General features: G+C 42.1%; 2 protein-coding genes and 1 long non-coding RNA gene across 3 annotated transcripts in view; all 3 read right to left on the bottom strand.

The window, feature by feature from the left end:
* Positions 1-2,894: 2,894 nt before the first annotated feature.
* On the bottom strand, positions 2,895-84,769 carry LOC110508701 (cadherin-18-like). The gene is made up of 12 exons (XM_021589429.2): positions 84,453-84,769; positions 45,876-46,401; positions 29,769-30,063; positions 29,192-29,311; positions 21,375-21,542; positions 20,716-20,903; positions 19,940-20,193; positions 19,119-19,255; positions 11,088-11,209; positions 6,132-6,246; positions 4,072-4,335; positions 2,895-3,677 (listed from the first exon to the last, which is right to left on the bottom strand). The coding sequence occupies exons 2-12, from the start codon at positions 46,107-46,109 to the stop codon at positions 3,151-3,153; spliced, it is 2,424 nt and encodes an 807-aa protein (XP_021445104.2). The 5' UTR covers positions 46,110-46,401; positions 84,453-84,769; the 3' UTR covers positions 2,895-3,150.
* A 6,012-nt stretch (positions 84,770-90,781) lies between these two features.
* Positions 90,782-124,242, bottom strand: LOC110508702 (cadherin-12). Its single transcript, XM_021589430.2, has 12 exons — positions 123,781-124,242; positions 117,474-117,741; positions 106,780-107,074; positions 105,275-105,394; positions 103,614-103,781; positions 103,061-103,248; positions 100,223-100,476; positions 98,880-99,016; positions 94,241-94,362; positions 93,981-94,095; positions 92,197-92,448; positions 90,782-91,496 (listed from the first exon to the last, which is right to left on the bottom strand). Exons 2-12 carry the CDS (start codon positions 117,714-117,716, stop codon positions 90,964-90,966), a joined length of 2,427 nt encoding a protein of 808 aa, XP_021445105.1. The 5' UTR covers positions 117,717-117,741; positions 123,781-124,242; the 3' UTR covers positions 90,782-90,963.
* A 163,666-nt stretch (positions 124,243-287,908) lies between these two features.
* Positions 287,909-288,358, bottom strand: part of LOC118944858 — a 2,082-nt gene continuing 1,632 nt past the window's right edge. Inside the window, exon 2 of the long non-coding RNA XR_005040247.1 lies at positions 287,909-288,213. This is a non-coding gene — a long non-coding RNA (uncharacterized LOC118944858). The remainder of the gene's footprint in view (positions 288,214-288,358) is intronic.

The following is a 288,358-nucleotide window of genomic DNA, read 5'->3' on the forward strand; positions in this document are numbered from 1 at the left end:
GGGCCAGATCCAATTATTCAATTTTTGTAAATGATTTGTTTCCACCACTGTATTTGGTTAGGAACACCACCATTCCAAGTAAGTGTGCCTTAGTAGATTGTGGAGACCCATGGTCATTTTAAATGTAAATGTTCATGAATAATAATAATCAGATATACCATACAAGTATCTTTTCAGTAGGTGGTTCTGGTAGTTGTTCAACAGAATTATGGAAAAAACAACATCCCCCAAGAGGCCGTAACCATCCCTGTAAGTAATGACCCTCTATTTACAGAGAAGGATAGTATTTGCCTCTCATCCAAATGCCAATAGTGACAGACAATTATGTAGGTTACTATTTCTAATACCAGCAGTCATGTCTAACAGAAGCATGGAGAATGTCTTTGCCGTAGCTCCAGTACTGCTGTAGCTGTCAGTCAGCATGGGGAATTACAGCACTCCAGCCTTGGTCTATGTAATAGAACAGCTCATCACTGTTTGATTCCCCCAACTACTTATGCAGAGGTGGATCAAATGAAATACATGCATGTGACATCCTGCATTCGTCCATGGTCTACTTTTGTAGTTAAACGTGTGTCTAATCAATTTGCACAATAGGAGAGTGTGTAGCCACAGTACACAGTGCTGTCTGAAAGAAAGAAAGACAGGATTCAGGCGCTACAGCAGCTAGTCTTATGATAGAGAGGGAGGTAAAGTGACAAGGGCTGTAAAGTAGTAGACATTTCTAAAATCCCCAGGTAAACAAACTCAGAAACCTGGACTATTTTAAGCTTGTGGCAACAATGGCAAGTTGTGTTCCATGCAGATTTTATTTATTTATATGATTTATAACACCTTGCCTTCATCAAGCAAAACATTTGTTTTGATTTAAGATTTTACCCTGTAAGCAGTCTATGGATAAGGTATGACAGCAATCCATGCTTTGGTTTAGTTTCCCTGATACTGTTTCCACATGCTAACTTTTTAGCATTTGTGGCACAAATCCTGCGCATTATGTCCACATAATCAGAAAATTGACTGTGAAGCTCAACAAAGTCACTTATAGTTGATTTAATCATGATGTGCGAAAAATGCTATTATCAGTACCATGACTGGAATTGCATTTGTGCCACAAATGCTAAAACATTAGCATGCAGAAACAGTGACAGGGAAACTAAACCAAAGCATGGATTGCTGTCATACCTTATCCAAAGACTGCTTACAGGGTTAGGAAACCAATATGATATTTTGTAATTTGGGCAAACTATCCCTTTAACAGTAGACCTATTAAAAAATGGCTACTATTCTACTCTTTGGATCTTATGCATACAACCACCAAAGCTGTAGTATGGCAGGGACACCTTTGGGATGAATTAGAATGCCGACTGCGAGCCAGGCCTAATCGCCCAACATCAGTGCCCGACCTCACTAATGCTCGTGGCTGAATGGAAGCAAGTCCCCGGAGCAATGTTCCAACATCTAGTGGAAAGCTTTCCCAGAAGAGTGGAAGCTGTTATCGCAGCAAGGGGGGGGGGGGGGGACCAACTCTATATTAATGCCCATGATTTTGGTTTTGGAATGAGATGTTTGACGAGCAAGCGTCCACATACTTTTGTTCATGTAGTGTATATTCTTCAAGAATCATTGGGTACATTACTTTATAAGTCCAAAAACTGATGTAGCAACTGATGATAGACCCTTTAATTCATGAGGAAGTACAGTATGTAGCATCATCTAACGCTAAGATACAGGAATCTATACTGTATTGGAATGTATTGCCCGGGATTGACCAGGATTCTCCTTTTCTCATCAGCTCTTTGACGATCCGACAAGTTTAAGCAGAATTGTCATAACAGTTCATCTGGTGGGTTTCCTTTATGGGTAAAAGAAACTGGACAAGTAATCACATTTGTGGAGGCCGCAGAGATGCTATTTACCCTCCATAACCTTTAAACATCCTTCTCAGATAGAATGCAATTATATAGTAATGCATTATTCATAATCTAACAACCATTATGGCAACAGAATTATTCTTTTCTTGGGGGGGGTCACAGTTGTTTTCAAAGGAGTAAGTACACACACATCTCCCTTAATTATCTTGCTGTGAATAAGCAGCACAGTAGGAATGTTTGCAATGCAGCATATTGTGTATTATTGTAGGTGGGTGTGGAATAGTATTATGGGCTGTTAAGACTTATTGTCAAATTCAATGAAATGGAAGTAGTGTCATGACACATTATCATTTCAATATGATATATACGACATAGTGTGAGTTAATGGATAAGATCTTACTTGATTATCATTATTCCTGAACATGAAACCATGATTAATATTGTATTGTAAAAATAGCCCAGTAATTCAAATAGGAGTCCCCTCATCGCCTGTTATTATTAAAGACATTAAGGAATGATTTCTTGTTACTTTTTTTATGGAGCTGGGCTCTCCTGGGAATTGATCAAGACTGAGCGGGAAACAAGACCTTTTCACAGCTGATTTATAAATCCCCGGGAAGTGATAAAAAGCTGCACACCAAAGCATTTGGATCCAATTATCATTCATAGAATGGTGTTGTTTCCCAATTAAAAGTTGCTCTGGTCCTCTGATGTAGTTTTGGGGAGCTGTACACAAATTTAGAATGGTTAACTAAAGAAAGAGTTGAAAGACTGTTGGTTACTGTTCTAGTGCCCATATTCAGAAAGCGTCTCAGAGTAGGAGTGCTGATTTAAGATCAGTTTGGCCTTTTAGATCATAATGATCATGATAATATGGACTGAGGGGACCTAACTGATCATATATCAGTACTCGTACTCTGAGATACTTTATGAATACTGACCCAGAGACTTACCGCAATGGTACTAAGGAGACAACTCCTATGGAACCGGACACATTATACATCATGACACACAACTTGCATATTAATTCACTTATCCAGAATCATTGACCTTTATTTATCAATAAAAATATACACTAGGGAAAATAGTCTCCTTTTTTAAACAACTTCAGGATTTTGGGGGTTTGTTTTTCTCCAAAAATGTTAATACTTTCCCCCACTTCACTTGTCAGAGCCCAGTGTAAAATTACAGTCAATTCCACAACGAAACAAGTTGTATAACTCAAATTAGCTCTGTATTGTTAGGTTAACCTTTAACGGGATTGAAGAGGAGAGATGTTTTACAGGGCTATGGTCTGTTCTGTCTCAGAGAGTTCTGTCTCGAACAGCCTGGACAGTGTGTGACCCTCCGGCTCCCAGTCCTCCAGGTCACTGTAGCTGAGTTCAGGGGGCAGGACCTGGGCCAGCCCCAGAGAGCTGACCGACCCCGTGGGAGAGCCACGGCCCTCGTACGAGTAAGTCTGGAGGGAGTCATAGGGTGGCCCGCTGGTGTCCCTGTCAGCTTCCACCACTTTCTGTCTAATGACATGGTGCATATCCTCTGTATCCAGCAGAACCAGGGATGGGCTCTGGGGCCCACAGGCCACCAGCCAACCCTCTGTCCCAGGCCTTACCTCCCGCCGCAGCCTCCTCCGTTCCGCCCCGGCGGGGTTCCGCAGTGCTGCGATGTCAAACGCCTCTGTGTCCTCCTCGCCCCCGCCCTCGTCGTCGTATGTGACCACGTTCTCCCGGACGTCCTCCTCAGAGATGATTAACGGTTCCTTCTTGCCCTTTTTGCTCCGCAGGATGACAAATAGCACCACGATGGCTGCAGTACAGGACAGAGGAGAGGGGACAAGACCACAACGACTTACAATATGTCATTACAGGCTCAAAATGCACACCCTATTCTCCAATGCATCGATTTGAGAGTGGAATTGTGGCCTTAGCTGCTGGAAACAAATCAGCCAGAGTTACTCCTGCAGCTGGTGTGAAGCTTTTCATTATCTCTACCTCAAGGCAAGAAGGTCTCTCTCTCTCCCCCTCCCCCAGCTCTGGAGTGTGGCTCTAAGCGGCTGACTAAACACATACACGGGCAAGGATATCTCTCCTTTCCCATCTCTATCCCTCCCACTTTCTCCCTTCCTCTTTCTCTTTCCCCCCCTTCTCTCCCATCTTCTCTTTCCTACCATGCCATCTCAACCCGCTCTCTTGTCTCTTACCCAGCAGGATGATGATGCAGAGCAAAATGGCGATGAAGGCCCCAGTGCTCAGGCCTGCTGTGGAGAGGAAGGCCGGGACTCGGCAGGCCTTCACCCTGCTGCTGCCACCTCCTCCTCTCTGGCAGACACACACCCGGAGGTTCAGGGTGGAGGTGCTGCTCAGGACAGGCTCTCCTCCATCCTTCACAACCACAGGAAGTTGGTAGAGATCCTGCTCCGATTGGCTGAACTGACGCCTCCGCGCCATGATGCTGGCAGTGTTGTCTGGAGCAGAATGACAAAATTTAAAATACACTGGATGTATAATTGTATTGACAAAAAGTCCCTATAAGTATTGATACAAACATTACTACAAAATGTAGTGTATTTTCGTCATTTTATCTACTTTTCCAAAATATACCATCTAAAGGAACGTTGCCCTGACCTGTTTTCCCCCTGAAATAACATATGCAACCACAGAGAACAGAAGACCAGTACAACAAATAACTTGCCCTGAGATATGGGGAGTTTTCTCCAACATTGCAGAGGATGCCCATAGTTCCCCATTCATTCCCACTGCTATCTATTAGAAAAGACTGGGGACAGATAGCGACTGCCTCTTCAGGCTTTATTAAAACCGGCCAACAGTATTCTATCCAGCCCAGCACGGCTGTTGCCATAGCTTTTCTCATTCTGGAGAGGCTCTAGCAGATTTTCATTTTCACGGCCCAGAGCCACGCTTTTGTATGCACAATCACGGCCCTCCTCTTCACAATACAGATTCATTTTCCCCCAGGCGCACAGAGCCATGATAAAGCATGTCACTTGGGATGGTAAGAGACAGGGAAAGAGGGGTGGGGGGAGTAGGAGGGGCCAACCTTCTGGATATCAACAAATGTATTCCAACAGAGCGAGCCCATGGGAAGGTGCATAGGAGGAAGCGTTCATTTACATAGGATTCCTATTGGCATGCAGGGGCGCTGGCCCACAAGCTTCAAGTCAAAATTCATTACTGTACCTCCTCGCCCACTGAGAGGAAGCAGGTAAACAAAAAAGACCCAATATATCTCTCCTTCATCCTCCACTTGGGAGACAATAGAATATAAAGCCACCTCCCAGCTTCTTTCTTCCTCCAAATGATTATGATTACAGCAGAGGAAATCATAGATGATTATCTTTCTCTCTAACACATCCTGGAGAGTAAGCTGCTGTAGGTCTGTAAAATTCTACCTCATTCACAAGGCATTTCTGGCAATATCAATCATGACTATCAGTTGGTGAACGTCAGGAAATCATCCAGACTAACCCCAGGGCACCGATTATATATTAAATAATTTTGGAAATCAAAACCTTTCAAAAGCAAAGCATAACAACCACATCTACGAGATTCCACAGCCTGAGGGAGCTAGAGTATCCTACTACCACCCAATCAGTGCACTGATGCAGCAGTGTTCCTTTTAGCTCTAGCTGAGGAGTACTACCTGGTGCTCCTGTGTAAACATAGGCATAATGCACATCAGTGGAAATGTGGTTTCACTGAACAAGCGCCTGAGGGAAAACAGGGCCAGTCGGGGAGGGGATAAAAGCTAAGTGTGAGGCTACACCACCATCGAGAGCACAGAGCGCCGATACAAAACTCAGTGGAAGCTCACTGTCTCTGTCTGGCATCTTTCAGGTTTTTGTCATCCGTCTTGGAAGTCTACCTTAATCTCGAGATTTTCCCTGATCTGCCAATGGAGCTATTGAGCTTTCAGACAAGGAAAAAAATTAAAAAACAGTGTTCTCTCTGAATTCAGCCAAGTAGCTTTAAGCTAAAATAAGGACGAGGAAAATTATTGTCTGTTACCAAGGAAACACCCCTGCAGGTCCTTCGCTTTTATATTAAAATATGTCTCGAGGGAGGAGAAAGTGTAAACGGGGCTGTTAGACAACAAACGCCACTAGATATATTTGTGTTTGTAATGCCACTCCAGAGTATCTGACACAAATATCTGTCCACACCCAGAATCCCTGGTGGTGGTTGAACAAAATGTTGTGCACATTTTTTTAATTGCCACACAAAGCCACAATAGCCAGCCTACCTTCGTTATCCTTCAGGGTGAAATTAGGATTGACTGGAAGGTCAATTGGCAGGGCAAACGAGAATCGGCCATTTGCAAAGTTGTCCTTGTCTGATGGCCTCACTGTCTGGATCACCTGTCAGAGAAGAGGGAGAGGAGTTTGGGGAAGAGAGGGAGAGGGAAATGGGTGTGTGTCTATATGTATGTACAGTATATATATATATATATATATACTGCATATATATATATATATACTGTATATATATATAGTACCAGTCAAAAGTTTGGACACACACATTCAAGGGTTTTTCTTTATATTTAGTGTTTTCTACATTGTATAGTAAAGACATCAATGCTATGAAATAACACATATGGAATAATGTTGTAACCAAAAAAAGTGTTAAATCAAAATATATTTTATATTTGAGATTCTTCAAATTCTTGACTGGTACTGTATATTATGTATAATATATGTATATATATATACAGTACCAGTCAAAAGTTTTTTTTACTATTTTCTACATTGTGGAATAATAATGAAGACATCAAAACTATGAAATAACACATATGGAATCATGCAGTAATCAAAAGTGTTAAACAAATCCAAATAGATTTTTTATATTTGAGATTCTACAAAGTAGCCACCCTTTGCACAGCTTTGCACATTCTTGGCATTTTCTCAACCAGCTTCATGAGGTAGTCACCTGGAATGCATTTCAATTAACAGGTGTGCTTTGTTAAAAGTTAATTTGTGGAATTTCTTTCCTTCTTAATGCGTTTGAGCAAGTCAGATGTGTTGTGACAGGGTAGGGGTGGTATACAGAAGATAACCCTATTTGGTAAAAGACCAAGTCCATATTATGGCAATAAAATTTCAAATAAGCAATGAGAAACGACAGTCCATCATTACTTTAAGACATGATGTTCAGCCAATGCGGAACATTTCAAGAACTTGAAAGTTTCTTCAAGTGCAGTCGCAAACACCATCAAAAGCTATGATGAAACTGGCTCTCATGAGGACCGCCACACGAAAGGAAAACCCAGAGTTACCACTGCTGCAGAGGATACGTTCATTAGAGTTACCAGCCTCAGAAATTGCATCCCAAATAACTGCTTCACAGAGTTCAAGTAACAGACACATCTCAACATCAACTGTTCAGAGGAGACTGCGTGAATCAGGCCTTCATGGTCGAATTACTGCAAAGAAACCACTACTAATGGACACCAATAAGAAGAAGAGACTTGCTTGGGTCAAGAAACATGAGCAATGGACATTAGACCAGTGGAAATCTGTATTTTGTTCTGATGAGTCCAAATGTGACATTTTTGTGAGATGCAGCAAAGGTGAACGGATGATCTCTGCATGTGTGGTTCCCACCGTGAAGCATGGAGAAGGTGGTGTGATTGTGTGTGGGTGCTTTGCTGGTGACACTGTCTGTGATTTATTTAGAATTCAAGGGACACTTAACCAGCATGGCTGCAACAGCATTCTGCAGCGATACGCCATCCCAGCTGGTTTGTGCTTAGCGTGACTATCATTCGTTTTTTAACAGGACAATGACCCAACACACCTTCAGGCTGTGTAAGGGCTATTTGAAGGAGAGTGATAGAGTGCTGCATCACATGACCTGGCCTCCACAATCACCCGACCTCAACCCAATTGAGATGGTTTGGGATGAGTTGGACCGCAGAGTGAAGGAAAAACAGACAACAAGTGCTCAGCATATGTGGGAACTCCTTCAAGACTGTTTGAAAAGCATTCCAGGTGAAGCTGGTTGAGAGAATGCCAAGAGTGTGCAAAGCTGTGCAAAGGGTGGCTACTTTGTAGAATCTCAAATATAAAAAATCTATTTGGATTTGTTTAACACTTTTGGTTACTGCATGATTCCATATGTGTTATTTCATAGTTTTGATGTCTTCATTATTATTCCACAATGTAGAAAATAGTAAAAAAAACTTTTGACTGGTACTGTATATATATATACATATAATATACATAATATACAGTACCAGTCAAAAATTAAATCAATATACATAATATAATATACATAAAATACAGTACCAGTCAAAAGTTTGGACACACCTACTCATTCCAGGGTTTTTCTTTATTTTTTATTATTTTCTACATTGTAGAATAATAGTGAAGACATCAAAACTATGAAATATATATATAAATATATATATATATACACATAGTACATTATGTACTGCTCCACAAGCAGCTAAATATAATAGGAATAAGTTAAGTAAGTCAACTCACAATATACTTTCGTATCATAGTAAAGACTATCTGACTGAACAGGTCTTTAACCCTCCCTCCCTTTCTGTTAGCTATTCCATTAGCACGTGCCATTGTTCCACATGCAGCCTTTTTCCAGACAGGAGTATAGATCTGAGCTAGGGCATATGAACTGTCTCTAACAGCATTGTTCCTGATGTATTGTCAGTTCATAAAAAAGACTGGCTTCCTTCAGCAGGTGACCTGAGTGAAAAACTCTCATATGGACAATTCACGAATTGTAGTGGTTACCAGGTCCATGCACAGATAGGAGTCTACCTGTGCCGATGTAACAGTATTGCTTCCATCCCTCTCCTCGCCCTAACCTGGGCTCGAACCAGGGACCCTCTGCACACAACGACAACAGTCACCCTCAAAGCATCGTTACCCATTGCTCCACAAAAGCCACGGCCCTTGCAGAGCACGGGGAACAACTACTACAAGGTCTCAGAGCAGTTGACGTCGCCGATTGAAACACTATTAGCGCGCACCACCGCTAAATAGCTAGCCATTTCACATCGGTTACACATTTGCCCTCCCACTCGCCAAGTGCCCTTTTGGGTGGTGGTATATACATATATGTGGACACCTGCTCGTCGAACCACTTTGCAGCTACAACAGCCTTCAGTCTTCTGGGAAGGCTTCCCATTAGATGTTGGAATATTGCTGCAGGGACTTGCTTCCATTCAGCCACAAGAGCATTAGAGAGGTCAGGCACTAAATTTGGGTGACTAGGCCTGGCTCGTAGTCGCCGTTCCAATTCATCCCAAAGGTGTTCGATGGGGTTGAGGTCAAGGCTCTGTGCAGGCCACTGCTCCAGAGTCCAATGGTGGTGAGCTTTACACCACTCCAGCCGACGCTTGCATTGCGCATCGTGATCTTAGGCTTGTGTGTGGCTGCTCGTCTATGGAAACGAATTTAATGAAACTCCTGATGAGCAGTTATTGTGCTGAAGTTGCTTCCAGAGGCAGTTTGGAACTTGGTAGTGAACGTTGCAACCCAGGACAAACAATTTTTACGCATTTCAACACTCGGCAGTCCCGTTCTGTGAGCTTTTGTGAACTACCACTTCGCCCGTTGTTCCTTCTAGAAGTTTCGACTTCACAATTACGGCACTTACAGTTGACCTGAGGCAGCTCTAGCAGGGCCAAAATTTGACTAACCGACTTGTTGAAAGGTGGAATCCTATGACGGTGCCACGTTGAAAGTCATTAAGCTCTTCATTAAGTCCATTATACTGCTAATGTTTGTCTATGGAGATGGTATGGCTGTGTGCTTGATTTTATACACCTGTCAGCAATGGGTGTGGCTGAAATAGCCGAATCTACTAATTTGAAGGGGTGTCCACATACTTTTGTATATATAGTGTGTGTTATGAATTGCAGCCTTTTTTTCATTTCAAGCTCCTGCCCTCTGAATGGTCTCTGCACGGCCCTGGTGGCAGTGGTGGAAAAAGTACCCAACTGCCATACTTGAGGAAAAGTACTTTTCAAGTATCAAAAGTAAATGTAATTTCAAATTCATTTTTTATTTTACGGATAGCCAGGGGCACATTCCAACACTCAGACATAATTTACAAATGAAGCATTTGTTTTTGGTTAATCCGCCAGATCAGAGGCAGTATGGATGACCAGGGATGATCTCTTGACAAGTGTGTGAAATTGATCATTGTCCTGTCCTCTTAAGCATTCGACATGAAACGAGTAAAAAATACATTATTTTCTTTAGGACTATAGTGAAGTAAAAGTAAAAGTTGTCAAAAAATCAGTTGTAAGTACAGATATCCCCCAAAACTACTTAAGTAGTACTTTAAAGTATTTTTACTTCAGTACTTTACACCACTGCCTGGTGGTTAATCACCTGGCTACTGTACCTACACTCCACTATAGCATTGTCAGTCTATAAGAAGCATTCCTAAACTTTTGGTAGGATACAGTAATACACTAAGCTTTGGAAATACAGAATTAGCTGTCGAGGCAATGATTGTGTGTGGCCCTAAAAAAAGTACAATTAGTTCTCAACTAAATAATAATTTACTTCCTTTCGATGAACATAACAACATATTTTACCATACATCAAGCCAAATTTCCTGAAAGTTACTTTAATTTAATGTAATTTGTTGCAGTTTTGGAAAAAGAGCCTCGGCATCTTAGCATGCATCATCTGTCGCCTTCAGCCAGCTAACTGATTATATGCTGCAGCCTGTTTAGTAATCTTCATTCAAGGGGAAAAATATGAAGAGAGAATGCTATTGCGATGTGAATCTGAGCAGTCGTGGTTTGCTGGACACGGGCCAAATTTGAATGCGAGATGATAAACATTTTCTGCAATCTGGCTCTGTTGCGCTTAATGCAGCTCCTATCTGCTTGTGGAGAAATTGGTACATGCTGAATAATTTATGGGTTCAAGAGGCTGCAAAAGTCTGCAGCACCACAGATAAATCCATTCCTGATGGTGTCAAACACACAACAAAGGCAGAGAGGGTATGTGTGTGTACTGTGTGTGTGTCTGTGCGTGTATGTCTGTGGGAGAATGTGTGTGACTGCATGCATGTGAGTTCGTGATAAGAGGTTTTAAAAGACAACAGTTGAAGAAGGGAGAATATGATCTCACGGGAGAGAAGGTGGGAGAGAGAGGGGGAGTAAAGTGGAAAAGAGCTGAAAAGATGGAGGGAGGTGTGTTTAATGAAAGATACTCACCTGTCCTGCCCTGGAGGTTTCACACACAATGATCTCATCATCTCTTGCTATGTAGGGAGCGTTGTCATTTACATCCAACACCTGGATTGTTATAGGAACATGGCTGACGAGACTCGGATTGTCTGAAAATAACAAACAAAAAAAATGAATAGAACACTTATATTGCATAGCTACTGTCTGTATAAAACACATCTAATAACCCCCAATGTAAAACAAATCTAAAAAGCACATCACAAGCCATAGTTACGTTACAGCCTTATTCTAAAATGGATTAAATAGTTGTTTCCCCTCAATCTACACACAATACCTCATAATGACAAAGCAAACATTTTTTTGCATTTGTTGCAAATGTTTTCAAAATAAAAAATGTATATTACGTTTACATAAGTATTCAGACCATTTACTCATCTTTGGCAGTGATTATAGCCTCGAGTCTTCTTGGGTATGACGCTACAAACTGGGCACACCTGTATTTGGGAAGTTTCTCACAATCTTCTCTACAGATCCTCTCAAGCTCTGTCATGTCGGATGGGGAGCGTCGCTGCACAGCTATTTTCAGGTCTCTTCAGAGAGGTTAGATTGGGTTCAAGTCCAGGCTTTGGCTGGGCCACTGAGGGACATTGAGACTTGTCCAAAAGCCACTCCTGCGTTGTCTTGTCTATGTGTTTAGGGTCGTTGTCCTGTCCTGAAGGTGAAACGTCGCCCCAGTCTGAGATCGTGAGCGCTCAGGAGAAGGTTTTCATCAAGGATCTCTCTGTACTTTGCTTCATTCATCTTTTCCTTGATCCTGACTAGTCTCCCAGGCCCTGCCGCTAAAAAAACATCCCCACAGCATGATTCTGCCACCACCATGCTTCACCGTAGGAATGGTATTGGCCAGGTGATGAGCAGAGCCTGGTCTCCTCCAGACGTGACACTTGGCATTCAAATACTTCAATCTTGGTTTCATCAGACCAGAGAATCTTGTTTCTCATGGTCTGAGAGTCTTTCAGGTGCAAATTCCAAGCAAGCTGTCATTTTCCTTTTCCTGAGGAGTAGCTTCCATCTGGCCACTACCATAAAGGCCTGATTGGTGGAATGCTGTAGTGACAGTTGTCCTTCTAGAAGGTTCTCCCATATCCACAGAATAACCCTGGTGTTTGTCAGAGTGACCACCTGGGTCCCTTCCTTGACCAAGGGCCTTCTCCCCTGGCCAGCACTAGGAAGAGTCTTGGTGGTTCCAAACTTCTTCCATTTAAGAATGATGGAGACCACTGTGTTCTTCGGGACCTTCAATAATGCAGACATTTTTTGGTACCTTTCGCCAGATCTGTGCCTCTACACAATCCTGTCTCGGAGCGCTACCGACAATTCCTTTGACCTCATGCACTGTCATCTGTGGGACCTTATATAGACACGTGTATGCCTTTCCAAATCATGTCCAATCAATTGAATTTACCACAGGTGGACTCCAATCTAGTTGTAGAAACATCTCAAGGATGATCAATGGAAACAGGATGTACTTGATCTGAACTTCGATTCTCATAACAAAGGGTCTGAATACTGATTTAGGTCATGTATTTCAGTTTATTTTTGTTTGTACATTTGCAAACATTTCTAAAAACCTGTTTTCACTTTGTCATTATGGGGTAGTGTGCGTAGAATGATGAGAAAATAATAATATTTAATCAATTTTAGAATAAGGCTGTAACGCAACAAAATGTGGAAAAAGTGAAGAGGTCTGAATACTTTGCGAATGGACTGTATATACAGTTGAAGTCGGAAGTTTACATACGCCTTAGCCAAATACATTTATACTCAGTTTTTCACAATTCCTGACATTTAATCCGAGGAAAAATTCCATGTCTTAGGTCAGTTAGGATCCCCACTTTATTTTAAGAATGTGAAATGTCAGAATAATAGTAGAGAGAATGATTCATTTCAGCTTTTATTTCTTTCATCGCATTCTAGTGGGTCAGAAGTTTACATACACTCAATTAGAAATTAGTAGCATTGCCTGTTAAATTGGTTGACTTGGATCAAACGTTTTGGGTAGCCTTCCACAAGCTTCCCAGAATACGTTGGGTGAATTTTGGCCCATTCCTCCTGACAGAGTAGGTGTAACTGAGTCAGGTTTGTAGGCCTCCTTGCTCTCACACAAAATGTGTTCTTCCCACACATTTCCTATAGGATTGAGGTCATAGCTTTGTGATGGCCACTCCAATACCTTGACTTTGTTGTACTTAAGCCATTTTGCAGCAACTTTGGAAATATGCTTGGGTCATTGTCCATTTGGAAGACCCATTTGTGAGCAAGCTTTAACATCCTGACTGATGTCTTGAGATGTTGCTTCAATATATCCACATAATTTTCCTACCTTATGATTTTGTGAAGTGCACCAGTCCCTCCTGCAGCAAAGCACCCTCACAACATGATGCTGCCACCCCCGTGCTTCACGGTTGGGATGGTGTTCTTCGGCTTGCAAGCCTCCCCCTTTTTCCTCCAAACATAACGATGGTCATTATGGCCAAACAGTTCTATTTTTGTTTCATTAGACGAGAGGACATTCCTCCAAAAAGTACAATCTTTGTCCACAAGCTACTTGCAATTGCAAACCATAGTCTGGCTTTTTAATGGCGGTTTTGGAGCAGTGGCTTCTTCCTTGCTGAGCGGCCTTTCAGGTTATGTCAATATAGGACTTGTTTTACTGTGGATATAGATATTTTTTTTACCGGTTTACTCCAGCATCTTCACAAGGTCGTATGCTGGTGTTCTGGGATTGATTTGCACTTTTCACAACAAAACTCGTTTATCTCTAGGAGACGGAACACGTCTCCTTCCTGAGCGGTATGACAGCTGCGTGGTCCCATGGTGTTTATACTTTCGTACTATTGTTTGTACAGATGAATGTGGTACCTTTAGACGTTTAGAAATTGCTCCAAAGGATGAACCAGACTTTTTCTGAGGTCTTGGCTGATTTCTTTTGACTTTCCCATGATGTCATGCAAAGAAGCACTGAGGTTGAAGGTAGGCCTTGAAATACATCCACAGGTACACCTCCAATTGACTCAAAATATGTCAATTAGCCTATCAGAAGCTTCTAAAGCCATGACATCATTTTCTGGAATTTTCTAAGCTGTTTAAAGGCACAGTCAATTTTGCGTATGTAAACTTCGGACCCACTGGAATTGTGATACAGTGAATTATAAGTGAAATAATCTGTCTGTAAATAATTGTTGTAAAAATTACTTGTGTCATGCACAAAGTAGATGTCCTTACCGACTTGCCAAAACTATGGTTTGTTAACAAGACATTTGTGGAGTGGTTGAAAAATGAGTTTTAATGACTCCAACCGAAGTGTATGTAAACTTCCGACTTCAACTGTATATATTTCTGTCCATTGTTCATGTCAGGCAATTTTAGCGCATGTGATGTTCATCCCTCTTTTGTCAGAGTATCTCTCCATCAATTAAGGTTCCATTCCCACTGAGCCTCCATCCATTGGTATATCTCGTGTTTGTCTGTGTCCTGAGGTTCGCCATGTTACCTGGCGACACTTGAAAGGTGACCCGGTCACTTAACTATACTATACTCCCGTTCATCATTGGATAAGAACCGGCAGCTGCCACTTCACATTCTGTCACTTGTGGATTACATATACACATCTGATCCACTACCACACAGACTTAAGGGTTCCTTGAGGATCAAATCAAATGTTATTTGTGCCGAATTCAAAAGGTGTAGACGTTACAGTGAAATGCTTACTTACAAGCCCTTAAGCCTTTAAGAAAATACAGTTAAGAAAATATGAACTAAATTAACTAAAGTAAAAATAAATAAAGGAACACAATAACATAACAATAACGAGGCTATATACAGGGGGTACCGGTACAGAGTCAATGTGGAGTCTATATACAGGGGGTACCGGTACTGAGTCAATGTGGAGTCTATATACAGGGGGTACCGGTACTGAGTCAATGTGGAGTCTATATACAGGGGGTACCGGTACAGAGTCAATGTGGAGTCTATATACAGGGGGTACCGGTACTGAGTCAATGTGGAGTCTATATACAGGGGGTACCGGTACTGAGTCAATGTGGAGGCTATATACAGGGGGTACCGGTACTGAGTCAATGTGGAGGCTATATACAGGGGGTACCGGTACTGAGTCAATGTGGAGTCTATATACAGGGGGTACCGGTACTGAGTCAATGTGGAGGCTATATACAGGGGTACCGGTACTGAGTCAATGTGGAGTCTATATACAGGGGTACCAGTACTGAGTCAATGTGGAGGCTATATACAGGGGGTACCGGTACTGAGTCAATGTGGAGTCTATATACAGGGGGTACCGGTACTGAGTCAATGTGGAGGCTATATACAGGGGGTACCGGTACTGAGTCAATGTGGAGGCTATATACAGGGGGTACCGGTACTGAGTCAATGTGGAGGCTATATACAGGGGGTACTGGTACTGAGTCAATGTGGAGGCTATATACAGGGGGTACCGGTACTGAGTCAATGTGGAGGCTATATACAGGGGGTACCGGTACTGAGTCAATGTGGAGGCTATATACAGGGGGTACCGGTACTGAGTCAATGTGGAGGCTATATACAGGGGGTACCGGTACTGAGTCAATGTGGAGGCTATATACAGGGGGTACCGGTACTGAGTCAATGTGGAGGCTATATACAGGGGTACCGGTACTGAGTCAATGTGGAGTCTATATACAGGGGTACCAGTACTGAGTCAATGTGGAGGCCATATACAGGGGCTACCGGTACTGAGTCAATGTGGAGTCTATATACAGGGGGTACCGGTACTGAGTCAATGTGGAGGCTATATACAGGGGGTACTGGTACTGAGTCAATGTGGAGGCTATATACAGGGGGTACTGGTACTGAGTCAATGTGGAGGCTATATACAGGGGGTACCGGTACTGAGTCAATGTGGAGGCTATATACAGGGGGTACCGGTACTGAGTCAATGTGCGGGGTACCGGTACTGAGTCAATGTGCGGGGTACCGGTACTGAGTCAATGTGCGGGGTACAGGTTAGTCGAGGTAATTTGTACATGTTTGATAGGGGTAAAGTGACTACGCATTGATAATAAACAGTGAGTAGCAGCAGTGTAAAAACAAAGGGGGTGGGGGGGGGGGGTTCAATGCAAACAGTCTGTGTGGCCATTTGATTAATTGTTCAGCAGTCTTATGGCTTGGGGGTAGAAGCTGTCAGGGATAGGGGGCAGTATTCGGAAGTTCGGATGACTGACATGCCCAAAGTAAACTGCCTGTTACTCAGGCCCAGAAGCTAGGATATGCATAATTGGAAGTATTGGATAGAAAACACTCTAATTCTAAAACTGTTAAAATAATGTCTGTGAGTATAACAGAACTGATGTGGCAGGCAAAAACCTGAGGAGAATCCATCCAGAATTCTTTTGTTGTTGAGGTGACCACCCATTGAAATGCCTGTCTATGGGAAAATCAAAGGAAATCCTGCCAGATTGCAGTTCCCATGGCTTCCACTCAACGGTCTTTAGAAAGGGTTTCACGAGCCTCCCGGGTGGGGCAGTGGTCTAGGGCACTGCATCGCAGTGCTAGCTGTGCCACCAGAGACTCTGGGTTCGAGCCCAGAACTAGGCGCACAATTGGCCTAGTGTCGTCCAGGTTAGGGAGGGTTTGGCTGGTAGGGATATCCTTGACCCATTGCACACTAGTGACTCCTGTGGCCGTCCAGGCGCAGTGCGCGCTAACCAGATCGCCAGGTGCACAGTGTTTCCTCTGACACATTGGTGCGGCTGGCTTCCAGGTTGGATGCACGCTGTGTTAAGAAGCAATGCGGCTTGGTTGGGTTGTGTTTCGGAGGACGCATGGCTTTCGACCTTCGTCTCTCCCGAGCCCGTACAGGAGTTGTAGTGATGAGACAAGATAGTAACTACTAACAATTGGACACGACGAAATTGGGGAGAAAAGGGGGTAAAAGGGGAAAATGCTTGTTTTTTTTAAAATTAGCTAGAATTTGTAGTTTCTCAAGGTGGCTCTCATTTTGCCTGTGGTGCGCGTGCATGAGGGCTCGCACTTCGTTATTTATATCCGATATTGAACACACTATTCTCCGTCTTAAATTGTATAATTTATTTACATATTAGGGTAAAAGAGGATTGATTAGAAATGTTGTTTGACTTGTTTGGACAAAGTTTATTGGTAACATTTGGGATTCCTTTGTATGCATTTTGAACGAGTGGAACAGGTGGATTACTGAATCAAGCACGCCAACTAAATTACTTTTTTTGGGTTATAAAGGACTTTATCGAACAAAACTACCATTTGTTTTATAGCTTGGACCCTTGGGATTGCAAACAGATGAAGATCTTCAAAGTTAAGTGATTTATTTTATCGCTATTTCTGACTTTTGTGACGCCTCTGCTGGTTTGGAAAATGTTTTTAATGCTTTTGTACGCGGGCGCTGTCCTCAGATAATCGCATGGTATGCTTTCGCCGTAAAGCGACAAAGCGGCTGGATTAACAAGAAGTTAAGCTTTTGAATGCTTTTAAATGATGTATGACACTTGAATATTCATGACTGTTCAATATTACACATTTTGTATTTTGAATTTCTCACTCTGCAATTTCACCGGATGTTCTCGAAGTGGGTCGCTAGTGGCAGGTCTAGCCCAAAGAGGTTTTAAGGAGCCTCTTGGACCTAGATTTGGCGCTCTGGTACCGCTTGCCATGCGGTAGCAGAGAAAACAGTCTATGACTTGGGTGACTGGAGTCCTTGACAATTTCTTGGGCCTTCCTCTGACACCGCCTAGTACATAGGTCCTGGATGGCAGGAAAGTTGGCCACACGCACTCCCCTCTATAGCACCTTACGGTCGGATGCCGAGCACTTGCCATGCCAGGCGGTGATGCAACTGGTCAAGGTGCTCTCAATGGTGCAGCTGTAGAACAATTATTTTCAAATTATTTTTGTGTACTCTTCTCTCCCCCCCCCCTTTCTCCCCAATTTCGTGATATTCAATTGGTAGTTGTCCCATCGTTGCTCCCGTACGGACTCGGGAGAGGCGAAACACAACCTGGAAGCCAGCCACACCAATGTGTCGAAGGAAACGCCATACAACCGGCGACACGAGTCAGCGTGCATGCGCCTGCCCTCCACCAGGAGTAATATAACCTAAAACACACGGTTTTGACTTATATCGGCTTGAAAATCTATGGCAAGACTTGAAAATCCCTGTCTAGCAATGATCAACAACCAACTTGACAGAGATTGAAGATTTTTTTTGTACAATCCAGGTGTGCAAAGCTCTTATAGACTTACCCCAGAAAGTACATTTGATATTTCTGTACTTCATTTTTAATAAATTTGTAAACATTTCTATAACCATGTTTTCACTTAATCATTATGAGGTATTGTGTATAGATGGGTGAGAGAAAATCTATTTAATCCAGTTTGAATTCAGGCTGTAACACCACAAAATGTGGAATAAGTCAATAGGTATGAATATTTTTTTGAGGGCACTGTACACTATGAAGGCACTGTACACTATGCACTATATGTATAATGTTTATGTAAGTCATGAATCCCTCATTAACATACACCAGTCTACAGAAAGGTGCGGACTGGTTTTCCCATTAATTATGGTGACTTAACATCATCAGCACAGTGTCAGCTGACATTTATCAGTGGCTAGTTCAGTCCATTAGCTGAACAGTATTGTGCGGAAAAGGGTAAAGTAAAGGGTAATTGCTTAGATAAGCATCAGTGGAAAAAGAGAGGGAAAAGAAAAAATGATTGACCCGACCACCTTCAGCATCACACTATGATGTTACACGCAGCCCCGGCATCAATCCCAGAAGCCACTGCTGGCTGTTCATTTTGGTGAGCCATGTGTTTAATACTGATACATATTATTAAAGTGACATCATTAATGCATTCAAGCAGGGTCATGAGCATATTTATCCTCCATTTTGAAAGCCATGATAAAGTAATGTTATTTGAAAGAGAAACAAGGGAAGATGATCCTCTGTGTATTATGGTACTTACCAACCTCTGATGCCATCACAGTGATGTTGTGCCAGGCCACATCCTCTCTGTCCAGACTCCGGGTGGTTTTGATCACCCCGTTATTCAAACCAATGGTGAAATACACCTGCTCCTCTTCACTGTGGTCTATAAAATACCTAAATGTAGCAGAGGGAACAATTAAAATAGAATTAATTAAGTTATTTGAATTTAATTGAATTCAAAATCAGATGATGCTGTTGTATCTCTCGTTCAAAACATATCTGACTTTCAACATGCATAGGTAGAAGCTTTGTGTAACGTCTGCTTCCAACTCACACCCTCATCCACCTAGATCCCCTGAACGCAGCTCACTTTCCAGCTCACACTCTCAAACACCTAGATCCTCTGAACGCAGCTCACTCTCCAGATCCCAATCACCAGATCATGTCATTATCACACACTATTTAGTTCAGTTCTTTGCACCCCATCACTGTGAGGTATTGTTTGTTTTGTGACACACATCTTTCGGGGGTGCTGTTTTTCCCGTGATTTACGCCTCCCGTGTATGATCGTTTTTGCCTTCCTCACTAATGACGCCTATTCCTTATTGGATTTCCTGTTATCTACCTATTGCCTCATCTCCCGGACTACGTTACTAGCCTTTTCCCTGCCTGTACTGTTGCCCTTTTGGACCCTCTGTGTATGACCTTCTGCCTCCTCCTGTGGTCCTTTGCAATTAACACCTGCTGCGCCCTGCGTTTGAAACCAGCTCTCTGTCTCCCCTCGTGTTCATTACACTTGGATTCTTGTGATGGTGTTTTAAATGCCCACAAAATGTCAGCCACATGCATGTAATTTACCTTACAGGGCTTTTGGTACTGTCAGGGTCCTGAGCCGTCACAGTGCCGACCTCTGTTCCCACGGGGGAGTTCTCGTATACATCCATGATGTAATAGTCTATGGAAAAGACAGGCGGCTCATCCACGTCTCCAATGATGATCCGGAGGGTGGTGGTGTCTTTGAAGGCGCCCAGGTGGGAGAAGCGTGGGTCCCGGTGTGTGTTCACTCCTTCTATGTGAAGCGTGTGGACTTTCCTCTTCTCATAGTTCAAAGGCTGCGGAGGAAACCGGAAAGCAATCCTCTTTTCAAAGTAGTGCTTTTTTTGTCCCGTTTCTGCTAGTATTTGAGAAGGTACGTGGTAACAATGGGTACTTACTAATAGTATTTAACATTTGGTTACCTCCTGGCATATTTATCAGGCAATTATGTAATTACCATATTATCTGATTTCCCAGGACATCCTTAACTAACCTGTACACATTGACTCAGTACCGGTACTCCCTGTATATAGCCTCGTTATTGTTATTTTATTGTGTTACTTTTTTTTTTTTTTTAACTTTTAATTTAGTAAATATTTTCTTAGCTCTATTTTCTTAACTGCATTGTTGGTTAAGGGCTGTAAGTAAGCATTTCACAGTAAGGTCTACACCCGTTGTATTCAGCGCATGTGACAAATATATTTTTAAACTGATTTGATATCCATCTTTAAAAAAAGGGACTATTACATGAACCATAAGCACAGGTGTTGTTGTTGTGATGGAATGAAGGGGAGCATCAGCACTGCACTGTACTGTACCAGTCTTAGTGATATGATGCCTTCCTTTTGGTCAGCGTCTGTAGTGATGGAGAACATGGCCTTCCCCTCTGCATTGGTTATGCTGTACCTCATCTCTGCATTAACGCCCAAATCTTCATCATTGGCTTTAATTTTTCCCACAGCTTTTCCAATCTGAGCAGACTCTGGAACGTACAGCTGGTAGTTTTCTTTAATGGGAGGAGCACATGAATAAGGAAGAGGTTATTATCTTAGCATGTATGATAAAGCATTTATGAGTAGATGGAGGAATAATTAGCCTACTGTTTATGCATACCAGCTAGCTGTAAATGTGAATAAATTGGTTAATTAATCACATTTCCTGCCTGCTTGCAATTCAAAGATCATCAACACACTACATCATGTTTGTATCACTTATAGCCACACCCACATTAGCAAAACATCTATTATAGGCTACAACTTTAGAAGTAACATTTGGCTGTGCATTACACATCAACAGAATCCCTGATTATATGATTCTACTTACATTACTCACAGTACAAGCATCTTTGTGTTTTAAACTCCTATATAGCGTTCGATATAGCGCTATATAAATATTGTTTTTTATTACAGCAGAGAATCCATCTGTAAGGACAAACAGTGAGGTAGAAAAACAAACAGTAAGACGTCTGTCTACATACTCTGGGGGAATTTAGGAGGATTGTCATTGACGTCTGTCAGTGTGACATTGATGGTGGTGGAGCCTGACAACCCACCCACCGATCCGGCCATGTCTTTGGCTTGGACCACCACAGAGTACCGTTCCCTGGCCTCTCTGTCCATGTTGGATAGGGCTGTCCTGATGACACCTGGGTAATGATAAGACAAGAATGCTCATTATATCACACAAATAACCATAAATAAACATTGTCTGTTAGAGTAGATACTGTATGTATTGATGATAATAACAATAATAATAATTTGGTGGGTGCTTATTATATTTGTCCTGTTTCATACATGTATGAATACGCATGTATGAATTGTAAATTCGTTTTTTGCAGATCCCATCTCTCCCTGAGACACCTCTTGGATAGTGGGGTCACAGCCAGGGTCTAGCAGCTGTGGACAATCAGAGATTTTCTTCCTCAACAGCATTATTCCAATTCCAATCTTGGATGGATAAGATGCCGGTCACTTTCATTCAGGTTGAAGGCAGGAAAAGAAAGTCTGACTTGTTGTACAGGAGAAGGAACATTGATTTCTTCAAATTGAGTATCACTTCACATTAATAAATCAGTCTTAAAGGGTTTCTAAATTCAGCCATAATTACAACCAGCTTTAATACAATGTTCGTCAAAAACCCCTAATGTCTCCATTCCCATGCTTCACCCCTGTGCTGGTTCATTACCTCATTTGATATGCTAACACATAAGCAAGCTTGGCTTACCCCTCTCTGAACTATCAGCTTGCCACCCCCTCCTCTCCTACCTCCTCTCCCTTCAGCTAGACCCGCACCTAAACACCGTGCTCTGGCCAGAGGCACTGCTATGCTGCATTACTCGCTTCACAGCGTTACCAAGGAGAATCCCATCTGCCCTAATCTTACCCTGAAGACTGAACAAGGGCTAGAAGGAAGACAGAACAGATTGACCATGCTGTACATTGTGCACCTGTACAAGAGGAAGGCCAAGGGGACAACAGCCAGGACATAGCTCACTCAGTACTGAAGCAAGGTGTCCTCGGTGGAACATTGGCTGGAACAACCACCACTAAACGGAAGAACACAGGGTCTGACATGCCATAGTTAACTGCGGGTGGTGTCACACTGTGGGGGTTAACTAGTTATTCTGGAACACTCAGGCATTTGTCAGTTATTGGGATCACATGGATTACAGTAAGACGACTCGTCTCAAAGAAGGTTATTTCCCAAGCTTTTTGAGATGTGATAACCTTAATTGAAAATACGAGTCAACCCATCCCAACATTGAATCAATGAATGTGTGGATTAACCAATGTAATGTTGGTTCTGTGCCCTATATGTTTATCAGGATAATTAGTACAGTATGTCTTGTCAACGAGTACAGTGACATTCAATGGACAAACAAAGAGCAGGATACGTTTACTCAGAACAGAAAGGAGATAACATTTTAGAGCACCTGCGTGAAATGGCTTCACTCCAATGTATGAATGAGTCCTTATAACTTATTTGATTGTCCTTCACATTTTGTAGCGGTTACATCAGTCTGCTTTTTACCCTATGTATCCACACTTCAAAAGACCAAGGTTAGCCTACAAGTACATACTTATCGACAAGCTCCCAGTCATTTATTGGGTGAACCACCAACGTTTCAGCATCACTGTACCTTCTTCAGAGGTAATGTCATGAATGCTTGAACCAGGTTATGTAGACAATAGTGAGGGGTGTGTCATAGTCATTAGGGTGATGTGAATGAAAACAACATAACTGATAAAAGACAACATTTACAGAATGTTGAATATATTAGGCTATTGTTATCATATTGCAACATAATTAGATATTGTACATAGTAATAGCATCAACTTACATTATTATTTACATACCGATGATTTAATTTAATATACATATTACATATTTCATTGTTTCCATTTCATCTTTGTTACATGCAATCTTTTGGTTCAACCGTAATGCATGATAATTGTTGATGATGCTTATTATGCATTACCCTTCAATCAAAAGATCACATGTTACAAAGATGAAATGAAAACAATGTAGCAGTATGATAACAACAGCCTAATATATTCAACAAGCTGTAAACTATTGTCTTGCTATGGTGATGAGAATGAAAAAAAATGTAACAACGACACACCCCTCATTATTGTCACTGGGTGCACTAATTGCACTGTTTGTCTACATAACCTGGTTCAAGCATTCATGACATTACCCTGAAGAAGCCACAGTGATGCTGAAACGTTTGTCTATAAGTATGTACTTGTAGGCTAACCTTGGTCTTTTTTTATTTAACTAGGCAAGTCAGTTAAGAACAAATTCTTATTTACAATGACGGCCTGCCTCAGCCAAACCCTAACCATGCGGGGCCAATTGTGCGCCGCCCTATTGGACTACCAATCACGGCTGGTTGTGATACAGTCTGGAAACAAACCAGGGTCTGTTGTGATGCCTCTAGCACTGAGATGTAGAGCCTTAGACCGGTGCGCCACTCAGAAGCCCATGTTGGTGGTTTACCCAATAAATTACTGGGAGCTTGTAAAAGAGAGTCGCACACTATAATTTATTTCTATAGCATACAGTTTACTCGTTGTTAGTCAGCACCTCGACCAGCGTTTTTGGGGTGTGCGCCAGCTCATGCTTTTTATCAGTATACTTATACAACCATGAAGGCACTGAAATACAGCCTCCCAAGGCTACAGTTAAATTACTGTATATTGTAACAAAACAAATAAAAACGTTTTTTAGAAAACCTTGCCAATGCTATGGTTTATCTTATGGGCAACAATTCACAGGGTTGTTTTCCTTTCAGAAACAAAAACACTCTGTCGCTGAATTCTCAACAAATTACTTGCTGTTCTTTAATGAATGAATGAATGAACAAATGAATGCATGAATGAATGAATGGTGAGAAAGTGAGAGAAAGAAAAACATGCTAACAGATAGCTCAACCTGCCAGAACAAATGAATACAGAGAAGTGTTCCGCCCCAGAGAATGTCACAGAGATTGCACCAAACACATTGTGGCCACAAACCACCTGCCTGGACAAGTAAGTTCAGCTGTCAACACACCAAAACCACAATAATGCTTAAAAGCCTCTCAGTATTCAGCCAGTGGAAGAAGAAAAAAAATTGTCTGAACATGAATACACTGAATTTAGCCCGACCAAATAACAGAATTCAGCAAATGGATTATACTCCGGTCTCTCTTCATTCTCATACTGTCCAGGGTAAGGCATTACCATAGAACCAATTTGTTCAGCTTCCATTCTCATTATATGGGAACAATTAGTGCTGGGAATTGCCAGGGACCTCATGATATGATATGATATGATCAACGATTCGGTGCCAATACAATATGTATTGCGATTCTCAGAATTTGAGATATTGTATTGTAATACAATACTGTGAGTTTATATGCGATTCCATGGTCCAAACATATCACTCACCATATGTCTGCTGTAGAGGGACAAGAGAGGGCCATGAGAAAATTCATTTTGATCAGTCACGGAAATAAAAGTGCTGAAAACAAACTGGCTCCCTATTTTTTGTTGTTGAATGTTACCCCCTTTTCGTGGTATCCAATTGTTAGTAGTTATTATCTTGTCTCATCGCTAAAACTCCTGTACGGGCTCGGGAGAGACAAAGGTCGAATGCCATGCGTCCTCCGAAACACAACCCAACCAAGCCGCACTGCTTCTTAACACAGCGTGCATCCAACCCAGAAGCCAGCTGCACCAATGTGTTGGAGATAACACTGTGCACCTGGCGACCTGGTTAGCGTGCACTGCGCCCGGTCCGCCACAGGAGTCGCTAGTGCGCAATGAGACAAGGACATCCCTACCAGCCAAACCCTCCCTAACCCGGACGATGCTAGGCCAATTGTGTGTCTCCCCACGGACCTCCTGGTCACGACCAGCTGCAACAGAGCCTCGGCGCGAACCCAGAGTCTCTGGTGGCACAGCTAGACCACTGCGCCACCCGGGAGTCCTGGCTCCCTTTTAAAAATAAGTTGGAGAACAAGCTATGAAGGAAAAATAAGTTTTGGTGCAGGTACTAGCGCAAAAATAATATTGCGATATTGTCAAAACGATATGATACGATATATCATAATAAATATTATTACGACATGTAAATGTGCTTATTCCCCCCCCCCCCCCATCACTAGGAATAATGTAGTGCCACTGTGACAAGGGATAAAAGGCTGTTAGGGCCATGTTGTTGTGCTGTTTGCTTTCCAATTGACCTTGGGATTCCCCAGTCATTTTCCCTCATTTTCCCTGAACTACATATTATTAGAGAAGACTGACAGTGAAAATGTAAATATCAATCAAATCCAAAAGAACAGCTGGCAATTCCTTCAATTGATCAAAAGTTAAAAGTTGTATAATCCCTGCTCACTTTAAAATGTACACACGTATCAGCCTTTCAGTACGTGGAATGGACGGTATCCCCTGACTGCGTGAAAACAAACAAAAAACCTATCCTACTTAAAAGGCAAACGGGAAAGTTGCTGTCCTCCTTACTGTCTACCAGTGGTGTAAAGTACTACTAAAGTCATTTTTTGGGGTATCTGTAATTTATTTGACTATTTATATTTTTGACATTTATTTTTACTTCACTACATTCTTAAAGAAAATAATATACTTTTTACTCCATACATTTTACCTGACACCCAAAAGTACTCATTACATTTTCAATGCTTACCACGACAGAAAAATGGTCTAATTCACGCATCAAGACAACACATGGTCATCCCTTCTGCCTCTGATCTGGTGGGAGACTGACTAAACACAAAAACATATTTTGTAAATGATGTCTGAGTGTTAGAGTGTGCCCCTGGCAATCCATACATTTTCAAAACAGTAAAATGGTGCGGCCTGCTTTGCTTAATAGAAGGAATTTGAAATTATTTATACTTCTTTAACTTTTAATACTTAAGTATATTTTAGCAATTACATTTAGTTTTGATGCTTAAGTATATTTAGAACCAAATACTTTTACTCAAGTAATATTTTACTGTGTGACTTAGACTTTTACTTGAGTAACTTTCTATTAAGGTATCTATATTTTTACTCAAGAATGACCATTGGATACTTTTTCCACCACTGCTGTCTATATAACTATATAACAGGAGTATAATGGAGGAAACACCGGTAGTTTACTGTAATTATGTTAGTCAGACCAGGGATGGGTAATCAATGCCATTAAATGCAGGTCTTATTGTGAAATGTTCCTCTGGGTCCTTTATTTACACCAGTCAATATTACCTGCCAGACTTTTGTTGTCTATTGGAAGATACAGGTAAACTGTTCATGCTGTTTTAGTATCATATCCTCTCAGGCCTTTTATTCAACCTCCTAATCCATGTCAGATTGACTATGCTAACAATCTAGCTTTTTACAGCTGTATAACGGTCGATTATACATAAGAAAGGCTTCATGTTTCATTTGCATGCTCACTACGTCCAAATATTGCTTTTTGTAATGGTTATGATTAGCTATGTCTGAAAAGGAAGCATTTCTGTAAATGTGTGTGTGTGTGTGTGTGTGTGTGTGTGTGTGTGTGTGTGTGTGTGTGCATGCATACATAGGTGTGCATGTGTGCTTTTCTGCATGTCAGTGATGATCACTGGTCAGGAGCTGAACACCTCACTCCCTGATCACAGACAGATGATTGTAGTGTAGAGGCAGCTCTGATTCTGCTCTGATTATGGGCTGAGTGACCGGGTCTCCTGCTGATGGGGCCCCAATAAGCTGCTGGAGAGAGGCAGGAACAGCTGGCATTGCCATGGCTATGGCCCAGTATGCACTGAAGCTGGCATGGCCACAATCCAGCCAGGCTACTTCACATCTATGCCTCAAACCAAATCAGAACCACTCACTCAAGTAGCTAAGCAGTGCAACATGGACATCGATAAAACATACTTTTAAGATGATACAATGACAAAACTAGACCCATCATAGTGGTAATACCAGTGCTTGGTTACATTCATGGCACATGGGGTTGATGGGTGTCAATAGCACTTGAGCATATGTGACGGGAACATGGCTGGGACTATCATCTTGAGTATTGACAGATGGCATATAATACAGTCTCACTGCCAGATTCACTCTGCCTTCTCAACACACATTGGCTGTTGAAGCAAAGAAAATAACTTATGTCTATATGTATTCCTTGTTCTCTTTAGGTGTGCATATCACTGTAACACACACTTATCCAGAGCATCTTAAAGTAGTAAGTGCATCAATGTTTCATACTGGCCCCACATGTGAATCAAACCCACAATCCTTTCATTGCAAGAGCAATGCACTACCAACTGAGCCACATGGGACCCAGGATCAGGATGTACTGCGTACAGACACACACTACAGACACATAAACATTTAGCAATTTCTAATCTAACTATTGTTATTACACAGTCTTAGGGATTCAATTCCTTTGGTCTCCACTAAGTTAGGTAAATCAGCTTTTAGTTTTTTTACACCGTATTTGTGGAACAATCTTCAAAATGTTCTTCAATTTGATGTTTTGGTGCCTCTAGGGCAATTCAGAAAGCTGATTGAGGATCGTATTAGTGACGAATGTGTTTGTTTGTATTTTTGCTTGCATTTCGTATTTGTATTTAGATGTGTGTATTTCTGTATTATCTGTAATTCAGGGCTCATCTGTAAAATAAACATTGATCTCAGTATGTCTACCTGATAAAATAAAGGTGAAATAAAACGTTTTAATATTACATTGACTGGAATCCTTTGAAAAGCATCCTCACAGAATATGTACACTATGTACAAAACTTTGTGGACACTCCTTCAAATGAGTGGTTTTGGCTATTTCAGCCACACCCATTGCTGACAGGTGTATACAATCGCAAACACAACCATGCAATCTCCATAGACAAACAGTGGCAGTAGAATGGCCTTACTGAAGCATACACTGACATTGAAGACAATTCTGTGCTTCCAATGTTTTGGCAACAGTTTGGGGAAGGCCCTTTCCTGTTTCAGCATGACAATGTTCACAATGCGAGGTCCATACAGAAATATTTTTTTGAGATCGGTGTGGAAGAACTTGACTGGCCTGCACAGAGCCCTGACTTCAACCCTATCGAACACCTTTGGGGTGAATTGGAATGCCAACTGCAAGTCAGGCCTAATCGCCCAACATCAGCGCCCAACCTCACTAATCCTCTCGTGGCTGAATGGAAGCAAGTCCCCGCAGCAACGTTACAACATCTAGTGGAAAGCCTAGATGATGTTATAGCAGCAAAGTTGGGACCAATATTAATGCCCATGATTTTGGAATAACATGTTCAACGAGCAGGTGTCCATATACTTTTGGTAATGTTGTGTATTTGTCAAGGGTGGATGTTTTGTCAAAGTTATTCAAGGCTTTTTTATTTCTCTTATGTCTTCAAAGCAAAGAACAAAATGTCTGAGAGCCTTTATACAATGAGCGGGAGGGGGATTAAGAATTCTAGAATACAGAACAGTTGGCAGGTATCTCTTTTTAAGACAGAGGAACACTATTGCTGTCTTTTTCCCTCGACTATGTAATTTATTGAACACATATAGTACTGCAGCCTTCTCTAAAACTAGACCCAATTTGAGCGTATTGCCTCTGTAATCAGCTGTGTCATTAAACATCATCATGAGGCACTTTGGCCCTTTTCACAGTTTAACAGCCTGATTACAACAATCAACATCTAATAAAACCTATACTGTAGAACAAAGCTATTTTCACTTGGCAGAAGCAATTCACACATGCAGCGTTATATTGCAGTGAATGTTAAGTAGAAGGCAGGCGTCTCACCGGTTTTGGGATCTACAGAGAAGTAAGGCTGTCCCTGTAGTATGCTATACACAATCTTGGCACTGTTCCCATAGGTGGGGTCGTCTGCGTCTGTAGCTGTGAGCTGAAACACTGATGTGCCTGCATGGAAGGAAAGGTTATATCAGTAGTGTATTTCCAAACACAACCCATTTAACTACGACCACACGAACTCACAGACTGTACAAGTACAACGTGCCATGATCACTGTAAAAACTACAATGGCATACTGTAGCACAACTCACTATATTGTCGTGGTTTTCTTATAGTAAAACTACATGCAAATCTAAAAATACCACAGAGTGTTTCTGTATCGCATAAAGTGAGGCCGAAATTTGTTATCTCCCAATTAATCCAAACCCATTTATCAGGACTGTCAAAATCCATTTACAGAGTTGTGCATTAATGCCTGACTGCCTCTGGATGCAGTAGGGATCTGTAGCAATACTGATGACCCAGCTAATGATGTGACTGCTCTCACAGTCAGGGTACAAAGCCAGCTCCCTACAGCCAGGTGCACCCAGCATTTCAAAAATATGTTGTCAGTATTCTGCCTTACCAACATCGGCCATCTCGGGAACAGCAGCAGCAAATGGGCCATCTGGAAACTTGGGTGCATTGTCGTTGACATCCTGAACCTTGATAATGAATTCGGACTCAGGCTCTAGAGATCTATTGGTGTAACGATCGATGGCCTGGGCATGTAAGACATAATGGCCCTTCTTCTCCCGGTCCAGGCTCTTGCTGGCATGGATGTCCCCTGTGACCTCATTGATGACAAATATAGTGCCAGCGCCCTCTCCCGTCAGCAAGTATCTGACGGAGCCGTCTCCTTTGTCTGAGTTGGAGTGCAGCTGGGAAGGAAATTACAGAAATTTTACACACAGATATAACAATACTCATTTGAACATAGAAAACTATACCCATGGATTTCACCACCATGGTTGACCATGTGTTGGAACCGGTTCAGGGAACAGAACCAAATACCCGGAAAATAAGGACATTTTTCAGTGAACAGAAACGGAACCTGGAAGGAAAATGATCTATACTGTTCCGGAACAGAATCATTATGTTAAAAGCATGGGAACCGGTTAATAGCGTTATTTTACATTATATTTTTTTTTCTTCTAGTCCCACAACAAAACAGAACAAAGCTCTCTCTTGTGCTCTCCCCACCCGCAAAATTGCAGTCGCATCTTGCGCCATAGTCCATCATACATGTAATCAACTAGATTAGCTGCTCTGACTGCACTGATTGGTGAAGTAACTTAATAAGCTAAAGGTAAACAACTTGATTTTACAGGTTAAAAAGGAACAGATAGGAACGATATAACAAATACTTTTGGGGGGTTCGTTCTGGCTCAGCACTTTATTCTGCTGGTCGGAACAGTGTAAAGGGAAAAAATGTATAGTGGTTCTGTTCCGAATGAAACGATTGGAAAATAATGTTGGTTGCAACCCCTGGGGTTGAGGTCAATTCTAGTTCAGTCACTTCAGGAGAGAAACAAAAATTGCCCCTTATTTTCCATGAGCATTTCTAATGGTAGTAACTTAACCATAACTTAAAAATAAGTTTACCAGAGGGGTACTGTACCTTCTGTATAAATCTACAGAATGTTAGGGTGTGTTGCACCAACATGGTTTAAATTAATCTAGGATTAGAGCAAATCTAGGATTTGTGAATCTAGGTTTATAATTAATCAGAGATGTGTTGCACCTCTTAATTTTGAATCTGGATCTGTTAAACTATGATTAGTGACATGTTACACCAATATCTATCTAAGGTCTTCGAAAGCCAAGTCAACAAACAGGTCACTGACCATCTCGAATCCCACCGTACCTTCTCCGCTATGCAATCTGGTTTCCGAGCCGGTCACGGGTGCACCTCAGCCACGCTCAAGGTACTAAACGTTATCATAACCGATAAAAGACAGTACTGTGCAGCCGTCTTCATCGACCTGGCCAAGGCTTTCGACTCTGTCAAACACCATATTCTTATCGGCAGACTCAGTAGCCTCGGTTTTTCTAATGACTGCCATGCCTGGTTCACCAACTACTTTGCAGACAGAGTTCAGTGTGTCAAATCGGAGGGCATGATGTCCGGTCCTCTGGCAATCTCTATGGGGGTGCCACAGGGTTCAATTCTTGGGCTGACTTTTCTCTGTATATATCAATGATGTTGCTCTTGCTGCGGGCGATTCCCCGATCCACCTCTACGCAGACGACACCATTCTGTATACTTCCGGCCCTTCCTTGGACACTGTGCTATCTAACCTCCAAACGAGCTTCAATGCCATACAACACTCCTTCCGTGGCCTCCAACTGCTCTTAAACGCTAGTAAAACCAAATGCATGCTTTTCAACCGTTCGCTGCCTGCACCCGCACGCCCGACTAGCATCACCCCCCTGGATGGTTCCGACCTAGAATATGTGGACATCTATAAGTACCTAGGTGTCTGGCTAGACTGTAAACTCTCCTTCCAGACTCATATCAAACATCTCCAATCTAAAATCAAATCTAGAGTCGGCTTTCTATTCCGCAACAAAGCCTCCTTCACTCACGCCGCCAAACTGACTATCCTACCAATCCTCGACTTCGGCGATGTCATCTGTAAAATAGCTTCAAATACTCTACTCAGCAAACTGGATGCAGTTTATCACAGTGCCATCCGTTTTGTTACTAAAGCACCTTACACCACCCACCACTGCGACCTGTATGCTCTAGTCGGCTGGCATTCGCTACATATTCGTCGCCAGACCCACTGGCTCCAGGTCATCTACAAGTCCATGCTAGGTAAAGCTCCGCCTTATCTCAGTTCACTGGTCACGATGGCAACACCCACCCGTAGCCCGCGCTCCAGCAGGTGTATCTCACTGATCATCCCTAAAGCCAACACCTAATTTGGCCGCCTTTCGCTCCAATTCTCTGCTCCCTGTGACTGGAACGAATTGCAAAAATCGCTGAAGTTGGAGACTTTTATCTCCCTCACCAACTTCAAACATCTGCTATCTGAGCAGCTAACCGATCGCTGCAGCTGTACATAGTCTATCGGTAAATAGCCCACCCAATTTTACCTACCTCATCCCCATAGTGTTTATTTATTTACTTTTCTGCTCTTTTGCACACCAGTATCTCTACCTGTACATGATCATCTGATCATTTATCACTCCAGTGTTAATCTGCAAAATGTTTATTATTCGCCTACCTCCTCATGCCTTTTGCACACAATGTATATAGACTTTCTTTTTTTTCTACTGTGTTATTGACTTGTTAATTGTTTACTCCATGTGTAACTCTGTGTTGTCTGTTCACACTGTTATGCTTTACTTGGCCAGGTCGCAGTTGTAAATGAGAACTTGTTCTCAACTAGCCTACCTGGTTAAATGAAGGTGAAAAAAAAATATATATATATGAAGTATTTTGTGAGTTGAAACGAAGTAGCTAGCCTACTTGACAAATGAGGCCACAAATGTTGCTGTTCCTTGATAAAATAATAACAATGTGATGTTTGAACTACTGCATCGCCATCTTGAAAGGTTCTCATGTGATAGCTGATTTGAAATTTGCCAATGCTAAACAGAAAATAAATGTGTTAGTTAACGTTAGCTACTGTAGCTAGCTAGTTTATAAACCAAGCTAGCTAGCATACAATATTATTAATTATTGTCATTACTTAATATTATTTTGCCATTTTATTATTTGTCCGCTAACCACATGACCATGGCACGTCAAATAAGTTCATATTTCTCCGCTTATGAAAAAAACTCTTGTCGGAGCTGATGGAGGAATTCAGTAATGAACTGGAGGATAAAAATACTGGATTAAAGAGAAGATGATTCCCCAGCAGTTTTCCCCTCTCCATAACCCCTGTGATGATGACGGACAACTTGACCCATCAATATTCAGTAAGCTATACTCGGCTTTGTTTCAGGATGGTAACCTGGGGGCTGTGCTTTGCAAAGTGAGTGGGGTTACATCCTAGTTTATGTGTAGGGGGCTAGGGTATATCTGGAGTATTTCTCCTGTCTTATCCAGTGTCCTGTGTGAATTTAAGTTCTCTCTCTCTCTCTCTCTCACTCTCTCTCTCTCTCTCTCTTTATCGCTCTCTCGCTCTCTCTCCCCCCTGAGGTGCTGACCTGCACCCTCGACAACCACTGTGATTATTACTATTTGACCCTGCTGGTCATCTATGAACATTTGAACATCTTGGCCATGTTCTGTTATGATCTCCACCCGGCACAGGCAGAAGAGGACTGGCCAACCCTCATAGCCTGGTTCCTCTCTAGGTTTCTTCCTAGGTTCTGGCCTTTCTAGGGAGTTTTTCCTAGCCACCGTGCTTCTACACCTGCATTGTTTGTGGTTTTAGGCTGGGTTTATGTACAGCACTTTGTGACATCAGCTGATGTAAGAAGGGCTTTATTAATACATTTGATTGATACTACACTACAATGTTACCATTATCAGGCTCGTTACAGCATGTTGCATAACATCAGCATTCGTACCAAGGCTGGACATATCATAAGCCCCAATTCAATTGTTGTACAAAATGGGCACGTAAATAGCCTACTAATAATGAGTTAATTATCATAAACTCAACAGGATTCAACCTGTCTCTAATTATTCTCAGAGGAACTCTGTTGTTTTGGTCTCTCCACAGAAGATATGCTGCCATTTGATCAGTTAAACCACCTCAAGTGGCAGTTTAGAATTAATCTCCAATGTAAATGTATATATATATTTTTTACATTCTTTGAGCAACAGGCTTAAAATTAATGAAGTGAAAACTACATTTAGATTAGAGGAACGATTTAATTGAACTAGGATTCATTTAAAACTTTGTTCAACATTTGGTGCAACACGATTAATAGATAAACCTTGATTTAACCCAGTTTAAGAGTTAATCCATGTTGGTGCAACCCACCCTTAGTGTACAAGTAGCCTGCATACCCGACTGTTTTTGCATTCACTTAAATCAAAAGCAGACTGGCAGAATTATTTAAAAAAAATCTCACATAGCTGCATAAATCTATCACTATGCCATTTTAGTGTTCAGAGGTTAAAAAATAATCTGTTTGTTGTGTAGACATTACTAATTCATACAAATCCTGAATGGGAAAGTCTCTGATGTACAGCTGATACAGCTCTCCTGCCTCTAGGTCACCAGGCAGCTCGTTAGGGCGCACACCTGTCACCAGCATTAGGAGCATAATGACATTCACCTGGACTCCATCACTTCGTTGATTACCTGCCCTTAATGTGTCACTCCCTTTGGTTTCTTCCCCAGTTGTCATTGTTTCTGCTTTCGTTCCATGTCGGTGTGCTGTTTGTGTTACATTTATTTATTAAATGTATTCAGTGCCTGAAATTGCTTCCCAATTTGCAGTGTACATCGTTACAGAATGACGCCTCAACAAAGGGAAGCATCGGGGAGTGTATTATTTTTTTTTGTCTGGGGTGATGTCGAGTCCGGGTGTTGGAGCCGGACCTACCTGGGAGGCTTCAGCCGGTTTGGAGTGGGTTCGATAGGCTCCCATGCTGAAGCTGGGTGAACAGGTTCCCGTGCCTCAGCCGAGGCAAACGGGGAGGTCTCAGCCGGCTCATCAGGTTCTCTCCTCAGGTGGTTCATCAGGTTTCTGCGCCTCAGCGGAGGCGACCGGTCCGCTCCGGATGCCCGGGATCGTCCCTGTGGTTGGTGTCCTGCGGCTGGAGCTGAACGCGCTGGGGAGGGGGTACTGTCATGTATGCTCTCTCTCCGGCGCTCTAGGTCGTCATACTCCCGTGCCTCAGCCGGATTCGACAGGTTCCCGCGCCTTAGCAGAGGTGACCAGTCCGCTCCTGATCCCCGGGATCGTCATCTTGGTCGGTGTCCTCCACCCAGACAGAGCCGGGTTTCAGGGAGGGGGTACTGTCATGTGTGCTCCCTCTCCGGCCTCTAGGTCACCAGGCTGCTCGTTACGGCGCACACCTGTCACCAGCGCTAGGCAGATCATGACATTCACCTGGACTCCATCACCTCCTTGATTACCTGCCCTACATGTGTCACTCCTTTTGGTTTCTTCCCCAGTCGTCGTTGTTTCTGTTTCTGTTCCATGTCAGTGCGCTGTTTGTTACGTGTTTGTTTATTTATTAAATGTATTCACTCCCTGAACTTGCTTCCCGACTCGCAGCGTACATCGTTATCTAAAAACAAATCATGCATCATTGTTGTTGTGACATATCACATGCAGCCTATGTTGATGCAAAGAAAATCCACACTCTTTTAGCTAGGCTAAATCATTGGGGTATCATATGATACTGATCTCTATAAAAATGCTGTGTCAACTCTGATGTAAAACGTTGAGAACAAGAAGAACAGTGTTTCTAACTGCCTTGACATTTTGATACTGATGTATCCCCCTTCGTAGCCTAGCAGAACAAAGCCAATGCAATGTGTGAACACACAAACGGGTTAATCCAGCTCTATCCAGATTAGTTGTGCTACACCGAGTTGCATCATTGCAAATTAAATCTGTTGTTCCTTGTTGACGTGTCATCTGAATATTTCGTGGTTGTGCCTGCGTGCCTGGCACATGGCTTTTTACAGTCTTAAACAAGTCAAGTGGTGTGGAAGGTCGTTTGAGAGAGGTGTAAACCCCCCCCCCCCCCCCCCATTAGCTTTAAAATGGATCTGATAGAATCTCATAAATATAGCAACCAGAGTATGACTTCTCCATTCATATCAATACACCACTTCTTAAGAACATGGGCTGAATTGCAATAATCGCTTGTTATTCACTTGCCCTCATGCATTAAAAAAAAATGCTGGTCTATGGAAACTCCCTCTAGCACATGCCTTCATCAATCCAATGCTTTTACATTTTGGGGGAGTAATGAACAAGTGCACACATCAGGAGGAAGGAGAGATTATTGGGATGCACCCAAGCCTCCATGTTTCCAGACAGCTGTGGTGCTGATGCTGAGGGTGGTTCTGTAAGGATGAAAGTGAATGATGGATAACAAACCATTAAAGAAAAGCTGTGAATCCCTTGACAGCACCAACGCTGTTGGAGCTGGCTTGCATCATCTGTATAACAACACAACTGGCCAGCCAACTCAGTTATCCTATTATGAATTCAAGTGTTTGCTCTTTGGCAGAATGCTATTTTCTCTACAGACACTGAGGAAAAATGTCCTGAATGAAGAATAAAGCCAGCAACTGTTGGCAGTTACAACCACAAAGCTGTATTTGATACATTCCTCAGTGTATGGTTTTTATTGCCTCCACCTTCAACCCTTCAGACGCACACACACACACACAGTCTTATACAACGAACCTTGTGGGGACAAACAATTCAGTCACGTTCAAAATCCTATTTTAGCTAACCCCTAACCCTAAAGCTAACTCTAACCCGTACCCTTACTGTAAACCGGAAATCTAACCTTAACCCTAACCCAAGCTCCTAACCCTAACCCTAAAACTAACCCTCTGGTCCCCACAAGTATAGTTAAACACACACACACACACACACGCTGCTCTTAATTCTTGGCAGTGAGTGTGATCCCTTAGCAGAGAGCAATTAGCAAAGACAGTGTTCACCTCCACACCGCCTCCCATGCCTGAAGAGGGTACAAGCAGCAACCCTGTTTGCTACAGAATCATATGGAGGGTGTCCAAGACTCATAAAGCACCACATTTACAACATGTACATTAAGTAGTGGACTTTATTGTCCTCTTAGGACACTCCAAAACACAATGTAATAGGCTACGACACAAGAATAAATGTTATTGCGTAGTACGCAGTAGGTGTAATATACAGTACATAAGAATCCAAGGCCGATATCATTCAGTGGAAGTTGGTGGAACTACTGTGATGATAACCTTGGCTTTCTCAGGAAGGTTGGGCTGGCGCAAGCATTTACACTGGCCCAGAATACTGCTCTCACTCACAGAACACGCTGCCTGCAGTGAGAGAGTAGCATTCATTTATCTTTCGCTATGGTGCCTTTATTCACTAGCAGGGTAATGGGAGTACAGCTCATGACTGATGCTTACCCTAGGCCCTGCATTATCAAAGAGATGAAAGGATAAAAAGAGCCATGAGGGAAAAACCCCAAACAGATAAATAGATAAATAAATATATGGAACTATCCACTTTGGTAATATATCACCAGGGGCCTGGTTGCAGAATGCATGCAGAGCATGATCTGATTTCACGATATGCAAGCAGCCTGTGTGTCTGCTGTCCACTTTTTCCATATGGTGAGTTTTTTGTCACTCTTTGTGTAAGAATGAGTTATTGTGCTTGGTACGCCTTTACTTCATAGAATTTCACATAAGGGAAATGCTAAAAACAGAAACATCCCTTTTTACGGACCCTGTCTTCCAAAGACAATTCGTAAAAATACAAATAACCTCATAGATCTTCATTGTAAAGGATTTTAACACTGTTTCCTTGCTTGTTCAATGAACCATAAACAATTAATGAACATGCACCTGTGGAACGGTCATTAATACACTAACACCCTACAGACTGTAGACAATTAAGGTCAGAGGTATGAAAACTTAGGACACTAAAGAGGCCTTTCTACTGACTCTGAAAAACACCAAAATCAAGATGCCCAGGGTCCCTGCTCATCTGTGTGAATGTGCCTTAGGCATGCTGCAAGGGGGCATGGGGACTGCAGATGTGGCCAGGGCAATACATTGTAATATCCGTACTGTTAGACGCCTAAGACAGCGCTACAGGGAGACAGGACGGACAGCTGATTGTCCTTGCTGTGGCAGACCACGTGTAACAACACCTGCACAGGATCGGTACATCCGAAAATCACACCTGCTGGACAGGTACAGGATGGCAACAACAACTGAATGAGATACACCAGGAATGCACAATACCTCCATCAGTGCTCAGACTGTGCCCAATAGGCTGAGAGAGACTGGACTGAGGGCTTGTAGGCCTGTTGTAAGGCAGGTTCTCACCAGACATCACCAGCAACAATGTCGCGGTTTTGTCTCACCAGGGGTGATGGTTGGATTCGCGTTTATCGTCGAAGGAATGAGCGTCACACCGAGGTCTGTACTCTAGAGCGGGATCAATTTGGAGGTGGTCTGTCATGGTCTGGGGCAGTGTGTCACAGCATCATCGGACTGAGCTTTTTGTCATTTCAGGCAATCTGAATGCTGTGCGTTGCAGGGAAAACATCCTCCTCCCTCATGTGGTAACCTTCCTGCAGGCTCATCCTGACATGACCCTCCAGCATGACAATGCCACCAGCCATACTGCTCATTCTGTGTGTGATTTCCTGCAAGACTGGAATGTCAGTGTTCTGCCATGGCCAGCAAAAAGCCCGGATCTCAATCCCATTGAGCACATCTGGGACCTGTTGGATTGGAGGGTGAGGTCTAGGGCCATTCCCCACAGAAATGTCTGTGAACTTGCAGGTGCCTTGGTGGAAGAGTGGGGTAACATCTCACAGCAAAAACTGTCAAATCCGGTGCAGTCCACGAGGAGGAGATGCACTGCAGTGCTTAATGCAGCTGGTGGCCACACCAGTTACTGACAGTTGCTTTTGATTTTGACCCCCCCCCCCCCTTTGTTCAGGGACACATTGTTCCATTTCTGTTAATCACATGTCTGTGGAACTTGTTCAGTTCATGGCTCAGTTGTTGAATCTTGTTATGTTCATACAAATATTTAAAAAATAAAAAAAAGGTTTGCTGAAAATAAACGCAGTTGACAGTGAGAGGATGTTTCTTGTTTTGCTGAGTTTATATCTACAGGGAGAATAAATAGGCTCAGTTGCTATACTGCAATATTTCACTGTAAAATCCCTCCACTACTACATCCAGTTATAGACTTTCACAGGCATACTGTAGACACTTCCAGTTTTAGAAGCAGTTTTTGGAATAAGAAGTGTGTATGCACAGGGAGGCAATAGCCTAGTTTGCAAACAAAGACTGCATAGCCTACACATTTCTTTTGTAGGATTTCATTGAATTACACAATGATGCCATTTAGAACGCTCTTAAATAATGACACAAAACTGTCTTCCCATACACTGGCAGCTATCCACTCACTAAATTCCCATGGAGCCAAGTTCACTGGTATAGGCTTGTACATAGGCTGATAAACTGACTACGCTCCAAGAACCCGCCGACTGATTAAATCAGGAATCTACCCCCTCTGCTAACCACAAATTACATGAGGCACGCTGATGGAAAGGTCAATTTTTATGCTGCAGCAAGAGCTCACTGACAATAATTGTTTTATACCCAGTCTTGGTATTAGTGAGCCGGGGTGAAAGATTTTATGTAATATTTGTCTCTGAGGTCTGGTAAGGGATATTTAATCATATTATCTAACTCTACACTCGTAGAAAAAGGTGCAATCTAGAACCAATAAGAGATCTTCAGCTGTCCCCATGGGAGAACCCTTTGAAGAACACTTTTGGGTTCCAGGTAGAACCCTTTTAAGGGTTTTACCTGGAACCAAAAAGTGTTTGCCTATGGGGACAGCCGAAGAACCCTTTTGGAACAATTTATTATTAAGATTGTAGTGAGAGGTGATGGCACTGCTGCCTGAGAGACTTGGTAGTATTAACGCTGTGCAACTATATCAACCATCTCTGGCCTCCGCTGCACCAACACCACCTCTACACGTCAATCCCATTGATTGATAAGAGGTTGGGATATATGTGGACTGGGGCTGTAACCTTGTTATCTAAATCAGAGGAAAGTGTAGTTTCAACACTCAGTGTGCAGTACATGTCTAGCCTATACAGAGAACAGCTAGGTATATATAGTCTCTGTGATGTAGGAGAAGGTTGTATAGCTAATTAGTCACAGCAGAGCAGAGTTGAGAAAATTCAGATACATGTGGCCATTTTTCATCCTTTCATCATGCTGACACATCTGAAGCCATGAAAAGTATAACAGTTTTCTAGGTCAGGCCCAAATCGGTGCGCCTGACACCTACTACCATACCCCGTTCATTATTTTCCAAGATGGCATAGCACTTCAGATGTCTTTGTCTTTGTCTTGTCGTGCCCCATGTATATATATTTTTTCTTTGTATATATTTCGGATATATATTTTTATATTTTGAACCTCAATTTCAACATACTCTCCTGCAACCCGCCTCATCCAATGTGGTATGGATCTGCTATTTTCAATACTTTAGAACCCCCAACAGAACTACTTGCTAGAAGTGCTAGCGGTCATCAGCTAACCATAGCCCCGTCAACTCCTGCCAGTCTGCACAGCGTGATTCAACCCAGAGCATACCGGACTGCTTTTTCTTCACATCTCCGGATTCCTACTGCAAGCTCTGAACCTTTTCACCTGGACCATCGCAGCTAGCTAGCTGCTGTCCGAGTGGCTACCCCTGGCTAACGTCTCTGTCCCGAAGCAAGCAGCAGTTAACCTGGAACTAGCCTCGTGCTAGGCCCATCTCCCGGCTAGCTGAAGAGGTCCATCAGCCACTCCTTGGGCTACAATACCTATATTGCCAAATTTGCCTGGATCCCTTTGACTGCCCACACGGAGCCCCGCCGATCCATCACGACTTGTTTAAACAGGCTCCTCCGTTGCGACGTCCCCTGAAGGCCCAACCGCTAGCCTGCTAGCCGTGGTCCGCTAGCGGTCTAGAGCATATCGGACTGTTACCTGAAGAGGTCCATCAGTCAATTTCTTGGGCTACAATACCTATTTTTCCAATTGGCCTGGACCCTTTTACTGCCTACACGGAGCCCTGCCGATCCATCACGACTGGTCTGCTGACGTAATCGTCCAAGGGTGCTACAACAGACTCATCCGTCGCGACATCCCCCTGCTAGCCCCGGCCCGCTAGCTGTCTGAATCGCCGTGTCTCCAGCTCACCTAGCTTCCCACTGGTCCCTATGATCACTCGGCTACGTATGCCTCTCCCTAATGTCAATATGCCTTGTCTATTGCTGTTTTGGTTTGTGATTATTGTCTTATTTCACTGTAGAGCCTCCAGCCCTGGTTAATATGCCTTAGCTAGCCCTTTTGTTCCACCTCCCAGACATGTGGTGACCTCACCTAGATTAAATGATCACTAGAGACTAAACCTCTCTCATCATCACTCAATGCCTAGGTTTTCACATCCTACCATACCATTGTCTGTACAATATGCCTTGAATCTATTCCTTCATGCCCAGAAACCTGCTCCTTTTACTCTCTGTTCCGAATGCACTAGACGACCAGTTCTTATAGCCTTTAGTCGTACCCTTATCCTCCTCCTCCTCTGTTCCTCTGGGGATGTAGAGGCTAATCCAGACCTTGCAGTGCCTAGCTCCACTCCCATTCTCCAGGCTCTCTCATGTGTTGACTTCTGTAACTGTAAAAGCCTTGGTTTCATGCATGTTAACATCAGAAGCCTCCTCCCTAAGTTCTTTAGCACACCCTGCCAACCCGAATGTCCTAGCCATGTCTGAATCCTGGCTTAGGGAGGCCACCAAAAATCCTGAGATTTCCACCCAACTACAACATTTTTCATCAAGATAGAACTGCCAAAGGGGGCGGAGTTGAAATCTACTGCAGAAATAGCCTGCAGAGTTCTGTCACACTATCCAAGTCTGTGCCCAAACAATTCAAGCTTCTAATTCTAAAAATCCACCTTTCCAAAACAGGTCTCTCGCCGTTTCCACTTGTTATAGATCACCTTCTGCCCCCAGCTGTGCCCTGGATACCATATGTGAATTGATTGCCCCCCATCGATCTTCAGAGCTCGTACTTTTAGGTGACCTAAACTGGAACATGCTTAACACCCCGGCCGTCCTACAATCTAAGCTTGATGCCCTCAATCTCACACAAAATATCAATGAACCTACCAGGTACAACCCCAAATCCGTAAACACGGGCATCCTCATAGATATCATCCTGACCAACCGGCCCTCTAAATACACCTCTGCTGTCTTCAACCAGGATCTCAGAGATCTCTGCCTCATTACCTGCATCCGTAATGGGTCTGCGGTCAAATGACCACCCCTCATCACTGTCAAACGCTACCTAAAACACTTCAGCGAGCAGGCCTTTCTAATCGACCTGGCCCGGATATACTGGAAGGATATTGACCTCATTTAATCAGTATGGGATGCCTGGTTATTCTTTAAAATTGCTTTCCTCACCATCTTAAATAAGCATGCTCCATCCAAAAAGTGTAGAACCAGGAACAGATATAGCTCTTGGTTCACTTCAGACCTGACTGCCCTTTACCAGCACAAAAACATCCTGTGGCGTTCTGCATTAGCATCGAATAGCACCCGCGATATGCAACTTTTCAGGGAAGATTGGAACCAATATACACAGGCAGTTAGGAAAGCAAAGGCTAGCTTTTTTAAACGAAAACATGCATTGTGTAGCACAAACTACACAAAAGTTCTGGGACATTGTAAAGTCCATAGAGAATAAGAGCACCTCCTCCCAGCTGCTCACTGCACTGAGGCTAGGAAACACTGTCACCACCGATAAATCCCCGATAATTGAGAATTTCAAGAAGCATTTTTCTACGGCTGGCCATGCTTTCCACCTGGCTACCCCTACCCCGGTCAACAGCCATGCACCCCCCACAGCAACTTGCCCATGCCTCCCCCATTTCTCCTTCACCCAAATCCAGATAGCTGATGTTCTGAAAGAGTTGCAAAATCTGGACTCCTACAAATCAGCTGGGCTAGAGAATCTGGCACCTCTCTTTATAAAATTATCCGCCGCAATTGTTGCAACCCCTATTACTAGCATGTTCAACCTCTCTTTCGTATCGGCGGAGATCCCAAAGATTGGAAAGCTGCCGCGGTCATCCCCCTCTTTAAAGGGGGAGACACCTTAGACCCAAACTGTTATAGACGTATATTCATCCTGCCCTGCCTTTCTAAAATCTTCAAAAAATCTTCAAAAGCCAAGTTAATAAACAGATCACCGACTATTTCGAATCCCACCGTACCTTCTCCACTATGCAATCTGGTTTCCAAACTGGTCAGTGGTGCACCTCAGCCATGCTCAAGGTCCTAAACGATATCATAACAGCCATCGATAAAAGACAATACTGTGTAGCCGTATTCATCGACCTGGCCAAGGCTTTCGACTCTGTCAATCAACACATTCTTATTGGCAGACTCAACAGCCTTGGTATCTCAAATGACTGCCATGCATGGTTCACCAACTACTTCTCAGACAGAAATCAGTGTGTCAAACCGAAGGTCTTGATGTCCGGACCTCTGGCCGTCTCTATGGGGATGCCACAGGGTTCAATTCTCTGGCCGACTCTTTTCTCTGTATACATCAATGATGTCGCTCTTGCTACTGGTGATTCTCTGATCCACCTTTACCCAGGCGACACCATTCTGCATACTTCGTGCCCTTTTTCGGACACTGTGTTAACTAACTAACTTCAATGCCATACAACTCTCCTTCCGTGGCCTCCAACTGCTCTTAAATGCAAGTAAAACTAAATGCATGCACTTCAACCGATCACTGCCTGCACCTGCCCGCCTGTCCAGCATCACTACTCTGGACGGTTCTGGCTTATGTGGACAACTACAAATACATAGGTGTCTGGTTAGACTGTAAACTCTCCTTCTATACTCACATTAAGCATCTCCAATAAAAAATGTAATCTAGAATCGTCTTCCTATTTCGCAACAAAGCATCCTTCACTCATGCTGCCAAACATACCCTCATAAACTGACTATCCTAACGATCCTTGACCTCGGCGATGTCATTTACAAAATATCTTCCAACACTCTACTCAGCAAATTGGATGCAGTCTATCACAGTGCCATTCGTTTTGTCTCTAAAGCCCCACCACTGCGACCTGTATGCTCTCTTTGGCTGGCCCTCGCTTCATATTCATCACCAAACCCACTGGCTCCAGGTCATCTATAAGTCTTTGCTAGGTAAATCCCTGCCTTATCTCAGCTCACTGGTCACGATAGCAGCATCCACCCGTAGCACGCGCTCCAGCAGGTATATTTCACTGGTCAGCCCCAAAGCCAATTCCTCCTTTGGCTGCCTTTCCTTCCAGTTCTCTGCTGCCAATGACTGGCACGAATTGCAAAACTCATTGAAGCTGGAGACTCATATCTCCCTCACTAACTTTAAGCATCAGCTGTCAGAGCAGCTCACAGATCATTACACCTGTACATTGCCCATCTGTAAATTGCCCATACAACTACCTCATCCCCATATTTTTTATTTTTTTGGTCCTTCGCACCTACTTGCACATTCATCTTCTGCACATCTATCACTCAAGTGTTTAATTGCTAAATTGTAATTACTTCGCCACTACAGCCTATTTATTGCCTTACCTCCCTAATCTTAGCTCATTTGCACACACTGTATATAGATTTTTTCTATTGTGTTATTGACTGTACGTTTGTTTATACCATGTGTTGTTGTTTTTGTCGCACTGCTTTGCTTTATCTTGGCCAGGTCGCAGTTGTAAATGAGAACTTGTTCTTAACTGGCCTACCTGGTTAAATAAAGGTGAAATAAAAAATAAAAAAATGCACTTCAATCTTTTGTCTTGCATATTTACCCTCTGAATGGCACACATAAAAAATCCATGTGTCAATTGTCTCAAGGCTTAAAAATCCTTCGGTAACCTGTCTCTTTCTTTTCATCTACACTGATTGAAGTGGATTTAACAAGTGACCTCAATAAGGGATAATAGCTTTAACCTGGATTCACCTGGTCAGTCTATGTCATGGAAAGGACAGGTGTTCTTCATGTTTTGTATACTTAGCGTGCCGACAAGAATCAAGCTCATAAATGTAGGCCTATGTGCTGTTGAAAATGGCTACTTGATACTCTATTACCTGCTGTTTTCCTCATGGCCAAATCAATACCAAGAGAGGTGCCATCTTAGTGGAAGAAGAACACACAATTCAACTATCACAGCATCTTTGAGGAGAGTGAATCACGCACTCAACCCCGCCCCCCCCTCCCTCAGGGGATGTGTGTGTGTGTGTGAGCCATCTCTTACCAGCCTTTCACTTCCCACATCTCTCACAAGCCCCATTTTAACCCTCACCTTTGGTACATACTGTAGTGTCAATGTCATACAATGTCAGTTTCACAGTGGATTACAACTTGTGCATTTCAAGAAGCCTCTGCTACACAATATCAAAAGATCTGGCTCCTGTGGTAAGCTGTATCATAAGTCAGTTAGGTAACACTGCTTTCAGCTCATAATGTTGCCATGTTTAGATATTCAATAAGAACGAATTATCCTGACCATGACCATACAAACAATTGATCAAATGTATCCCCCAAAAATGTATTCTTCATTCAAATTCATACAGAAAATGATTCATTTAGATACCTTCTTCAGGTTGTATCGTCATGTAATAGGTTAACCAATTTGGGTTACTTATCATATAAAGTAGATATATATATATATATATATATTTGCTGAAAATAAGCTGAAAATCTTTTCCAAAAGAAAGAAAAGTGCTCTAAACCTTTGTAAACGTACGGCTCTAATAACCTGGTACAAAATTGCTCTCAAATGACTGTTACTGTGCACTCCCAGGCGCAGTGACAATCATCAACTTTGTATCATGCAAAAACACCTACAGACTGCAATATGTAGGCCTACTGTTTTCTTCTCAGCATGCAAATACCTCACATCAAAAGAACGCCATTAAAAGTGAACATGAATAGCGTACCTTTCCAACATGCTGTGCTTCCGGTCCAATATGTTCCTCTAAAACGAAGAACTGGTTCCATATCCAGCCCCTCTTGGGCCGGTGGTGCACGTCTCTCTCGCCGTCTGGGTGTTTGGTTTGGTTACTTTGTGCTCTGACGTTGGGCCTGAGCTGGGACGTCCCATAGCTCTTCTGGATAAAGCACAGGCAGATCAGCAAAGGGCAGAGGCAGGCTGTAGTAGCAGGAATTCTCATGGTAGAGAATGTATGCTTCTTTAAGTCCTCCACTGTACCTTAGGCACACAGTGTACCCAGAGGCCACAAAGACGTCTCAATAGTAAGACAGTACTAGGTGTAGATAAGACCAGTCCAGAGGTTTCTCTTAAATTCCATGGTTTGTTTCAGTCTGTCCATTAGGGAGTAGAACCAAGGTCCGTTTCCATGTCGGATGGAGGCGGAGGGGAGAGGCCGGTTGTTAATTTGCTAAGAGGATCCTCAGAAGATTTCACCAGTGGTCTTGTCTGAGCAGGTTGCCATGCTGTTTCCCCTTGAAAGATAAGAAGAAAGAACATTAAGGAAACACAGATAATGAGTCATGTTTTTCTTTCTGTGAAATCCCCCGATGCAATTTGATGGAACGGGTACTCTGAAATTACACGTTGACTCATTTTTAAAAGCACAATGTTCTTTCCTGATGAAAACTGTCATTTTGACTTGATTTCTGAGAGGCAATTTCCGCTGGGTGCATGAATTGAGTATTTCCGTCCGCTTCGGATGCAAACCAGAGTATTCAAAACTACATTGCTGAGTCTGAGCTCAAAAGGCTAAGCCGTCTCTGACATACCTCACAACTGAAAGACATTCAATTTAACATGGTTTTATGAAAGCAGGAGAGCCATAACTGTATCTCCATAGGCCAGAAGAGCATTTTGGGGACATTCTTTTGTGCGTTCTTTGTCAGAGTCTATCACAATGATAAGCTGCTTTTGATCATGTGATTCTCACAGTCTATTACACTGTTACAGAACGTGTGTCACTTGGTAAACACCCTCACACAAGCATAGCTGTGGTTCTATCTTCCAGTTTCTGTCAATATTGTACTTGAAACACTTGAATAATTCCGTTGTTTGGATATTCTATGAGAAAACAATAAAAAACCTTCAATCACTGTTTTTAAAAAGGATATTGCCATGGCATGTGAGAAGACATCTGCTACTCAGGAAAGCAGTGAAGGCTGGTGGTAGGAGCTATAGGAGGACAGGCTCATTGTAATGGCTGGAATGGAATAAATGTAATGGAATCAAACATGTGGTTTCATATGTTTAATGTGTTTGATACCGTTCCATTAATTCCATTACAGCCATTACAGCCTCCTATAAATCCTCCCACCAGCCTCCACTGCAGCAAAGCATTTAGTGTTTTCCTTTCCTTTTGACAAGACCAATATCTCAATATACAGTAAACATATTTGTCATACAAAAGAGCCGAAACTCTGAGTGATGTTTCAAATGTTTATTCAGCAAAGATGAACCAGCTGAATACATCCATTTTATACAGTGCAGTGTCCACTTTCACTCTTAGCTCTCGCCCTCTCCCTTCCACAAAGGTCCCAGACCTCCGGGAGGTATGTCAAATGTTATCTGTTCACAAAAAAAGGAGGAGAGAGTAGTGGCGTTGAGAGTGTCGAGCACAAAACTCTGAGTCACGTGCAAAAAAAACTTGGAGATAATTGGTTACAGTAATCAAATTCAACATATCACAACAGCTTGAGTGTAGAGTTTCAATAAACCGGTAGACCATACTTGGCTAAGCTTCCAGGTGACGAACTTAACCATTACATCAGTGTTGTTGACATGAGACCACAGATACAAGTAGCTTGTTAGAGGCTGGAGAATACAACAGGTCCTTCTCTCTCGACCTTGGAGGAAACCCTCCCTAACTTAGACTCAATGGATTCTTAACAAGATTGAATTCATTTCAGAAACCAACTGCAAGATGACCCCATATTCTACGATAACACCACCCTTGGCAGTAAAACTTAATATTACCTCTGAATAATGAAAAAAATCTGAACAAATATAATTAATTACCCACGCCAAATTAGAATTACAACCCTTGATAAATTCATAAGGAAATCATTTTTCATCCATAAAGGAATTCAAGGAATAATCAAATAGACTAGATAGAGGTTTCTCTCACACCTCTCATATGCTGTTGTGAGTAATGCACCCGCCCCTCCCTTTGCGATTTATTTATCGTTCAGGGGCAGCGCTCTGTCTCTCCGTCTTGCCTGTCCAAAGAGGAATTAAAACTATTGCTAAATTATCCAACCCAAATTTAGAATGACAGTCCCTTATCCCCGTGCACAACATCTCAATCTCCTTATATACATCTGGTATTCCCTGAGCGGGGGCTTTGCACAGCGCTTGTTTTAAATTGACACTCTGGTCTCCAGTCTACTGGGTCACGTCCCTGCTTCCCCCCTTCTGTCAAAACATTCAACCTCGTAGCCATTGACGAGAATGACTGAATAAAACTACGGATGTAGCCAAATACTGTAGACCCAGTTCTTAATTTAACTGTCACACAGCCGAAATTGATGAACCCCATGAAAGGGTGCTTTACGTTGAGTTTATCATTCGATTTAGCCCTAACAGACACTGGCAGAACATACATTTACAGAAAGGGAAGCATTTATCCTGCTAACGTTAGAATAAACCTGATTTATTTTACATTTCTAGCATTCTTTTTTCTCAGTATGGTCCCCATTTGTTCTTGTCTTATACTGTTGTGAGTGGTATCAGTATCTCAATGCATTTTTTAAAGTCTAGATTACTATACATTTTCCAGTGTGAGGAAGCCCACAATCAACCCAATACCCCAGATAAACTATTTTGGCAATCCCAAATCAATTAAGGGCACGGTTGAGCCCCTTCCCCCAACACTCATTCTTCTGGTATCTCTAACTTTTCTTCTTCTGATAGCTTTAAAGTTCATTTTCACAATGGCACACATGTAACTCATGCCTGTTGAAGTGGGTGGCCCTTGATGATGTCCCAACCAGTATCTGGGGGATAGTCAGATTTTCCCAACCAGACGAATCGCTCACCTTAGCCGCCACAACCATCCTTTAATGTCAATTCTGTCTCGCCCATTTTTTTATTAGTGCCCCAGCAGCATGAGAGAAGTTTAGAAGTGATCTCTCTCCATGTGCTCGGTCTCAGGACTCATGCCGCACTCCTGATAGAAAAGGCAGTTGATATATGACTGAATGCTGTACACAGGTTGCTGGCTCGGTCTCAGGTAGAAGTGTTGAGGGACAGGGCTGCAGTGGACGCCATTGCCACCATTACTTCAGCCGGTTATAAGGGGTGGGGCTCACACTGATTTCAGTCAAATTATCCCTTCCATGCATCAAGATACCATCCAGAGTCACAATCGCCATAACCTCGAGAGAAGAAAGACCAGAACAACAGTTAAGGGCATTTCTGATTCAAGAATTCATGACAGGCTATTCACTGTATGACTAATTATTACATTTTCCAACATTATTAATACAAAAGAGAATACTAAAACACTTTTGAAACTATTTTGCAGGTTGGCTTATACTTCCCTATCATATTTGGCGATCTCACCGGGGAGTTACAGGGTCAGGGATTTAGAGGGCTCACCCTTGGGGAGAAATCTCAACAGTACCCCAGACCCAATCTGGTGAGTTTTGTATTGAAGCAAATACAGTAAACAAAACAAACAAAACAACAGCAATACACTTCTTCATAATGAGCAGCATGTACATATTATATTTAAATTTCACCCAGTGTCTATGATCTTTTTAGTGAGGGTGATCAGGACTCCCTAGAATGTCAGAACAGAGGCCCACAACATTAAATTAGTTTGTTCTTTCCCTGGACTTCAGACTCATTGTTACAAACATACTCTGTACCAGGTATTATTTTCTACATTGTAGAATAATAGTGAAGACATCAAAACTATGAATGAACACATATGGAATCATCTAGTAACCAAAAAAGTGTTAAACAAATCAAAATCTATTTTATATTTGCCTTGATGACAGTTTTGCACACTATTGGCATTCTCTCAACCAGCTTCATGGCATGGAGTAGTCACCTGGAATGCATTTCAATTAATAGGTGTGCATTGTTAAAGTTGTTTTGTGGAATATCTTTCCTTCTTAATGCGTTTGAGCCAATCACTGTTTTAGTGAAGAGATAGGGGGGTATACAGAAGATAGCACTATTTGGTAAAATATCAAGTCCACATTATGGCAAGAACATCTCAAATAAGCGAAGAGAAATGACAGTCCATTATTACTTTAAGACATGAAGCTCGGTCAATCCGGAAAATGTCAAGAACTTTGAACATTTCTTCAAGTGCAGTTGCAAAGAAACATCAAGCGCTATGTTGAAACTGGCTCTCATGAGGACCGCCACAGGAAAGGAAGAGCCAGAGTTACCTCTGCTGCAGAGGATAAGTTACCAGCCTCAGAAATTGCAACCCAAATAAATTCTTCACAGAGTTCAAGTAACAGACACATCTCAACATCAACTGTTCAGTGGAGATTGCGTGAATCATACCTTCATGGTCGAATTGCTGCAAAGAAACCACTAGAAACAAGAGACATGCTTGGGCCAAGAAACACGAGCAATGGACATTAGACCGGTGAAAATCTGTCCTTTGGTCTGATAAGTAGGTGAACGGATGATCTCTGCATGTATGGTTCCCACCATGAAGCAGGGGAGGTGGTGTGATAGGGTGGGGGGTGCTTTTCTGGTGACGCTGTCAGGGATTTATTAAGAATTCAATGTACACTTAACCAGCATGGTTACCACAGCCATCCCATCTGGTTTGCTCTTAGTGGGACCATCATTTGTTTTTCAACAGGACAATGACCCAACACACCTCCAGGTTGAGTAAGGGCTATTTGATCAAGAAGAAGAGTGATGGTGCTGCATCAGATGACCTGGCCTCCACAATCACCCGACCTCAATCAAATTGAGATGGTTGGGATTATTTGGACAGCAGAGTGAAGGAAAAGCAGTCAAAAATTGCTCAGCATATGTGGGAACTCCTTCAAAACTGTTGAAAAAGCTTTCCAGGTTATGCTGGTTGAGAGAATGCCAAGAGTGTGCAAAGCTGTCATCATGGCAAAGGTTGCCTACTTTGAATAATCGAAAATCGAAAATAGTAAAAATAAAGAAAAACCCTGGAATGAGTAGGTGTGTCCAAACCTTTGACGTGGTACCATATGTGCAACCAAAATTCAGTCACAATATACTAGAGCATTGTATTTGTGTGTCCTTTAAGGTGCATCCTTTCTCACCCGTGAATAACCTACTAAAACCAAATAAAAAGACCACACACAACAAATCAGACATGGTATTAACACTACTAACAAATATTCATATTTGTAGATGGGTGTGTGGATGCAGTTGTGGGTGGGGGGATAAAACGTAGGGGCAATAAACAAACAAATGGCATTTCTTAATTTGGGAGCTCCCTTAACGGACGGATTCGGTTACCTTTACACTTGTAGAATTTCAATAACTGCTCTCACAAGGCAGCAGGCTTCAGGAAGTATTTCAAAGGGAGAGATACAGAATCATTGTTAAACTCTTGATAGGGGACACCCCATCCTCTCTTGGAAAAGAGACGAAACATTTTGTTAGTTTTCCCTATGCTAAATCTTAAATCAGTCCTAAAAATGTAAAATCAGTCCTAAAAATGCAGTATTAGGTACTACTCGGCCTATGTACAGTACATTCCTCCATTTTCCAATCGAGCTTATTGAATCTTGGCAGGAAGCCTTTATTAAACCCACTCTGTTTTGTTTCACAGCCCTTTTATTTGGATCTTCTTCATTTCAATTTTGGATAAAGTTTCATGTAATAGGAACATATTATTTTACATGAAATGACTGTCTTATTTAAATCACTGGTGTTACTCCAACTCTATCTAATTAGAGAAATAATAATAATAATTATTATTCAATTATTCAATTATTCATGCCTCTGTTCCAATTGTTCTACTGTCACTTATAGCATGTTTATGTTCACAACACAAAGGGCACATTTTATCTTTAACCCAAACACCAGATGTGCCGGGGTGGAGGAATAATGGTGAGCTTGGATTTAATATCAGTCCCTAAACTCAATCCCTCTGTTCACTGAGGAGCATATCAAACAATAGAACGCAGAAGATGTCAACACTCGTATTTATCATGTGACCTTGTATTGAGAACCTTAGCTTCAAATTGCTAAAATATTGTATCATTAGAGTGCTGGCTGAAAGCTACATACTATTATGGCAATACTCATTACAATACCATGAATCTTTCCATTTTACTTTCCATGTCCTTTCTACTCAGAATACACTTTCTTCATGTTACTTTCACTAGTCTACATGTCTGGTTCCTTCAACTCGGACTCTTCCACTCTTCCCAAAATGAAAGCTCTCTCTCAATCACTATCACCCAGGACATTTCTCTTCCACTCTAACACTTGTTTAACTATGTGAACAAAGATGTTTTAATCACAGGGAGGCAACTGTCCCCCCTTTAACCCTAAAGTTTTTACTGCATATATGCATTACCAGTCTCCGTTGGATATTCACCATTTGCGTCTCACTCATTAATGTCTATTATTTTGAGATGAATATGTTATGTAACCCAATTATAAAATACATCAGCCAGATACCAATGCTAACCAAATTCAAATGTATTGTATCGATTGAACTACTCTTTGCAGCTTTCTGCATCGTTTCCCATTTTGGTTTAAGTCTCTTTTAACTCTTGGGTGAAGTGGTGTGTTATTTTAATTGAGGACTGTTGTCTAACAACAACAACAAAACATCTCAAAAATCTACTTCTCAAAGGTTTAATGTATAGGTTGAATGAACTGAATAGTCACTACATCTACACTATGTCTCTCATTCCCATCATATTCGTAAATTGGAACCCACATTCTTTACTCCTTTTTCTAAAACTATTATACTTTCATTTCAAATTGTGGGTTATATTGTGCTGGTTTTATAGTGTATCCTTTGATAATACTTTGATTGTCGCTCACTAATGGTGTTTCTTGATTCATTAATTAATTTAGGAATATTTTGTATATGCACAATATATTTTCTCCTCCGGTTAGATACAATTCCCACTCCAGAACCATACGCTGTTAAGTACTAAACAAACAGGCTACTTCACCCACCTGTCCACAACGGCACATGCCAAAACCACCTCCTACATTTTTATGTAGGGATCTACACTGAGTGAACAAAATACCAGGAACACTTTCTCTTTCCATGACATAGACTGAACAGGTGATTCTAGGTAAAAGCTATGATCCCTTATTGATGTCACCTGTTAAATCCACTTCAATCAGTATAGATGAAAGGGAGGAGACAGGTTAAAGAAGGATTTTTAAGCCATGAGACACTTGAGACATGGATTGTGTGTGTGCCATTCAGAGGGAGAATGCGCAAGACTGAATATTTATGATGCCTCCACCAGTCTCACACACCTGTGATTTTCCTAAATGGCCATACTGAATTCGCTTACACATTTGAAACTTAACTCTTAGCAGATACTTTGATTCAGCAGTCTCAAGGCTCACAACGGGTTTATAGTGGAGTTATATTTGCATATTATATTGTGTATATACCTCACATGTACCTCAAGTATGTGTTATGATTATGTGTTTAGATGACTAAGATTAAAGGATGGTCATGAGAACGGAATTCAAGTGTATTAGTTAGTTACAAGGCCATATAGACATTAACAAATAATTATTCTCGGCATACAGCAGGGTCACCCTTCCCAGCAGTCAAATGACCTAGTGGCCCCATGGGTGGAATGTAATACATATTTTTCATAATTTCATAATTAATCAACATTATAAAAAAACAAAACGCTGAAAATCTTCTGTGATGTACACTGAGCAAAAATATAAATGCAACATATAAAGTGTTGGTCCCATGTTTCATAAGCTGAAATAACATATGTTCCATATGCATAAAAATGTATTTCTCTCAAATTTTGTGCACACATCTGTTTACATCCCTGTTAGTGATCATTTCTTCTTTGCCAATATAATCCATCCACCTGACAGGTGTGGAATATCAAAAAACTAATTAAACAGCATGATCATTACACAGGTGCACCTTGTGCCGGGGACAATAAAAGGCCACTCTAAAATGTGCAGTTGTCACACAACGCTACCACAGATGTCTCAAGTTTCGAGGTAGTGTGCAATTGGCAGGCTGACTGCAGGAATGTCCACAAGAGCTGTTGCCAGAGAATTTAGTGTTCCTTTCTCAACAATAACCTGTCTCCAACGTAAGACCTTTAAACAGGTCCACATTCACAAGGCCGCAGGGCCAGACGGATTACCAAGATGTGTACCCCGAGCATTCGCTGACCAACTAGCAAGTGTCTTCACGGACATTTTCAACCTCTCCCTGTCTGAGTCTGTAATGCCAACATGTTTCAAGCAGACCACCATAGTCCCTGTGCCCAAGAACACTAAGGTAACCTGCCTAACTGACTACCGACCCGTAGCACTCACGTCTGTAGCCATGAAGTGCTTTGAAAGGCTGGTCCTGGGTCACATCAACATGCCCTTTTTTTATACCGGGACAAAAGGAACACCTATGTGAGAATGCTTCATTGACTATAGCTTAGCATTCAACACCATAGTGCCCTTAAAGCTTATCACTAAGCTAAGGACCCTGGTACTAAACACCTGCCTATGCAACTGGATCCTGGACTTACTGACGGGCCACCCAAGAGTGGTAAGGGTATGTAACAACACATCCGCCACGCTGATCCTCAATACGGGGGCCCCTCAGGGATGTGTGCTCAGTCCCCTCCTGCACTCCCTGTTCACTCATGAATGCACGGCCAGGCATGACCAACACCATCATTAAGTTTGCCGATGACACAACAGTGGTAGGCCTGATCACCGACAACGATGAGACAGCCTATAGGAGGAAGGACAACAACCTCAACATGATCAAGACAAAGGAGATGATTGTGGACTACAGGAAAAGGAGGACTGAGCACGCCCCCATTCTCAGAGAGAGCCTTGCGGCCTCCGACCGCAAGGCACTACAGAGGGTAGTGCGTACGGCTCAGTACATCACTGGGTCCAAGCTTCCTGTCTTCAAGGTCCTCTATACCAAGCAGTGTCAGAAGAAGGCCCCAAAAAATTCAGCTATCCTAGTCATAGACTTTTCTCTCTGCTACCGCACAGCAAGCGGTACCGGAGCGCCAAGTCTACAGTAGGTCCAAGTAGGCTTCTAAACAGCTTCTACCCACAAGCCATAAGTCTTCTGAACATGTAATCAAATGGCTACCCAGACTATTTGCATTGCCCCCCCACCCCCTATTTTACACTGCTGCTACTCTCTGTTATTATCTATGCATAGTCACTTTAATAACTCTACCTACATGTACATCTTGCCTCAATTACCTCGACTAACCGGTGCCCCCGCACATTGACTCTGTACTGGTGCCCCCTGTATATAGCCTCCTCATTGTTATTTTACTGCTGCTCTTTAATTATTTGTTACTTTTATTATTTTTTTAGTGCTATTTTTCTTAAAACTGCATGGTTTGTTAAGGGCTTGTAAGTAAGCATGTCACAGTAAGGTCTACCTATTCAGCGCATGTGAGAAAGAACATTTTGTTTGATTTTCAGATTTGTAGATTTTGGCAGTACATCCAACCAGCTTCACAACTGCAGACCACGCGTATGGTGTCGTGTGGGTGAGCGGCATGCTGACGTCAATGTTGTGAACAGAGTGCCCAATGGTGGCAGTGGGGTTATGGTATGGGCAGGTATAATCTATGAACAAATAAAATGCTATTGTTTTCATTGATGGCAATTTGAATGCACAGAGATACTATGACGAGATCCTGAGGCCCATTGTCGTGCCATTCATCCGCCGCCATCACCTCATGTTTCAACATGATATGCATGGCCCCATGTCGCAAGGATCTGTTCACAACTCCTGGAAGCTGGAAATGTCCCAGTTCTTCTGCATACCTGCATACTCTGCATGGCCTGCATACTCACCAGACATGTCACCCATTGAGCATGTTTGGGATGCTCTGGATCAAAGCGTACGACAGTGTGTTCCAGTTCCCGCCGATATCCAGCACCTTCCCACAGCCATTGAAGAGGATTGGACAATATTCCACATGCCACAATCAACATCCTGACCAACTCTAAGCGAGGAGATGTGTCACGTGTCATGAAGAGTTCCGGAAGACATAATGCGTAATAGTTTTTTTTATTAAGCCACAAATTACGGCATGCCATGTAAAGGCACGGTGACGAACACCAAACAAACACGTATACAAAACACAGGTTGAATGAGGAGTACGACGAATAAATACACACACGCACAATGATTAACACACGGGACGAGACCCGTAATCATCTGCGCGATCCACAAGGGCATGAAAGCCCAAAACACACAGCACAGGTACTCACATGAACCAACGGACATTGTAACAATAATTGACAAGACCATGGTGAACAAAGGGCACATATATACAAACACAATCAGTGGGAATAGGGGCCAGGTGTGCGCAATGAAAGTTCCGTAGGGACCCGTGATAAGATGTTGCACTGCATGAGGCAAATGAAATTCATAGATGATGGCCTAATTCATTCATTTCAATTGGCTGATTTCCTTAAGAACTGTAACTCAGTAAAATTGTCATGCATTGTCATGTTGTGTCTTGTTTCTGTCCTTTCCCTTCACCCTGTCTCCCTCTGCTGGTCGTTATTAGGTTACCGTTTCTCCCCCTCTTTCCCCCAGCTGTTCCTTGTCTCCTCCTAACTACCTCGTCACCCCTTTTCCCACCTGTTCCCTTTTTCCCTCTGATTAGTCCTCTATATCTCTCTCTGTTTTTGTTCCTGTCTTTGTCGGATTCTCGTTTGTGTTACTCATGCCTGAACCAGACTATCGTCGTGTTTGCTGCAACCTTGTCCTGTCCTGTCGGAATCTGCCTGTTCATCTAACCTTGTCCTGTCCTGTCGGAATCTGCCTGTCCATCTGAGCCTACGTGTGTTTCGTCATTAAAGAAACTCTGTTTGTTAATTCGCTTTTGGGTCCTCATTCACGCACCGTAACAGAAGAATCCGACCAAGAATGGACACAGCGACTTCGGATCCTTTCCACTCAGCCGTCGAGATCCAGGGAGCGATGCTAGGCAGACACGAGCAGGAATTGTCTGCCGCTCGACATGCCGTTGAGACCCTGGCCACCCAAGTCTCCAACCTCACAGAACAGGTTCACCATCTCCGCCTCGATCCACCGGCCACTTCCAGGGCTTTCGAATCTCCGGAGCCCAGAATCAATAACCCGCCGTGTTACTCTGGGGAGCCCACTGAATGCCGCTCGTTCCTCACCCAGTGTGATATTGTGTTTTCTCTCCAGCCCAACACTTACTCCAGGAGCACTGCTCGTGTCGCCTACGTCATATCTCTCCTTACTGGACGGGCTCGTGAGTGGGGCACGGCAATCTGGGAGGCAAGGGCTGAGTGTACTAACCAGTATCAGGACTTTAAGGAGGAGATGATACGGGTTTTTGATCGATCTGTTTTTGGGGAGGAGGCTTCCAGGGCCCTGTCTTCCCTATGTCAAGGTAATCGATCCATAACAGACTACTCTATTGAGTTTCGCACTCTTGCTGCCTCCAGTGGCTGGAACGAGCCGGCCTTGCTCGCTCGTTTTCTGGAGGGTCTCCGCGCAGAGGTAAAGGATGAGATTCTCTCCCGGGAGGTTCCTTCCAGCGTGGATTCCTTGATTGAACTCGCTATTCGCATTGAGCGACGGGTTGATCTTCGTCACCGAGCTCGTGGAAAGGAGCTCGCGTTCTCCGTTGCCCCCCTCTCCGCATCACTACCATCTTCCTCTGCCGGCTCGGGTGCTGAGCCTATGCAGCTGGGAGGTATCCGCATCTCGACTAAAGAGAGGGAACGGAGAATCACCAACCGCCTCTGTCTCTATTGCGGTTCCGCTGGTCATTTTGTCACTTCATGTCCAGTAAAAGCCAGAGCTCATCAGTAAGCGGAGGGCTACTGGTGAGCGCTACTACTCCTGTCTCTCCTTCAAGATCCTGCACTACCTTGTCGGTCCATCTACGCTGGACCGGTTCGTCAGCTTCCTGCAGTGCCTTGATAGACTCTGGGGCGGAGGGCTGTTTTATGGACGAGACCTGGGCTCGGGAACATGACATTCCTCTCAGACAGTTAAGGGAGTCCACGGCCTTGTTCGCCCTGGATGGTAGTCCTCTCCCCAGGATTCAGCGTGAGATGCTACCTTTAACCCTCACTGTTTCTGGTAATCATAGCGAAACCATTTCTTTTTTAATTTTTCGTTCACCTTTTACACCTGTTGTTTTGGGCCATCCCTGGCTAGTTTGTCATAATCCTTCCATTAATTGGTCTAGTAATTCTATCCTCTCCTGGAACGTCTCTTGTCATGTGAAATGTTTAATGTCTGCTATCCCTCCTGTTTCCTCTGTCTCTTCTTCACAGGAGGAGCCTGGTGATTTGACAGGGGTGCCGGAGGAATATCACGATCTGCGCACGGTGTTCAGTCGGTCCAGGGCCACCTCTCTTCCCCCACACCGGTCGTATGATTGTAGTATTGATCTCCTTCCGGGAACCACTCCCCCCCGGGGTAGACTATACTCTCTGTCGGCTCCCGAACGTAAGGCTCTCGAAGATTATTTGTCTGTAGCTCTTGCCGCCGGTACCATAGTCCCCTCCTCCTCTCCCGCCGGAGCGGGGGTTTTTTTTGTTAAGAAGAAGGACGGGTCCCTGCGCCCCTGCATAGATTATCGAGGGCTGAATGACATAACAGTGAAGAATCGTTATCCGCTTCCTCTTATGTCTTCAGCCTTCGAGATCCTGCAGGGAGCCAGGTTTTTCACTAAGTTGGACCTTCGTAACGCTTACCATCTCGTGCGCATCAAGGAGGGGGACGAGTGGAAGACGGCGTTTAACACTCCGTTAGGACACTTTGAATACCGGGTTCTTCCTTTCGGCCTCGCTAACGCTCCAGCTGTCTTTCAGGCATTAGTCAATGATGTCCTGAGAGACATGCTGAACATCTTTGTTTTCGTTTACCTTGACGATATCCTGATTTTTTCACCGTCACTCCAGATTCATGTTCAGCACGTTCGACGTGTCCTCCAGCGCCTTTTAGAGAATTGTCTTTTTGTGAAGGCTGAGAAGTGCTCTTTTCATGCCTCCTCCGTCACATTTCTCGGTTCTGTTATTTCCGCTGAAGGCATTAAGATGGATCCCGCTAAGGTCCAAGCTGTCATTGATTGGCCCGTCCCTAAGTCACGCGTCGAGCTGCAGCGCTTTCTCGGCTTCGCGAACTTCTATCGTCGTTTCATCCGTAATTTCGGTCAGGTGGCAGCTCCTCTCACAGCCCTTACTTCTGTCAAGACGTGCTTTAAGTGGTCCGTTTCCGCCCAGGGAGCTTTTGATCTCCTCAAGAATCGTTTTACATCCGCACCTATCCTTGTTACACCTGACGTCACTAGACAGTTCGTTGTCGAGGTTGACGCGTCAGAGGTGGGCGTGGGAGCCATTCTTTCTCAGCGCTCCCTCTCTGACGACAAGGTCCACCCTTGCGCGTATTTTTCTCATCGCCTGTCGCCGTCGGAACGTAACTATGATGTGGGAAACCGCGAACTGCTCGCCATCCGCTTAGCCCTAGGCGAATGGCGACAGTGGTTGGAGGGGGCGACCGTTCCTTTTGTCGTTTGGACTGACCATAGGAACCTTGAGTACATCCGTTCTGCCAAACGACTTAATGCGCGTCAGGCGCGCTGGGCGCTGTTTTTCGCTCGTTTCGAGTTCGTGATTTCTTATCGTCCGGGCTCTAAGAACACCAAGCCTGATGCTTTATCTCGTCTCTTCAGTTCTTCAGTAGCCTCCACTGACCCCGAGGGGATTCTCCCTGAGGGGCGTGTTGTCGGGTTGACTGTCTGGGGAATTGAGAGGCAGGTAAAGCAAGCACTCACTCAAACTCCGTCGCCGCGCGCTTGTCCTAGGAACCTTCTTTTCGTTCCCGTTCCTACTCGTCTGGCCGTTCTTCAGTGGGCTCACTCTGCCAAGTTAGCCGGCCATCCTGGCGTTCGGGGTACGCTTGCTTCCCTTCGCCAGCGTTTTTGGTGGCCCACCCGGGAGCATGACACGCGTCGCTTCGTGGCTGCTTGTTCGGTCTGCGCGCAGACTAAGTCCGGTAACTCCCCTCCTGCCGGCCGTCTCAGGCCGCTTCCCATTCCCTCTCGACCGTGGTCTCACATCGCCTTAGATTTTGTCACCGGACTGCCTTCGTCAGCGGGGAAGACTGTTATTCTTACGGTTGTCGACAGGTTCTCTAAGGCGGCTCATTTTATTCCCCTTGCTAAGCTTCCTTCTGCTAAAGAGACGGCACAAATCATCATCGAGAATGTTTTCAGAATTCATGGCCTTCCGTCAGACGTCGTTTCGGACAGAGGTCCGCAATTCACGTCTCAATTTTGGAGGGAGTTTTGCCGTTTGATTGGGGCTTCCGTCAGTCTCTCTTCCGGCTTTCACCCCCAGTCTAACGGTCAAGCAGAACGGGCCAATCAGACTATTGGTCGCATCTTACGCAGTCTCTCTTTTCGCAACCCTGCGTCTTGGTCAGAACAGCTCCCCTGGGCAGAATACGCCCACAACTCGCTTCCTTCGTCTGCGACCGGGCTATCTCCTTTTCAGAGTAGCCTCGGGTACCAGCCTCCGCTGTTCTCATCTCAGTTCGCCGAGTCCAGCGTCCCCTCCGCTCAGGCTTTTGTCCAACGTTGCGAGCGCACCTGGAAGAGGGTCAGGTCTGCACTTTGCCGTTATAGGGCGCAGACTGTGAGAGCTGCTAATAAGCGTAGAACTAAGAGTCCTAGATATTGTCGCGGTCAGAGAGTTTGGCTCTCCACTCAGAACCTTCCCCTTAAGACCGCTTCTCGCAAGTTGACCCCGCGGTTCATTGGTCCGTTCCGTATTTCTCGGATCATTAATCCTGTCGCAGTGCGACTTCTTCTTCCGCGATATCTTCGTCGCGTCCACCCGGTCTTCCATGTCTCCTGTGTCAAGCCCGTTCTTCGCGCCCCCGCTCGTCTTCCCCCCCCCCCCATCCTTGTCGAGGGCGCACCCATCTACAGGGTCTGTAGGATTTTGGACATGCGTCCTCGGGGCCGTGGTCATCAGTACCTAGTAGATTGGGAGGGGTACGGTCCTGAGGAGAGGAGTTGGGTTCCCTCTCGGGACGTGCTGGACCGTGCGCTGATCGATGATTTCCTTCGTTGCCGCCAGGTTTCCTCCTCGAGTGCGCCAGGAGGCGCTCGGTGAGTGGGGGGGTACTGTCATGCATTGTCATGTTGTGTCTTGTTTCTGTCCTTTCCCTTCACCCTGTCTCCCTCTGCTGGTCGTTATTAGGTTACCGTTTCTCCCCCTCTTTCCCCCAGCTGTTCCTTGTCTCCTCCTAACTACCTCGTCACCCCTTTTCCCACCTGTTCCCTTTTTCCCTCTGATTAGTCCTCTATATCTCTCTCTGTTTTTGTTCCTGTCTTTGTCGGATTCTCGTTTGTGTTACTCATGCCTGAACCAGACTATCGTCGTGTTTGCTGCAACCTTGTCCTGTCCTGTCGGAATCTGCCTGTTCATCTAACCTTGTCCTGTCCTGTCGGAATCTGCCTGTCCATCTGAGCCTACGTGTGTTTCGTCATTAAAGAAACTCTGTTTGTTAATTCGCTTTTGGGTCCTCATTCACGCACCGTAACAAAAATCTTAGAAATGATTGCATGTTGCGTTGATATTTCTATTCAGTACAATTAAAGTATAATATTGGGATGCAAACTCAAAATGTAATACATTCCAATAAATTCTGACATGGTACAGGTATCTTATGTTTTTAAGCCCATAAAAATGTGTGTGAAGTGTATAATTTTGTTTCAAAGTAGATATGTTTGAGACCACCAAAAAAACACTCTGTGTGACCCTAATTTAGCCCACTGCAGTACAATATTAACTTACAAGACAAAGAATGAACAAAGAAATGCCTACTAGGCCAAAGGCCTAGAAGCCTAGGAAATGAGAATTGATCATACAACCTTCCTCCATGGACTGGAAACAGGATAAAATAAACAACAAAGGCATTTAATTCCATTTATAGCATCTGACGGTGTAACCTTTCAACCCAAAACCAACCACCATAATCTGACCGTCAAGGCCCAATCTCCACAGGGTGCCACAGCATCTAAGAGCTTGTGTGGGGATGAGACCAATGTAAATTAGACAGAATTTCTGAGAGGACCATAAAAACTCTTTGCATAGAGTTATTTAGAGTTCAACGTGTACAGATACACATTAACACAGAGATCAGAGATCAGACATCCATATAGATAGTATCGGAGTTATCCTCATTGAGCAAGATTCAGGTAGATACCAAACATGGATACTATAACACTCAGGCTATCACTCAATAGTCAGTCCTCTGAATACTGTAAAAAATAGATACATTTTGGCCCCTCAGAGGGGGAAGGGCAGACTAGACCTTGGGCATTGTCCTGTGCTTTCCTTGTGTTCCTGGACCATTTGCCATGAAGCTCCAGGTGACAGAGAGCACATAAATTAGGGCCGAGCATACAGTTGGTAAGACTTGGTAAGAAACAGAATTGGTAACAAACAAGCTTACCTTTATTTTTTGCCCAGCCTCTTCTAGTACCGATTATTCTCCAAAATCTGTTCCTTAAGTGTGAATTCCGGTTTGGGACGCCAATTGACAAGACCAATACCTCAATACGCAATAAACATATTTATCATTCAAAGGAGCCCAAACTCAGAGTGAAGTTGCAAATGTTTACTCAGCGAAGATGTACCAGCTGAATGCATACATTTAATACAGCACAGTGTCCACTTATAACCTTAGCTCTAACTCCTCCCTTCCACAAAGATGTACTTCAATACTTTTCCATCACTCAGGATTTCCCCGTGCTCCTCTTTTCATATCTCAGGACTTCTTATCAGTCAGGAGACACTGAGTTATTTGAAATACACATTATTAGTCCACTACAGTCCATACACAAAGAGCTTAAACCTAATTCTACTTTCAGTCTGTTAATACTAAGATGATATAATGATACAGAACAGTAATGATATAAAACGGTAATATAAAACAGTAATTTACAATCTATCACTTTTCTTAGGGCTTGATTGGTAACTCAACTTTGCTATTTTCGGAAGCATTTCCAAAAACCTTCCAAATAAATCAGCCCACCTGTCAGCAGAGTACCAGCCATCCAACAATAAACAATTTGCAAGTGATAAATGTTTCATGTGAGGTGTCATAGAGGCTTGTCTGAGGATGCTATTGTCATGTCTTCCTTGTTTCTCTGTCTGCATTGCAATAAGCCAAATGAACTCTGAGATGTCAAAGATAAATAAAAACAGATTGTGTGACCATCCTTTGAAATGATTTATGGCTTAGCAAGTATTTGGATATTCTTTTTTGAAAATATTAACTCATTCATAGACCTTTAGCGCCTATTGACGATAGTATCTTCTGACCAGGGGAGTTTTGTTGAGTCCCGACGCTGATTCGGAATGTTAAAACGCATCACTTGCGGAATGTTTTTGGAAACATAATGAACGTATCTTTCATATCAGTGAGAAATCCTTTTCAAAAGGTTAAATGACTACACACCTTTTATAGGGTTAGTATTCCCACACGGCCATATCTCCATGTTACACTGCTTGTTTACAGAAGACAGAAGAAATAAATAAGTGGCCACCTTAGATAATTAGTTAAGTAACGTGCTCCAAACACCTGTGTGTAAGTGTAACAGGGGACTTATAGTAAGTGTCTGTTTTTCATTTGGAAGATTATTTCTTACTGATGTGAAATATAAGAGGTATATCAGCATATGTTTTGAAAACTGTTTAGCAAGCGATGATTATTGCTGTTTTTAAACATTAAAAACAGCGTCAAGATTGTAATTCAACGCAGCCAGACATGGGCGAACCGAACCTCTGAAAACCCTACGGATAAGAAGGGTTATGAGTAGATTGTGTTGAAAAACGTTTCTTAAACGGAAGCAAATGGGAATGAAACGGGGATAAACATACCTGAATTTGTACAACAGAAACATTTGTTTGCAACTGTTGGACTAATGATTACACCCTAGATCAGCTAGATGCAGGCAAGAGTGTGTACGGCGGTATTGAATGTGTCACTGTCTGTCACCTTGATTACTCACATTTTTCCTCTCGACCTGTGCACCTACGTTGTAAACTTCATTCATAGGTTAGGTTGTAGCAACCTCATAATGGGTATAGGGAAAATTAGAGTATCATGTAATAGCCTGAATCTATCTGTGTTGCATTGAGCTGGTTGAATGGAATATAAATGATAGTCGCCCAATATGCTTTAATAGAAATGAGGCCATGCTCATTAGAAAAATTATCATCCTCCCTTGTCTTAAATGGCACCGACCGCCACTGATTTCTATGTTACTTGGTTATACTATACCAAGCACGGAAATCACAGTATCTGTGTATTGCAAATACTGCATTCATACATTTTGTAGATACAGCTTTTAATTTTCTAATCATTAACTACAGAAAACATTTCATTTCAACTTGGCACACCATTAGGTTGATGTACATATCAATCAATAATTCTCTATGTGTGCGGCTTCATGTGTCAAGAGTGGGCACAGTATGGGCACAGTATCACCTGAATTGCTCCACTATCTCTTCTTATGTGATTATTTACGTTCGTCAACATCCACAATCATAGATCTTCTGAAATCAAGGTAGCATTTGCTCTGTGAGATTATAGCCATGGGAAATTATTGCTATAAGCAGTAGGTTCACGTAGGATATTCACTCTATCGCTATATCCCTCAACATGGTTTTATTTATTAAGAATGACAGCAGAAATGCATGTAGCTATAAATAACAGTCAGTGAGATATAGTGGATATTGCTCTGCAGGTTTTCTCTCTATAGTAAATTTCAAAGGAAATATATAACTTATACCATGAAAACACCCACATCTGTGTTGTACGGTATAGCTAAACATGCTTCCAGGCTATCAGCGTATAAGTCAAATATCCAATGTTTCCAAGGTAAATTGATTGTCCGTGTATGAAATACAAGTTAAGGGTGTTACAACTATTTGTTCTGGGTAGTTGAGGGCCACTCAACAAATTAACAATTGATAAATATTTCACGTTGCTAATTATAATGCTAATTGGAGAGAAAAACTTTGTGGATCTTGAGACCACATCTGAGGCCGTAGCTTAGACCCGTGCATATGCCTCCCCTTCCCTCCTATACTATGTTTAGGAGTCATGTTGGTAAAACTTATGTTACATAATTAGCCATGCTGTACAGTTTAGCCAAGCTGTAGCCTGGCTCTAGCAAGCTTGCTTGCCGGCTAAATTAGCTTTTAGCTTGAAACCTGTGAAAATTGTGCTTTTAGCATGCAACGTAATCTTACCCTAGAATTAACATAATGCCAAACCAGCACAATACAGTTAGATTTATGCTAGAGAAATTCAATTACCGGTCACTGCACTACAGTATCTATGTCTTTTGAGAAGGCTGGCCTTACACTTCACTATCAAGTCACTAGCTAACACAGCTTTGGGCATGTCCCTCAACAATAGGCTACTGGGGGATACACCAGATAGCTAGGCTTAAACCTCACATTCATAAACTCAACATGCTACTTCTATGCTACCAAGCTTGGACCCTTGCATTGCTGGAAGTCCAGGAGTAGGCTAGCTGAGACTTCTCAAATCCACAACATATACATCACATCTCAATGGAATTGAGTGGCGATAAGTTTTGGCGGTTCCAGCCCTCCGTTGAATTTCATAATCCTAATGAGGCCCTCGAGCCAAAAGGTTTGCCCACGCCTGCTGTCAGTGCAGCTTTATTCACATTTACATTTTATATCATGAAGTCTATACTACAGGTCTTTTCGACACCAAGGTCTGTCATGTTCTGTTCATCAGGCCATTTGCTAACAAATCTGCTAACAACTGCACTCAGTCAAGACACAATTTCTAAAATGCTACATCCTGCTTGGTGTTTGATAACAATGACATTTATGTCGACAACGCATTAGCTATCTTTACTGACAATACATACACTATATATACAAAAGTATGTGGACACCCCTTCAAATGAGTGGATTCGGCTATTTCAGCCACACTGGTTGCTGCCAGGTGTATAAAATCGAGCACACAGCCATGTAATCTCCATAGACAAACTTTGGCAGAAGAATGGTCTCACAGAAGAGCTCACTGACTTTCAACATGACACCGTCATAGGATGCCACCTTTCCAACAAGCCAGTTTGTCAAATTTCTGCCCTGCTAGAGCTTCCTCGGTCAACTGTAAGTGCTGTTATTGTGAATTGGAAACGTCTAGGACCGGCAACGGCTCAGCCGTAAAGTGGTAGGCCACACATGTTCACAGAACGGGACTGCCGGGTGCTGAAGCACCTAAAAATCCCATAGATTTTTGCAACACTCACTACCGAATTCCAAACTGCCTCTGGAAGCAACATCAGCGCAAGAACTGTTCGTCAGGAGCTTCATGAAATGGATTTCCATAGCCGAGCAGACAAACACAAGTCTAAGATCACCATGCGCAATGCCAAGCGTCGGCTAGATTGCTATAAAAGCTTGCCGCCATTGGACTGTGGAGCAGTGGAAACACGTTCTCTGGATTGATGAATAACGCTTCACCTTCTGGCAGTCCGATGGACGAATCTGGGTTTGGCTGATGCCAGCAGAACGCTACTTGCCGCAATGCATAGTTCCAACGGTAAAGTTTGGTGGATAAGAAATAATGGTCTGGGGCTGTTTTTCGTGGTTCGGGCTAAGCCTCTTAGTTCCAGTGAAGGGAAATCTTAATGCTACAGCGTACAATGCCATTCTAGATGATTCTGTGCTTACAGCTTTGTGGCAACAGTTTGGAGAAGGCCATTTTCTGTTTCAGCATGACAATGCCCCAATGCACAAAGCGAGGTACTGTACATACAGAAATGGTTTGTTGAGATCGGTGTGGACAGAGCCTTGACCTCAACCCCATCGAACACATTTGGGATGGATTGTAACGCCGACTGTGAGCCAGGTCTAATCGTTTAACATCAGTGCCCAACCTCACTAATGCTCTTGTGGCTGAATGGAAGCAAGTCCCCGCAGCAATGTTCCAACATCTAGTGGAAAGCCTTCCAGAAGAGTGGAGGCTGTTATAGCAGCAAAGGGGGGACCAACTTCATATTAATGGCCATGTTTTTGGAATGAGATGTTTGAAAAACAGGTATCCACATACTTTTGGTCATGTAGTGTAGCAGGTTACAGTGAGAGTAAAACATAATGGGACCACCATGAGTTCCCCACATAATGGTCAATGGGATTAGCTCAGACATGTTTTTCATAAGACTCAACTCCCAGTGTTTGAGATCTGCAAAACCTAGCAGGTGGTTTTTGCTCTCCACAAAGAGTCTCACGTGACTTTACTTCCGGTAGAGGAAAGGAGGAAAGGCCACCCCTTGTTGTGTTTTAGTAAGGATCAGGAGACGATGGTGAGAATGATTGCTCATTACTGATTATAGGATTAGCGGTGGCCAGAGAATGACTCAAGGGAGGGATTGACGTGAGTCTGGCACATTGAAATCCCCACTGCATAAAGAATTAGTGAAGAGGTATCTAGCTAGCCCATTTAGTTTTAAACCTCCCCCTCTGGATCAAATGGAACTCAGGAGAATTGCTTTGGCATTTCAAATGGAGGGAATTATGCATACATTTAGCATGGATCTCTCTAATCATAAAGTAATGAGCAGCAGCTGACAAATGCACTGCATTACATTTTAGAATAGAATTATATACAAATCAGCACTTGCAGAAACTACAGTTCTTCCTCTACATATTAGGTAGACATTGTTTGCAGAAACACCACATATTTTCCAGTTCTTTAGCCAGCTACACCTAGTGAGGCACTAACATACAGTAGCTAATTGCTAGACTGCAGTGAACTGAAATTGTTTCTACAGGATTTCAGTCTCTTGTTTAGTTCCATCTTAGAGCTGGAGCTATGAGTGGCTACGAGAGGTCCAATTGTAATTTGATAGAAATGTACATTGGTGATAATAAAAAGAACAACACTGCTCATTAAAGCTCAAACAATAAAACCCATTTAACATGTGTCGTCAGGGCTTTCGCACTCCCCTGGACGTATAGAGAGGCTCTAAAGCAGCGTGAATAAAACATAAATTAACTCGCGCTTTTTCACAGAAGCAGTGCTCACCACAGACAAAAGCAGCTTCAGAAGATCCAACAGCAGAGGTAGTAGCAGCACAAACAGTGGCCCCCATCTGTCTACTGCTGCTCAGTGGTGTCATCTCCCAATCCGCCAGGTTGCTGCCTCATTTGCTTGCTGCAGCTCTTGGGTGGGGCTCTACAGTAAGTGGCTGACTAAACTGTGGCTCACACACACACACACACACACACACACACACACAGGCATGGAGACGCACACAGATGCTCTCTGTCTCTCTCTATCACACATGCATATGTCAGATGTTGCTCACCCTTAAATCTTCCCCAAATTGGATACCAGCCCTTTCTGTGTGTATTTAATTTGTATTTGAGAGTTTACATGGACTTTTTTTTTACTTAGCATGATTTACCTTGGTTTGCTGTGCTGCTCTTCCTTGTTATCTTAATTGATTTGTTATAGACTCCTCCCCCTCTGACTCCCTGCATGCTTTCCTCTAATCTCTCGGTCACCTGCACAGGACTGGACCATGGGCTGGGTGCCACAGATGCTTGATGATAATGGATGATGAGGAACGACTGCCAAATGGCTACCGATGAACAAACAAACGTACCAGCGGCAGATGAGCAACTGACGTATGGTTGGCGTGAATGCTTGTGTGAATGGTGTGAACCAGATATTGTTTTATTAAACACTTAACCTGTATAATATTACCTGTGTGGCGGGCTGGGATCTCAAATAAACCTGTTTTTGACACTTGGCGTAGTCAGCAGGATCCCAGCACCCCACACATTCATACACATTACACACACACTTTTAATTTACTGCTGCTACTCTGTTCTTTATTTTACTTGTATTATTTATCCTGATTCCTAATGTCTTACCCTGCCTTCATGTGCATATCTACCTCAAACACCTTGTACCTCTGCACATTGATCTGGTACTGGTACCCCCTGTTCATTATATAGCTTCATTCTTGTGTATTTCATTTTATTCTTATTTTACATATTTTATTTTTAAACTGCATTGTTGGGAAGGGCTCGTAAACAAAGTTACCAGTTGTATTCGGCGCATGTGTAAAATAACATTTGATTCAGTATTTGATTTGATTTAGGTTTCTAGATGCCTGGTAGCAGTATTTTAGGCCTAAGCAAAAGTAATTTTAGGCGTATTTTAGTGGAGGGAAATGTCGGAGGTGCCAACCAGTTATTTGTCCGGGGGTGTCCTCGGATGGAGCCACAGTGTTTCCTGACCCCTCCTGTCTCAGCCTCCAGTATTTATGCTGCAGTAGTTTATGTGTCGGGGGGCTAGGGTCAGTTTGTTATATCTGGAGTACTTCTCCTGTCCTATCCGGTGTCCTGTGTGAATTTAAGTATGCTCTCTCTAATTCTCTCTTTCTCTCTTTCTTTCTCTCTCTCGGAGGACCTGAGCCCTAGGACCATGCCCCAGGACTACCTGACATGATGACTCCTTGCTTTCCCCAGTCCACCTGGCCGTGCTGCTGCTCCAGTTTCAACTGTTCTGCCTGTGAGTATTATTATTTGACCATGCTGGTCATTTATGAACATTTGAACATCTTGGCCATGTTCTGTTACAATCGCCACCCGGCACAGCCAGAAGAGGACTGGCCACCCCACATAGCCTGGTTCCTCTCTAGGTTTCTTCCTAGGTTTTGGCCTTTCTAGGGAGTTTTTCCTAACCACCGTGCTTCTACACCTGCATTGCTTGCTGTTTGGGGTTTTAGGCTGGGTTTCTGTACAGCACTTTGAGAGATCAGCTGATGTACGAAGGGCTATATATGTACATTTGATTTGATTTCAATCAACATTTTTTGTGTGATATTCTTAGTTTCAATTGCAGTAACTATTGTGCTTAATTGTACTTTGTGTGATAACTTTAGTTTCCTTTTCTCTAACTTTGTGTTTCCCTAATTTATTTATTTACTTCTCCTTTTTGTCTGGTCTCCTGGAGACTGACTTAACCCTGGCCTGGCGCACCTGTGTGCAATCACTTTAACAAGCAATAGACTGCTGAAAAGGGAGCAGAGAGCTCAGTTCCAAAGGAGCTACTACTGTGGAAACACAACTGCCTCAGAGCTGCAGCTGCTGCCACGGTGCTCTTCTCCCACCATTACAGCCGCCTGGACCCAGAGGGAGAGCACAGAGCTGGACCGAAGGATGTGCTACGATGCAGAGATGCTGCTGCAAAGTATGTCACCTTTCAGATGAGTGAGACTGAATAGTAAGGCGAGAATGGCCTACTCCTCTTCCACTCATCTGTGTGTTTAGTATCCATTGAAGTGGCGGGCTGCCGAATTCAGCATTGGTGTGGCAGTCGGGCAGCAGTGGCAATGCCCAAATGGACCTGTACCGAGCCACGACTACAATGCCGCCTACCAGGACAAATAGACTTTGATTGTATTATCTGTTGGCCTTTGTCTTGTAAATGTTTTGGGTGGTTCTGTGTTGTGTTGCCTGTAATATAATGTGAATGTCCAGTCAGTACTTTTCAAGTTAAGTTATTTTAATGCACGCCTCACCAGAATGCCTCAACAAAGCTGCTCTACGAAATCCCAAAACACTGTTGCGTAATACTGACAATTCCCCCTTTAACTTTAACACACTTTTTTTTACTTTTAACACCTTCTACAAGTTAGTGTAACCATAATGAAAACAACCATACTTCAGAATAGCGATAAACAGAAACAATGTTACAGTAAAGGTTTTGAAAGAACACTAAAGCAACGCAATATTTCACATGTACGTTATCACCACTACAACCCCCCCCCCGACAGTCTATTGACCTGTAGTTTCTCTTTTCAATGTTCCTTGGTGTCTATAGTTGTTCTTTACAGGTACAGTCTGACAACTGGTTTGTTAACCCTACCAGACCTGGTAAGTAACCGTTCTTGACCACTAGTCTGTGCTGTCACTCAAGGTCTCTTGTTGACCATTGTCTGAAAGTACACTATTTTCTGTTCTTTCAGGAGAGGCAGGTGTAATGCCTTTAGTTGGGCTAGGCACTGCCTGGAGGTGGCAATTGTTACGCAAGTGTTCCTCCTTTCTGCATCTCGACAACGTAAGACCTGGGTTTGGTGCTTTCACCTGTTACCTTTGTAGGTGTAGTCCACTCTTTTTGATGATCGAGCTTAGTAAGCATGGTTTCTCCCGGCAGTAGCAACTGTAATGGTCTTGCCCTGTGACGCTGGTTGTAGTAGAGGGCTTGTTCCCTCTTTTCTGCTGCACCCTTTAGCCTGATGTGTTTTTTTTGTTGGGCCACTTAGGTTGCAGGTTTCTCTCCAAGGTTGGGAGTGTCATTCTGATTTTTCTACCGATGAGAAGCTATGCTGGGCTCGCTCCCGTTGTTGTGCATGGGGTTGACCTGTAGCACATGAGGAACCAGTGGATCTTTCTGCAAGAGAATCCTATTTGCGGTCTGCACTGCCATTTCTGCATGACCGTCACCCTGAGGGTTGTGTGGGCTAGAAGTAATGTGCTTAAAGTCAAGCTGCTTTGCCATTTCTTGGAACTCGGAACTAGAGAATTGGGGCCCATTATCACAAAGTACCTCATCTGCAATGCCATACCTTTCAAAGGTTCCTTTCAGCTTCAGGGCGACCTGTGTGCTGTGGTTGTAGGTGTGTGTAGTATTGTAGTAGTCGGAGATTATCGGATAGTTTTGTTTGTTATGCTCACATAGATCCAGAGCAATTAATTTCCATACCTGCCACGGAGTGACGTTGAGATTAGTGGCTCCTTTTGCTGTGCCTTTCTAAGCTCACAAAAAGACAGGACCTTTTTCTTTATCCCTGAGATCCCTGGCCCCCTTACTGAGACGTTGGCCCTCTCTTTGCATTTAGTCACAACCTTGATGTCCAATGTGTATTCTATCAAGAATGTTTACTGTCTGTGGTACTAGTATGTGGTTCCCCCTTGTGACCATACCATTGTACTCTGACAGTTCACTTTTCACTGGGAAAAACGGACTGTCTGGGGTTTTACTCACATGTTCAGGACAGCCTGACCTGATGTCCTTGATCTCTATCATCTGCTGCGGTGGCAACTCTGATGCTCTCCGTGTGTGTGTCTGTGTAGCAGGTATGTTGATTATGGCTGCGACGTAACACTCCACTTCCGTATGTGTGTCTGTTTTATTTTCTGTGAGTGTCAACAGACTTCATTACAGTGTCCGCCAAAACCAAAATGTTGACTGACGCGTACTCCACTGTGGGTTGGAACCTCATAAGCTGCAAGAGTAGTCTCTGGCACCGTAAAGGTCCATTATCCAAGTCTTGCTGTTCATTAGTGGGACCAAGGGCTTGTGGTCTGATACAAGCTTGAAGTCATCCAGGCCGTACAGATGTTTCTTGAACTTCACACAGGCCCAAGCACTCACCAAGCACTCTTTTTCAATCTGCGTGTATCTGGTTTCTGCCCCCGTGAGCTGCTTGTGGCAGTACACACTGGGTTCCAGTCCTCTCATTGGAGCTGAAGTAGTACAACACCAAGCCCAAAGATGCTTGCATCTGCCGAGACTTCGGTGGCTCTGTTGTCATACAACGTCAGAACATCAGTTCTTTGAGGCGCTGGATGGCTGCCTGCTGTGCGTGATCCCAAGTCCAAACTGTCTTTGACCTCAGGAGCTCATGCAGTGGTTGACCTACTATGGAAAGGATGGGGATATACTTCCCTAGTTAACCATAACTCTCTTCAGCTCTTACACATTCTCTGGTGGGGCTTGGGGCAAGTTGCCTTTTTTTTAACCTTTATTTAACATTTTCTAACAAGAAAGAACTGCCAAAGGGGGCGGAGTTAGCCTGCAGAGTTCTGTCATACTATCCAGGTCTGTGCCCAAACATTTCAAGCTTCTACTTCTAATAATAATACACCTTTCCAGAAACAAGTTTCTCACTGTTGCTACTTGTTATAGACCCCCTTCAGCCCCCAGCTGTGCCCTGGACACCATATGTGAATTGATTGCTCCCCATCGATCGTCAGAGTTCGTGCTGTTAGGTGACCTAAACTGGGACATGCTTAACACCCCAGCCGTCCTACAATCTAAGCTAGATGCCCTCAAATTATCAAGGAACCTTCCAGGTACAACACTAATCCGTAACCATGGGCACCCTCATAGATATCCTCCTGACCAACTTGCCCTCTAAATACACCTCTGCTGTCTTCAACCAGGATCTCAGCGATCACTACCTCATTGCCTGCATGCGTAATGGGTCCGTGGTCAAACAACCACCCCTCATCACTGTCAAACGCTCCTAAAACACTTCAGCGAGCAGGCCTTTCTAATCGACCTGGCCCGTCGGGTATCCTGGAAGCATATTGACCTCATCCCATCAGTAGAGAATGCCTGGTTGCTCTTCCAAGGTGCTTTCCTCTCTATCTTAAGTAAAATGTAGAACCATGAACAGATGTAGCCCTTGGTTCACTCCAGACCTGACTGCACTTGACAAACACAAAAACATCCTGTGGCGTTCTGCATTAGCATCGAATAGCCTGTGCGATATGCAACTTTTCAGGATGTCCGGAACCAATATACCCAGTCAGTTAGGAAAGCTAAGGCTAGCTTATTCAAACAGAAATTTGCTTCCTGTAGCACTGATTCCAAAATGTTTTGGGACACTGTAAAGTTCATGGAGAAGCTGCCCACTGAGCTGTGGATAGGAAACACTGTCACCACCGATAAATCTACGATAATCGATCATTTCAATAAGCATTTTCCACGCCTGGCCATGCTTTCCACCTGGCAACCTCTACCCCGGCCAAAAATCTCAGCACCCCGGCCTGACTAGGCCACTCCAGGACCTTGAGATGCTTCTTACGGAGCCACTCCTTAGTTGCCCTGGCTGTGTGTTTCGGGTCGTTGTCATGCTGGAAGACCCAGCCACGACCCATCTTCAATGCTCTTACTGAGGGAAGGAGGTTGTTGGCCAAGATCTTCGTGATACATGGCCCCATCCATTCTCCTCTCAAAACGGTGCAGTCGTCCTGTCCCCTTTGCAGAATAGCATCCCCAAAGAATGATGTTTCCACCTCCATGCTTCACGGTTGGGATGGTGTTCTTGGGGTTGTACTCATCCTTCTTCTTCCTCCAAACACGGAGAGTAGAGTTTAGACCAAAAAGCTCTGTTTTTGTCTTACCAGACCACATGACGTTCTGCCATTCCTCCTCTGGATCATCCAGATGGTCATTGGCAAACTTCAGACGGGCCTGGACATGCGCTGGCTTGAGCAGGGGGACCTTGCGTGCGCTGCAGGATTTTCATCCATGACGGCGTAGTGTGTTACTAATGGTTTTCTTTGAGACTGTGGTCCCAGCTCTCTTCAGGTCATTGATCAGGTCCTGCCGTGTAGTTCTGGGCTGATCCCTCACCTTCCTCATGATCATTGATGCCCCACGAGGTGAGATCTTGCATGGAGCCCCAGACCGAGGGTGATTGACCGTCATCTTGAACTTCTTCCATTTTCGAATAATTGCGCCAACAGTTGTTGCCTTCTCACCAAGCTGCTTGCCTATTGTCCTGTAGCCCATCCGTCTGTTCCAGCGTAAATTTTTCATTTTCAGGTGATGCACCACTGAGAAATTGCACTGTCCGTTGGTCATCACTCCTACCGGCATTGCTAACGGATGCCAAAAAATATGCTTAGTTGTAATATTCTGTAACTTCACTAACCAATTTTGTGGCACATTCTTTCCCAATATCTGGTTTTCTGACACTTGTTGCATGTTGACTTGAAAGCTAGACATCTTTCCTGCTTTTTATGTTGCATTTTCCAACACAGGGTTGCATTTTCCTTCTGCACGCTCTCTGTCCCTTAAATCTCTGTTTTCATTCCATTTTATGCGCCATTTTGCGTTCTTGTGCCCCCTTGTGATCTCCTGCACATCACGCAGCTTCTCCCTGCCTGCTTAGTTGCATGCTAACTTCCTCTGACGGACTTCTTGTACAATAGTTGCTAACGTGAGATCTGAAGTTTGAGACGGTCCTTTATCCAGTATGCCGACGACAATTCGGTCCCGAATATATGCTCATCTCTATTCGCACCAGTCACAATGCTCTGAAGGCATGTAAAGGGCTCTGATAAATGCCTCTGTACTCTTTGATTAAAAACAGGCACGTCCTTGAATAACATCCTGTTTGTGGGGAAAAAAAGTAGTAATTATATTTCCTCATGCCAATTTCAAAGTCTTCTTTCTCATCCTCCGATGCAAAGATTAATGATTTGAAAATGTTCTTTGCCTCGCTGCCCATGGAATATGAGGGAACTGACCTGTGCATCACCATCTTCCTGATCCAACTTGGACCTTGTTTCCATTCTGTCGGCTTATCAAAGCTAAGGTTTTGCGGTGGGTCAAACTTAGCCATAGTCAACTTTCTTAGTAGGATGTGAGCCTGTCATCCCGCTTCTGACACCATGTAATATAATGTGAATGTCCAGTCAGGAGTACCTTTCTAGGTAAGTTGTTTTAATGCCTCACCAGAATACCTCAAGATAACTGACAAACTGCTTTAAGACATCTCGTAACACTGTTGTGAATACTATGACATTGCCCTGAATATTATATACAGTAATTTCATTTCAACAAAAACCTTGTATGTGTGGTGGCCTGGGACATTTTAAAACCTGATTGGCACATACAGTCATCTCAGCATTTTCCTTAAATGTTTTACTCTCGCACACAATCTTTTTTTTCTTCTCTCTATCAGCTGCGTAAGGGACAAACTCAACGCAGAGGGCTGAATTCGCTTTAAGTCGAGTGTCGCTCCTAAAGGAATCCTAATAAATAATATAAGAGTGAGGGAAAAGTGATGTGACATTAAACACAAAGGCTAGGAAGTGTTGCGCCTACTATTGTGGAAGCAAGCAGACACATTTGTGTGATACAACAAAGGGTTTATGGGTGGAAAGAGGTTTACATGCTAGAGCCCCAAAGTCATTAAACCTTCAGTTGACTCATGCCATCCATCACTGATCCCAATCATCATTGATTATGACAAACAAATCGGTCAATCTGTGCGGCCCTCTGGCATTCAGCATCCTGATGAGGCCCTCGAGCCAAAAGGTTTACCCAACCCTGCTGTAACTGCAGCTTTATATTTTGAAGTTTATACTGTAGGTCTTCAAGACCAAGGTTTGTCATGCTCTGTTCATCTGGCCATTTGCTAATACATCTAACAATTGCAATCAAGAAACACTTTCTTAAATGCTATGTCCTGCTTGGCAATAATGATATTTTGGTAGACAATGCATTCGCTATCTTTACTAGAACACACACTGACACTGGTTATAGTGGGAGTAAAACATTATGGGACCACCATGGATCCACCACGATGGTCAAATGGGATTTACCCAGAAATGTCTTTCATAAAACTCATCTCCCAGGGTTTGAGAACTACAAAACCTAGCAGGGGATTTTTGCTCCCCACAAATAATCTCATTTGACTTTGCTTCCGGTTTCCTCTTCCCTCTGTGGAGACTGGAGGGAGAGGAGAGGAAAGAAAGAAAGAAAGACCACCCCTTGTTTTAGTAAGGCTCAGGAGCTGAGGGTGAGAATGAATGCTCATTACAGGATTAGGAGAGTCCAGAGAATGACTCAAGGGAAGAATTGATGTGGGTCTGGCACATTGACATCTCCACTGCATGAGGCATTAGTGAAGAGGTATCTAGCTAGCGGAGACGGGCTGTCCCAGTGAGTCTTAAACCTCCCCTCTGTAGATTAAACGGAATTCAGGAGAATTGCTTTGGCATTTCAATGGAGGGAATTATACATACATTTAGCATGGATCTCTCTAATCAAAAAGTAATGAGCAGCAGCTGACAAATGCATCTTAAAATAGCAGCTTACATACACGCTTATGTATTCTATACAAATCAGCACTTGCAGAAACTACAATTCCTCCTCTACACGTTAAGTGGATATTTTGTGCAGAACCGCCATCTTTTCCAGGTCTTTTGCCAGCTACACCTTCTGAGGCACTAACAAAGTCAATTGCTAGACTGCAGTGAATTGATCATGGAGCAGTGAAATTGTTTCCACAGGGTTCCACTCTCCTGTTCAGTTCCATCTTAGAGCTGGAGCAATGAGTGAGGAGAGGTCCAATGGTAATGTGATAGATACCTTGGTGATAATAAAAAGGACACCACTGCTCATTAAAGCTCAAACAATAAAACCATTGAAAATGTGGCGTCAGGGCTCTTGCTTAAGCACACCCCTGGCCGTATAGAGAGGCTCTAAAGCAGCGTGAATAAAACAAATTAACTTGCACTTATTCACAGAAGCAGTGCTCACCACAGGCGAAAGCAGCTTCAGAGGATCCAACAGCAGAGGCAGCAGGAGTAGAAGCACAAACAGTAGCAGATGTGAAGGCTATGACAACAGAGATGGATTGAAAGTGCTGAACAATTTCCCTTTACCTTTCCTCTCCAAACAGATGATAAGGTGTGTGAACAGTGAGCTGTGATCAGACTCTCCCTCTTCATTTTGCTTCCCACCCCATCTGTCAACTGCTGCTCCCAATCCACCTCAGTGGAGTCATCTCCCCAATCCGCCAGGTTGCTGCCTTACTTGTCTGCAGCAGCTCTGGAGTGGGCTTCTGATTGGCTGACTAAACACACACACACTCTCTCTCTCTCTCTCTCTCTCTCTCTCTACATCTGCTGCATCAGTGACTAAGGTGGAACAAGCTCAAAGCAGAGGGTTGAATATAGGTGAGTGTTGCTCCTAAAGGAATCCTAATGAATAATATAAGACTGAGAGTGAATGGGAGGGAGGGAAGAGTGATGTGCAGCAAAGATCGTGAAGCCCCTCCAGACCATAGGGCATTTTTAACTGAGATGAAAGCGAATGTGTCGGCACATAAAAAAATACAGGGGAGGGAGGGTTGCGCATAGTATCATGGAAGAAAGCAAAGAGTTGAGAATGTGATAAAACAAAGGGCTTATGGGAGGAAAACTAGGTTTACATACCAGAGCCCCAAAGTCATCAAACCTTCACAGTTGACTCCCATGCCATCCATCATCTATGCCCGGTATCCACCCACATCTTCAAAGGATAGGGAGGTGATTTATCTTTTCAGACTCATTTATTTATTTACCTCTGCCAACATTATGAGTGGCCCTGTTGGTGGGCCCCAGGTTGAGTTATGTAACACTGTTGGGGAGACCGGGGTTGGTTGTCACACTGTTTACTCTTGTGTGTATTTCTCAGCACCAGTATAACTTACAAGACTATTTTTAATATTAGGAGAAATACCAAGGTCCTGGGTTGGAATGGGGAACATTTTGATCCTCATATCTTATTCCAACATGGCGTTATAAGCCATCAAATACAATCTGTCCACTTGTGACAACCAGCCCAATCGCGGGGTTGGATGTCACACAGTGCATTGTTGGTTGTCACAATGTTTATTGTGACTTTTGTCACAGGAAATTAATCAATATAGCATACAATGTTTTAGAAATAGCTTTTCTCTGACAAAAAACAGCATTTTATGCAGTGAGAATACAATTGTGTGTACTGTATGTGTGTGTGTTTGTACACACACATACTCTTCAACAAACATAATTGTTCATGGATACTCCCATAATTCAAAGATTTACAAAGAAAATACAGAGATTTTTATTTTTACCTTCACCTATGAAAAACATACACTGAGTGTCCAAAACATTAAGGATGCCTGCTCTTTCCATGACACAGACTGACCAGGTAAATCCAGTTGAAAGCTATGATCCCTTATTGATGTCACTTGTTAAATCCACTTCAGTCAGTGTAGATTAAGGGGAGGAGACAGGTTAAAGAAGGATTTTTGTGTCTGTGCCACTCAACATTAGGAAGGTGTCCTTAAATTCCCCTCACCTCAATGTTTTGTCATGCTGACATGAAGAGTTATTTTAAAGAATTCACAGATTTTAATTATGCTAGAAAATATTTGATCCACGATGATGAGGCGTTAGGCTATAACTGCAACATATAATTGAATGAGAGGGTTATACTATTGGGAGGCCCTTTTTAAAAGCATTTTCAATGTATGGGGATACTGCATGGCATCTACATCAGCATATCACAAAGCATGATCGCTCATCAAATAAATCAATGATTAATGCAAACTGGTTTAGCAAAGCCCTTGAGACAGTAATTCCTTTAAAATGAGTGGACCTGACAAGGTCCCATTATCCAATATCTTAATTCGGCATCAGTGTTACATGGTGTCAGGGAGACTTTTGCCTAAGAGGAAGACATCAATTACATTAACTGACTTAAATATCACAATTTCAAATCATTTGTATTTGACGAGCCAAGTTACAGAAATTATGAAAAGAGAGAGTGTATGTAATATCTTCCAAATGGAACATTGGAACTATACTACGTGATATTTGCACTGTGTGGCCCATAGTTTTCCTCATCTCATAGTCAGCAACAACAACAAAAACTCCTGGCCTTGGTAATTATATGCAATACGCCTGTGTATCCATACCATGGCTCATGTCTTCTTTGTCTAAGCTTTGACAAGGGCTTTAGTAATTTAAATGAATGCATTACGATGGGTTTAGTGATGAAAGCTTTCCCCCGTGCTCATTTTCCATCCAGAAATGCACTTTCTTTCCAGGCAGCTAGGCAGCAGGCAATTTAGAAGAGGAGGGCATGCACATGGTAGAGCCTTCTCTTATCTTTTGAAATTGTGAATAAATGTCACATTGCAATTCCACAGTTGGGCATTAGTCAAAGATGACGAATGGGCACTGATACTCGTCATTTATTTTCATGGCTGTGGTAGTGGTGGTGTGTGACTGAGATTACAAAAGGGGTGGCATTAATCTCGGTGAGGCAGTCACTTTAGTGGGCCAGAACTACTGCAAGGTCAACATCATGGGACGCTCAAGCATGCAGGGGTTCAAGAAAGCACAAGCTGGGCTCTGATATAGGGGGGCAACCAGAAAATCATATCTACTATATTGAGTTCATGGTAAAGCACTTATAACTGTTATTTGAATGGCAAAGTTGAGCAGGGCAATGTATTATTACATCTTGGAACTCTATTTGATTCTCTACACAGTTTAGAGAAGGGTAACTCATTTTCCTCTCCCTGTCATACTAACACATCTCTGGCTAAACATTTACTACAGTATCTTAGAACATCATCTATCTGACGGGTCATTGTAATGTTAAAATCGTTCCAATTTACCCTTCCCATGAGGTAGGTTGTCGTCTGAGATAATTTCTCTCTCTCTATTTCAAGCTAAACTAGGAAACCGCATCAGGTATTTGATGTAAACTTCTTTTAAAGTTTCTTTCTTCTCCTCCACTGACTCTGAGCACTTGAGTGAGCCACTTACATCACATAGAGTTCCCATCATAACTTCCCTCTCTTTCTTCTTCACTCAACTTCATATGCTTCATACTTCTCCTTGCACATAAAAGTGTGCTCGCTCTAGGTTTCTCCTCAGGAGCTACCAACGTATAACCCTTCCGAATCCACCAAACTGCTCTCAACATTTGGGGACTGTTATATTATTTCCAATTTCCTGTCACCCTACATTCCCTCATCCTCTGACACTGGGGTGTCAGATAAATTAGGAATGGAGGAATGGAGCCTTACAGAGACTTGACAGTCTTCTATCTCATCAGCTTGTTATTTCTGTGGCCACATTTTCATCGCTGTCTGGGATCACCGGTATAGGTCCATCAAATATTCCTGTGGACATTCTCAGTGACAGGGCGCCTTTCTGAGTAAGTGATAGAGTGGCTAAAGAGCAGATAACTGGCAGGCGGCATCAGCATCAATCTGTTGTTATTCTGACTGGGTGCCTGGGAAGCTGTGGGTGTAGTGGTGCTGAAGCAAGGGAGTTATTTTTTTCTCTTCATGTTGCTCTGTTCTCAATGTGTTCTCACACAATGACCTGATGTCTGTTTGGTTTTGTTAGAGTTTTTTTGTTGCAGTTTGATGGGTGGCTGTGTTAGTTTAGTTAGGCCTGTCTAAAAACATGAGTACTAATCCACATCATTCTAGTAAAAATCATTCTACTAGATGTGTCAAGAAGTGCCATAGGGAGACGAGTCATAGTTTTGGGACTATGTGAATGGAATATAATCATGTGTCCCTCTATACACATGCATGTTCATGCTAGTAACCGACACACAATTCGACAATGAAGCTTTCCTTGAAACATCCAAGTCGAATATGATGCACTATGCATTCAAGTTGCACACAGTATCTATTCTTAGACTACACCACTGTTGGTTCATCCTGGGGAATGGGGAATGTGTGTTACATAAACACCATTTTGGAATGTTGCTGAAATGACCAGATCGGTTTGGGATTGTCTGTTGTGTAAATGTTACCTCTGCAAATGTTTTACTTTTGCTGAGCACACTCCTGGTAGGCCATAATTGCCTGGAATACTCTGGAGAGCATGCCTTAATATTATATAGGAATGCCAGTGGAGCTGCCAAAGCTGGACAGAAACAGGGCAGCCAAAGTAACAGGTCATATACCAACTACAGCAGTACGATAAATCATATTAAGTACAAAATTGCATATGTTGCTATCTGTCAATATCAAAATGGTCTTCCAATTTTGGTAACATATCCCATAACAACACATAATAGTTATCAACTGTATGGCAGACCTTTCATGTTATGACTGATAAGTCTGACAATTATCCACACGTCATGATGTTAACATGAAAGTGTTATGAAAGTGTCTAGCAATTATCCCCAATGCAATTACCTTTGGTCATTAGGATTTGGGGCTTGAGTACAATGCCAGTCTGAGCCTCATCACACATAGTCATTACTCAACTGCAGACCCTGATGAGACAGTGCTGTAAAGATGGATGTCTGCATATCAGCATACTGTAATATTGAGATGTCCACGTTTGTGCCTTAGCCTACCCTCTCCTGAAGGACAGCTTCTGAAATACTTTGTGAGCTAAATGACAGTGGAATTGTCCTCATTATAAACATATTAAAATAACAGCTGCTGTTCATTAAGGGATACTTTGGGATTTTGGCAATGAATCATTTTATCTACTTCCCCAGAGTCAGATGAACTAGTGGATGCCATTTTTATTTCTCTGTGTCCAGTATGAAGGAAGTTAGAGGTAGTTTTACGAGCCAATGCTAACTAGCGTTAGCGCAATGACTGGAAGTCTATGGGTATCTGCTAGAAACTACCTCTAACGTTCTTCATACTGGACACAGAGACATAAATATTGTATCCACTAGTTCAGCTGGGGCAGTAGATAAAGAGCGTCATTGCCAAAATCCCAAAGAAACCCTTTAACAGAAAGACAGCTGCTTGATGGGTTCTGGAGAGAAGATGGGACTCTACTGAGAGACAGCTGATAAAAGGTAAGATTGAACCAAACCTGATAAGATGGGAGATGGAAGCTGTTGAGCTGCTAATCTCCCAAAATGTGCTAAACTAGTTTATTATGGTGGGTATTTCTCTGGACTGCCAGTCAGTTGGTAGAGTTCCTCCTCAGATGTCAGAGGGAGATTTACACTCTAAGCTGTCATGCTGAGAAGCTGCAACTGAAGTCAAATAAAAACCACATGTGATCAAACCCACAGCACTTTTAATGGTGGACAACTTCATTAACAGTCAGTTAGGTCAGGCCAGAGAATCATCACTCGAGGCTGGTTTGAGTAGGTGTTAGACTGTTATATGATGCCTGTGTCCCAAATGGCACCCAATTCCTTATAAAGTGCACTACTTTTGGCCACATTACAGATGGTGTAATATCCCTGCATTATTCTACAGTACATTCACCACATGATTTGAGATCCTGTTGTCTGTCTGAGGTATACCAGAGATACTGGATACAATTATGAGATGCTTGTGTCTCCACCATAACAATGAGATTCATTGTCCACAGAGCGGAACAGCGGGCTGTCAAACTGGTGGATACATCTTGTTATTTGAATACTTTTTTGAATATTCAATGAGGGGTGTTGACATCAACCGTCTGTATTCAATGGAGAGTGAGATGCTAGCCTCATGAATATGCATGGACTTCAACAGGGACAACTCCGATATAAAGTGTTTTATCTTTAAGGTTTCTGGGATGTCACGTGTTCTACTTATATCAGTACACTAGTAACAACCTAATCATTATGAAACTTCCATTAGATCAAATAAGCCTCACATATCAAAATAGAAATATACATTTTTATCTTGACTAAATTCAACTCTCTCTTATTGCCCCCCATATAAAAACTCAGCTGAACAGTGAATGATCTGCTTAACGTGGACAGATTTTGGGCAGAGTAAAAACCCTCACGCTTCGCCTCTTCCTCTCTGGGTATACTGCCTTATGCGGTGTGAAAAGCGATTCACAAGCCAGCTGCAGCTGTCAGTGCTGGTGCATCCAGTCTAAGAGCCTCAACAGACAGAGGAGCACTCCATACCTGTTTGGAATAGAGGTTATTGATGCCCCAATGAGTCATACCTAGCTGTACAATTAACACTTAAGATACACTTTATTCTGAGGTCAAGTATTTCCAGGATATTGCTGAGAAACTAAGTAAGCATAATTAAATGTTGCCTGTATATATTCACCAATTATTTTGTGTTTTCACACTGTGAATGAAGGTGCACACATGCATGCATTATAATGAAATACATAAGAGTGTAGTACACCACCCTGCCAATACACACACATGCCTGGTCGCACGCATGTGCACACACACACACACACACACACACACACACACACACACACACACACCACACACACACACACACACCCCTATCGACAGCCTCAGAACCTTGAAGTTATCCAGACATGCTAACTGAAACTGAATTAAGTGAGCTATCTGCCCTTACCCTCTGATGTTTCTTTTTGATGTGCTCCTCACTAGTCTGTCAGTTCATGTAAATGGCTGTTTTCACTTCAATTGCTTCATCACTAAAGACCCTCATTGTACACAGCATTTCTAAATACTTCTTACTGCCTCTTCTGAATTCCTCTCTTACATGTTATTGTCGGTCTTCTCCACCGCATCCTCCGTACATTCCATGCCTATCCGATGTATATGACAATAAAACATATTTTTTCCCCTCTCAATGTCTCTTATAAGACAACACAACAAAAGCCATCCCTTATGAGTGAAAATTCCGTCAGCCGGAAATAGCTCTCTTGACAGTCCCACACAAAACATTCTTTAAAAGTAACTGAAAACAACATTTTCTATCAACTAGAAAATCTCAGGAGTGTTCCGCCCTACCTGTTTCACTTTCATTGAAATCTCATGGCTCCATCTCAAAGGCGCGTGACTCAGGTACAGAAACCACAGGCAGAGAGAGGAATGCAATGCACACGCTGCATTCAGGATGCTATAAAGAATGAACAAATCCAGAGCTCCAGTCACCCACGAGACCTAGGGATGTGCATTGTCCTCATTTGATCACCGCCACAAACAGGAAAAAATGTCCATTACAAGGAAATGTTTAAATATACAGAGGAAAAGAAGAGTATGACAGCACATGACTCTGGCAGTCTGCTCTCTCACCCTCTTGCTCTTGGTTCTCCTCTTTCTCACTCTCTTTCTTTCTCGGTCCCCCCTCTCTCCTCTCTATTGCTCTATTTTTCTCTCTCTGTCCCTCTCTCTAACCCCCCCCCCCCATCTCTCACACACACACACACTCAGACTCTGCTGTGCTCTTGCACTCCCACTACTGTTGTGTAATCAATTGGGTTTGATGGAAAATACGTTTTTTTTTTTTAATCGCTTTGGTGCAATTTTCACAAGTATGTGGTACATTTTCACAACTCAGTTCAAACTGTAAACAGATCATCAAAAAGGTAGTTGACTAAGTACAACACACAAAACATAGTCATCTAGAAATACTGTACATGTTTCACATTGCCATACATGTTCATATGAAGTAATTGCCTTTCACAATGCAATGCTCACATTTCTTTTCATTTGACTCTCTTCTCTTTGTTAAAATACATTTTACTATTACTTCAGCCCACTGCCGTTAAATGATGATCACTTAAACGTTTGGTAAACCTAGAGATTTGACATGTCAACTGCTTTGTCTACTACAAACTTGGAGAACTACACTGAACACAAATATAAACTCAACATGTAAAGTTTTGGTCCCATTGTAGCGGTCGTCGATGGTGGAAGAAGAAGAGGATATGGTATGTGTCCATATCTTTTAATAAAGAACTTGAGCACAGAACAAAAACAATAAACCGGCAACCGAAAACAGTTCTGGCTGGTGCAGACACAGAACAGAAAACAGAAAATAATCACCCACGAAACACAATAGAAAACAGGCTACCTAAATATGGTTCTCAATCAGGGACAACGATTTACAGCTGCCTCTGATTGAGAACCATACCAGGCCAAACACAGAAATAGAAAATCATAGAAAAACTAACATAGACAACCTACCCAACTCACGTCCTGACCATACTAAAACAAAGACATAACAAAATAACTAAGGTCAGAACGTGACACCCATATGTCAAATTTTCCATATACAAAAAAAAGCTTATTTTACATGTTAGTGAGCATTTCTCCTTTGCCAAGAGAATCCATTAAACAGCATGATCCTTACACAGGTGAACCTTGTACTGGGAACAATAAAAGGCCACTCTAAAATGTTCAGTTTTGTCACACAACACAATGACAACAATCACAGTTTCAACTGTGCCGGGCAGATGGCAGTCATGGCAATGTGTGGGTGGATGGTTTGCTGGTGTCAACGTTGTGAACAGAGTTCCCAATGGTGGTGGTGGGGTTATGGTATGGGTAGGCATAAGCTACGGACAACAAACACAATTGCATTATATCAATGACAATTTAAATGCACAGAGATACGGTGATGAGATCCTGAGGACCATTGTCGTGCCTTTCATTTCCCGGCCATAACCTCATGTTGCATGGCCCCATGTTACAAGGATCTGTACAGAATTCCTGGAAGCTGAACATTTTCCATTTCTTCCTTGGCCTGCATACTCACCAGTCACCCATTGAGCGTGTTTGGGATGTTCTGGATCGAAGTGTACGACAGCGTGTTCCAGTTCCCGCAACTTCGCACAGCGATTGAAGAGGAGTGGGACAACATTCCACCTGCCAAAGTCAAAAGCCTGATCACTTCTACGCAAAGGAGATGTGTCGCGCTGCATGAGGCAAATGGTGGTTACACCACATACTGACTGGTTTTCTGATCTGCGCACCTACCTTATATTTTTATTTAAAAAATCCCAATTTTCTCCCTAATTGGTAGTTACAGTCTTGTCCCATCGCTGCAACTCCCCTACAGACTCGTGAGAGGCGAAGGTCGAGAGCCGCACCAATGAGTCGGAGGAAACATTGTCCAGATGGCGACCGTAGTTAGCTTGCAGGTTCCTGGCCCACCACTTGGAGTTGATAGAGCACGATGGGACAAGGAAATCCCGGCCAAACCCTCCCCTAACCCGGACGACGCTAGGGCAATTGTGCACAGCCTCATGGGTCTCCCGGTCATGGCCGGCTGTGACACACCCTGGGATCGATCCCAGGTCTGTAGTGACGCCTCAAGCAATGCGATGCAGTGCCTTACACCACTGTGCCACTCGGGAGGCTCACCCTACCTTTTCTTTTAAAGTAAAAATGACCAATCCTGTTAAATCCATAGATTTATTGAATTTATTTCAATAGACTGATTTTCTTAAATGGACTGTAACTCAGTAAAATATTTGAAATTGTTCCATGTTGCGTTTATATTTTTTGTTCAGTGTACCCAATGAAAATGTATGTCTGTAAAGTAGAAACATAAAAGTATAATGTACAGTACCAGTCATAAATGTGTGTCCAAACTTTTGACTGGTGCTGCAGGTCAGACATGGCTTTTCCCCAGGTGCATGAACAATGAAGATATTTACTGCAATTCTGATGCAAACTAGTGCCTGCTAAACATTGTTTCTTTCATTTCTTTCACTTGATTACACTGTGAAAGATTATAACACCTTTTGATCACACCTGGAATAGATATTATGGAAATGTGATGTTCACTCATTTTTTATGAGTAGTGCCTAATGTGAAAACAGTGTGATGTATTGTAGTTAATAGTACTGGAGCATACTACATGTTTTGCTATTGGATTAAATGGTTTTTAAAATTAGAAGATATAATATCATTATGTTGTGTATTTGTGATTAAACCAATGTACTCATTATATTTCACATTAAACAAATATTTTGGATCAAAGGTTGTGTGGTGAAAGATGTCTACAAACAAAATGAACGCACAATGAAAGGGTTTGAATGTAAGACTGTCTGCGTTACAAGTGTTTCCTATTTGTACTAAGAGTATTTTTTTTATTCATCACATACTTGTGAAAATTGTACCAAAGCGAATAATAAAACTGTAATAGGACTCAATTTAACAAGAAAATCAATATGAGGCTGCTGCTACTGTACTGATTGGATTACATTACACCAATCAGAAATTTGGCAGAGAAATTTGGCAACCCCCCACCCCCAAAAAACCTGCAGCATGTATACCATTGAGACCGCCCAAATTGATGCATATGAGCATCTAAAAAAATCTATTTAAAATGCAAAGGGTGTGAAGGGGACTGACTGGTACCATCCTTAGGAAATACTGTAGTCCTCCTTAGGGAAAATAGTCTTGAAATTCTTCACCATTTGCTACAAAACAGAATGTAACTCCCCACTGTGTGCCTTCAGGTCATGTAGAAATTTAGACAAATATAACAATAAGCCCATGCAAACATTGATGCGTCTCACGTTCTTCATAATTGTTTACCCATGAACAAGCTAAAGGTGGCTGAAAACAGCAGGAGTAAAACACATTACTATGACTGTCTCCGGTTTGTTTTCGCTTGGTCTGACTTCCTCTGCTACCTCCATGAATACATTATGAATCAAAAGAAGACACAGCAATCCATTTTCTAAATCCTGTTTCTCAAAGTTTTTTTAAAATAATTTGCCCTTTCTTGTCTCGACAAAGTACATTACTTTCCCCTGGAAGCTAAAACTACGAATGACATACTTCACTTGGGAAGAAGAATAGGGAAAGGACTTTAATGGGGGTATAGGCTACTGTGTATGTGTACTGTAGCATATGCCCATCTAAAAGCACTTCAATCAATGTCTTGTCTGGGTCATTATTTTTGTTCAAAAATCTAATACAGTAGAGTAACAGGATTTGACCTGAATCATTATTACATGAAACCTCTGAAAATAACCTTGAAGGAGTATTGAAGAGTTCTTCAGTTTATAATAGTATTAACAATAAAAAATAATAATACTTACAGCACTAAGACATTATGCAACTGTTAATATATTTAAGGCTACAGTATTTCCAGATATTTTATCAGAGAGTGAATTATCCATGTGGAAATGAAGTATTAAAAAGTAGGAACCCCAAGAGATACACAGATCCCCCCCCCCCCCCCCCCCCCCAATTAACCTTATATCTCATACATTGAGTCAACATGCAACAATCATCTTCACAAGATAACTGAGACAATCAGATGTCAAGATTCAGCCCCTGCTTTCCATAATTATTCTTATTGAGCTAGTTAAAGTAGTTAAAAGAAGAATTCTGATGTTGTGCTCGTTATGCATTGGAAATGACAGTTTGCCAACAAGTGGACAAAATAAGTGGTTTTGTGGAGAAAGAGAAAGAAAGCACACACGTAATTAACATCTTGGAGGATTCATCAAAGAGGAACTTTTTATGATCTATCTATTTCAACATAGAGAAGGGAATTCCTCAGAAAATGCCATTTCAACTGCCTGAGTAAAACAGGTCTTTCTAGACCTCTGCTGGTGGTATAGTGTTGAGGAAAAAGAGATTTTCTTAAATAGCCACAATGAATGTCTTTGCACGGAATTAGGATGGCCAATAAAGGCCCCAGCATGTGAGCAAGGAACATAATATTGTGTAGTGGGGGGGGTATCGGTAGTTTAGCAGCCTGATGATGATGTCTTCATCCATGTTCTCACTTCCAGAGGTGTGGCTGCCTCTGGCCTGGGGGTTACTGCTGTATATGTGAATAACATAACAATGATTTAGTATGATGACATGTTGATTAGGGTCAACGTGTATGTCATGTTGCTCTCTGGGAGTAGAATAAATTCGCTGTGTGTGGATATTGGATATGTTGAGCCACACACTTACAAATCATCCATATTGTTTTTACCAGTACAATAAAAAAGGAATTACCGTAAATCTTTTTATGTCACCTTCAAGATGCGACAATAAACTGATTGTACAAAACATTAGGAACACCTTCTCTTTCCATGACATAGACTGGCCAGGTGAATCAAGGTGAAAGCTATGATCCCGTATTGATATCACTTGTTAAATCCACGAATCAGTGTAGATGAAGGGGAGGAGATGGGTTAAAGAACGATTTTTAAACCTTGAGACAATTGAGACATGGATTGTGTACGTACGTGTGTCATTCAGAGGGTGAATAGGCAAGACAAAAGATTTAAGTTCCTTTGAACGGGGTATGGTAGTAAGTGCCAGGCACACAGGTTTGAGTGTGTCAAGAACTGCAACACTGCTGGGTTTTTCACACTCAACAGTTTCCTTTGTGTGTCAAGAATGGTCCACCACTCAAAGGACATCCAGCCAACTTGACACAACTGTGGGAAGCATTAGAGCCAACATGGGTCAGCAATCCTGTGGAGCGCTTTTGACTCCTTGTAGTCCATGCACAGACTAATTGAGGCTGTTCTGAGGGCTTAAGAGGGTGCAACTTAATATTAGGAAGGTGTTCCTAATGTTTTGTACACTCAGTGTAGGTTCACAACCTATTTGCTTACTTCAACAAATAAAACACACGCTAAAACAATTAACTGTTTATCACTTGCCTACTCAAGGATTGTGTGTTTAGTATTATAACAATGTAGGAGATAAAAGGAAACATGTTCTTTGTTAATGTATGCATTTAGGTAGATCAACATAGGCCTACATTGAAATATGTTAAACATATTGTAGATGAACAAATCAAATAATGCTCTGAAACGGGCTGAGCTTACCCTGCTGACTTGCTGTAAAGTAAATGTATACATCCGACTGCTTAATGCAGTTTGTGTGTGGTTAAGTCGAAAGCTTGTATTTCTCCAGATAGTCTCATCCTCATGGTCTTCAACAAGAATTGCATTACAATAAAAGATGCCACTGCAGTTGACATTTAAAAATCACTTGACATTTAATTTGACAAGAATAGAAGGGGATGAAAACGTGTAGCTCCTCACTGATGCACAAGACAAACAAGTCCCATTGGTTGGGTCTTGTTTTCGATGGAAACAATTTGCCTATTGTGATTAGCAGTACCGTCAATTCGAGCTCGGTCATCAGAATCCAAGGATAAGAGTTTTTCACAATTGCATGCTTTTGAAGGTTTATTGTCTAATGGCCAAGTTTAGCACAATTGTGTAAGTGCAGCTGGCCTATGTGAGGATGGTTGAGAGAGACTCTTTTAAATATACTTTTTTTTAAAGACATTTTGTAGATTCTGGATATTCGGGCAAACTTTTTAGTTACATACAAACAGAGCAGTTCCTGAGGCACTTAGAGAGGGTTATCAAGTTCATTTTAATAAAACATTTCAAATGTTCTGTCTTCTAAATAAACAACAATAACAGCCACCACAAAATATGATTAAAACTGAACGGAAAGGCTTGATTTTATTCCCATTGTCTTTAAAAACAAATCTACCATAAAAGTAAGACATTAGTCTTTTCTGCTTGTCTTGTCCTCACAAGTACTCTCGGCTCTCCTCCACTTCCGCCACGGGAGGATCTGTTTTGTCTTTGTCTAATATCCCTGCTACAGTTTTAAAGGGTGGCCCCCACTCGCTGAGGTATTTGAAGTCTTCTCCTCCGTCTGCCATCCACGACTCGATGGAGCTTAGCGACTCGCCCACCGACCCATCCCCCTCGTAGGCATACGTGACCAGTGAGTCATACGGCGGAGCAGAGAAACCCAGGTGGTTCTCCTGGAGACGCTGGTGGATGTAGTCCCTGATGATGTCTGCGCTGCCCTCTGTGGTGGGGGTTGACTCATTGATCTCAGTTTGGGCGGTGACCTCTGACCCTGTGCCCCTGCGGAGCATTTTTTCCTTGATGGCTTTGGTGTTCCTCAGAGTGCCCATGTCGAAGGCGTGGGTGTCCTCCTCGCCGCCCCCCTCATCATCGTAGTGGATCACGTTGTCCCGGATGTCCTCCTTGGATGACATCAACGTCTCCCTCTTCTTCTGCCGTCTCAGGCCGACATAGAGTGCAAAGATCGCTACAACATAAAAGAACCAAGCACACACAGTGTGTTATCTTTTACATACATAGATGTACTGCAGTGAAAATATACATTGACGTGCATTTCAAGAGCCTTTCAAGGTACTGTAGGAGGGTATGGGAAGAGAGACAGTGGGATGTCATGTGTTAGGAGCCATTAGCTAATTTCCTTATTTCTCCAGACATGCTATCTGTCACTATTGTAGTACTGAGACAGGATGAAAGGCTGTTTCACCTGGCTTTCATCTCCCTCTCCCTCCCCTTTTCCTCTTTCCCAATGGCAGACAGTAGAGACTACAGCACAGCAGCCTACTCCATACTAATGAAGTGCTCACTGTGTTATGCAACAGCAAGAGATACTTTAGTAGGAAAAAGTAGGGGGGAATGGCCAGACCAAGAAAAATGAGCTAAATCGACCTATAAGTATGATTATGATTATGGGACTGTTTCAAGGGCCATTTTTCAAATTGTGACATCAATTTAATGAAGTTACTGTACGTTAGGACTTCAGCTCCCCCTAGTGTAAAATGATACACTTTAACATTCTGATTAATTGCATTTACAGAGTTTATACTGTAGTTGGAAATAAATACTTGGGGTAATCATTATTACTCTCATTCTCAAGGTGTCAGATGAAAAGTTCAGAAATACTCTGCCTCTGCACCAGGATCGCAGTCTGAATGATAGACAGAACTTACCCAGGAGTATGACCATGCACAGTAAAATGGCCATCACTGCCCAGGTGCTGAGGCCCATTGGTAGGAAGACTGCCTCTGCCGTGCAGGACAGGAGTGACCCTTCAGTCACACAGGCACACACTCGGACAGTGAGGGTGCCGGTGCTGCTCTGGGCTGGATACCCATTGTCCTCCACCACCACAGGTATCACGTAGTACTCCTGGACCCGCCTCTGGAACCCTACACGCTTGGTCACTATCCCCGCCGTGTTGTCTGGAAACCAAATGACACAATCCTTAACCCTACATGTCTCAAATCAATCAATAAATCCATCCTGGAACCCTAGACATCTGGTCACTATTCCCGCAGTGTTGACTGGAAACCAAATGACAACTATTAACCCAACATGGCTGAAACCCCACACGTCCATTAACGATTAACTCTAAATATCTGACTGAAATCCTATATGTCTGTCTGGTCACGGTCCCCCCAGTGTTGTCTGAAAACCAAATGAGAGACCATCAGAGAGTGTTCACTTGTAATACAACTGAGAGTACATACATGCAGTACTTCCTTAGTTCTTATTTAATCCTCTTCGTTCCAGGAGGAATATAGGGGCCTGTACTAAAGATCTACAACGCTGCCGGTCTTGGGCTACATGCATTTGCTGATGTCTAAGCCCGACCTTTATCAAGCCCAATGTTTCTTCAGGGGAGATGTATAATTGTCACTTTTACCGCTTTTGGTTTTTGGCTTATTTGAAATAAGGTGAAGGTGTGTACTTAGAATGTACAACAGAAACCAAATAGAGCCAGCAGCACAATGCACGGCTCTGAGAAACAAACACAGGCCTGCCGTTTTTACGGCTATACAGAGATGAAGTGTCGAGATGTGCCCTGCCTCCTCTCCTCTCCAGCACCAGGATAGTGGTTGTGAACTGACTCTGTACAGCCTTCCCTCTGCCTGGATGGACAAAGATCTCACTTGACAAGTAGGAGCCATTAAAGCACACCTTGTGCCTGTTTTCTGCGATTGCCTTGAGCGCTGCTGTCCCTCTGAATCAAGCCAGATATTTATGCGTTATTGTGTTAGAAAAATACTAACAGAGGTTGGTGAGATGGTAAGGCTCTAGGGCAGGGGTGTCAAACTCATCTTGCCCCGGTGTGCCGCATTCGGACTTCAGTGAGGCCTTTCCTCTACATCAAATTGGAAAATAATTGTTCTCCATCCATCGTTCTGGGAATTTTCTGTCTAGCTTTCATTCTGGTGATTATTAGCGAGCTGGGCACAATCTACAAATAGTTTGTTTCAATTGATTTTAGTCATTTTAAAGTATACTGACTTCATTTGATTTTTCACTCAAACCACACGCGGGCCTGATTGGACACCCTCGTGAGCCGGATGTTTGCACCCTGGTATCAGTGGCGTAGTGCAGTTTCGAAAAAAATAAAATGTCAAGCTATTTTACACATTTTGCCATGAGGCTGAGAGAAAATATTGTTGTTTTAGAGATCATTTCCTAGGGGGGTGGGGGGCTTGTGGGGGCTGCAGTGCCTGACATCCCCTGGGTCGTGACAAAAACTCTAAACAATACCAATTGTTTGTGGATATTGTAGGGAGCTAGTATCAAGGAAAAAGATTTGGAGTGAGTCACTGGCACTGCATCATAATAGATAGTCCCTGTATAATATTATTGTATAAAGAAACTTTCTATAAAAATATCCTTATTGAACGTGCCTCTCTCTCTCTCTCTCTCGCTCTCTCTCTCTCTCTTTCTTTTCCTGGAGGAAAAAAATGTGGCTTACTTCCAAAGTCTCGCACGGTGAAATTCCTGTTTCTGATTTCCCTAGGGGACTTGAAGAAGAACCTCTGTCCAACAGCAGGAAGATCCTTGTCCGTAGCACTGATGGTCTGAATTACCTGGCAAAGCACAAAGAGCCTTCAACTTTAGGCGTAGAACCAAGTGGAGAAACTATTTATCACAATTATTCTCTTTCATTCTCTCTCACACGCACCGGCACTCCACGCACGCACACAGTCTTTCTCACAGTGGAACTGTACTTGCCTGGCCTACTTCTGCATTTTCACAGACAAAAGTGTCAAAGGGAACGGCAAGCTCCGGAGGGAACTCGTTGACATCCAGCACATTGACTGTGACTGTGACCTTGTTGGATAGGAGAGGGTTGTCTGCAGGATCAAAGAAAACAGTAATCATACAACACATAATAAATACACCATGCACATAGTGGACCTCAGTGAGCATCACAAATGAGTGAGCATTGCAAAAGCCCTTTCTCTTATCATGTCTGAACTGCTTTTTAAAACAATCAGTATTGTGGTTTATTGGGCACATGTTAATTCTAGCTTGATAAAATATGCAACAGTGACACTCTCTGTTTGCATTTGGATTTGCATGCCTCATTCAATCAATATGAAATTGACAATGAAATAACACAACACTTAAAAGCCATTGATTTTTTTTTTTATTAATAGAAAAACAAATGGCAGCACAGACAAATTATAAGATATTAATAATATGTGTTGATAGTATTGGGTGATTTGCTTATCAGGCTAATTATTTTTTTCCAATTGAAAAGCTTCCCATATAAAAAGCCGCCCTTCCAGTGGAGAAATAGCATTAGTTCATACAGTATAATCTGTCAGTCTGCATTACTATGAGTATAAGTCAATTCCACTAGATGGTGCCAAAAGAATGGAACATTGTGTGTGTAGGTGAACTACTGCAAACTCCATCCAAGTTATTTGCTCCAGAGAAGTCTTAGAGAAGTGCTGATCTAGGAGCATGGCCCCCCTCTTGTTCATGATGATTTAAAAGGGAAAAAATGATCTTCGATCAACAGTTCTACTCTGAGAGGCTTTGTGAATACGGCCGCGGTGCACTCGGTTTGTATTCAGACCCCTTTTTCCACATTTTGTTATGTTACAGCCTTATTCCGAAATTAATTAAATTGTTGTTTTTCCTCATCAATCTATACATAACACCCCATAATGGCAAAGCAAAAACAGTTTTTAGAAATGTTTGAAAATCTCTTAAAAGTAAAAAACTGAAATATCACATTAACATAAGTATTTAGACACTTTTCTCAGTACATTGTTGAAGCACCTTTGATAGCGATTACAGCCTAAAGTCTTCTTGGGTATGATGCTACAGATTTGGCACACCTGTATTTGGGGAGTTTCTCCCATTCTTCTCTGCAGATCCTCTCAAGCTCTGTCAGGTTGGATGGGGAGCGTTGCTGCACTGTAACGATTTCCTTCTTCCTCTGACGAGGAGTATGAAATATCGGACCAATGTGCATCTTGGTAAGTGTCCATAATATATTTAAACTGAACACAGAATACAAAAGAACAAGATAAATAAATTAAAACGGAAACAGTTCTGTATGGTAAAAGACAAACACAGAAAACAACTACCCACAAATCATAGTGGATAACAGGCTGCCTAAGTATGGTTCTCAATCAGAGACAACGATAAACAGCTGCCTCTCATTGGGAGGCAAACTAAAATAGAAACATAAAACACAAGACCAAACTAAAATAGAAACATAAAAAGGAACTAAGGCCAGGACGTGACAGTTACCCCCCCCCCCCCCCCCCCAAAGGTGCAGACTCCAGCCGCAAAACCTAAACCCATAGGGGAGGGTCTGGGTGGGCATCTGTCCTCGGTGGCGACTCTGGCGCGGGACGTGGCCCCCACTCCACCATAGTCTTGGCCAACTCAAGTGGTGCCTTTGGAGCGGAGACCCTCGCCGCCGAACTCGGACTGGGGACCCTTGCAGTGGGCCCCGAATAGAAGGGAGACTCCGGCAGCGTCGGACAGGCGGGAGACTCCGGCGGTTCCTGACTGACGGGCGGCTCCGGCAGCTCTTGACTAACGGGTGGCTCCGGCAGCTCCTGACTGACGGGCGGCTCCGGCAGCTCCTGACTGATGGGCGGCTCCGGCTGCTCCTGACTGACGGGCGGCTCCGGCAGCTCCTGATTGACGGGCGGCTCCGGCTGCTCCTGACTGACGGGCGGCTCTGGAAGCTCCGGACAGGAGGGCGGCTCTGGCAGCTCCGGACAGGAGGGCGGCTCTGGCAGCTCTGGACAGGAGGGCGGCTCAGGCAGCTCCGGGCAGGAGGGAGAACCTGGAGGGAGGAGACGGAGAGACAGCCTGGTGCGTGGGGCTGCCACAGGATCCACCAGGCTGGGGAGACCTACAGGAGGCCTGGTGCGTGGAGGAGGCACCGGAAGGACCGGGCTATGGGGGAGCAATGGAGCCCTGGTGCGCAGCCTCGGCACCACTCCTCCAGGCTGGATGACCACTTTAGCCCGGACCCTCCAGAGTGCAGGCACAGGTTGAACTGGGCTGTGGGGGAGCACTGGAGCTCTGGTGCATACCACTCGCACCTCTTCCTTAGGCTCAATGCCCACATTCGCCCGGCACGTGCGGAGCGCAGGCATAGGGCGAACTGCACCCTCCCAGCGCCCGGAGGCACAGCACGCAGAGCCGGCGCAGGATACCCTGGGCCGAAATGGCGTAACGGAGACCAAAAATCGCCCTGGCTCGATGCCCACTCTCGCATGACACTTGCGGGGGGCTGCGATGTAGCGCACCGGGCTATACATGCGCACTAGGGACACCGTGCGCTTCACCGCATAACACGGTGCCTGCCCGGTCACTCTCTCGCCACGGTAAGCACGGGGAGTTGGCTCAGGTCTCCTACCTGACTTTGCCAATCTCCCCGTGTGCCCCCCCCATCAGTGCCTGTTGTGCTGCCTTACCTCATATCGCTGCCGCTCAGCTTTCGCTGCCTCCAGTTCTTCTTTGGGGCGGCGATATTCCCCAGCCTGTGCCCAGGGTCCCTTGCCGTCCAATATCTCCTCCCAAGTCTAGGAGTCCAGAACCCTTTGCTTCTGGTTACCACGCTGCTTGGTCCGTTGGTGGTGGTTAGTTCTGTAACGATTTCCTTCTTCCTCTGACGAGGAGTTTGAAATATCGGACCAGTGTCCATAATATATTTATTAAACTGAACACCGAATACAAAAGAGCAAGATAAATAAATGAAAACCGAAACAGTTCTGTATGGTAAAACACAGAGACAGAAAACAACTACCCACAAATCATAGTGTGAAAACAGGCTGCCTAAGTATGGTACTCAATCAGAGACAACGATAAACAGCTGCCTCTGATTGGGAACCATACCAGGCCAAACTCATAAATACAAAAACATAGAACACATAGAATGCCCACCCCAACTCACGCCCTGACCAAACTGAAATAGAGACATAAAAAAGGAACTAAGGTCAGGACGTGACATGCACAGCTATTTTCAGGTCTCTCCAGAGATGTTCGGTCGGGTTCAAGACTAGGTTCTGGCTGGGCCACTCAAGGACATTCAGAGACTTGTCCTGAAGTCACTCCTGTGTTGTCTTGGCTGTGTGTTTAGGTTAGTTGTCCTGTTAGAAGATGAACCTTCGCCCCAGTCTGAGATCCTGAGCACTCTGTAGCAGGTTTCCATCAAGGGTACCTCTGTACTTTGCTCCGTTCATCTTTCCCTCGATCCTGACTAGTCTCCCAGTCCCTGCCACTGATAAACATCCCCCAGCATGATGCTGCCACCACTAGGCTTAAGGATGATGCCAGGTTTCCTCCAGATGTGACGCTTGGCATTCAGGCTAAAGACTTCAATCTTGGTTTCATCAGACCAGAGAATCTTGTTTCCCATGGTCTGAGAGTCCTTTAGGTTCCTTTTGGCAAACTCCAAGTGGGCATTCGTATGCCTTTTACTGAGGACTGGCTTCCGTCTGGCCACTCTACCATAAAGGCCTGATTGGTGGAGTGCTGCAGAGATGGTTGTCCTTCTAGAAGGTTCTCCCAACTCCACAGAGGAACTCTAGAGCTCTGTCACAGTGAACATTCGGTTCTTGGTCACCTCCCTTAGCAAGGCCCTTCTCCCCCGATTGCTAAGTTTGGCCGGGCAGCCAGCCAGCTCTAGGAAGAGTTTTGATGGTTCCAAACTTCTTCCATTTAAGAATTATGGAGGCCACTGTGTTCTTGGGACCTTCAATGCTTCAGAAATCTTTTGGTACCGTTCCCCAGATCTGTGCCTCGACACAATCCTATCTCTGAGCTCTACGGACAATTCCTTCAACCTCATGGCTTGGTTTATGCTCTGACATGCACTGTCAATTGTGAGACCTTCTATAGACAGGTGTGTGTCTTTCCAAATCATGTTCAATCAATTGAATTTACCACAGGTGGACTCCAATCAAGTGTAGAAACATCTCAAGAATGATCAATGGAAACAGGATGCATCTGAGCTCAATTTCGTGTTTCATAGCAAAGGGTGTGTAGATTGACGAGAAATAATGAATATTTAATACATTTTAGAATTAAGGCTGTAACGTAACGAAATGTGGGAAAGTCAAGGGGTCTAATTACTTTCCAAATGCATTGTATATTAACCAGAGGAGGCTGGTGGAAGGAGTTATAGGCGGACTGTCTCATTGTAATGGCTGGAATGGAATAAATTAATGTTACCAAACACATCAAGCACATGGAAACAACGTGTTTGACTCCATTCCATTAATTCCAGTCCAGCCATTACAGTGAGCCTGTCCTCCTATAGCTCCTCCAACCAGCCTCCTCTAATATTAATATATATATTATATACATATTAACTCTTTGTCCCAATACTTACTAACTTTAGTGGCCACTACAGAGATATTGTGCTGCCTATTACTCTCTCTGTCCAACATCTCGTTGGTGGAGATGGTCCCTTCCACAGTATCAATGTCAAAGCAGCTGTCCACAGGCCTCTTCCACTCAATAGAGTACCTACAAAACATGCAGAAAACATATAATAAACATATACATATGATTCCCTCAACCTCACATGGCATCTCTCAATCAAGACTTATTTTTGCCATACCTTTTCTACGTAATAGATCTATAGCGATAGATCCATATTTTATTGGTCCCCAAGGAGAAATGTCAGAAAGACCAATCAAGTAAAGACCAAGGCTATGACAGCAAACATTACACAGACGAATAATCATTTTCTTTTCATGTAGAGACTAAGGATTTGTCCCAAATATCATCATATTCCCTATCCCCAGGGCCTGGTCAAAGGAAGTGCCCTACATAGGGAATAGGATGTATTTTGGGATGCAGCCTGGTTGTGTTCTGATCAGCGTTTGAGTACCTTTAAGTGTTCCATATCCCAAAAGGACGATGACAAATGTAATGCTCTAAAATATTAAGCAGCCATCACGAAGACTGCCATTCAAGCAAGGTGAATTACTTCCATTTGTAGTAAGCCATGACATATTCATAGACAACAAAAAACACACAGCTGGGCTACAAACTATTTGGATGGTCTTGTGCAAGACATGTCCTGCGTCTCACATTCCCGCTCTCAACACTAACAGAGTGGAAGTCAACTGTACTTGAAAAACATTTGAAAGATGACGATAAACAACAGGCCAAATGTGATAGTAGATCAGTGTTCATGTATACCTCTGAAGAGCAGAGCGACAGGTGGGTCTTAAGATGTCAGAGATAGGTGCCCAAATGTAAAGTAACTCAGCCCATGATGGACCCATTTCTCAACCCCAGCCGTGATGGAGCTCACCCTTAAGTAAACATACAGTAGGCAAATAACACTTATTAAATACAGTACCAGTCAAAAGTTTGGACACACCTACTCATTCAAGGGTTTTTCTTTATTTTGACTATATTCTACATTGTAGAATAATAGTGAAGACATTACACCTATGAAATAACACACATGGAATCATGTAGTAACCAACAATTGTTAAACAAATCAAAATATGTTTTAGAACTGAGATACTTCAAAGTAGCCACACTTTTTTGGTTACTACATAACTCCATATGTGTTATTTCATAGTTTTGATGTCTTCACTATTAGTCTACAATGTAGAAAATAGTCAAAACAAAGAAAAATCCTTGAATGAGTAGGTGTGTCCAAACTTTTGACTGGTACTGTATATATAATGTATAAATGTATGCATGATGACGAACCTAACTGCACTGCTGCTTGCGTCTAGGTCCTGTGCAGTAACTGATCCAATAATTGTGCCCACAGGAGTATCCTCATACACATCTATGGTGTAAGAGGTCTTAGTGAACACAGGGGGTTCGTTCACATCCAGCACATTGACCTTGACTGTGGTGGTGTCTTTGAAAGGGCCCAGGTGGAGGAACCGGGGGTCCAGGTGAGCGTTGGAGGCCTCCACTTTAAAGGTGTACGACCTTTTGTTTTCGTAGTCGAGATGCTGAAACATAATGAGTGAAGGAGTAATCAGCAAAATGAAATGCATTTATTATTCAGAAATATCAATCAACATAGAATGATTGAATTAACACCTTCAAAAAAGCGAACATTTTACACGAACACTGAATATACTGTGCAATGGTCAAATACAAAGTTTAGGGGGACATACTTGTCTTGGTTCAGTTTGTTAACACCTCTGTTCGGTTTATGCTCAACAGAGACGGAAGTCAAGCACTTTGATATGGAAATGTCACCATTAACTGCACCAACCAAGATTGATTAATCTAAAATTAACCAAAAGGTTTGGTTTCCATGTGCTTTTTCCAAAAGAGATTCATGTTCTTCAGTGTCTCAGCTTTTAAGCCATTTGAGACATGAAAAGTGAGTGCTTAGGTTTTGACAGATTTTCAGGAAGAGACTTTGAGAACAGCTTTCTAACCCTATGTTACAGTCTTACATTATCTCAGCTGGGTTCCTAGTTTGTGCTTACAGCCAAACAGTTCTCACTGTCAACACACACACACACACAGCAGTCCCTGTCTGAGGCACATGCATGCAAACATCTGGTCATCTGTGAAAATGGCAGCCACCCTGCTGACTAGATAACAACCAGACAGACAACAGGAGTGGGCCGGTGATGCAGGAGCACAGGCACCACAGCATGTGTGCCATCCCATCCTAAAAGCACCGTTCAGTGTTACATGCAGGGAACATAATTCCTGCAACACTGCATAAATGTAAATTAGCAGGGAAAATATGAATGATCTGGAAATTGAACCCACCCTTTGTTAGTTTGGGCCTATATCCTGCTACTCTACCTTCCACCACAAATCCGCAACCTAGTGGAATGTCTTATCATCCGCACAGAGGTGTCAATTACAGTATTTGTGCGAGGAAGCTCCTGCTGTTTTCACTTGCCCTCCTGTGTGCCTGACTCACCTCCCTTGCCTCATCATCTAGGAGATCAATGGGATAGCAAAGTGCCTCAACCTACTACTTAAAATGAGAGGGGAGACTTCTTTTTAAATTCACTGATAATCCACATGGTAGTAATATACCAGAGCTCAGCTTGGAAAGAGATCATATTATCTCAAATCAATCAAAAGTGGTTGATAGTCTAACGTATAAAGGTTGGAACCTTCCAGATAATAACTACTGGAGTCTTGAAGCATATCTTAGATTAGGTTGCGCTTTCAGACCGAAACTAAATCCAGCAAACTGTCCAATGTAGAAAGACCCCGATATCTTGACACACAAATACATGTCGAGGGCATTCAAATCCCACAGGCAGTTTACCTACCATTTCACTATAATCTTTTATTTTGACGGAGCCGATTATCCCTTGAACCCATTATTCCAAATCCTCTTATCACACTGTGGCAAACGTTGGCTGAGCCCTCCCTAAGTCAGAGACGGGAGTAAAATAACATGTCTCAGCAATTTTCTATACTTTCCTCCAACACCTGGGCTTTCACAGTGGGTGGTCAGGTGCTGTTTTAGCAAATGTTCACAAGTCAGGTATATGGTTTGTCATTTTGGGCTACTTGTCAGGACCTTGTAGATGTCTCACAGTTAGAGGGTGGGAGCAATAGACAGAGCAATAAGACAGATGGCTGTGATACAAAGATCTACAAAACGATGGCCCTATAATAATTTCAATTTCAGAAGACAACGAAGCATTTACATATAATTCCCACTATGTATTTGCAAGAAAGTGCCGAATGCTTTGAAGTTTCATTGTCACACAAATGCAAGTGGCACTTCGGGAGACATCTATCTATCAAAGGACGTCCTCCAGAAACAGAAAGACACAGTATTTGCGACGTAACTCGCACAGCTGCAAGATACAGACCCCATCTGTGAAGAAGTAATAATATCATCCCAGAACAAACGAGAGGTGCAGTCAAACCCAGTACAAAAGCTTTTTTTTTTCCAACTATCCATTTATGTGAAGATAAGAGTTTGGAAGTCTGTGGGTTACTGAGAGAAGAGCTGCTGCAAAGACGATGTCTAAAGGGGTTCCTGCTTGTCACATCCCATCAGGAGGTGTGTTTTCTGATCCTAGCCTTGGAGGCATTTATTTATTCATGTCAGCTAAATCCAAAAACATTGCCCACTGGGCACACACTGGTTGAATCAACACTGTTTCCACATAATTTCAATGAAAGGACGTTGAACCAATGTGGAATAGACATTGACATGACGTCAGTGCCCAGTGGGTGGGCACTTTCCTGCAAAAAATATCACAAAACATTTTTAGACTTCCAGAAAATAGGGATCATCAAGTTCTCCATACTTCCTCCTGGTTAGGTTCTGAGGGTGGTTTGTAGCTGTGATAAGAGGAGGTATGCAGAAACAATCTATTAATATTCCAAGGCCCAAGTAGTCCATTATTTTAATTATCTATGTGAACTGCATTGCTCATGATCTATCATAACTGATCTGAAATTCTCATGGAAGGAAATTGAGAAACTGTCCCATAACCAAGAGCAATGGATATCATTTCTGGACCTACAGTATCCTCATCACAGAGAAAAAGGGTGCAAGTTAAATTAAGTGACTGGTGAAGGGTTGTGAATTCCTACTTTTCTAAGGACTATGATTCCCTCCTGACTGTGCCCGTTGTAGGTGATGTCAAACATGTTGCCTTCATCACCAGGAACTATAGAATATTCCACCTCTGCATTCTTCCCAGAGTCCAGGTCATGAGCTCTGACCTTCCCTACTGCTGAGCCCACAGACGATGATTCTGGGACCCTGAGGTGGAGAATACCTGCCAGAAAATAAAGACGGACAAGAAGGTTTAAAATACAACCTGTTATTGGCTGATTTTTGTATGTGTCAAGTCCCGGCGGTAGTGTTAAGTAAGGACAACAGACTCACATTATCCTCTGTGCAGTTATCACTTCTCTGGTCATTTTAAACAATTGATTATGTATAGACAGTGCATAACCTCATTATAATTGATTTACACTGATTAACATGAATTAATCATTAGATTAAATTGCCTAGAGATATAAGGTGACATTCAGCACACACAATTTACACAGGCATTCAACTTTCATACTAGTTAGACTTACTAGATTTATTGGCTAACAGCAAACAAAACCGTTGTCATTTAAATGCAATGTGGCACACTTTTTGAAAACCTGGGGGGGTTGTCGTTGACGTCGCTGAGGGTGACGTTGATGGTGGTTGTTCCGGCTAGTCCCCCCAGCTGCCCGCCCATATCCTTGGCCTGAATAAGGACCTGGTACAGCTCCTTCATTTCACGGTCCATGTTGGGTAAAGCAGTCCTTATCACCCCTGTTCGAGGTCACAGAAACAAACAGGGAAGATGTAAGTGTGTGTGAGGGAGAGAAACAAGAGAGAGAGAGAGAGAGAGAGAGGCAGAGAGAGAGAGAGAGAGGGAACACAGGGGTAGAAAGAGAAATGAGTTGTGACTATAAGAGATCGTATCCACTTTGATGTTACTGGGGGGAATTAAGAAGAGGTGGATTTTGTGTAAATAGTGAATAGCGTTTGATCAGGAGTCAGTCCATGGTACAGGTACAACAGGGTCACAAGTTGCCACTGACAATGAGTAAAAAGGTAAAGGAATTGCACTGTGTTGTCAAGCAGGGTGTTTCCCTATACTCTCAGTCCAACTTTATCTGCAAAAAAGGCTATCTCAGTGTACACTACATATACAAAAGTATGTGGACACCCCTTCAAATTAGTAGATTTGGCTATTTCAGCCACACCCGTTGCTGACAGGTGTATAAAACCGAGCACACAGCCATGCAATCTTCATAGTCAAACATTGGCTGTAGAATGGGCTTACTGAAGAGCTCAGCGACTTTCAAAGTGGCACCGTCATAGGATGCCAAATTTCTGCCCTGCTAGAGCTGCCCTGGTAAACTGTAAGTGCTGTTCTTGTGAAGTGGAAACATTTAGTAGCAATAACGGCTCAGCGGGCCACAGAAGATCACAGAACGGGACTGCCAAGTGCTAAAGCGCGTAGCGTGTACAAATCATCTGTCCTCTTTGCAACACTCACTACTGAGTTCCAAACTGCCTCTGGAATGATGAACAGCACAAACACAGTTCATTGGGAGCTTCATGAAATGGGTTTCCATGGCCAAGCTGCCGCACACAAGCCTAAGATTACCATGCACAATGTCAAGCATCGGCTGGAGTGGTGTAAAGCTTGCCGCCATTGTACTCTGGAGCAGTGGAAACTCGTTCCCTGGAGTGATGAATCACTCAGTGTATAAGAACTTGACAGGCCTGCACAATGCCCTGACATCAACTCTTTCGAACACCTTTGGGTTGAATTGGAACGCCGACTGCGAGCCAGGTTTAACTGCCCAACATAAGTGCCCGACCTCACTAACACTCTTGTGGTTGAATGGAATCAAGTCCCTGCAGCAATGTTCCAACATCTAGTGGAAAGCCTTTCTAGAAGAGTGGAGGCTGTTATAGCTGCAAGTGGGGGACCAACTCCATATTAATGCCCATGAATTTGGAACGAGATGTTCGACGAACCGGTACTTTTGGCCATGTAGTGTATCTACAAAAATCAAATACATAAAAATAAGATATTGCAGTGGTCAGGGCTCTAAAGTGTGACCAATTTGGTCGAACATGTTTGTATATTGCTGTGCAACCTGGAGTTTTAATTTGGTTACACCAGTGGTACAGCTTTACATTTTGCCATTGTAAAAGCCAGTCACATAAAAGCCAGTCACATTTGGTTTTCAAATCTCTCCATGTGACATTGTGGATGTGCCTTGATTTGAACTGTGTTGTGATCTCACCAGTTTTGGAGTCGACTGAAAAGTAAGGCTGTCCATGTAGGATACTGTACACGATCCGTGCACTATTCCCATAGGTGGGGTCGTCAGTATCGGTGGCAGTCACCTGCATAACAAAAGTACCTGTGTGTCAGACAAAGGGGAGGAAATTGTTAGAAATACTGTTCTTTTTGTGACTTCAAGCATTACGTTTTAAGAATATCCGTATGGTTTTGGAGTTATCAAGAAAAACGTAACGACATAATCAGACACATTCTGACATGCAATGTAACCTACGTAGACTATAGGATTTCTGATGTCATTCAAAGCAAGACAATTTAGCTGGACTTTTTGGATGAATGCTGGTGTCTGAATCTTTCACATGGTTTAAACTTTATGAGAATTAAGAGATTTATGGTGTTATAAACCTCACCTCACAGGGGCCTAGCCGCTCCATCCCTAATTTAACCTTCTTATGTAGATCAATGTGTAGGCCTTGTCTATTAATTTCACCCTGTAGGCTAAATAATGTATTTAACATTGACACTTTTCTAAGACCTTACCCAATCATTTACAGCACAGTGTTTTGTTAAATTACATGGTTTCAGTACGCTACTATCACCGAAATGCCAGTGTTGTTTTGTGTCATACTGACGTTTAGCCATTTCGCTCCTTAGAATGTGTTTCTTTCATTATTCCATGTCATTCATCTGTTGCATTTTCCTGTGTGTGCAGTGTTCATGAGCTCATGAACACTTGGAAACACCTGTGATGTATATGTTGTCTTTACTGAATCTCGTTTTTCTTTTGTTTGTGTTCCCTCACTTCCATCGACTGGTCATGTGCTCTCTGTATTGGTGCCAGTGTTTGCGGCGATGTTAAATACCTGTGTGTAACGTTTTGTTGGGTTTAGCTGGTTATGGGCAGAGCCTGGTACCCCACCTGTGCTCAGTGATCGAAGGTTGTTGAATCTACTTAGGCCTTGGATTTGATATGAATTCAGGGGAGTCATTTGAGGTCTAGTTAAAAGTAGTACATCGTTAGCAATGTTGTTGAGTTGACTTAATATTTTGTTATTCAACCCCGTCGCAGCCCAGTTTAGGTCTTTAAACAACGGCTCATTTCATTATCTTCAGCATGCGATGCAAGCATTTAGAATATGGTGCGGTTTGTTCGAGATGACCAACACTGGGCGAGTCCACTGCAATTTACTGTGAATGAATGTTGCTGGCTTTCAATGTGTGTTTTTGCTGCAAATAGTGTACTTCATTCCCTTCAACTGCAAAAACATTTACAACAGAAAACATCAAGGCCACCTGCCTGCAATGACATTAAACCAACCTATGTCGGTCTCAATCATATGATTCTATGAAGATGAAATCGTAGACAGTATAACTAGGCCTGTACTGTAGTCCTAAAGGATACCTGTCAAATATCATAGTGTAGCGCACTGTCCAACATTGTCACAGTAGCTTTACCCCATATGGATTTGTACAAGCCAAAAAATACAGTATAGGTGCCTTTCTTACCTCCTGGTGACATCTCTGGGACACTGGCTGTATATGGACCCTCTAAAAACTTTGGTTCATTGTCATTTATGTCTTGAACTTTTATGATGAATTCAGACTCAGGCTCCAGAGGCCTGCCTGTGTGCATGTCCATAGCCTGAGCTCGTAATGTGTAGTAAGACTTCTCCTCTCTGTCCAAACCCATCAAGGCATGGATGTCGCCCGTCGTCTGGTCTATGGTGAAGATGGTGCCTGCTCCTTCTCCTGAGAGAGTGTACTTCACCTCACTGTCATCCCTGTCCAGGTCTGTGTGAAGCTTAATAGAGAAAACATGTTGTATTTGTAAATTAATCAAAGTATGTATATATGTACTAGGCCTAGTTATTTATGTGACTTTAGTTGTATTCACATTTCCCCAACCTTCTCCATGAGCTAAATTTCAGCCATGTCACAACTGTGTTGTACCTCTGTTATACAAAATTATGTTATTCAAGTAGGTGAGGAATCTCAGGGTACTTTACTACTCTAAAAAAATGGTCTGTCCTCGGTTGCAACACTCACTATCGAGTTCCCAAATGACTCTAGAAGCAAAGTCAGCACAAGAACTGTTCGCCGGGAGCTTCATGAAATGGGTTTCCATGGTCAACAGCCGCACACAAGCCTAAGATCACCATGTGCAATGCCAAGCGTCAGCGGGAGTGGTGTAAAGCTGGCTGACATTGGACTATGGAGCAGTCTGGTTTTGGTGGATCCAGGAGAATGCTACCTGCCCGAATGCCTGCCCGAATGCATAGTGCCAAATGTAAAGTTTGGTGGAGGAGAAATAATGGTCTAGGGCTGTTTTTCATGGTTTGGACTAGGCCCCTTTGTTCCAGTGAAGGAAAATCTTAATGCTACAGCATACAATGACATTCTAGATGATTCTCAAATAAAATGTTATTTGTCACATGCGCCGAATACAACAAGTGTAGACTTTACCGTGAAATGCTTACTTACAAGCCCTTAACCAACAGCGCAGTTCAGAAGAAGAAAATATTTAGACTAAAATAAAAAGTAATAATAAAAGTAACACAATAATAATAACAATAACGAGGCTATATACAGTGGGCACCAATACAGAGCCAGTGTGTGGGGGTACAAGCTAGTTGAGGTAATCTGTACATGAAGGTGGGGGCAAAGTGACTTTGCATACAGTAGGTAACAAACAGCGAGTGTACAAAAGAGGGGGGGGGGGGGGGGGAGATCACAGTAATTTGTCCGGTGGCGATGTTCTGAATTGTTCAGCAGTCTCATGGCTTGAGGGTAGAAGCTGTTGAGGAGCCTTTTGGTCCTAGACTTGGCGCTCCGGTACCGCTTGCCATGCGGTAGCAGAGAAGACAGTCTATGACTTGGGTGACTGGAGTCTCTGACAATTTTATGGGCTTTCCGCCTATTATTTAAGTCCTGGATCGCAGGAATCTTGGCCCCAGTGATGTATTGGGCCGTTCGCACTACCCTCTGTAGCTCCTTACGGTCAGATGCCGAGCAGTTGCCATACCAGGTGGTGATGCAACCGGACAGGATGCTCTCGATGGTGCAGCTGTAGAGCCTTTTGAGGATCTGGGGACCAATGACAAATCTTTTCAGTCTCCTGAGGGGGAAAAGGTTTTGTCATGCCCTCTTCGCGACTGTCTTGGTATGTTTGGACCATGATAGTTCGTTGGTGATGTGGACACCAAGGAACTTGAAACTCTCGACCCGCTCCACTACAGCCCCATCGATGTTAATCGGGGCCTGATCAGCCCTCCTTTTGTGCTTCCAACTTTGTGACATCAGTTTGGGGAAGGCCCTTTCCTGTTTCAGCATGACAATGCCCCTGTGCACAAAGCGAGGTCCATACAGAGATAAAACATCGGTGTGGAAAAACTTGACTGGCCAGCACTTAGCCCTGACCTCAACCCTATCTAACACTTTTGGGATGAATTGGAATGTCGACTGCGAGCCAGGCCTAATCGCCTAACATCAGTGCCCAACCTCATTAATGCTCTTGTGGCTGAATGGAAGCAAGTCCCCGCAGCAATGTTCCAACATCTAGTGGAAAGCCTTCCCAGAAGAGTGGAGACTGTTATAACAGCAAAGGGGGGACCGAGTCCATATTATTGCCCATGAGTTTGGAATGAGATGTTTGACTAGTAGGTGTCAACATACTTTTAGTCATGTAGTGTATTTACAGACTTGGCCTACTGCCATTATCAGTTTAATATTTAATTATTAGTGTGCATTTAAATATACTCATTGTAAATGAGCATGAAAGATGCAATGCATTGTGCCAGTATCCAGCACATACAGTTGAAGTCGGAAGTTTACATACACCGTTTTTAAAACCACCCCACAAACTTCTTGTTAACAAACTATAGTTTTGGCAAGTCAGTTAGGACATCTACTTTGTGCATGACACAAGTAAGTTGTCCAACAATTGTTTACAGACAGATTATTTCACTTAAAATTCACTGTATCACAATTCCAGTGGGTCAGAAGTTTACATACACTAAGTTGACTGCCTTTAAACAGCTTGGAAGATTCCAGAAAAGATGTCATGGCTTTAGAAGCTTCTGACAGGCTAATTGATATCATTTGAGTCAATTGGAGGTGTACCTGTGGATGTATTTCAAGGCCTACCTTCAAACTCAGTACCTCTTTGCTTGATGTCATGGGAAAATCAAAAGAAATCAGCCAAGACCTCAGAAAAAAATGTGTTGACCTCCAAAAGTCTGGTTCATCCTTGGGAGCAATTTCCAAACGCCTGAAGGTACTATGTTCATCTGTACAAACAATTGTACGCAAGTTTACACATCATGGGACCACACAGCCGTTATATCGCTCAGGAAGGAGACGCGTTCTATCTCCTAGAGATGAACGTACTTTGGTGGGAAAAGTGCAAATCAATCCCAGAATAACAGCAAAGGACCTTGTGAAGATGCTGGAGGAAACCAGTACAAAAGTATCTATATCCACCGTAAAACGAGTCCTATATCAACATAACCTGAAAGGCCGCTCAGCAAGGAAGAAGCCACTGCTCCAAAACTGACATAAAAAAAGCCAGAGTTGTAACGGTTTTCTTGGTGAGAAGGAGAGTCGGACCAAAATGCGGCGTGTCTATTGCAATCCATGTTTAATGAATTAACACACTAAACACAAACACTACCAAAACAATAAACTTAACAAAACCCGAAACAGCCTATACTTGTGTATCCTAACACAGCACAATGACATCAGGACACTAAGGACAATCACCCACGACAAACTCAAAGAATATGGCTGCCTAAATATGGTTCCCAATCAGAGACAACGATAAACACCTGCCTCTGATTGAGAACCACTTCAGACAGCCATAGACTTAGCTAGAACACCCCACTAGCTACAATCCCCATAAATACACACCACATACACAAACCCATGCCACACCCTGGCCTGACCAAATAAATAAAGATAAACACAAAATACTTTGACCAGGGCGTGACAGAACCCCCCCCCTAAGGTGCGGACTCCCGAACGCACCTCAAAACAATAGGGAGGGTCCGGGTGGGCGTCTGTCCATGGTGGCGGCTCCGGCGCGGGACGTGGACCCCACTCAATCAATGTCTTAGTCCCTTCTCCTCGCGTCCCTGGATAGTCCACCCTCGCCGCCGACCATGGCCTAGTAGTCCTCACCCAGAACCCCACTGGACTGAGGAGCAGATCGGGACTGAGGGGCAGCTCGGGACTGAGGCAGCTCGGGACTGAGGGGAAGCTCAGGAGTGAGAGGAAGCTCAGGAGTGAGAGGAAGCTCAGGAGTGAGAGGAAGCTCAGGCAGGTTGATGAATCTACCAGATCCTGGCTGGCTGATGGTTTCGGCAGATCCTGGCTGACTGGCAGATCTGGAAGAGTCTGGTCGACTGGCAGATCTGGAAGAGTCTGGTCGACTGGCAGATCTGGAAGAGTCTGGTCGACTGGCAGATCTGGAAGAGTCTGGTCGACTGGCAGATCTGGAAGAGTCTGGTCGACTGGCAGATCTGGAAGAGTCTGGTCGACTGGCAGATCTGGAAGAGTCTGGTCGACTGGCAGATCTGGAAGAGTCTGGTCGACTGGCAGATCTGGAAGAGTCTGGTCGACTGGCAGATCTGGAAGAGTCTGGTCGACTGGCAGATCTGGAAGAGTCTGGTCGACTGGCAGATCTGGAAGAGTCTGGTCGACTGGCAGATCTGGAAGAGTCTGGTCGACTGGCAGATCTGGGAGAGTCTGGTCGACTGGCAGATCTGGGAGAGTCTGGTCGACTGGCAGATCTGGGAGAGTCTGGTCGACTGGCAGATCTGGGAGAGTCTGGTCGACTGGCAGCTCTGGCTGCTCCATGCTGACTGGCTGCTCCATGATGACTGGCAGCTCTGGCTGCTCCATGCTGACTGGCTGCTCCATGCTGACTGGCAGCTCTGGCTGCTCCATGCTGACTGGCTGCTCCATGCTGACTGGCAGCTCTGGCTGCTCCATGCTGACTGGCTGCTCTGGCTGCTCCATGCTGACTGGCTGCTCCATGCTGACTGGCTGCTCCATGCTGACTGGCGGCCCTGGCTGCTCCATGCTGACTGGCGGCCCTGGCTGCTCCATGCTGACTGGCGGCCCTGGCTGCTCCATGCTGACTGGCGGCCCTGGCTGCTGCATGCTGACTGGCGGCCCTGGCTGCTCCATGCTAACTGGCAGCTCTGGCGGCTCCTTGCAGACTGGCAGCTCTGGCGGCTCCTTGCAGACAGGCAGCTTTGGCGGCATCCTGCAGACAGGCAGCTCTGGCGGCTCCTTGCAGACTGGCAGCTCCTTGCAGACTGGCAGCTCTATGCAGACTGGCAGCTCCTTGCAGACTGGCAGCTCCTTGCAGACTGGCAGCTCCTTGCTAACTGGCAGCTCTATGCTAACTGGCAGCTCTATGCTAACTGGCAGCTCTATGCTAACTGGCAGCTCTATGCTAACTGGCAGTTCTGAACAGGCGGGAGACTCCGGCAGCGCTGTAGAGAAGGAAGGCTCTAACAGCGCTAAACAGGCGGGAGACTCCGACAGCGCTGGAGAGGAGGAGGGCTCCGACAGCGCTGGACAGGCGAGGCGCACTGTAGGCCTGATGCGTGGTGCTGGCACTGGTGGTACTGGGCCGAGGACACGCACAGGAAGCCTGGTGCGGGGAGCTGCTACCGGAGGGCTGGGGTGTGGAGGTGGCACAGGATGGGTTAGACCGTGAAGGCGTACTGGAGATCTTGAGAGCGGTGCTGGCACAGGACGTGCAAGGCTAGGGAGGTGCACAGGAGGCCTGGTACGTGAGACTGGCACCATCTTCACCAGCCGACTAACACGCACCTCAGGACGAGTATGGAGCGCTGACCCAGGTGCCATCAAATCCCCGACACGCTCCGTCGGGCGAATTCCATGTTTAAAACACCAACACAGCAACTCCCTCATTTCTCTCTCCTCCAATTTCCCCATTAACTCCTTCACAGTCTCTGTTTCGCTCACCTCCAACACCGGCTCTGGTTCTGGTCTCCTCCTTGGCTCCTCACGATAAACAGGGAGAGTTGGCTCAGGTCTGGCTCCTGACTCTGCCACACTCTCCCTGAGCCCCCCCCCAAGAAATTTTTGGGGCTGACTATGGGGCCTCCGTCCGCGCCGCCTTGCTTGCTTCGCAAACGCCATTCTCCTATATCCTTCCGCGCACTGCTCCATCGAATCCCAGGCGGGCTCCGGCACGCTCCCTGGGTCGACCGCCCACCTGTCTATCTCCTCCCAAGAAGTATAGTCCATACTGTACTCCACTTTGGGCTGTTCTTGCCTGTTGACACGCTGCTTGGTCCCTTTGTGGTGGGTGATTCTGTAACGGTTTTCTTGGTGAGAAGGAGAGTCGGACCAAAATGCGGCGTGTCTATTGCAATCCATGTTTAATGAATTAACACACTAAACACAAACACTACCAAAACAATAAACTTAACAAAACCCGAAACAGCCTATACTTGTGTATCCTAACACAGCACAATGACATCAGGACACTAAGGACAATCACCCACGACAAACTCAAAGAATATGGCTGCCTAAATATGGTTCCCAATCAGAGACAACGATAAACACCTGCCTCTGATTGAGAACCACTTCAGACAGCCATAGACTTAGCTAGAACACCCCACTAGCTACAATCCCCATAAATACACACCACATACACAAACCCATGCCACACCCTGGCCTGACCAAATAAATAAAGATAAACACAAAATACTTTGACCAGGGCGTGACAAGAGTACGGTTTGCAAATGCACATTGGGACAAAGATCGTACTTTTTGGAGAAATGTCCTCTGGTTTGGTGAAACTTCCCTATATATAGGGAATAGAGTGCCATTTGGGACATAACCACTGTGATTCAGTTTCAGCATGCAGAGGACCATAAAACCTTTTCCATGAGATGAATGGTTTATTTAGAAAGTCACTGAATTGAATGTAATTAAATCAGAGGGCGAAATCTCAAGACACATTTGCTCATCACATTCTTTTATGTGCATTTACTGTCTGATGTACCTAACACATTCAGCAGGCGGAACACGATTTTTTGACGGTGAGTTTGGATATAATGAGTTTTAAAGTGAATCAAAAATTGAGGCCATTTGTGGTAAAAACAATGAGATCTCCACAGGAACAATGTCTGGCTTAAAATAAATCGGGAGGAAATACATATTTGAATAGAATTATTAAAAGTATCCATCCAGTGCTTTTTTTGCAGAGGAATAGCTTGTGCCCTGAGTACAAATCAGTGCTGGGATGGAGAAACTGTCTGGCAGTAGCGCGGTTATAGAATAGAATGTGGTGTTGATATTTAGCCGAATCCATACAATCTGATGCATGATGTGGTTATTTGAGTGTCTGAAAGTCACGCACAGGGGCACCTGTAAGATAAATGAATGTGTCATTGTAAAAGGTTATCCAGCAATAAGGAATAGGGGGCATGGGGGTGATATATTCTCCTTCAAAAGGGCATGAGAGGTGTGCTCTTTTCCTGATTAAAACAAATGATGATCAGTTTATCATCTCCTGCAGCAATGGATAGTCATGGACATGGGCGGAGCTTTTGTTTTAGAAGTGCGGGGGACATATATTTTTTGAGTTATTATTAAAAAAATTATCCAGTCGGAAAAACACTCCAAACAGCCTACCCGACCGCTCGGAAGCGTACGCATGGTCCTAAAGCACACGGTTGCCTTGTTTTGTATCACATTCCAATTATAAAACTGGGGGGGGGGGGGACAAAAATGCAATTTCAGAATGTGAAAGTTGCCCCCTGGTCATGGAGGCCAGTGGCGCTGCATACATATACAAAATGCTAAATGATATGATAACTGGAGTAAAATGTTGTAGTTTAACCTGAGAAGTGGCTGTCCTTGAGAGACTCAACCAGCATGCTATAATGATCATAAGCACCACAGACAATTTAACCCAGGGATTTAGACTAGAGAGAAGCTTAGTGTGTTTTGGCTGAGACCAGACTAGCCCACTAGCCCTGTCTTCCTTGCAGATGGCCTTTGCTCAGTATGGGGGCCAGAAGTAGATTGTTTAATTGTACAGAGTACGGTTGCACATAGTCTTCCTCTAAAGCTTGCTGAACGTCAGATCCAGGAGCATAAGGTAAGCTAGTGTTTAAATGTGGCTCTTTCACTCTGCTGGTCAGCTGTGTCTGTGTCTGCCTCTACGCTTGCATAATGCATGGGGACAAACCCAGCAGAGGAGCTTTCAGCAATGTGGAACAGTGGTGCAGTCATTTTATTTTTTAAATGTTCACACAAAGGTGTTATGGAAGAATATGCTTGTTTTCCTGTTTTGCTAGCAAAGCTGTGGTCATTTACCTGTTGGTAAAGTTGTCCATTTTGAATCTGTTTATAAATAATAGTATTGCCTCGCTAAATCTCATTACAAAGGTGATATTTAGAAACAATAACCACAGCAGTGGCTGAGAAAAGTCTTCATGTGCAAATTATCATTATATACAACAATATGCCTCCATAGAGTTATGGATGCCATTAGACAGCGCTCCCTAGCTGAATGCGAATCCATGGGAGAATTTCAATTGCATACTCCTTGCGTCCTCTTGTCTCGCATCCTTCTCAAACCCATTGGTCTCTGTCCCCTCTGACCTTCTCCTCCAATGGGTTTAGAGAAGAATGCTAGGCAAGAGAAGTATGCAATTAGGATTCTCCCAATGACCTGGCAGTCACACTGTTTCCAAGCCAGATTTGATCTATGTTCCCATTTCCAAAAATATAGCTCACAGTGATAATCAAGGTCCTGATCCTTCACACTGTCCCCTATTAACTGGCAGCAGATTAATCTGTGGTCTCGGGGCTGGCCATGCACGGCTCGATGCTGTCGTCCTCATTCTCAACACAAAAACTGGGTATGTCCCAAATGGCACCCTTTTCCATGTATGGTGCACTGTTTTTGACATGAGCCCTATGGCCGCCCTGGTCTAAGGGAGTGTGCTATGTAGGAAATAGGGTGCCATTTGGGGGACACACACTGTGAGGAGTGAATCACTCAGTAATTTTAAAGCAGCAGCGGTAGCATCAGTTTGACAATGTGTCCCATCCCTCCTTTCTCAGCCAACGGAAACACATCCAGCGGGACCGTGAGTACTGAGAAAGGCCGTAGTAGATTGCCTTGGCATCAGCAGCTGACAAGTCAATCTAAAACATTATCCCATTTGAGCTGGAAGTGCCAGATTCCAGGATGGTTCTTAATGCCTCTTGAAATTTGATTTAGAATGGCACAAAACACTCTTTAACCTCCTTTGTGTGTGGATAATTAGAGATGATACTGAGAAAATTGCAAAAGTCACAGCCAGAACCGATCAAGCAGCCCAAGCAATTAGATGTGATTTGTGTCGTGCTGCTTATTGGTATATTCTTTAAGTCTTAAAGAACAGATGCCCAAGCGTTTGAACTCCTCTTCTGTTTGATTTCTTACCTCAAACTCTCATCAGAGGATTGAAGGCAGAGGTTAAACAGAGGTGTACAGTTGAAGTCGGAAGTTTACATACACCTTAGCCAAATACATTTAAACTCATTTTTTCACAATTATTGAAATTTAATCCTGGTAAAATTCCCTTTCTTAGGTCAGTTAAGATCACCACTTTATTTTAAGAATGTGAAATGTCAGAATAATAGTAGAGAGAATTATTTATTTCAGCTTTTATTTCTTTCATCACATTCCCAGTGGGTCAGAAGTTTACATACACTCAATTAGTATTTGGTAGCATTGCCTTTAAATTGTTTAACTTGGGTCAAACGTTTTGGAAGGTCTTACACAAGCTTCTCATAATATGTTTGGTGAATTTTGGCGCATTCCTCCTGACAGAGCTGGTGTAACTGAGTCAGGTTTATAGGTCTCCTTGCTCGTACACACTTTTTCAGTTCTGCCCACACATTTTCTATAGGATTGAGGTCAGGGCTTTGTGATGCCACTCCAATACCTTTACTTTGTTGTCCTTAAGCCATCTTGCCACAAATTTGGAAGTATGCTTGGGGTCATTGTCCATTTGGAAGACCCATTTGCGACCAAGCCTTAACTTCCTGACTGATGTCTTGAGATGTTGCTTCAATACATCCACATAATTTTCCTTGCTCATGAGGCTATCTATTTTGTGAAGTGCACCAGTCCCTCCTGCAGCAAAGCACTCCCACAACATGATGCTCCAACCCCCGTGCTTCACGGTTAGGATGGTGTTCTTCAGCTTGCAATCCTCCCCGTTTTTCCTCCAAACATAATGATGGTTATTATGGCCAAACAGTTCTATGTTTGTTTCATCAGACCAGAGGACATTTCTCCAAAAAGTACGATCTTTGTTCCCATGTGCATTTGCAAACCATACTCTGGCTTTTTCATGGTGGTTTTGGAGCAGTGGCTTCTTCCTTGCTGAGCAGCCATTCAGGTTATGTCGATATAGGACTCGATTTACTGTGGATATAGATACTTTTGTACCGGTTTTCTCCAGCATCTTCACAAGGTCCTTTGCTGTTGTTCTGGGATTGATTTGCACTTTTCGCACCAAAGTATGTTCATCTCTAGGAGACAGAAAGCGTCTCCTTCCTGAGCGGTATGACGGCTGCGTGGTCCCATGGTGTTTTTACTTGCGTACTATTGTTTGTACAGATGAACATGGTACCTTCAGGCGTTTGGAAATTGCTCTCAAGGACGAACCAGACTTGTGGAGGTCTACAAAAGGTCTTGGCTGAATTATTTAGATTTTCCCATGATGTCAAGCAAAGATGCACTGAGTTTGAAGGTAGACCGTGAAATTCATCCACTGATACACCTCCAATTGACTCAAATGATGTCAATTAGCCTATCAGAAGCTTCTAAAGACATTACATAATTTTTTAAAATCTTCCAAGCTGTTTAAAGGCACAGTCATCTTAGTGTATGTAAACTTCTGACCCACTGGAATTGTGATATAGTGAATTATAAGTGAAATAATATGTCTGTAAACAATTGTTGGAAAACTTACTTGTGTCATGCACAAAATAGATCCTAACTGACTTGCCAAAACTATAGTTTGCTAACAAGAAATTTGTGGAGTGTTTGGAAAATTAGTTTTAATGACTCCAACCTAAGTGTATGTAAACTTTTGACTTCAACTGTATTATGATCAGTGTTAGAGTACCAGAACCCTAAAATGGTGCCTTACCTTTCCAACGTACTGTGGTTCAGATCCCATATATTCCTCCAGTACAAAGAACTGGTTCCACACCCATCCTCGCTTTACCCTCTGAACCCCTGACGCCCCATGTCTCCTCAGTCCCAGTCCTGCCATGCCCCTCAGGTGGTGCTCTCTTCCTATCCTGCTTTGGGGTGGAGAGTGAAGGGGAGCCAGGAAGCCTTTGTCCAAGAGAAACCAAAAGACCAGCAGGAGACCGTTCCTTGTGATCATTGGCAATCTGGGCAGTGGAGGATCTCTGTTGAATTTCAGTGAGAGACTGTGAGTTAGACAATAACAGCTGGGTTGTAGACCCAAGGTAGAAGGGGATTGGGGGGATGTTGTGGTGACATTGTTAGATTTGCCTCCAGGATCTTTGGTTTCTCACTCAACTAGTCCTCATTGACCTTAGTCTGCTGGTGGAAAGAGGAGTGACATGGTCTTACTTTACACTGCAGTTGAAGTAGTTACAAGGTAACATGGAAAGTAGTCTCCTCCACCAACAGACTCTCTCTGTCAAACCTGTCTCTTAGTCTATGCGGTAATAGAGCCTAGGACGAGGCTACGTAATACATTGTAATACATTTTTATAAGCAGCAGTACTTCAAACAGTCCTATCTCATAACTGCCCGATCAGCAACTCATCAACATTGTTTAACAAAATCTGTTCAGGCTGTGTCTACTCCAATTTATTTCATAATTGAGGTCATAATACACTTTATATGTTTGTCTAGTCAAGCTTGACAGTATCTTACTGGAGGGATTTTACGGATCATGATTCAGTGAAAACGAAACATGAGCAAATTGGTCCTCAGGAGTGCATTTAACTCTGCAAGTCAGGCAATGTGAATTTAGTGGAGCAGGAGCAAACATCAAACACAGTCGCACACACAGAGGAAAGGTAGATCAGATAAAAGAAAGAGACTCCCTAAGCACGATTACATACACACAAGAATACAATTATTGTGCATAGTCAGATTAACATAAAAGTGTGTTTAAAGTGTTTACATGCTTCGCAAAAATAATGATTTCCCTTTTCATCTTGTTTACATGGACTCGTCTGAAATCAGGCTAGCTGATGGAACTTTTGTTAATGCAGAAAACCAGCAATCAAAATAAACCTCCTACCATAGTGGCCATGTTATTTTTGCGAAACCTATTTGATTCTGAGTTCGGACATTTAAAGTTTGTATGTGAAAACATTTTGTAAGATGATGCATACTTTCAGTTTTTCCGAACTTACTTCACTCTCGCATAAGAGGAAGCCTTGCACTACTGGTGCTGGCACATGCCCAGATCAAATACACAGCAGGGAACGCCGATTAAGCGGTGTATTTGATCTGCGCGTGTCTTAGTAATTCAAAAGATTGCTCAGAAAGCCAGGTGTTTTAATCGGCATATGCTTACTTCGATTGATCTGGAGGACGCAGTGCAAAAGCTAGATGTCAAGGATTCAGGTTCTCTGTTAGTGGTTTGAATTTGTAATTTACTTTGCATGGAGTATGTGACATTCCTGCATATCTAACAACAACTGCATACTAGAGAATAGAGAACACTTTTCATATTGCATAATCAAGTAGAATTCCTGTCACCTCTCCACTTACATACAGATGGTGGATCTTAATTTGATCACTCTTTTGTTGATGAGAATTTTCCTGCACGGCAGGAAATTCAAACTTGTGGTGTATTCAAAAAGGGTTCTAAAGTTTGTAATTTCCACCTAAAAATGTCAGACCTGATTTGCCCCAACATAAAATGTATCAACCACCCTGCAAAAAAAGTATACATGAGTTATAATCCACATAATAATTCACAATTCCTACTGCTGCAGGATTATTTTCCTGCTGTAGCAAACTGGCTCAAATTAAAATCCTCATAGACACCCTCATAGACATTATACACTAGTGTTAGTTGTTTACAGTGCAGTGTCTGCATGCATAGTACTGAATGATAAGTACTGTATAGGCCCACATTCACTGATCCCGCCCCTCATCCCTCTTTACTTCAATCCTTCCCCCTACAAATCTGCTTCAACAGACCGGTTTATTTTTAGCATCAGGTTTATACAAATTTACAGTACAGTTTCTCTCCTTCATTGTGCTCCCAATCTGAATGCATTCTTCCTGTGTTGTCTGTTGAAAGGCGATGGTAGGCTACAGTCCTTGGTTGATAGGTTATTGTGCATCCATTGCTGTATTCTCTGAGGGCTAAACCCCCGCCATTCTTATCCCAAGATTGAACAAAATGTCCTTGTGTCCTGTCGCACTCGACTATTCCATATCCCAGTTTCCTAAGTTTAGTGGTCACCGAATGACGACCACAAAAAAAATTGGGGAGGTATATATCCTAGTGGTTAGAGCGTTGGCCCAGTAACCAAAAGGTTGCTGGATCGAATCCCTGAGCTGACAAGGTAAAAATCTGTCGTTCTGCCCCTGAACATGGCAGTTACCCCACTGATCCCCGGTAGGCCGTCATTGTAAATGAGAATTTGTTCTTAACTGATTTGCCTGGTTAAATAAAATAAAAACGGACTGATAACATGTGTTGGATGACCTTGTTGAATATAGTACCTGCATCCATATTACTTTTTTTTTATTGTTGTGTCCTATAAACTATTGTTTGTCCTAATCAGCAGGCCATCATCAGTCATCAGTGTTATTTTACAGTTAATGTGAGATGTGTCCTGTAGTGTCTGCCCTCGGAGCAGAAGGCCTTATGGGAACAGACTAGTTTGTGTATTGCGGGAGCCTGCACTGCGCTAATACTGGCCAACGAGGGCTCAACCAACCCCCTTTACTGCACAAACATGTGACTTAACAGAAAGCCACCCTTAATCCAACAGAATTATCCTTAAACTCCCAGACAATGTCAGGCTGAGTTAGATTGAGGTCTCCAGAACTGTTGGTTGAGAGATGTGTTGAGAGATCCAACAGCATCCCTTGAGAAAGGCAGAAGCCAACATTTTTGTGCTGGGTGAACTATATTGAATTTAATACATGTAAAATACTACAGTAAGCAATTACAGACTTGTAGTTTTTGTATGTGCATCCTTTCTCTACATTGAGAGATGTGTTAAAACTTTTAGATAAAAACGAAGAACAAGTTTGCAACGACAGGCGTACAAGGACGCAGACAATTACAAAGCTTAAACTATCACTCACAATAGCTCTTTTCTAGGAGACATCGTTGTGCTGTATAACACAATTTCATGTCATTTTGTTGCTGCATCAATATTCCGAGACAAAGGAAATGGTTTTGCTTGATTGCAATCTTGTTACATAAGAGCTCGTTTGTCATATGATGTAGATTCCAATATGAACCAGCATAGCCTAGACGAACAGTGTTTTCGGTAGTGCACCAACATATGAACCTCAGGCTTATATGTACTGTACAGTAACCTCTGAGCATAATCATATCTTTAAGTCATGGCCAAAGGCACAAACATCACCAGAAACATGAAGGGATGGTCTGAGATGCCCTTATGGTACATTAATCATTTAGGGATTATGCTGAATGTTCAATGTTTTATAGAATATGGCCAATTATCTTTATGGTTTGACCAACTTTATTTTGTGTGGATATGTTAGTCAATTAACTCCATTACATACTGTATGCATAGAGCTGACGCAAGTCATAAAGAAATACACACATCATGTGTCGGTGATGTCTGTGCTAAAAAACGGCCTTTGCAAAAAAGTAAATAAATACATATTTTTTATGAAAAGTCGAGAGTCAGATATTCCCCAGCTAGCACATAACGTTCCGAGAACCATATGTTTCTTAGAGCTTGGTGAGAGAGTGGTTGTCCTATGATTATTTTGCATACAACCTTCAAACAAATTTCTGGGAATGATGCAGGATAGTTGCTTGGCTTTGGAACATTCTCAGCCCATCTATGGAACTTGACAAAGAAACATTATTTTCTTGGTATTTAATTACTTTAACAGAACGTTTCCTAAAAGTTAAAACATGGTTACACTTAATTTCAATGTTGATAATGTTCTAGGAACGTTCTCCAACTGGTTTGACATTGAGAATGTTCTCAAATAGTTCAGAGAAAGTTATGAAACAATGTTCTTGAACCAACTTTATGTTGGTTTCTGCAGGTTTCCTCATGGTTCAATTTAAAGTCATGTTCTCAGAACGTTAAGAAAATGTTCCCTAAAACCACAAGAAACATTAATAACATTCAAAGAACGTTTTAAGATTGTCCTTTAAAAACATATACATTCTGTTCTCAGCGTCAACAAAACTTGTTACGTGTGTTCAGGTGTGTTGGCCTCGCCCACTAATTGGCCACACCTGATCTTAATGTTTCCTTTGAAATAGGGTTTGTTTGAATAGACAAAAATTAGCAGCTTTGTATGAGTAAAAGAAACATAGGATGCTAGCTGCATCCTGGTGGCGCAGTGGACTAATCCCATGGGGAGAAAATAAAAAAATAATAAGTTCAAATCTCACCGATATCGTGCCACAATAAAAAAAATGTGTTTGCATGATTTAATGCGTAAGCAAATGAATTGTCCTGTCTGTGCTTGGAGTTCAAAACAGTTAAAATAAGCTAGCATTATTGAAATATTCAGTTAAAATGTTAATTTCTGTTCTCAGAACGTTAATAAAACCTCCCTGGAAAACATCCAGGGAACCATAGTAAAACGTCCTCAGAACTTCCCTGCAACGTAACAAAAAAATATGTTTGCTAGAACAGGGAAAATGTTCACTTCCATTCTCAGAACATTTAAAAAATGTTAAGTTTTACATGTCAGGAAACATTTCACTTTGTTCCCAGAATTAATGGGAAACCATAAACTTACGTTCCTACAACTTCCAAAGAACTAAATGTGCTAGCAGGGTCTATTGTAGCCTACTCTCATATTTTATTAATGCAGTGAAGGCAAGAACCAATGCTTGGGAATATAGTGTGTTCATACATCTTAATCAGTGGCGGCTGCTGAGGGGAGGACGGCTCATAATGTCTGGAACGTTGCAATTGGAATGGCATCAAACCAGGAGGTTGATGTATTTGATACCATTCCACCTATTCCGCTCCAGCAATTACCACGAGCCCGTCCTCCCCAATTAAGGTTCCACCAACCTCCTGTGATCTTAATGTTGCTTGACCCCAGGAAGAATAGATGTTGCCTTGGCAGCAGCTAATGGGGATCCTTAATAAATACAAATAAATAGAAAGTAAAGATAAAAGATACAAACTCAGGTTGGCATTTTTCGTCATGAATGTTGTTCTGGAGTCAGCTCTGCAGAGTGGATGCAAGCTGGCATAGCCACAAAGTCATAAAATCTGATTTTAAACATAACCTTAACCCTAACCATAACCACACTGCTAACCATAATCTTAAATTAAGACCAAAAAGCACATTTTTGTTTTCATTAATTTTTATAATATTGCCAATTTTGACTTTGCAGTTGGCCTATCTAAGGGGAAATGGCTCAGTTCTGCCTCCAAGACAAGACTCATGACAATAAACGTCAATCTGCGCTAAAAACAGCAGAGAACAGAAAGAAACTGAAGCAGTTGTCTTCTTTGCATATACAGATGAAGGATCCTATTTTGATAACCCTGTTGCAGGAGAACTTTCCTGCAATGCCGGAAATGTAAAACTTTTAGTGGATTTGAGGTTTAAAAAGGCTTTCAAAAAAATGTAGCAACCTTACAGAAATGTGGATGAATTATAATCCAAATACAGTTTACATTTCCTGTTGCTGCTGGATTATTTTACTGCTGTAGAAAAATGGGTCAAATTAATATCCTACATCTGCATTTGTGTTTACCATTTAAATACACACAGAGAGAATACCAGCTTAATATGGAATTCAGTGCACTCTATTTGAATACCTGCACCATTTGCATCAATTTCATCCAGTGCAGATCACTGAGCTCAATACCATTGACTGACCTGCTGCATGTTTTCCCTTCAAATGCAATAAATCTCTAAATGAATCCATGTAGGCACACTCCATGTGAGCTAGATAGAGTTAGTAGGCTGTATGTCCTATAGTGATATGGACAGAATTGATTTGCTACTGTACAGGTAATTTCTTATTTAATTACTTTCATATATTTTCTTTATATATCTTATCTTCGTAAAGATCAAATATTTAGTTCAATTATTATTTTAATGAAACAGTGAAATTAATTGGAACTCTCTTAAACTAAACATCAACCTTCAGCATCTACCCCAGTGGGTATAACTACTCCACTTCTCTGTTGCCTAATAAAAATAAATGATCCTAAAAAAACAACAACAAAACAACTAAGGACACTAACAGTGACACATACCTTGACTGTCTCTCCCAGGCTCTCCGGCTGGTGCGCTTTAAAACCAGATTAATCCAAATGTCTGATGGCAAAAGCAATGCAACTCCCTTGCGAGCAAAGAACACATTCAGACTTACAGCCCTTCAAAACACACACACACACACACACACACTCTCTCTCTCTCTCTCTCTATTTCTCTCTCTCTCTCTCTCACTCTTTCTTCTCACTATCTCGCAGCAGATGAGTGTGGAGGAGAGATGAAAAATTAGAGATTGAGTATCAGCTGTATGTAGTACTATTGTGTTCAGGAGTGCTCAGCAGTGCACAGAGCGTCAAGCCAAGCTGCAAGCCCAGCACTCTGATATGGTCCTGTTCCGTGTGTTGTGAATATAGTTGAAGTGGGTGTCAGAGAGTCTCGATCCCCTAAGGTCCCCATGCTGGTCTGGAATCGTCCTCCCACCTCTAGTTTCCTGCATTAGTAGAGGGGAGGAACCCACTCCCTGCTGGAGCCAGCCAGTGATGTGCTCTGTTGTGTTCATAATTTGAGGAGCTTGCTAGAGCCATGAGACTTTGATGGTAAAGACTCAATTACTGACACAAGGGTTGATGAGGCGCTGTCATGTAGGGGGTGTGTGTGTATGTGTGTGTGTGTGCATGTGCGCGCGTGTGTGTGTGTGTGTGTGCGTGTGTGACTAAAGTGGGCTACAGGCTCGTTAAGAAATTAAATGTTACATATTCTAGTCTTCAGAAATTGATAGATTAGAGAAACTCTCATATGAATGCACTTTATCAATTTTTTTATAGAAAAGCTCCAGTTCTCAATGTTTTAAAATAGCTTTTGATGTATGATGTCCTTCATTATGGGCTGACCTATTTTGGATTCCACATTTTTCTCTCATCATTTCCTCCTTGTCTAGCTCTGGCCCTCATTCGTTGGTTGGTTCTCTGAGAGCTGTTTTCTCCAAAATCAGGGAAGAGATAATGAAAAAAAATGCTTTCGTTTGTAAATAGTGTAATTTCTAAACGGCTCAGCAAGGCATGTCATCTCACACACTGTAGCCTATGACAAGCAGCCACAAAGATAACATAAAAGATTACCCAACAGCGGAGTTTAAGGTAAAAAACAATTGTAAGCAGGGTAATGAAAACAACTTAACAAAGTAATTCCATGAAAATAGAATTGGTCAATAAAGCACAAAAATTACATGAACTGTATAAAACTGTAAATGCACTGAAGGGGCTAAATGTCATGTTTTGTTTGAATACTGAGCCTCCCAAACAAGAGTTTAAATGGTTTACAGTTTAGAGAGAGAGTGATGTGGGTGGATTATGGGTTAGGATGCTGACAGAAAAGAGGGATTTAAACCCTAGCTCAGTTCCTACAGTAATGGAACGAAAGTACTTTAGCATACATGGCTGGGAAGCAATTAAGACAGGGCACACGACCACCAGATCACAAATGGCACCCTATTCCCAATGTAGCACAGTACTTTTGACCATGGCCCATATGACTCTGGTCAAAGTCAGTGCACTATATAGGGAATAGGGTGCCATTTGGGATGTAATCAGAGGGTGTAAGGGGTCTGTTCAGCTCTCCCAGTGGCATGGTATCTGTGTATTTTGTGCCATCGCAGACAGACAAAGATATTATGTTTTCCCTGCTCTCTTAGAAGTAGTAGTAGAATACATGGTCTTGTCCATCATTAAGCCAATTTACAGGCCCACTGCAGTCAAAAACATAATTTTTCTGTCTTTTATATATACACTCACCGGATAGTTTATTAGGTGCACCCATCTAATACCGGGTCAGATACCCCTTTGCCTCCAGAATCCCAAATTCTTTGGGGCATGGATTAAACAAGGTGTCGGAAACATCCGTTGAAAACATTCCCCACACCAGTACACCACCGCCACCACCGTGTACCAGGCAGGATGGGTCCATGGACTCATGCTGCTTACGCCAAATCTTGACTCTGTTATCAGCATGACTCAACAGGGACCCGGATTTGACGGACCAGGCAATGTTTCCCACTCCTCAATTGCCCAGTATTGGTGATTGCACGCCCACTGGAGCAGCTTCTTCTTTTTTTAGCTCATAGGAGTCGAACCCGGTGTGGTCGTCTGCTGCAATAGCCGTGACAAGGATCAACGAGTTGTGCGTTCCGAGATGCCGTTCTGAACACCCCTGTTGTGCTGCACTGTTATTTGTCTGTTTGTGGCCTGCCTGCTAGCTTGCACAACTCTTGCCATTCTCCTTTGACCACACTCATAAAAGTGCTGTTTTCGCCCACAGGACTGCCGCTGACTGGATTATTTTTGTTTGTCGCACCATTCTCGGTAAACCCTTGACACTGTCGTGCGTGAAAAGCCCAGGAGAGCAGCCGTTTCTGAGATACTGGATCCGGCAGGCCTGGGACTGACGTTCATACAACGCTCACTTTTGCCCATTCTAACGTTCAATAGAACAGTAACTGAATGCCTCAATGACCCCTCTGCCTGCTTTATACAGCAAGCCACGGCCACATGACTGTCTGTTGGAGGGATCCATTTTCGTGAACGGGTTGGTGTACCTAATAAACTGTAAGATGAGTGTATTTCCACACTATGAGGTTGGGATAATACTGTGAAATTGGGAAAGTGATGATAATGCCCTTTTAGTGTAAGAGCTGTTTGAAAATACTGCCTGAAATTTCAGCCTGTTTTGTTGATGTGGATATTTTTCCTACCTGGTGACATCACCAGACGGTCAATTAGTTAATAGATGAATAAGAAAGAGAGTTCCAAACCTTTTTGCAAATAACAGCTAGTTTTCAGTTTCCCCCTTCCCACTCTGACCACTGCCAGACAGTCCTAGTACAAATCTTACTTCAGAAATGGCTATTTTCTAAGAAGCAATTTTTGTTTCTTTTTGAAAATTTTAATTAGAAACAGTCACAGTAAGGTACTTAATTGTTCCCAGACATGATTTGATAAAAACTGCTACATTGGACCTTTAAAAACTCCCCACAGACTAAGCCACTGTAACTGGCAGTAGTGGTGTGTAGCACACTTTGATAATAACATTGCATGATAGCGTTTCTCTGTGAGTCTGACCCTCTGCCTTTCTCCTAACGTGGTCTTAATTTGATTGTTGTTCATGGAGTAATGTGCCTGCTCTGATCAACCCCTGTCCAGATGGCATGGTGTTCCCCCTGAGAAACACAATTTAATCCTCCTAACACATGGTGGGCTGAGTCGTGCTCTCTCCCTGTGTGTGTGTGTGTGTGTGTGTGTGTGTGTGTGTGTGTGTGTGTGTGTGTGTGTGTGTGTGTGTGTGTGTGTGTGTGTGTGTGTGTATTTGTAAACAGGATAATCAGAGAGGGTGGAGAGATACTGTAGATATAACAGGTCTGGCAAGCAACCTTGTGGGAGTAGTTGTGACTGTACTTTTGCAGATTTTTAAATTACATTGCCAAAACCTGTAATGAAGAATTTGTGTACTGTTGATACATTCTGAAAAGGAAGAATCATATGTTCTGATAAACTGAGGTAGCTGCAAAACACTCCCCACACCCTCCTTGGGATGTGACAAGCTACCGTACTGCTTATAAGCCCCAGCACACACTTTGACCATATAATGCAGATCATTTATTTCCTTTTCCGTGTTACACTTTGCAGTCAGAACAAATAAAACAGGCATCTCATTACAGGTTAAAGTAGCTCCAGATGCCTGATAAAGGATTTGCTGCTTTGCCTTAAGGAAATACAGAAGCTTAGAGGCCCAACAAAAATGTAAACTGCTTATGTCCCCTACTGTACCAATTGTGGATTTGCGTGCCATTGTGACAGATGGGGGGTGGATGCCACTAAAGTGAAGATAATCCAATGCAATACAAAGGAATTGTGCAAAGATGCTATGAGATTTCATGAAATCACAAGGGAATTGAATTGTACAGTTGCCGATGTGCCGTGTCTCTGACAAACAGTGAGGTCTGAGAGCACTGGCCCATGTGGCTGTTTTTAAACTCATATTGTCTGTCAGCTCTTCTGATGTGTGAAGAGACTAAATCCCCAACATGCAGTAGGGTAGGAGCTTCCAGAGTGTGATTTTATGCATTTCCTAGATATGGAAGTGACTATTATGTATTTCCTGGGAGAACAACCGTTCCCATTGTTATGATTTTTCTCCATGTGTTTTTCCATCTTCCCCTTGACCTAAGATGGCAGATCAGTAAAAGCTTTCACTCTTGTTTACCAGGCAGTAGCCTATAGAATATAGTGCAATTCTGAGTATTATGGAAATAGTAGAATGCTGAATCTGTTCCCACTATTCTCTTATACCTTGGTTTTGCTATGACAATCTTTACTTTACACAAGAGGAGGCTGGTGGGAGGAACGGTGGAACGGTGTCAAACACATCAAACATATGGAAACCACATGTTGACTCCGTTCCATTAAATCCATTCCAGTCATTTCAATGAGCCCTTCTCCCTATAGCTCCTCCCACCATCCTCCTCTGCTTTACATGTATTACTTGGGAAGTGATGGCACGTAGTCTAGGCCAGTCAGTACCTCCCCTGAGGTCAAAATAGTTAGAAATTGTCCTTGAGGGGGAAGAAGATTTTTCCTGATATTGTTTCTGCCCAACCACTTGGAATAGATTGGAATGTTGGTCTCATTGGATCCTTCCACTAGCGTTTCATTGTAAACTTAAACAGAACCGAAAGGTCTCTTGTGTTCTTCAAAGGTGTAGAGGTACTGAACATGTCCTCCGAGATTCCAAAGGAAAATATGAGAGGAGAATAGAGGGCAGAATCCTTTTTTAGATTCTGCATGATATTATAGAGCAGAGGCTTAGATTCATACAGGTCTGTCCGTGTTCGAACCAACAGGCTATTCTATTCATAGTCCCTGTGCCTCTGGCTGACCACAAATGAGGGCGACATATCAGATACTAAGAGGCATTCTGCAACGGCTATCAAATTAAATCATGGTCAGCCACACACATTTAATTTGTCCTGTCTCTCACTTCCACAGACTGTAATGAGGTCTCAGAGAATAGGCTACAAACTGATTTGGTTATCCTTCCGAAAATAATATTGCAATATTTCAATCTAATGATTAATCATCCTTTTTCATCCTTTTTCCCCCAGGAGAAAGCATATTTAATCTGCCACAGTACCTTTAATATTACCAGGTCAGAAATGGACTAAAATAGATTGTTATGTTATTGTTAACACTATATAATCTATAGAATACTGTATAATATAGTCAGTGATATTATCATTCTTATTCATCCTTATAAGAGACTGGATAGTGGCTTCTAAGGGCTGCATATAAACAAAGCATGTCCTCAGCTTGTACAGGAGAGTGAGACCTCAGAGGGTCTAGCCCCTGGCAAGGTCAGTCAGAACAGGTTAATGACTAAGTAGAGTAGCACCCTCTCTAACAGGGTGGTTAATCTACCATGACAGGGTGGACACAAATCAAGCCCTAATGTGCTCAACGATGCAGACGGCAACGTCCCTAACGTAATTACATGGAATGTGTGTAAACTTGTTGTTTCTCCTAGCTAAAATCAGCTTTAAGTTCGGCTAAAATATGTTGAGGATTTATGCATATTCTTAAGGGCTTAGACGGATTCCCTACACATGCAAAGCATTATTTTCCCGTCCAGTTGACATCAAAATGGAAATGAACATACTTTTTGGGCATAAACAGTACAGTATCTGGATTGTGTCATATCAGGCTCCTGCAACATTGCACCCTGGCCAGCTTATAGCTTCCTGGTAAGACTCATGATTGTCTTCCATCATGTGGATATTTAGGCACAAAGAAAATGATGTTGTAAAATGCATTTGCACTTATTTTCCCTCTCTGGAGATTGGTATGGACTCCTCAAATTCTATTTCCTCCAAAGGGAAGGTGGTGCGTTCAGAATGTAAGATTTGATTGATGAATTCATAAATTCCCATGAGTAAAAAAAGGCTACGCATGTAATTAAATAATGATGGACACTACACCCACCAAGGTCAGGGTTTGTTTCGCATCTCAGCGGGCTTGTTTCTCAGTTGAAAACGTACACCTGTATTACTTGTTTAAAACTCCCTGTAGGCACTTACTGTGCATCTATATATAAATATAGTAATACTACAGTATTTATACCATAGTATACTACACAATATGCCTCCCTCAATAAACCAATACAATATCTCACATTGTATACAGTACTATAATAGTCAGCCAGTGTTCAATGTTTTGGCCTGGTCAAATCATTAAGCTTTTTCGCTTGTTTACATAAAAATAGACTAGAGTAAATTGTTTTGTAGTTAGTTGTAATTCAGAAATAAAATGGACTATACAATTACTCTATAGAGTAATTGTTTTTTTTCTCCATGAAGCCCACAGTTTCTTCTTAGTGGAATGACCAAAACAAAGCTTTCTCCTGACAAATACCCAATTAACTTTACTTTACACATTACTTCTATTCTTTAATAAGGTCTAGAGGGCTTTTTCCATGAGATAGTATTTGCTGTGTTGATACAGTTGCCTCCTGCTTCAGTCATTTGTCACACGGTAAGGGTAGTTTGCTAGTATAACATATGGACCTATACATTCCTACTATATAGTGCACTTGTCGTCAGGTTTTTCAGATGAACAAATATACAGTTTAGGCTATAAATATATATATTTTGTTAAATATGTGAGTGTTTTTCAGCTGTTCAAATGGATTACCTGGAAAACCATATCTCCCGATTCCTAGAATAATCTCAAAATGTTGTGTTGCTTTAGTAAGCCTGCTGTAACTTTGGGGATTGACTTTCAGTTAACCCTGTTGATCTCTACAGTGCTTTCAGGGGATCTACTGTACTATATTCCTACCAACCACATGTCAACCTGTTACTGTCATTAATTTACTATAATGAGTTGGGTTACTACAGTTCATGGATTACTAGGACATGGGTCCAGAGTTGAAGCCATAGCAGGGCCAGAGGATTGAACACTCAGACACCCAGGATGGCTTAACATATATTTTTCAACAAAAAAAAGAAATACATGTTTGTTGTTTGCATTGTCTCCTGAATAATCAGAAATGCCGATAAATGCAGTAGGAGGTACTAGGGATCTAAGTGTAAATGCCCCCGAAGCCGGTGTTTGGAGGATATATTTGCAGTGTTGTTAACACTTTGTATTAAAGTCAAGGGCCGGCAAAACATGCTAATATATCCTCCAAACACCGGCTTCTCGGGCATTATCACTTTTATCCAAAGGGTTATCAACATATTTAAATAATGATTGACATACAGTATTTTAATTAAAAACATTATTTGTATGAATTTATTCATACTATTTCATCTTCCACAAGATATAGTCCCAAAACAAATCTAGGGTTGCTACCAAATCCAGCTGGTCATTCGTTCTATAGGTTCAGATGCTAGAGACGCGACCCAGTTGTTCAGTCTTTTTGTTCTGTATCTATGGACGCGACCCAGTAACTCGTTCTAAATGTTCCATTGCCATACTGGCTGGCAATGTTCTTATTCCTTGCTTGCTAGCTAGCCAACTACGGCTAACTTACAATCACGTCAAAAAGTGCAGCCAGGATAACAGCAAAGTAGCTACATTTGCATTTGTATAAGCTGTTTTCTAGTGACATTTATTTGGATACATCCATAACAATGAGCCAACGAGGCACAATTTTGCCTGGCATAGAAAATGTTCTCGCTCATCAGGACACTGTTGTTCAGGGGAGCTAGCCAACAACAAAGCTAACACAATCACTTCAAACTGAAGCTGGAAAGACTGGAAATTAGCTGCACTTGTTTCATTTTCCCTTTTTTCAATTGCCATTTATTTGTATATATCCCTTCAAATGATGCCAGCTGATTCATGATTTCGACGGCTGAGAAATGATGTCTGCCTGTCTGTCTCGTCCTGACTCCCGACACGTTCATTACTATGGGACAGCTGGAGATCGAATTTCAATATTGAAACAATGCTGCAAATATCATATAGACAGACAGCAAGGTTTATACAAATCTCCTCTGTGGAAAACTAGTTAGTTAGTCTAAAAGAAATGTGAGATAAGGTCTAGATGCTTTTTAGAGTGGAGATCAGGTTTATAAAGTGCCTGGCTGGGCTGATGAGACAGTGGATTGCGCAGTCAGATGGAACAGAGGAAAAAGACATTGTAATGTTATAGATTTAGCTGGTGGTAACTTGTGGAATAGACTCCCCCTGGAATGCGGTTTTAACCAATCAGCATTCAGGATTAGACCCAGCAATCATATGGTACCTCTACCCTCCCCACACAAGTACTACTAGCTAGCTAACAGTGGGCAAATTGTTTTGACCCTCTACAATTCTTTGCTAATGCGAGATAGTGCTAGCTAGCTAGTCACAAGTTCTGGCAAACCAAAGTTCAAAGGGCTTTTTCAAAAGCCACGGATGGAGGATGAAGACCCCAGAGTTCAATCTGTCTAGTCATTAGCCAATGAGGAGGCTAGCATGGCTACTGCTTCAACTTCCACAGCCCAGCTAAGTCACCATCTTCAAGCCCTACCTTGTTACGGTGAGCATGTCATCACAAATCTACCTGCAGATTTGTCTGCAGTTGACAAACCACACACGCAACCAAAAATGTGAGTGTGCCCAATTAAAGTGATCAATGAAAAATCACAGTGTTTCTCATGGAAGTGGAAAGGACAGTTTTATTGGCTGGAATGCAGTTTGACAAGGGACGCTGTTTTTGGTCAAATGTGTAGACATTTCCTAGAGGGCACTATGGAAGGCTAATTTGTTAGAGACAGATATAAGGATTGGAAGCACCTTCGTGATGAAAAAGAGGTTCTGGACATTGTTATGCTGTGCGCTAAACAGGACATAGCACTACATCGACATAGGGCGAGTGAAGAGGCCATTAATAAGGGCAACTTTGGGGATTTTGAAAAATGTATATCCAAATGTATATCCAAACCGCCTTGATTCGGTCTTACGTTGCTAAATTTGAAATTGTGTTTTTTACATTGGATAAAAGAAGAGACACAGAGCTACAAAATGGTATATCATACAATGCATTTGAGGAATGATGGAAAAGTAATTCTGCTTTGAAAGTTGATAAACTTGTAACTTCACATTTGAGAAAATAGCCTTTGAATGTTTTGGTACATACTGGAGAGCTCTTCTTTGTCTACACCCATTCAGAATTGTTCACACCATCTTTTAAGCTTTAGGCCCATTGTTCACACCCTCTTAAGCTTTAGGCCCACCCATTTCTTTAAGGGTTGATCCAAGCGTTCTGTCCTAACAACAACAGTCAAGCACTCAAGATAACTGGCTAACGTGAGAGGACCGTTCACTGACCATTTTACTCATCCTAGCAGAGCTGGTTAGGATGTGTTTATGTTATCCAGAGCATTGATGACTGCAACTGTGCTGCTGGCAACAATTTAGGCTTTTTTGCCAATGTTTACTGACACCGGCCATATTCAACAGGTGTTGAGCGTTCGTAAATTCGTCAGTTATTCTGTGCTTTGGCACACTCAGATGAGAGTGCTCTGAAATTGGTGTAGATAGCCAGAGAGAATTTACCAGCTATGTTTATCAACAGTTGTCACAGTGACATTCTATTGAAATGGTTACTTGCATAGTGGAGTCTTTTGTTAAGACATGTAGTTAGCTAGCTAGATAAACAATGAACCATAATCCCAACTCATGACGTTACTACCCTGCATGAATCTACAGGTAGCTAACCAACCAGGTTCAATGTTAGCTAGCTAACATTAGGCTATAACTAGCAAAGCAAATGGCTCTGAGATACAAATAATAAGATCATACACGTTATGTTAGCTAGCTGGCTAACAGTACACTAACTTGAAATAAAAACGACTTTCTGTCCAAATTTGAAATTTGTAACATCTGAAAATGTAGCTAGCTAGACTATCTTACCCGTGCTCTGAAATCAGAGTAGATAGACAGAGCGAATTTACCAGCTATGTCTATCAACAGTCGTCACAGTGACATTCTATTAAAATTGTTACTTGCACAGTGGAGTCTTTTGTTAAGCCTCTCCCTGTCACACAGATGCCACAGTTGCCCTTAGTTTGATGATGTAATCCAGAGACACGTGTTTTCTCCACCTCCATAGCTATCATACTCTAATTCCACGGATTTCAAAATTCGGTCCTCCAGAAAGTGGAGAGCAACACTTATGCAGTTCTACTACGCGATAAAAAAAAATAAAAGCAGCGTTAGACAGGATTACCTACACATACTGACCAGCTCAAATAGACAGAAGCATGCTAGAAGGCAGACCAATCCGAACTCATCTCTCGGCGTGTCCAGCCCACTCATCATCTCAGCCAATCATGGCTAGCGGGAAGGTTGCTGTTTTTTCTGTGGCTAAACCAACTAGGCTTGTAATTTAACAGTTTTGTTCATATTTACAGATGGCATACAAGTCTGTTATTAAGGCACATGAAAGTTCACGTTCCAAAAGGTATTTCTGGTTAAATAAAATTAAGCTTACATCAAATGGCTCTCCTTTGAAGTAGTGACCTGCGACATACGCCTAGTTTCTTGAAACGAGTCACAAATATGATCAAAAAACTCTAAATTGTCTAGAGCAGCTGCCCAAAAACGCTAGACTAATGAGTCCAGATACTCAAAAGGAGCTGTTTGAGTCTGCAGCCTCGCTCACTGTTGGCCCAATGTGATCACTATCATATCTCTGTTGAGGATGCTGAATTATCCGTATTTATTCAGAAACTGCGTCGGAAAGTGGGGGAGGTCAGGAATTCCCGTCCCTTATTGAAGTTTTGGACAGCTGCAGCTGCAACATTTTCCCTAACATCAATAGACTACTAAGGGCCATCATCACCCTTCTTATGACTTCATATAGTATTTAGAGACGTCTCCACAGACAGGCCAAATAAAAACGTTCATCAGTTCTTGAATGCTGACTGCACATCTCAACAATCTAGCCCTGTTTTCCTTTGAAAGGGAAGTCAGTGACTCTTCGGACTATAATGAAATAATCTCCATCTTCAACACCAACACCAATCCTAGGCGTCGACTCCTTGTGCTGTAATACGTGAAAGGTAAACCTGAATACTGTTTATTTATGATTCTGCCTAATGTTTTCATGTCTGCCTTGGTAGGCCTACTGTATATTTGATGTGAGCTACTGTATTCATACTCACTGTGATATTAGGCTATGTATGAGGAGTTCAGCCTAGCATGCTGACCACAAGTTTCGCGTTACGTGCGCGAGAGATGCTAAATAAATGTACACGTGTTATTCAATAATTTAATCTAAACTGTGTGTCAATGAGCGCCTGCGTAGCCACGTGTGTGATTGAAAGATTAACTGAGGTCCACACTCCAGTCCAGTTGGTGGTGGTAATGCACTTAAAATTGGTTGCCAACTGTGGTGGAAATTCTAATCAACAATGAGGAGAGACAAGGTCAATCACCAATCAGGATATTACTTTATTCAGAACGTATTAATAAGGTAAGCATAGAGCAATTGTTTCTATAATGATAAGGCTGGTCGGCACTTCCAACACTTCCAACTGTTGTGGCAAGTAGCTCTGACATACAACGAATACAAATATATTTTATAGAAAGATACGTCCTTTTAGTCTTCTTGCCAAACAACAGATGTATGGAATGGGTCACTTGATATATGAGAAAGGAGTATCCCGCAACCAGATAGAATTTGCTATGAAGACTTTTCTTATTGTTTAGTCTGGCCCCTAAGACAAAGCTCCGATCTCGTTCCTGGTACTTCATAGCACAGAGACACCAATTCATTCAATGGCATAAATCAATTGTCAACTCCAGATACTCCCATCTCAAGTAAAACCCCTTCTTGACCACATGCCTGGAGAAGCTCACTGAGGAGAGTGAGCCTCTAGGTCATACACTACTCCAGGATAGGTGCAACATCAGAGATGACATACAATGGTTCCAGACACTACCCCACACATCTTTGGTCAGACATAATCTCTCCAAACAAGGGAGTGACTAGCGCATAGACATTGTGGAAAGAAGTAAGTGGTTCCCCATTAATCATGCCATCCCTTCACATGGTTTAGAATAGGTAAAGACACATTCACATATGAAGATAATTTTCTCTTCTCTTTCTGATATTCTGCATGGCACCATAGACATGTGGAAGACACGCCCGACTTCTCCCCTCTCTGGGCCCCAGGTGACAGAGCCCCAGCTGAGGGAAGAAGTGCAACTGCCAACACCAGAGTCCGAAGGGATACATTTTAATAACAAACATATCATGTAAGCATATTATGCAGATAAGACATCTTAATTATCTATGTTACCTAAATAATTCTGATTCTTCCACCACACAACTGCCATATAAAGTCCAAAGAAGAAAAAGAAGAAGACTGAAGGAGGAGAGATTACTAGAAACGAACTAGGTTTACCCTTTAATCTGTGGATTAATTGTCGGAGGACCTTGTGCATTTCAGGTAAAATAACAACCCAATGTTTATATCCCAGGACAAATTAGCTAGCAACAGTAAGCTAGCCATTTAAATTGCCATGAATGTTTAATGTGTTTCGACCTGTCTCCAAATTAATATAGTTGGTTCAGAGTTCGTTTTGATATTTCAACCTACGCGTCCTGATCGTGTCTGGTGTTGATGGACAAAATCAACATGTGCGCGATGGCGCACGTGGGCGCACACACGCTCGTGCCTGGTCTAGTCAGCATGTTATTCTAATCACAGGATACCCTATCATTTTAGAGGGTTTGGGATGAGCTGGACTGCAGGGTGAAGGAAAAGCAGCCAACAAGGGCTCAACATATGTGGGAACTCCTTCGAGACTGTTGGAAAAGCGTTCCTCATAAAGTTGGTTGAGAGAATTCCAAGATTGTGCAAAGGTGTCATCAAGGCTACTTTGAAGAATCTCAAATAACACTTTTTGGTTACTACATAATTCCACATGTGTTATTTCATAGTTTTGATGTATTCACTATTATTGTACAATGTAGAAAATAGTCAAAATAAAGAAAAACCCTTGAATAAGTAGGTGTGTCCAAACTTTTGACTGGTACTGTAAGTATTCCCACCCCTGAGTCAATACTTTGTAGAAGCACCTTTGGTAATGATTACAGCTGAGTCTTTCTGGGTACGTCTCTAAGAGCTTCCAACACCTGGATTGTGCTACATTTGCACATCATTTTTTTTTAATCCATCAAGCTCTGTCAAATTTGTTGTTGATCATTGCTAGACAACCATTTTCAGGTCTTGCCATACATTTTGATGTAGATTCAAGTCAAAACTGTAAGCCACTCAAGTGTAGATTTGGCCTTGTAGCGGCCATCATCGGTGGAAGAAGGTGAGGACCAAGGTGCAGCGTGCTATGTGTCCAAATTTACTAAATGAACACGGAAATAACAAAATAACAAAGAGAAACGACCGAAAACAGAAAACAATCACCCACGAAACACAATAGAAAGCAGGCTACCTAAATATGGTTCTCAATCAGGGACAACGATTGACAGCTGTCTCTGATTGAGAACCATATCAGGCCAAACACAGAAATAGCAAATCATAGAAAAACGAACATAGACAACCCACCCAACTCACGCCCTGACCATACTAAAACAAAGACATAACAAAAGAACTAAGGTCAGAACGTGACAGTCCTGCTGAAAGGAGAATTCATCTTCCAGTGTCCAGTGGAAAGCAGACTGAACCAGGTTTATTTTTTATCCTGAAACACTTCCCAGTCCTTAATGATTATAAGCATACCCATAATATGATGCAGCCACCACTATGCTTGAAAATATGGAGAGTGTGTCATGCTGGTATAAAGGATCGGGAGACAGGTGCAAAAATGCGTAATGTTTTTTTTTATTGACCCAAATTACAGCGTGCCATGCACGGGGACGAAGACCAAACAAACACTATACAAAATACAGGGTTGAACCCAAACAAAAGAGCGAGGAGTACTTCAAATAAATACACGGGACGAGACCCGTAACATACACCCACACAATGATTCCACATGGGATGAAGCCCGTAATCATCCGTAATCATCATCATAATACAAGTGGCACAAAAACCCAAACAACACAGCACAGGTACTCACACTAACAACGGACATTGTACCAATAATTGACAAGACAATGGAGAAACAAAGGGCACATTTGTACAATTACTAATCAGGGGAGAATATGGGGACCAGGTGTGCGTAATTACACAGTTCAGTTCCTAGAGGCCGATGACTTAGACCTCCGAAACTGTTGCACAGAATGAGCAACAGTACCGGGGATCAGAGTGGTACTCAGGAATGTCTCCTAATGGTTTTGCCCCAAACATAACCCTTTGTATTCGGGACAGTATTAATTGAGTGGCTTGTTGGAAACAGGATGCATGTTTGGGAATATTTGTATTGGGTAAAGGCTTCCTTCTTTTCTCAGTTAGGTTAGTATTGTGGAGTAACTAAAATGTTGTTGATCCCTCCTCAGTTTTCTCCTACCACAGCCATTAAACTCTGTAACTATTTTAAAGTCACCATTGGTCTCATGGTGATATCCCTGAGCGGTTTCCTTCCTCTTTGGCAACTGAGTTAGGTAGGATGCCTGTGTCTTTGTAGTGACTGGGTGTATTGATAAACCATTCAAATTGTAATGAATAACTTTTCCATGATCATAGGGATATTCAATGTCTGTTTTTTTTAAACCATTTACCGATAGGTGCTCTTCTTTGCGAGGCATTAGAAAACCTCCCTGGTCTTTGTGGTTGAATCTGTGTTTGAAATTCACTGCTCGAGAGAGGGACCTTAAAGATAATTGTATGTGTGGGGTATGGAGATGAGGTAGTTATTCAACAATAATGTTAAACACTATTATTGCACACAGAGTCCATGCAACTTATTATGTGACTTGTTTTAAGCACATTTTTACTCCTGAACTTATTTAGGCTTGCCATAATAAAGGGGTTGAATATTTAATATATCTAAAGACATTTCAGCTTTACATTTTTTATTAATTTGTAAAAAATGTGAAAAACATAATTCCACTTTGACGTTAGTGTCACGACTTCTGCCGAAGTCGTTGCCTCTCCTTGTTCGGGCGGTGCTCGGCGTTCGACGTCACCGGTCTTCTAGCCATCATTGATCCATTTTTAATTTTCCATTGGTTTTGTCTTGTCTTCCCACACACCTGTTTTCAATCCCATTCATTACCTGTTGTGTATTTAACCCTCTGTTTCCCCTCATGTCTTTGTCAGAGATTGTTTATTGTCAGTGTAGTGTTGTTTGTATAGGTGCGCGACTGGTCTTCGTACCCATATTTGTTTATATTCATTTTTTCTATTTAGTGTTATGGAGCATGTACTTGGACATTTATTAAAAGACTCCATTTTACACTCCGTTTGACTCTCCTGCGCCTGACTTCCCTGCCACCTATTCACATATATCTGACAGTTAGGGGGTATTGTGTGTATGCCATTGACAAAATGTAAATGTAATCCATTTGAAATTCAGGCTCTTAAAACATGTTGCGACTCTAGGGGCAGTATTTTCATTTTTGGAAAAAAAACGTTCCCGTTTTAAACGGGATATTTTGTCAGGACAAGATGTTAGAATACATGTATGCATATAATTGACAGCTTTGGATAGAAAACACTCTTTACAAAACTGCAAAGATATTGTCTGTGAGTATAACAGAACTGATGTGGCAGGTGAAAGCCCGAGAAAAATCCAATCCGGAAGTGCCCCATATTTTGAAAGCACTGCGTTCCAATGAGTCCCTATTGAGCTGTGAATGTGCTATCAACCAGCTTACGGTTTCTACGTATTCCCCAAGGTGTCTACAGAATTGTGACATAGTTTTACGCATTTATGTTGAAGAATAGCCGTAGGCGGCTACATTGCGTAAGTGGTCACATGATGGCTCCCAGGATGACTCTCGCATAAAATACAGAGGTAGCCATTACTCCAATCGGTCCTACTGAAAAACGAATTGTCCCGACGGATATATTATCGAATAGATATTAGAAAAACACCTTGAGGATTGATTATAAACAACGTTTGCCATGTTTCTGTTGATATTATGGAGCTAATTTGGAATATTTTTCGCTGTTTTCGTGAGTACAATTACCTGGCGATTTCTCAGCCAAACGTGAAGAACAAACGGAGCTATTTCGCCTACAAAAATAATATTTTGGGAAAAAATTCACTTTGGCTATCTACCTAGGAGTCTCGTGAGTGAAAACATCCGAAGTTCATCAAAGGTAAACGATTTAATTTGATTGCTTTTCTGATTTTCGTGACAAGGTTGCCTGCTGCTAGCAAGGCATAATGCTATGCTAGTCTATGATAAACTTACATAAATGCTTGTCTAGCTTTGGTTGTAAAGCATATTTTGAAAATCTGAGATGACAGGGTGATTAACAAAAGGCTAAGCTGTGTTCCAATATATTTCACTTGTGATTTTCATGAATAGGAAGATTTTCTAGGAAGATTTATGTCCGTTGCATTATGCTAATTAGTGTCAGGCGATGATTACGCTCCCGGACCTGGGATTGGGAGTCACAAGAAGTGACAACAAAATGTGGAAAAAGTCAAGGGGTGTGAATACTTTCTGAAGGCACTGTATACCCACTTCTTTTCTGTGGGCTTTGCATTTACTCACTTGGAGTTATATGCCGTACTGTATCAATTGTGTTGTACAAAAGAGATACTATGCAAAAAGTAGCCTACACAGACACAAATCGTGTGAAATATTTAACAGTATGGGTACCATATAATAGGTCTATATTATTCAGCACGACAGGCAGGTAATGTGGCTTGGCCGGCGCTGGCTGAGCCCGCGAAAGTTGGAAAAGATTTCAGCATCCGGACAGCTCAGCACTCTGCTCTGTTCTCTGACTCCTGATATTCACATTCACAATGAGAGTTGTGCATCTATTAAAATTTCGCATGAGTTCTACAGTTTAGCATATTTATTTAACTTCTCAATAGAAGCACTTTAGATTCAGTCTATGGGTTTAGACCAGGACCCTGACTTGATCTGGTAGCAATCACAATTTCACCTATAGACACAAAATCACGTGGTAAAGTTATAACCCATAAATCTCCTTTAGCAAAATGCACAATAAAGAGATGAATCATCAGCGACTAGCGTCTAAGCCTTCAGCTGCTGTGAAGTGCAGGAACTCCTCGAGTATCCCATTCTCAAGTAACGCACCACCATAAAATTCTGTTACGTTTCTTACCTCTGCGTTTTTTTTATTTTTTAATTTCACCTTTATTTAACCAGGTAGGCAAGTTGAGAACAAGTTTTCATTTACAATTGCGACCTGGCCAAGATAAAGCAAAGCAGTTCGACACATACAACAACACAGAGTTACACTTGGAGTAAAACAAACATACAGTCAATAATACAGTAGAAAAATAAGTCTATATACAATGTGAGCAAGTAAGGTGAGTTAAGGGAGGTAAAGGCAAAAAAAAGCCATGGTGGCGAAGTAAATACAATATAGCAAGTAAAACACTGGAATGGTTCATTTGCAGGGGAAGAATGTGCAAAGTAGAGATATAAATAATGGGGTGCAAAGGAGCAAAATAAATAAATAAATACAGTAGGGGAAGTGGTAGTTGTTTGGGCTAAATTATAGATAGGCTATGTACAGGTGCAGTAATCTGTGAGCTGCTCTGGTTATCTAGTCCCTTAGCCTAACATATCAGCCATAAGCGCAAGGCCTATTCATTCTGGATATAATGGTGGATTTTGAATTGTACAAAATCATTTCACAAAGGGCGCCTTTTATTTGCCAGGCAGGCCTTTTGGGAATATATTGGCAAAATTAGAATATATACACTTCTCCATGAACAACGATTACACAACTGATGTCTGGGTATTTTTGCCGTATTTCTTTAAGGAATATGTTGTCCCAGTCACTTTTACTCAGGCCCAGGCACATGGTAATTTCTGCCTACGACTCTGCATGTTCCCTTCATGATTAGGATGGATCTGAATTTCAAACGGTCACGTAGTGTTTACAATCTCAAAATGTAAGCATCATTGTCTTCCTTGAAATTACAGTAACTAGTTGAATTATGAGTTCATTATAATAAAAATTACGTTTCATATGAATGTCATCTCACCTGAGGTGTTAGATGCAGAGGAAGTCTAACTATTGGGTCACAGTTTTCCTGTTAGTATTGTTACTTCTCTCTCTCTCTCTCTCTCTCTCTCTCTCTCTCTCTCTCTCTCTCTCTCTCTCTCTCTCTCTCTCTCTCTCTCTCTGCAACATTTAACAGAGCTGGGGCAGAAAGAGCAGGTGTGGACAGAAACTTGATTTTTAAAACAGGAAGTCTGTATTTTATCTCTGGGTTCTAGACTCAGAAAACACTATGCAGCTCGACTCGACTCAACTTGTATTTACCAATTCAGGAAGATTATGATTTCTGACAGCTATACAGCATGCAAACTACATGGACAACCATTATGTATTATTACACAGATCACGAATCACAAGCCCTTATGAAATTCACGTATGATTCACCAAATAGGCATGAATATAATGCCATTTTATAACGTGGGCATATGTTTTGATCAGCAATTTTTTATTTTTTTTTTGTGACAGAAAAAAGTACTGTCTTAAAATATTCTGACTTAACATGTATTATGCTGTACATTGCTAGACATAGTGGAAATACCTCAGTCAGAGTCAGATTGTGACCTTGATGACAGCTGTGTGGTTCTGCCAGTGTTTAGAGCTTTGAAGAGGCACACAGTCTATTTATCTCTCGTTTTGTCATTCTGCTGAATCCATACTAATGGTTCTTCCATGACCTCCACTGCCATCTGTTGTTATACAGCTACTTTGGATAGAGCAGTACATTAATCGCACTGGATAATTTGCAAATGGCCCTCATCTACAGTTAATGGGTGGGGATTCACACCACACAGTGCAAAGGCAAATTACGGTAATTAACTACTGAGTACTGGTTTTCATATGCTCGGCAGAATGAGCAAATAATTGATCGAGGTAGTATAAAATAAGGAAAACTACCGTTGTTCCTAACATGTCACCATGTACAAAAACCTGCCACCATTTACAATAACATATCACCATACACCAAAAACCTGTCCATGGGAGTTCAGAATAAATTATCCCCCTTGTCTTTCTAAGCCAGAGCTGTCATGTATTGTCATGTTGTGTCTTGTTTCTGTCCTTTCCCTTCACCCTGTCTCCCTCTGCTGGTCGTTATTAGGTTACCTTTTCTCCCCCTCTTTCCCCCAGCTGTTCCTTGTCTCCTCCTAACTACCTCGTCACCCCTTTTCCCACCTGTTCCCTTTTTCCCTCTGATTAGTCCTCTATCTCTCTCTGTTTTTGTTTCTGTCTTTGTCGGATTCTTGTTTGTGTTTTTCATGCCTGAACCAGACTATCGTCATGTTTGCTGCAACCTTGTCCTGTCCTGTCGGAATCTGCCGGTCCATCTGAGCCTACCTATGTTTTGTAATTAAAGAAGCCCTGTTTACGTTAATTCGCTTTTGGGTCCTCATTCACGCACCGTAACAGAAGAATCCGACCAAGAATGGACCCAGCGACTTCGGATCCTCTCCACTCAGCCGTCGAGATCCAGGGAGCGATGCTAGGCAGACACGAGCAGGAATTGTCTGCTGCTCGACATGCCGTTGAGACCCTGGCCACCCAAGTCTCCAACCTCACAGAACAGGTTCACCATCTCCGCCTCGATCCACCGGCCACTTCCAGGGCTTTCGAATCTCCGGAGCCCAGAATCAATAACCCGCCGTGTTACTCTGGGGAGCCCACTGAATGCCGCTCGTTCCTCACCCAGTGTGATATTGTGTTTTCTCTCCAGCCCAACACTTACTCCAGGAGCGCTGCTCGTGTCGCCTACGTCATATCTCTCCTTACTGGACGGGCTCGTGAGTGGGGCACGGCAATCTGGGAGGCAAGGGCTGAGTGTACTAACCAGTATCAGGACTTTAAGGAGGAGATGATACGGGTTTTTGATCGATCTGTTTTTGGGGAGGAGGCTTCCAGGGCCCTGTCTTCCCTATGTCAAGGTAATCGATCCATAACAGACTACTCTATTGAGTTTCGCACTCTTGCTGCCTCCAGTGGCTGGAACGAGCCGGCTTTGCTCGCTCGTTTTCTGGAGGGTCTCCGCGCAGAGGTAAAGGATGAGATTCTCTCCCGGGAGGTTCCTTCCAGCGTGGATTCCTTGATTGAACTCGCTATTCGCATTGAGCGACGGGTTGATCTTCGTCACCGAGCTCGTGGAAAGGAGCTCGCGTTCTCCGTTGCCCCCCTCTCCGCATCACTACCATCTTCCTCTGCCGGCTCGGGTGCTGAGCCTATGCAGCTGGGAGGTATCCGCATCTCGACTAAGGAGAGGGAACGGAGAATCACCAACCGCCTCTGTCTCTATTGCGGTTCTGCTGGTCATTTTGTCACTTCATGTCCAGTAAAAGCCAGAGCTCATCAGTAAGCGGAGGGCTACTGGTGAGCGCTACTACTCCTGTCTCTCCTTCAAGATCCTGCACTACCTTGTCGGTCCATCTACGCTGGACCGGTTCGTCAGCTTCCTGCAGTGCCTTAATAGACTCTGGGGCGGAGGGCTGTTTTATGGACGAGACCTGGGCTCGGGAACATGACATTCCTCTCAGACAGTTAAGGGAGTCCACGGCCTTGTTCGCCCTGGATGGTAGTCCTCTCCCCAGGATTCAGCGTGAGACGCTACCTTTAACCCTCACTGTTTCTGGTAATCATAGCGAAACCATTTCTTTTTTAATTTTTCGTTCACCTTTTACACCTGTTGTTTTGGGCCATCCCTGGCTAGTTTGTCATAATCCTTCCATTAATTGGTCTAGTAATTCTATCCTCTCCTGGAACGTCTCTTGTCATGTGAAATGTTTAATGTCTGCTATCCCTCCTGTTTCCTCTGTCTCTTCTTCACAGGAGGAGCCTGGTGATTTGACAGGGGTGCCGGAGGAATATCACGATCTGCGCACGGTGTTCAGTCGGTCCAGGGCCACCTCTCTTCCTCCACACCGGTCGTATGATTGTAGTATTGATCTCCTTCCGGGAACCACTCCCCCCCGGGGTAGACTATACTCTCTGTCGGCTCCCGAACGTAAGGCTCTCGAAGATTATTTGTCTGTAGCTCTTGCCGCCGGTACCATAGTCCCCTCCTCCTCTCCCGCCGGAGCTGGGTTTTTTTTTGTTAAGAAGAAGGACGGGTCCCTGCGCCCCTGCATAGATTATCGAGGGCTGAATGACATAACAGTGAAGAATCGTTATCCGCTTCCTCTTATGTCTTCAGCCTTCGAGATCCTGCAGGGAGCCAGGTTTTTCACTAAGTTGGACCTTCGTAACGCTTACCATCTCGTGCGCATCAGGGAGGGGGACGAGTGGAAGACGGCGTTTAACACTCCGTTAGGGCACTTTGAATACCGGGTTCTTCCTTTCGGCCTCGCTAACGCTCCAGCTGTCTTTCAGGCATTAGTGAATGATGTCCTGAGAGACATGCTGAACATCTTTGTTTTCGTTTACCTTGACGATATCCTGATTTTTTCACCGTCACTCCAGATTCATGTTCAGCACGTTCGACGTGTCCTCCAGCGCCTTTTAGAGAATTGTCTTTTTGTGAAGGCTGAGAAGTGCTCTTTTCATGCCTCCTCCGTCACATTTCTCGGTTCTGTTATTTCCGCTGAAGGCATTAAGATGGATCCCGCTAAGGTCCAAGCTGTCATTGATTGGCCCGTCCCTAAGTCACGCGTCGAGTTGCAGCGCTTTCTCGGCTTCGCGAATTTCTATCGTCGTTTCATCCGTAATTTCGGTCAGGTGGCAGCCCCTCTCACAGCCCTTACTTCTGTCAAGACGTGCTTTAAGTGGTCCGTTTCCGCCCAGGGAGCTTTTGATCTCCTCAAGAATCGTTTTACATCCGCACCTATCCTTGTTACACCTGACGTCACTAGACAGTTCGTTGTCGAGGTTGACGCGTCAGAGGTGGGCGTGGGAGCCATTCTTTCTCAGCGCTCCCTCTCTGACGACAAGGTCCACCCTTGCGCGTATTTTTCTCATCGCCTGTCGCCGTCAGAACGTAACTATGATGTGGGAAACCGCGAACTGCTCGCCATCCGCTTAGCCCTAGGCGAATGGCGACAGTGGTTGGAGGGAGCGAACGTTCCTTTTGTCGTTTGGACTGACCATAGGAACCTTGAGTACATCCGTTCTGCCAAACGACTTAATGCGCGTCAGGCGCGCTGGGCGCTGTTTTTCGCTCGTTTCGAGTTCGTGATTTCTTATCGTCCGGGCTCTAAGAACACCAAGCCTGATGCTTTATCTCGTCTCTTCAGTTCTTCAGTAGCCTCCACTGACCCCGAGGGGATTCTCCCTGAGGGGCGTGTTGTCGGGTTGACTGTCTGGGGAATTGAGAGGCAGGTAAAGCAAGCACTCACTCAAACTCCGCCGCCGCGCGCTTGTCCTAGGAACCTTCTTTTCGTTCCCGTTCCTACTCGTCTGGCCGTTCTTCAGTGGGCTCACTCTGCCAAGTTAGCCGGCCACCCTGGCGTTCGGGGTACGCTTGCTTCCATTTGCCAGCGCTTTTGGTGGCCCACCCGGGAGCATGACACGCGTCGCTTCGTGGCTGCTTGTTCGGTCTGCGCGCAGACTAAGTCCGGTAACTCCCCTCCTGCCGGCCGTCTCAGGCCGCTTCCCATTCCCTCTCGACCGTGGTCTCACATCGCCTTAGATTTTGTCACCGGACTGCCTTCGTCAGCGGGGAAGACTGTTATTCTTACGGTTGTCGACAGGTTCTCTAAGGCGGCTCATTTTATTCCCCTTGCTAAGCTTCCTTCTGCTAAAGAGACGGCACAAATCATCATCGAGAATGTTTTCAGAATTCATGGCCTTCCGTCAGACGTCGTTTCGGACAGAGGTCCGCAATTCACGTCTCAATTTTGGAGGGAGTTTTGCCGTTTGATTGGGGCTTCCGTCAGTCTCTCTTCCGGCTTTCACCCCCAGTCTAACGGTCAAGCAGAACGGGCCAATCAGACTATTGGTCGCATCTTACGCAGTCTTTCTTTTCGCAACCCTGCGTCTTGGTCAGAACAGCTCCCCTGGGCAGAATACGCCCACAACTCGCTTCCTTCGTCTGCGACCGGGCTATCTCCTTTTCAGAGTAGCCTCGGGTACCAGCCTCCACTGTTCTCATCTCAGTTCGCCGAGTCCAGCGTCCCCTCCGCTCAGGCTTTTGTCCAACGTTGCGAGCGCACCTGGAAGAGGGTCAGGTCTGCACTTTGCCGTTATAGGGCGCAGACTGTGAGGGCTGCTAATAAGCGTAGAACTAAGAGTCCTAGATATTGTCGCGGTCAGAGAGTTTGGCTCTCCACTCAGAACCTTCCCCTTAAGACCGCTTCTCGCAAGTTGACCCCGCGGTTCATTGGTCCGTTCCGTATTTCTCGGATCATTAATCCTGTCGCAGTTCGACTTCTTCTTCCGCGATATCTTCGTCGCGTCCACCCGGTCTTCCATGTCTCCTGTGTCAAGCCCGTTCTTCGCGCCCCCGCTCGTCTTCCCCCCCCCCCCCCCCATCCTTGTCGAGGGCGCACCCATCTACAGGGTCCGTAGGATTTTGGACATGCGTCCTCGGGGCCGTGGTCATCAGTACCTAGTAGATTGGGAGGGGTACGGTCCTGAGGAGAGGAGTTGGGTTCCCTCTCGGGACGTGCTGGACCGTGCGCTGATCGATGATTTCCTCCGTTGCCGCCAGGTTTCCTCCTCGAGTGCGCCAGGAGGCGCTCGGTGAGTGGGGGGGTACTGTCATGTATTGTCATGTTGTGTCTTGTTTCTGTCCTTTCCCTTCACCCTGTCTCCCTCTGCTGGTCGTTATTAGGTTACCTTTTCTCCCCCTCTTTCCCCCAGCTGTTCCTTGTCTCCTCCTAACTACCTCGTCACCCCTTTTCCCACCTGTTCCCTTTTTCCCTCTGATTAGTCCTCTATCTCTCTCTGTTTTTGTTTCTGTCTTTGTCGGATTCTTGTTTGTGTTTTTCATGCCTGAACCAGACTATCGTCATGTTTGCTGCAACCTTGTCCTGTCCTGTCGGAATCTGCCGGTCCATCTGAGCCTACCTATGTTTTGTAATTAAAGAAGCCCTGTTTACGTTAATTCGCTTTTGGGTCCTCATTCACGCACCGTAACAAGAGCAGATATAACATATGATCTATCACTGGATTTATCTATTAGGTTAATCATTTATTTGTTATAAATGTGTTACAGGGTTCAATTCAAGCCGATGAAACAGGTTGAAGTTTTCAACAGCACAGTGAGTTGCGACTGAGCATTGACTTTAAAGATACAGTGCACTCGGTAAGTATTCAGACCTTGACTTTTTCCAGACTTTGATATGTTACAGCCTTATTCTAAAATGCATTAAACTACTGCTTTTCCTCATCAATCTACACACAATACCCCATAATGACAAAGCAAAAACAGGTTTTTAGACATTTTTGCAAATTTATTTAAAAAAACTGAAACACCTTATTTACACAAGTATTCACACCCTTTGCTATGAGACTCAAAATTGAGCTCAGGAGCATCCTGTTTCCATTGATCATCCTTGACATGTTTCCACAACTTGATTGGAGTCCACCTGTGGTAAATTCAATTTATTGGACATTATTTTGGGAAAGGCACTCATCTTTCTATATAAGGTCCCATAGCTGACAGTGCATGTCAGAGCAAAAATCAAGCCATGAGGTCAAAGGAATTGTCCGTAGAGCTCCGAGGCAGGATTGTGTCGAAGCACAGATCTAGGGAAGGGTACCAAAACATTTTTGCAGCGTTGAAGTTCCCCAAGAACACAGTGGCCTCCATCATTTTTAAATGGAAGAAATTTGGAACTCCCAAGGCTCTTTCTAGAGCCTTCCGCCCAGCCAAACTGAGCAATCGGAGGACAAGGGCCTGGTCAGGGAGGTGACCAAGAACATGATGGTCACTCTGACAGAGCTCCAGAGTTCCTCTGTGGAGATGGGAGAAACTTCCAGAAGGACAAACATCTCTGCAGCACTCCACCAATCAGGCCTTTATGGTAGAGTGGCCAGACAGAAACCACCCCTCAGTAAAAAGCACATGACAGCCTGCTTGAAAAGGCTTCTAAAGACTCTCAGACCATGTGAAACAAGATTTTCTGGCCTGATGAAACCAAGATTGAACTCTTCGGGCCTTTGGCCTGAATGCCAATCGTCACGTTTGGAGGAACCTGGCACCATCGCTATGGTGAAGCATGGTGATAGCAGCATCATGCTGTGGGGATGTTTTTCAGCTGCATGGACTGGGAGACTAGTCAGGATCGAGGGAAAGATGAAGGGAGCAAAGTACAGAGAGATCTTTGATGAAACCTGCTCCAGACGGCTCAGGATCTCAGACTTGGGCGAAGGTTCACCTTCCAAACAGGACAACAACCCTAAGCACACAGCCAAAACAACGCAGGAGTGGCTTCGGGGCAAGTCTCTGAATGTCCTTGAGTGGCCCAGCCAGAGCCCGAAATTGAACCTGATCTAACATCTCTGGAGAGACCTGAAAATAGCTGCGCAGCGACGCTCCCCATCCAACCTGGCAGAGTTTGAGAGTATCTGCAGAGAAGAATGGGGAAACTCCCCAAATACAGGTGTGCCAAGCTTGTAGTGTCATATCCAAGAGTTGAGGCTGTAATCGCTGCCAAAGGTGCTTCAACAAGAACTGAGTAAAAGGTCTGAATACTTATGTAAATGTTATATCTATTTTTATAAATGTATCAATATTTTTATCAAAAATCTTAACAGTTTTTGCATTGTTATTATCGGGTATAGTTTGTCGATTAATGAGAATGAAAAACGACTTAATCAGTTTTAGAGTAAGACTGTAAGGTAACAAAATGTGGAAAATATCAAGGGGTCTGAATGCTATCCGATTGCACTGTAGATTTTCCACGTGCACAAAGTGACACTGAACAATGTCACCACATCCTTAGGCATGGAGCAGAAACTGCTGCTGGGCCAATGTGTGACTTGTGACACTTGACTGTATGATACCGACCCACTAGGATGAGACATGTTTTATATCTTCGGTGAGGCATGATGATAACCTTTAACATGATCACTGAAAGCATATTATTCTCTCAGACAGATTGTCGGTTGAGTGCAGAACTGCCATTAGTCTTGACGGTACTGTCCTAACATTAGTTTTCATGACATAGATAGTTGACATTGAAAGCTTAAATGGTTAAAGGTAGGTTACTTATCCTGTAGGGTCTCATTCCCAGTATTGTCAACCTGTTGAATTCAATATTGAAATATCTGATTGAATGATACAGAAATATCTGAATCAGGAAATGCTTGCTTAATACTTAATGCAAAGTATCTAATACTTCATGCAATGCACTGCATGCAAACTATTTAAATCGGGAAAGACTTATTGTGTAGTTGTTCTCCTAGTATGTATAGTTTCATGACAGAACTTAATCCCTATATGTACAGTGAATAAAATCACACTGAAAAACCAATTTGAGAGGTTTATACTGTATTTGTAACGTTTCTATTTCTATGTTAGTCTGTGCCCTAGTGTTCGCTTGTGAATGGCTCACCATGCCTGTTACACCTAAATGAGAAAGAGGACATTTATTTCTAAACCTCTAGGTGGCGCCATGTGGCTTTATTGAAGTTAACCCTAAATCAAATGCATCTGAATGTGTAAAACCACTTTAGAGCCACTGTAAAGAACCCCATTAAAACAAATGAGACTTCGATCATAACAGATGCATCATATTCTTCAGCGATCATTAAACGTAGCCAACTACACGCACCTCTCCACTTTAAGGTAGATTGAATGACAAAGATTTGCCAGTGTGTGAGGGGCTGGTGGTGCCACTTGATGGAGCCCCAGACCTTTCCTGCATGCTACCCACCATTCATCCATCCCTGATCTCTCGTTCTGGATGGCAGTCACAACTAGCAACATCTGAAATATACACACTGTATCCTCTTTATGAACAGTCTCGTAAAGTACAGACTGAAGCAGATTGACTGTCTTCCTGGAGGACTCACTAACACGCTGTGGTTCTTATAGGTCCAATGCAGATTTTTTTTATTTTTTTTTTATCTCAATAGCAAATCATTTCTGGGAAACAATTAAGTACCTTACTGTGACTGTTTCCAATTAAAATGGTAAAAAAATGAAACAAAAATGGATTCTTAGCAAAGATCATTTTTTCAAGCAAGAATTTAGCTATTTTTGCTATGTAGAACAAATAAAGGTTCTTAGGCTTTCCCCATAGAATAACCATTTGAAGAACCCTTTTTGTTCCAAGTAGAACCCTTTGGGATCCCCTTTTTTCTAAGACTGTAGTAGTGTCTGTGAGTAGTCTGAGTGGGGAGGGGAAAACTAGCTGTTATTGGCAGAGATGTTTGGAACTCTATTTTTACCACTTTGTGATGTCACCAGGCAGGCCAAAACTCCATCTCACCAAAACAGGCTGACATTTCAGGTGGTCTTTTCAAACAGATCTTACACTAACAGGGCATTATCATAATTTTCACAATTTCACAGTATTGTTCCAAGCTCTTGGTGTGGAAATATACTGTATATAAAACACAGGAAATCACGTTTTTGACTGCACTGTGTTTTTAAATATAACAACTCCCATAATTTATTACATTTAGCATCAGATAAGTCATCAGAGAAAATTTAAGCAATTGGCAGGTGGATACCAACACTTAACCTTCAGAATGTCCATAGGTCATTTGTGAAGCTGAAGATAGGAAATAAAGTAGATGGCTTTCAATTCATATTACGATTGGTAGATAATATGGCATGGACATTGTAATGAAGGCACGTGCTTGCCGGCCATGGTGTATCGATCATTTGTGTTACATGTTAGATGTAAAAATATGTTGATTGTCTCTGCTCCATCAATACTGCAATCTAATGTGTTTGATATGGATGTTGATGCTGTGTTTCACTTAGAAAGCTTTGTGACCTACACATTAATTTCCCATTAACCCCCCCCCCACCCCCTTAAAAACAAGGACTAATGATAGACAAAGACGGTTGTCTCATTGTAAAGCAAATTGTTTTGCTGATGATCTCTTCTGTCATGAGTCAAAGTGTGACTAATAGCCAACTACAGACATGATTTACTGTATCTGTGTTGTCAATACATGTGACAATAGCACTGAGAGGGTGTGCGTGTCTGTGTCTGTCTGTCTGCATTGATAACTGTAAAACAGTAATACTTTAATGACTAATATGAGATTGCTCTTCTGAATAGTACTCATGTGAATTATGGCTGTATACTGTGGTTTACATTAAGGAGGATTGGGCTACAGTAGGGTGTCAGTGAAAGTTCAGAAAGACTCAAAGCATTACTCATGATGATCGTACTTGTAGAATTACTAGTACTTTACAGCATGTCACTCCTAATTAGCTTTGTTGTATTGTATTAAGTCAAACCATGCTATCGAATAACATGATATTTTATTGTCTTGTGGATGACATTATCCCACAGTAAAGATTTTGATAACCAGCTACTTCCTCCCTCCCCTCCCATCCACTGGCACATGGCCCAGAGAGAAGCTTAGGATCGTCCGTAGAGCTCTGCACATTTACAATGCTCACAACTAATTATAAATGTGGCTCAGCTTAGGCTTGTGTCCCAAATGGCACCCTATATGGGCCCTGGTCAGAAGTAGTGCACTATGCAGTGAATAGGGTGTCATTTGGGATTCAAATTTAGGTCTGTTCTCAGTAAAAGCCCTGAGTAAGCCTAACATCTCTAACACAAAGGCAGTGACTGACCCATTGAAGTGTCTCACACAGCTGGCTGGTGTGTTTACGGACATATTCAATCTCTCCCTATCCAAGTCTGCTGTCCCCACACGCTTCAAGGTGGCCACCATTGTTCCTGTACCCAAGAAGGCAAAGGTAACTGCAATAAATGACTGAATAAATTGCCCCGTAACACTCACTTCTGTCATCATGAAGTGTTTTGAGAGACTAGTCAAGGATCATATCACTTCCAACTTACCTGTCACCCTAGACCCACTTAAATGTGCGTTCTGCCCCAATATGTCCACAGACAATGCAATCGCCATCACACTGCACACTACCCTATCCCACCTGGACAAGAGAAATACCTAAGTAAGAATGCTGTTCGTTGACTACAGCTCAGCATTCAACACCATAGTACCCTCCAAGCTCATCATTAAGCTTGAGGCCCATGGTCTCAACCCCGCCCTGTGCAATTGGGTCCTGGACTTCCTGACGGGGTGAAGGTAGGAAATAGCATCTCCACTTCGCTGATGATCAACACTGGGGCCCCACAAGGGTGCGTTCTCAGCCCCCTCTTGTACTCCTTGTTCATCCATGACTGCGTGGCCATGCACGCCTCCAACTCAATCATCAAGTTGCAGACGACTCAACAGCAGTAGGCTTAATTACCAACATCGACGAGACAGCCTATAGGGAAGAGGTGAGGGCTCTCAGAGTGTGGTGTCAAGAAGACAACCTCTCACTCAACATCAACAAAACAAAGGAGATGATTGTGGACTTCAGGAAACATCAGAGAGAGCACCCCCTATTCACATCTATGGGACAGCAGTGGAGAAGCTGGAAAGTTGGAGTACACATCACAGACAAACTGAAATGGTCCACCCACACAGACAGTGTGGTGAAGAAGGCGCAACCGCGACTCTTCAACCTCAGGAGGCTGAAGAAATGTTGCTTGTCACCTAAAACCTTTAAACTTTTACAGATGCACAATTGAGAGCATCCTGTCGGGCTGCATCACCGTCTGGTACGGAAAATGCACCCCCCATAACCACAGGATTCTCCAGTGGGTGGTGCTTTTGTCACGACTTCCGCCGAAGTCGGCTCCTCTCCTTGTTCGGGCGGCGTTCGGCGGTCGAAGTCACCGGCTTTCTAGCCATCGCCGCTCCATTTTCCATTGTTCCATTTGTTTTGTCTTGTTCCCTGCACACCTGGTTTTCATTCCCTAATCACACTGCATGTATTTATTCCTCTGTTCCCCTCCATGTCTTTGTGTGAAATTGTTTTGTGTTCCGTGTTTTATGTGACGCTCTAGGCTGGTTTTCATTGTACCGTGGCTATTCCACGTAGTATGTTTCTTTGTAAACATTTAGCATTTGTGACTGTTTTGCGCTTTGCACTTTTGCCTATTTGTGCTGGAGGTTTTACGCAGCTGCGTTCATCTGCTGTTTGCTCCTGCCTAAATAAAGTGTGCGCCTGTTCACAACTCTCTGCTCTCATGCACCTGACTTCTCTGCTGCCAATGACTGGAATGAACTACAAAAATCTCTGAAACTGGAAACACTTATCTCCCTCACTAGCTTTAAGCACCAGCTGTCAGAGCAGCTCACAGATTACTGCACCTGTACATAGCCCATCTATAATTTAGCCCAAACAACTACCTCTCCCCCTACTGTATTTATTTATTTTGCTCCTTTCCACCCCATTATTTATATCTCTACCTTGCACATTCTTCCACTGCAAATCTACCATTCCAGTGTTTTACTTGCTATATTGTATTTACTTTGCCACCATGGCCTTTTTTCTTTTTGCCTTTACCTCCCTTATCTCACCTCATTTTCTCACATTGTATATATACTTATTTTTCTACTGTATTATTGACTGTATGTTTGTTTTACTCCATGTGTAACTCTGTGTTGTTGTATGTGTCGAACTGCTTTGCTTTATCTTGGCCAGGTCGCATTTGTAAATGAGAACTTGTTCTCAACTAGCCTACCTGGTTAAATAAAGGTGAAATAAAAAAATAAAAATGAAATCTCATATGTACAGTATATACTATATTTTATACCATCTTTTGCATCTTGCCTATGCCGGTCTGTCATTGCTCATCCATATATTTATATGTACATATTGTTATTCCATTCCTTGACTTTGATTTGTGTGTATTATGTAGTTGTTGTGGAATTGTTAGATTACTTGTTAGATATTGCTGCACTGTCAGAAATAGAAGCACAAGCATTTCGCTACACTCGCGATAACATCTGCTAACCATGTGTATACAATTTGATTTGATCCTCTGTGCCTGATATCCTGATTACCAGAGATCAAACACACCTCTAAACACATGCTAAGAAAAATCGGGACGGGATGAAAAATGAAAAAAGTTTGTCAGACGTGAGACATCTTGGAAGTTATTTTGGATGTGGGAATCTCAGTCTCTCCGTCTCTCTGTCTCTCTAGCTCTGTCTCTCTGTCTCTCTCTCTCCAGCACCATGACATTTTCTGCAATACAAGGATGCAAAAAAGACTTGAATGTTCTTATCACTGTATATTTACTATTCTGTATCCTCATATTGTTCCTTGGAAGCTACTGTAGCGTAGAGAACAAAAACACAGCTGTCGATTCAAGTATAGCATATACCGCCAGAGTCTATCTGATCGAAGAATTGAATTTTGCCATGAAGTTCATAATCTGAGTCGATAAAGTTTTTTGACAACTTCTGTAATCATTTTCCCACAGCCAATCACCATGGGAGGTTAATTGTTTTAAAGACTTGTTCCTCATCTGCATTCTACTGTCCTACCTCTCACCTCCTGTTACTTTCGACACACCTGCCTTGGATTTCAAAAGTATTTCCTGGAAATGGTAGTTAGAAATAGCCTGTATGGTCATACATAATTCCCTAAAATGTTACTGTATGGGTTACAGTAGCTCTCTGTTCTATTAGGCTGGATAACCAGGTGACGATGTGGTGCATAGCCAGGTGACGATGTGGTGCATAACCAGGTGACGGTGTGGTGCATAGCCAGGTGACGATGTGGTGCATAGCCAGGTGACGATGTGGTGCATAGCCAGGTGACGGTGTGGTGCATAACCATGTGATGGTGTGGTGCATAACCATGTGATGGTGTGGTGCATAACCAGGTGACGATGTGGTGCATAACCAGGTGACGATGTGGTGCATAGCCAGGTGACGGTGTGGTGCATAACCATGTGATGGTGTGGTGCATAACCAGGTGACGATGTGGTGCATAACCAGGTGACGATGTGGTGCATAGCCAGGTGACGATGTTGTGTATAACCAGGTGACGGAGTGGTGCATAGCCAGGTGATGATGTTGTGTATAACCAGGTGACGGAGTGGTGCATAGCCAGGTGACGATGTGGTGCATAACCAGGTGACGGTGTGGTGCATAACCAGGTGATGGTGTGGTGCATAACCAGGTAACGGTGTGGTGCATAGTCAAGTGACGTTGTGGTGCATAGCCAGGTGACGATGTGGTGCATAACCAGGTGACGGTGTGGTGCATAGCCAGGTGACGGTGTGGTGCATAACCAGGTGATGGTGTGGTGCATAGCCAGGTGACGGTGTGGTGCATAACCAGGTGACGGTGTGGTGCATAGCCAGGTGACGGTGTGGTGCATAACCAGGTGATGGTGTGGTGCATAGCCAGGTGACGGTGTGGTGCATAACCAGGTAACGGTGTGGTGCCCAGTCAGGTGACAGTGTGGTGCATAACCAGGTGACGGTGTGGTGCATAGTCAAGTGACGTTGTGGTGCATAGCCAGGTGACGATGTGGTGCATAACCAGGTAACGGTGTGGTGCCCAGTCAGGTGACAGTGTGGTGCATAACCAGGTGACGGTGTGGTGCATAGTCAGGTGACAGTGTAGTGCATAACCAGAGTCTGCTAGTGCTCTGTCCTTCGTAGGGAGAGGAAGGGGTGGCCAATATGATTTCTTTCTCTTTTTATTTTCAGCTCCACTTTGATGTAGTATAGGAGCTGGTTCAAAGAGTAGATCAATACCTCTGTCTGTGGCCAGCAGTGCTGGGATGAGTTTCTAGACACAGTTGTTGACTTTCATTATGTTTTAAATTAGCAAGATGAATGGTGGTGGTCTACATCACTCCTACATCACTCATTCACATGCTTTTCATTTTTCAAAAATGCCGTGGTGTATGATTTATGTGTTACTTGTCGATACAACAACCAGAGATGATTTTGATAATAGACCGTATGTAGGTTTGTTGTGATGTGTAGCCAACCCACAATAATACATGTATTGCTTTTTTCATTCTGAGAGGTTGCCACAGTCATTGTTACCAGAATGCACAGTACCACCATTTTGTGAAGCTACAGCATTATGTTTGAAAGTGCAGATGAAAGATGAATGGACATGGGCACCTTCCTGTATGTCCCTGTCAAAAGACAAACACTTGTTTTTGCACAAGCCTATAATCTTGGCAATGATTACAAACTGTTATGCTTTGCTTTTAGGCGTTTTACTTCTGATGACTTTGGTAATGGTGCCACAATTGTCAGGCAGAAATAATTGGACTGGGAGCCAGGTTTATCAACATCCCAAAAGCATGAATTCTGAATGGTACGGTTTGTCTGAGCTGAGCTCCAACAATCCCAATGAAAAATACCCCTTCAGGACATTTGTCTAGCGTTTCAGCTTGGTCAAGCTCTGATGGAAGTTTCCTCTCTTTCTTCCTGTTCCCTAATGTTTTCCTGGATGCACCAATGTTGTTCTTACATGGTCTCTCATAATTGGCACAATTTTATAGTGAGGCAGACCCACTGGGAATGAACGGTACAGGAGCAGAGACAAGGAAACAGATGGAACACAAATTAAATGTTAATGCTTTCCAATCTCTCACTCTGGATCTGGGTTTGGCCAGCTCAAAGTGAGTACATCAAGTACAATGCCTGTGTTCATTTGCTGTAGCAAGGCTGGGTGTAGTAGACTCCAAAGACTAAAACACGTCTTCTTGGAGATTGTGCACTCATCTCAGTTATGATGTTTCACAGTTGGGTTTTCTGAAATGAGTAAAAAGTATTTGAACTAAAACACATTTTTATTGGAAAACACATTTGTTTTTGAATATTACTCCTTGTATCAGTGATGGTAGCAGTCATTTATTTCTCAATTCTTGTTTCACAAATAGACCGCTTTAATAATATTCTGGTATGGTAGATTCAGCTGAGCCATGGTGCCCATGCTCAACAGTTAATTCACATGCTCCACCATATCACCGATGACAGTATAAAAGGTTTTTCTGGTTGGAACACCGCATTAGGGTGAGGACCACTCCCCCTCCTTATTCACGCTGCCAGCCTGCCTCTCCTTTCTCAGACTTTCCATGCTGCATGTCACATAAGGAAAAGGCACATGATGAAACATCAAGCTGAGCCGTGCAGGAACTCTACAGTACGTGGGCGGTTTTGTCAATGTGGAGAGGTGAGGGAGGGAGCCACACTCCGCTGGTGTGTGTGTGTGTGGCTGAGATTGGCAGGGACACATTTTCTGGTATGCTCACAAAACCCTCATCATAAAAGACCATGCGACAATGTGCACATATTTCATTGTGTCCATGTGTTGCACAAGTAACAACTGCACGTAATCTTGTCATACGTGATAGCCTTATAATCACGAGAGTCCGATACCATACCAATTTTAGGGAGGCAAAAGTAATCAGTTACTGATATATCTGCCGATAAACAGTATTTAAAAAAAAGAAATATAAATATATACAGTATATATATATATATATATATATATATATATATATATATATATAGCTTGATGATGAGCTGGTTATTTGAATGGGCTACAGAGCTGGGGTGTATATATATATCATGTATTGTGCTTCAAAGGATGAACAGATACTCTATATCAGGGTATCCCCAAACTAGCAATACACAGCTGATTCAAATAATCAAAGCTTGATGATGAGCTGGTTATTTGAATGGGGTACAGAGCTGGGGTAGTCATTTTAAAATGACGTTGAACACTATTATTGCACACAGAGTGAGTCCATGCATTATTATGTGGCTTGTTAAAGCACATTTTTACTCCTGAACTTATTTAGGCTTGACATAAAAAAAAGGTTGAAAACATTTCAGCTTACATTTGTTATGAATTTATAAAGATTTCCAAAAACATAATTCCACCTTGACGTTATTTTTTTATTTATTTTTTATTTTTTTATTTCACCTTTATTTAACCAGGTAGGCAAGTTGAGAACAAGTTCTCATTTACAATTGCGACCTGGCCAAGATAAAGCAAAGCAGTTCGACACATACAACGACACAGAGTTACACATGGAGTAAAACAAACATACAGTCAATAATACAGTATAAACAAGTCTAAATACGATGTGAGAAAATGAGGTGAGATAAGGGAGGTAAAGGCAAAAAAAGGCCATGGTGGCAAAGTAAATACAATATAGCAAGTAAAACACTGGAATGGTAGATTTGCAATGGAAGAATGTGCAAAGTGCAAAGTAGAAATAAAAATAATGGGGTGCAAAGGAGCAAAATAAATAAATAAATAAAATACAGTAGGGAAAGAGGTAGTTGTTTGGGCTAAATTATAGGTGGGCTATGTACAGGTGCAGTAATCTGTGTGCTGCTCTGACAGTTGGTGCTTAAAGCTAGTGAGGGAGATAAGTGTTTCCAGTTTCAGAAATTTTTGTAGTTCGTTCCAGTCATTGGCAGCAGAGAACTGGAAGGAGAGGCGACCAAAGAAAGAATTGGTTTTGGGGGTGACTAGAGAGATATACCTGCTGGAGCGTGTGCTACAGGTGGGAGATGCTATGGTGACCAGCGAGCTGAGATAAGGGGGGACTTTACCTAGCAGGGTCTTGTAGAGCCAGTGGGTTTGGCGACGAGTATGAAGCGAGGGCCAGCCAACGAGAGGGTACAGGTCGCAATGGTGGGTAGTATATGGGGCTTTGGTGACAAAACGGATTGCACTGTGATAGACTGCATCCAATTTGTTGAGTAGGGTATTGGAGGCTATTTTGTAAATGACATCGCCAAAGTCGAGGATTGGTAGGATGGTCAGTTTTACAAGGGTATGTTTGGCAGCATGAGTGAAGGATGTTTTGTTGCGAAATAGGAAGCCAATTCTAGATTTAACTTTGGATTGGAGATGTTTGATATGGGTCTGGAAGGAGAGTTTACAGTCTAACCAGACACCTAAGTATTTGTAGTTATCCACATATTCTAAGTCAGAGCCGTCCAGAGTAGTGATGTTGGACAGGCGGGTAGGTGCAGGTAGCGATCGGTTGAAGAGCATGCATTTAGTTTTACTTGTATTTAAGAGCAATTGGAGGCCGCGGAAGGAGAGTTGTATGGCATTGAAGCTTGCCTGGAGGGTTGTTAAACACAGTGTTATGGGGTATTGTGTGTAGATCAGTGACAGAATTCTAAATTCAGACTGTAAAACAATAAAATGTGGAAAAGTCTATGCCTTTCTGAAGGCACTATACGTGAGAATGTGATGAGGACAGGGCTGCTTTCTTGGTGACTTTTTTGATTATTTCATTATTCAAATAAGCTGGCTGTGGCAAGATACTCATGTAAACCCCCATTCCTACTCTCTCTCACGTTCTGAGCTAGGGCTGAATGATGTTCAATGAGCAACAGGAGAGCGCCCTCTTCGGGCAACCATTGTCAATTTAAAAAAATTACTGCAATTGAGCATACATATTTTGTTTAGTCTAAGTATATAATATTGGAGCGTTATCTGTGGAATAAGGACCTATACAAATAGGCCACTAGAAAGGCCACTAGTGGCTGACAATATCAGTCAACCGATTTATCGGTCGGGCTCTAATTACCACCAAATTAGCGGTTGCAGGCAATAATTGCCACATTTTGAACGTATGAGATGATGAAGCCCACAAAGGGTATTAAAAAACACCATTCAAAATGGACATTCCCAAGAAATGATCATAATGATCCCATGCAGTCAGAGTAAAATCCTAGCAACCTGGATAGCGCACCGGCAACACTGATTGATTGAAATCATGCAGTAAGTGGTCGGTGAAAGCCCTGGTGCCATGAAAATCCTGCTGGTACACCATCCCCATCAAAATAGACCAATCAGGCCCTGGCCACTCGGCAGCCTGCTGCTCAATGGAAAGCTCAATTCAAAGTCCAGACAAGTAGGGAACATTGGTAGTCACATTGTACTCTCTGATAAACTACCTCCCATATTTTGTTTTGACAGTTCAATTTACTGCTGTTTCTTCTTGTGATTATTCCCTGTTTTATAACATTGTTAAAATACAATTTATGAATGATAGCCTGTGAAATCCCATATAAATCACGTTTAAACAAGAATCGTTGAGCGATTCATTGTGAGGCCGATATGGAATTTATACTGTCTGAAAGTGCAATGATACATTTCTGCTACAGCAGACTGGTCTGATGGAAGCTTCTGCATTATTGATTATCTTCAATGTGAAATGGTCTTGTGACTGTTGATGTTGTGCTTCCATTCACAAACACAAGGAAAGTGAGTACTATCCTCTCATGGCTGTTAGTAAAGTGAGTTTACTATTCTCTCATGGCTGTTAGTAAAGTGAGTACTATCCTCTCATGGCTGTTAGTAAAGTGAGTACTATCCTCTCATTGTTGTTAGTAAAGTGTATTTATTATTAAACAAACATGTTCCTCACGGCTGTTAGTAAAGTGAGTACTATCCTCTCATGGCTGTTAGTAAAGTGAGTACTATCCTCTCATTGTTGTTAGTAAAGTGTATTTATTATTAAACAAACATGTTCCTCATGGCTGTTAGTAAAGTGAGTTTACTATTCTCTCACGGCTGTTAGTAAAGTGAGTTTACTATTCTCTCATGGCTGTTAGTAAAGTGAGTTTACTATTCTCTCATGGCTGTTAGTAAAGTGAGTTTACTATTCTCTCATGGCTGTTAGTAAAGTGAGTACTATCCTCTCATTGTTGTTAGTAAAGTGTATTTATTATTAAACAAACATGTTCCTCACGGCTGTTAGTAAAGTGAGTACTATCCTCTCATGGCTGTTAGTAAAGTGAGTACTATCCTCTCATTGTTGTTAGTAAAGTGTATTTATTATTAAACAAACATGTTCCTCATGGCTGTTAGTAAAGTGAGTTTACTATTCTCTCACGGCTGTTAGTAAAGTGAGTTTACTATTCTCTCATGGCTGTTAGTAAAGTGAGTTTACTATTCTCTCATGGCTGTTAGTAAAGTGAGTTTACTATTCTCTCATGGCTGTTAGTAAAGTGAGTACTATCCTCTCATTGTTGTTAGTAAAGTGTATTTATTATTAAACAAACATGTTCCTCACGGCTGTTAGTAAAGTGAGTTTACTATTCTCTCATGGCTGTTAGTAAAGTGAGTACTATCCTCTCATTGTTGTTAGTAAAGTGTATTTATTATTAAACAAACATGTTCCTCACGGCTGTTAGTAAAGTGAGTTTACTATTCTCTCATGGCTGTTAGTAAAGTGAGTACTATCCTCTCATTGTTGTTAGTAAAGTGTATTTATTATTAAACAAACATGTTCCTCACGGCTGTTAGTAAAGTGAGTTTACTATTCTCTCATGGCTGTTAGTAGTTAGGGTTGCACTTCACACTAATCTAGGGACATGGGACAATTTCCCTTTGGCTAGAGATCCACCATCCTTGGCCAACATAATGTGAGATAGCCCCAGGTCACTGGCCTACTCCCCTTAGCATTAGCTGAACAGTTGGTGCATTCAGTAAATGAGGGCAGGATTACCAAGGTCATACTATACCTACCTTTGAGTTTTTATGTTGAATTTGAACAAATATCTATTCTAGATTGAACTATATTACTAGAAGTAAAACATTTGTAACATATAAACAATGTTTATACCTGTAGCATGAAATACACAGTTTAAATAATTTACTCTGAATTCAGAATTGATTAGATCAACCAAAAGTTTAACCCAACAACATTTGAACAACACAACATCAGATAGCTTCTTGAGCCAAAGGCATAAGGGTATTGTCTTGGAAAGCTTTTTGGACCTGCCTATCTGCTCTGACAGGCTTATTGACCGGAACCATAATTTTAATCATTCAATCTATGATAGCAGCAGTTGGTGTCAGGTGAAAAACAAGGGACTTAATCGCTACTTTGAAATGGAAGCCTGTCCACCAGCTGTGGCTTGTGGATCCATGTGTATTGACATTGACAGCAGTAATATTGTTTACAGGCTAGTGGTGCCTGCGGTGGCCTGTCAGCTTTCATTCCTCTTGTCAAGGACACGTTACTGTATATCGGGCTAGTCTACCTAAAAATCTGACTTTTAAGCACAGTGAGAATATCATCATCACCTTTGTTAACATCCCAAACATCAGGTCATTAGCACAAAAGCAGTGTTTTCGAGTTTCATTTCCAAATCTTTGTAACATTTTAGTATGAGCCAAATACCTGTGCGTGTGTGTGTGTGTGTGTGCGTGTGTTCTGTGTGTCTATAGCATCGTGTGTTTCTGTTTCACACATGTTGGAACATCAGCCATGTGATATGCACATCGATATTTTCAACCTGATGGCTCTGCTGAGTTGGCTGTTGGACACACTGCACCTTAGCTAGTGTTTCATCTAGATGCCATTCCCCCTCATATGATGTCTGGCACAATTACATTCATGTTAATCAAACCAGTCTGGCTAGCAGTAGGACCAGATTTGATTGTGTTTTTGTCTTTTGGCAAAAATGTATTAGCTAATACTAACTCAGGAAAAGTTGTGTCCCGAATGTCCTAAGATGACATCATTGCATAACATCCTTAGTTCATTGAGACATTGCCCTTGGCATATTTCATGATATCTTGCAGCATCCCACATTTCTCTCTTTTGCATCATCTGGCAAAAACATGGGTACCATCATGAAAATGTGTCTGAATGATTTAGTTTTGGTTTTAGATAATCAAACAGTTAAATAGAAAATATGAATGAAATGTTACAGCCACTCCCTTTTATTTGTCTTTTAGAGTTATTTAAGTGATAATGCCCTCAAAATGTCGGCGAGAGACAAACAGCAACGTTTATACAATCTACAAAGTTTGTACAAATCAACTAAATGTTAGTCTAAAAGAAATGTGAGATAACGTCTAGATGCTTTTTAGAGTGGAGATCAGGTTTATAAATTGCTTGGCTGGGGTGATGAGACAGTGGATTGCGTAGTCAGATGGAACAGAGTAAATAGCCATTTTAACGTCGTGGTTTAGCTGGTGGTAACTTGTGGACTATAAACTGGGTGATTCCAGCCCTGAATGCTTATCAGCCATGGTATATTGGCCATATACCACACCCCCTCGTGCCTTATTGCTTAAATAGACACCATCTGGAATGCTGTTTTAACCAATCAGGATTAGACCCACTTGTTGTATAATCAATCATAATGTAGCTCTAACTCACCATCTTGATTAGTTCACGTGGCACAGGATAATTTATAGACACAGGTTAGGAATAAGTAATCAATATGATGAACATCGAATTCTTATCCTTACTTTGGTCCCCCTCCCACTAAGAAACGTCCTTGTTTCATACATTTAAAATAGACACTATACTTGTTTAGGAAGAAAATATTGGAATAAGTCAATGTGTTAACATAAATAGGTTTCGGGCTCCCGAGTGGTGCAGCGATCTAAGACACTGCTTCTCAGTGCTGCAGGCATCACTACAGACCCTGGTTCAATCCCAGGCTGTATCACAACCAACCGGGGTTGGGCGTCTCATAGGGCGGCCCAGCGTCGTCTGGGTTAAGGGAAAGTTTGGCAGGGATAGGCCGTCATAAATAAGATGTAGGATGTATGTAAATAAGAATTTGTTCTTAATTGACTTGCCTAGTTAAATAAAGGTTGAATAAATTAAATTAAAGCATCTCCAGGCCTCCATGCATACAAGCCGCTGATGCGGACCTTTGAAACATCTACATTTAAAAAATCTATTTAAATGTATACCATCACAATAAATCCGTTATGTATTTTAGTCAGGTCTAAAGAAACACTATATGAAGAAAATTAATTTTAGAAGAACAGAATATGAGTTGGCCTACTGTAGGCCTATGTTATCTGGCAATGCTCCATGCCATAGGCCGTAGCTGACAAAATATGCTTACAAGTCTCATGCCATGATTCTTTTTTATCAGATTTTATAGAAAGAAGAATACAGTTGAACTTACCTGAATCAAATCAGGATATTTTTCCCATTATAGAGCATGTGAAGTGGCTATGGTGAGCAAAAAAGTGATCATTTGAAACAGGTATATGCTAGATTGAGTTATTTGGCAACTTCGGTTGTGAATGATACAAACGTTAAAATATCTTAAAAATAAAAAGATATATGTGGGCTGCATGGTGCGACGATAGCCTATTGATGATTTGAGGAAGTAGGAAAAAAAGCTTCTGCTCTGTTCCTTGTCTCAGGCTGTTCTCTCATCAAGTGGTATTTTCACCCACCAGACCATTCTCAATTGATCTTGTTTTTACTAATATGTGGAATTTGTTTAAATTTGAATGGCCCATTTTCAAATGGTCAGGAACAGGGACAGGGGAAAAAAGTGGAATATAAGAACACTTACTTCACTCGAAGCATCAACCACTGTTTGAGGAGAATGCTCTCCCTGCCCGACAGGTGATTTTCCTCCCAAACTCTGTATGCCATGGGCTCTCCAACCATGTTCCTGAAGCTACCCAGTGCTTAATTTAGGAAACCAAGTGAATCTATTCGGGAACATCAATAGTAACATGTTTTCGCAAGGAAACATATTTCACAAAACTGTTGACAGCCTGTCTGCACGCTTCAGAAAGGAATAAAGGAGAGGGAGGAGGAGATGGAAACGCATGGTTGTGAGAGATTCTGTATAGCTATAGGTAATGTGTCACCCAATTAATTATATAAAATATAAAAACAAATCCCTATTCCTAGGCTACTAAAAATCAAATATAAATTCACTAATTGTAGGCTAACTGTAAGCCGCCCGGCACAATCAATGAACAAACAGCATCGCCTAGGGTTGGCTATACCTTCTCACCCAGACTCATGGATAAGGTAACCAGTCCATCCAGTACACTCAACGGTGATTACTCAAATTGTTTTCATTTTGGAGTATAGGCTAGACCAGTGGTTCCCAAACTTTTTATAATCCCGTACCCCTTCAAACATCCAACCTCCAGCTGCGTACCCCCTCTAGCACCAGGGTCAGCGCACTCTCAAATGTTGTTTTTTGCCATCATTGTAAGCCTGCCACACACACACACACACACACACTATACAATACATTTATTAAACACAAGAATGAGTGTGAGTTGTCACAACCCGGCTTGTGGGAAGTGATAAAGAGCTCTTAAAGGACCAGGGCAAAAATAATCATCAACAATTTTGCTCTTTATTTAGCCATCTTACATATAAAACCTTATTTGTTCATCAAAAATTGTGAATTACTCACCACAGGTTAATGAGAAGGGTGTGCTTGAAAGGATGCACATAACTCTGCAATGTTGGGTTGTATTAGAGAGAGAGAGAGTGTCTCAGTCTTAAATCATTTCCCATACACAGTCTGTTCCTGTATTCATGCTAGTGAGGGCCGAGAATCCACTCTCACATTGGTAAATGGTTGCAAAGGGCATCAGTGTCTTAACAGCGCGACTTGCCAAGGCAAGAAACTCTGAGTGCAGCCCAATCCAGAAATCTGGCAGTGGCTTCTGATTAAATTAAATTTTCACAGATCTGCTTGTTGCAATTCCGATGAGGCTCTTTGTTCAGATATCGGTAAGTGGACTGGAGGCAGGGCCTGAAAGGGATAACGAATCCAGTTGTTTGTGTCGTCTGTTTTGGGAAAGTACCTGCACAATTGCGCAACCAGGTCACTCAGGTGCTTCGCTATATTACATTTGAAATTTTCTGTAAGCTTGAGTTCATTTGCACACAAAAAATCATACAATGATGGAAAGGCCTGTGTGTTGTCCAGACAGAAAATAGCTCCAACTTCTTAATCATAGCCTGAAATATGTCCCGCACATTGAATGTACAGTTGAAGTCAGAAGTTTACAAACACTTAGGTTGGAGTCATTAAAACTAGTTTTTCAACCTCTCCACAAATTTGTTGTTAACAAACTATAGTTTTGGCAAGTCGGTTAGGACAATTGGAGGTGTATCTGTGGATGTACTTCAAACTCAGTGCCTCTTTGCTTAACATCATGGGAAAATCAAAAGAAATCTGTCAAGACCTCAGAAAAATAATTGTAGACCTTCACAAGGCTGGTTCATCCTTGGGAGCATTTTCCAAATGCCTGAAGGTACCACATTCATCTGTACAAATAATAGTACGCAAGTATAAACACCATGGGACCACAAAGCCGTCATACTGCTCAGGAAGGAGGCGTTCTGTCTCCTAGAGATGAATGTACTTTGGTGCGAAAAGTACAAATCAATCCCAAAACAACAGCAAAGGACCTTGTGAAGATGCTGGAGGAAACAGGTATAAAAGTATCTAAATCCACAGAAAAACGAGTCCTATATCGATATAACCTGAAAGGCCGCTCAGCAAGTAAGAAGCCACTGCTCCAAAACCGCCATAAAAAGCCAGACTACGGTTTGCAACTACACATGGGGACAAAGATCGTACTTTTTGGAGAAATGTCTTCTGGTCTGATGAAACAAATATAGAACTGTTGGCCATAATGACCATCGTTATGTTTGGAGGAAAAAGGGGGAGGCTTGCAAGCAGAAGATACCATGCCAACCGTGAAGCACGGGTGTGGCAGCATCATGTTGTGGGTTGTGCTTTGCTGCAGGAGGGACTGGTGCACTTCATAAATAGATGGCGTCATGAGGATGGAAAATTCTGTGGATATATTGAAGCAACATCTCAGGACATCAGTCAGGAAGTTATAGCTTGGTCGCAAATGGCTCTTCCAAATGGACAATGATCCCAAGCATACTTCCAAAGTTGTGGCAAAATGGCTTAAGGACAACAAAGTCAAGGTAATGGAGTGACCATCACAAAGCCCTGATCTCAATCCTATAGAAAATGTGTTGGCAGAACTGAAAAAGCATGTGCGAGCAAGGAGGCCTACAAACCTGACTCAGTTGCACCAGCTCTGTCAGGAGGAATGGCCCAAAATTCACCCAACTTATTATGTATGGGAAGCTTGTGGAAGGCTACCCGAAACGTTTGGTTCCAAGTTAAACAATTTAAAGGCAATGCTACCAAATACCAATTGAGTGTATGTAAACCTCTGACACACTGGGAATGTGATGAAAGAAATAAAAGCTGAAATCAATAATTCTCCCTGCTGTTATTCTGACATGTCACATTCTTAAAATAAAGTGGTAATCCTAACTGACCTAAAATAGGGAATTTTTACTAGGATTAAATGTCAGGAATTGTGAATAACGGAGTTTAAATGTATTTGGCTAAGGTGTATGTAAACTTCAATTTTAACTGTTGATTTGTTGCACCTAGTCGCATCCATGCATTAATGGGTAATGATGTTTCAGACAAGTGGACAGTTCAGTAGTACTCACTGATGGAGATGACGGTGCAAATAAGAACAATGTGGTGCTCTGCTCCTTCTGTATGCTAGCTAACATTTAGACACTTGTTCTTTGGTCCAGTGATAACTTCAGCAGATTTTTGGTTCCGCAGTTGTAAAACAAAAAAAGTGCACTACTGCCACCAATTTTAAGCGCAGTTTGGAGGGTTCGGAGAGTGGACCATCAGCTATAGAAAATATTTGCTTCATCCTGCAACAAGCCATTGTTTACACAGATCTTTGTAAAAATTGGCTCGTTGTGGGACAAAGCAAAGATGAGATTAGGACACAAGACAGCATATGGAGCGCACTTTATTCCCGGACATGCAACCACCATCTTTAGATTAATTCACAAGACACAGGTTAATTTATAGACATGTCAGGCATTAGTAATGAATGATGAACATCCAATTCTCATCCTTACAATAACAACAAGGATGTACTATATCATTTAAGTCCAGTCTAACTACCTGAGAGGGTGTAATATTACATCAGCTGTCTCTGGTGCTCCTGCTCAAGGTAAAGAAGGAACTAATTCCAAGGACAGCCTCTGTTGTCACCAGAAGTACCAGAGTTATACAATTATCTCCTCACTTTGTTAAAAGCAATTGAAAAACATGCTAATACTACCAGGCCCAAGGTTGAATATTAGAATGTGTCATCCTTGACCTGGAAACTCAGCAGTGCTCACTTACCAGCCCGCAGGGCTGCAGGGATTGGCACCCCACCGCATTGCCCTAGCCCCTCCATGCCCTTAGCAGGGGGATTATTGCATTAAGAGAACTGCCTCTCAGCTTGGATCACGCTGTTATAGTTAAGAACAGAAAACAAAAATGTCAAGGAGAATAGAAGTTGCCATGTTTTAGAAACCTCTCGAGAATCTGCGATTGATTGAGCAAGTGGGCACTGCAGGAAACAGTCTTCCGAAAAATAATGTGCAAAGAGTGATGTTGTTTTGTTGTAATGAGCGTCTTTTAAAGTTAAATGTGAAATACTTCTGACAATAAATGTTTTTTTCCATCATGCTAATCTATACGTATTCTATTACTTTGTGCGCCCTCTCAAACACTGGTTCAAAATGTGCAGTGGACAAACCTTAGAGTCACGTACCTCGACCTCGCCCTTGCCCAATTTCAAATCTGATTGTTGTGTTGTGTACGTTTATTATGTGGGCCTACTAGTGATCAACAGTTGTATTGCAGCGAGCGTGGGAGACATTTTTTAGGATGTGCACAATTTTAGCCAATTAAAAGTTCCTCTCTTACCAACATGTCTTTCACCTGACATATATTGAAATTTTTGCTCCGGTTGCTTTCTTACCTCAGCAAATATCAGCTCCACTGTTGTCATGAAAGCTAAAACCAGTCAATTACACAAATGTTTGTGCTGTAGGACAATAAGACATTTCCCTCCTTTGCCTGTCTAACTACTTCTCTTCTCTCCTCTCTGTCGTCCACATCAGTCAGCCTGTCAGAATAACAATGATTCCGGTTTGATTTCAACCCTGGTAGCCTGCCAATATGTATTGGCAAGTATATAAATCACTCGCTGGTCAGTTAGATGAGGGGTTTGCAGTCAGTTTCTCTATAGGGCTATTGATCTTGTGGACAGGTCTTTGCCAATCCACCTGCACCTCACTGTCTATAGTTAGCAAAAGTAAAGTAGGCTACTCAAATCTTCTAGACTAAATGATGTAACTCTGTACTCCCACTCTTTACCCACATTTAATGTTGTTTCATTTTCCATTAATGGGTATTCTTTCATTTCCTCAGTCCCGCCATAGAGAGGTTTCATTTTCCAGCAGCGTCCGGGACTGCCAGACTCACTGAGTTTCTACGTCAGATGCTTTGTCAGGGATGATTTATGCCTGTCCATCAGCTCCCCCCATCTGACATTGTACAACCAAAGCTCAGTACCGTTGACTTCTCAGCTAATCCTGCCCTTGAGGAACCTTCCAATCCTTACTCCAGTATTTAATGTATGTTGTACCCATGCTAACATTCTGTATACTACATACTTAATCAGTATATACACTGCATACTATTAATTCATTTTAGTATACTGTAAACAAACTGTATCCTTTCAGTTGAGTGTACTAGCACTTCGCTTGTCTACTGGAAGTAGAGGCTGTTGCTATGCAACTTTTTGCTTGAGCGACTATATCCATACTACTGTATGACCGATAAACATACTACATACTCCATTTACATCACAAATAGTATGGTTATTGCGGTTAGTATGAGTATTCGTACCCAACTTAGGTTCTCTTTAGCTGCTGTTTGATACTCAGTGCAAAACAATGATACATCACACTACTGCAGTTCAGAACACATTTATTCCCACTCTGTCTCTCTCCCCAGCTTGAATAATGCATGCCGTTTTCATCACTGTCTCTGTGCCAACAGACACCTCTCCTTCCCTGCAAATGCTATGCCATAATTACATTGGTAAACAGTTGAACTCATCTCAAATATAGGCTAGTAATTTCCCTGTGATACTTGTCTGAAGTACCATTGAATAAATAACATCAGCAATCAGGATCATTTTCTGTGACTGTAAATTCAAGACACATGCACTTTGAGAAAGCTTTATCCAAAATCATGAGATGAATTATCCTGTAAATTATAATTACCCTGTTGAACTGTGTGGGGAAAAGAAATACCTCTTAAAACCAGCTAGGTCAACTGTTAGTAGCAATTTTAAAGATTGATGTCCTTCATCCTTGCACTCTACAAGTCAGAGAAGAATGTACAGTATTCCTGCCAAATATTCATGAAGTGTGAGTTTCCTTACTTCAGTAGGCTTCCAAATGTATCTGAAATTAACAATCATTAACTACTGTAGATGGAGACTGAAAACATATGTTTTTTGAATCTTCTATAGACTTGATTCCAATTAGAGGCCTGGAACAAGGTCTAGTGCACCCCATAGTCTCGGGCCGCTGTGGCCTGCTGAAGAGGGGGTTGAGAAAAAGCAATTAAAACCACCACCTGGTTGCCTCCTTCCCTCTGCCTCTACTGGCTGCTAACTAAAAGCTCCTCTCCTCTGTCTGTTCTGGCTCTTGGTACTCTGTTAACATAAACTACAGCAGCTAATGTTACGCATCGCTGACTGCTTCATACAGATGTTGAAGGTGACATTATTCTGTCATAATCAGACGATCAATTTGAGTTCAATCTGTCGTAGGTTGGCAGTGTTCATTATTATATCTGTTATTTGAAAGCATGGCATTGGCAACACCTTAGTTTGGAACATCTTTATTTGAAATGTACTGTTCTTGCCAGTTTGCCAAGTGCATACGGCAGTCATTCCATCAAGCCTGGCTACAGTATTGACATGGTTAGGTTTATCTATTGGTTTCAGGAATGGTCACACTAAGTAGACATTGAAGCCAAGGATCCTTTACTTGATAGAGATCATACTTCTAAAACTATTTCTGAGGATTTGAAAATGGCACGAGGCCACTCGCAAGTGATAGGCCTAATTGATATGCTAGATTTGGTCTCTCTCTCTAACTTAAAAATATTTGGATTTATTCCCGTAGCCAGTTAAATTCAGGCAATATATCGCTACAATGATACTAACATGTGTCTAATGAATGTCAAGATTAACACATGGCGTGATATTGACTTCCAGACAGTTGCCGTTCACATTGAGCTCACTTTAGAATGCTGCCATTCACGGAACTCATCAAGGGAACCCTCCCCATGACACAGACCTGCATGATGAAGAAAGATCTGAGGCTGGAGAATCAAAGACTTTGCGCACTGTAGTCTGTATTTCCAGGGGACGTCTACACAGGAGTTTACAGCACAGGCTGGGGAGAGAAATGAAAGAGATGTTTGCATTACAAAATAAAACACATAGTTTTTTTTACTCTGTGGGTGGAATGTGTTTATTTACTCTGATGATCACAGAGCGCTGTGGCTTATTTAGTGCCAAAGTAAACAGAGATTCCCAAGACGCACGTTTCATCTCCATCTGTCATGTTATCTCTCGGACTCATTTACTCAACATTTTCATATGCTCTTGTTACTTAACAGCTGGCCTAAAGGTTTTCATATTTCATTGCTTTAATAATGTATACCCCCCGCTTGGCAGCGACTTGATCTGAACTTTCTGGTTTGAAGGCATATTAATTCACATTGTCTCAATGCACAATGCCCTTCTCCCAGGAGAGCTTTCATTATTGAGGAACTTAATCGCAACGCCAAAGTCTCTCTGCTGCATAGGCCTACTCTTTACATTTGGTCTTGACAGGGAAAGTAGGTCCTAGATCAGACTTGCAATTATAGACCCAACTGCACTCTGTTACTAGTTCATAGTCCTGCAGTGGTGTGCTCTTGAGAATTGGAGTATATAAAAAAAATTACTGTAGCTGGCTGATTCAAAACAGCTGAGGTTTCAGACATACCATTGCATAAATAAATGCTCCACTTTGATTTCAGTTGTAAGTGTATTTGCATAACATTCTTAGACAGTGGTGTGAGCTTATGGGATTTTTGGTGAACGGAGGTAACAACATGTTGCGTTAATGAGAGCTTGCTAATTGCTTCTAAAGATGACCCATGTGTTAAATTACACTTTGTATATATATATATATATATATATATATATATAAAAAAATCTTCTTCAAAGTGCGGGCTTTTTGTGTCATGTAAAAGTGTTCATCGTCAACGTTTCATGAGTTTTCGTCATAATGCCTTTCAGTGATTGGTTAAGATGCTGATGAGGAAACTTTCTCAGGAAGCCATGCCCCACAGTTTGGGAAATGTTCTACAACCACAAATACCTGAAGCATTTTAATTGTTTTGGTTTCATAAAAGTGACATTGTGGCCAGGAGGAATGTCAATCATCAATGCCAGAAATGACAGTCACATTTGAATGATCAGACGGTTGAAAATGTGGCCTTCTTTAATCTTTTTCTTTCTTCTGCCAAAGCCCCAGCCAGGATTAGGCTGATTGAAGTGTACCAGCCGACGCCAAGGCTGTGAATGCAGAATATACCAAATATTACCAAAGTACCAAGCATATTGCATTCATCAAAAGGGGTAAAATGCACCTGGAAATGCTGGGGAAATCACTAGCACTAGTCGTATCACTAGCATTATAGAAAAATACACATGCATCATAAAAATGAGACATAGAAAAACGCAATAGGGATCCGATAGTCTTTCCGCGGTTATGGTTCCGGAACTGACACATCCATTCATTTCAAGCATAGAAATTTCAACAAAATGCTGGTCGCTTGGTTCCAAATGTTGAATAGGTACAGAAATCTCTGGGGTGAACCTTTAATTCAAAACCATTTAACAATATATATAGAGTACCAGTCAAAAGTTTGGACACACCCACTCATTCATGAGTTTTTCTTTATTTTTACTATTTTCTACATTGTAGAATAATAGTGAAGACATCAAAACTATGAAATAACACATATGGAATCACGCAGTAACCAAAAAAGTGTTAAACAAATCAAAAAGTATTTTAGATTTTAGATTCTTCAAAGTAGCCACCCTTTGTCTTGATGATAGCTTTGCACACTCTTGGCATTCTCTCAACCAGCTTCATGAGGAATGCTTTTCCAACAGTCTTAAAAGAGTTCCCACATATGGTGAGCACTTGTTGGTTGCTTTTCCTTCTCTCTGCGGTCCAACTCATCCCAAACCATCTCATTTGGGTTGAGGTCAGGTGATTCTGGAGGCCAGGTCATCTGATGCACCACTCTCCTTCTTGGTCAAATAGCCCTTATGTTGGTGTGTTTTGGCTCACTGTCCTGTTGATAAACAAATGATCGTCACACTAAGTGCAAATCAGATGTGATGGTGCATCGCTGCAGAATGCTGTTGGACCCATTCTGGTTAAGTGTGCCTTGAATTCTAAATAAATCAGACAGTGTCACCAGCAAAGCACCTCCTCCTCCATCCTTCACGGTGGGAACCACACATGCGGAGCATCCGTTCACCTACTCTGTGTCTCAGAAAGACACAGCGGTTGGAACCAATAATCTCACATTTTGACTCAGCAGACCAAAGGACAGATTATCACTGGTCTAATGTCCATTGCTCGTGTTTCTTGGCCCAAGCAAGTCTCTTATTATTATTGGTGTCCTTTAATAGTGGTTTCTTTTCAGCAATTCGACCATGAAGGCCTGATTCACGTGGTCTCCTCTGAACAGTTTATGTTGAGATGTGTATGTTACTTGAACTCCGTGAAGCATTTATTTGGGCTGCAATCGAAGGTGCAGTTAACTCTAATGAACTTATCCTCTGCAGCAGAGGTACCTCTAGGTCTTCCTTTCCTGTGGTGGTCCTCATGAGAGCCAGTTTCATCATAGTGCTTAATTCTCTTTGCTTATTTGAGCTGTTCTTGGTCTTTTACCAAATAGGGCTATCTTCTGTATACCACCCCTACCTTGTCACAACACAACTGTTTGGCTCAAATGCAATAAGAAGGAAAAAAAATCCACAAATTTAATTTTTGCAAGGCAATTAATTGAAATTCATTCCAGGTGACTACCTCATGAAGCTGGTTGAGATAATCCCAAGAGTGTGCAAAGCTGTCATCAAGGCAAATGGTGGATACTTTGAAGAATCTCAAATATAAAATCTATTTTGATTTGTTAAAAAATGTTTGGGTTGCGACATGATTCCATGTGTTATTTCATATTTTTTTTGTCTTCACCATTATTCTACAATTTCAAAAATAGTCTAAATTAAGAAAAACGCTTGAATGAGTAGGTCTATCCAATCTTTTGACAGGTACTGTACAGTGTATGAAAAAAAATGTAGAGATTACAAGACTGTGTACATACCAGAGTTAGTGGGGAAGAAATCTACTCATCCCATACAGCATTGCGGTCTGAAATGTCCAATTATAGAGCAGATACAAGTCACTTGACCACTGGAATCTTTACTTGGTCATCTTGAGAAACATGGCGGTTGTTGGTTGGGCGAGGTGTTGCTCTTCCACAATGTACAGTAATTTAGCTAGCTAAGTTACTAAACACAGCCCTAAAATAAACCAAGAGTTCTGTTAGCGAACACATGATGGCACTAGATTGCACTGTCACGGGCACAATCTTAATTTGAAGGGATGTGTTATAATCTCCCATGGGCAGATCGAGCATCGAACGAAATAACCAAGATTTCAGTTGTGTTAGAACAGACCCAGAGCAGATACTGGATATAATGACAAAATTCTTGAGTCTCCGGCCTAACAATGGGATTTGTTGTCTACAGAGTGGAACTGCGGGCTGTGAAGCTCCCACATATTCCTCTCTTTGGATTGTTGAATACATCTTGTTATGTGAATTTTAAAAAATGAAATTCGATGAGGTGTGTTGACGTCAACCGCCTGTATTCAATGGAGAGTGAGATGCTATGTTATCCTCATGCATAGACCATCTCAAATTTCAACTCCCTTATAAAGTATTTTTTCCTCACAGTTGCCGGGATGTCACATGCATCACACTTACAGTATATCAGTACACTCGTAACAACCTAAATATTACAAATCTTATGTTATATTAACTAAGCCTCACATATCAAAATAGCAATTTTATCTTGACTAAATTCGACACTCTCATTCCCCCTCACTTTGCTTCTTCCTCTCTGCCCAGGGTCTGTTTCTGTGACGGCAGAAACGCTAAGGCTCATGGTTAGTGTAGTTTTTGGTGCTCTTTGAAACCATGAACCGATGTTAAAAACACTTCTCAACTCAGAGATTGAAACATTCATAACTGATGGGACCTACATCAACATACCCATTGTTTTGCAATCTTCTGAGAAAACAGAATCTCAAAGTTACACACTAATATCTCTATCGCGAGGATTCAGAATCCACTTCCGGAACCTCTCATCGGAGCACTATCCTCTAATGTATCCAACCTCTTTTACGAACACTTTTTCTCTATTTCCATATAAGAAAAAAAACAACAACATGGAACGAAATTCCCCATTTTCTCATTAAAAGTTTTCAGAAGCAAAGTACCGGTTCCTTCACCTCCATGGGACTCTAGAGAACAAGAAAGCCCTGCATCTCTGTGACATCCCAGAGCTGTGACATCCCAGAGTAGTTTCTACTACCACATGGTGTCTTACTTTCTGACATGTTAAAGGGATTTAGGTATCTGGAAAAGACCCACCTGAGCCATGGGCAGCCTGACTAATTATTTTCCCTGTCCGGCGGCCAATCATTGTTTGATTGGCTCAGTGCAGTAACCTCAGGCTAGAGTAGCCTCCTGGGGTTAATTTAGCTGGTGAAACTCAACATAACAATTTCCTAAATGTCATGAATTGCTCTGAAATTCATCTTACGATCTCAGCAGAATTAGATTAGTCAGTCTCTCTCATATCCTCAATTAGGCCTAGCTAGCAGATAACAGCCTTGTAAAATGAAAGTGGCCCCGACCTCGAGATATAACCTCATAAATATGTTGGAAAATATTCTACTGTTGATTCATATTGTGGTTTCTTAGATAAACAAGTATGTGGTCACCTGCTTGTTGTAAATCTAATTCCAAAATCATTGGTATTAATATGGAGTTAGCCCCTATTTCCTGCTATAACAGCCTCCCCAACTCTTCTGGGAAGGCTTTCCACTAGATGTTAGAACTTTGCTGCAAGGACTTCCTTCCATTCAGGCACAAGAGCATTAGTGAGGTCAGGCACTGATGTTGTGCGATTAGGCCTGGCTCGCAGTCGGCGTTCCAAATCATACCAAAGGTGTTCGATGGGATTAAGGTCAGGACACTTCTGTGAGCTTGTGTGGCCTACCACTTTGCGGCTGAGCCGTTGTTGATCCTAGACGTTTCCATGTCACAATAACAGCACTTACAGTTGACCGGAGCAGCTCTAGCAGGGCAGACATTTGCCGAAATGACTTATTGGAAATTTGTTGAAATTCACTAAGCCCTTCTGTAAGCCATTCTACTGCCATTGTTTGTTTATGGAGATTGCATGGCTGTGTGCTCTAATTTATACACCTGTCAGCAACGGGTGTGGCTGTAATAGCCAAATCCACTAATTTGAAGGGGTGTCCATATACGTTTGTATACATAGTGTATGTCACTTCAGATTTGACTCTTCATTACTAAAGGGACAATACAACCTTACGATATTGGTAACTGAAAGACTGACAGGTTACACAAGGTACACTCAACATGAGATACAGTACAGTACATTTATATGTAGCCTATATCATACTACATTGAAAATCCTTTTTATTTTTTTACTTTGATTTAACCTTTATTTAACTAAGCAAGTCAGTTAAGAACAAATTTACTATGAAGGCCTACTCTGGCGCAACCCCGACGACGCTGGGCCAATTGTGTGCCGCCCTTTGAGACTCCCAATCACGGCCGGATGTGATACAGCCTGGATTTGAACCAAGTACTATTGTGACGCGTCTTGCACTTTGACCTCTGCGCCACACGGGAGCCCAAAGTTATTCTGTTGTAATTGTAACATAGAGGTGTGGGGTTTAAGTAACATTATGTACTGCACAGTACTTATGTGTTTATATTTACTGTAATATTCTTAGACATTCTGATTACAACAGTGCAAAAATAATAATAGTGAAATCTTAAAACATTTCACAAATGTTCTGTTTTTGTCCTCCTTTCAATATAAATATTATTTGGTACCTGATTTCTGAATTGATTCCCATTAGATGTCGCCATAACGTTACAGAACTAATTACAGAACTTAAAATACAGTACGAAAATGTTTAATTTACATTACAAACATTTAACAAGTAGGCATTAAAGCCTATTTATATACCAAACAGGTACATACATTTAACATTCAGTAGATACTTTCTGCGATTAGTATCTGTCCAGTTATATGGTCAATCGCATTAGATGTTATTTTATTGTTTTCTTTAAGATGAATTAACTTTTTGCCTGAGAGATGTGTGTTGGTTAATAATTCCATTCAGTGATGGCTCTTTATATAACTAGATTTGAGGAGATTTGTCTTTTGCCTGGGGGGTATCAGAGACCCTGAATGTTTTTTATATAACATTCCTAAAGAAATTCAAGACTGGAGAGTAATCTGCTTCAACGGGAAGCCATGAGAGATTATGATGCATTCGGTTGACAGTAATACGGATATAGCAATGAAGAGCTACTCTGGGAGCCCTGTTTTGAGCGAGTTGGAGTTTTTTTAGACATACATTTTTCTGCAGATGACCATATTACTGGACAGTATTCTAGGTGTGATGGAACCAAAGAATGAATAACCTGATTCAGAGTGCTGGATGTTACATACTCAGAACATTTTCTTGTGACAGCAATGCCCTCATGCATTTTATTTACAATATTATCTACATGTTCAGACCGGGATAGAGGTCCAACGTGACACTAAGTACTTTGTTTCTTTTTAACTTCTTCTAGTCCCAATTAGGGGTCAACAGCAAGCATATCTTGGACCAAATACAATACATTTGTTTTAGAAATATTCAACACCAATTTGTTCATATTATTAACCCACTCAGACACCGTTCTTAGTTCTTTACATCTGTTTGCTCCTTACATGCTGATGCAGCGCTATACATTGTAGAGTCATCAGCAAACATAACCACTCTTGCTTTATTCATTGCTGAGGGTAAATCATTAGTAAAGAAAGAGTAGAGGAGTGGGCCTATGGGCCTATACAGCTGCCTTGAGGAACAACAAATTATAAAGTCTTTACTGTCTGAAAAGCCACCATTTAAGGAAAAACGTTTTCCCTTCTTTGTGATAGAAAGCTTTCCATTCAGAAAAATAGCAACAGACATAAAACCATTCCGATTGTCTGAAGTCCGTAGTATATCAGACCGTATACCACGGGTATGACAAACAAATCTTTTATTTTTACTGCTCTAATTGCATTGCCACATATTGGCCATACTCCCCCCTCCCCCCAACTCCTCCACACCATAAGGAAAATCTTCTATGGGAGTTAAAAATGCATGACTATTTTCAAAATGACGTCCTCCTGATGGACAGCCTAAACATCTCATGTATTTGAGGAGGACATGTGTATTGTTAAAAGTCAGATTCTGTGCCAGTAAGTAGTATTCCACTGCTGGAACCAATTTCCCTTTATCCTTGAAAGCAACCACTTTCGGTTTCTGTGATAGCAGTTTAGGAAGAGAAATCCTTGACACGGATCTAGGCTGCATTCAATTGAGTCCCTTTTGCAAATCACATGGAGGAAGATGAATTGATTGTGAAGACAGGGAAGACAAGAGAAGGTCACAGAAGCAAGAGAAGCGAGAGAAGAGAGGGAGCCTCTCCTCTATTAGAGCCGGGCCTGGAGGAACTCAGCTAGCCAAATGGGACAGCTCATTAAGTCACATCAGCCCCTGGCTCCTGCATATGAGGAAAGTGCCTGACCCACCAACTGTTCCAACTTGCTTCTGTTGTTCTGTTTGTTGTTATGTAGCACTGGAGGAGGTGCATATAATGAATGCTTTCCAGAATGATCGTGGTGATGCTGAAGAGGCTGGAGCGAAGATAGACTGTTATTCTATTTTTGTGGAAGAGGGTTGGCATGGGCTACCATGCAAGGTTTTGTTTTGTTTTCCATCCTATTTCAAAACAAATTCATCATATCAAAATGTATTTGTCACATGTAGACTAACAGTGAAATTCTTACTTATGACCCTTCCCAAAAATGCAGAGATATTTTTTTTAAATAATAGAAAAACAAAACAAAAATAATAAACAAAAATAAGATAACGTTGTATTGGTCGCGTACACATATTTTGCAGATGTTATTGCAGGTGGAGCGAAATTGCTGGATTTGCATTTATCGTAGAAGGAATTACCGTTACACCGAGGCCTGTACTCTGGAGCGGGATTGATTTGGAGGTGGAGGGTCATGTCAGGATGTGCCTGCAGGAAGGGTACCACATGAGGGAGGAGGATGTCTTCACTGTAACACACAGCGTTGAGATTGCCTGCAATGACAACAAGCTCAGTCCGATGATGCTGTGACACACCGCCTCAGACCATGACGGCCCTCCACCTCCAAATCAATCCCGCTCCAGAGTACAGGCCTCGGTGTAACGGTCATTCCTTCGACGATAAATGCAAATCCGACCATCACCACTGGTGATACTAAACCGCGACTCGTCAGTGAAGAGCACTTTTTGCCAGTCCTGTCTGGTCCAGCGACGGTGGGTTTGTGCCCATAGTGGGTTTGTGCCCATGCCGGTGATGTCTGGTGAGAACCTGCCTTACAACAGGCCTACAAGCCCTCAATCCAGCCTCTCTCAGCCTATTGTGGATAGTCTGAGCACTGATGGAGGGATTGTGCGTCCTCATGCCTCCTTGCATGCATGCCTAAGACATGTTCACGCAGATGAGCAGGGACCCTGGGCATCTTTGTTTTGGTATTTTTCGGAGTCAGTAGAAAGGCATCTTTAGTGTCCTAAGTTTTTCTAACTTTTTAATTTTCACTTTTGGATGAATAGCGTGCCCAAAGTGAACTGCCTCCTCCTCAGTCCCAGATGCTAATATATGCATATTATTATTAGTATTGGATAGAAAACACTCTGAAGTTTCTAAAACTGTTTGAATGATGTCTGTGAGTATAACAGAACTCATATGGCAGGCAAGAACCTGAGAAAAAATCCAAACAAGAAGTGGGAAATCTGAGGTTTGTAGTTTTTGAACTCAGCCCCTATCGAATTCACAGTGGGATATGGGTTATTTTGCACTTCCTACGGCTTTCACTAGATGTCAACTGTCTTTAGAACGTTGTTTCAGGCTTCTCCTGTGAAGGGAGGCCGGATGGAAGCTGTTTGACTAAGGGGTCTGGCAGCAGCCTTGTTCTCAGTCACGCGCATTTCACATGAGAGGTATCTCTCGTTCCATTGCTTTTCTACGAACAAAGGAATTCTCCGGTTGGAACATTATTGAACATTTATGATAAAAACATCCTAAAGATTGATTCTATACTTAGTTTGACAAGTTTCTCCGACCTGTAATATAACATTTTGTCCAACTGGACCTGAACGCGCTTTTGGATTTGTTTACCAAACACCCTAACAAAAGAAGCTATTTGGACATAAATGGACATTATCGAACAAAACAAACATTTATCATTGTAAAGGGTTTAAACACTGTGTCCCATGTTCAATGAATATATATATAATATATAAAAATTGAGTGTATACAGAATTCAGAAAGTATTCAGACCCCTTGAAAATGTCCCTCATCAATACACAAACAATAACCCATAATAACAGAGCAAAATCTGTTTTTTAACTGAAATATCACGTTTACATTAACCCTTTACTCAGTACTTTGTTGAGGCACCTTTTGCAGCGATTGCAGCTTCGAGTCTTCTTGGGTATGACGCTATAAGCTTGGCACACCTGTATTTGGGAAGTTTCTCCCATTCTTCTATGCAGATCCTCTCAAGTTCTGTCAGGTTGGATGGGGAGCGTCGCTGCACAGCTATTTTCAGATCTCTCCAAAGATGTTCGATCGTGTCACGCCTTGACCTTAGAGAGCCTTTTATTCTCTAATTTGGTTAGGTCGGGGTGTGACTAGGGTGGGTACTCATATTTAGGCAGCCTTTTCCCACTGGGTTTTTGTGAGATCTTGTTTTGGGTTAGTTGCCTGTGAGCACGCCATTTGCTGCACGTTTTGTTTGCTGTTTATTGTTTTTGTGAGTTTCATCGGAATAAACATGTGGAACTCTACGTACGCTACGCTTTGGTCCGTTAATTCTACAGACGATCGTGACAGAAGATCCCACCACCACAGGACCAAGCAGCGTGCCCAGGAGGAGAGTGTATCCTGGACTTGGGAGGAGATATTGGATGGGAAGGGATCCTAGACTTGGGAGGAAATACTGGCAGGACAGGATCGCCTTCCTTGACGGGAAACGCTAGGAGAGGAGGGAGGACTGCGACGACGTCGGGGTTCGCGTCCAGATAGAAATCCCAAAAGACAGCCCAATATTTTGGGGGAGGGGGCACAAGGGGTGGTCGGCGGAGCCGAGATGTGAACCAGAGACAACATGGGAGGAGATAGAGAGGTGTTTGGTCGACCCAAGGGGAGTACCAGAGCAGTGTGAGGAGGGATACCGGAGAATGGAGTTGGCGAGGAGTATGCGGCAACGCAGGCGTTTGGAGGAGCGTGTCACCATTCCGGTGCAATCTGTGCCGGTCCCATGCATCAGGTCTCCAGTGTGCCTCCCTAGTCCGGTACGTCCTGTGCCTGCTCCTCACACTCTCCCTGAAGTGTGTGTTCACAGCCCAGTACGTCCTGTGCCTGCTCCTCGCACTCTCCCTGAAGTGCGTGTCCCCAGTCCGGTATGTCCTGTGCCTGCTCCTCGCACTCTCCCTCAAGTGCACCTTCCCAGTCATGTACGTCCTGTGCCTGCTCCCCGCACTCGCCCTGAAGTGTGTGTCACCAATCCGGTGCCACCTGTGCCGGCCCCACGCATCAGGCCTCCAGTGTGCCTCCCCAGTCCAGAACTTCAGGCAACGGTCCCCAGTCCAGAGCTTCAGGCGACGGTCCCCAGTCCAGAACTTCAGGCGACGGTCCTGGGTCCAGAGCTTCCGGCGACGGTCCCGAGTCCAGAGCTTCCGGCGACGGTCCCCAGTACAGAGCCTCCGGTGAGGGTTCCTAGTCCAGAGCCTCCTGCGAGGACTCCCAGTCCAGAGCCTCCTGCGAGGGCTTCCCAGTCCAGAGCCTCCAGTGAGGGTTCTTAGTCCAGAGCGTCCAGTGAGGGTTCCTAGTCCAGAGCCTCCTGCGAGGGTTCCCAGTCCAGAGCCTCCAGCGAGGGTTCCTAGTCCGGAGCCTCCTGCGAGGGTTCCCAGTCCGGAGCCTCCAATGATGATCCACTGTCCGGTTCCTCTAGCGACGATCCACTGTCCAGAGTCCACGGCGACGATTCACAGTCAGGAATCCCCGGCGACAATCCATGGTCCGGTTATCCCGGTAAAGATCCACAGTCCGGTTCCTCTGGCGAAGATCCCCACACCAGAGCCGCCACCGATGCTGATGGATCCGTGAGCAGAGCGGGGTCTACGTCCCGCACCGGAGCGGGGTCTACGTCCCGCACCGGAGCCGCCACTGAGGCTAGATGCCCATCCGGACCCTCCCCTCCCCTATAGAGTCAGGTTTTGCGGCCGGAGTCCGCACCTTTGGGGGAGGGGGTGGGGGGGTACTGTCACGCCCTGACCTTAGAGAGCCTATTATTCTTTAATTTGGTTAGGTCGGGGTGTGACTAGGATGGGAATTCTAGTTTTCTGGAAGGTTTTCCCACCTACGCAGAGGAACTCTGGAGCTCGGTCAGAGTGACCGTTGGGTTCTTGGCCACTCCCTGACCAAGGCCCTTCTCCCCTGATTGCTGAGTTTTGCCAGTCAGCCAGCTCTCGGATTTCTTCCATTTAAGAATGATGGAGGCCACTGTGTTCTTGGGGATCTTCAATGCTGCAAAAATGTTTTGGTGCCCTTCCCCAGATCTGTGCCTCGACACATTCCAGTATCGAAGCTCGACGGACAATTCCTTCAACCTCATGGCTTGGTTGATGCTCTGACATGCACTGTCAACTGTGAGACCTTATATAGACAGGTGTGTGCTCTTCCAAATCATGTCCAATCAAATACATTGACCACAGGTGGACTCCAATCAAGTTGTAGAAACATCTCAAGGATGATCAATGGAAACAGAATGCACCTTAGCTCAATATAAAAGGTCAGAATACTTATGTAAATACGCTTTAATGCGAGTGTATCGAAATGCTTGTGCTTCTAGGTCCGACAATGCAGTAATAACCAACGAGTAATCTAACCAATTCCAAAACTACTACCTTATACACACAAGTGTAAAGGGATAAAGAATACTGTATGTACATACAGATATATGAATGAGTGATGGTACAGAACGGCATAGGCAAGATGCAGTAGATGGTATCGAGAACAGTATATACATATGGCATGAGTAATGTAGGGTATGTCAACAAAGTGGCATAGTTTAAAGTGGCTAGTGATACATGTATTACATAAAGATGCAGAATATGATATAGAGTACAGTATATACAGTGAGGCAAAAAAGTATTTAGTCAGTTGTGCAAGTTCTCCCACTTAAAAGATGAGAGAGGCCTGTAATTTTCATCATAGGTACACTTCAACTACACACAGACAAAATGAGAAACAAAATCCAGAAAATCACATTGTAGGATTTTTAATGAATTTATTTGCAAATTATGGTGGAAAATAAGTATATGGTCACCTACAAACAAGCAAGATTTCTGGCTCTCACAGACCTGTAACTTCTTCTACTCTTTAGAGATACTGGTTCCCATTTGGGAATCTACCCTCCCACGTTCAGCTGGAACGGTGGCGCATGGAACGCAAAAATATTCTTAGAAATATTTAACCTCCACACATTAACAAGTCCAATAGCTCAAATGAAAAATAAACACCTTGTTCATCTAGCCAGCAAGTCAGATTTCTAAAATGTTTTACGGCGAAAACATAGCACATATATATGTCAAACCACCACCAGACACAGCTCATTTGAATAGCCAAAACATGCAATCAACAAACGCAGGATTAAAAAATAAATCATTCACTAACCTTTTGAAAATCTTCATCAGATGACAGTAATAGGATATGTTACACAGTACATTTTTTTTTCTCAATAATATGCCATTTATATCCATAAATGTCCATTTACATTCAGTTCATGTTCAGAAATTACTCAAAAATGTCCGCAGGAAATCTAGGTAGCGCGGCAAGATAACGTAAATAGACATCATAAACTTTGACTAAATATACATGTTCTACATATAGTTAGAAAGATACACTGCTTCTTTATGCAATCGCTTTGTTACATTTATTTTTAACGTTACAGAAATCGCACACTATTCAATATTCTGAGACGGCGCTCAGACATAAACTACATTTCTCCGTAATGTTGGAGTCAACAGAAACACAGATTTCAGCATAAATATTCCCTTACCTTCGATGGTCTTCGTTCAGAATGTTCTGGAAAGGTTCATACTTACCCAATACATCGTTTGGTTTCAAGTCTTGCGTCTTTGTATTAGCTACTGCTAATAACATCAGCTGAAATGCACCCAAAATGTCCTCTGGTCCGGAAAAGTTGTGCATCAAAACTTCAAAATTACATATTATATGTCGACTAAACTGGTCAAACTAAGTGCAGAATCAAGCTTTAGGATGTTATATACATACAAAACAATTTTCAATTCAACCGGTCATTGCTTGTCCTTCTTCTGAGTGCTGGAACAAAGGAATGGCTGGGACCAATTCGCGCCCCAACGCACAACATATTTTCTCATGGCACACACTAATTTCACTCCCATAGGGCCAATTCTCGCGGGATTTGAACAATTAAAAGCTCTACTGAATGAGGACATCTAGTGGAAGACATAGAAAGTCTCCCCAGAATCATAACTGGTTGGGAAGGGTGGGGGCGATGACGTCAAAGTTGCTCCAACTTTCATGACCACAAAAACTAGTTTGGAAGAATGCCTGCCCTGTGAGTTCTGCTATACTTACAGACATAATTCCAACGGTTTTAGAAGCTTTAGAGTGTTTTCTATCCAATAATAATTATTATATGCATATATTAGCAATTTTTGACAGATTTATTTTTCAGTTTACTAGGGGTACCCAATTCCTCCAAAGGGGGCATAAGTCTGCCATATCCTCAACAGGTTTTAAGAGGCTCCTCTGTCCTCCACTCGTTACCTGTATTAATGGCACCTGTTTGAACTTGTTATCAGTATAAAAGACACCTGTCCACAACCTCAAACAGTCACACTCCAAACTCCACTATGGCCAAGACCAAAGAGCTGTCAAAGGACACCAGAAACAAAATTGTAGACCTGCACCAGGCTGGGAAGACTGAATCTGCAATAGGCAAGCAGCTTGGTTTGAAGAAATCAACTGTGGGAGCAATTATTAGGAAATGGAAGACATACAAGACCACTGATAATCTCCCTCGATCTGGGGCTCCATGCAAGATGTCACCCCGTGGGGTCAAAATGATCACAAGAACGGTGAGCAAAAATCCCAGAACCACACGGGGGGACCTAGTGAATGACCTGCAGAGAGCTGGGACCAAAGTAACAAAGCCTACCATCAGTAACACACTACGCCGCCAGGGACTCAAATCCTGCAGTGCCATACGTGTCCCCCTGCTTAAGCCAGTACATGTCCAGGCCCGTCTGAAGTTTGCTAGAGAGCATTTGGATGATCCAGAAGAAGATTGGGAGAATGTCACATGGTCAGATGAAACCAAAATATAACTTTTAGGTAAAAACTCAACTTGTCGTGTTTGGAGGACAAAGAATGCTGAGTTGCATCCAAAGAACACCATGCCTACTGTGAAGCATATGGGTGGAAACATCATGCTTCGGGGCTGTTTTTCTGCAAAGGGACCAGGACGACTGATCCGTGTAAAGGAAAGAATGAATGGGGCCATGTATCGTGAGATTTTGAGGGAAAACCTCCTTCCATCAGCAAGGGCATTGAAGATGAACCGTGGCTGGGTCTTTCAGCATGACAATGATCCCAAACACACCACCCGGGCAACGAAGGAGTAGCTTCGTAAGAAGCATTTCAAGGTCCTGGAGTGGACTAGCCAGTCTCCAGATCTCAACCCCATAGAAAATCTTTGGAGGGAGTTGAAAGTCCGTGTTGCCCAGCAACAGCCCCAAAACATCACTGCTCTAGAGGAGATCTGCATGGAAGAATGGGCCAAAATACCAGCAACAGTGTGTGAAAACCTTGTGAAGACTTACAGAAAACGTTTGACCTCTGTCATTGCCAACAAAGGGTATATAGAAAGTATTGAGATAAGTATTGAGTATTGACCAAATACATATTTTCCACCTTAATTTCCAAATAAATTCATTAAAAATCCTACAATGTGATTTTCTGGAGAAAAAAAAATCTAATTTTGTCTGTCATAGTTGAAGTGTACCTATGATGAAAATTGGTGGCTGACTAAATACTTTTTTGCCCCACTATACATATACATATGAGATGAGTAATGTAGGGTATGTAAACATTATATTAAGTAGCATTGTTTAAAGTGGCTAGTGATATATTTTACATCAATTTCCATCAATTCCCATTATTAAAGTGGCTGGAGTTGAGTCAGTGTGTTGGCAGCAGCCACTCAATGTTAGTGGTGGCTGTTTAACAGTCTGATGGCCTTGAGATAGAAGCTGTTTTTCAGTCTCTCGGTCCCTGCTTTGATGCACATGTACTGACCTCGCCTTCTGGATGATAGTGGGGGAACAGGCAGTGGCTCGGGTGGTTGTTGTCCTTGATGATCTTTATGGCCTTCCTGTGACATCGGGTGGTGTAGGTGTCATGGAGGGCAGGTAGTTTGCCCCCGGTGATGCGTTGTGCAGACCTCACTACCCTCTGGAGAGCCTTACGGTTGTGGGTTGTGGGCAGAGCAGTTGCTTCACGACGCTATCTGTGTGGTTGGAACAATACAGTTTGTCCGTGATGTGTACGCCGAGAAACTTAAAACTTACTACCCTCTCCACTACTGTCCCATTGATGTGGATAGGGGGGTGCTCCCTCTGCTGCTTCCTGAAGTCCACAATCACCTCCTTTGTTTTGTTGATTTTGAGTGTGAGGTTATTTTCCTGACACCATACCCCGAGTGCCCTCACCACCTCCCTGTAGGCCATCTCGTCGTTGTTGGTAATCAAGCCTACCACTGTAGTGTCGTCCGCAAACTTGATGAGTGAGTTGGAGGCGTGCATGGCCACGCAGTCGTGGGTGAACAGGGAGTACAGGAGAGGGCTCAGAACGCACCCTCGTGGGGCCCAGTGTTGAGGATCAGCGGGGTGGAGATGTTGTTACCTACCCTCACCACCTGGGGGGCGGCCCGTCAGGAAGTCCAGTACCCAGTTGCACAGGACGGGGTCGAGACCTAGGTATTCCTCTTGTCCAGATGGGTTAGGGCAGTGTGCAGTATGGTTGAGATTGCATCGTCTGTGGACCTATTCAGAGGGTAAGCAAATTGGAGTGGGTCTAGTGTGTCAGGTAGGGTGGAGGTGATATGGTCATGACTAGTCTCTCGAAGCACTTCATGATGACGGAAGTGGGTGCTACGGGGCGGTAGTCGTTTAGCTAAGTTACCTTAGCTTTCTTGGGAACAGGGACAATGGTGGCCCTCTTGAAGCATGTGGGAACAGCAGACTGGAATAAGGTTTGATTGAATTTGTCCGTAAACACACCAGCCAGCTGGTCTGCGCATGCTCTGAGTACGCGGCTGGGGACGCCGTCTGGGCCTGCAGCCTTGCGAGGGTTAACACGTTTAAATGTTTTACTCACGTCGGCTGCAGTGAAGGAGAGTCCGCAGGTTTTGGTTGCGGGCCGTGTCAGTGGCACTGTATTGTCCTCAAAGCGGGAAAAAAAGTTATTTAGTCTGCCTGGGAGCAAGACATCCTGGTCCGCGACGGGGCTGGTTTTCTTTTTGTAATCCGTGATTGAATGTAGACCCTGCCACATACCTCTTATGTCTGAGCCGTTGAATTGTGACTCTACTTTGTCTCTATACTGACGCTTAGCTTGTTTGATTGCCTTGCGGAGGGAATAGCTACACTGTTTGTATTCGGTCATGTTTCTGGTCACCGTTCCCTGGTTAAAAGCAATGGTTCGTGCTTTCAGTTTCACTCGAATGCTGCCATCAATCCACAGTTTCTGGTTTGGGAATGTTTTAATCGTTGCTATGGGAACGACATGTCACTGTACCAGTGGGTCAGAAGTTTACATACACTAATTTGACTGTGCCTTTAAACAGATTGGAAGATTCCAGATGATGTTGTCATGGCTTTAGAAGCTTCTGACTAATTTATATAATTTGAGTCAATTGGAGGTGTACCTGTAGATGTATTTTAAGGCCTACCTTCAAACTCAGTGCGTCTTTGCTTGACATCATGGTGAAAATCAAAAGAAATCAGCCAAGACCTTAAAAACAATTGTAGACCTCCACAAGTCTGGTTCATCCTTGGGAGCAATTTCCAAATGCCTGAAGGTACCACATTCATCTGTACAAACAATAGTACGCAAGTATAAACACCATGGGAACATGCTGCCGCCATAATTATCAGGAAGGAGACGCGTTCTGTCTCCTAGAGATGAACGCACTTTGTTGCGAAAAGTGTGAATCAATCCCAGAACAAAGGACCTTGTGAACACGCTGGAGGAAATGGGTACAAAAGTATCTATATCCACAGTAAAACGAGTCCTAAATCGACGTAAGCTGAAAGGCCTCTCAACAAGGAAGAAGCCACTGCTCCAAAACTGCCATGAAAAAGCCAGACTACGTTTTGCAACTGCACATGGGGACAAAGATTGTACTTTTGGGAGAAATGTCCTCTGGTCTGATGAAACATATAGAACTGTCCATAATGACCATCATTATGTTTGGAGGAAAAAGGGGGAGGCTTGCAAGCCAAAGAACACCATCCCAACCATGAAGCAAGGGGTGGCAGCATCATGTTGTGTGGGTGCTTTGCTGCAGGTGGGACTGATGCACTTCACAAAATAGATGGCATCATGAGGCAGGAAATTTATGTGGATATATTGAAGCAACATCTCAAGACATCAGTCAGGAAGTTAAATGGGTCTTCCAAATGGACAATTACCCCAAGCATACTTCTAAAATTGTGGTAAAATGGCTTAAGGACATCAACGTCATGGTATTGGAGTGGTCATCACAAAGCCCTGACCTCAATCCTATAGACAATGTGTGGGCAGACCTGCAAAAGCATTTGCGAACAAGGAGGCCTACAACCTGACTCAGTTACACCAGCTCTGTCAGGAGAAATGGGCCAGAATTCACCCAACTTATTGTGGGAAGCTTTTGGAAGGCTAGCCGAAGCATTTGACCCAAGTTAAACAATTTAAAGGCAATGCTACTAAATACTAATTGAGTGTATGTAAACTTCTGACCCACTGGGAATGTGATGAAAGAATTAAAAGCTGAAATAAATCACTCTTTCTACTATTATTCTTACATTTCACATTCTGAAAAGAAAGTGGAGATCCTAACTGACCTAAGACAGCGGATGTTTACTAGGATTAAATGTCAGGAAAGATGAAAAATTGAGTTTAAATGTATTTGGCTAAGGTGTATGTAAACTTCCGACTTCAACTGTTCATAGGACAGCAGTCACTAAGGTACAGGGTAGAGTACCGGGTGATAGCATTCTAGTAACAGTGACTAAGGTTCAGGCCAGGGTACTGGGTGGAGTCCGGCTAGTGGTAACTAATTAACAGTCTGACGGACTGGAGATATAATTTTTTTTCAGTCTCTCGGTCCCAGGTTTGATGCACCTGTACTGTCTCCGCATTCTAGATGGTAGTGGGGTGAACAGGCCGTAGTTTGGGTGGCTGAGGTCCTTCACAATCTTCTTGGCCTTCCTGTGAGACCGGGTGCTTTAGATGGACTGAAGGGCAGGCAGTGTGCCCCCTGTGATGCATTGGGCAGACCACACCATCCTTGGGAGAGCGCTGCGATTGTTGATGGTACTATTGCCATGCATGGATGCTCTCAATGGTGCATCTGTAGAAGTTTGTGAGGGTCTTGGGGACCAAGCCAAATTTCTGCAACGTGGTTGCGCATTCTTCACCACACTGTCTGTGTGAATGGACCATTTCAGGTTGTCAGTGATGTGCTAGCTGAGGAACTTGAGGCTTTTCACCCGCTTCACTGCGGCCCGATGTGGATGGGGGCGTGCTCTGTCTGCTATGTCCTGAAGCTCACAATCGTCTCCTTCATTTTGTCGAGGGTGAGGTTATTTTCCTGGCACCACTCCACCAGCGCCCTCACTTTTTCCCTGTGGCTGTCTCATCGTTGTTGGTAATCAGGCTTACCACTATTGTGTCGTCAGAAGACTTTATGATTGATTTGGAGAAATGCGTGGCCACGTAGTCATGGGTGAACAGGGAATACAGGAGGGAGCTGAGCACACACCCTTGTGAGGCCCCCATGTTTAGGAGGTGTTGTTGCCTACCTTCGCCACCTAAAGTCGGCCCGTCAGTAAGTCCAGAGCCCAGTTGCACAGGGTGGGGTTCAGACCCAGGGCCCTGAGCTTAGCGATGAGCTTGGAGGGCACTATGGTGTTGAAGGTTGAGCTATAGTCAATGAACAGTATTCTTACATAGGTATTTCTCTTGTCCAGATGGGATAGGGCAGTGTGCAGTGCAATAGCGATTGCGTCATCCGTGGATCTGTTGGGGTGGTATACAAATTGAGCGTAGGTGGCCGTGTTGGCGGTGCTGTGTTTTTCTAGAAGCGGGTGAGGAAGGTGTTTAACTTATCCGGGTTGCCTCTGAGATTATTATTGACGTATAAAGGTGTCGGTTGTCTGCGACGTGGCTGGCTTTCCCTTTATAATCCATGATCTGCTGGAATTCTACCACATACGTGCCATGTTAAGATGCTGAATTTCGAGGAGTAAAATGGAGCTGTGATCTGATTTGCCGAAGTGAGGGTTGGGGAGGACCTTGTAGCCATCCCAGAAGGGGGAGTAGCAATGGTCAAGAGTGTTCGATGCACGAGTAGCACAGGAGATGTCTTGATAGAACTTCAGTAGCTTTTTCCTCCGATTTCCTTTATTAAAGTCCCCAGGTACAATAAATGAGACCTTAGGATATGCGGTTTCTAGTTTGCACAAAGTCCAGAGTAGTTCCTTGAGAGCTGTCGCGATGCCGGCTTGGGGTGTAATATACACAGCCATGACGATGACCGAAGAACATTTATCTTGGGAGGTAATGCGCTTGGCATTTGATGGTGAGGTATTCCAGATCAGGAGAACAAAGGGACTTGAGTTCCTGTACGTTACCACAAACACACCATGGGTAGTTAATCATGAAACATATACCTCCACATTTCTTCTTCCCGGAAAGTTCTTTCTTCTTTTCCATGCGATGGACAGAGAACCCCTCTGGCTGAGTGGACGGGGACAGTATATCCGAAGAGATCCATGATTCCCTAAAACAGTATGTTACAATCCCCGATGGCTCTCTGGAAGGAGATCCTCGCCCTAAGCTCGTCTACTTTATTGGCCAGGGACTGAACGTAAGCGAGTAATATACTCGGAAGTGGTGAATGGTATGCACGCCTCTAGAAGCCCACTCGTTGGCTATATACGCAGGGTACCAGTACAGAGTCAATGTGCAGGGGTATTTGCTTAGAGTATTATTATATGACAAAGTGGAGTGATGTAATGTAGCAAAGTATTTGTTATATGCAGTGGTTGGGTGTTTATGTGTGAATGATAAATACCAATTTGGATTCAGAGCAATGTTTCTTTCTTCCCCACAACTTTTTTACATTTATTTTGTCAATAATCATAAGCAGAAGTTTGCTAACAGCATATATTTTCAAAGGCAGTCTGAAACATATCTGTCAAATAGCTTAGTGCTAGTGGAGTGGAACGGTGATGAGGGCAGACAGACAACAACATGCCACTCTGGATAAGTGTCACTGTTGCTCTGGAGGAGACGATGCAAAATTACACATCAGCATAAAAATAACACTTTTCTTCCTGTACCCATTTTTGTCCACAACCAGCTTCACTATTCCCCAGTTTTGACCTGGTAGTTGAGGTCTTTCAGAAAATAGGCTACAGAACAGAACCACATATTTACCTACAGATGTTGGGTATTTGAATTAAGATCACTAGTATCAGCACTGAGAATAATCTTATACTAGCACAGTATAAACCTACAGTACACTTATAATACCCTATGCAGGGTTCCCTTAGTCTCACAGTTCTCAAGGAATTGCTTGCTCTTGATTCTTCGGAATAAAAAGAGCTAAAGAGCTAAAGGTGCTCCAGGATATTAGTGTATGCTCTACCACCCGAGGGCAGTGTTGTGCAACATTCCTACATCACATCCCAATATGGCTTCACAACCCCAAAAGCATACAGCAGAGCCCGGTCTCTAAATTACCATACACTATTGACTTATTAGAAAAAATATTTTATATTTCGAAAATGTATTAATTTCAACCCCTTCTTGGCAATGGCTTAACTTGTTAAAAAAAAAACTGTTGCTTGAAGCCTAGACTGGTTAAGTAGGTGTGTTAGCTTACATTATCCATTAGCAGTGGAGGCCTAGGGGAAGACAAAGACTCAGAGGATGATGTCATTTTTTTAAAGTAGAGTGCAGATGGAATATGTTCTATGACTTGTGGCAATGGTACTTGGATTCAATCGGCACGGACACTTTGTAAAACTGGTATTATATTGTAACCGGTCATTTGTATTCAGCTGTTGTACAGTGTACCCATTAAACAAAACAATATGGCTAAAAATACCCTATTTTGCCCAGCCTCAATGTCAATAATGTGAACAATACAACCAATCTCTTCCAATGCCTGTGAATTTACCAAGAGTTGACTACATTAACCCTTGGATTAAATTGCAATTTGAGTTTTGACCCTCATAACTTTAGCAATGTCTTTTGTACAAAGCAGTGGAAGTCTTATCCTCCCTGCAGACATCAGAGAATAATTTGTTAGGCGGCTCAGTGTAGAGTCTTTACGGACTATTCCCTCCAACGTTATCAAGGGTCCTGATTGTTGCCCCCCTGCCCATTGACTAAAGTCTCATTCATCTCTTTTCAACAGACCTAATACTGTGTTCGTGTCCAGGGATGTTTTCATCCCCTACTGTACGGCTTTGATGTATGACTTTATTCAGCAAAAACGTTTAGGAAATCATGTCGATAAGCTACAGTATTATGTACTGACACATACTGTATGTTCTTCAGATGTAAAATGTACACAACCAAAGCATTTCTGCCAGGTCACAGCAATTAGAATAAAACAACACAATGTTCTTTTCATAAGGACAACGTTTCGACTCATAATGGGTCTACATCAAGAAACCTTTTTTATCCCTTAGAAACATACAACAGTGTGTGTAGTTTTATTCTAATCACCTTGATTCAATATATTCTATTGTTTCTAATTCCTCTAGTTATCATTTTATTTCCAGATCAGTTAAACAGAACCATCTATGACATTTCCATGGAAACTGAGGATGAGATCAGGTGACAGGAAGTAGCCCCAGACAGTGCAGGAGGTGTCACAGTTCCTGGCTGCCCTTGGGTGCCTCACATGAGACCAATAGGAGAGGAGAGAGGAAGGGCTGCAACATGACCGGAGGCCCTACCAGACCAGGTGTGACCCCTAAATCCATCAGTACTTACCTAGACTTTTCCACACAGCTCATGACTAAAGGCTCGTGTCGAAAAGCAGCCACTTCCTCTGGGAGTGATGGCTGTTCACAGTACATCCTGTTTGTCATTGAACAGGAACATTGATTCAATGAGTCAACCGTTATTATGGGTGTTGTTGTCATTTAAAATGTACTGGTTTCTGTAAAGGTGCAATTATTAGCGTTTTTAAAAATATTTGCGTCAGAGGGACGTCTAAAAACATAACGTGGAAGTAGAGTTAGAGGACATAATTGGTCTATCTGTAATGATTATCCAACCTAGATTTAGGATGGTATAAAACATGACTCATGACATCAGTATACAAGCTTCTGACTGAATTGGTACATAGCCTATTCATGCTAATGGATCAGTGGAAACAAGCTTTGTGATTACTCCATCTGCCTACGGGAAAATACAGTAGTTTACCAGCACTTCACTTAATCAACAGCAGTTTTGATCAGCCCAAGTGAGGGCACCAAAGAGACACTTACAAAAAAAAAGATTGCAGTTTTGAAACTGCAGTAAAAGTATTGTAACTGCAGTTGACTGTGGTATTTTGGATGCAGTGACTGCAGAATAACTGCAGTGTACTGCAGTTATACTGCACTGTAGTAACTGCAGTTATACTGCACTGTAGTAACTGCAGTTATTCTGCACTGTAACTGCAGTTATTCTGCACTGTAACTGCAGTTATTCTGCACTGTAACTGCAATTACACCACACTTTAACTGCAATTACACTGCTAAATTACTGCAGTAAGAAAAACGGGGTTATTTTGGACACAGCATTTGCAGCATACTGCAGTTATACTTCATTCTAACTACAGTTATACTGCACTCTGACTACAAACTGTTTTTGTAAGGGGGAGTAGAGTGAGCAACCCATTAGCATTTTTTTTTTATATAGACCTTATTACAAATCATTTATCGTTCTAAAGATCAAGGAATTTGGGGGTAGCTTTGTCTCTGGATCTACCCAGAAAGTCTCAACGCGTTTAGTGCCAGGGTTTATTTATGTTTCTATTCTAAAGGCTTCCAGAGGCGTGTGTCTGCTTTCTGTCCCTGGTTTAATGTGACAACAGAGCAGATACGGAGCCACATAACATGCATACTTCCTGTTGGAAATCTAGAAGGTAGATCTCTTCTCAAATGATCAGGCGGTTTCCCCCCTGCCAGAAATCTTTGTCTGGGACTAATTTACACAACGAATGGGTTTGACAGTAGATTTCAGTGCAGCATCATATTCACTAATCCAACCAGAGTGAAACATACACCCCCGCATCGAAGTATGTGATGCAGCACTGGGAGAGACGAAGCATAACAACTAATTCTTATGCCACTTAGAAATACTAATTCCTTGTAGCGTTTGTTAATTCCATCATCTGTGGGCAAAGAACTGCCTTTCTGATTCCTAATGTTCTTTGATGACCAGTCAGGCTGTTTAAAGTTAGCTAGAGTCTTCCTTATAAATCTCACACTAGTTGGAGAGAGAAATCAAGATAAACTAAGCTGTTGGTGTGGCCAATACAGTAATACACTGTTTTGTAGATATGCCTTCAAGCTTGAACTTTATACTATATGTCCAAATGAGATTAAGTGTGTTGGTTGTGTAACTGTACAATATGACATCAGCACTCCAGAAAAGAGAGCATAACTTTGGCTTCAATACTGGCATGTGAAGGTAAACACTGTATAGTTAAACTACGATTTGTTTTGGGGGTCATTTTTATTGATACATTTTTAATTTCATCTTATTCTCTTCCTACTTTACCAGTTGATGTAAACCTGCAGTCAGATATGCTGTCTATAATGTTGCCAAATTATACAACAACAAAAAATAAAAAAAACTTGGCTTAATGTCTCACTAGTACAAAGGGAGAGCAATCATTGAGCAGAGAATAATGCATTTTTCAACAGTCCTAATGAGAATTGTACTGACTAGGACATTGCCTTTGATGTTGCTACTGTATACCACATCAACATACTCTATGGAAGTCTCCCTTGTTCATGCATTTTCAAAGGTGATGGTATTGTGCCAGCATAAACTATCTAAACATGATACTGCCTATAAGTATCTTGACTTCTGAATTTGCATTAGTACAAAATTTAATTATTATGATTTTATCAATTTTCCCAAATGTCATTAAATTCCTTATGAGGGATTCGGTTAAGGGACAATATCAAGACACCATTATGGTCAGAATCAGATACATCTCTATAGGCAAGCCAATATTCCAAGTATGCACAGTAAATACATGTACCAGAGGCATCATTTCCCATAGTAAAATAGATTCGATTATGGTAAGGATCACCACCAAACAAAAACACATAGTGTTCTGGTAAACTACCAAGCAGGTATGACCCCTAGTTCCATTTGTGCAAGGCATGCTTGCACAGATTGGTATTGATATAAATTAATGAACAGGTTTTTGTGGGAACAAACAGTCAGTGATGGATCAGATGGATTAGGGAGATATATATAGAGCTGACTGGCTAAATGTGATTGAAATGAGTATGGCGCTCATTTCAGGGGATATTTACCCATCCCTACTAATCATCCATAATCATCCATAAGTACAGGCTGCGTCTACACATCTATCCAGAGCACCTTGTGCCCCTATTACTGGCCAGTAGTAGAACAGATAACATGTTACTGGTTGTGAGAGAAGATATTACTGGCCAGTAGTGGAGCAGATAACATGTTACTGGTTGTGAGAGAAGATATTACTGGCCTGTAGTAGAACAGATAACATGTTACTGGTTGTGAGAGAAGATATTACTGGCCAGTAGTGGAGCAGATAACATGTTACTGGTTGTGAGAGAAGATATTACTGGCCAGTAGTAGAACAGATAACATGTTACTGGTTGTGAGAGAAGATATTACTGGCCTGTAGTAGAACAGATAACATGTTACTGGTTGTGAGAGAAGATATTACTGGCCTGTAGTAGAACAGATAACATGTTACTGGTTGTGAGAGAAGATATTACTGGCCAGTAGTAGAACAGATAACATTTTACTGGTTGTGAGAGTAGATATTACTGGCCTGTAGTGAAGTAGATAACATGTTACTGGTTGTGAGAGAAGATATTACTGGCCTGTAGTGGAGCAGATAACATTTTACTGGTTGTGAGAGTAGATATTACTGGCCTGTAGTAGAACAGATAACATTTTACTGGTTGTGAGAGTAGATATTACTGGCCTGTAGTGAAGTAGATAACATGTTACTGGTTGTGAGAGAAGATATTACTGGCCTGTAGTGGAGCAGAAAACATTTTACTGGTTGTGAGAGTAGATATTACTGGCCTGTAGTGGAGCAGATAACATGTTACTGGTTGTGAGAGAAGATATTACTGGCCAGTAGTAGAACAGATAACATGTTACTGGTTGTGAGAGTAGATATTACTGGCCAGTAGTAGAACAGATAACATTTTACTGGTTGTGAGAGTAGATATTACTGGCCTGTAGTAGAACAGATAACATTTTACTGGTTGTGAGAGTAGATATTACTGGCCTGTAGTGAAGTAGATAACATGTTACTGGTTGTGAGAGAAGATATTACTGGCCTGTAGTGGAGCAGATAACATGTTACTGGTTGTGAGAGTAGATATTACTGGCCTGTAGTGGAGCAGATAACATGTTACTGGTTGTGAGAGTAGATATTACTGGCCTGTAGTGGAGCAGATAACATGTTACTGGTTGTGAGAGAAGATATTACTGGCCTGTAGTGGAGCAGATAACATGTTACTGGTTGTGAGAGAAGATATTACTGGCCAGTAGTAGAACAGATAACATGTTACTGGTTGTGAGAGTAGATATTACTGGCCTGTAGTGGAGCAGATAACATGTTACTGGTTGTGAGAGAAGATATTACTGGCCTGTAGTGGAGCAGATAACATGTTACTGGTTGTGAGAGAAGATATTACTGGCCTGTAGTGGAGCAGATAACATGTTACTGGTTGTGAGAGTAGATATTACTGGCCTGTAGTAGAACAGATAACATGTTACTGGTTGTGAGAGAAGATATTACTGGCCAGTAGTAGAACAGATAACATGTTACTGGTTGTGAGAGAAGATATTACTGGCCTGTAGTGGAGCAGATAACATGTTACTGGTTGTGAGAGTAGATATTACTGGCCTGTAGTAGAACAGATAACATGTTACTGGTTGTGAGAGAAGATATTACTGGCCTGTAGTGGAGCAGATAACATGTTACTGGTTGTGAGAGTAGATATTACTGGCCTGTAGTGGAGCAGATAACATGTTACTGGTTGTGAGAGAAGATATTACTGGCCTGTAGTGGAGCAGATAACATGTTACTGGTTGTGAGAGAAGATATTACTGGCCTGTAGTGGAGCCGATAACATGTTACTGGTTGTGAGAGAAGATATTACTGGCCTGTAGTAGAACAGATAACATGTTACTGGTTGTGAGAGAAGATATTACTGGCCTGTAGTGGAGCAGATAACATGTTACTGGTTGTGAGAGAAGATATTACTGGCCAGTAGTAGAACAGATAACATTTTACTGGTTGTGAGAGTAGATATTACTGGCCTGTAGTAGAACAGATAACATGTTACTGGTTGTGAGAGAAGATATTACTGGCCTGTAGTGGAGCAGATAACATGTTACTGGTTGTGAGAGAAGATATTACTGGCCAGTAGTAGAACAGATAACATGTTACTGGTTGTGAGAGTAGATATTACTGGCCAGTAGTAGAGCAGATAACATGTTACTGGTTGTGAGAGTAGATATTACTGGCCTGTAGTAGAACAGAAAACATGTTACTGGTTGTGAGAGAAGATATTACTGGCCTGTAGTGGAGCAGATAACATGTTACTGGTTGTGAGAGTAGATATTACTGGCCTGTAGTGGAGCAGATAACATGTTACTGGTTGTGAGAGTAGATATTACTGGCCTGTAGTGGAGCAGATAACATTTTACTGGTTGTGAGAGTAGATATTACTGGCCTGTAGTGGAGCAGATAACATGTTACTGGTTGTGAGAGTAGATATTACTGGCCAGTAGTGGAGCAGATAACATGTTACTGGTTGTGAGAGTAGATATTACTGGCCTGTAGTGGAGCAGATAACATGTTACTGGTTGTGAGAGTAGATATTACTGGCCTGTAGTAGAACAGATAACATGTTACTGGTTGTGAGAGAAGATATTACTGGCCTGTAGTGGAGCAGATAACATGTTACTGGTTGTGAGAGTAGATATTACTGGCCTGTAGTAGAACAGATAACATGTTACTGGTTGTGAGAGAAGATATTACTGGCCTGTAGTGGAGCAGATAACATGTTACTGGTTGTGAGAGAAGATATTACTGGCCAGTAGTAGAACAGATAACATGTTACTGGTTGTGAGAGTAGATATTACTGGCCTGTAGTGGAGCAGATAACATGTTACTGGTTGTGAGAGAAGATATTACTGGCCTGTAGTGGAGCAGATAACATGTTACTGGTTGTGAGAGAAGATATTACTGGCCTGTAGTGGAGCAGATAACATGTTACTGGTTGTGAGAGAAGATATTACTGGCCAGTAGTAGAACAGATAACATGTTACTGGTTGTGAGAGAAGATATTACTGGCCTGTAGTGGAGCAGATAACATGTTACTGGTTGTGAGAGAAGATATTACTGGCCTGTAGTGGAGCAGATAACATGTTACTGGTTGTGAGAGTAGATATTACTGGCCTGTAGTGGAGCAGATAACATGTTACTGGTTGTGAGAGAAGATATTACTGGCCTGTAGTAGAACAGATAACATGTTACTGGTTGTGAGAGAAGATATTACTGGCCAGTAGTAGAACAGATAACATGTTACTGGTTGTGAGAGAAGATATTACTGGCCTGTAGTGAAGTAGATAACATGTTACTGGTTGTGAGAGAAGATATTACTGGCCTGTAGTGGAGCAGATAACATGTTACTGGTTGTGAGAGTAGATATTACTGGCCTGTAGTGGAGCAGATAACATGTTACTGGTTGTGAGAGAAGATATTACTGGCCAGTAGTAGAACAGATAACATGTTACTGGTTGTGAGAGAAGATATTACTGGCCTGTAGTAGAACAGATAACATGTTACTGGTTGTGAGAGAAGATATTACTGGCCAGTAGTAGAACAGATAACATGTTACTGGTTGTGAGAGAAGATATTACTGGCCTGTAGTAGAACAGAAAACATGTTACTGGTTGTGAGAGAAGATATTACTGGCCTGTAGTAGAACAGATAACATGTTACTGGTTGTGAGAGTAGATATTACTGGCCTGTAGTGGAGCAGATAACATGTTACTGGTTGTGAGAGAAGATATTACTGGCCTGTAGTAGAACAGATAACATGTTACTGGTTGTGAGAGAAGATATTACGTTTTAACGCATTGATGTACAGTTTCTTCTGTCATTGAATGTACATCTCGTACAATTATGGCTTGCTCTGTTTAAATATATATATATTTTTTTATATAACCTTTATATAACTTGGCGATTCAGTTAAGGACAAAGTCTTATTTACAATGACGGCCTACATCGGCCAAATCCGGACATGGCTGGGCCAATTGTGCTCCGCCCTATGGGACTAAGGCTGGTTGGAATTGTCACACCCTGGTCAAAGTATTTTGTGTTTATCTTTATTTATTTGGTCAGGCCAGGGTGTGGCATGGGTTTTTGTATGTGGTGTGTATGTGTGGGGATTGTAGCTAGTGGGGTGTTCTAGCTAAGTCTATGGCTGTCTGAAGTGGTTCTCAATCAGAGGCAGGTGTTTATCGTTGTCTCTGATTGGGAACCATATTTAGGCAGCCATATTCTTTGAGTTTGTCGTGGGTGATTGTCCTTAGTGTCCTGATGTCATTGTTCTGTGTTAGGATACACAAGTATAGGCTGTTTCGGGTTTTGTTAAGTTTATTGTTTTGGTAGTGTTTGTGTTTAGTGTGTTAATTCATTAAACATGGATTGCAATAGACACGCCGCATTTTGGTCCGACTCTCCTTCTCTGCAAGAAAACCGTTACAGGAATATAGTTGTGATAAGGTTGTGTACTTGGCTGCTAGCTAGTCTTTTCTGCCTTTGGATTCAAAGTAAATGTGAATGTTCAGTGTATATCAGTGCACTGTAATGCACTTCATATTTATCTGAGAGACTTTTGCATAACTCATATTTGCTCACATTGAAGCAATTGGAACGAACATGTGTTTAATTCAATTTCAGCGTGGGTAGTAAGTGGCTGTGTCATCATGATAAGCGAGTGTGTGTATGGTGTGTGTGTGGGTGTGTGTGCATGTGTGATGTTGTGTGTGCATGAGTCTGTGCATGTTTTTCTGATTTGATTCATTTAAATTCTACTGTGACTTTCACAAGTGAGTATCAGATTGATTCCGACATTGTGTTCACCAAGCAGACGAATACAAGGCAAAGGGTGGCTTAGGATAACGACTTTCCTCACTAAGAACTCACTAATGTTTCCAATTCACATTTGTTTTTTTTCTATTTGCAATAAAAATAAAAACCCAATGAATGCACATTTAATTCAATTAAACCATCACATTTACCCTCTCAGTAGACATCACTGTAGAATTTTGGAGGTCAGTGTATTTATATCTATTTTTTACATCTCTCACATTTGAGCGAATGTGTTGTGGTTGAGTGGACAGTATGCCTTAGGAGTTGACTGACTCCAAATCCTAGACTACAGCACAGGGCCTACATTTAACTGACATTCCATTATGGCGCCCAAGGATTTGAACCCTGAGCCTGGTCTTGACTTCCCAAGGTGTTGACTTGGTGAGGTGAAAGTGCCTGTGAAAATGTGACATAATGATCCAGATTTCAGCAGTCTACCATTGATAATAACCACACCAGCAGTAAACTGTCATGACAGATTGTCTCTCAGTCATCATTGATCAAAGAGCATGAGGAATTGCCTGGAATTATGCTCAGTCACCAGAAACTGATTTTCTTTACGATGCTCAGCTCATCCAAACGCTGGGCAAAGAAGAAGGAAAAGGATCATGCCTGGCTTGGCTTTACATGGGAGGGTGAGAAGTAGCATTGAATTATGATGAACTCAGAAGTAGTCCTCAAAGAACTCTGAAGAGTTCAAACGTATAATACAATAATTAGCAATAGGGAGAAACCTAGTTCTACCTAAAACCTTTGAGATAAATATACGGCAGAAGTCTATGATATCATGTGGATAATGAAAAGCAGCCGATGTCTCTGACCTTGAGTCAGCCAAGGGGATAATACCAATTAGACATTATCCCCATCTCTTATTCTCCTCCATCACACTACTAAAACACAAACCGATATGTGATGAATAACAACTGTATAACGTAATCTATGACATAATCCAATTCCCTTCTGGTGCAGTGGAATTCTCCTACAGCTGATTGATTGGAGAGAGTCACAGTAGGACGTGAAAGATTTTCCTATAAGCTCAGATTCAATGATCTGTGTACAGAAAGGATCCAGATTTTTAATTACAGTCATCGTCATGAGAGTTTATCATCGCAATGTAATCACGACTATCTGCTTTTTGTATTACAAGTCTGAAATGAATAACTTGTAATACATGTTGAGTTAGTTGTCAATGATTTGTATGAAATTCAGTAGCAATTTAGGGTGTTAACTTGGTATTTATTTTGTAACTATCCCAAAAGCCTAGGACCAAGAGGCATGGAGAGGCAGCTTTTAGTTATTATGCCCCCAGCCTCTGGAATAGCCTGTCAGAGAACCTGAGGGGGGTGAAACTGTGGACATATTTAAAAGAGATCTTAAAACATATTTTTAGCTTTGCTTTTCCTTAGGGTACTTTTAGTTGTTCAGTTGGTGTCATTATTTTCTTTTTTATCTTCTGTTTGTTGTGTAGTAATTATTTCAGCTTTTATGTTCATAGTTTTTTCCTGTAAACACATTGCGTTGCATTCCATGTCTGAAATGTGCTGTATAAATTAAGCTTGATTTGATTTGATTTATTGTTGACTTATGCTGCTGTTTATTGAGCTACTTTTCAAGATATTTGCCTTGTTTAAGCATCTTGAAAATTGCAAAAGCTTTAGGTTATTTGGCACATGACAAACAGCTTTTTTTCTCTTTGTCACTGGGATTTTATCAAGTTATAGTGAGAACACATGCGGGTTCATGCAACATCACAACATGAAGTCTCAACAGGTGCCACTACCAGCCAATAGTGTCAGATATAGCCTGTTGCCGAGGTGCTGGTGTCGCCAAGCCCGTGGCCCTGGATTGCGCATCATCCATGATTCCCTGGATCCCAGCTCATCTTAGATCTAGTGCCATTAGCACTGGTCTGGATGTTTGGTGATGCATCCCAAAAATTACAGCTGTAGGGCTGGGTTTTATACTGTATTTTACGATATACTAGTATTGATGCACGGACCGGTTTGGGTTTTTACTTGACCTTCTATAACGGTATTTGAATGTTTGGTTTGTTAAATGTGATATACTGTGTGTAACATCCATTTTTGTAGTTTACTTCGTTACTTGAATCATCTCTCTCTGCTCTCTTTCCATACAGACCTAGCCCCACCCCATCTCACTCAAGGAACACATTTGTTGTTCCTCTACCACAAGACACTTGTGTTCAGTCTTTGCATGGTCAATGCAGCACATTAAACAATGTTGATGACAACAATGCTGTTTTCACTTTGCTTCCTAATATAAATCAACTAGCATTCTATAACTAAACAATTAGTTTGTGTTTCTTACATCTGTAAACAGCTAGTTTGTCTTTTCTTAGTAAGTTGGGCCTAAATCTTGCTAGTCGCTAATGCTAATCGCTAGGTAGCTAATAAATATACTCAGTCATTGCAAAACATAACTAGCAATACAGCCTGATAATACCAGTGATGGTGTAGACCATGTTTTTGTGCAACAGTATCTTCTAAATCAAAGAGGAATATGCTAAGCAAGTTACATGCTACATGCTACAAGCTACATGAAGTAGCGAAGAGAAAACATTCAATATAACCAAAGATTATTGGGTCCCCTAGGAAACAATTGTCAACACTTTGGTTCCTACCCTGTCACATTTACTCCATCCCTGGTATTTGCTGTTATGTCAAATACTGTATTCGAAGTGCCCAGTATTATATTCTAACTATAGAATTTGAATAATCATTCTGTGATTTAAAAAAAATACAGCCTAGATTGTTTGCCCATATCATGCATCATCTCAAATGAGTGCAGGAAATGCAGAAATTGTTGAAAATGCTGAAAATTATTTTGGGTTAAAGTTGAATTGAACAGTATAAAACAACCGAAATAGAGAATCACTTAGAATGTATGTGTTGCCACCATAGGGTCACGCACTTTTCACTTTTATTATAAAAAATTTAAAAATACTGTCACATACCGCCATTTAAAAAAAATACAGTGATATGAAATTTTGTCCGTTTCGCCTAGCCCTATTCAGCTGTGTGTGTGTGTGTGTGTGTGTGTGTGTGTGTGTGTGTGTGTGTGTGTGTGTGTGTGTGTGTGTGTGTGTGTGTGCCTGTGCGTGTGCACTACAGATGTAGGATCTAAATTTGAGCTAGTTTGCTACAGCAGAAAAAGTATCCTGCAGCATCAGGAAATGTTTAAGTGTAATATGTAATGTTTTGGGTGACCGGACCAAATTACATAGAAATGAAATGAAAGCAAGTCTAAGAAGCGGTAGATCTGTTCAATGTGCGCTATTCCTGTGCTTTACGTTCTTAAGTTTCGTTTTTACGCCTTTTACTTTGGTTTTGTACACGAGATTCAATCAGATGAAAATACTTAAAAAAATATATATATATATTTCACAGCGGTTTAGATGGTACAATGATTCTCCATACTCTACTTGCTTGTTTTTTCACAGAAACTGAAATTCGAATTTTTGCAACCAGAAAATGGCTCCGCCATTTCTGCATAGTGCAACTTTAATTTTTATTTGGATTATAATTAATCGTCATTTTTGTAAGGGTTAATACATTTTTTTGTAAGTGAAATCAAGTCTGAAATTACAAACTTCAAGTGGAAATTACAAACTTCAGAAGCCTTTTTAGACCTCAAATACACACGTTTTGCAACAGGATGACCAAATTAAGATCCTACATCTGTTCAAGCTGGAGGTGAAATTCCAAGCCTATCTTGCTCATTTCACTCACCTGTTCAGTGGCCTGTCATTTCATGCATCAGTAACTCCTGTGGAGCTGTGACATTACTGTATGTCAGTATAGGAGGTATAGCAGACGTATCGACGCTCTAGTCCAGCACTAGCAGTCAGTACTGTGCAATATATCCTTGCCTTTGGGTAAAGCAGTTTTTCAATGGTCTTATTATAGCATGCCTACCTACGCAATAAAACTGTAAATGCCTTTATGTTGATCTGTATCTATAACACATTAGTAAAACATATTTTGCCCTTCAATTCAAACATTCAATCATCATTAACCATCAAATATTAACCATCAAATAAAATGCATTCTTGAAACTAGCTTCATCAGATGTCCGATTGCCTCGATAATAACCACCTCGGCCATGTCTCATTGTCCCTCGTTGATGGCTTCAGAGAACATCTGCCTAATTGTTTTGTGCCGTGGTCCTGTTCTGACCCGGTAGGGAGGAAATGGGACATGTTACAGCGTGCCGAGTGCGGGGTGTGAAAAGGCATGTATCAGTGACATACCCCAGCATGCCAGCCGTGGCACCACTGGGCCTGCGTCGGAGTTGAGCGAGCAGGAAGCCCCAGTCGGCCAAAACCCTCTACTCCTCTTGCAGACTAAACACAGGGTGACGTCAATTATTGTGATGTGCGTTAGCCAGTCGCCCATGGCTATGGTGGAGACAGTAGAGCTCATAAACTTCTCATTCAGAGGTTATCTGTCTGCCTGGCTGTGTTGGCAGGAAGCCATATTGTATAAATGCCCAACTGAGAAAATCATGGCATGATAGTGTCACAGGGGTGCATCGAAGATAATTGTCCGTCTGTTTTATTTTGTGGGGATGGGGACGTTGGAGGAGACACTTGAGTGGCTGCATGAGGGCAGTTACATTATTGAGGCATCTGTTGGTCTTCTCTCTGAGCAATTAGAATGTCTGCTTGTCAGGACAAAGACAAAGGAGATGGCATTATCTTATTCAAAATAATTCTCAATTCTAGGTATCTGAAAACCGGCAACAATTATGCAATATTTATGCTTTCATTTTAGTAAGGAAGAACAAATACATTATTTACATAAGCATTCAGACCCTTTGCTATGAGACTAGAAATTGAGCTCAGGTGCATCAGGTTTCCATTGATCATCCTTGAGATGTTTCTACAAAATGATTGGACATGAAATGGAAAGACAAACACCTGTCTATAAAAGGTCTCACATTTGACAGTGCATGTCAGAGCAAAAACCAAGCCAGGTTGAAGGAATTGTCCGCAGAGCTCCGAGACAGGATTGTGTCAAGGCACAGACCTGGGGAAGGGTACTAAAATATTTCTGCAGCATTGAAGGTCACCAAGAACACAGTGGCCTCCATCATTCTTAAATGGAAGAAGTTTGGAAACACCAAGACTCTTCCTAGAGCTGGCCGCCCGGCCAAACTGAGCAATCGGGGGAGAAGGGCCTTGGTCAGGGAGGTGACCAAGAGCCCAATGGTCACTCTGACAGAGCTCCAAAGTTCCTCTGTGGAGATGAGAGAACCTTCTAGAAAGACAACCATATCAGCAGCACTCCACAAATCAGGCCTTTATGGCAGAGTGGCCAGACAGAAGCCACTCCTCAGTAAAAGGCACACAACAGCCCGCTTGGAGTTTGCCAAAAGGCACCTACATACTCTCAGGCCATGAGAAACAATATTTTCTGGTCTGATGAAATCTCCGGCCTGAATGCCAAGGATCACGTCTGAAGGAAAACTGACATCATCCCTACAATGATGCATGGTGATGGCAGCATCATGCTGTGAGGATTTTTTTCAGCTGCAGGGACTGGGAGACAGGATCGAGGGAAAGCTGTAAGGAGCAAAGTACAGAGAGATTCTTGACGAAAACCTGCTCCAGAGGGCTCAGGACCTCAGGCTGAGGTGAAGGATCTCCTTCCAACAAGACAACTGCCCTAAGCACACAGCCAAGACAACGCAAGAGTGGCTGTGGGACAAGTCTCTGAATGTCCTTGAGTGGCCCAGCCAAAGCCCGGACTTGAACCCGATCAAACATCTCTGGAGAGACCGGAAAATAGCTGTGCAGCGATGCTCCCCATCCAACCTGACAGAGCTTGAGAGGATCTGCAGAGAAGAATGGGAGAAACTCCCCAAATACAGGTGTGCCAAGCTTGTAGCGTCATATCCATGAAGACTCAAGGCTGTAATCGCTGCCAAAGGTGCTTCAACAAAGTACTGAGTAAATTTTCTGAATACTTATACAAATGTATATTTTTACTTATAAGTTTGCCAAAACTTTAAAACCTGTTTTTGCTTTGTCATTATGGGGTATTGTGTGTAGATTGATGAGGGGGAAAAAAAACTATTTCATCCATTTTAGAATATGGCTTTAACATAACAAAATGTGGAAAAGTCAAGGAGTCTGAATTATTTTCCGAATGCACTGTATGTACTTTATATGAATAATGAGTAGTCCGTATAGTCGGTATATACATTCTACAGAATACATTATGTTTCCTGCAATCCATGACCTATGACCGGTGTCAGAGGAAAGCCCATAAAATTGTCAGAGACTCCGTCACCCAAGTCATAGATTGTTTTCTCTGCTACTGCACGGCAAGCGGTACCGGAGCGGACCAAAAGGCTCCTTAACAGCTTCTACCCCCAAGCCATAAGACTGCTAAACAATTAATCAAATGGCTCCTCGGACTATTTACATTGACCCCCCCCCCTTCATTTGTGTAGTACACGGCTGCTGTACACCAGCACACTAACTCAGTACTTATATATAGCCTCATTATTGTTGTGTTATTGTGTTACTTTTTATAATCTTTAGTTTATTTGGTAAATATTGAACTGCACTGTTGTGTGTTAAGGGCATGTAAGTAAGCATTTCACAGTAAGGTCTACACTTATTGTATTGTGTGACAAATAAAGTTTGATTTCATATATACCATGAATGTGTACATTGTTTGAATGTTAACTAGCTATTTCCCCAATAGCTCTGCCTGTTTAACAGAGACAGATCTGGAGGTGGCGTCATTCAAGGCACAGTGGAGTCATTATGCATGCAGGATATGACCCTTATTAACACTCAACTCTATAAAGACGTGTAACCATGACCCTCACATACCCTACACTTGCAGACCCCATGACGGCCATTCATGTAGATATGCAGGCTGAAAAATGTAACAGTTGATAGGTCACATTATTTCCTCTGTCCGACTCTGTCTTTATGCTTTTGCCCCTCCGAAACACAGCTATGTGAGCAGAGTAGATACTGACTTGGACTGTTGTTTACATTAACCTTTGTTGACTAAGAATAATGACCTGTCTGGAGTTGTATGACAGCTATGGCGCATCACACTATGGTGCCCCTAAGGAAAGCTCAATGGAATGAAAGATGCCATTTATAGCGTCTTTTTAACCATCATAGGGGTGACTAGAAGCATTGATGTTTTAGTTCATTCTAAAAATAGAAATGATTTGATTAGATCTTTGATTAGACTCATCTTGTTAACATTCTTCACTGGCCTTCTAAGTTAATTTAACACCAAAGATAATCTTGCTTTTAAAGTTTGAATGGTTAATGCAATTTACGGTAGTCTATAGTATAAGGCTATTTCTAGACAAGTGTCATATGCAACAATCATTCTCCAACATGTTCAGCCGAACAATGTATGTTGTGTTGCTGTTTTTATGCCACATTTTTGCAGTTTTCATATAAACCAGAGCTGATAACAACATACAGACTATCATAAACCATAAATACCCAACTTCAGCAATGCCAGGAACCACAAATCCAGCAATGCATCACAGAGAGGGTACCTTGAGTTATTGAAGTTTACCTACCTAGCTATCTAATATAGTATTGTTTCCCCTAACGAGTCCCTATCATCGATCACTTCCAACTACTGTCAGACATCCATTTGGACCCAGGCAGAGACACCCATGGTGGTATTACTCTTATTTAAGCCTCCGCTATTCACTCATTCAAGGGCCCATCCTTGTCGTGAAGTAGCCCTCGGCTCCAAGCTCAAACCTGCCTAATGATCTCAGTTGCATCCTGGGCCCCTTAATTGCCCGCGCCCATCGTTACTAAATGTAGTTTTGTGATCGACCCCTTTACTTTTTTACTCTGGGCTGTTTTGAAATGTTTAACATTCTAGCCGTGACAATTAAACTTGAACTGCACAGTGAAATAGTACAACTGCTTTGATAAGAGCGCCCTCAGAGTGTGATGGAGTTGGTTCTAGAGGGCCTCTTTGTGCTATAATCCTCCCCCTGTGAGTTTAAATCAATAAATTATATTACTTCTATACCAGTTAAAAATGATTTTCATGCTCCCCCAACTTTGCTCTCCCAACACAAAAATGTCTGTAGAATGCATCTCTTTAAATGTTGTCTTGGCATAAGGCACTTAATGAAGGACCCCTCCAGGGAAAGTTGCCTATTTTGACCTCATTCCTGTCCTAGTGCAGAAATGCTTGTTTAGTTCCACCCTCTGAGCACCGACGTATGGCTCCTTCTAAATATTGATTAATTGGGCACGCAAATCTCCACCTTCCTCCCCACCTTCCTCCGAGTACACAGCCCATATGGTCTCTGGCACAGCCCACACTCTGCGATTTGTAAACAAACCAAAAAGTCAGGGTCAGGGTAGCTTCGCTAATTGCTATGGAGCACAGCACAGCTAACGATAGTTACGACAAGGTGAAGGACCATCCACTCTCCCCCTGTCCTTCTGCAACGTAATGAAATGATCAAGGATGAATTCAGGGTTTAGCGAAAATACTGGAGTTTTACAAGTGAAGCTAGAGGCTAGCTAACCTACTCTCTGGACCAATAAAGCTAGCTACCAGTAACTATTAGGTACTGTGGATAATTGGTTCCAAATTTGTTTCATGCATAAGAGTACCTGTAACTAAGCTAATTATCTGAAGAGTAAAGGTTAGGTAGTTAGCAACTATCTAGCTAACTAAACAACAGCTGGAATGACCTAGCTGTAATGTTTACAAGTTTCTCCACTAGCTGGCTACTAGATGACCAATTTAACAGTTGGCCCTAAAGCTTTTTGTAGGGAGCCAAGGAAAGCAACTAGCTAGAATCTGCACCAATACTTGTATAGCAATATAGATAGTTACTAATACAATAGCCCAGTTTCTTGAACATTGTTTTGATGAGCCAGTTAGAATAGGGCTGTCACTTGGTCAAATTAAAAATCATACTCTGTACCAAATGCATTGTCTATCAATAAACATCTTGCAATGTATACACATTGTGTCATTCTACTGCATGTTCCTTATTTTTTACTTAGTATTATCACACTTCATCCAGATATTACACTATTGATTTATATAGAATACAAAATGACTAGTTAGTTTATATTCTCTAAACATAACACTAGTGTTCCTGTAACAGAATGTGTACTGTACTATAGGTTATAGCCAAGACGGGAGGGAGTGGTGGCATGTTAGAGTACAGACATGGTTCTATCTTCAGTGGTGCTCATGAGGACCCCCATACCAATTGAAATGCCAATGTGGCCCCCCTCAAACATATTCTAACATTGGGCACTCTCAGTCAATGAAGGGTCTCGTGTGATAGGACCGTGAGCACGGTAGTCTATAATTAACATGTGGGCTTTCTATACATAATAATCATGTATTTATATACCATTCCGGTGTTTGCTCATATTGTAATTGTAGTACGTTATGTAAACATTATCAGAACAGGCATTGGATGATAAACAGAACAACAGAATATCCACATCTTCACTTTATGTAAATATTACAATATTGCTGCTTGCTCAGCCTCTGTCCATGGTCTGCATCACACAGCCCGGGATTCCTGAGTCCTGTCAGACACATGAAACAGAAAGGTAAGTTGTTGAATTCTCATTATGTCTGTCATGGATCTGGTCCATACATTACCATTTTGCTGTTCTCAGTTCAGCCCAGAGAACTAGGAATCAGGCACGGATTCTCTCTCTCTGTCCACAGTCAAGACAGTGCTGTTGGGTTCCTACCCACTGTGGAAATCAACCCCCCGGGTCAAGCCACCCATGATTGTCAAGCCTTGTTAGAGTCCTGACTCCACTTCATCTAGGTGGTGTATGGATGTTAGCAGGGTTGGACAGTCATGGATGGTGACTTGATTTGCATTTGTTGGGAGAGAAAGAATCCTCCCTTTCTCAGTTTACTGGACATGTGTGAGTTATGATGTTATTTACAGTGACATAGGCCTACCTCCACAATAAGCTACTCAAATTAATGTGTATTTTTGTGTTGTCTGTTGACTCCTGAAACACAGACACCAGGTGGAGTTAGTGAATAGTAACATTGTCTGTCTGTCATGGATCAATCTATAGCCTAAATCCTATGAACATGACAATGACATACTCAAACATTCTCAGTGGAGAGGGAGGTGTTTGTCTGGCCATGGTTTCACTTCTGTCGCCAGGCAGAGGAAAGGGGGTGTACGATGGGTAGCTTAAGAGAAAATTGCATGTAGGCAACTACAATTTTAGTTCTCACATGTGGTGCCTGTTGGATAGGACAGAATGTAATTGGATAGAACAGAATGCAAAATTTAGAGATTAACTCATTTCAGTAGTTACAAGTTAGGGAACACAACTAAGGCGATGCGGTAGCGTTAGTACTGGTAAACCAGTGATTTACTCATTGAGCTATACTGTATATGAGCGTACTTCATATGGATTTACAGCACTGTACATTTAGCTATGCTAGTGTAATGGTTTGAAAACTAAGTCACTAATTTGTTTATGCATTTGTCTTAATTAAGCTAAATTGTATATTCTACATGCTTTAGCATTAGCAGTCCATCAGGCCAATAGATGGGGCTGTTACACTGTGGTAGTAGGAGAAACCGCAAGTCCTGGTCAAGTGCGCACGCCATTCTTCAGAATAAAGAATGTGCCAGAACTTTGCAGACGTAAACTTGTGTCTGTTCTTTTTACTATTACAGGTATGTAACAGAACTTCCAAACGGTCCAATATTGAAAGAATATGTAATAACATGCTATTTAACAACTTTGTCAAGGTATCATCATGTTAGGAACGGTTTTGTGTTGGTTTTGTGTCAAATTGAGTGAGAGAAGAACGTGATTTACAATGAATGAGAGTACATGTTAGCTTGCTGCTAGCTGCTGTAAAAACAATTTACGTGTCACAGAGACTATGTTTGCTGAGTAGCTTACTTGTACTGGATTTTGTCTAGGAGATTTTTATAAAAAAATCGATTTGTTAGGGATTTTGAGTTTGTTTAACATGTTATTGGTTTTGTGTAAAATTGTGCTCATGAGATGGTAAACTAGCCGCACATGCTCAGTCTGGAGCGTGGACTTTTAGCGCTCAGTCTGGGCGCATGAGAGGGAGGCGATTTTACAGAGGTGACACTATCTTAAAGCTGAATGTATTGTTGTCAGTTTTCTATATTGGTAGTGGTATGTAGAAAAACATTCAGTTATTTTTGTCTTCATATATACAGCTGAAGTCAGAAATTTACATACACTTAGGTTTGAGTCATTAAAACAAATTTTTCAACCACTCCACACATTTCTTGTTAACAAACTATAGTTTTGGCAAGTCAGTTAGGACATCTACTTTGTGCATGACACAAGTAAGTTTTCCAACAGTTGTTTACATACAGATTTTTTAACTTATCATTCACTGTATCACAATTCCAGCGAGTCAGAGTTGACTGTGCATTTAAACAGCTTGGAAAATTCCAGAAAATGATGTCATGGCTTTAGAAGCTTCCGATAGGCTATTTGACATCATTTGAGTCAATTGGAGTTGTACCTGTGGATGTATTTCAAGGCCTACCTTCAAACTCAGTGCCTCTTTGCTTGACATCATGGGTAAATCAAAGTAAATCAGCCAAGACCTCCACAAGTCTGGTTCATCCTTGGGAGCCATTTCCAAACACCTGAAGGTACCACGTTCATCTGTACAAACAATAGTACGCAAGTATAAACACCATGGGACCACGCAGCTGTCATACCTCTCAGGAAGGAGAGGCATTCTGTCTCCTAGAGATTAATGTACTTTGGTGCAAAAAGTGCAAATCAATCCCAGAACAACAGCAAAGGACCTTGTGAAGATGCTGGAGAAAGCAGGTACAAAAGTATCTATATCAGCAGTAAAACGAGTCCTATATACACATAACCAGCAAGGAAGAAGCCACTGCTCCAAAACCTTCATAAAAAAGCCAGACTATGGTTTGCAACTGCATATGGGGACAAAGATTGTACTTTTTGGAGAAATTTCCTCTGGTCTGATGAAACAAAAATAGAACTGTTTGGCCATAATGACCATCGTTATGGTTGGAGGAAAAAGGAGGACGCTTGCAAGCCGAAGAATACCATCCCAACCATGAAGCACGGGGTGGCAGCATCATGTTGTGAGGCGCTTTGCTGCAGGAGGGACTGGTGCACTTCATAAAATAGATGGCACCATGAGGCATGAAAATTATGTGGATATATTGAAGCAACATCAGTCATCAAGTTAAAGCTTGGTCGCAAACGGGTTTTCCAAATGGACAATGAGCCCAAGCATACTTCCAAAGTTGTGGCAAAATGTCTGAAGGACAATAAAGTCAAGGTATAGGATTGGCCATCACAAAGCCCTGACCTCAATCCTATAGAAAATGTGTGGACAGAACTGAAAAAGTGTGTGCGAGCAAGGAGGCCTACAAACCTGACTCAGTTACACCAGCTCTGTCAGGAGGAATGGGCCAAAATTCACCCAACTTATTTATTGTGGGAAGCTTGTGGAAGGCTAGCCGAAGCATTGGACCCAAGATAAACAATTTAAAGGCAATGCAACCAAATACTAATTGAGTGTATGTAAACTTCTGACCCACTGGGAATGTGATGAAAGAAATAAAAGCTGAAATAAATCATTCTCTCTACTGTTATTCTGACATTTCACATTCTTAAAATAAAGTGGTGATCCTAACTGACCTAAGACAAAGAATTTTAACTACAATTAAATGTCACGAATTGTGAAAAACTGTGTTTAAATGTATTTGGCTAGGGTGTATGTAAACTTCCGACTTCAACTGTAAGTGTTTCTATTGTATGAAGTGAAATACATTTTGTTTTTAGTGTGAAATCATACAGTAAGATACAGTATAGACAATTGAACAAGAATGAAGAATGCGCCAGAACTTTGCAGACTTAAACTTGAGTCCGTTCTTTTTACTATTACTGGCCACCTCAGCTAAAGACTGAGGCTGGTAACACTAGCTATAGTTAGCTAGCCAGCCCAATTTTTATAGTTAGCAAGCAACTTCTACTTGCTAGCTAGCGAGCTACACTATTGCTGTAGAGCTGCAGTGTACGTGTCTCCAGAAATGACAAGGTGTCAGCTGGCGTCAGCCCATCCAACATCTCCCAACAGTCGAAGTGCATTGCAGACCGCAGTATGCCACAGTAGCAACAGTTTGTAAACCTGAAGCAAAGCACCCACACGTGTTAGCTCTAACATGTTTGTAGGTAGGTGGTTCCAAATGAACTAAAGCCAGCCCTTTAACTGACACGTAAGTCAGAAATAACTTACACGTCATTGACACTGATTTCCACGAAGTTCACACTTCGGATTTCCCACTTCAAGCCCACATATATCATACTTGAACTTACACATCATTGTACAACATCATGACGAAGCTCTGGGCATTGTCTTCCAGCTGCAAAATATTTTTATTGCTGGTGTTGGCATTTAATGGGAAGATTGCCGAGTTAGGTTGCTGTTAAACATTCTGATTTGTTTAATCTTTCCATCTAAACGATCCAACACGACATATTACTTTGCATTTGTATTGTGGGAGAACTGTATATTTTATCCAAATTTAACCGAAGTCATGTCAGAAAAGCGTTCTGAAGCCATTGTCCACATAAGACGGTGAAGACCCACATCATACAGAGTCCTCCTATTGTTTTAGAAAAAAAATGTGGCACTCTGAATAAAGCTAACTTATCATCTGACCATATCCTGTGATTTCTTTATTCTGTGTCAGCTAAAACAAAAATCACTTAGTCAGCTCGTAGGCTTCCAACATTGCCCCTTTTACACCCCTGGCTTATACTCACTAGCTAACCACTAGCATCCTTGAAACACAACACTTATTAGCAGCTCAGCACTTCTCGTACTGTTACACGAAATCAAGATAAACCTTTATCATCATAGTAGACATTGAACGTCTATATCCAAATTGGCAAAAATTGGTTATAGACTCTTTTGTTGGCCGATGGTAGCTATAGCTAACCACATGCTTATATGAATGCTACTACTAGCAGCAGTACATCCAGGTATAATGGCTGACACAAACATTGGCTACCATGATATCTTGCAAGTTATATCGGCCAATAAAAAATCAGGCAGGCAGTTCAGCAAGAATAAAGACACTTGGAAATATTTGTTTTATTATTTCTGCAAAACATGCAGTACTCTGTGGATGGAGTTGATGAAGCTTGCCAGGTAGCTAGCTTATTCCATTCCCAAACACCATACTAGATCCATGTGAGTGGACCAGTTAGTTTTGCATGGCCCTCTATACATAGATAGCTGGCTATCTTCATTTTTTATAATCTACTAGCAACATTTACATAACAAAACTCTTTGGGCACTTTAGTACCTACTTAACCAGATTCACCTCCATCACCGAAGCTGCCCGCTGTTGTGCTGTAGTAACACTGGTGGTGTCAGTGGACTTGGGGCCCACATTGACTGTGGACACAGAACAATTTTCTTTGCCTCAGCTTCATGCCTAATCCACTCTTCCACTGTTGGTAGACATCGTAATCGTTTGGGACAAGGTGAGCCCTGATTATGACTGATGTGCCAGGGGTTCCCCTGAACCAGTCTCCCACCGTATTCTCCCAAAGCGGTCCAACGTTCTCCCATCTTCTCGCATTTCGACCAAACATGCACGCCAGTAAACAGTGGTTGTAATGCACTGCCACCAACACCAGGTCACTCCCTTCTTGACATCAAATCCGCAGTTTATTGTTGGTACACAAGTTTTTGATCAATGTAATTCAAATAGCGAAAACAGAAGTGTATAATAATTAGTATGATACTTTTGCATAAAGACCGTTTAGTAGATCATCAATCTTCGTTGTTAGATTAGTGGAAATACAGTATATCGTGCAACCTACCCTTTTAAGTTGATCGTTTTTGGTTACTATTTATCTTGCATTTGTGCTGTGTTTGTGGTATTTGTTGGTAACTATAAGCACTGAGTATGAGCGTGAGTTTATATGTAGAGGGTTGCAAGACTACCGATGAGGAGGATGAAACAGACAGGAATCATTTAAGCACTAAGTTTGCCCCACGTATGACTCATCTCAGGGACACGAATGACAAAAGTAAAATGAAAAGTGTTTAGGCCAGTGGTCAGGCCAGGGGCACAAATTAAGTAAATGTATAAATAAAAAATACATTTAAATGGTCAGAGGGTATATGGAAAGTCATTGGAAGGAAGTTCTAGAGAGAGAGACACTGAGGACTGAACAGAGGGTTTCTCTGCCAGGGAACATCACTTGGCGGCCTGCAGGCCTGTCAGCTGTCAGCTCCTCCAAACTGTGCTGTGCTCTGCAAATGTCCACAAGGTTGAGCGTCAAAAACATCATCAGGTCAAGCAGACAGATGGATAACTTTGATGGCTGCGTTTTGTCACCAGCAAGTGCAATTAGAGGAGCAGTTAGAATCAAAGAGAAGAGCGTCTGCCAGATAAAAATGAATATAAATCATATTTTTCTGTATTTGAATACGAGTATGAAAATATTGTTAAATATTTATCAAGAATTTCAAGACATAGCGATTTAGCACGTGATGTTTATTCTACGGCAATTTGAACTAAAGTATTATCTTTCTCTGAAAAAAAATTATCAGCAGGATAAAAAAAATATTCTTCCTCGAGCAGATATTGACCTAAGTGATGGTTCTAATTAGAATCTGAGGTTCAGAATGGAACAAGGAATGTCCCACACGGGAGGACTACGAGTGACATCATTCAGCCAACGACTCTCCACAGAGCAACAATTGTCAATGGTAGTGTTTTTTCTCAAGTGTCAAACTGAATTGCCACTATGAAATAAAAGAGCAAGCAACTCATAAAAGGTCTGTATTGTTTCTTTTGTCAGATGTGAATCGTCACTGCGGGAGGAATTGGACTGCTTATCTTTGTCACGTCATAAATCCCTGGTTACATTCTTCTTTCCCAAATAGTTTATCAAGCACAATTAAGCATTGTTGGGAGTAGTCCATAAAAACAGACAGAGGTGCAGAGGGTACCTCTAGTTAAACGTCCTACCCACAAAGTTAAAATGAAGCTTAAAATGAAGGTCTTAAGGATTGAATAGCCTATTGACAATAAAGCAATGTCAAGGATGTTCAACACAGAAATAACTCAATGATGTCCCTATATTTACATGGAATTAACTGAAGTACGTCTCTATATGAGAAATGTTGGACCCCACACACACACTCTTTTGCTACCCTTTTTTCTAAGAGTGTGCAGTGCAGTGATGGATTCATTCTGTTCTTCATCCTCCAACACCGAAAGGCTCATTGCCTGAAGCACAATCATTTAGACGGACTTATAGTCTGTGTGGTTGGGTCACTCTACTGTATCTTTTTTTAAATAAGTCCACAGATAGGCTCAGAAATTGTTCAGCTTTAGGTTTGTTGAGGAAACCACCCAGAAGAGGTCTTAGTATGTATCACAGAGCTGGCGTGAATAATGCAACACCAAATGCTTGTTGACATCTCATTAATTGATAGCATCCGACTACCACGCTATCCACCACCATGCCATGTTAAATGACAAAATGAAGAGGTCCAACCACACATTTTATCTCTTATGACAGCATCCTTGACACAAAATAGTCTTCTCTATTACAGTTTTCCTGACTCCAGCAATTACAATTGCTAGATTTTTTTTTGCTTAGGGTGCTGGAAATGATAAATGATGTATTTACCATATTATATTGTCTGGCAAATCTGGTAGGATTGACCTGCATTGAAATATTTATTTATGCATTCCAGGCTATGGGAATCAAATTCTCAGCTGATTCTAATGAGCTTGTGCTAGCCATTTAGTCGTCGTGGAGGATATGCTGTGGAGTAATGGCTTGGTTTAGAACTTGTAAAAATGTTGAATCTAATACAGGACTAGTAAAAGTCCAGTACACTACTTTTGTGGGAATTTTTTATTTATTTGTGTATTACACCCTCAGCACCCCTACTTTCTGTGGCTATGACAATTACTATATGTCCTTCAGAAATTCAGGCTTAATCTAACTGAAGATGGCCATGATAAGAGGATATAGATAAGAGAGAGGACTGTCCATGCGAGAGGAAATACCTTACTGTATACCCTGTAAATAATTGGGTGTTGAATCTACTTTTATACAATTAAGGCAACAATTTACACATAAAAATATTGAGTAGGTGTCCTATATTTTTGAGTTAAAAAAAACGTGAATAAGCTATTCAAATGTTCACAATTAAACTAAGTCCAGGTTAATACGAATATATAGTAAACAACACATTTGTGTTAATATTTGTGTTACATCAACTCATATTTAACCATATTATCGGTAAATCCAAAACATTTATACTGCTATCCTTATTTCCCTCAACTTACTTTAATTGTGTAAATTAAAAAACATGTATGTAAATGTGTGGCCTTATTTTTTAAAGTAGATTCAACACCTCATATTTAAAAAAGACACCAGGAAACCTGGTCAAACAAATAAGCATGTATTTGTTAACATACTTGACATGTTATTTTTTCACTTCATATGAAAAGAAATACAGTAACAAAATATGCATATTAGAATTAAACAGTGCCTTCAGAAAGTATTTATACCTCTTAACGCATTTTTTTTCTCAACCATACACAATAACCCATAATGACAAAGTGAAAACATGTTTTTTGAAGGTTTTGCAATTGTATTGAAAATGTCTTACAGAAATATGCATTTACATAAGTATTCACACCCCTGAGTCAATACATGTTAGAATCACCTTTGGTAGTGATTACAGCTGTGAGTCTTTCTGGGTAAATCTCTAAGAGCTTTACACACCTGAATTGTAAAATATTTGCACCTTATTCTTTTACAAATTGTCAGCCATTTTCTTGTCTTGCCATATGTTTAAGTCAAAAGCTATAACTAGGCCACTCAGGAACATTGAATGTCATCTTGGTAAGCAACTCCAGTGTATTTTTGGCCTTTAGGTTATTGTTCTGCTGAAAGGGGAATTCATCTCCCAGTGTCTGGTGGAATAAGCAGACTGAAACAAGTTTTCCTCTAAGATGTTGCCTGTGCTTAGCTCCATTTATTTTTTATCCTGAAAATGTATCCAGTGCTTAACTTTAACAATCATACCCATAACATGATGCAGCCACCACTATGGTACTCAGTAATGTGTTCTATTGGATTTGCCCCAAACATAAAACGTTGTATTCATGACCAAAAGTGAATTGCATTGCCACATTTTTTGCAATATTACTTTAGCGCCTTGTTGGAAAAAGGATGCATGTTTTGAAATATTTTTATTCTATACAGGTTTCCTTCTTTTCAAGCTGTCAATTAGTTTAGTATTGTGGAGTAACTACAATGTTGTTGATCCATCCTCAGTTTTCTCCTATCACAGCCATTAAGCTCTGTAACTATTTTAAAGTCACCATTGGCCTCATGGTGAAATCGATGAGCAGTATCCTTCCTCTCCGGCAACTGAGTTAGGAAGGACGCATGTATCTTTGTAGTGACTACGTGCATTGATACACCATCCAAAGTGTAATTAATAACTTCACCGTGCTCAAAGGGATATTCAATGTCTGCTTCTTTGTGAGTCATTGGAAAACCTCTCTGGTCTTTGTGGTTGAATCTGGTTTTGAAATGCACTGCTCGAATGAGACACCTTACAGATAATTGTTTGTGTGAGGTAGAGAGATAGTCATAAAAAAAATGTTAAACACATTATTGTACACAGGGTGAGTCCATGCAACTTATTATGTGTCTTGTAAAGCACTTTTCTACTCCTGAACTCATTTAGGCTTGCCATAACAAAGGGGTTGAATACTTATTGACTCAAGACATTTCAGCTTTTCATTTTTAATTCATTTGTAAACATTTCTAAAAACACAATTCCACTTTGACAGTATGGGGTATTGTGTGTAGGCCAGTGACACAAAATCTAAATGTAATACATTTTAAATGTAGGCTGTGGAAAAAGTCAAGGGGTGTGAATACTTTCTGAAGGTACTGTACATGTGCCTAATGCCAATTTTCTGAACACTGGATGTGGAATAATTATTATTATCCTTGGGCTACAACAGTACAGTGCAATGAGGAATGTATTATAGTTGTCAAGTGAATACACAAGTATTGTCCATAGGCTGTAAACTGCAGTGATGTAGGCTAATTTGAATAACTGCTCACATCTCCTGTTTTGTCTCATGATGAAATAACTGCATAGGACAACAGCCTAAGACTGATTATTCAACTATTTGGATAAGTTTGGGTCAATTCTTGACAGTTTAGAAGGTCCAGAAAGGGACATTTGCATGCCACTCATACAGTGCTTTTGGAAAGTATTCAGACCTCTTTACTTTTTAAACATTTAAATTACAGCCTTATTCTAAAATGTATTAAATATTTTTCCCCCTCATCAATCAACACACCATACCCCATAATGACAAAGCAAAAATAGGTTAATAGAAATGTTGCAAATGTATTAAAAATAAGAACCTTTCCTCAGTACTTTGTTGAATCACCTTTGATAGCGATTACATCCTTGAGTCTTCTTGGGTATCACACTACAACAAGCTTGGCACACCTGTATTTTGGGAGTTTCTCCCATTCTTCTCTGCAGATCCTCTCAAGATCTGTCAGGTTTGATGGGGAGAGTCGCTGCACAGCTATTTTCCGGTCTCTCCAGAGAAGTTCGATCAGGTTCAAGTCCGGGCTCTGGGTGGGCCTCTCAAGGACATTCAGAGACTTGTCCTGAAGCCACTCCTGCATTGTCTTGGCTATGTGGTTAGGGTTGTTGTCCTGTTGGGAAGTGAACCATCGCCCCAGTCTGAGGTTCTGAGCGCTCTGGAGCAGGTTTTCATCAAAGATCTCTCTGTACTTTGCTCCGTTCATCTTTGCTTCGATCCTGACTAGTCTCCCAGTTCCTGCCGCTGAAGATTTTCCTCAAAGCATGATGATGTCACCACCATGCTTCATCGTAAGGATGGTGCCAGGTTTCCTCCAGACGTGATACTTGGCATTCCGTTCAAAGTGTTCAATCTAGGTTTCATCAGACCAGGGAATTTTGTTTCTCATAGTCTGAGAGTTCTTTAGGTGCCTTTTGGCAAACTCCAAGCGAGCAGTCCTGTGCCTTTTACTGAGTGGCTTCCGTCTGGCCACCCTACCATAAAGGCCTGATTGGTGGAGTGCTGCAGAGATGGTTGTCCTTCTGGAAGGTTCTTTTATCTCCACAGAGGAACTCTGGAGCGCTGTCACCTCCCTGACCAAGGCCCTTCTCCCCCGATTGCTCAGTTTGGCTGGGCGGCCAGCTCAAGGAATAGACTGGTGGTTCTAAACTTCTTCAGTTTAAGAATGATGGAGGCCATTTTGTTCTTGGGGACCGGACCTTCAATGCTGCAGGAATGTTTTGGTACCCTTCCCCAGGTCTGTGCCTCCACGCAATCCTGTCTCGAAGATCTACGGATTATTCCTTCGACCTCATGGCTTGGTTTTTGCTCTGATATGCACTGTCAAGTGTGGGACCTTGTACAGACAGATGTGTGCCTTTCCAAATCATGTCCAAGCAATTGAATTTACCACAGGTGTACTCCAATCAAATTGTAGAAACATCTCAAGGACGATCAAGGGAAACAGGATGCACCTGAGCTCAATTTTCGAGTTTCATAGTGAAGGGTCTGTTGCCCACTAGTTTGCTCCAATTGGGGGAAGGCTGGTAGGGTAATAAAGATATGTGTATGTATGTATATGTAAAGTTGAAGTCTGAAGTTTACATACACCTTAGCCAAATACATTTAAACACAGTTTTTCACAAATCCTGACATTTAATCCTAGTAAAAATTCCCAGTCTTAGGTCAGTTAGGATCACCACTTTATTTTAAGAATGTGAAATGTCAGAATAATAGTAGAGAGAATGATTTATTTCAGCTTTAATTTCTTTCATCACATTCCCAGTGGGTCAGAAGTTTACATACACTCAATTAGTATTTGGCAGCAAGGCCTTTAAATGGTGTAACTTGGATCAAATGTTTTGGATTGCCTTCCACAAGCTTCCCACAATACGTTGGGTGAACTTTGGCCCATTCCTCCTGACAGTGCTGGTGTAACTGAGTCAGGTTTGTATGCCTCCTTACTGACACACGCTTTTTCAATTCTGCCCACACATTTTCTTTAGGTTTGAGGTCAGGGCTTTGTGATGGCCACTCCAATATCTGGACTTTGTTGAACTTAAGCGATTTTGCCACAACTTTGGAAGTATGCTTGGGGTCATTGTCCATTTAGAAGAGCCATTTGTGACCAAGCTTTAACTTCCTGACTGATGTCTTGAGATGTTGCTTCAATATATCCACATAATTCTCCATCCTCATGATGTCATCTATTTTGTGAAGTGCACCAGTCCCTCCTGCAGCAAAGCACCCCCACAACATGATGTTGCCACCCCCGTGCTTCACAGTTGAGATGGTGTTCTTTGTTCAGCAAGGCTCCACCTTTTTCTTCCAAACATAAATATAGTCATTATGGCCAAAGAGTTCTATTTTTGTTTCATCAGACCAGAGGAAATTTGTCCAAAATGTACGATCCTGGTCCCCATGTGCAGTTGCAAACCATAGTCTGGCTTTTTTTATGGCAGTTTTGGAGCAGTGGCTTCTTCCTTGCTGAGTGGCCTTTCAGGTTAATTCGATATAGGACTAGTTTTATTGTGGATATGGATACTTTTGTACCTGTTTCCTCCAGCCTCTTTACAGGGTCCTTTGCTGTTGTTCTGGAATTGATTTGCACTTTTCGCACCAAAGTACGTTCATCTCTAGGAGACAGAACGCGTCTCCTTCCTGAGCGGTATGACGGCTGCGTGGTCCCATGGTGTTTATACTTGCGTACTATTGTTTGTACAGATGAACGTGGTAGCTTCAGGCATTTGAAAATTGCACCCAAGGATGAACCAGACTTGTGGAGGTCTACAATTTATTTTCTGAGGTCTTGGCTGATTTCTTTTGATTTTTCCATGATGTCAAGCAAAGAGGCACTGAGTTTGAAGGTAGGTCTTGAAACACATCCACAGGTACACCTCCAATTTACTCAAATTATGTCAATTAGCCTATCAGAAGCTTCTAAAGCCATGACATCATTTCTGGAATCTCCCAAGCTGTTTAAAGGCACAGTCAACTTAGTGTATGTAAACTTCTGACCCACTGGAATTGTGATACAGTGAATTTATAAGTTAAATTATCTGTCTGTAAACAATTGTTGGAAAATGACTGTATCATTCACAAAGTAGATGTTAAAAAACGATAGTTTTGACAAGTCGGTTAGGACAAGGAATTTGTGAAGTGGTTGAAAAACAAGTTTAAATGACTCCAACCTAAGTGTATGTAAACTTCCGACATTAACGGTATGTATTTATATGTGTATGCATTTGCATATATATTTGCAAAAACAATTACAGTGGATTGGAAGTGATGCAGACAATTTCATTGATGGAAGCTACAATATATCTGCAATATTAAAGTTGATCTTCCCCCTTAAAGATAAAAAAAAGTATTTAAAAAAGGGTCTGAATACTTATGTAAATAAAGGAGTTCTGTCTTTTGATAGTAATAAATTTGCATACATTTCTAAAAAACAGTTTTTGCATTGTCATTATGGGGTATTGTGTGTTGATTTCTTAAGATTGTTTTATTATTATTCCTTTTTTAATAAGGCTGTAATGTAACAAAATGTGGAAAAAGTCAAGGGGTTTGAATACTTTCCAAAGGCACTGTATGTTAATTTCAAAATAACTGCATATAGCCTGCCTAATTGGGCAACCATTTGGATGAGTTATGCTGTTTTTCTCGTCAGTTTTGCCCACAATGTCCAGGCACATTAGCAGGACAGTAAAGTTGCCACATCAATGTTACACAGAAATGAATTAGTCAAGTAATTGTTATTAAATATTATATTCTGGTGTTATTTAATGAATTAAAAATATCTATTGAAAACCTTTTGCTCCTGAACGTCATTTTAAAGACTGCTTGGATTTCAAATCTTGCATTATTCAAATAATATTCATTGCAATTGTACATATTGGATTGTATGATAAAGGCACAACAACGAAATAACAAATAAAATGAATGTGCAGGTGAGTTTAAAAGAGGAACTTCACATCAAATCTCCTCAGTGCAGATATTATGGTGACATGTGCAAAACCATCCACCCATAATTGATTTAAATAATTAAAATAAGACAACAGGACTCATAATTAGAGAATTTCGAAATAAAACTGATTAAATGGATTTAAAATATCACGTTTATTCCCGCTCCGGCAGTCAACGTCGTCAGTGTACTAACCACCGTCTAACCACCGTTCCTGGCAACCCATCATTACGCTTACCTCGTAACCATTATTACGCACACCTGCACCTCATCATCAGTCACACCTGGACTTCATTACTACCTTGATTACTTACGATTTATCTAGCACTCTGTTCTGTCAGTCATCAGGTAGTATTGTTTATGTTTCCTTGTTAGACGATTCTTGTGTTTTGTATTAGTTCCATGTTCGTTATCATTAAACTCACACTGCACTTGTTATCTGACTCACTGCGTCTACATTAAATTAACACACTTGTGTGAAACCCTATGCCATAATCTTCTTCAAAGCACTCGTCTGAGTGTGCCAGAGCACAGGATAACTGATGACTTTACGAATGTAGCACAGTTACAGTCACCCCAGAATCATTCTTTAATTACATCTCCATTGCTCTAGACCAGGGGTGGGCAACTCCAGTCCTCAAGGGTTTGATTGGTGTCGCGCTTTTTCTCCATCCCTAGCAAACACAGCTGATTAATCAAATTGCATTCTAAACTGAAGATCATGATTAGGTGATTATTGGAGTCAGGTGTGTTTGCTGGAGCTGGGGCAAAACTGTGATACCAATCAGGCCCTGGAGTTTTGTGTATTGGGTACCCTGGGTATTGGCCACTTTCTCTCTCTTTGATGTTGGATGGTTATAAATCAAATCAAATCAAATTTATTTATATAGCCCTTCGTACATCAGCTGATATCTCAAAGTGCTGTACAGAAACCCAGCCTAAAACCCCAAACAGCAAGCAATGCAGGTGTAGAAGCACGGTGGCTAGGAAAAACTCCCTAGAAAGGCCAAAACCTAGGAAGAAACCTAGGGAGGAACCAGGCTATGTGGGGTGGCCAGTCCTCTTCTGGCTGTGCCGGGTGGAGATTATAACAGAACATGGCCAAGATGTTCAAATGTTCATAAATGACCAGCATGGTCGAATAATAATAAGGCAGAACAGTTGAAACTGGAGCAGCAGCACGGTCAGGTGGACTGGGGACAGCAAGGAGTCATCATGTCAGGTAGTCCTGGGGCATGGTCCTAGGGCTCAGGTCAGTTGAAACTGAAGCAGCAGCACGGCCAGGTGGACTGGGGACAGCAAGGAGTCATCATGTCAGGTAGTCCTGGGGCATGGTCCTAGGGCTCAGGTCCTCCGAGAGAGAGAAAGAAAGAGAGAAGGAGAGAATTAGAGAACGCACACTTAGATTCACACAGGACACCGAATAGGACAGGAGAAGTACTCCAGATATAACAAACTAACCCTAGCCCCCCCGACACATAAACTACTGCAGCATAAATACAGTACTATTTACATATCTGGATTCTGTGGTTGCCATGGCGGTGTGAGGTACCCTAGGCAGAGAGCTCTGTAAATATTGTACATCATTGTTATTATTTTTTCATTATTTTTTTTTTTTTGGGGGGGGGGGGGGGGGGGGGGGGGGGTAGGCTCCTCTATTGTTTGATCACTATATCCTTTGGTCTTGACTCAGAGTTGCAGGATCGTGATGAAAAGTGGAAAATATTTTGGCTTGATAGCTAGCTAGCTGTTTGGATTCAAATAATCTGTTTGGAAGTATTACACCAAGGACTGCATGATGTGTCCAGAGGAAGTTCAGGGACTGTTCAGGGAATGATCCTAACCACTGCCAAGATGTGTTGGCTTTTCATGCTCTTTACAACAGCCATGGCATCAGCCAGGTGGATGCTACATTCCTGGCAATGGAGGAAAAGTACCAGAGAAGCGGCTCCGATGGAGTGACTGAACATTCAGAGAAGCAGGTGTGGTGCGCTGTTGAAGAGCTCCTGGTATGTTTTTTCAAACTGTCTATTCTGCTTGGCTGTCCCATCGATGCCCCCTCCACTGAACATACACTGACTTTCCAGCTTAAACTTCCTGGACTTCATTACAAGACCACAGAGACTTTCAATCTCCATCATTTTAAACTTTTTATGCTCTTTGAGATTCCTTGAAAAGCTCTATACAAGTTAAAAAATATATGAAGTATTATTATATCTGTTACCCAAATATGCCTAGTAACCTAGGGCCTGCTATGTTATGTTTGTACATTTTTTGAGACATTCATTTCAGAGAACCACAATAGATAAAACTTGTCAAACTTGTTTGTGTCATCCTCGATGACTTTAAATGCATTACCCACATGTGCGTGTGTGTTGTGTTTTAAACTATCCAAGTTAGTCATCATACAGGTGTGGGATAGGGAGCAGCCACACAGACCTTGTCAGGATCGCTGGAGACTGAGGAGATTGGTCCTGGAGCCTCCCATGTCGCCATGGCAGTGGCAACAGCTGGACACAGTGTCACATTATTTTCCAGACCATTCCACTCAAATAAATGTTTCATAGCGTGTCACCATCGGTTCCATCTTACAAGTTTGTGTATCCAGTCAGTCAGTGGAGCTGTCATGACGCTGGTCTGTAATACTCTGGCTTCATTTTTTCTGTTTGGATTGGGATGTTTTCTTCCATATCATGCATCTTGTTCCTTGGAATCAGAACGGACAGAGTGTTTTGTTGTTGTTGTCCCAACACCAAAATTGAGATAGTAAAATAGCAGTGCCTTTGGGCAGTGCCACAAGTGAAAAAGGTCTACAAACTGTTGAAAGAGAAAGAGAGAGGGGTGGTGGGGGTGGGATAAGGAGAGCTAGATAGAGGGGAGATAGTGAAATACTCTGTGGGGGTATCAGGGGGAGTCCAACGTGGAGTCAGAAAGGTGATAACATGTACCTCGCTGTTCCACCCTCTTGGCAATAACAATGTGTCAGGAAACTGCTTGGTTATTCATGCTGTCTGGTCCATCCCACATCTGAATACATGCAAGAGTGAAGCATATACCACTTATCTTCCCTGTGAGATGTGGGGAGTATAGATAAGTGCTCACCTCACAGCTGGTCTTCAGAGATTAGGCCCAAAATCAAAACACATGAAAACTGTTTATTTAATTAGAACAGCAAGCTGGGGTGAAATACATTTCGGGTATGCTATTTTGGTGATAGCCAGGTTAGAGGTGTTCATTATAGAGTTGTGTTCTTCTGAGTCATAGTGATTGTGTTAAGGAGAGGTGACAAACTATTTTAGAGCTAATTTAAAAGCACTCCTATAAACACCAGATGGGAGGCTGCTGTGCCATGAGTGGGTTAAGCTACTAAATCAAGCATCTATCGTAAGCAATATGCCTCCACCTGTGATTAGTCACAGGCATTGTGAATCCTTTACGTTTCCATCCTCTCCTATCTCTGTCAGTCTACCTGTTGAAATTCAACCCCAGAGGCCTGTCCATTTCTTCAAACTAGCTGGCTATCTGGTGTAACTGAGAGACCTGCTGCCGGTCTCAACACATTTGCATCACACACCTTCCCTCTCACCCTCTTCCCCCTCTTCCCTCTCAGCAGAGAGAGAAAGTCTCTAGAGGGTTGGTTTCCTGGCCTCCCATGTCGCCATGACAGGCTGTTGTCCTGTGGCCCTCATCATATATCCTACTGTCACCATTTCTCATTCTATATTCACCTCATTACCTCACATAAGTCCTTAAGTTTGCAGTAATTAATAATTTGTGAGATATTTGATGGTGTGCATTCTTATTATATATTTGCTCTATATTCATGAGCATAAATGTGCATGAAGGAAAAAAAGTGTTCACATTTTCTATATTTATCTTATGTTTCCATAATATATTTTTATGTTAAATGATGTGGTATAAATCCTGTTTGGGATAGGGGTCAGCATTTCCACGTTTGGATGAAAAGCGTGCCCAGAGTAAACTGCCTGCTACTCAGTCCTAGTTGCTAATATATGCATATTATTAGTAGATTTGGATAGAAAACACTCTGAAGTTTCTAAAACTGACAGAAAAGATGTCTGTGAGTATAACAGAACTCATATGGCATGTGAAAACCTGAGAAAAATCCAACTAGGAAGTGGGAAATCTGAGGTTTGTAGTTTTTCAATGCTTTGCCTATCGAATATACAGTGTCTATGGGGTCAAATTGCAACTCCTAAGGCTTCCACGAGATGCCAACAGTCTTTAGAACCTTGTTTGATGCTTCTACAGTGAAGGAGGGGGGGATGAAAGGGGATTGAGTCAGTGGTCTGTCAGAGTGCCACGAGCTGGTCACGCACGTTCACGTGAGAGTTAGAGTTACATTGCATTTCTGAAGACAAAGGAATTCTCCGGTTGGAACATTATTGAAGATTTATGATAAAAACATCCTAAAGATTGAATCTATACTCCATTTGACGTGTTTCTACGAACTGTGATATAACTTTTTTGACTTTTCGTCTGAACTAAGCGATCGCGCATTGAGCATTTTGATTACTGGGCTAAACACGTGAACCAAAAGGAGATGTTTGGACATAAATGATGGACTTCATTGAACAAACATTTATTGTGGAACTGGGATTCCTTGGAGTGCATTCTGATGAAGATCAACAAAGGTTAGTGAATATTTATAATGCTATTTCTGACTTCTGTTGACTCCAACATGGCGGATATCTATATGGCTTGATTTGTTGTCTGAGCGCAGTACTCAGATTATTGCATGGTTTGCTTTTTCCGTAAAGCTTTTTTGAAATCTGACACAGCGGTTGCATTAAGGAGAAGTATATCTCTAATTCTGTGCATAACACTTGTGTCTTATATTAAAGTTTATGATGACTATTTCTGTAAATTGAAGTGGCTCTCTGCAAAATCACCGGAAGTTTTGGAAGCAAAACATTACTGAACGTAACGTGCCAATGTAAACTGAGATTTTTGGATATAAATATGCACTTTATCGAACAAAACATACATTTATTGTGTAACATGAAGTCGTATGAGTGTCATCTGATGAAGATCATCAAAGGTTAGTGATTAATTTTCTCTTTCTGCTTTTTGTGACTCCTCTCTGGCTGGAAAATGGCTGTGTGTTTTTGTGACTAGGATCTGACCTAACATAATCATATGGTGTGCTTTCGCTGTAAAGCCTTTTTGAAATCGGACATGATAGGTAGATACAATTCTTGTTAATCTTTCATTTGTGTATTGCACTTGTTAATGTATGAAAGTTACATTTTTGAATTTCGCACGCTGCCTTTTCAGCGGAATGTTGTAGAGCGGAATCCCTAGCCACAAGAAGATAACTTCTCAAACCACATCTTTAGATGTGTTTCTTGTTATTGTTTTATGAAATCAGATGTTAGTGATAGGGTGAAATATTCACCCGCACCCAACATAATACATTTCTAATGAATAAATCAAATACTCCCTATTTTCTGTACTACTCAATACTTATTGCCAGTGGCAGGCACTTATAAAGTGGCCCCTGCTATAAATCTGCTGTCATAAGAGCAATATAAATCAAACGCATTATTGCGCCTCAATGCCCAAGGCTCCAGCTCCCCTGAATTTTCTCATTCACTTCCCAGATGGATCTCTAGGAGGATTTTCACATTCCAAGATGATGAGAATGGACAGAACAAAAACTAGACGAGGACATTGGGATAAGAAAATAAGGTTCAACATCCGGCCATTGATATTTCATTCTTGTGACCACCACTTGCTTGTTGAGGTTATGCCTTGTCTCTAAGCTTGTGTATGCTTTTGGAAGCACACACGAGAGTCATCTGTATACTAGCCAAACCTTTTCTCTGTCTTCTTGATTTCTGATGTAAAAGATTCAAGTTTCATAAAGGAAATGTAAATTACCCATAAATGCCTAAAATATGTCACTAGTAGTATATTGCAGCATAAAAGACCCACTGTTTAATATGCTGTTTTCAGTCATCATGTTTTATTCTCAGTCATGAATATAACCAAATGAAATGTAACCTTGTCCATCAACAGGACTTGGGTGCAACAGGAAAGGAAGACCATGAAGCCAATGCCATTTGCAATGTGTTTCCCCTCCCCAGGTGACAGTTATGTGACTGGTATTTTTGATGTTGCTGGGCAGACACACAAACAGTCAACCTTGCGCTGAAGAACACTGGTCCTTTACTGTGAGTGTATTGTTTTTAATTTTCTCAAATAATCATCTTAATTATAGCTATATTGCTTTTAAAGCAGTCTTCTGTCTTTGTGTCTCAGCCTTGATATTGCCCCGTCCCTCATCATGTTAGCACGTGTTACACAGTTAAAGCTGTGTGTTATTTGCCTTCTTTCCTCTCAGCCTGACTGTATCCTTAGGAACAGGATTTCAGTATCACCGCAGCGCCGCTTCGTTCCAGGCATCAGGGTGTAACCAACGGTGACCCCGGTGTACACTGCCCACATGGTGGCATTTCAGATAACTGAAAACGGTTTCACTTCTCCGCCAGGCAACAGCACAACTGCTGGGAAATAAAGTGTGGAGGCTTGATGAGCACACCGCTTGGTTCAGGGAAAGGCGGGGTCAAGATGAAGATAAGACTACCACGGCAGGCACACAGCTCGCTGGAGGTAGGGAGAAATTGCTGAAGATAATGCCGTCGCTGTATAGGTGGTGGGGCGGACATAGTTCTGCCCCTGAACAGGCAGTTAACCCACTGTTCCTAGGCCGTCGTTGAAAATAAGAATTTGTTCTTAACTGACTTGCCCAGTTAAATAAAGGTAAAATAAAATGTAAAAAAATAGTCATACTATTCACTCACTTTCTCTGGTACAGTGTTGTGTGAACACAGTACTTGAAGTCTTGAGTTTCTGTACTAAGGAGATACAGTGTGTTACTATGAAGGTACTGATGTAAACTGACTGCAGCGCAGTGTAGGTGTGTCTCTGTGTTAAAGGGTGACATTTGACAGGTTGTCTCGATCTGGATGACAGTGTCATCTATTCCATCCCTCAGAGGGTGATTAGGACTGGCACAAACCTCTGGTCCCTCTGACAACCCTCATAGACACCATATTTCATTTGAACATGACTGTCCCGGGTGATTTATACCTTAATAGGGGAAGATTGAAACGGCAAGATGTATGTTTCACATGATGGAAATGTGAACAATATCTTAGATGAATTGTATTCTAGCAAATTGGTTTGGCTTGCATGTTCTTTGTCATTACTCAATATCTGAGCATCACATTATGTCAAAAGTTCTACCATAATACCTCTGCCGTGTAGCCTAAAGTAAAACAGTATGAGTCAATATGTTCAAGACCTACAGTACCAGTCAAACGTTTGGACACACCTACTCATTCAAGGTTTTTTCTTTATTTTGACTATTTTCTGCATTGTAGAATAATAGTGAAGACATCAAAACTATGAAATAACCCTTATGGAATCATGGAGGGACCAAAAAAGTGTTAAATGAATCTAAATATATTTTAGTAGCCACCCTTTGCCTTGATGACAGCTTTGCACACTCTTGGCATTCGCTCAACCAGCTTCACCTGGAATGCTTTTCCAATAGTCTCAAAAGATTTCCCACTATATTGAGCACTTGTTGGCTGCTTTTCCATCACTCTGTTGTCCAACTCATCCCAAACCATCTCAATTGGGTTGAGGTCGGGTGATTGTGGAGGCCAGGTTATCTGATGCAGCACTTCATCTCCTCCTTCACTCTCCTTCTTGGTCAAATAGCCCTTACACAACCTGGAGGTGTGTTGGGTCATTGAAAAACAAATGATAGTCCCACTAAGCACAAACCAGATGGGATAGCATATAGCTGCAGAATGCTGTAATAGCCATGCTGGTTAAGTGTGCCTTGAATTCTAATTAAATCACAGACAGTGTCACCAGCAAAGCACCCCCACACCATCACACCACCTCCATGCTTCACGGTGGGAAACACACATGCGGAGATCATCTGTTTACCTACTCTAAGTCTCACAAAGACACGGCGGTTGGAACCAAAAAATATCAAATTTGGACTCATTACACCAAAGGACAGATTTCCACCGGACTAATGTCCATTGCTGGTGTTTCTTGGCCCAAGCAAGTCTCTTCTTCTTATTGGTGTCCTTTAGTAGTGGTTTCTTTGCAGAAATTAGACCATGAAGGCCTGATTCATGCAATCTCCACTGAACAGTTGATGTTGAGATGTGTCTGTTACTTGAACTCTGTGAAGCATTTATTTGGGCTGCAATCTGAAGTGCAGGTAACTCTAATGAACTTTTCCTCTGCAGCAGAGGTAACTCTGGGTCTACCTTTTGTGTGGCGGTCCCCATGAGAGCCAGTTTCATCATAGCGCTTGATGGTTTTTGCGACTGCACTTAAAAAAACGTTATGTTTCTTGAATTGTTTTTGATTGATTGACCTTCATGTCTTAAAGTAATGATGGACTGCCATTTCTCTTTGCTTATTTGAGCTGTTCTTGCTATAATATGGACTTGGTAATTTACCAAATAGGGCTCTCTCTTTATACCACCCCTACCTTGTCACATGACAACTGATTGGCTCAAACACATTAAAAAGGAAAGATATTCCACAAATGAACTTTTAACAATGCACACATGTTAATTGAAATGCAAACCAGGTGACTACCTCATGAAGCTGGTTGAGAGAATACAAAGAGTGTGCAAAGTCATCAAGGCGAAGGGTGGCTACTTTGAAGAATCTCAAATATAAAATACATTTTGACTAGTTTCATAATTTTTTAGTTCCTACGCGATTCCATGTGTTATTTCATAGTTTTTATGTCTTCACCATTATTCTACAATGTAGAAAATGATAAAAATTAAGAAAAACCCTGCAATTGGTAGGTGTGTGTCAACTTTTGACTGGAACTGTATATTGGAGACTTATGCTCGGAAATACTTAAACCCACCCAGTTCTATTCTTTTTTCAGTCCTAGTCAGCTGATGACTTCAGACATACAATGTTTTATTTAGATAACTCACAATTCTGTTCCTCAAAACCATCAACCATTTCCTCTTAGTGTGGAGAGAAATATAAATTTGGGGGAATTAGAGCGTGTTTTTAGAGTTAATCCACACTCCCATGTGAAATACTATTTCCTGGCACCAAACCCATGTCTGGCCTGTATGGCTATCCCATAAAAGGGCTGTGTTTAGGCAGTGCTGTGCCCAGCGGGATTAGGGTAAGTGACAAGGTACTAGTGTAATTACTCATAAGATACTAGGTGATTATTAATGGTGGTGGCTGGTGGGAAATCTACTCTGAAGCCCAAATGGAAACAACGGGAATGAGGTAACAGGGAACTCTGAAACCATATCTCTGTGATCAACTAGATCCTATAATCCCTGTAGCAAGTAAAACAGTGATTTAAAAGCTTTTTCATCAAAACTTAAACAATCCATCCAGTCTGTGAGTGCTGTGTAAGATCGGACTAATGACATCACTCTGTCAAACTCAGTGAATGTGTTTTTGCTTGAAGGGTTTTTTTAGGTTTAATTTTCACCTAATTTGTACAGTGTGGGCCTCACTTTTAACAGAAAACATGAGGAATGTAGACCTACATTGTGATGGTAACCCTAGATAATAATTTTTAAAAGACAACTCAAAATACATTAAATGTACAGCGTGTCATGTTCAGAAATTTTTATCTACTATTATAATGTTATGCATTTTATTTTAAGTTTATTTCCATGCTAAAAAAAGTATACTTACATATAGTCTTATTAAAACAAAAAACAATGTTTTCAGTGAGAAGTAGGCATTGGTCTGAAGCCAAAAAAGAAAGGAATGCACAACTGCATACAAAAAGGAACCACAATGCATACTTCACCAATGCTCTTCCAAGGTTTTCCAGCACACAGCTTTGACCTAGTACAGTAGCTATGTTGGTCTATTGTACTTACAACAATGTGTGGAATTGTGCAATAATTCTGGAGTGTAGAATGAATACACAAAACAAATTAAGATGTCAAAGTTGAGCTTACTGTCCCATGTTGATAAATCAAGTAGAAGGATTTTTTTTTAACTACACACACACACACACATACATACATAGTGCCACAACCATTCTGTCCTGGAATCCAATTCTGCCTGCCACATATGTGAAATACTTTGTAAACTGCCTCCTGACCTACTCTGTTGGCCTGGATGGCTATGCTTCTCATGCCTTGCCACATCCCTACCCCATTCTGCTGTAGCCACATCACATCACAAGGCTTTGTGAGGAAGTCATGGAGGATGCACATTGCAACCACTAGGCTATCAACCTTTGCTTGGCAGTAGGTTGATTTTCTGTGTGTGTTGAGAAAGGTTTATTTCTCGTAGCTGATGTTGTACCCGGCTTACGTTTTCATCAGGTAGGGCTTTAGTGGGAAGGCAGCGTCCCCCACCATTGTGAATGGTATCTTTCCCAAATCTTCACCCACAGGCAGAAAGTCATCTTGGGGCATCTGCAGGGTTTTTGAGGCCATTGCCCTTCCAAGTGGGGAGTTGGCATATAAACTCAGCAAAAAAATAAACTTTTTTTCAGGATCCTATCTGTCAAAGATAATTTATAAAAATCCAAATAACTTCACAGACCTTCATTGTAATGGGTTAAAACACTGTTTCCCATCCTTGTTTAATGAAACAAACAACTAATGAACATGCACCTGTGGAAAGGTCATTAGGACACTAACAGCTTACAGATGGAAGGCAATTAAGGTCACAGTTATGAAAACTTAGGACACTAAAGAGTCCTTTCTACTGACTCCGAAAAACACCAAAAGAAAGATGCCCAGGGACCCTGCTCATCTGCGTGAACATGCCTTAGGCATGCATGCAAGGAGGCATGAGGACTCACAATCCCTCCATCAGTGCTCAGACTGTCCACAATAGGCTAAGAGAGGCTGGACTGAGGGCTTGTAGGCATGTTGTAAGGAAAGTCCTCACCAGAATTCACTGGCAACAACGTTGGTGGGCACAAACCCACTGTCGCTGGAACAGACAGGACTGGCAAAAAGTGCTCTTCACTGACAAGTTGAGGGTTTTGTCTCACCAGGGGTGATGGTCGGATTCGCGTTTATCGTCGAAGGAATGAGCGTTACACTGAAGCCTAGACTCTGGAGCGGGATCGATTTGGAGCTGGAGGGCCCGTCATGGTCTGGGGCGGTTTGTCACAGCATCATCGGACTGAGCTTGTTGTCTTTGCAGGCAATCTCAAAGATGTGCGTTACAGGGAAGAAATCCTCCTACCTCGTGGTACCCATTCTGCAGGCCCAGCCATACTGCTCGTTCTGTGTGTGATTTCCTGCAAGACAGGAATGGCAGTGTTCTGCCATGGCCAGCGAAGAGCCCGGATCTCAATCCCATTGAGCACATCTGGGACCTGTTGGATCGGAGGGTGAGGGCTAGGGCCATTCCCCCAGAAATGTCCGGGGACTTCCAGGTGCCTTGGTGGAAGAGTGGGGTAACATCTCACAGCAAAAACTGGCAAATCTGGAGCAGTCCATGAAGAGGAGATGCACTGTTACTTTTGATTCTGATTCCCCCTTTGTTCAGGGACACATTATTCCATTTGTTAGTCACATGTCTGTGGAACTTGTTCAGTTTTTGTCTCAGTTGTTGAATCTTATGTTCATACAAATACATGATGATGATGTGGATGAGGTATTTGTGCACAGCCTTGTGTCAGGAAGAAACAAGGGATGTCTGAAAGTGCAACTACTATCATTGATTGTAAACTGGGATGACCAGCATGCAACACCTCTGCCACCACCACCACAATGGCTCTTTGATGCTCAGCATGGAAGAGTTGGACTGCAGCCTATGATGTACAGCCAGCCAAGGCATCAATAGTCCTACTCACCAGGATCTAGGTTCTCCAACACATAACTAGGATGACCAGCAGGCAACACCACTGCCACCACCACAGCCTGCAAATACTCTGCGGGGAAAAGGTGGACTGCAGCCAATCATGTGGGGCGGCAGGGTAGCCTAGAGCGTTGGACTAGTAACCGCAATTTTGCAAGTTCAAACCCCCAAGCTGACAAGGTACAAATCTGTCGTTCTGCCCCTGAACAGGCAGTTAACCCACTGTTCCTAGGCCGTCATTGAAAATAAGAATTTGTTCTTAACTGACTTGCCTAGTTAAATAAAGGTAAAATAAATAAATAATGTATGATGAGCCCAGGGATCAATACTCACCAGAACTTAGGTCTCCAACACATAGCTGGGATGACAGCTTCAGTACATTTTCTTAAGAAAGCTGGGACCAAGAATCCCAGTCACATTGATAATCCCCTCCTAAAAAGGCACATCCCATGTTCTGTTTGAGAGTTTTAAAAAGGGAAAATGTATGCACTATTTGCACTTCTTTGTTGTTGCAGTTATATTTGCATTGCACCTTGTATTTTTTTTTTTGCTATTCAGTGAATATTGTAATTGGGAGGGATATGCCATTTTTTTGTTTACATGCCATGCTGTGGCTGTTCATCTCACCTACAACAGGTGCACCATGCCTTGTTGTGACTGCTAATGTCACCTTGAATAATTATAAATAAAATACTAAACAAAGAACAGTTTGTCTTACTTACCTTGAGTATAATGAAAAGACACTATAGCACCTGGTGATCTTGCTGCTCCCTAAATGTAATGGAACATAGGCCTACATCCATGGAGCATCATGATCGCCAGTGTGCTGGAGTTTCTTTACACTATAGAATACTGCTCTTCTCCATGCACCTTCTTACACAATACACCCTTTTCCAATAACTTACCTTCAAGTGACAGCTAGTCTTTGCTTTGGCTCTATTGGGGTCCTGTAGTTGGTCGTCTGCTTGGTGAGGTCTGGGCCAACGAAAGACAGAAGACTCTCTCTTCTGCACTCATCCGGATGTATCAGTGATGTCAGGCATGGTCCAAGAGCAGCTCATGGACAATGTGGTAGTATTGCCCATGCCCCCTTTTATGGGATGCACCCATAACCTCCTTCCCTGTCTGCGCTTCAATAATACAAAGGCGACCAACTTCTATCTTAGCAGGTGGCATCTGTTAATCCATGCTGTTTAGAAAAGCATACAAAGTATTGTTTATTTTGTACTTGTTCGGATGAGTATAATATTACAGTTTCTTATTTCATGAGCTTTAATTCAGTAAATGCATTGTTTATATCGCATACCAGAGTGATTTGGTTGTAGGGTTAAAGAGACTGGCTAATTAAAGTACTCAGCCTGTCATCATGTATGGCATATGGGACGCTGTGATAGGAGAGTGCCCGAGATGTATGAAACTACAATTTGCATTTATTAAATTATACTCCTATCCTGGAAATACTATCACTATTGGCAATCACTATTGGCAATGATATCACTATTGTACAATATGCAATCATGTACTTAGCCATCTTACCAAATCAGAAGAATCAGAAACAAATTCAGGCAAGAAAAGGCGCTAACAACATCATCCCGCCCCCAATGTAATATAATTGGTTCAGTTTTGATATGTCAGCCTGCATGTCCTGATCGTGTCTGGTGTGGGTGGACAAAATCAACATGCGCGCGATGCTCACGTGAGCGAGCAGTCTGGTCAGCATGTTAGAGGAGGTGATCCCACAATAATGGGATTTGTACTGCATTCAAGGTCCTGTACTGTACTGCATTCTTCCCTCTCCACACTAAGACATTACCCCATTCTACTACATTTTCAGGCTTTAGTTTATATTATATGAAAGCACGCAACACCATCAGGCTTGACTGAGTGAGTTGTTTGTCTTCTAGTAATGTGATGCCTGCTTGCATTTCCTGAAACCTTTATTTTAGCAATACATGTCATTGAAAACTGACAGAATGCACTCACTGTTACAAAATATGATTGTTACGCAACAGGACAGTTAACACGCGGTGCCTGGGTCTCAGGAGGATATATAGTACCAGTCAAAAGTTTGGACACACCTACTCATTCCAGGGTTTCTTTAATTTTCACTATTTTCATAATTGTAGAAGAATAGTGATGACATCAAAAATTCAAACTTCAAAGTAGCCACCCTTTGCCTTGATGACAGCTTTGCACACTCTTGGCATTCTCTCAACCAGCTTCACCTGGAATGCTTTTCCAAACAGTCTTGAAGTAGTTCCCACATATGCTGAGCACTTGATTGCTGCTTTTCGTTCACTCTGTGGTCCAACTCATCTCAAACCATCTCAATTGGGTTGAGGTTAGGTGATTGTAAAGCCAGGTCATCTGATTCAGCACTTCATCACTCCCCTTCTTGATCAAATAGCCCTTACCCAGCCTGGCGGTGTGTTGTGTCATTCTTCTGTTGAAAAACAAATGATAGTCCCACTAAGTGCAAACCAGATGGGATGGCGTATCGCTTCAGAATGCTGTGGTAGCGATGCTGGTTAGGTGTGCCTTGAATTCTAAATAAATCACAGACAGTGTTACCATCAAAGCACCCCAACACCATCTCACCTCCTCCATGCTTCACAGTGGGAACCACACATGCGGAGATCATCCATTCACCTAATCTGCGTCGGTGGTTGAAACGGTGGTTGAAACCAAAAATCTCAAATTTGGACTCAATAGATCAAAGGACAGATTTCCACCGGTCTAATGTCCATTGTTCATGTTTCTTGGACCAAGCAAGTCTCTTCTTATTATTGGTGTCCATTAGTAGGGGTTTCTTTGCAGCAATTTGACCATGAAGGCCTGATTCAGCAGTCTCCTCTGAACAATTGATGTTGAGATGTGTCTGTTACTTGAACTCTGTGAAGCACCTGTCTATTTAAGGTTCAGATGACAGTGCATGTAAGATCAAAAACCAAGCTGTGAGGTTGAAGAAATTGTCTGTAAAGCTGCGAGACAGGATTGTGTCGAGGGACAGATATGGGGAAGAGCTGGCCGCCTGGCATAACTGAGCAATCGGCGGAGAAGGGCCCTGGTCACGGAGGTGACCAAGAACCCGATGGTCACTCTGACAGAGCTGCAGAGTGCCTGTGTGGAGATGGGAGAACCTTCCAGAAGGACAACCATCTCTGCAGCACTCCACCAATCAGGCCTTTATGGAAGAGTGGCACATGACAGCCCGCTTGGAGTTTGCCAAAAGGCACCTAAAGGACTCTCGACCATGAGAAACAAGATTCTCTGGTCTGATGAAACAAAGATTGAATTATTTGTCCTGAATGCCAAGCGTCACGTCCCCAGGAAACCTGGCACCATCATTACAGTGAATTATGATGATGGAAGCATCATGCTGTGGGGATGTTTTCCAGCAGCTGGGACCGGGAGACTAGTCAGGATCGAGGGAAAGATGAACGGAGCAAAGTACATTGAGATCCTTGATGAAAACCTGCTCCAGACCATTCAGAACCTCAGACTGGGGCGAGAGTCCACCTTACAACAGGACAATGACCCTAAACACACAGCCAAGATAACGCAGGAGTGACTTCAGGACACGTCTCAATGTCCTTGAGTGGCCCAGCCAGAGCCCGGACTTGAACTCGATCGAACATCTCTGGAGAGTTGTGCAGCGCCGCTCCCCATCCAACCAGACAGAGCTGGAGAGTATCTGCAGAGAAGAATGTGAGAAACTCCTCAAATACAGGTGTGTCAAGCTTGTAGCGTGATACCCAAGAAGACTCAAGGCTGTAATCGCTGCCAAAGGTGTTTCAACAAAGTACTGTGTAAAGGGTCTGAATACTTATGTAAATGTAATAAGTGTTCCTATTTTGCCTTTTGGCAAACACCAAACCTGTTCGCTTATTTTTTTCTTTAAGCAATGGATTTTTTCTGGCCACTCTTCCATAAAGCCCAGCTGTATGGAGTGTATGGCTTAAAGTGGTCCTATGGACAGATACTGCAATCTCTGCTATGGAGCTTTGCAGCTCCTTCAGGGTTATCTTTGGTCTCTTTGTTGCCTCTCTGATTAATGCCCTCCTTGCCTGGTCTGTGAATTTTGGTGGGTGGCCCTTTCTTGGCATGTTTGTTGTGTTGCCATATTATTTCCATTTTTTAATAATGGATTTAATGGTGCTCCGTGGGACGTTCAAAGTCCCACTGATCTGTACTTCACAACTTTGTCCCTCACCTGTTTGGAGAGCTCCTTGGTCTTCATGGTGCCGCTTGCTTAGTGGTGCAGTTTGCTTAGTGGTGTTGCAGACTCTGGGGCCTTTTAGAACAGGTATATATACTGAGATCATGTGACAGATCATGTGACACTTAAATAAATCCACATGTGTGTAATCTAACTAATTATGTGACTTCTGAAGGTAATTGGTTGCACCAGATCTTATTTAGGGACTTCATAGCAAAGGGGGGAATACATACGCACGCACCACTTTTCCATTTAAAATTTGTTTACATTTTTTGAAAAATGTTCTTTTCACTTCACCAATTTGGACTATTTTGCGTATGTCCTTTACATGAAATTCAAATAAAAATCCATTTAAATTACAGGTTGTAATGCAACAAAATAGGGAAAATGCCAAGGTTGATGAATACCTTTGCAAGGCACTGTTCCTACCTACCTACCTAGGTACATTGTACAGTCTGGTTGCTGTGCAAAGGTTGAGGGTTATGCCATATTTCTTTATATTAGGCTAGATATTGTTTTAAATGTAATCTCTGTGCCTATGCACATTTATGCATGTTCAACTAGTCTACCCTAATAGTGTTATGCTGCCACAGTTCAAATGTCGTTTAATCTGTGCAATGGAGTATGACTGTATACCTCTCGATGGATTGAACATTATGCTGGATTTCAAGCAGCAGATGACTCAAGAGGATCTGAATGGCAGTTTGATCATGACAACACTCCTCCCACAGTGTTCCCTGAACTTACTGTAAGTTTCTTATGAATTACAATTTCATCATGTCCACCTCTCCCATCATCTGCTGATCACCAGGTCTCTTAGCTACAGATAATGTGATTTATCCAAAGATTTTTGGTATCCATTATTGGGAGTTACAGGATAGGTACTGTTTGGTGTAGCACAGAATTTTCAACCAACATAACATGCTGACCAGACCACTCATCCGGGTGTGCCATTGCGCATGTTGATTTTGTTCCCAACACCAGACGTTATCAAGACACGTGGGTTGAAATATCAAAACAAACTCTGAACTAACTATATTAATTTGGGGACAGGTCATTAAGCATTAAACACTTATGGCAATTTAGCTAGCTAGCTCACTGTATCTAGCAAATGTGTCCTCGGATATTAACATTGGTTGTTATTTTACCTGAAATGCACAAGGTCCTCTACACAGATAATTAATCCACAGATAAAAGGGTAAAAGTTTGTTTCTAGTAATATCTCCTTATTCAGGCTTCGTCTTCTTTGGGCTTTATATGGCAACCAACTTTAAGGTGCATTACCACTACCAACTGGACTGGAGTGTGGGCCTCAGTTAATCTTTCAATCACCCATGTGGCTATATGCTCCTAAAAATCTATGAAGAGATGGCACGTGGGTATATGCTCCTAAAAACCAATGAGGAGATGGGAGAGGTGGGACTTGCAGCGTATCAAGTGTCACAAATAGAACCAAGTTCTATTTCAGCGCCTGATAACGGAGACGCGCACAAGCAGTGTGGGTGCAATGATTGAATAACATGCATGTGTACATTTATTTTGCAATGCTTGCGCACGCAATGAGAGCAGCGTGGTCAGTATGTTAGCTTGGCTGCTGACTTTGTCCTCGATTCATGGATACAGGAGTCTCTCAAAATGTCCAGTTGCAGAGGGTCATTTTAGAAAACGCTTGGTTATTAAAATAAATACTTTTTTTGCTCCATGAAGTAATCCAACAATGTGTGTGCCACCATCTTGTCTTTTTCAAGTCTTCTCTCCTTGATCGAGATAGGTATCTGTCATCATGCCATGCAATACTTTGGGGATACTCACCTGTCTCGATCAATGAGAGAAGAATTGAAATAGATAAGATGGCGACGTACACTGTTGGATTACTTAATGGAGAATTAAAACTAATAATAATAACAAAGCATTTTCCAATGGACCCCATGCAACTGGACACAAACATTTTGAGACTCCTTTTTCCATGAATCGAGGATGAAGACCGCATCACCCAGGTAAGGTTGGTTGAACATTTTCTGTGCAACACCAAACAGTACCTTTCCTGTAACTCCCAGTAATGGGCACCAACAATATTTGGTGAAATCACATTATCTTTTGTAACAATTTGTAGCTACAATTCTCTATACTTTCCTTCACCTGAGAAACACTGAACTGTACTACGCTGTACTGTATTTTTTGTATGTTACTTTTACTATATAACATTATTGTTGAATACCCAGCTCTCTTTTTGAGTTATCATTACATATTGTATACTCCCCTGTATTTTAGATTTTGACAAATAAACATTATCTGGATATATCTGAATGTCTTACATATGTCTGATGCTACAGAGCCCTGTACAGCTTGTATAAATATATTCTGTGAATCCATATAGGCAGACAAATGTAGAGGATTTATCGAAAATATCCAAGGTCCTTTATTCAGCTTTGGTACACTGGCAATGGTGTTTGGCATGGTGGGCTGTGAAAGCAGAATGCTTGTGGCGAATAATCTTGTCCTATCTGTGGTGTATTGCCAGCTTGATAAGACAGCTGATGTAGGCTTCGCCGACCTTAACCACCAACTGTTTGGACCATTTGCAGAAGATTTGCTGGAGTAGAGAAGCAGGTACGGGGAGTCAAACATTGGAACAAGACAGGAACAGGGTCAGCACACAAGGACACATGACAATCAATGCTGAGTCGGGGAACAGAGCGGAGGAACAGACAGATATAGGTGAGGTAATGACAGAGGTGATTGAGTCCAGGTGAGTCTAATAATAGCTGATGCGCGTGATGGGGGAAGGCAGGTGTGCGTAATGATGGTGGCAGGTGTACGTAATGCTGGGGAGTCTGGCACCCTCGAGCACCAGGGGGGAACAGCGGGAGCAGCTGTGACAGTACCCCCGCCTCTAGGGGTGCCATCCGGCATCCCACCTGGGCGAGCCTGACTGGCCAGCCGAGGCAGAGGCGCTGGACAAGCCAGCTGGGCGTGAAATCCTGACTAACTGGCAGAGGCGGGAGAGCCTGGCGAGCCAGCTGAGTCCTGACGTGGGATGGGCCTCTTCCGAGCCAACCCGGGGCAAGAAACCTCTCGAGCCAGCTTGATGAGTTGGCTTAGGCACCCCTGGTTGCATCGGTGGCAGCTCCCAGACCCGACGTCTCCACCAACTGGAAAGCCATCACTCCCCGATGCTTAGTTTGGTTGCATTCTGTGAGGAGCAATGCTGGAATAGAGAAGCAGGTACGGAGAGTCAAACATTTAATCTGAACAGACATGGAACAAGACAGGAACAACGTCAGCACACGGGTATTACAGGGCTATATGACAATCAATGTTGAAGCGGGGAACAGAGTGGGGGAACAGACAGATATACGGGAGATATACGGGAGGTAATGACAGAGGTGAGTCCAATAATCGCTGATGCGCGTGACGGGAGAAGGCAGGTGTGCGTAATGATGGTGGCAGGAGTGTGCAATGCTGTGGAGCCTGGAGGCCAAGGGGGGAAGAGCAGGAGTAGGCGTGACAACACGGTTGTTGTGTTACCATTTTACACTTTTTGTGGAAGGGACGTAGGGCAACACGCCTTTGTTGGTAAAGGTGTCAACCTGTTGGGACCTAAGTGTTTAGAGACAGACTAGTGTATTGTTTAGGGACAATGAGGGACATTGGGTGCTGCTTTTGAGAGGAAAGTGAATTGGCTGGGGTGAGGGGCTGCAGAACTTATGAAAAGTCTTGGAGGGCAGATTTTACACTGTACGTAATTGTTGTGTATGGAAATGAAAGAGAAATGGCACCTTCTTCACAATCGTTCTCATAAAGAACAAGACATTTACTGTCTCTAAGCACAACCAAAACCCCCTTCCTCATCTCAAAGACCTATCTGTAAACTCCCCCCAGCCCATTGACTTCAACAGATCATTCTAGTCAAAAGCAGCAGGGGATTTTTGGAAACTTGTCTTGGTATTGTGTTTTTAGAATCAGCAGAGAGAAGAATGAGGTGGTTGTCATTACTGTTGTAGTCTTGATTTTATACCTTTCAGTGTCTCTTGCTTGCTTTTTGTCCCACAATCTTGTTTTGCTCCATGAGGAAGGACTTTGCTCCATGTGGAAGGACTCCAGATATCTTGATTTTCACAAAGAGAAAAGGTAAAAAGAAAAAAGTGGTAGACTAAATTGATTATATGGTCTTGAAGGTGCTCTGTGTTTCCTCAGGCTACATCTAACCACCTGTCACTATAGCTAACCTATAACCCCATAACACAAACACTACCCAATTCATGTTTATGCCATGCTTACTGTAAATGTATCTATCTTAGCTGTCAGCTTCTACATATTTTTGACAACTTACCATCACCTTGTGCGGAGCTACAGTAAAGGTTGGAAAAACATGCTGGTGGAATCAGATTATGTACCTTTACAGTATGTATTGATTTCTATTAGACTGGCTAGTTTAGCACACCTAACATGGACATTTCAATAGTGTCAGCTTGCTGTTCGCTAGTTAGCTTCACTAAATTGGCAGCAAGATTGCTAGCCAGTTGAGAACCAACAAACGAGCCAAAGACAATTTATATATGTTCATCATTACTACCAACACATCAAGAGTGAGTTAGCTATATCGACAATTCTATGTATTTTTTATTTATATGTATTTTTCTTTTTACCCTATTTTCTCCCCAATTGGTAGTTACATATCGTTGCAACTCCTGCACGGATTCGGGAGAGGCAAAGGTCAAGAGCCAAGCGTCCTCTGAAACACAACCCTGCCAAGCCGCACTGCTTCTTGACACACTGCTTGCTTAATACAGAAGCCGGCCGCCCAAATGTGTCAGAAGAAACAAGTACAACAGGCGACCGTCTCAGCGTGCATGCGTCTGGCCCGCCACAGGAGTCGCTAGAGCGGAATGGGACAAGGACAAGGACAGCCCGTCCGGCCAAACCTTCCCCTAAACCAGACGATACTGGGTCAATTGTACATCGCCTCATGGGTCTCACGGTCGCGGAAATTGATTGACAGTGTGTATCCAAAATATAGCTAGCTATATGATTTAGCTGATGGCTTTCAGAGTTCAATACAGAACTGTAACGTTAGCTAGCGTAGCTAATTTACCTAGTCCAGCCAACGTTACTTCTAATCGAGAATCTTCCCTTTTGTTGTGAAGGGGAGATAATTATGGTATCGCATCACTTCTCAGTTAATGTCTAAATGGATTCCCCATCCGTTCAGCCTGAAAATCCCTTTGATAACCTTTGATCACTGTAAGCATCATTCTTGACAGCCGCAAACCACTGGCAGCATCGGGGTAAATCTCTGGTAAATCTCATTTTTGCACTTGTTTGTAATTTGCACAGCCAGACAGACCACCACACAGACATGATGACAAATGTTAGTACTACATTACCTGTAAATAAGAGTGAGTTATTACAAAATATACAATTTACAATCATACTTATCTTAATCAGATAGAGTAAACTTTGTACATTCAACTCTGGGATGGCCACAATTGCTCTTGAAGAGCTACAGGGTTATGCAGGCATTCTTGTTCAAGCCCAGCTCTACCACACCTGATTCTACTGTTCAAGGTCTTGATGAACAGCTGAGGTCTTGATGAACAGCTGAGTAGTAGAATCAGATGTGGTAGCACTAGGCTTGAACAAAAAAAGCCTGCATAACCCTGTGGCTCATCAATAACACTTTTGGTAACTCCTGATATAAACACTGTGACAAATGACAAACTGCTGAGAAACAAAGTCATTAAACAAGTACAAAACACTTTTAAGAATACATATTTACAAATCTGACTATTGAATAGGTGCTTAAAATCCTTTAGCTACAAATGTTCTTAGTAATTGTGTACACAGCTGTCCAACTCCAATAAAACAGCACACATTCCCACATGTATAAATGTCAGTATGAATACAAAAACAGATGTGAGTACTCACAGATTTGGAACAGAACATACATAAGTGCTACTGATTGTGTGCGTTGTACTGTGTGCATATGAATAAGCGTAAGTCGTTTGTCAGCTCCACGTGGGCCAGCTGGAGTACTGATTGAACATTTATTTCTCTTGTTTGGTAAAAATAAAAAATCTAAAATACGGTTGATGTGTTGAAAACAGTTTAATTTGATCACATAGCTAACCAATTTAGCAAGCATGGCATTTTCTTTTTGACTGCACACAGGTCGGTGTAAGCAAGCAATGAGCATTATGATGTTGTTGTTTTACCTGGATTCTTCATGTGTAACCCACACCCCTACTACTTTTTACTTTTGCTAGCTAGCTACCTTCCTTTTGCTTCTCATCCAACATGTGTTATCTAGCTAGCTAGCTAGCTAGCTACAGCTGCTAGCCGTCGACTAGCTAGCTGCTACTGTTGCGCAGCAGCCGAGTTGCACCCGGTTTTAGAACTTTGAGATTCGGCTGAAAAGATGTTAGCATTGTCAGAAATGTTATAAAAAGGTAGCACATTGTTGGTTCATATTCGGCAGGAATTTGCACGTGAGAGCGATAAATTGTGAATTTAATAAAAACAGTTGCACCTACAACCTTTTACAGTCCAAATTGATCTATGTCTAATGGTCACCTTATGGACGCTGTAGCCTCGTTTTAATCCGACGTCTGGAATTTGATCTAGATTTGGGCAAACAATTGTCTGACAACCTTAATATTAACTACCCTGTCAAAAATCCGGTATAGTGGATCTTGATAACGGCCGGACGGATGACTACGAGAGGCAGGGGAGTGTGTTGTGTACCTCCAATCAAGTTGATTTGCAAATATTCTTCGACATCGGTGTCATATTGGCTTAGATATGATGGTAGCGTTGAGCGTCAACCAATTAATTATTAATGAGTCCTGATGGGAATAGGGCCCATTCAAACTTTAGAAAGGCACAAGCAATCAACCCGGTGTTGATTGGGATTGAAATCATCACACTGAATTGGTTCAATTGTTTGAGGAGAAACAATAGAAGATTGTCAAGATGGAGAGAAATGTCTCCAAATCTGATTGACATCTGTGGGGTATAAGGATTTAGAAGCTTGAAGATGAAAATTGAACTGCAAGTCTAAGGAGAATATAAAGATTTATACTGTATAAACACATTTTGCCAAAAGATCAGACATAGAGTGGCATGACGTTGTTTTTTTGTGTTGCTTAATGAATACTGTGATTTTAGGTTGCTTAAAAACTGTAATGGGAAAATCATGTACATAACTGAGATTTAACGCTGCTGCATAAATAAATATTTATATATTGTGAACAAAGCTACCTAGAATAACCATTGTAAACATGTTCATTTAGTTCTATTTGCATCTATTTGCATGAATTAAACATTTTACTGTCTAAGAAAAAAATTATAGGTTAATGAAAATTATAGGTTAATGAAATTGTCTGTGCTTGCCTTCTACATGATCAAAACACTGCTTTACAAGACATCAGAAAGTGTAAGAGATGAAAACATGTCTTTTTTTACATTCTGGACCATGAGACAACTGAAGTTTTTGTCCTCCTTTGAGTGGTCATTTATTGGTCAATCATATTTTTGTAATTTCACAGAGAAAATACAGAACAATATTGTGCAAGGGAAAGCTTGTATTTAGTCCTTTGAAGATAACGACCTCTGGGTATGAATAGGTTCCATTATATTGTCATGATTTCTCCTAAATGAATGTGTTTCCTTCAAGGGCACAATTTACAGTAGTCAGTGGCATCTCTCTCTGTCTCTGTTGGGGTCTCTTTCTGAGTCTCTGTGTGTGTCTCTCTCTGTCTGCCTTCCTATTCAGCTCATATTCAGTGTCCAGATGCTGGCCCGGGAAACAGAATCAGAGTTTAATAGTGGCCGAGACAGTTATCTGAAAGGCTGCGGATCCGAAGGTAACCGCCAGGTTCTGCCTCAGTCGCACCCCCTTGGAACCCTATTACCCAGAGCTAAAGATCCATATGCTCATGTGTTCATTTACCTCTACTTTACGCACACATTTTTGTGGTCACTCTCACTTCACATTTCTCACTGTCAGTCATGAATGATAATGATATGTTTTACCAGTGAAATGTCCATGCAGAATCTGCATACAACCATTTGATCTCAATCAGTTTCATGTGAATATGCATTTTGATCGTCTTGAGTTATGTACAGTGTTGTTTGGAAGAACGGTGTTGTTTTGAATTATGTACAGTGTTGTTTGGAAGAACGGTGTTGTTTTGAATTATGTACAGTGAGTGAATTTTATAGCAGGTGTTGTTAACAAACTGTAGTATACTTGTGTTTTGTTTCAATTAAAGCACATATTTTGCCTTTTGACTTTTTTGTCTTACAGTAATGTTATACTATGTTATTACATTTGGTTCTGTTATGTAGAACAGTATCATTATGTGATCTTGCAGACATTGATACAGCTTTGATCTAACTTTATTTTAAAAGAGCACCATTCTCCATTCATCACCCGAATAGCCTGTTCTCTGGGCAGATGAATGAGTAAAGCAGAGACTGTGCGTAAAGTACAGGCTTCGAAGCTTTAGCTATTGGGAAGAGAGTTCCGGAGAATTCGGACCCTCATCCTCTCCTTATGTGAAAATGAGAAGCAGCCGGTAGGAAAGACTATGGTGTTGTGGCTCTTTCTGTATCCATCACCCTCAGCTTCAAATTCACACAATCACTCCTCATCTGTTTACTGTGATTGCCAATGTGTTGGTGGGTGTCCTGCTGATGCAAAATAGCATTCAAGGGGCTACTCAAGGGTGGTGTATGAGGTGAGCTCCTTACTGCCACACAAAAATGAACCATTTTGAGACCAACATAGTAATCTATTACAGCCTATTGAAGGTAGATATGATTGAGTTCAATTAATCATGTTTTATGTCTAGTTTGAGATATTAAACAGCAATATTATATATACACTACTGTTCAAAAGTGTGGGGTCACTTAGTAATGTCCTTGTTTTTTAAATTAAAGTACATTTTTGTCCATTAAAATAACATAAAATTGATCAGAAATGCAGTGTAGACATTGTTAATGTTGTAAATGACTATTGTAGCTGGAAACGGCAGATTTTTTTATGGCATTTCTACGTAGGCGTACACAGGCCCATTATCAGCAAACATCACTCCTGTGTTCCAATGGTACGTTGTGTTAGCTAATCCAAGTTTATAATTTTAAAAGGCTAATTGATCATTAGAAAACCCTTTTGCAATTATGTTGGCACAGCTGAAAACTGTTGTACTGATTAAAGAAGCAATAAAACTGGCCTTCTGTAGACGAGTTGAGTATCTGGAGCATCAGCATTTGTGGGTTCAATTACAGGCTCAAAATGTCCAGAAAAAATGTACTTTCTTCTGAAACTCGTCAGTCTATTCTTGTTCTGAGAGATGAAGGCTATTCCATACGAGAAATTGCCAAGAAACTGAAGATCTCGTACAATACTGTGTACTTCTCACTTCACAGAACAGCGTAAACTGTCTCTAACCACAATAGAAAGAGGAGTGGGAGGCCCCGGTGCACAACTGAGCAAGAGGACAAGTACATTAGAGTGTCTAGTTTGAGAAACAGACGCTTCACAAGTCCTCAACTGGCAGCTTCATTAAATAGTACCCGCAAAACACTCAACATCAACAGTGAAGAGGAGACTCTGGGATGCTGGCCTTCTAGGCAGAGTTCCTCTGTCCAGTGTTGGTGTTCTTTTGCCCATCTTAATCTTTTCTTTTTATTGGCCAGTCTGAGATATGGCTTCTTTTTTTTTGCAACTCTGCCTAGAAGGCCAGCATCCCGGAGTCGCCTCTTCACTGTTGATGTTGAGACTGGTGATTTGCGTGTACTATTTAATTGGAACTCTAGGGGCAGTATTGTCATTTTGGGGAAAAAAACGTTCCCGTTTTAAACAGGATATTTTGTCAGGAAAAGATAATAGAATATGCATATAATTGACAGCTTTCGATAGAAAACACTCTAACGTTTCCAAAACTGTAAAGATATTGTCTGTGAGTATAACAGAACTGATGTTGCAAGCGAAAGCCTGAGAAAAATCCAATCCGGAAGTGCCCCAGGTTTTGAAAGCGCTGCGTTCCAATGACTCCCTATATGGCTGTGAATGTACCATCAACGAGCTTACGCTTTCTACGTATTCCCCAAGTGGTCTACAGCATTGTGACGTAGTTTTACGCATTTCTGTTGAAGAATAGCCGTATGGGGGCACATTGCGTAAGTGGTCACATGGTGGCTCCGAGAGAGATTCTCGCGTAAAGTACAGAATTGTCCCGACCGATATATTATCGAATAGATATTAGAAAAACACCTATAGGATGGATTCTAAACAACGTTTGCCATGTTTCTGTCGATATTATGGAGCTAATCATGGAAAAAAAATCGGCATGGTGGTGACTGCAATTTCCGGGCGATTTCTCAGCCAAACGTGAAGAACAAACGGAGCTGTTTCACCTACAAAAATACTATTTGGGGAAAAAATGAACTTTGGCTATCTACCTGGGAGTCTCGTGAGTGAAAACATCCGAAGTTCATCACAGGTAAACAATTTAATTTGATTGCTTTTCTGATTTCCGTGACAAGGTTGCTTGCTAGTAGCAAGGCATAATGCTATGCTATTATAAACTTACACAAATGCTTGTCTAGCGTTGGCTGTAAAGCATATTTTGAAAATCTGAGATGACAGGGTGATTAACAAAAGGCTAAGCTGTGTCTGAATATATTTCATTTGTGATTTTCATGAATAGGAATAATTTCTAGGGATATTTATGTCCGCTGCGTTACGCTAATTAGTTTCAGGCGATGATTACGCTCCCGCATGCAGGTTTGGGAGTCGCTAGAGGTGAAGATGCCAGTTTGAACCATTTTAACATTCTGTCATAAAAAGCACATGAAAAAAAACATGTTTTCCCATCTCAAGGGGTTAAAAAAATGAATGACTAGAGTAAGTGCCTTTTAAGTGCCAAATAAAGTAACAGGTTTGACTGTAACAGGGTTGACGATTTCATGTTAAATCAGCCATAAATCCCCTTGGAACCTTGTTGTGTGCAACAGAGAGGAGCAATTGAATGGAAGCGTCACCGTACTACAATTGGGATCATTTGCTTTGATCTTTTGACTTGAGAACTACAAGGTTCTGCAAGGTTGAATATCCAATAATGTTTGGAGACCAAAGGTTTTTTCCAATTTTAACTTATTTGAATAGAAATAAGGAATTCTTTAAGAGAAGTGCAAAGTTTGCCAATATATTTTGCCACAACTGTTTGAACTTTAAATAGATATACTGCATATACAGTCAGGTCCAAAATTATTGTCACCCTTGATAGTGATGAGAAAAAAAGACAGCTATATTCTATATTCTAAAAAAACTGGGAAAATTATATTTTATACTTAAACTCTCCTCTTCAATTCAACCAAAGGTTCAAGTCCAGAGACTGAGATGGCCATTGCAAAATGTAGATTTTTTTGGGGGTCAATTAACCATTTATTTTATAGTGTACTTGGGGTTATTGTCTTGCTGGATGTTGCAAAATGTTTTGTGGGTCAATTAACCGTTTCGTTTAAAGTGTGTTTGGGGTTGTTGTCTTGCTGGATTCAATTCAAACCACATGTTTTCAAATGGGGACCAAGTCTGGAGACTGAGTTGGCCATTGCAAAATGTTGGTTTTTGACTAACATTTTACTGTTACTTGGTCAAGTTCATGATGCCCAGCACCAGTGGATATAGCCCCATAAATATCCCCATAGCATCAAAGATCCACCACCATATTTTACAGTAGGTATGAGGTACTTTCCTGGATATGCACCTGTCGAAAAACTGATGATATGCAGAAAATAACCTCAAACCTTCTGTCCTGGGGCGCTTGTTAAGGTCAATGACATCATGAACTTAACCAAGTTCCAGGATATTTCAGCCAAAAACCTGGTTGCCTCTGCCAGGAAGCTGAAACCTGACCGCAAGGGATGTTCCAGCAAGACAATAAATGCCAATTACACATCAAAATTCACAAAGAAATAGTTCATTAATTGACCACAAAATCAACATTTTGCAATGGCCATCTCAGTCTCTGGATTTGAACCCCATTAAAAACCTGTGGTAGTCCAGAAGCGCAGACAAAGGATATCAAGGATCTGGAAAAATTCTGTATAGAGAAATGGACTAATATGATCTCCTATTTATTTATTATTTAACCTTTATTTAACTAGGCAAGTCAGTTAAGAACAACTTATTATTTACAATCACGGATTCCAATCTCATAAAACATTTTATAAAAAAGGCTCAGTGTCGTTATCCTAGCAAGGGGAGGGTGCTGAAGTATTAGAAACAGGGATTCCAATCATTTTGGACCTGACTGTATGTATTTTGCTGTTTATTATCTCAAACTGTTATCTCAATCTGGTTGTGCATTGTCCCTTCTCAAATAAGCATAACAAATAAAGGACCATAGGATGGGATGGCACAAAACATGAAGCCACAGAGCCACCTTTACTTCACCCTGGCTAACCATGCTCCTGTCGTGATCATACAGCATACTGTATGTAAGTCCATCCATTAGACACAGATTGTGCATGTTTTATGTCGTCTGGGTGGAGAACTCTACAATTTAGGAGACATGTACAGAGACAGCTCTATCACCCTCACATTTTAACATTCCATCTGGAGATCCATTGGTATTTACAGTTCCCATGATGAAAGATGGGAGAGAGGGAAGTCAGTGAAAAATAACATTCCCGGTCCTCCGACTAAGACCCAAACTACTGTTGCATTATAGATGTCCTACTTTACATGTGCAGGGGTCCACCAACACACCACCCCCCCCAGGGACAAAAACAACCTATTTTTTCAACCCACATTGTCTCACCCACCATTGGGGAGATGAGGCGCCACTTAAAGTGGTATTGTCTGGGTTTGAACAAAGATATTCATCCCTTTTACTCACATCTGCTGACATATGAGCACTGATGTAATACAGATACATTGGTTCTGTTGAATTATGCATTGCATGGTGTTGTGCATCAGATTACTGTTACTCTATCCGGATTTGACTAGTCAATACGTTTATGACGTTATCAAGGATGTTGTGTTTATCTGTTCATTCATTCATTTATTTATTTATATCCCAACACTCAATAATGATACTGTATGTTAAAACTACTGTACAAGCCTATCCTGATATAACACAGTATGTGAACTTCTCACCACAGTAATAACATGGCTAAACAGGGTCGGTCAGCAAAGAGCCAACGCACAATTCATGTCTGTAGATAATCCTCTGTGGAGTTTCAAAGTGAACCTACGGTCAAATAAATTGCGGTAGCAGACTGGCTTCCAAACTCGGCCTCGCCCACTCTGCCCCCGTCTTCCCCTCCATCCCTTCTCCCCCAGCCCCTTTCCCTCCCGGCCTGGTAAGTGGTCTCTCCCTCTTGAGATTCTCCTGTCCCTGCTGCCTGCCTGCCTGCCGTCGCCCCTGGCACTCCCTTTCTGTAGCTCTCACCAAATGGCTATCAGATTTAAGATCAGCCATTTAAAAAGTCAACAGCTGTGCACTTAGGATGGATTGCAGACACACTTCTGCTCACATATGTAATGCAATAACAAATACCCAATGCATTTGGGAGAAATCTCCATTTGGTGCTACAGTGATGGTATAGTTAGAGAGGATTGTTTTTGTTTCCCCATTATCCTAAATTGTTTAGCACTTAACTAATAGAATACATTGAAAACATGCCAGTGATACTGTTTAAAATGTCAGAAATTACTATCTTTAAATTTTAAATGTACACAGCACACAACTGTGCTTTTTATTATTTTAGGAAAACATTTTTTTACATTAAAAAAGGGATTTATCTCAAAACAAAAGTAATAATTTGACAGCTTAATGCAACAGAATCTGCACAGCCAAAGTATTGTGATAACTGCATTGCCAGTTTCTGCTGAGTGAGAGTCTGTAACCATTCTGCCCTCAGTTTCATTTCAAATTTGTACAATTCCCCCAAGTGAATTTCGCTTCAAGGTCAAGGTCTAATTAAGAAACTGTTTAAATATATTACCAAGATAAAAAAGTTGATTGCATTAACATAAATGGTCTTGCATGTGGCTTGGTAATGGATATTATCCATATGGAGTCATTCCCCCTGTGGGGTAGTGAAGTGCTCAATGCACACCCCAAAATCATATCTACAGCCAAAGGTTAACATTCCCCTGGAGTATGACAAAGAACTTTTTAAGTGTTTCATATCCGAATCCTGTACCATGAACCATTGCAGTCAATATTGGGTTAATAATTGTACCACAGAGTATAAATACAATACCGTTCAAAAGTTTGGGGTCACTTAGAAATGTCCTTGTTTTTGAAAGAAAAGCTCATTTTTTGTCCATTAAAATAACATAAAATTGATCAGAAATACAGTGTAGACATTGTTAATGTTGTAAATGACTATTGTAGCTGGAAATGGCAGATTTTTTAATGAAATATCTACATAGGCGTACAGAGGCCCATTATCAGCAACCATCACTCCTGCATTCCAATGGCACGTTGTGTTAGCTAATCCAAGTTAATCATTTTCTAAGGCTAATTGATCATTAGAAAACCATTTTGTAATAATGATAGAACAGCTGAAAACTGTTGTACTGATTAAAGAAGCAATAAAACTGGCCATCTTTAGACTAGTTGAGTTGTAAAGCTGATTAATATCCAAGTCATTGATACCCCTAGTTATGTAGCAGTTACATGAGTAGGATCAAGACCATGATGGAATAATTGTCTGACATGAATGTGGCCTAAAGGAGCCTCAGCTGTGTGCCCTTAATCTTCTGTGGTGACCGAGGATACTAGACCGAGGAAAACCCAACTCATACACAACATTTTCTTGCTGTGTTGAGTGTCGATCCTACTCTTTTGGCCCCTGACAGTCTTTTCTGACTGTGTTGTGTGTCAGCCCCATTCCTGTGGCCTGTGACACTCTGTGCACTGTGCTTTCACAAGTGTGGTGGAAGGGAACCGAGCCGGCATTGGTGGATAGCAGGCGATTAACTGTGACGGCGAGTGTCACATCAAACACGGATCAAGTGAACCCTTTGTGCATGTTGTGCCTTGTGATATTAACAAGTCATGCTTGTTTTACATGGGGAGTCAAGACAGTATCACACTTGTGATATACAAGTAAATCCAAAACAAGGCTTAAAAGACTACCGTGCAGGGGCTTTGAGAAAACTCACTGTGTCAATTTTCTTGTTGCCTTTGCTCTTATGTAGTGAACATGCTGTTCGATCAAAAGGACAACTCCAGTGAGCCACCAGGTATTGACAAAACAAGTTGTTGATCTCCATTGGCTTGTTGTGATAGTAGTAACAGCAGATAGAGGGTTGCAACAATATTCTTCAAAAGAGTGAGAAGTGCAGTGCCTTTTTTTATACATTTGTATACATTGTTGAATATGTTGAATATATTTATCACACCTGCACATGCCAAGGTTTACACATGGAATATAATGTGTTATCTTAGAAAGAAAATGTGGACAGAATATTGTATTGATATGCCAGAATGCTGTTGAAGATATTCTTATCTAACAGGCTTTTTCCGAAAAGCTCACACGCTTAATTGGCACAGATCTCTCTAGCTTGAGTCTTTGCCTACAGCTATGTGCCTGTTCAAACTGATGCATGTTGGCATTAAAAAGCATCTTGGAACACGTTATTTTCTCATGCCGGTCATCCCCAACCATACAAAGGGGGAAGGAATAGGACAGCAGAAGAAAAACTCATCCAATCGGTAAAATTGTGAAGTGATGAAACAATTTCTAGAATGTTCTTTTGAAAGTCACATTTCTGGGAATGTGTAACATTTAATTGATTTTATCTGCAGGCCATAGTTGCAGTTCTTTTCCATGGTTAGAAGTTTGAAGCCTGACAGCTGTTTAAGCCTCCAGTCCACCCTCTAATGAACCATCTAGTTTCCATAGCAAAGTCAACTCCCCATCATCCATCCTACCCCAAAGCCAGTTTGTGAGGGAAATCACAATCCCAACACACCTTATGCCCAAGGATCAAAGGATCACCCTACTACATATAATTCTCATGCAAAACGAAATAAAGAGTAACTTAAAAAGTGAGACGTTTCTAACTTGGAAAAAAACCCACATCCAAACTACTGTGAACAGAGGAAAGAATTTGCTGTGGAAGTGCCTCTTGAATAATTTCCAACCAGAACCTTATAATTCCCTTTTGCACCGTAATCTCCCTATCCACATTAAGTGATATTCAGAATTAACCAGTGGCTATTAATACTTTCTATTTAAAAAAAATGTGCTGGGTTATAGCTGTCGTCCGGGTGTGTACGGGATGGGTAACATGACATTGGGGGCTTAGCCTGCCCGAAACCTCCAAACATCAACCAGGCAGTTGAATGCCATTCTCTCTAAATGAGTACGGTTTGCTATTCCCAGTAGCATGGCACTCCATTACACGGCACAGAGCTGCTCCTCCATTTGCAGTTTCAGAATCTGCCAGTTCCTCTGAGTACTGCTTGGCACTTATTCAACCAGGCCTCCTGAGCTTTTGACAGCCATTCAACTCTGCAGCCATTAAAGTTAGCACAGGCTTTTCATTAGAGGAGTTGCCTCTTCCAAAACTACCAAGATGGTGCGTCTGTTAGCAGGTCATATAATATCTCTGTCGGCAGATAATAGTCACTATGGATACACCCCACTCATTCAACTCAAACTCTGAAGTCCAGCAAGTGACTGACTTATTCCATTCATGCCTCCAGTGATTGTTCAATACATACAAGGAGAGCGTATTACATCTTCAGATCTTGTGCCAGCAATAGCTGCCATCAATTTAGGGTTTTTATTATCCTTGAATGTCTGCTTCATAAGAGTTCAGCAGTTTCCTAATCCCATGACAAGACAGGCAACTAGGATCATGGCCTGCCGTCCTGTCCAGTTGACACACTTTAATTGAGCTATTATAGTCCAATAAACAAACAAATCCAGAATATAAAAACAAGCCCAGCTGGCTGTGTCTTCGGCCTTGGTCCATCTCCTCAGCACCAGGATTACCCTACCCCTAAGGGTAGCAGCAGGGAGGTGGGGGGCTGCCGTGGCAGACAGTGATGTGGTGGTGCCATGTCTTCCCTGACTGACACACTGCTCTGTGTTCCTCTGTGTGACCAGCACTAACTCAAGGTTGAGGGGGGCCAAGCTTGATGCTAAAGAGCTTTTATAGTTGACAGGGCCTCCGCCCGAAAGGGCTGGCTGACAGCCATTTTCTGGGTGGTGTGGAGCTCCATAGAGCCGAGGTGGCAGCTTGGAGAGAAAAGTGCATCCTGTATGTGGCCTTTAAGTACGATATGACACAGACTTCAGAGTAAAGACACACAGTGCTCTATCTATTGCATGCCGCCACAGTCTTAGACCACTGCTGAGTCACAGATATCTCAGTTGGAAGTGAAATGGTTCATTAAACGCCTTGTGAAAGGGAATACAGTTATAAATGCCGGTCATTCAGAGAATTAGATTATAGTTAATTTGAATGGGTTTTCATTATTGAAGGGTTATTTTGGTTCTAGCCATGTGTTACATGTGGATAATTATCATGGTTTCATTTGAAAATCAGTTGGGTTGTTTTGGATTCATTTCAGATGGTCGTGAGTGGAATGTGAAATGCAAATACATATAAAAATCTTCCCACAAGTTTTATGTAATTGGTTGTTTTCTATTCAATTATATCATACAGGCATTGATGTGGCAGAAATACAATTTACTTGTTAATGTGTTTATCTAGTGGCCATAATGTAATAACATTCCTCCAACCAGCTCTCGGTGGAATTGATCATCACAGAAACCTCAGTGTCCTCATGACAGGAAATGTGTAGAAAATGTAGCCCCTGTTTTTTTCTTTCCGTGTGTGTTATTCTGTCCAGAGGAGGAAACAGTAGGCAGCGTTGTCCTGAGAATTACCTTTGTCTTGTGGAGGTTACGGCGGCTTTGAAGACCTTGTCTGGTGGGGACCTTTCTCTTGACATGCGCTAACCCCAGACATAGCCAATGACAGATGGGCTTCAAAATGGCCTTTGAAGAACACCCTTGAGTGCTGATCAGGCACTTACTGTGGTTTCCTCTCAGGCTCTCTCACAGCTCTCGGGGCTCTCAGAACTCAACCATTCAGCTGGGAGTAGTATATTACTCTATCCATGTCAAGTTTAGCAATGTGTCCATTTTATTGCTGTGTCTTCTGTCCACGCATGAATTGGAGAGTGGGAACATCCATTTCTTTATCTGTTGGTCTTTTGTCAAGCGGAGGGAAACATTCATTGAAGTGCACACTTCTCCTTTCCCCATATGTTTTCCTTGCAGACAAGACAATGGAAAGCCTCTGCAATGAAATCACGGTCAGGGCAGTATCATGCCTCTTACCACTTGAATTCCCCTATCAAATTGAACGGACGTAGTTTGATCAGGCAGTGAAATTATCACAGAGCTGTGTGTAACTAGGCAACAGGGTGGTGGTGGAAAAGGGTCCCTGTTTAAATGGTTAACAGCGGCCTGCTGTGGGAGGGCCACATGAGTGGGCAGGCTGGCCATGTGGAACTGGGAAGGGTTATGACTGGCGACTACTGAACCACACTGCCTTAAGTGATCAAAGCAGACATGGCGGGAGGGTGGGAGGGTACAGAAGGTCTGGAGGAAGGCGGCTACAAGAGGGCATGGGACCAGGGGGAGGGAGTGGAGACCGGGGGAGGTGAGGTTCTGAAGCCAGACATTCCTTGTCTTGAGTCACTGAGGCCCCTGGATGACGGAGCACAACGCAGTAACAATGGCACCTCAGTGGTGCCCTGGTACTCTTTTAGACAGTACACAGGCAATGGTTGCCAGTAACACCCTACCTGGTACACTGCTGGGACTTTGTTATTGTAATTTCCACCACAAAGGGCAGGTAGGATTTGGCATCAAACATCAGAAATATGATTTAAAAGTTTTTTTTTATCACATATGTTCAAAGTGTAGCAGTTTGTTCAGATACCTCTGACTTTATTATGTGTTCCCACTTTGGTAATGTCATACAATATAATGGGGAAAAAGGGTCAGAAAGTGGACATTTATTACGGGGGGATTTAAACCCGTTGTTATCAAGATCATTTCCACCTCTCACTTCAAGATACATTATTCAAACAATCTGCCTCTGCAGAGAGGCCTGAATAATTTAATACATTCCTAATCAGGCTCCACTGCTGATCTTTGCCTGCCAAATTAGGCCAGCCGTTACCTTGATTCTGCATGTAAAAGTCCTGAGGTAAGACTGACAGGCAAGAGCACAAGAGGAATGTGCAATACATTATGAATCACAATCCTCAGGTGTTGTGATATTAATAAAGGATCGTGCCATGTTAATCTATAACCCCATTCTTAATGATCAGTAGAAAATGGTACAGCACTGATGCTGGTTGGGCAGAATAAAACCATTCTGAATCCAGATTGATCCAAAAGCTTCATCAATGTCTAAAGATCATTTCAAGCATTTTGTATTTGGTCAATTCAAGATGAAAATAACTTCTATCCCGCTTTGAAGACGGAATTAATTTGTAGATCACACTGGCCTGATTGTGATGAGTAACCCTGCCCGAAGACTTCTTAGGCTTTAGAACAAATGTCCAAAGATACTTTATCTCAGCGGGCTAATGCTGTCTTGAATCGCATTGGAGAGTCAGATCTGATACCTGGGTGATTGCAAATTCACTGATTCCTTGCAGTTTGCGGCTAGTCTGGATGCCATTGTTGAAATATGGAGAGTCTCCCCTCAGTCCCCTGTTATCTGCGGCTCTCTATTTAGCTCTTCCTGAGGGCATGGGTAAGTGGCCTATTCCATACTGGCCTGGGGTCAGACAGCAGGGAGTTGGTACGGAAGAAGGGGGGTGGTTTGCGGGCAGAAAGAGAGAGAGGGAGAGATAGAATTAGACCCAACCCAATCATGAGAAAACAAAAAGATAATTACTTGACACATTGGACAGAATTAACAAAAAAACAGTGCAAACTAGAATGCTATTTTGCTCAAAAAAGAGAGTTAACAGTGGCAAATTAAAGCTATCTTGCATGTGTGATTTAATGTTGTGAATCCAGCCAGCATGTCAGATTTCAAAAAGGCTTTTCGGCGAAAGCAAACAATGCTATTATCTGAGGATAGCACCTTTGTAAACAAAATAGAGAAAGCATATTTCAACCCTGCAGGCGCGACACAAAACGCAGAAATAAATATAGAATTCATACCTTACCTTTGATGAGCTTCTTTTGTTGGCACTCCAAAATGTCCCATAAACATCACAAATGGTCCTTTTGTTCGATTAATTCCGTCGATACACAGTGGGGCAAAAAAGTATTTAGTCAGCCACCAATTGTGCAAGTTCTCCCACTTAAAAAGATGAGAGAGGCCTGTAATTTTCATCATAGGTACACTTCAACTATGACAGACAAAATAAATAAAAAACCAACAGAAAATCACATTGTAGGATTTTTTTATGAATTTATTTGCAAATTATGGTGGAAAATAAGTATTTGGTCAATAACAAAAGTTTATCTCAATACTTTGTTATATACCCTTTGTTGGCAATGATAGAGGTCAAACGTTTTCTGTGAGTCTTCACAAGGTTTTCACACACTGTTGCTGGTATTTTGGCCCATTCCTCCATGCAGATCTCCTCTAGACTAGTGATGTTTTGGGGATTTTGATGGGCAACACAGACTTTCAACTCCCTCCAAAGATTTTCTATGGGGTTGAGATCTGGAGACTGGCTAGGCCACTCCAGGACCTTGAAATACTTCTTACGAAGCCACTCCTTTGGTGCACGGGCGGTGTGTTTGGGATCATTGTCATGCTGAAAGACCCAGCCACGACTCAGCTTCAATGCCCTTGCTGATGAAAGGAGGTTCTCACTCAAAATCTCATGATACATGGCCCCATTCATTCTTTCCTTTACACGGATCAGTCGTCTTGGTCCCTTTGCAGAAAAACAGACCCAAAGCATGATGTTTCCACCCCCATGCTTCACAGTAGGTATGGTGTTCTTTGGATGCAACTCAGCATTCTTTGTCCTCCAAACATGACGAGTTGAGTTTTTACCAAAAAGTTATATTTTGGTTTCATCTGACCATATGACATTCTCCCAATCTTCTTCTGGATCATCCAAATGCTATCTAGCAAACTTCAGATGGGCCTCGACATGTACTGGCTTAAGCAGGGGGACACGTCTGGCACTGCAGGATTTGAGTCCCTCGCGGCGTAGTGTGTTACTAATGGTAGGCTTTGTTACTTTGGTCCCAGCTCTCTGCAGGTCATTCACTAGGTCCCCCCGTGTGGTTCTGGGATTTTTGCTCACCGTTCTTGTGATCATTTTGACCCCACGGGGTGAGATCTTGCGTGGAGCCCCAGATCGAGGGAGATTATCAGTGTTCTTGTATGTCTTCCATTTCCCAATAATTGCTCCCACAGTTGTCAAACCAAGCTGCTTACCTACTGCAGATTCAGTCTTCCCATGGTGCAGGTCTACAATTTTGTTTCTGGTGTCCTTTGACAGCTCTTTGGTCTTGGCCATAGTGGAGTTTGGAGTGTGACTGTTTGAGGTTGTGGACAGGTGTCTTTTATACTGATAACAAGTTCAAACAGGTGCCATTAATACAGGTAACGAGTGGAGGACAGAGGAGCATCTTAAAGAAGAAGTACAGGTCTGTGAGATCCAGAAATCTTGGTTGTTTGTAGGTGTCCAAATACTTATTTTCCACCATAATTTGCAAATAAATTCATTAAAAATCCTACAATGTGATTTTCTGGATTTTTTTTCTCATTTTGTCTGTCATAGTTGAAGTGTACCTATGATGAAAATTACAGGCCTCTCTCATCTTTTTAATTGGGAGAACTTGCACAATTGGTGGCTGACTAAATACTTTTTTGCCCCACTGTATATCCAAAATGTCAATTTATTTGGCGCGTTTGATCCAGAAAAACACCAGTTCCCACTTGAGCAATGTGACTACAAAATATCTCGAAAGTTACCTGTAAACTTTTCCAAAACATTTCAAACTACTTTTGTAATACAACTTTAGGTATTTTTTTACGTAAATACTCGATAACATTTAAGATGATGATCTGTGTTTAATACAGGAAGAAAACAAACTGAAGCATGCTTTCTGGTCACGCGCCTCTATCTAACAGTACACTTCAAGTGACCCTCGTTCAACATGGCCGTACTTCTTCATTACACAAAGGAATAACCTCAACCAATTTCTAAAGACTGTTGACATCCAGTTATGTTATACTCACAGACATGATTAAAACAGTTGTATAAACTTCAGAGTGTTTTCTATCCAAATCAACTAATAATATGCATATCTTATCTTCTGGGGATGAGTAGCAGGCAGTTGAATTTGGGCATGCATTTCATGTGAAAATACTGCCCCCTGTCACCAAGAAGTTAAGCTATACCCCCGACCGTGAACTCCGCTTTGTTAGATTGTCCATTTGTAAATTCAGAGCATTTCGCTCTCGGAGCGTTCAGAGCGCACACTGGACGCTCTAGCCGAGGAGCAAGGTTGATCCGAGCGTTCTATCCTAACAACAGCAGTCAAGCTGTTAGCTACTTCCAAACACAAATGACAGAACACCAGACTCTGACCATTTTACTCGCCCTAGCAGAGGTGGTTAGGCTGTTTTTATGTTATCGAGTGCATTGGTGACTGCAACTGTGCTGTTGGCAACAATTTAATATCACTTTTTGCCGACATTTACTGACACTGGCCAAATTCAACGGGTGTTGAGCGTTTGTAAATTCATCATTATTCTGTGCTCTGGCACACTCAGACGAGAGTGCTCTGAAATTGGAGTAGATAGCCAGAGCGAATTTACCAGCTACGTCTATCAGCAGTTGTCACATTGACATGAACATTCAATTGAAATGGTTACTTGCATAATGGAGTCTTTTGTTAAGACATGTAGCTAGCTAAACAATTAACCATATTCCCAACTCATGACGTTACTAATCTGCATGTATCTGCAGGTGGCTAATCAACCAGGTTCAATGTTAGCTAGCTGACATTAGGCAATAACTAGCAAAGTAAATGGCTCTGAGATATGAATAATATTACTACACAGATCATACACGTAACGTAAGCTAGCGTGCCAGCCAGCTAATGTTAGCTAGCTTAGCTAACAGTACACTAACTTGAAATGAACACAACTTTCTGACAATATTTTAGAGCTTGTAGCTACTTGTAGCTAAGATGTAGCTAGCTAGACTATCTTACCTGTAAACATAGATGGACGCTTCTCCCTCTCTGTCAAGGATGACATGGTTGCCCTTAGTTTGAAGATGTAATCAGGAGACAGGTGATAACTTCATCTCCTTAGCTATCATACTCTAATTCCTCTGATTTCAAAACTCGATTTCTCAGCATGTCCAGCTCACTCATTATCTCAGCCAATCGCGGCTAGCGGGAATGTTGCTGTCTTTTTCTGTGACTTAACTAACTAGGCTTGTAATTTAACAATTGTATTCGTATTTATAGATGGCATATACGTTTGTTATTAAGGCACATGAAAGCTCACATGTTCCAGAAGGCATTTCTGCCAACAAAAAATTATTCAAGGCAAAACTGCTCCAGCTCCTTCAAGTTGGATAGGTTCCGCTGGTGTACAGAAATATTTAAGTCATACCACAGATTCTCAATTAGATTGAGGTCTGGGCTTTGACTAGGTCATTCCAAGACATTTAAATGTTTCCACTTAAACCACCCGAGTGTTGCTTTAACAATATGCTTAGGGTCATTGTCCTGCTGGAAGGTGAACCTCCGTCCAAATCTCAAATCTCTGGAAGACTGAAACATGTTTCTCTCAAAAATGTCCCTGTATTTAGCGCCATCCATCATTCCTTCAATTCTGACCAGTTTTCCAGTCCCTGCCGATGAAAAACAGTGTTCTCGGGGTGATGGTGGGTGTAGGATTTTCCCCAGACATTTTCCTTGATGGCCAAAAAGCTACATTTTTGTCTCATCTGACCAGAGTATACCTTCTTCCATATGTTTGGGGAGTCTCCCACATGCCTTTTGGAAAACACCAAACCTGTTTGCTTATTTTCTTCTTTAAGCAATGTCTTTTTTTCTGCCCACTCTTCTTCTGCCAAGCCCAGCTCTGTGGAGTGTACGGCTTAAAGTGGAGCTTTGCAGCTCCTTCAGGGTTTTCTTTGGTCTTTTTGTTGCCTCTCTGATTGATGCCCTTTTTGCCTGGTCTATGAGTTTTGGTTGGAGACCCTCTCTTGGCAGGTTTGTTGTGGTGCCATATTCTTTCCATTTTTTAATAACGGATTTAACGGTGCTCCGTGGGATGTTCAAAGTTTCAGATTTTTTTATAACCCAACCCCGATATGTTCTTCTCCACAACTTTGTCCCTGACCTGTTTGGAGAGCTCCTTGGTCTTCATGGTGCTGCTTGCTTGGTGGTGCCCCTTGCTTAGGTGTATATATATTGAGATCATGTGACACTTAAATAAAGTCCACCTCTGTCCAATCTCATTCTGTGACTTCTGAAGGTAATTGAATGGACCAGATCTTATTTAGGGGCTTCATAGCAAAGGGGGTGAATACATATGCACACCACATTCCGTTTTTTTTATTTTTTATTTATTTTTTGAAACAAGTAATTTTTTTCATTTCACTTCACCAATTTGGACTATTTTGTGCATGTCCATTACATGAAATCCCCCCAAAAATCAATTTCAATCACAGGTTGTAATGCAACAAAATAGGCAAAACGCCAAGTGAGTATGAATACTTTTGCAAGGCACTGTACATCATTCTTGTGTGTGTTCAATAAAAACATTTTAAAAACATGTTTTCCATGCCAATAAAGACTCTTAAATTTAAGTTGGAGAGAGAGAGCAGGGTTGGGGAGTAATGGACAACATGTAAACCGTTACATGTAAGGGATTACAACAAAAAAACGGTAACTGCAATCCCTTACCTTACCAGCAAAAATACTGTAATCAGATTACAGATACTTTTGAAAAACTAGATGATTACTTTGAAGATTACTGCCAAAAAAACATTTGACACTTCTGTTTTCTCAATGACATTCAAGTCAGCAAGTTTAAGTTTGTTCCACCTGAGCGAGTCTGACCACAAATCAGAGACCACTATGATGACACACCAAATGTGTTTGATGGATCACAGGAAAAGAGCAGGAATAGGCTTTTGTAGGCTACAGTCCAAACTATGTCTTCCAATCGCACGACTGCTGTCGGCATCCAAAGATGATCCAATTTGAATAAACGCTTAGAGGTAAGGATGACAGCAGGGGTGTAGTCTACGGCGATACGGATATCACTTATTATTGAGATCAACATGGCGCATTGATGTGAATCACACTGCTGTTAACTCATTTAGCTATATGCACATTACGGATTGTGGTTGTTGTGGATGGCTGTTCACAAATCTAAATGTCTATTTTAACCCAATATTGGTTGAATTCAAGATATTTAAGCTGCCTGTCAATCATTGTTTTTAAAACCAGTGGACAGCCAGTGAAAATGAGCTCTTGCAACAGCTGCATAGTGCAGATCCCAGCCTATGGAAAGTATGGCTTTTTAATTTAAAATCCATAGGCCTAATGGAGACATACTCAAACTCGCACACGTTTGATAGACATAAATATGGCAATATGTAGTTGCTACATTCATGTTTGGATTTATAAATTATATTTACAGCACCAGTCAAAAGTTTGGACACACCTACTCCTTCAAGGGTTTTCCTTATTTCTTATTATTTTCTACATTGTATATATATATATATATATATATACACAGTGCCTTGCGAAAGTATTCGGCCCCCTTGAACTTTGCGACCTTTTGCCACATTTCAGGCTTCAAACATAAAGATATGAAACTGTATGTTTTTGTGAAGAATCAACAACAAGTGGGACACAATCATGAAGTGGAACGACATTTATTGGATATTTCAAACTTTTTTAACAAATCAAAAACTGAAAAATTGGGCGTGCAAAATTATTCAGCCCCCTTAAGTTAATTCTTTGTAGCGCCACCTTTTGCTGCGATTACAGCTGTAAGTCACTTGGGGTATGTCTCTATCAGTTTTGCACATCGAGAGACTGACATTTTTTCCCATTCCTCCTTGCAAAACAGCTCGAGCTCAGCTTGGATGGATGGAGAGCATTTGTGAACAGCAGTTTTCAGTTCTTTCCACAGATTCTCGATTGGATTCAGGTCTGAACTTTGACTTGGCCATTCTAACACCTGGATATGTTTATTATTGAACCATTCCATTGTAGATTTTGCTTTATGTTTTGGATCATTGTCTTGTTGGAAGACAAATCTCCGTCCCAGTCTCAGGTCTTTTGCAGACTCCATCAGGTTTTCTTCCAGAATGGTCCTGTATTTGGCTCCATCCATCTTCCCATCAATTTTAACCATCTTCCCTGTCCCTGCTGAAGAAAAGCGGCCCAAATCATGATGCTGCCACCACCATGTTTGACAGTGGGGATGGTGTGTTCAGCTGTGTTGCTTTTACGCCAAACATAACGTTTTGCATTGTTGCCAAAAGTTCAATTTTGGTTTCACACAGGTGGATTGTATTTATCATCATTAGTCATTTAGGTCAACATTGGATCATTCAGAGATCCTCACTGAACTTCTGGAGAGAGTTTGCTGCACTGAAAGTAAAGGGGCTGAATAATTTTGCACGCCCAATTTTTCAGTTTTTGATTTGTTAAAAAAGTTTGAAATATCCAATAAATGTCTTTCCACTTCATGATTGTGTCCCACTTGTTGTTGATTCTTCACTAAAAAATACAGTTTTATATCTTTATGTTTGAAGCCTGAAATGTGGCAAAAGGTCGCAAAGTTCAAGGGGGCCGAATACTTTAGCAAGGCACTGTATATATATATATATATATATACATATATATCATTGATTATTTTAGAATATCACTTATAAATGCGCTTAGCTCATGAGCTTAGTTCAACTGTCACACTCCATGAGAACCCACAATATATGTTTGTAAACATTGTAAATATAAACCAAATCAAATTTTATTTGTCACATACACATGGTTAGCAGATGTTAATGCAAGTGTAGCGAAATGCTTGTGCTTCTAGTTCCGACAATGCAGAAATAACCCACGAGTAATCTAACCTAACAATTTCACAACAACTACCTTATACACACAAGTGTAAAGGGATGAAGAATATGTACATAAAGATATATGAATGAGTGATGGTACAGAATGGCATAGGGAAGATGCAGTAGATGGTATCGAGTACAGTATATACATATGAGATGAGTAATGTAGGGTATGTAAACATATAAAAGTGGCATTGTTTAAAACGGCTAGAGATACATGTATTACATAAAGATGGCAAGATGCAGTAGATGGTATAGAGTACAGTATATACATATGAGTTTAGTAATGTAGGGGTGTAAACATTATATGAAGTGGCTTTGTTTAGAGTGGCTAGTGATACATTTTTTACGATATTAAAGTGGCTGGAGTTGAGTCAGTATGTTGGCAGCAGCCACTCAATGTTTGTGGTGGCTGTTTAACAGTCTGACGGCCTTGAGATAGAAGCTGTTTTTCAGTCTCTCGGTTCCTGCTTTGATGCACATGTACTGACCTTGCCTTCTGGATGATAGCGGGGTGAACAGGCAGTGGCTCGGGTGGTTGTTGTCCTTGATGATCTTTATGGCCTTCCAGTGACATCGGGTCGTGTATGTGTCCTGGAGGGCAGGTTGTTTGCCCCCGGTGATGCGTTGTGCAGACCTCACTACCCTCTGGAGAGCCTTACGGCTGTGGGCGGAGCAGTTACCGTACCAGGCGGTGATGCAGCCCGACAAGATGCTCTCGATTGTGCATCTGTAAAAGTTTGTGAGTGCTTTTGGTGACAAGCCGAATTTCTTCAGCCTCTTGAGCGCTGCTGCGTCTTCTTCACCCCACTGCCTGTGTGGGTGGACCAATTCAGTTTGTCCGTGATGTGTACGCCAAGGAATTTAAAACTTACTACCCTCTCCACTACTGTCCTGTCGATGTGGATAGGGGGGTGCACCCTCTGCTGTTTCCTGAAGTCCACGATCATCTCCTTTGTTTTGTTGATGTTGAGTATGAGGATATTTTCCTGACACCACACTCTGATGGCCCTCACCTCCTCCTTGTAGGCCGTCTCGTCGTTGTTGGTAATCAAGCCTACCACTGTAGTGTCGTCTGCAAAATGTATGATTGAGTTGGAGGCGTGCATGGCCACGCAGTCGTGGGTGAACAGGGAGTACCTGCAGCCTTGCGAGGGTTAACATATTTCAATGTTTTACTCACGTCAGCTGCAGTGAAGGAGAGTCTGCAGGTTTTGGTAGCGGGCCATGCCAGTGGCACTGTATTGTCCTCAAAGCGAGCAAAGAAGTTGTTTAGTCTGTCTGGGAGCAAGACATCCTGGTCCGCGACGGGGCTGGTTTTCTTTTTGTAATACATGATTGACTGTAGACCCTGCCACATACCTCTTGTGTCTGAGCCGTTGAATTGTGACTCTACTTTGTCTCTATACTGACGCTTAGCTTGTTTGATTGCCTTGCAGAGGGAATAGATACACTGTTTGTATTCGGTCCTGTTTCCGGTCACCTTGCCCTGGTTAAAAGCAGTGGTTCACGCTTTCAGTTTCGCGCGAATGCTGCCATCAATCCACAGTTTCTGGTTTGGGAATGTTTTAATAATTGCTGTGGGTACGACATTGCCAATGCACTTGCTAATAAACTCACTCACCAAATCAGCGTATTCATCAATGTTGTTTTTTGACGCAATGCGGAACATATCCCAATCCACGTAATCGAAGCAATCTTGAAGCGTGGAATCAGATTGGTCGGACCAGTGTTGAACAGACGTGAGTGCTTGAGCTTCCTGTTTTAGTCTCTGTCTATAGGCAGAGCTATGTAAACACTGTATAGACTCATACCATTTTAAAACAGTCATTTTGATATCATGGATGGTCAGTCCTTGCATCCATAGCTCTGTATATTAATCTGAGAGTGGTTACATTTTTCCAGGCACATCCCTCAGCTTTTTACCAAAACAGAGGTGGGGTGACTGTTTTGTTATTGTTTCATCTGTGGATTTGCCCTTTAAACAGCTGCATATTATCAAGATATCAAAATGTCACCAACAAAAAGGTGAACAATAGGCCTATAGTAAATGCAGCATATGACATTCATTTTTCACATGTAAATCACACTTTTTAGTAGTGCTCAAAGCATGCCATTCCATGAGCGGAATCAATGAGCCCAATCAGTATTAAGCTAATAAATTATGCTGAGGAAAACTATTTGGCTAATCCATACTTCCATATTGGAATTCTGTTAGACTTTCGTTTTTAAATGGAAAGATATAATTGAATTGTATTATTATATGTAGTAGGAAGATATGGGTTAGAAGAAGCCTACATAACCAACCCATAAAGTAGACAGACAGACAGACAGACAGACAGACAGACAGACAGACAGACAGACAGACAGACAGACAGACAGACAGACAGACAGACAGACAGACAGACAGACAGACAGACAGACAGATAGACAGACAGATAGACAGACAGACAGACAGACAGATAGACAGACAGATAGACAGACAGATAGACAGACAGATAGACAGATAGACAGATAGACAGATAGACAGATAGACAGATAGACAGATAGACAGATAGACAGATAGATAGATAGATAGATAGATTGTTCTACACTCTTAGAAAAAAGGCTTCCAAAAGGGTTATTTGGCTGTCCCCATAGGATAACCCTTTTGGGTTACAGGTAGGAACCTCTGTGTAACCAAAAGGGTTCTACCTGGAACCAAAAAGGGATCTTCAAAGGGTTCTCCTATGGAGACAGCAGAAGAACTCGTTTAGGTTCTAGATAGCAACTTTTTTTAGTGTGCTGTTCATTTTCATTAACTTCTCTCTTGGGGGGATGCTGCACAGAATCAGATGTTGACGTTTGATGTTTTGTTTCAATCATGGTAGATGTTTTATTTGTAGCAACAGTTAGATGAGATACTGCAGGGATGAATAATGATTAACTGTCCATTGACTAGCGTACTGCTTTTCAAAATATGGTAGTCAAAATATAATCGTTTTATTTAGAGCCGTGAAATGAAGCGTAAGGTTATTTTTTATTATGGCAACAGATTTAGATTGCTGAGTGAGAAGCAACGCCTCTCATCAAATTCTTAATTGCCTAGAACAATTAAAAGATTTTAAAAAATAACATAAGAAAAGTAAGGGTTGGAACAATTGGATAATGCCTCATTTATGGAGAAAGTGCTGCTCTGGCTAATTACAAAAAAAACAAGGTGATAGAAGATAAAAAGCTGTTGAATAACAGGAAGCTAAAATATCTGTTTTATATGTGTTGAATTTAGTACAGATGGAATGATGTGCTGGGTAAATTGTGTCACTGCAGTCTCCTGGTAGGATGTGATGTGCTATAGTGTAGTCTGGGCATCAATATCTCTGTGCTCAGAGAAAGAACGTAGCTTTGTGACTAGACAGCTATGGACGGAAGCAAAAATTGTGTGATTTTGCTATGGTAGAGTGAAGATAGTTAGCTAGCCTAGTTAGTGTCCCTAGTAGGTGAGGTAAGCAAATATATCTAACTGGTTTCCCCATTCATCTGTGATGACAGTTAGCTAGTGTTCCTAATGGATGTCAACGAGACATGCCAATTAGCTAACGTTACTGCCCTTGGCAAGCCGGTGCGAATGACCAGTGCACCTTGCGAAGGATGCATCGCAAATGGCACCCTACACTCTTAGGTGATAGGGTGTCATTTGGGATACATACAAGGTCATCTATTTCATCTATAGTGGGTAATGTTCCAACAATTCTGTAAGATGGATTTCAACCAGAAGAGAAACCCACGTCTTGGCTCTTTGGGACAATGTAAAAGTCAGCTTTGTCATTGTATGATAATTCCAGGACAGAGATGGGCTTGAGAGGAACAGGTTCATACTCTTGTTACTGAAGCATAATGAAGCACAAAGACAAAGTAAAATGTTGTATTGCAGATGTTCTCAGTAGCGGTTTACTACGGTTCCAAAATATCAGGATATGAGAGAGGGACCCATTTGGGCTATTGGGACTGTGTGGACTGTAGAAGACAGACAGCTTTGTTATTCTATCAAATTGATGTGTAAATTATCTGATAGGATGTTGTGTTAAGACAGGTTAAACTATGCCCTATTATAGCGTTAGGGGACATGACCTCATATTTTGTCAGTTTAGGGCTACAACATGAATTGTTCTTAAAAATGTTCCATGGTCGATCACCAATTCAATAGATAGGTTGTAGGAAGCTACCGTAGCTGTCACTAGTCTAATGTATATTCATTTAACTACGCAGCATTCCCCAAAGATCAAATGTAATTTAATCCTAAACAGCCTAAACTGCACTATTATTGTAATGCATGGAGATATGCAGTAGCATGCACAGTATTGGTATTGTTCAACTCTAACCTTATGCACATGGTCTCTGAACATTGTGAATGCAATATATGTTAAAACAATCTTGGGCCCCTCACAATAATACCTCATTGTAGTGTTAATATTACACAGTAGTAATTTACAGTAGTATTACAACGTCAACAATGTTTTGGTTGTGACATACAGTGCCAAGTAGTAAACTCAGCAAAAAAAAGAAACGTCCTCTCACTGTCAACTGCGTTTATTTTCAGTAAATTTAACACGTGTAAATATTTGTATGAACATAACAAGATTCAACAACTGAGTCATAAACTGAACAAGTTCCACAGACATGTGACTAACAGAAATTGAATAATGTAAAAAAAAGTAACAGTCAGTGTCTGGTGTGGCCACCAGCTGCATTGAGTATTGCAGTGCACCTCCTCCTTGTGGACTGCACCAGATTTGCCAGTTCTTGCTGTGAGATATTACCCCACTCTTCCACCAAGGCACCTGCAAGTTCCCGGACATTTCTGGGGGGAATGGCCCTAGCCCTCACTCTATGATCCAACAGGTCCCAGACATGCTCAAAGGGATTGAGATCCGGGCTCTTCACTGGCCATAGCAGAAATCTGACATACCTGTATTGCAGGAAATCACGCCAAGAATGAGCAGTATGGCTGGTGGCATTGTCATGCTGGAGGGTCATGTCAGGATGAGCCTGCAGGATGGGTACCACATGAGTGAAGTGGATGTCTTCCCTATAATGCACAGAATTGAGATTGCCTACAATGATAACAAGCTCAGTCCGATGATGCTGTGACACCGCCCCAGACCATGACGGACCATCCACCTCTAAATCAATCCCGCTCCAGAGTACAGGCCTCGGTGTAATGCTCATTCCTTCGACGATAAACGCAAATCTGACTTCCAGACAAAACCTTGACTCGTCAGTGAAGAGCACTTTTTGCCAGTCCTGTCTGGACCAGCGATGTGCCCATCGGCGATGTTGTTGCCAGTGATATCTGGTGAGAACCTGCCTTACAACAGGCCTACAAGCACTCAGTCCAGCCTCTCTCAGCCTATTGTGGACAGTCTGAGCCTGATGGAGGGATTGTGCGTTCCTGGTGTAACTCGGGCAGTTGTTGTTGCCATCCTGTGCCTAAGGCACGTTGACACAGATGAGCAGAGACCCTGGGCATTTTTCTTTTTATGTTTTTCAGGGTCAGTAGAAAGGCCTCTTTAGTGTCCTAAGTTTTCATAACTGTGACCTTAATTGCCTACTGTCTGTAAGCTGTTTGTGTCTTAACGACTGTTCCACAGGTGCATGTTCATTAATTGTTTATGGTTCATTGAAAAAGCATGGGAAACAGTGTGTTAACCCTTTACAATGAAGATCTGTGAAGTGATTTGGATTTTTGCAAATTATCTTTGAAAGACAGGGTCCTGACGTTTCTTTTTTTGTTGAGTTTATTATGCACACAACTTGTAATGCCGATAGTAAAAGCTTATTAACTTTCTAAGAAATGTTCTATACATTTGTTACGTTCCCCATCAAGAAAACCAAAACCTTCACTCAAACAGAAGGGGTAACTAACTAAGAGTCACTGACCAACATCAAAACGAAACAGTTGGGGTTCTGAAAGACACTCATGTGGGTGTCCACTGAAAGTTGACTACCAACAAAAAGTAGAACTGAAAAGACACCCACCATGTGCACCCACTACATTTGCCCACTAAGAGTCTAACAGAACTAAAAACCCACACCAAAGACAGGAAGCAAACAAAAAAGTTGAGCAAAACAAAAGCAGGAAAGATCAGACAAAGAAATGTTTTTCTGGCAATCAAATATGACGTGCCAACTAAAGGTGACCCTCCACATCTCTCAAGACAACTGGATAACTGGGCCAGCCACTATTAAATAGCACCTGGTCCAGCACAGGTGAAACACCTTGCCACTAACGAGATCGCAACCAAAACAGATGTAACACATACTGACTAACGAGGTGACACCAATCGGTGCGCAGTATGTGCTAACAAGCTATAAGTGATAAAATCCTCTCTCAAAACATAAATGGAAAAACCAAAACCTGTAACCTATTTTAAAGGCAAACCACTGAGAGTAAGATCAGATGCTGATATTGTTCCATGATGTTGTGTACTGAAGTAGAGAGGAGTGTGTATGTATAGTATGTCTGCCTTATTGCAGACCTGCTCTGTCTGATCCCCCAGCTTGAATAACACACCACTCTCACCACGGATTAAGGTGTCACCCTTCAGACAGATTAGAGGAATAGCAAATGTGCTATAGCGTTTGCTACTGTAATCGATTTAATACACTACAGTTTAATTCCATTCAAAAATCCCTGGATAACATCGTTTGAAAGCATAATCTGAGGTATCAGGAGGGCATAATGTGATAAGAACAATATCTTTGCATAAATAACTGGTGACTGATGCAAAGCCATTTGCCAAGTTTTGAAGACGGTTATTATTTTTATTATATGAGGTGGTTCAATTCATATTGGAAGTTAATTATTTTAATAGTGTAGCAGATCAGTCAATTACTCAATAAATCATTCATAATGTCCATAACAAAAAGGCTGATCAAATGAATTTTGTGGGTATAAAGGAATTATGTTGAAACAGAGAGTGAGCATTCAGGCAATAAGGTGGATGTTATTGTTGTTTGTTTGTGATTGACTGGTTGTCTGACAAATAGCTACAGTGCCTTCAGAAAATATACACACCCCCTTACTTTTTCCGCATTTTGTTGTGTTACAGCCTGAATTGATTAAATTGAGATTTTTTTGGTCACTACCCATAATGTCAAAGTGTAATTACAATATGTTTTTTTTTTTTTTATACAAATTAATAAAAAATGGGAAGCTGAAATGTCTTGAGTCAGTAAGTATTCAACCCCTTTGTTATGGCAAGCCTGAATAAGTTCAGGAGTAAAAATATGCTTAACAAGTCAAATAATAAGTTCCATGGACTATAATAGTGTTTTACATGATTTTTTTATGACTACCTCATCTCTCTACCCACACATACAATTATCTGTAAGGTCTCTCAGTCGAGCAGTGAATTTCAAACACAGATTCAACCACTAAGACCAGGGTGGTTTTCCAATGCCTCGGAAAGAAGGGTGCCTATTTGTAGATGGGTAACAATAAAAAAGCAGACATCGAATATCCCTTATTATTAATTACACTTTGGATGGTGTATCAATACGCCCGGTTGCTACAAAGATACAGGCGTCCTTCCTAACTCAGTTGCTCGAGAGGAAGGAAACTGCTCAGGGATTTCACCATGAGGCCAATGGGAAAATTAAAACAGTTACAGAGTTTAATGGCTGTGACAAGAGGAAACTAAGGAAGGATCAACAACATTTTAGTTACTCCACAATACTTACCTAATTGAGTGAAAAGAAGAAGCCCTGTACAGAATACAAATATTCCAAAACATGCATCCTGTTTGCAACAAGGCACTAAAGTAATACTGTTTGGTGCAAATCCAATACAACACATTACTGAGTACCACTCATCATATTTTTAAGAATAGTTTTGGCTGCATCATGTTATGGGTATGCTTGTAATTGTTAAGGACTGGGAAGTTTTTCAGGATAAGAAAGAAACTGAATGGAGCTAAGCACAGGCAAAAACCTAGAGCAAACCCTGGTTCAGTTGGCTTTCCACCAGACACTAGGAGATGAATTTACCTTTCAGCAGGACAATAACCTAAAACACAAATCCAAATATACACTGAAATTGCTTACCAAGAAGACAGGGAACATTCCTGAGTGGATTAATTACCGTTTTGACTTATATCTGCTTGAAAATCTATGGCAAGTCTTGAAAATAGTTGTCTAGCAATGATCTACGACCAATTTGACAGAGCTTGAAGATTTTTGAAAATAATTCTGGCAAGACTAACCCAGAAAGACTCACAGCTGTAACACTGCCATAAGTGCTTCTTAAAAGCATTACTCAGGGGTGTGAATACTTATGTAAATGAGCTATTTCTGTATTTAATTTTCAATACATTTGAAAACATGTTTTCACTATGGGGTATTGTGTGTGAATGGGTGAGAAAAAATATATTTAATCCATTTTGAATTCAGGCAGTAACACAACAAAATGGGGAATAAGTCATGGGGTAAGAATACTTTCTGAAGGCACTGTACATGTGCTCCTGCAGAAGACAGAAGAGTGAATGTGTACAGTATGGTTTGTGAGGAGTCTTCATTTGCAATCTCCCTTCACATTTGTAAAGGTTAATTGAATGCTGCCGTCTTAGTATTTGCCTGAGGCATTCCTCTACTCTTGGCAGATCTAGAATGCCATTTGATTGAGCAGAACCCGAATAGTGCGAGAACCTCTTGGCTTCACCATTCAATTCTGTGAGATTGTGGTGAAAGAGATTGGGGCTTGTGGTTCAATGCCAGCAGACTGCTAATATAAACACTTCGAAGGCTAACCTTGGGCCCTCACGCCGATGTGATCAGAGCCATCCCTCAAAAGGCAACTTCTCACAGCCACATTTAACACAAAAGATAGCTAGATAAGGTGGAGGTAGATGTACACAGCTCTGATAACAGTGGACAGATGGAGATGGTCTGACCGCAATAAGTTGCAGAGGCCTGCTGTGATGGAACTGTCCACCAATTGGACATAAGGCGAAGTATCGAGAAACGAGAGAATTAAGAGAGATACTGAAACAAACAGGCCTCCTTTTCTATAGGTCTATACTTTAACTACATAATGATAATTTGTCCAAAAAAAAGACCCTTTATCAGTGGCATAACTGCCCTCAAATTATTACTTTTTATTACTCTGATTTCATCCTGATGCCAAGTTAAATAAAGGTTAAAAAAAATGGCATGACTTCATATACTTAAACCCCAGCATTGAGCATCCTATGTGAACCAAGTGTATCATGTGACACAGGCACCATATGTTGAGGGAGGGATGGACTACTGCTATTGATTTTTTCATTAGTAGAAATGCCAAACGGTGTGGTTTTCAAAAAGGATAATAAATCTGTCTCTCTCTCGAGACACATGCTTGTCACTGATTGGTCTGCTGAGGAGCTGATAATTACATTGAGAGATATGGAGCTTGCAGTTATTCTACTGCATACTCAAATGTATTACGTGTTAAGTTTCAGATATACTTTCCTTTTTATAAAAAACGTGTATTTTTTCCATTGTGCTGATGGAAGAATGAATCTGTCATATTTGTTGTCCCTTTCTGAGCTCTAAGGAACGTAATCTCAGTGTCAGCATATACAAAATCTGACCCTTTTCACCATGTGAAGTGACAACTTTCCAATATCATATCAACCAGAGAAGAAGGGGAGCAACAGCTAGCCATGAGGAAATCTAGCGTGACCATGGTTATTTTCCAGTATATTATTCAGTTGAGCCAGGAACAACAAAAAAGAAACCAACCACATTCTGTTTCCTCACTCGTGCTTGCAGCTCTCTCTCTCTCAATTGTCACTGTGTTAATGCATTGGGAGGAATTCTGCTAAAGCAAGGCCCTGTGAGGTTTGGTGGACTGTAAATAGAATGGTTGCCAAATCAAATTCACCCAGGGCCCTCTAATGTTATATGGATCCCATTGTGCCTGGTGTGTTTTGATCTGAGCTTTTCTGGGAAAATGGTGCAACAAACGCAAAGAGAAATCAAAAGATGGAGATAGTTGTCCTGTACTTAATCGTGGTGTTCTGTGCATTTCATTATGTTTTGTTCAAGAGGGGATCTGGTTTATTGTTTTGATCTGGTACATTGTACAATGTTTTTTCTTCAGTTTTCTAAATATGTAGTGTAGCAATGTGTCCCTTTGTATCTGTTTGTTTCTCTGTTATTGTCACACCCTGATCTGTTTCACCTGTCTTTGTGATTGTCTCCAACCCCTCCAGGTGTCCCCCATCTTCCCAATTATCCCCTGTGTATTTATACCTGTTTTCTCTGTTTGTCCGTTGCCAGTTCGTCTTGTTTGTCAAGTAAACCAGCGTTTTTGTTCCCCTGTGTATTTATACCTGTTTTCTCTGTTTGTCCGTTGCCAGTTCGTCTAGTTTGTCAAGTAAACCAGCGTTTTTGTTCTCAGCTCCTGCTTTTCCCAGTCTCTCCTTTTTCTCCCCCTTCTGGTTTTGACCCTTGCCTGCATTTCCCAGTCTCTCCTTTTTCTCACCCTCCAGGTTTTGATCCTTGCCTGTCCTGACTCTGAGCCCGCCTGCCTGACCACTCTGCCTGAACCTGAGCCTGCCTGCCGACCTGTACCTTTGCCCCACCTCTGGATTGTTGACCTCTGCCTACCCTGACCCTGTCTGCCATCCGGTACCGTTGCCCCACCTCTGGTTAACTGACCCCTGCCTGCCTTGACCTGTCTATTGCCTGCCCCTGTCGGAATATTAAACCATTGTCAATTTAACGTGTCTGCATCTGGGTTTTACCTTGATTCCTGACATTTCCCTGTCTCTCAAGCAACTGCACAAAACCAAATGAAACGGCATGTTCTACTCTGTCCTTCCAAGAATAACACCTTGAAAGAAATTAGAAAAGCATGAGCCTTCGAGCTGAGCTGCTGAAATGACCTAAGATTGTACATTCCTTAATAGTAAAAATGTTAGACTGAACTTTTCATTTCAAATCATTTCCGAAAGTAAAAGGCTTTGAATGATTTCCTACTGTCAGACAACTCCTACCATACCATATTGTTTTCCATAGTGGTACAGATGCTTTTAGGCATTTATGCTAGCCGATGCTGCTTGACCTTTTGTCGTGTCAAAAATGAGACAACAGATTTCCACATTTTTCTGTCTACAAAACAGACATTTAGCTGCACATGGCATTTAGCTGACAGGGCATTCTTCATGTGTGTTATAACATTAACATTGTCCTCATCCAAACATTGCATTAATGATGACCTTATTTATTCTGAAAACATTTGGACGGTCTTGTACACTGAGAATATAAGCCTACTGTATATAGTTGGGGAGTAAAAGAGGTCAACTGCCATAGTTTACAGAACCCTACACTCCCAATCTCTCCAAACCAGAAAAACAGCTCCTACTTTCATATCAGTGGGGATTAAGAATGATTTACCAGAGAAAGAATAGTAAATCCTCTGGAACTCTGTACAGGGTAGTGTGGGGGTGTAGAGAGGGGAGTTGGAGCTTTTCTTCCGGTCATAAAGCATTTGGAGATGTCAAACGGTCAAAGACCTCCTTAAACAGTCATTGCTTCCTGTATATCACCTGGCCATGCCTCACATAATGATTCACTCTTACACATTCAACTGAATTAAACTTCTGGTAACTGGGAGTGATGTCTCTCCACAGAGGATGATGTGTAAGCAATGCAATGCACTCCTCCAGCCTGACCTTTTTTCTCTCCCTCTCTCCTTATCCCTCCCTCTCTTTCTCTTTCTCTTTCTCTGCGACTATAAAACACTTGTGGACAATGTGGTTGCCTCTCGTGATTTTTTTTTTTTTTTACAGGATATAAAACCTTTTTCAACCTTGAATAAAGCCCCTCGAGAAGCTGTAGGAACAATACTTACACTTATTACACTTAGTTTGTTGATCGTGACACATTCTTTCTAATTTACGCCAGCTATCCGCAATGTTCGGATTCCTTAGTAATAACAGATTTATACAGGATTGTTCTTGATGTAGCACAATACAGTAGCTTGAAATAACATTTGATTTCATTGTAAGTGTGGCAAGGAAAATTCATGAAAAGAATAAGGCTAACTCATGCAGGTGTTGTCTTATATAAACTGAAGTTGGAAGTAACAGACTATGATTAGCTCTATTGTCAGTCTCAAAGTCTCACCGGAACATTAGTTCTCACAACAAGGGTACATTAAGGAGTGGCATTCTACTGGTTCACTATTTCCATGCTGTTCTTCCTCTTCTGAATTTGCATGTCTATATGTCCTGTATATAGTCAATTATGGCATAATCAAATATGAAAATATACACTTTTGTAATTCTACATGTGATATTCAGTTGCTCTTTTATCATATTTTCAAAGGATTGCGTGTCCATTCATGCCAGTGTTTGTTGCTTGTTTGATTTTGTTGTACTTTCCCATTCTAATCCGAAAGCTGCAACATTGACCTTTTTGAATAATCATGAAACATATTCTTATATGGATTATTTCACTCAATTCTCTTCAAATCCAGCGTTTTAGGCAATGAGGGAAGCCATGGAACCAACTGTATGGTCTAGGCAGGCTCAGTGAAAATGCTGAGCTAGAAATAGCCACCAGATGGACGAACCCATCAAAAGCCTTAGTGTGCTGTAGGGGAAGGGATTAAGGTCAGAGTATATTTTAATAAGATATGACAATATCAATTAGAATGGACAATTCCACTCAAAATGCACACATTTTATGTATATTCACAATCTGTTTTAGACCACCCAGATCCTTGCATGGACCAGACCTCCACCCACAGAATTCTTTGAGTTGCCAAACCAATTCCCCCAATGAATGAATAATACCCTTTAATCCTTGAATTGGGACAGGTTTCTTGTGAATGATTCAATTTCCTTCTCAATGTGTCAAACAATGACATGACAGAGTCGGGCACTGTTTCCTTGTTCTGTTTCAGGTCAACAGGACCAGTGTGGGACAATGGAGGGATCACCCACGGGTGTTGACCAGGGACAAAGACTTAACATGGCCCTCTGCAGCTTGACGGGCATGTTGGGGGAAACATTCATTCCACCACAGGACAAAGGTTAACCCCATAATAAGGATAGATAACTTGTTGGCCCAAAAAATGACAAGAACTGTGCATGTGAGTTAATATTTTCTGGGACAGGATTCATGAGTGTGTAGTGTTGTAGGATTCCAATTCTAAAGATTCAGTTATTGGCCCAATGTTGCCAGAGCAGTATGTTATCCTGTATAAGGGTTGCCAGATCAGTATGGTTCTCTGTAGGATGGTCTGTGTTGAAGTAAATTCAACATGTATCCTTCAAGTGATGATGGCTCATTTCCCAAGTTAACATGCCATAGTATTCAATGCAGAATAATCTATTTGTGAGGGCCAAACAATTAAGATTAATTGGGTCAACTTTAAATTCAATCGTTGTAATGTTAGACTAATTTGTGGTTGACACCTAAATAACCTTATGACCTCTAAAAAGTCCCTAAATTGAGCAATTGACTAAAAGAATCAATGACAGACATATGCTACCACTCAAGAGTAATAGTGATATGAGGTTTAGAAGGGTATAGGACCATCTGGGTACATGGTAACTTTGACCACTGGCCTCTTTCAGATATATTATGTATCACTCTAAAACAGGTGTACAACAAAAAACGTAAGTGCTTCTTATTGGACAAGTTCATATAGTACCTCACCATTCAGGACCGTTTGCGTCCACTTCGTGCCTGATGAAAAAGTGTTCTATTGAAAAAGTGTGGTTACTAGGTAGCAAAATGTTGAATTTGGATCCCGCAATGGGGTTAGCATCAGCTGCTGGGACCGCTACTATCTGTCCAGGCATCCTGCCAACAAAAATGCTGAAGAAATGCTTGGTGTCGCATCTAGCCTAGCTGATAACTAGCTATCAAGCTAGCAAGTTTTCCTTAACAGCTTCTACACAGACCGTGACGCGGTAGCCCTTGTGGCTGGGACTGAGGCTTGTGGCTGTCTAAATCCTTGTTGTTTGCTGCTGTTTCCATCTGCCCTGCGACCTGCCCAGTCTGGAACTGCGTGGAGTACCAGTGTTAGTCTACGTTGCTTGTCACTCCCTGACCTTAGAGAGCCTTTTTAATGTCTCTTTTTGGTTTGGTCAGGGTGTGATTTGGGTGGGCATTCTATGTCCTTTATTTCTATGATTTGTGTTTCTATGTGTTGGCCAGGTATGGTTCTCAATCAAGAACAGCTGTCTATCGTTGTCTCTGATTGGGAATCATACTTATGTAGTCCTTTTTACCTCCTTTCAGTGTGGGTAGTTATCTTTGTTAGTGGCACTAACGGTTGTTCCTTTTGTTTCTTGTTTTGTTGGCACCATTCCAAAATAAGGAGGAAAATGTACGCTCACCACTCTTTGGTCCGCGCTTTGGTCCACTTCTTTTGACTGCCGTGACATTGCTACTATGGCATCCAAAGCAAAAGCCGGTGGGAGTAACAGAGAGGACAATGTTTCTCTATCCCAGGTGAAGGATAATTTAAACAAAAATAGTTCTACAAGCAGTTGTTAAAACAGGAAAATAGCTTCAAGAGCTTTGTCTAAATACTGACAAAACGAACAAAATAATGGACTATCCAGGACCTTAGGATCAGTTTGAAGTTCTCCTAGGAAGAGGTGGATGTCCTGAGAGATTTGCTGCAAGATGACAACTGTAAGTCAACATGAGATGACATCTGCATTGTCTGTGAATCATTATTAACAATGACTGGGAATACTATCTGAGGGACAATGCAGGAGTAATAACATAATTGTGGATGGCATTACCATAGTCTTCACATGAGAACGGGGCCAAGCCTGAGGAGAAAGTAAGACAAATTATCACTGAAAGGTGCAGATAGATCAAATAAAATTTCATTTGTCACATACACATGGTTAGCAGATGTTAATGAGAGTGTAGCGAAATGCTTGTGCTTCTAGATCCAGTAATAACCCACGAGTGATCTAACCTATCAATTTCACAACAACTACCTTATACACACAAGTGTAAAGGAATGAAGAATATGTACATAAAAATATATGAATGAGTGATGGTACAGAACGGCATAAGGAAGATGCAGTAGATGGTATCGAGTACAGTATATACATATGAGATGAGTAATGTAGGGAATGTAAACATATAAAAGTAGCATTGTTTAAAGTGGCTAGTGATACACGTATTACATCAAGATGGCAATATGCAGTAGATGGTATTGAGTACAGTATATACAGTGGGGCAAAAATGTAATTAGTCAGCCACCAATTGTGCAAGTTCTCCCACTTAAAAAGATGAGAGAGGCCTGTAATTTTCATCATAGGTACACTTCAACTATGACAAACAAAATGAGAAGAAAAAAAATCCAGAAAATCACGTTGTAGGATTTTTTATGAATTTATTTGCAAATTATGGTGGAAAATAAGTATTTGGTCAAAAACAAAAGTTTATCTCAATACTTTGTTATATACCCTTTGTTGGCAATGACAGAGGTCAAACGTTTTCTGTAAGCCTTCACAAGGTTTTCACACACTGTTGCTGGTATTTTGGCCCATTCCTCCATGCAGGTCTCCTCTAGAGCAGTGATGTTTTGGGGCGGTTGCTGGGCAACACAGACTTTCAACTCCCTCCAAAGATTTTCTATGGGGTTGAGATCTGGAGACTGGCTAGGCCACTCCAGGACCTTGAAATGCTTCTTACGAAGCCACTCCTTCGTTACCCGGGCAGTGTGTTTGGGATCATTGTCATGCTGAAAGACCCAGCCACATTTCATCTTCAATGCCCTTGCTGATGGAAGTAGGTTTTCACTCAAAATCTCACAATACATGGCCCCATTCATTCTTTCCTTTACACGGATCAGTCGTCCTGGTCCCTTTGCAGAAAAACAGCCCCAAAGCATGATGTTTCCAACCGCATGCTTCACAGTAGGTATGGTGTTCTGTGGATGCAACTCAGCATTCTTTGTCCTCCAAACACGACGAGTTGAGTTTTTACCAAAAAGTTATATTTTGGTTTCATCTGACCATATGACATAGCAAACTTCAGACGGGCCTGGACATGTACTGGCTTAAGCAGGGGGACACGTCTGGCACTGCAGGATTTGAGTCCCTGGCGGCGTAGTGTGTTACTGATGGTAGGCTTTGATACTTTGGTTCCCAGCTCTCTGCAGGTCATTCACCAGGTCCCCCCGTGTGATTCTGGGATTTTTGCTCATCTTTCTTGTGATCATTTTGACCCCACGGGGTGAGATCTTGCGTGGAGCCCCAGATTGGGGGAGATTATCAGTGGTCTTGTATGTCTTCCATTTCCTAATAATTGCTCCCACAGTTGATTTCTTCAAACCAAGCTGCTTACCTATTGCAGATTCAGTCTTCCCAGCCTGGTGCAGGTCTACAATTTTGTTTCTGGTGTCCTTTGGCAGCTCTTTGGTCTTGGCTATAGTGGAGTTTGGAGTGTGACTGTTTGAGGTTTTGGACAGGTGTCTTATACTGATAACAACAAAATTACAGGCCTCTCTCATCTTTTTAAGTGGGAAAACCTGCACAATTGGTGGCTGACTAAATACTTTTTTGCCCCACTGTATGTGGGAACTTCTTCAAGATTGTTGGATAAGCAGTCCTGGTGAAGCTGGTTGAGAGAACGCCAAGAGTGTGCAAAGCTGTCATCAAGGCAAAGGGTGACTATTTGAAGAATATCAAATATTAACTACAGTGAGGGAAAAAAGTATTTGATCCCCTGCTGATTTTGTACGTTTGCCCACTGACAAATAAATGATCAGTCTATAATTTTAATGGTAGGTTTATTTGAACAGTGAGAGACAGAATAACAACAAAGAAATCCAGAAAAACGCAAGTCAAAAATGTTAGAAATTGATTTGCATTTTAATGAGGGAATAAGTATTTGACCCCCTCTCAATCAGAAGGATTTCTGGCTCCTAGGTGTCTTTTATACAGGTAACGAGCTGAGATTAGGAGCACACTCTTAAATGGAGTGCTCCCAATCTCAGCTTGTTACCTGTATAAAAGACACCTGTCCACAGAAGCAATCAATCAATAAGATTCCAAACTCTCCACCTTTGCCAAGACCAAAGAGCTCTCCAAGGATGTCAGGGACAAGATTGTAGACCATAGTCACCAAGAAAACAATTGGTAACACACTACGCCGTGAAGGACTGAATTCATGCAGCGCCCGCAAGGTCCCAATGCTCAAGAAAGCCCATATACATGCCCGTCTGAAGTTTGCCAATGAACATCTGAATGATTCAGAGGACAACTGGGTGAAAGGGTTGTGGTCAGATGAGACCAAAATTGAGCTCTTTGGCATCAACTCAACTCGCCGTGTTTGGAGGAGGGGGAATACTGCCTATGACCCCAAGAACACCATCCCCACCGTCAAACATGGAGGTGGAAACATTATGCTTTGGGAGTGTTTTCCTGCTAAGGGGACAGGACAACTTCAACTCATCAATGGGATGATGGATGGGGCTATGTACCGTCAAATCTTGGGTGAGAACCTCCTTCCCTCAGCCAGGGCATTGAAAATGGGTCGTGGATGGTTATTCCAGCATGACAATGACCCAAAACACATGGCCTGTAACGGCTGTTGGAAGGAGAGGACCAAGGTGCAGCGTGGTATGTGTCCATATTTATTTAATGAACACAGAAATAACAAAGAGAACGGCCGAAACAGTTCTAGCTGGTGCAGACACACAACAGAAAACAACTACCCACAACTCAAGGGCGAAACCAGGCTGCCTAAGTATGGTTCTCAATCAGAGACAACGATTGACAGCTGCCTCTGATTGGGAACCATACCAGCCAAACACATAGAAATACAAACATAGAATAAAACATAGAACAACCACCCACATCACACCCTGACCAAACTAAAAATAGAAACATACAAAGCAATCTACGGTCAGGGCGTGACATGGCCAAGGCAACAAAGGAGTGGCTCAAGAAGAAGCACATTAAGGTCCAGGAGTGGCCTAGCCAGTCTCCAGACCTTAATCCCATAGAAAATCTGTGGAGGGAGCTGAAGGTTTGAGTTGCCAAACGTCAGCCTCGAAAACGTAATGACTTGGAGAAGATCTGCAAAGAGGAGTGGGACAAAATCCCTCCTGAGATGTATGCAAACCTGGTGGCCAACTATAAGAAACGTCTGACCTCTGTGATAAACCTACCATTAAAGTTATAGACTGATCATTTATTTGTCAGTGGGCAAATACTTTTTTTCCTCACTGTTTATTTTTATTTGTTCAACACTTTTTTGTTTACTACATGATTCCATGTGTGTTATTTCATAGTTTTTATGTCTTCACTATTATTGTACAATGTAGAAAATAGTAAAACATATAGAAAAACCTAGGCATTCTAAAACTTTTGACCAGTTGTGTAAATATATTTGCTATAACATATATGGGGGATTGGAAGTGATGCAGACAATTACATTGATGAAAGCTACAATCTATTTGTAATATTAAAGCTGATCTACCCCCTAAAATAAAATGGAATACTGATTCCTATGCTGAAGTTACAACAAATATTTATTGATTTGATGTGTGTCATGTGGAGCATCTAGACGCTGCACTTGGATGCATTTATGACATTTTTTCTTTCAGTTATTGATAAGCATGCACCTATTAAGAAACTGAATGTTAGAACTGTTAAGGCCCCGTGGATTGATGAGGAATTGAAAAGCTGTATGGTTGGGAGGGGTGAGGTAAAAGGAGTGGCGAATAAGTCTGTCTGCACATCTGATTTGCAAACTTACTGTAAATTGAAAAGTTATGTGACTAAACTGAACAAAAAGAAGAAGACACTTCATGAAACCAAGATAAATGACATAAAGTATAATGGAAAATGCTTTGGAATACGTTAAATGAAATTATTATCAGAAAAACAAATTTAACTCCATCAGATGGGAAAATACAGAGGATGGTAGCAGACTATTGTCATATCTTTATGACACTATCCAAAGGTTGTTTTGTCGTGATCACAAGATAAACTCTATAAATAGGAGTGGACATACTGATGATAGATTGACAGTATGGCTGAGGCAACAGAGCCCATGGTGGATCAACGTATCCGTTTTTATTTTGATAAGGGATTAACCCAGGCAGAAATTGCACTGTCTGTCAGTTGTAGATGGCTTCCAGTTTTGGCTACAAGACAATCCAATTTTAAAGACATGTAAAAGTGTGGTTACACTACTATTTTAAATGGATTGAATGTGGAATGTTCAGTTCAAGGAAAGTTAATATTGAGGTCTGTGGTTGCAGACTAACAATGAAAGTTGCCCAAAGTTTACCAGACTAGCAACATAAGTTTATTTTATTTTAATATTGTTCATATTTTTAACAAGGAGATTGCCCTGTCGATATTAGCAAAAACACAGTCACAAACAACAATTAACAAGTAGCACAGAAAAATATAAACAGTGAAACAGGTGAAGTGAATTACAGGTGGCAGAGAAGTCAGACGCAGGAGAGCAGAGCTTGGTAATACCTGGAGCCGTTTAATAGTAAAACCAACGTCATAAGAAATGCAAAGTATGGGCACAATAACCCGACGCGCACCAATAAAACAAAATGTGCACAAGCACTTACAATAAACAATACCACACAAAGACATGGGGGGAACAGAGGGTTAAATACACAACACATAATGAGGGAAATGAGAACCAGGTGTGCGGGGAAAACGAGACAAAACAAATGTGTCACGAACTGGCTCAAAGCCCGTAACAAAGGGAGACAACGTGGAGATAAGGAGTAACAAAATATATTTATTAACTAAAGCAACTAAGGAAAATATACAATGATGTGTGTAAGCAGTAATCAGTAGCGTAAGTTAGTGTTTTGCATGCATGAATGTGATAATGCAGGGTGTTGAAAGGTGCCAAAGCAAACAAACAAAAAGTCAACAAGAACCACAACACAATCTACAAATGTCTGCATGGAGAGAGAGTCTCCTCCATGAATGGGGAAGGGGTGTATTTATCCTGGGAAACACCTGGGCCCAGGTGTTTCCCATGTAGCTGACGACCCTCTCAACTCCGCCCACCGGCATCCTAATAAGGAAGGAAACAAGAACAAAGACAAAATACGGCAGACAGAGTGGGAGGGTCGTCACATTCCCCCCATAAAACCGGGGACCAACAAGGACCCCGGAACAACATACCAGCCCCTGCAGTCCCAAATTGGTGAGGGGTTATG

The sequence above is a fragment of the Oncorhynchus mykiss genome, chromosome 28, assembly GCF_013265735.2.
Source record: "Oncorhynchus mykiss isolate Arlee chromosome 28, USDA_OmykA_1.1, whole genome shotgun sequence".
Lineage (NCBI taxonomy): Eukaryota > Metazoa > Chordata > Actinopteri > Salmoniformes > Salmonidae > Oncorhynchus > Oncorhynchus mykiss.

What these genes read in the sequence shown, in the direction of transcription:
- LOC110508701 (XM_021589429.2), bottom strand. Translation starts at nt 46,109, where the DNA reads ATGAGAATTCCTGCTACTACAGCCTGCCTCTGCCCTTTGCTGATCTGC. An exon ending in AAGCACAGCATGTTGGAAAG is followed by an intron (nt 30,064 to 45,875) that starts GTACGCTATTCA and finishes TTTCCTTCCCAG; the next exon opens with CTGCACTCCAACTCAGACAA. An exon ending in GCATCATATCACTAAGACTG is followed by an intron (nt 20,194 to 20,715) that starts GTACAGTACAGT and finishes TTTCCTCCGCAG; the next exon opens with CCTTTGAACTATGAGAAGAG.
- LOC110508702 (XM_021589430.2), bottom strand. Translation starts at nt 117,716, where the DNA reads ATGATCACAAGGAACGGTCTCCTGCTGGTCTTTTGGTTTCTCTTGGAC. An exon ending in GAATCATAGTCCTTAGAAAA is followed by an intron (nt 100,477 to 103,060) that starts GTAGGAATTCAC and finishes ATTATGTTTCAG; the next exon opens with CATCTCGACTACGAAAACAA. An exon ending in AAAATGCAGAAGTAGGCCAG is followed by an intron (nt 94,096 to 94,240) that starts GCAAGTACAGTT and finishes GTGCTTTGCCAG; the next exon opens with GTAATTCAGACCATCAGTGC.